Source organism: Vulpes vulpes, chromosome 5, assembly GCF_048418805.1.
Source record: "Vulpes vulpes isolate BD-2025 chromosome 5, VulVul3, whole genome shotgun sequence".
Lineage (NCBI taxonomy): Eukaryota > Metazoa > Chordata > Mammalia > Carnivora > Canidae > Vulpes > Vulpes vulpes.
In genome coordinates this window covers 74721671-75010028 of record NC_132784.1, presented here as the reverse complement: position 1 = coordinate 75010028, position 288358 = coordinate 74721671, and the positions used below count along the sequence as shown (strand labels likewise).

Here is a 288358-nt window from a genome sequence, read left to right as displayed (position 1 = left end):
TTAAAGTTCCAGAAATTATCACTACTTTAAGAAACCTATGTTAATTCCTTCTGCATATACATCAATAACTTCCTTATTAGTTTCATACTAAATGACATTGGCTATGGTAGTAGGCTCAGCCTTTCTCCACTTCTCACTAAGAAAACTCTAGAGGAGAAAATAATGTTGAAAATTCTCAGTATCATTAACAGCTGGGAAGGACTTCTAAGAGTAACAAAGGCTGGACAAATGGCATGGAGAAACACAAATAGTGATCCATACATGCATTTCTGCTGGCCTGAAGGATGTAGAGAGAAAGAACACTTCTCTGCCTTATATCACACCTCCCTGCCACACAGCCACACATGCTTATGCACATGTACACACACACACAAACACACACACACACACACACACACTATTTGCTTAGAAAGGTAATAAAAATAACTAACATTTGGATTATTTTAATTTTTACAGCTTTATTGAAGTATGGTTGACAAGTAAAAAATTGTAGGTATTCAAGGCATATAACATGATGGTCTGATATATTTATATATTGTGAAATGATTACCACAGTCAAGCTAACCAAATAGAAACTCAGCAGCCATGAACTACAGTGAATGAAAAGAAAAATAATTCAACAGAGAACATTGGCGTCAGAAATGATGAATCAGGGGGATCCCTGGGTGGCTCAGTGGTTTAGCGCCTGCCTTTGGCCCAGGGCGTGATCCTGGGGTCCTGGGATCAAATCCCACATCAGGCTCCCTGCATGGAGCCTGCTTCTCCCTCTGCCTTTGTCTCAGCTTCTCTCTCTCTCTCTCTGGGTCTCTCATGAATAAATAAAATCTTAAAAAAAGAGAGAGAAACCTACTTCATGACGGTGTGAGAAATAAATAAAATAAGTGAGATGTCTATGGTGGTGTCACAAAAAAAAGATTTAAAAAAAAAAAGAAATGATGAATCAGAAGAAAGAATCTAGGAGTAGAAGACAAGACTTTTGAATTTATCCAAAGGAGAACACAGAAAAAAAATGAAAAAAAAAAAAGGTGTAGAAAGCTTGTGAGACTGTTGGTGGGAATGTGAACTGGTGCAGCCACTCTGGAAAACTGTGTGGAGGTTCCTCAAAGAGATAAAAATAGAACTACCCTATGACCCAGCAATTGCACTGCTGGGGATTTACCCCCAAGATACAGATGCAATGAAACACGGGGACACCTGCACCCTGATGTTTATAGCAGCAATGTCCATAATAGCCAAACTGTGGAAGGAGCCTCAGTGTCCATCGAAAGATGAATGGATAAAGAAGATGTGGTTTATGTATACAATGGAATATTACTCAGCCATCAGAAACAACAAATACCCACCATTTGCTTCGACGTGGATGGAACTGGAGGGTATTATGCTGAGTGAAATAAGTCAATCGGAGAAGGACAAACATTATATGGTCTCATTCATTTGGGGAATATAAAAAATAGTGAAAGGGAATAAAGGGGAAAGGAGAAAAAATGAGTGGGAAATATCAGAAAGGGAGACAGAACATGAAAGACTCCTAACTCTGGGAAATGAACTAGGGGTGGTGGAAGGGGAGGTGGGCGGGGGGTGGGGGTTACTGGGTGACGGGCACTGAGGTGGGCACTTGATGGGATGAGCACTGGGTGTTATTCTATATGTTGGCAAATTGAACACCAATAAAAAATAAATTTATTTTTAAAAAAATAAAGCTTGTGAGAACAATAGGATATCATTAAAAGAAACAGTCTAGAACTACCGCAGTCCCAGAAGGAGAAGAGAGGGAAAGGGGGAAGAAAGCTTATTTAAAGAAATAATGGCTGCATATTTCCCAAATCTAGGGAGATATTTGGACATCAAGTTCATGAAGCTAATAGGTCACCCAAAATTTCAATACAAAATGATCTTCTCGAAAACTATTATAATGCAACTGTTTAAGAGAAAAGACAGAGAGAATTTTAAAAGCAGCAAGAGGTAAAAAAAATCCTCTCACCTAAGAAACCTCCAAGGCTATCACTGGCTCTCTCAGCAGAGCCCTTCCAAGCTAGGAGAGTAGAATGGTATATTCAAAGTAATAAAGGGAAAAAACTGCCAACCAAAAATACTTTATCCAGAAGTCATCCTTTGAAATGAAGGCAAAATACAGACCTTCCCAAACAGACAAAAGCTGGTAGAGTTCATCACCACTAGACTGGACTTAGAAGAATTTCTAAAAGGAGTTCTTCAAGCTGAAATGAGAGCATGCTAATTAGTAACGTGAAAACATGAAAATGTACAACACACCGGTAATGATAAGAATATGGTCAAATTCTGAATACTCTAATACTGCAATATGGTGGTGTGTTAACCACATAACTGTAGTACACAGTTAAACGATAAGCCCACAGCTAATCTCATACTCAATGGTGAAAAGCTAAAAGCTTTTCCTCTAAGATCAGGAAAAAGAAAAGGATGCTCATTCTCACCACTCCTAGTTAACATAGTCCTAGCCAGAGCACATAGGGAAGAAAAAGAAATAACAGGCATCAGAATTCAAAAGAAAGAAGTAAATTGTCCCTGTTTGCAGATTACATAGAAACCCCCATTACATAGAAACCCCTAAAGACTCCATTTAAAAAAACTGTAAGAACTAATCAAAAAATTAATTAAGAACATGAAATCAACATACAGAAGTCAGCTGTGTGACAATACATTAAGAATGGTCTTAAAAAGAAATAAATTTTATTCATAATAGCATAAAAACAATAAGGTACTCAGGAATAAATCTAACCAAGGAAGTGAAAAATCTGTACACTGAAAACTATAAGACTTTAGAAAGAAACTGGAGAAGACTCAAATAAATGGAAAAATATTCCATATTCATGGACAAAAAGAATTAATATTGCAAAATGTCCCCACTACACAAAGCCATCCATAGATTCAAGGATATCTCCGTTAAAATTTCAGTGGCATTTTTCACAGAAATAGAAAAAAAATCCTAAATCTCATATGGAACCACAAGAGACTACAAATGACTAAAGCATCCTGAGAAAGAACAAATATGAACATGTCACACCTCCTAATTTTAAACCATATTACAAAGGGGCACCTGGGTGGCTCAGTCACTAAGCACCTGCTTTGGCTGAGGTCATGATCTCAGGGATCAAGCCTGGTATTGGGATCCCTGCTCACAGGGAGTCTGTTTCTCCCTCTCCCTTTACCACTTACTTATTCATTCTCTCTCTCTCTCTCTCTTCCTTTCTCTCTCAAATAAATAAAATCTTAATAATAAAATAAACTATATTACAAAAATATAGTTATCAAAACAATATGGTACTAGCATAAAAACAGACACATAGACCAGTAGAACAGAATAGAGAACCCAGAAATAAATTTTTGCATACACAATCAACTAATATTTGATAATAGTGCCAAGAATACACAATGGAGAAAGGATAGTTTGTTCAGTAAACAGTGATGGGACAACTGGATAATCACATGCAGGAGAACAAAACTGGACCCCCATCTTACACTATTGACAAAAATTAACTCAAAATAGATTAAAGACTTAAATGTAAGACCTGAAACCAAAAAACTCCTGGAAGAAAACATAGGAGAAAGGTCTTTGACATTGGTGTTGGCAACAAATTTTTTTTGAAATGACACCAAAAGCACAAGCGACAAAAGCAAAAATAAACAAGTGGGATTACACCAAATTAAGAAACTTCTTTCTGCACAGAAGCACCTGGGTTTCTGTGTACTAATATAGAAAAATGTCCAAGATATATTGTTAAGTAAATACAGCAAGTTTCAGATCCACTTATATAATATCTTATTGTTTGTGTAAAAGGTAAAATAAGAAATAAGAATACATATTATACATGAATTTGCTAAAAGAAAATCTTTGTCTCTCTCTCTCTCAAATATATAAACAAATATTTAAAAAATACTTCCACAGTGTTATTTATAGCAATAAAAAATTAGAAACAATCTCGACATCTAACAGAAAGTGACTAATCAAGTTACAGTACATTCATAAGAGGAATTATCTTACAAGTTATTAGAATACACTTTTTGAAGACGACACAGTTAGAATTACTCCAGAAACAACAAGCCCTATTAACTTTCCTTCATCTCATTCTGCTCCTTTAATTTGGACTCAGCATCACTCTAAACCCAAGGATCAATACCAAGACTCAGCCTCTATTTCTCTTCTAGCTTCATTGTCCTGATCCACAGTTTCTTCATGGCCTTCTTCACTTCAGCATTTCTTAGGGAGTAAATGACAGGGTTGAGGAGTGGGGTGATCACTGTGTAGAACACAGCCACTGTCTTGTCTACAGACAAGGTGGTAGAAGGCCTCAGATAGATGAAGATACATGGCCCAAAGAATAAGGTAACCACAGTGATATGGGACCCACAGGTAGAGAGGGCCTTGCTCCGCCCCTCAGAGCTTCGAGTCCTCAAATGGAGCAAAATGACCACGTAGGAGGCTAAGATGATCCCAAAGCTGATCACAGACAAGGTCCCCCCATTGGCAACAATCAGCACACCAATGAGGAAGGTGTCAGAACAGGCAAGTTTGAGCACAGGAAGCAGGTCGCAGAAATAGTGGTCAATCACATTGGGACCGCAGAAGGGCAAGCGGAAGATCAGAAGGATTTGGGCAAAGGAATGTACAAAGCCTCCCACCCATGCCATTCCCACCAGGACAGCGCATACCTGCCAGTTCATGATAACGGTGTAGTTGAGGGGCCTACAGATGGCCACATAGCGGTCATAGGCCATCACAGTGAGCAGGAGGATCTCAGTGCCACCGAAGAAGTGCATGAAAAAAAGCTGTGTCATGCAGCCCCACAAAGAAATTGCTTTCCTTTCAGCCAGCAAATCTGAGATGAGCTTGGGGGCTGTCGTAGAGGAGTAGCAGATCTCCACAAAGGATAGATAGCTGAGGAAGAAGTACATGGGGGAACCAAGCCTTCTGCTGGTCATGACAATGAGCACAATGAGGAGATTCCCCAGCACAACTGCTATGTACAAAAGCAGAAACAGCACAAAGAAAACTTTCTGTACATCCTGATTGGAAGAAAGTCCCAGAAAAACGAATTCGGTCACATTGTGTGTGTTACCCATGAAGGCGCCTCAGGTGGCAGTAAGTTGGGTGGGGCAATCTGAAATGATACGAAAGATTTATTCATCAAGTGTGTGAATTATATAATAATCCCTCTCAAATTTGAAAAGCCTGTGAGCTGGATATTGAAAGATGAGTAGAAGTTAGTTTGTTTGGTGTAGAAAAGGGGAATATCATTCCAAAAATGAAGAAGAGCATACTAACCCATGAAAATCCACCCATGTGTGGCTGGAGTGAAGGGCAGAAGAGCAAAGATGAAACTAGAAACATAGTCTAGTACCAGTTCCAGAAGGATTGTTACGCATTTGGGGATTTATCCTGCAGACAATGGGGACTCACCAGGAATGCTAGTTAACTGGAAAGCAAAATCATTTTGTATGTAAAGATTGGACTGGTGGGAGTAGACCCATGGAGGGGGCACCTATTAGGAGAAAAATGGCCCCTCAGATGATGGTGGCAGCAAGGATAGTGTTGCTGTCTCCATGTTAGAGGTCTCCCTATGACGCCTGAATGCTTTTAGCTATCTTTTGCCTTCAGCTTCTCTCCCTCCCACTTCCTTTTGTTCCCTGTCCATCCTTGGTTTGCAGAACATGATTCTTACCTCTCCATTTACTCTTCAGACTCTTCAGAAAAGATGTCCCTTGACACTCAGCATTCGTTCTTATTTTTGCTTCTCCTAATTCCCTCCTTCTACGCTTGGTCACTTGGTGATTTCATCCCATTCCAAGGGTCCAGTTCAATCCATACACAATTCTTCTCTTTACTGATATCTCCTATCATATGCCCCAGTGGCAAGAGAAGCACAAACACCCTCTGTCCGACTGTCCACTTATGCTCTGACACAACCTTCTCCACATCTAGCCTTCCAACACCTTGGGTCATCACCAATACTGCACTGACTGGTTTGCACACTGTTCTCATCCATTCTGGACCAAGGTGACTGAGGTCTGTGTGTATCAATACAGCTCCTCCTACAGTGAGGTTCATGACATTCATTCATGCCACAAAGCTTTCTTCCTCTAGCATCTGGGGCAGGTTCAGCTGATGAAGGACCACTATGAGCCAGAAGGGATCATAGATAGAGTTTATGCCTTCAGAGACAAAGATGGCAGCAGAGACTAGAGAGACCAAACTCTCAGCTCAGCTGGGGAATTTTACCAACAGGCCATTCATCAGAGAAAGTACTTCTAGGAGTCCAGACTCCTGGGTTTACATTAGGTTTCTTCAGGTGGTATCTATGTGATATCTAAAAAGTTCTTTAACCTCTCAGAGATTCAGTGTCCAAACTGTAGCTCGGAGATACTCCTGCCTTACAGGTAGATCCCACTCCCAGCCCATCCCAGAACTTAAGTTCTCATCCTCTGTACTGCCTTGAATTCTCAGATAGGAAATCGATCTTCTAAATCCATAAGCCCTACAGTCAGCGGCCCTCTTCTCACAGAACATTTTCAAACCATAGCACTTTTCACACTAAACTATAATTGTTTTGTGACCATCTGCCCACTAAATTGTGAATTTCCTGGAGGCAGAGATTATAGCTTGCTCATCACTCCATCCCCAGTGCTAGCTGAAGCACTGCCAAGAAATAGCATTCAGTGTATGTAGATAGAATCAATGGGAGGGGATTGCCTGGCTGGCTCAGTCAGCAGAGCATACAACTCTTAATCTTGGGGTTATGAGTTCTAGCCTCATGTTGGGGATAGAAATTACTAAAAAAGAAACAAAACAGAATTAACAATGAGTATTGAGGGTTTAGACTTTTTAACACAGTATTTGGTACACTGTAGGTAGTCAGTAGATATTGAAAAAACAAAGATCCTCCAGAACTATAGCTTCTCCATCTCTGAATCCCAGCACCTAACACTGTGCTTGTCTCAGGTAAAGACCAGACCTATGTGAGAGCACTTTGTAAAATGCCTTGTTTTTCATGGCAACATTCCCCTTGCTTTCAAAGTGGAATCGACTCTTAACTATAGGAAACAAACTGGAGGGAGGTGGGTGGGGGAATGAGGTAATTGGGTGATGGGCATTAAGGAGGACATGGAATGTGATGAGCCCTGGATGTTATACACAACTGACAAATTATTTGAACTATACATCTGAAACTCATGAGGTGCTATATGTTGGATAATTGAATTTAAATAAAAAACCATTTTTAGGGGCACCTGGGTGGCTCAGCATCTGCCTTTAGCTCAGATCATGATCCCAGGGTCTTGGGACTGAGCCCTGCATTGGGTCCGCTGCTCAGTGGAGAGCCTACTTTTCCCTCTCCCTCTGCCTGCCACTCCCCATACTTATGCTCGGTGTGTGTGTGTATGTGTGTGTCAAATAAATAAATAAAATCTTTTTAAAAAAAATTTTAGTGAGATTATAATCATGACATGCAAAGAAGCACATGCTTGCAAAACAAAACTCACCCTAGTGTTTCTGTGGCTCTGCTATTCTCACCACAGTTCCTTCTTTTGTATTGAACACAGAGATTTAAGTAACACCTCAGTAGTCAGCTCTTGCAGGTTCCTCAGTTAGACAATTAGAAAATATGAAGACTCTGCTACCAAACAGAGCCTATATCTTACAGGGGTTTCCAGATGGAGGATCTGCTCATCCTGGAGCCTAAGACTCAAAAATGCTGAGACTAAGCCATTGAGCCTCAATTACCAGCTGATTTAAAACAAGAGTAAAGTAGACTTGCCTCCAAGGTATTCCTGAATTCTGGCAGTTCAGCCTTGAGTTCACACTGCTTGAGAGATACCAAGGGGGAGGTCATCATGATCAAGTGAGAGAAGATTGCTCCCAGAGAGCCATCCATATACTTTACCCTTCCTAATTAGGCAGACAACCTCATGGGAAGGAGGACCTGGATAATAAAATCTTATTTTTATTATCCAGGTCCTCCTGTAACTTATGTTACCTACAAGGAAATGAAGAAAAAAATTCATCTAATGTTCACAGGGTACTTACTCTGAATGGGGCTCTAATAAGAAATAATTATGTGAACGCTCCAAATATTGAAGAGAACATGTACTTATTCTCTAACAGGTCATCATGAAGTTGAGTTTCTGTGAAAGTCTATCAGCCAAAATATATTCTATATTGAAATGCTCAGTTTAAAAATCTAAGGGAGAAAAATTTCTTAATGTGGGTCTATGAATATTTATTATAAGAAACACATCTGTTAAAAATGTTTGTGGTATAAGACTATATGTTCACCTAAATTACATTTGTTATAAGAGGTTGGTTTTATTTCCTCACCTGGTAAAGATTAGCCCGCTGGCTATGGGTTAATCTTTCCCGTCTCCTGTTCTAATCAAACTCTACCATTATAAAGGATGTACAGGTTCATTCAGAATTAGTATTATATCTATCAATGGCTCAACTGGTTTATGTTTTTTTTAAATGGGAATGTCAAAGAATGTTTATAGCAGCTTTTATTCATAACAATCAAAAACTGAAATCAAACCAAATGTCCACCAACAGAAGAATACATTTCCTTCTGTTGTGGTACATGTATAAATGGACTACTATTCACCAAACAAAAACAACAAACTATCGTAACCCACAACACAGTGAATATTTAAAAACATTATGTTGAGTGAAAGAAGTCAGACACAATAGAGTATATGCTTTATGATTCCATTTTATGAGTTTATGAAGGGGCTAAATTCCATGATGATAGAAATTAGATCTGTAGTTGCTTATGGGGAGTGAAGATTGCCTGAAAGAGATCATGAGAGAAGATTCTGGGGTATGGGAAATATTCTACATATTGGTTGGGACTTAGGTTATACAGTTATATAAATTTGTCAAAACTCATTGAGTTGTATACTTAAGAGCTGAGCATTTCAGTGAATATATGTTATCTCTCAATTTAAAGAAGAAAACAGCTGGGATGAGGAACCACAAAGGAGGGAAAATCTGATCCTGGTGTCAGAATACTTGAGTTTGTGCTCAAGTTTTATGCCTGATTTATTCAGGAGCAGAGATGGCTGGTGTTTCCCAACATTTGTTTTCTCCTTCTTCCTTCTATAGTTTTAAGAACTCTGAGTTTTTATCTGGGCACATACCCACCTAGAATAAAAATTACATTACCCAGCCTCCCATGCAACTTTAAGAAAGGGAACATGTGCTTATATTGCCCCTTTCTCTTTCCTGATGCTAGGAATGCTGCCATTATGCCTTCCTCTGCAGCACCATCTTGGACAATAAGATAGATGGCAATGAAAGCTATAACGGATGGAGAAACAAGAGAGAACATTTCCATCCTGAACTATCTACTTCTTGACTTCTATCTTGTTTTAGATTCAGATTCCATCCCTTGTAGACAAATCCTAATCTAAACGATGTTTCAAACTCCAAATTGCACATAGAGAATGACTCAGATTTCATGGACCTCACAGGATTGCTATGAGACTCCAATGAAATTGAAATAATCGATGTGAAAGGGCTGTGAAATATACATAAGATGTTATACAAACACAACAATCACTCTACTCATAACCCTAAATATAGCTTTGGGGCATTTTCATGCATTTGAAAAGTTGTTATATTTTCATTGCAATGTAATAGATTAACATCACTTCTATATTGCAACTAAAAGTAATTCATAAGAAAGAGCTCTTCTAGCTCCCAATTAGCTCACATCTAGCTCAAGCCTTTCCCAAAGGATAAAGATAGATAATGTTGTCCCATTTTAATATATTTTATCAATTCAGTAGTTACTGAGTGCTTAGCCTCTGACACTCATCACACTAGGTACTAAAGCAGAGTACTTCTCCTTGAATCTTTCCACCAAATAGAAGTTTGCCAATAACTGAATTACCAACAGTAAATTCAGAGAATTAACCAATTCAAAGATTTAGTTAGGTATTAGGCAAGTGACCGACTCACTGAACTACTAATTTATCAAAGACAACTTCCATTTCCGATCTACTCTACTGCTTTTACTCTTCAATAAGAAGCCTTAGAAAATCTAAGTTGTAAAACACACAGAAAATCAACATTCGGTGAATCTAGACCTACAAATCCATAAAGCATGAGAGAGAAATTGAGATATTCCAAACTGGCAAAAAGATTCAGACCCTATTTCCAAACTGTTCATCTCAAGTAAAACCTTCAAGACAGCAGGGAAGGATATGTCAATGCCCATGCTCAACAAAATAAAGAATGTGAAGTAAGCATGACTTTTCTGCTCTTCTTTGATATATGTATTTGCCATTCACCTCTAATGAGTTTGTGCTGAGACCAAATAACCACAAGTCCTCAATAGTGTGTAACAATGAGTATTTATTATCACATTAGTGCAGTGTGTCTGCAGGTTAGCTGGGGCAGCTCTGCCTCTGGCTGCAATTGGGTGAGTCAGGTGAAGTTCTTCTGCTCCATGCGTGTCACTCTGCAGCTCAGGCTGTGGAGCAGCTCTTCCCCAGCATCTCGTAATGGTGACAAGGACACAAGAGGCAAACAATACATGAGGTCCCTTAAGATTTAGGCTCTGACACATTGTCATTTCCATAACATTCTATTAGCCAGAACAAGTCAAATGGCTGAGGCCAAAGTCAAGGGATAGAGAAGTATATTCCATGTGTAGTGGAAAGAACTTCAAAGTCACATTGAGAAGGGCATAGACACAAGGAGTAAACCACTGGGGGTGGATAATTCAACCTGAAACAGGAAGGCTTGGCTAACACATGGGAAAACATGCCCAGACACAATTTCCCATCTGCTCCCTCTACCTACATCCCTTTCTCAAGAAGGTAAGACTAAAAATGAAGCGATACAGCAAAGTCAGTTGACTAGACTAAAAATTCAGTTCGAAGAGAAAAACCAACATACATAAAATGCTTGATATTTATGATATCCAAAAAGCTGAAATTCAAAACATACAAAAATTCTCCCCAAAGATATTGCTCATTGCAGGCTTCAGCATAAGTGCAATGAATTTTACGAAGGCCTAATAGAAATATGTTTCTGAAAAATCAAAACTTCAGTGTTAGCAAATTGCTACTTGGGGAATTAGAAAATTGCTAATTAGCAAATTTACTAAAAATTGGCAAATTTGCTGCTTGGTGACTTTATTTGCAGTGAATTGGCCCAGAACTCTGGGTGCAGGGATGTATATATGTAAATAAGACCTTCTCCCCACTTTCGGGAATTGCAGGATAGTTTGGTTCCTATTCACAACCCTCAAGCACTCATATCCCAGGGCCTCATTCCCTTATTCTCTAGAGGGAAATGAGCAGATGAACTTATGGGAAAACTGGGACATTATGGAAAGGTTTATTGCACTTGGGCCAAGTGTCCATGCCAAGGAAACCAGATTACAGAGAGTGATCAATCACCTGCCTGAGGTTGAGCTGGATTTCAGTCACTCTGGCACCAATTCAAATCCTTGCCATTATGTCCAGGTTCACCACTTTCCAAGATATCCCATCTACCAACACTCCCCATGGCAGACATTTCTTCCTAATGACAACCCTGACCTTGCTTAAGCAGCCCAGGAGAACTGTAGTGACTAATCTAAACTGACAATATAATCCCATTTCTCTTTACCACTATTCACTATCCTGGCCTCCTTTGCAGCTACACATGGACATGCAGTAAGAAATAAGAAAATTTTCTGTTCTGGTCAATAAGGAAAAAATAAGAATTGTTCTGAGAAGTCTCTAGGAAATATTTCCTAAATAAAAAAGAGAGTTCCTCCTTCCCCTCACGTGAGCATATAATACCTAGACATGCTGTAGCCATCATGCAGCCATGAGGGGGAGCCAAGAGAACCGAAGATGCACAAGGGGCACCTGGGTAGCTCAGTGGTTGAGCATCTGCTTTTAGCTCAGGTGCTGATCCTGGGGTCCTGGGATCAAGTCCTGCATCAAGCTCCCCGCGGGGTGCCTGCTTCTGCCTATGTCTCTGCCTCTCTGTGTCTCTCATGAATAAATAAATAAAATCTTAAAAAGAAAAAAAGAACTGAAGATGCACAAACGAGGTGCTCTGGTATCACAGAATTAAAACAACCCTAGAACCAATCACTGGTCTCCAAACTTTTTGTTGAGTCAGCAATAAATGTCATCTGACTTAAGCCAGAGGTTGCCAAACTGCTTCTGAAAACAGTGACATAGTAAATATTTTAGGCTTTGTAGACTGTACAGTCTCCATCAACCATGCCACTATACCACAAAAGCTATCATAGAGAAAAAGTAAAATAATTGGCATGACTGTAGTCCAATAACCTATTTATGGACGCTAAAATTTTACATTCTCATAACTTTCATGTATCAACAAATATTATTCTACTTTGATTTTTTAAGTATAAAAATCATATTAGTTTGTAGGTCATACAAAAATAGGCAATGAGCTAGATATGGCTTAAGCAATACCTCAGTGCCCAGACAGCAACTGTCTAGAAAGAAAAAGGTCTTCTAAAATCATCCAAACTAATGGTTAATAATAGTTCCATTGTGTTTAACATCCAAAAGATGTTTCCATTCTAATAATATCCAATGCCTATGAAATAAAGATCCTACTGTGGAATTTCAGTCATTAGAATCAAGTTAATAGGATAGGGGTACCAAATGAAGTATTAAACCCTTCTTGGGACTCCCATAAGACCACACAACATTGGAAGAAAAGGACAAAGCAAACATAAACTTCTGTCTCCATATGCCACAGACTTTCTACACAGCATGGCACACTAACACCAAGAGGCAAAGTGGATAAACCCAAGGTTGCACAGGTAGAAAGTGATAGGGCAGGAATTCCAATCTAGGTGGTCCCTCCCTGAAGGCTGTGCATTTTGCACTTTGGGAAACTGAAGAAGAGAAGATGCAGCTCTTCTCCAAAACATTCTCCAAAATACAGACATCAATGAATCCATGCAGCTATAAATTAGTACAATGGAATACAGGGGCTCATCTAAATACAAAAGCAAAATACAAACAAGTTATGTTGTCCTCAATTCCTCACAGTTGATTAAAATCAGAATGCATATTTGGCCACCCTATACATGATAATTTCTTGTATGTTTTCATTTTTATCCCATCCCAGAGTTTACTTTCTTCCCCCACAGCTTCCTCATGGCATTTTTCACCTCTGCATTTCTGAGTGTGTAGATGATGGGGTTCAGCATGGGAGTGACAACCGTGTAGAACACGGCCACCAGTTTGTCCTCAGTAAAGGTGGACGGAGGTCGCATGTAGAGAAAGATGGCAGGTCCAAAGAACAAAAGGACCACCATGATATGAGAGGCACAGGTGGAGAGGGCTTTGCGCCTCCCCTCTGCAGAATGGTTCCTCAAGTTGAACAGGATGACAATATAGGAGGACACTAGGAGGAGGAAGGAAAAGATAGAAAATAACCCACTGTTGGCCAACACAATAATCCCCTCCACAGAAGTGTCAGTGCAGGCAAGCTTGAATAAGGGATGGAGGTCACAGAAGTAGTGGTCAATCACATTGGGACCACAGAAAGACAACTGGAGTGTAATAATAATCTGAACCATGGAGTGAAAAAAACCACCAATCCAGGAACCAGCCACCAGAAGGCGACACACAGACCGGCTCATGATTGTTGTGTAGTGAAGGGGTTTGCAGATGGCCACATAGCGGTCATAGGCCATTACCGTAAGCAAGAAGATCTCAGTGACTCCAAAGAAGTGGAAGAAGAATATCTGAGCTACACAGCCCTCCAGGGAAATGGTTTTAATCTTGGCAAGTAAGTCTGTGATGAATTTAGGGACAACAGTAGAGGAGTACGTGATCTCCACCAGGGACAAGTAGCTAAGGAAGAAGTACATGGGGGAATGCAGACTCTTACTGACATTGACTGTCAGGACAATGAGGCCATTGCCCACCACCGTGGCCAGGTACACGAGAAGAAATATCACAAAACACACTCTCTGCACCTCTGGATCCTGGAAAAGACCAATGATAATTAACTCAGTCACGTTATTTGTATTCGCCATGGGATCCAATCGGGTGTTCTGGACACGAGGTCATGAGAGATCTGCAATAAAACAAACATTGTTGTAACCAGTTCACCTCATTTATAACAAATTAGACAATGTAACCTGCATTATGATATATTAATCACCAATTCATTCATTTAGCCCATATGTACTTATTCAGCATTAACTATTAGCAATCTAACAATTTGTATATTAGAAAATTAAGGCTCAGGGAGATGGTTATTTACCCAGGATCACACAGAAAGTGATGAATTCTGGGCCTCAGAACCAGACTTTCTAACTTCAGCAAGGATTCTTTCTAATTTACCAGATGATTTGAATTTGAGGAGCCATTTAGTTTCATAGCCTACTTTTTCACCCTCTTCGTTGCATTTCTCTTCTATTGGGGAATCCTCATGACATACTTGTGCTCCTAAATTCCTCATTTCCTTCTTCTTTGCCTTGGAAGACATCTTCTCACTGATAATATTTCCCTTTCCAAAAGGTCCTGAGCATAGTTTTGTTCACCCAGTTATACCAGTCTTCAACTCAGGTCAGATTCTCCACCATTTCACAGGCATCAATAACCATGTTCGAATGACAGGTGTTCTAATCCTCTGGAGAGAATTCAGCTTACTAGTTTGTCTCCATTTCACTACTACTTTCCTATCTTTTGCCCCACTAACCAAACTGAAAGATCCTGAACTCAGAGAGCTCGTCCTCCTAGAGCATCATTATGGCTGGCCAGCCTGGCACTCTGGTTCCAGGTTGGTAGTCAGCAGCCATGTAGATCATAACAAAAGTTATCCCCTGAACAGATCATTACTGAGAACTTCTTAGTCTACATCTATACACCCTTCTTCCCTTCAGACTATCCATAAGGATGCACAGACTATCCACAAGATACAACATTCATGCTAACAATCTTCTAGCACACAAAACAATATTTTCAAGATTAAAGTGCCATCTTCAGAAGTTTTTTACCACATTTGAGCCATGAGAAATAAGGAAGAAATAATATGAACATCTTGACTCTGCTATAAAATTTATCTTCATTGCATTTCCCTTTATCTTTGAAATTTTCAAGAAATGCTCTTTTATGAAAGTAAAAATATATCTGAACAGCAAGAAACTCAGTCAACAGAAAAAACAAAGGTCATAGACAGATGGAAAGAAAGCAGTGTGTGTCGGAAATCATCAGTAAGGATACATGCTGAAGTGTGAAATTTCCTAAGAGAGAAGATACAGGAGTTCTCCTCAAAAAAAAAAAAAGTAACTATATGAGATGAATATGTTAATTTAGTAATTATTAGTAAGTAATTTAGTAATTATTAGTTAGTAATCATTTCATTATGTTTATTGGAACATCAAATTGTAAATATTAAATAGGTCTGATTTTTATCAAAGAAAAATGTTTAACACTAAATTGAGTCATTGATCTGAAAAACATTGGAAAACTAGTAAGTTTTCTAAAGTTTTCTAAAACTAGAAAACTACTATTTAAGAGCAATAGTAGAAAAAAAAGACCATGGTATTTCAGAGATGCAGAGAGTATCCTTGATCTTTGACTTTCTTTTTTTTTTTTTTACTTAAATTCAATTTGCCAAAGATGTAGTTTTCAACAATTCATCAGTTGCATATAGCACCCAGTGCTCATTATATCATGTGCCCTCCTTAATGCCCGTCATCCAGTTAACCTACCCACCACCACCCCTTCAGCAACCCTGTTTGTTTCCCAGAATTAAGAGTCTCTCATGGTTTGTCTTCCTCTCTAATTTTTTTCCCATTCAGTTTCCCCTTCTTCCCTTATGGTCCATTGCACCATTTCTTATATTCCACATATCAATGAAACCCATAGGATTGTCTTTCTCCAATTGACTTATTTCACTTAGATTCTTGACTTTCAATCTCTGATTCAGTCCCTTCTATACTTGGATACCACAGAACGTCCTTTATTCGTCAGATAAATTCTCCTCTTTGCTTAAACTAGTTTGATGGTTTTCTGTTTCTTGGAAACAAAACCTCCTAAGATTTGAACATAGGGAAAAATAAATAAAATTGAAAACTATAGCAATAGTAAGAAAGTTCAAAATACAATTACTAGTTAGAAAACACAACTGAAAAATACTCCCTTCACAATAGCCATGTAATTATGCAGAGAAAACCATAAAACTACTAAGGGAACACCAAAAAATACATATATAAAATAAAAACTGTATCCACCAAAAGTAATTTTTATAAACTCATGTTTGAACAATAAAAATCCACATAAAGATCTTGACTCTCCCTAAATTTATCTACAAACTTATGCAACTTCAATCAAATCCAAAAGAATTTTTCTTTGTAATTTATATAATTATTGTAAAGGTCATCTGTATGGGGAAAAAAGGTAGGGAGAGATCATCTATGCACCAAAACAAAAAGAAACTGCCCCTCCAAGAGCTAGGTTCCAGGAATAGAAGCACAGCAAAGAAATTACACTGGTACCCATTCTAAGCACAAGCAGTATTGTGTAAGTTCATCAGTGCAAGGCTCTGGCCAACAGGAGCAATGCTGTGGGCACCAAGCACCCAGAATCATTAGGAATATCTAACACCACCTCAGCACATCTTGGAACATCAAGTGAATGAATAACTAGAAGACAAGATTGTGAGACTCCCAGAGAATCACCTTTCACCACATCCTCACTTGTGAGCCCAAGGAAAGCATTTGGACAGAGGTTAGGGTTGCAGCTGATGAGACTAAGCTATGGGGGGAAAGGAGACCTAGAGGGATTTGTGACTTGGAAGATACTCTGATGACATCCTCACTCTCCAAGCTGCCCAGCTGTATCACATTTGATCCATGCTTCCACTCGATGCCTGCACCAGTAAGCACCACACCCCATGAATTTCTCATTAAACCATCCCCCACCAACCCCCTGCCATTTCTCTCCATTCTTCTCGCCACCCACATCTGCTGTCAGCAGATGCCCAAACTACCAATGCCTCTTGTCTCCAGGTGCTCCCTCCCATCCATCCCACACACAGAAGCCAGAAAATTGTGTCCTAGACCCTTTCCTCAGATCTTCCCCTGAGTAGGAATAGCCAGGGGAAACCTGAACTCCTCAGACTCACTTCTAAAGAATTCCACAGACTGACCCACCTCAACAGTCACCCTCTTACCCACTAAACTTCAAATCATCTCTGTTCATGTCCTCTCCCCATCCCAGAGCCCACCCTGCTCATTCCCACATGGAGCCCCCCTTTGCCAGAAATGCCCTCTCCTTATTCTTCCAACCCTATCCACCTTCCAACCCAGTTCCAGTCTTGTGTGTTCAGCAAAGCTTGCCTTTCATACTCCAATTCATCTGAATCTTCTCCTTCCTGAGCATTGGAAAATACGTTGGTTATTTTCCTTAAATGTCTGTCAAATCATACCACTATCCTAAAAATCTACCAACACCTCCCCAATGCCCATAGCATAAATTCCAATATTCTTGGCATGGACTCCAGGTCCTTCTTGAACTGACCATTACCTACCTTTGTACCCTTATTGTCATTTCCAAATGACTGTTTACAGCTATTCCCAAACCAAAGATGTCCTTTCTCCCTTCTATGTGTTTAGTGTTCCTTCTTTCTAATTGCAAGAAGAACGTATCCCTTGCTCTGTGTTCTTACAGTAACTTGTCATACTTGTTTTTTTAGCAATTTATAGATTCTTTATAGTTGTAGCTCTGGAACTATATCTTCTACTAAGAAATATACTATCCTAGCATTCAAAATTATCTCTTAATATATTTCCTAAATCTGTATTATTAGTTACATTTTGGCTAATAATAATGGCTGGTATTCCAACAGTACCAAGTGCCACATATTTTATAAGAGCTCCATATACATTAATTTATGCAATTTTTAAAGAAACCTGTGATATAGATTTTATTATTGTCACCTTTTGACTTAGGAGGAAAAACAAGCACAGTTATCAAGTGAATGAAAAGTCACACAGCAGTGGAGTCAGGATTTCAATCCAAGCAATCTAACTCAGATCTTGTGCTTTTTAACCACTGACTTGTACACTCTTTAAATACATAACACATAAGTGATAGTTAAAAATTAAATATGTCAATCTGTTAGAAGTCCAAGGTATATTTATTCGCTGACAAATATTTCTTTTTAATTGAGATATAGCTGACATACAGTATTAGTTTCAGGTGTCTAACACATAGATTTACCATTTGTGTATATTACAAAGGGATTACCATGATAAATCTAGCTACCACTGTCACCATACATATACTATTAACTATATTCCCCGTGCTGTACACTGCATGCCCATATCTTTTTTATTTTATAACTAGAAGTTTGTACCTTTTACTCTCCTTAACTTATTTTCACCAAGTCCTCCAACTCTTTCCCCTCTGGCAACCACCAGATCATTCTCATATCTGTGAGTCTGATGACAAACAAATATTTGTTATAAGAGCAAGAACTCCATATTTTTATGATCCACTAGGGAAATTAAGGAAAGTATCCTAGAACCAATCTGAGAGGTCACTCAGAGATAAGAAAGGAATCTTCTAGGAGGATCCAGTTTTTCCAGGCTTAAACCTTAAGATAAGGAGTAACTGATAGCCTTCTTCTATGAAAACCACTCGTTCCTTTCCTATTTTCTGTCTTTTCTGCATTTATTCCTCTCTCTGTTACCTACCACCGGGCATTCCCATCTCTCCCACAGAGCTGGTAAGAAATACCTCCTCCCTCCCCACAATTCTGCCTCACTGAGAGACATGGAAAGAAAATGTGATGAACATGGAAAAGCCTCAATCGGCACATGAGCATGCAGATTCTACATTAGGTGACCTGCTGGACTCTGGACCAGAGCAGAACGATAGAATGCACACAACAGCCAGAGGTAAATGGAAGACAGACTTGATGTGCCAATGTGACTGACCTCAGATGACCTAGTAAAACCTCCATCCAATCACACACTCTCACTTCATCATTCCCAAATGGTACCTCACAGAATCCCAAAATTGTAAAGGGACTTTAAAACTACCAAATTTTGGTCAGCCCTGGTGGTGCAGCGGTTTAGTGCCACCTGCAGCCTGGAGTGTGATCCTGGAGGCCGGGGATCGAGTCCCACGTCAGGCTACCTGCATGGAGCCTGCTTCTCCCTCTGCCTGTGTCTCTGCCTCTCTCTCTCCCTATGTCTCTCATAGATAAATAAAATCTTAAAATATATATATTTTAAAAATAAATAAAACTACCAAATTTTATGTTTTGTATAATTTTACCACAGTAAAAATAAATAAGTAAATGGAATTTATTACCCCCCAAATATATGTGTGTGTGTGTGTGTGTGTGTACTCAAAGCAAACCACCTCATTTACAAATGAACACTTATGGCTTAAAGAGAGGAACTGACTTGCCAAGTATCCAGTGGCTACTTAGAGAATTTGCACCTTGTTTCCAGCCATATCACCGCCCTTGAAGTCAGAAAGTCTGGTGTGGCTTCATTCTGCCTTGAAAGAAGGAAATGGATCAGATGAATCTTAAATGTACTCAAGTGCCTCCAATGCAGCACAAATGCAGTCTCCATTGGAATAGATCATTTTCAAGGTGATGATCTGGTTGGAGAAACTAGGAAAGGATGGAGCATTGGATTCCTCTCTGGGAATCCTGGTCCCTGAACAAGGAAGGTGTTTTGGCTAATATTCCCCACCCAGCTGATTTTTCACTGAAGGACCCAATGAGCACAGTCCAGGTCACACTCAGCTAAGCCCCTCACAGAATGGTGCTGAAAATATTCAGAGACCTTTTACTCTAACTTCCTCTACTTACAGATGAGATGACAGAGGCTGAGAGATGTTCACTGTTCCCCCAAAGCCACACACTAGATATTTGCCAGGCTACTAACTTAGAAATCAGTGTTCTTTAAACGATACTAAGCTAACTGCTGAAGACACTAAATGATTGTTGCTACTATGATTCAAGAATCAGATCTCACTGTGCAGCATAGTGGTGGTATAGTGGTGAACATAGCTGCCTTCCAAGAATCAGATCTTGTCCCCAAGAACAAAATACCATGTTCCTAGGGGCTTTTCAAAAACAAATAGGTGGTGTCTAAGAAGAATCACAAAAGAGGAAAGTTCAGAGGATCCGGGTCTGAGTTGATATCTGAATTTATATATCTAAAAAATAAATAAATGCCCCAAGAAGTTAGCCAATTCAAACAATTTGAGATCCTGAGTTTGATATAGAAAATGTACCTACCCACTGAGAGTCCAAGAGTTCTGAATAAATACTTAGATCTTTTTATTCTTTAAAATAAATTAAGCCACACACTATAATCAAGGGAACAACTTCCCCACGGAATTTATTTTCTCTTGGGTGAAACATTGCCAAAGAAACTATGACTTAGGAAACGTTTAAAATCTGCTTCAATTAATTAGTTTAGTGAAATTTCTGTAAAGTTCTGACACCCAATACTGAAGTAGTAAGAGAAGAAAGTTGAAGGAAGGACATAAAGGGAACTTGTTTCCAGACTGAACTACTAAGAATGGAAAGGAGAAAGAATAGAGAGGAAAGCAAGGCCTGGACAGGGGCCAGGACAGCTGGGCACTAGCTCTGATCATAACTGATTACCTACCTAACTTGAGCACGTCATTCACCTCTTCACTTATCGTTCTCCCCTGACTCTGCTTCTATATAAAATGACAGAACAGAGCTGGATTATCTTCATTGTACCTTCCCACTCTAACATTCATGGACTCATGTACAAGTCACTTACAGTCCCCAGTGCCTCACCCTCTCCTTCAATAATGATAGTGGTAATAACAATATAATCTGTGGGAATTCCCTTAGAAAGGAAATTCCCTCATCCATCCATCCATCCATCCATCCATCCATTCATACTTTCATTCAACAAATAGTACTAGGTCCTTAGCCCATAGAATGTAGCCAAGCACTATTCCAGGTACAAGAGATGTGGAAGTAAAAAATACAAAGTCCTTAGTTTCCTGAAGGTTAAATCCTTCATACCCCTACCAGGACATAATGGAGTTACAGACAGACAATGAATAGAAGTTGATTTGAAGAAAGAAAAATAAAGTAATAGGGAATGGGGGGATCCATGGGTGGCTCAGCAGTTTGGCGCCTGCCTTTGGCCAGGGCGCAATCCTGGAGTCCCAGGATCGAGTCCCACGTCGGGCTCCCGGCATGGAGCCTGCTTCTCCCTCCTCCTGTGTCTTTGCCTCTCTCTCTCTCTCTCTCTCTCTATCATAAGTAAGTGAGTAAATAAATAAATAAATAAATCCTTAAAAAATAAAATGATAGGGAATGCTGATGGACATTATATTATAACAGTAGTAAGCAAAGGCCATCGCTTGCCAAGATCTCTGTCTGCTATCTTGAGAAGAAAGAAATAGAATGAGAAATGTAAGAAAACCAGTTAGATGAACATCACAATAATTCAGTCAAGAGATGCTGTGTCTTAGGCCAGGACAGTAGCAGTGAAGGTTTTAAGAATTGGTCAGATTTGGGATATATATATTATTTTTTTAGATTTTGGATATATTTTGAAGATAAAATGAGATTTGCTGATGTTTAGATTGAGAGGATAAAGAAATAGAAATTGAGGATACCTCCAAGGTTTTAGACTTCATCAATCAGGCCAGAGTTGCCATTTACTGAGCTGGGAAGGGCTGCGGGAGAGTCAGAATAGCAGGGAATAATAAGAATTCTGTTTGGGACATTTTACATGAAGTTGCTGTTGGTACACAACCTCAGGAGCTTCCCAGGTGAAATCTGAGACCAGTCCTTATATGCAGAGGGCAGGGGAAACCTTAGAAAGAGACAGACCACTCCAGATTGGTAGGTGGCAGTTTTAATAAGCAAGAGAATGTCCATACACGGCTTGTCTTGGACAATTACAATACAAGATCTCTGCAACCACTTGCCAACTCTTAAAAGTTTATATAGAATCCTTTACTGGGTTCAGTCACATATACTGTCCAGATGGCCTCCACACCATATTGCTCCTTCAAGGCTGTGTCCTTGGGCAGCTTCTAGCCCAGGGAAGGCATGTGGAACACACACTCCCAGGACAGGGGAGTGGGGAACATCTTCCAACTGATGGGGTCCAGCTCTCTGACCAACCAGCAGTCACATCCTCAATGACCTCCTCCAACAGTTGTCTTTCAAAATTCTCAGTAGATTTCATCAAGATGGTGACAGTTTATTCCCAACCTCAGGCCCCCTCACAAAAAGACCAGCTAGCAACTATCCATACACCTAACACCATTTTGTAAATCCCATAACCCAGAGGTAAAGCTGAAGCACCCACCACCAACAACAACAGAGACCAGGAAGTACTGTCTTAGCAAGGTAAGATGAGCATTTTAACCTTAATTGCATCGCCTCCCTCTCAGGCCAGTACAGCTGCGCCAAGAGGGGCTCCCTGGGCCTACAGCTTCTCCAGCAGGAAAAAGATAACCTAAGATAGACATGAAGCTTCTGAAGTATTCTGATATGCTTCTCAGGAAGCCCACTTGGATCTCAACTCATGGAGAACACTGTGTGGAACCTACAGAGCTCAACTACTGGAGATGATATAGAGACAGGGAGGGTTGGGTTGGGGCTTACAGCACCTGGTGTTCAGATCTTAGAGGACCAAGTTTTGGTAGCCACAGAACAGAGATCTCAGCCAGCATCTCTGCTTGACCAGGAAGTTCAGTTGGCAATTCTGCCTAATTCAAATCCATAGTCAATGGGCCAACCAACTATAGAGCCCATTCTATGACCCTACCTGGGTAGCTGAGCAAATTCCCAGCACTACTCAATTGCATAGCACAGTCTCCACCAATCCTTCTGGGATGCAAGGCCATAGACACCCAGCAGTGGTGGAGCACAAACTCCAAAGGGCAAAGGAACAAATTCATAGTTGTGCCCAACTACTGAGCACAGTCTCCAGTCCCACTCCTCCAGGAAGCATAAGCATAGAGACCTATCAGCCATGAGCACATCCTATGGCCTGCCCAAGCAGGGAGCCAAGCCAGCAGCCTCACCCAGTTAGTGAGTATAGCATCTGGCCATGCATAACCAGGGAACCTGATCAGTAACCCTGAGCAGCCTCAGAGCCCAACCTATAGTACCACATAACCATAGAGCTCAACCTACAACCCCACCCAGGAACAGAGTCTAACATAAAGGCCTACCTGACTGCTAAACACAGCCTGTGTCCTCAACCAGGCAGGGAACCAGCCCAATCACAGATCACAGCCTGCATCCTACCCAACCAGACACTATCTTCACATGACCATGGAGCACAGTCTCTAGCCCCACCCAAATTCAGAGAGTAGCCTGCAACCCAGCCTAAAAACAGAGCATAGTTGGTGGCACCTTCCAACTGCGGAGCACAGCCTGAAGTCACACCTGACCAGGATATTCCAAATGTTAAAAGAACAAAACTGTCAACCAAGAATACCCAGCAAAACTGTTCTTCAGAAATAAAGGAGACAGACTTTCCCAAATGAAAAGAATTGAAGGAATTCATCACTGCTAGAGATGTCTTTTGAGAAATGCTAAAGAGCATTCAATAAACTAAAATGAAAAGGATACTAATTAACATGGTAAAAACATATGACTATGTAAAGCTCCTTGATAAAAATAAATATAGTCAAAGTCAGATTCTTGAATATCATGATTATGGTACATAAGTCAATTACAAGTCTAGTTTAAAAGTTTTTTAAAAATGTATTAAAAACAACCATAATTGTAATACAGTTAAAAGAGCTGACTCATAAGAGATAAAATCTAAAAGTAGTCATCAACAGGTCTGTCAAGGCCCTGGGGCACAGGAGCAACTTTGCCCCTGATCTGGAGAAATAGCTATAAGTTTGCAGCAGAAGTAAATACTGAAGTATTGGACCTGTGCTATCAAATGTAGTCGCCATAGCCACCAGCCATATGTAGCTATTTAAGTTGAAATTAAAATAAGTAAAATCAAAATTAAAAATTCAATTCTTCAGGATGCTAAGAATATTTCAAATACTAAGTAGCCACATGGAGGGACTACCACGTATTAGCATAAATATAGAATATCTCCATCATCACAGAAGATTCTATTGGGGGCAGCCCGGGTGGCTCAGCGGTTTAGCACCACTTTCAGCCCAGGGTGTGATCCTGGAGACCTGGGATCAAGTCCCACCTCAGGATTCCTGCATGGAGCCTGTTTCTCCCTCTGCCTGTGTCTCTGCTTCTCTCTGTGTGTGTCTCTCACGAATAAATAAACAAAATCTTTAAAAAAAAAAAAAAGAAAAGAAAGTTCTATTAGCAATGCTGATCTAGACCACAGCAGCTTTGGAAAACAGAATGATTACATCAATGTAGGCAGAAACTTTCTTCATCCTATATATAGCTATAAATCCATCGCATTTAGAACAATGCATAGCACATAGTACATGCTCATTAAGACTTATTAAATAAATTATTAAGTAAATCTAATAGCCCTGAAATACGTAAATGACTAAGTAAACTATACAATTAGATTATTGATATCAAGTCATTACAACTTTTATGAAAATTTTTAATTGCTCAGGATATTGGTGTGTAATAGACTGCCTGAGAATATATGCCAATCTTTACATCCATTCCCACTTCCTCTTTTTTTTTTAAGTTTTTATTTAAATTCCAGTTAGTTAACATACATAGTATGTTATTAGTTTCAGGTGTATAATTTAGTGATTCAACACTTCAATACAATACAATACCCAGTGCTCATCACGAGTGCCCTCCTTAATCTCCATTGCCTATTTAGCCCATCCCTCTACCCATCTCCATTCTGGTAACTATCAGATTGTTCTCTATAGTTAAGAGTCTGTTTCTTGGTTTGCTCTCTTTCCCACCCCACCCCTTAGCTCATTTGTTTTTTTTTCTTAAATTCCACATATAAGTGAAATTATATGATATTTGTTCTTCTCTGACTGACTTATTTTGTTTAGCATAATACTCTTTAGCTCCATCCATTTTATTGTAAATGGCAAGGTATCATTCTTTTTTATGGCTGAATAATATTCTGTTATATACATATTTATATATATATAAATAATCTTTCTTATCTGTTCATCAGTTGATGGACTCTTGGGCTATTCCCAAACTCTCCTTTCTCTTTAGGAACAAAACAGAATACTACTGATCTTGGCTAAACATAATTCCACATAGAATAAAAGATTGCAGTTTCTGGTCTTCCTTGCAGTTATGGGTAACCATGTGATTAATTTTAATCAAGTAAGATGAGAGCAAAATTGCAATATAGTACTCTTAGGTAATCTCATAAAATAAAAAGAGATCCATTTTTTTTCTCCCCTTCTTCCATTTCCTGCCTCCTGGGATATAGATGAAATGCTAAAAGTGGTGCTGTCCAATATGGCCTCCATTAGCTATATGTAGCGTTTTTGTTGTTTTCTGTTTGGGGGGTTTTTTTGTTTTGTTTTTTGGTTTTTGTTTTTAGGCAGAGGGAGCAGGAGAAGCAGGAGAGAGAATCCCAAGCAGGCTCCAAACCCAGTGTGGAGACCTATACAGGGCTAAATCTCATGACCCTGAGATCATGACCTGAGCCAAAATAAAGAGTCAGACTCTTAACTGACTGAGCCACCCATGTGCTCTGCCACATTTAACTTTTAAAATTTGAGCTTATTGGGCAGCCCAGGTGGCTCAGTGGTTTAGTGCTGCCTTCAGCCCAGGGCATGATCCTGGAGACCTGGGATCGAGTCCCACATCAGGCTCCCTGCATGGAGCCTGCTTCTCCCTCTGCCTCTCTTTCTCTCTCTCTCTCTCTCTCTCTCTCTCTGTCTCTTGTGGATAAATAAATAAAATGTATAAATAAATAAATAAATAAATAAATAAATAAATAAATAAATAAAATTTGAGCTTATTAAAATTAAATAAAATTTAAAATTTAGTTCCTTGTTCTCACTAGCTCATTTCACTGTTCAAGAGCCACTACGAATTTGTTCAGCACAGACACAACCCATCTCCAGGATGGCATAAAGTTCTATTGGACAGCAGTGGTAAGGAGCACTAACAACCCTTTGAGGTCATGAGGCTGAAGCTGTGTCCTGAAGATGTCTGGATTTCTTTCTTTTTTTTTTTTTTTTTTTTTTTTTTTTTTTTTTTTTTGATGTCTGGATTTCTGATAATATTGTCAGACCTCTACAACCATGCTGGACCTTCTACCTCTGTACATTTTTACTTCTATCTCATTAAGTTGCCTTTTTTATTTTCTGCTACATGCAGTGAAAACTACCTTTTAAGATTAAGTAATAAATGAGAAAAAAGTACAAAATTCTATAATGCAGAGAAGCTTGCAACACTCTCCTAACTTTTCTTTAAAAAGATTATTTTATGTTTATTTTAATTTTTTTTTAAAGCTCAGAATCAACAGTTGAGAACTAACTACATGTCTTCAGTGCTAAGTGGTATAATTAGACTACTTCACTTCTGTGAATTGAGAAGTTGTTTTTGACATTTCACAACATTCCCTGGCTCTTAAACAATAGGGGAAAATGCTTTCCTTTGATTCCTGTGTTTTTCCAGTGAGACCAGAACAAAGCAAGTAATTAGCTCTCAATAGACCCACCAAGTCTCAACCTTCAGTAAGTAAGGTAATCCCTGAGAATTCTGATGATTCTGTTAGTGTAGCTGTTATCTGCCCCTGCAGAATCTAATGGCTCAGTTCATTGATGATGTTCTTTTCAAAGCTCTCAGCAAAGAACCCACACATGCACATGAGTAAGTAGCTCCCACCACAGCCCACATCCTAACATCCCAGCCTTCTACAATACAAGCAGGGCATTGAGAGAAAGAGAGGGGAGCTCGACTGAGTTTAGTTCTGGACTGCATGCTTTAAAATATATGTTAACAGAGTATAAGCACATTCAGCATAAAAGACAATAGGAAGGCTATGTTATAGTCTTTTTTCTTGAAATATATTTGACACACAATATAGTCAATGTCTATTTAACAAACATTTGTTGAGCACCTACAATGTACCAAATTCTGTGCTAGGCCTTAAACGCAATTAAGTGACAGAATGTTGAACCCAAAGGAGCCTCAAAACAAAAGGATTGAACAGTCTTTAAATGCTTGAAAGCTTTTTAGTATGTAGTCAAGGCCTATTCTTAGAAGCTCAAAAGGACCAAAAGAATACTTGTGTGTGGACAGACATGTAGTCATTTTGCAAAATAAAATCAATGACCAGCAGCAATAATAATGATGATGATGACTAATATTTATCGAATCCATGGTCAACTCTGTACCCTGTTATTTTCTAAAAGCTTTAGATATATTATTATACCTAATATTCAGAATAATCTTTGGGATACATGCTATTAATAATCTTATTTTAACTGTGCAAAAGCACATGTCCAGAGAAGTGAAATAGCTTAAATCTTGGGTTGTGGATATAGGCAATTGGAACATCCTACTAAATTTTAGAACTTAAACTCTTAAATTTTTAATAGGAATAAATGTGCTCTTCACCATGAAAGTGTTCAGAAAGAATAAGTAAGAAGTGATATAGAAAGGACAGTACATGGGGCACCTGGGTGGCTCAGTGGCTGAGCACCTGCCTTTGGCTCAGGTCATGATCCCAGGGTCCTGGGACTGAGTCCTACCAGCCTGCTTCTCCCTCTGCCTATGTCTCTGCCTCTCCCTCTGCATCTTTCATGAGTAAATAAATAAAATAATTTAAAAAAACTAAAGAAAGGACAGTACATGGGCATAAAGGGTTAATTCAACAAACACTTATGAAGAACTAGCTTATTGCATATTTAGAGCCTCAAAGAGGGGTCAGTGAATAGTCTTGTCCTTGGGAAAAAAAACATATAAAATAATTACAATTAAAGTGATAAGGGTAATGATAAAGGGATACAAATATAACCATGGACAGGAGACACAAATTCAAACCAAGTATAAAGGAAATGATTTTAACCTAGGTCTTAAAGAATGTACAGGATTTTGCCATATGGAAAACGATGGTAAAGTTATTCTGGGCAGAAGTATTTTCTCAGGGCTTGACGATGGCCTTCCATGGCCATGATTATTGGAGAAATGGGAAATGTTTCCTGGTGCCTTTAAAACCACTATTCAGGGGATCCCTGGGTGGCGCAGCGGTTTGGCGCCTGCCTTTGGCCCAGGGCGCGATCCTGGAAACCCGGGATCGAATCCCACATCGGGCTCCCGGTGCATGGAGCCTGCTTCTCCCTCTGCCTGTGTCTCTGCCTCTCTCTCTCAATCTGTGACTATCATAAATAAATAAAAATTTAAAAATAAATAAATAAATAAAACCACTATTCAGGGGATCCCTGGGTGGCACAGCGGTTTGGCGCCTGCCTTTGGCCCAGGGCGCGATCCTGGAGACCCGGGATCGAATCCCACGTCGGGCTGCCTGCATGGAGCCTGCTTCTCCCTCTGCCTGTGTCTATGCCTCTCTCTCTCTCTCTCTCTCCCTCTCTCTCTCTCTCTCTCTGTGTGTGTGTGTGTGCCTCTATGAATAAATAAATAAAATCTTTTAAAAAAATAAATAAAAATAAAACCACTATTCATCTATATGGTCAGTCAGAACCTAAGGAGAAAGAGACAAGTCCCTAAGGCATATAGCACACCTGTGATGCTCCATCCCTCTGCAAGGAAGCTGCCCGAGTTATTTCACGTGATCCTCAAGGAGAAGTGGAAGGATGGAGTGCAAATGCAAAGCCAGTCTTTGTCATTCTAAAGCCAAAGGAGCAATTTTATTATTCTCTAAACTGCAATGATATGAGTCAGTTGGGTGAAGTGGAGTTTTGGAGACATGGAAGATATATGAGGTCACCAAGATGAGGAAGGAGCAATTAACTCACTGTTGGCCAACACAATAACCCCCCTCCACAAAGGTATCAGTGCAGCCAAGCTTGGATAATGGCCAAGTAATGATCAATCGTACGGGGATCATAATACCAGAGGCACAGACTGTCTCATCCTAGTTCACCAAGAAACACCAATAAGCATGAAGAGAAATGAACTTGGCATGGCCACAGATTAAATGACAGAAGTCTGGGATATATACATGCATGGACATTATACCCACCCCCCTTTCACTCTTCAAGTTAGGTCTAAAAGAATTTTCTACATTCTGTGTTTATTTATATTTGGATAAGGCTAAAAGTTATCTTTTTATTAAAATGTTGACTTGACATTTCCCTACTGCCTACTTTCCCTACTGCCAAAAACCTATGCAATTTTGATTTTTTTTTTAATTTATGGATGCTGGACATTGTGAAAAGGCCTATGAAGTTTTTGAAGAACAACCTTTACCAACATGTCACAAGAACTGAAATTGTCTCATGGATTTTTTTGTACATTTTTTAATAAATTTATTTTTTATTGGTGTTCAATTTGCCAACATATAGAATAACACCCAGTGCTCATCCCATCAAGCGCCCACCTCAGTGCCCATCACCCAGTCACTCCCACCCCCCGGCCACTTCCCCTTCCACCACCCCTACCTAGTTCGTTTCCCAGAGTTAGGAGTCTTTCATGTTCTGTCTCCCTTTCTGATATTTCCCACTCATTTTGTCTCCTTTCCCCTTCATTCCCTTTCACTATTTTTTATATTCCCCAAATGAATGAGACCATATAATGTTTGTCCTTCTCAGATTGACTTACTTCACTCAGCATAATACCCTCCAGTTGGAACTGGATTTTCCCCATTCTCACTGGTGTGAGGTGGTATCTCATTGGGGTTTTGATTTGTATTTCCCTGATGGCAAGTGATGCGGAGCATTTTCTCATGGGCTTGTTGCCATGTCTATGTCTTCTTTGGTGAAATTTCTCTTCAAGTCTTTTGCCCATTTCATGATTGGATTGTTTCTTTGCTGTTGAGTTTAATAAGTTCTTTATAGATCTTGGATACTAGTCCTTTATCTGATATGTCATTTGAAAATATCTTCTCCCATTCTGTAGGTTGTCTTTTAGTTTTGTTGACTGTTTCTTTTGCTGTGCAAAATCTTCTTATCTTGATGAAGTCCCAATAGTTCATTTTTGCTTTGTTTCCCTTGCCTTCATAGATGTATCTTGCAAGAAGTTGCTGTGTTCAAGTTCAAAAAGGGTGTTGCCTGTGTTCTCCTCTAGGGTTTTGATGGAATCTTGTCTCACATTTAGATCTTTCATCCATTTTGAGTTTATCTTTGTGTATGGTGCAAGAAAATGGTCTAGTTTCATTTTTCTGCATGTGGATGTCCAATTTTCCCAGCACCATTTATTGAAGAGACTATCTTTTTTCCAGTGGATAGTCTTTCCTCCTTTGTCGAATATTAGTTGACCATAAAGTTGAGGATCCACTTCTGGATTCTCTATTCTGTTCCATTGATCTATGTGTCTGTTTTTGTGCCAGTACCACACTATCTTGATGACCACAGCTTTGTAGTACAACCTGAAATCTGGCATTGTGATGCCCCCGGCTCTGGTTTTCTTTTTCAATACCTCCTTGGCTATTTGGAGTTTTTTCTGATTCCACACAAATCATAAGATGATTTGTTCCAACTCTCTGAAGAAAGTCCATGGTATTTTGATAGGGATTGCATTGAATGTATAAATTGCCCTGTGTAGCATAGACATTTTCACAATATTAATTCTTCCAATCCATGAGCATGGAATATTTTTCCATCTCTTTGTGTCTTCTCAATTTCTTTCAGAAGTGTTCTGAGTTTTTAGGGAATAGACCCTTTACCTCTTTGGTTAGGTTTATTCCTAGTTATCTTATGTTTTTGGGTGCAATTGTAAATGGGATTGACTCCTTAATTTCTCTTTCTTCAGTCTCATTGTTAGTGTACAGAAATGCCACTGATTTCTGGGCATTGATTTTGTATCCTGCCACACTGCCAAATTGCTGTATGAGTTCTAGCAATCTTGGGGTAGAGTCTTTTGGGTTTTCTATGTACAGTATCGTGTCATCTGTGACGAGGGAGAGCTTGACTTCTTTGCCAATTTGAATGCCTTTTATTTCTTTTTGTTGCCTGATTGCTGAAGCTAGGACTTCTGATACTATGTTGAATAGCAGTGGTAAGAGTGGACATCCCTGTCGTATTCCTGATCATAGGGGAAAGGCTCCCAGTGTTTCCCCATTGAGAATTATATTTCCTGTGGGCTTTTCGTAGATTGCTTTTAAGATGCTGAGGAATGTTCCCTCTACCCCTACATTCTGAAGAGTTTTGATCAGGAATGGATGATGACTCATGAGTTTTTTTAAGTACTTGTAATCAGATGGTCTATGGTACAAGATGACAAGAACCAATCAGAAGAACAGAATACTTTTTGGACACAACTTTCAAAGATACACTTCTCCACATTGGAAGAGGAGATCATATTGGTACCCTCCTCAAATATCCCATAATAATTCCTCTCTTTGGTTTTCCTTCTTAATGAAATACAGGTTGTTATTAGCAGGTTAAACAAGGAAGGGAGAATGAAGGGAGGGAGGTGGGAGTCAAGGAGAAGGGAAATTGGAAGTATGTAATAGAAGTACTTTAACTGACAAAACACCTGTCAAAAAATTATCTTTTGTATTTGCATTTATTTTGAGTCTCAATATTACCCAATCCCATGATATTGTTGGACATCATGCAGCCAATCCTATTTCTGTCCTTGGAACATTATACCATGATACCAGCCAAGTCTTTGGTTACTAAGGAATATCACAGCAGCAGTAACATTAAGTCCTTATATTTGTTTCTGTGATTTCTGAATGTCCCACTGAAATCAAAATCCATTTTTTAAAAGATTTTATTTATTTATTCATGACAGACAGAGAGGGAGAGAGAGGCAGAAACACAGGCAGGAGGAGAAGCAGGCTCCATGCAGGGAGCCCGACGTGGGACTCGATCCGGGGTCTCCAGGATCCAGCCCCAGGGTGAAGGCCATGCTAAACCGCTGAGCCACCGGGGCTGCCCCTCAAAATCCATTTTTAAAACAAAGAATAATCAGACGTGTTTTTCTTTACCACTTTCCCATTTTCATTCCATCCCTGAGTTCTTTTTGCTCCACAACTTTCTCATGGCATTTTTCACCTCTGCATTTCTGAGTGTGTAGATGATGGGGTTCAGCATGGGTGTGACAACCGTGTAGAACACAGCCACCAGTTTGTCCTCAGTGAAGGTGGAGGAAGGTCGCATATAAAGAAAGATGGCAGGTCCAAAGAACAAGAGGACCACCATGATGTGAGAGGCACAGGTAGAGAGAGCTTTGCGCCTCCCCTCTGCAGAATGGTTCCTCAAGTTGAACAGGATGATAATATAGGAAGACACCAAGATAAGGAAGGAGCACAGAGCAATTAAGCCACTGTTGGCCAACACAATAACCCCCTCCACAAAGGTGTCAGTGCAGGCAAGTTTGAATAATGGCTGAAGATCACAGAAGTAGTGGTCAATCACATTGGGGCCACAGAAGGGCAACTGGATGGTGATAAGAATCTGTATAATGGAGTGAAAAAAGCCGCCAAGCCAGGAGCCAGCCACCAGTATATGACACAGTTGGCGGCTCATAATATTCATATAATGAAGAGGCCTGCAGATAGCCACATAGCGGTCATAGGCCATCACCACAAGCAAAAGGATCTCAGTGACCCCAAAGAAGTGGAAGAAGAATATCTGAGCTACACAGCCCTCCAGGGAAATGGTTTTAATCTTAGTAAGTAAGTCTGTGATGAATTTAGGGACAACAGTAGAGGAGTACGTGATCTCCACCAGGGACAGGTAGCTAAGGAAGAAGTACATGGGGGAATGCAGACTCTTACTGACATTGACTGTCAGGACAATGAGGCCATTGCCCACCACCGTGGCCAGGTACATGAGAAGAAATACCACAAAACACACTCTCTGAACCTCTGGATCCTGGAAAAGGCCAACGAAGATTAAGTCAGTCACATTATTTGTAGTGGATTCCATTTGGAGAAGATGGATCTCAGAGAAGAGCCCTGTGACAAAATAAGCATATCATAACACTAATCATTCATGTTTATGTAGCACTTGCCTGTTAATAGAACCTTTCATCCATATTATCTTACTGGTTTATTTTACTTATTTGTTAATTTAACCAATGTTTATCCATTCACTGCCCAATAGCCCATCCTATACAAGACACTATGCAATTTATCTCACAAAAACTCCACAATCCCTATTACACAAGTGAAAAAACTAAGCCTCAGAGAGGTTGTGAATTAGTGAAGCCTCCCAGTAAGAAATGGATCCAGAAAAAGAACCACATCATTTTGTTCTAACTAGCATGTCATTTCAAGTATACCACACTGAAAATAATGCCCAGCATTTTCAGCACTAAGAAGTATCCATATTGCCAACAATTCTCCCATTCTCAACATTTCTTATCATGCCTTTGTGTGAGAAATTCTCAAGTTAACTTCTGCTCTTGAATCCCTTTTTCCCCCATTTACTCATAAGAAATGTTGATCTCATTCATAGTTCCCCTTTTCTAGACAGTGTCTTCAATATTTTCCTTACATGGTATTATCAAAGGTTCTGAATTTCTCAGGCCCTATTGTTTTGTCCAATCCAACATCTTCATGAATTTTTGTAAACATTTTGAGAAAGTTGTGACACCCGGGACCAAGGTAGACATCTGGAAGTTGTCGAGAATACAGGTTAGTATAAAACAGTAGTTCAAATATAATATATGGAGATTCACCAGTTTGCTTGTTTATGTCTCCCAGTTTTCCCACCTTTGGCAAACACTTTTGTCGGCAGGAGGTGAGGATTTATTTTAACCAAATTCCTTGACCAAATGCTTCATTAAGCACCTACCATGTGCCCAGGCAATTCAGGACATATGAGAGAAGAAAGAAAAATGACTGTCATCCTGAGGAAGCTTGTTACTTCATGCAATTCAAGAAGCATATTTATGAAATGAAGTAGAGGAAACTCTCAAGATCTTCCCTGCTTTTGAAATTATTTTGAAGTCGTTAGTCACAATGTGGTACACCTGAAACTACTGTAACACTGTGTGTTAGCTATACTTCAGTCAAAAAAAAAAGTAAAATTATTTTGAAGTATTTCTTATTCCTCTTAGTTTTTCTTCTTCCACTTGTGCTTTCATACTGAAACTGATTAAAATAAATTTCTCTCATAGTAAAAATTGGAAGATATACACAAGGTGAAAATACACTGAGAGAATCCTGGCTAACACTGGAGACAAAACAGAGGGTTATCAGTATGAAAGAAGGACACTGAGGAAGAACAACTGAACAGGAGAGAAAAGTAAGAGAAGGTCCCCTCACTGGTGCAGAAGACGGAAAGCAAGACAGGCATCAGAAACAATACACAGAGGCTGTGAAATAGTCTGGTGGCCCAAGGGAAACTAAAGCATGTGATCACCTGATGTTCACCATTGTCATTGTCATTGTCATTGTCATTGTCATCCCAACAGCGACAGATACTGCTGACATTTAGTCAGTACCTACTGTGTGATGGACTCTGGTAAGCATTTTACTGTTGTCCCCTCCATTAATTCTTCCTTTGAGGCAGCTAATTGATAGGTGAGTAAACTGTGACTCAGAGAGGCTAAGTAAATTGCCCAAATACACACAGCTTGTGAGTAACTGAGCCAAGGCTGAAACCCAGGACTTTCTAGAAAGGGAGGAAGAACCACCACTCCATAGAGGAGAAAGGGGTTAGCCACCCCAGCACCTTAGAGAAACAACACCAAGACCCATGGTTGACAGAAAACGTGCCCAATTATGCTTTCCCTGTGAACAGCAGGAGTATTCCAGGGAACTCCAAGTTATTGGGAACATTCTGATGCCACCATCTCTGGAACAAGAGAGATAAGAAGCTATGTGAGATACTGAGAGTGTGAGACTTGAAGATGCCCCTTCCTCCTCTGCTCCCATGGCACAGCTTTGACCAGAGGTTAGAGCTACAGCTGGTGACACCGATCTGGGGAGTCGGTATCTCCCAGCAGGGGTACCCCTCTTTCCAGCTGGGTCTTACAGCAGCACCATCATTTTGCCTGGTCCTCAGGCTTGAATCTTTAGAGTTGCCTCTTCTGCATTTTCCATGTTTACACAATCCCCACATCCTGTTGTTTTCCCCACTCTCTCCATTTTCGGGCAGGATATAAGCTCATGTGAGGAGTACCACAGTTCCCCCCATACTCCTACTATCTCCAGAAGTCCCAGGTTGTATCCTGTCAATGTGTTCTGCAAGCTGAAGTCAGAATTCTTCCTGAGTCCCTCTGCTCAGATCACTAAGACACCACCAATATCTTTCGTTGCCTGGAAATCAGCCTTCAATTCTTCCACATGACTTTTAGAAGCTCTAAAGTATTTCCTCATACTCCTTCAAGTCAGCTTTACTGACTACTAAAAAACACATACTTTTGTTCTATTTAGAGATCCCCTCACTGTCTCATGAAGGCAAGCTGATAACCACCACAAGAGCATCTCTTACTTTTCACATTACATGGTGGTCTGCCCACCTGCTTCCTGCTCCAAGTCCTACCCCCCCTAAAATGTCCACTGTCTAGGAAGTCACACTTCCACACTAGTTCATTCACCTCAGCTCTCGACTCTGAGATTAATTGATTGCTCTGTTAAATGCAGTAACACATGTAGTACTCAGTTCACAGCAAGCCCTTAATAAGTGTAAGCTATTTTTATTATTAACCTTACAGATGGGGGCTCGATATATATGTAGACTTTTGATTGATGATAAATTGATTAACCAATAGAATTGATAAGAAAGAACTAGATTATTTAACACTATCTGTCTATATTTTCCTTTCAGTCAATCTTGACTTCATATGACACAGGTGTGACTGTTTCATCAAATATATAATATTATGAATAACGTAGATCATTTCTATTTCAGAAACACATTTTGCTGCACTGGGTGAAAGCCACACATGTCGAAACTTTGCAATTAAGTTTTCCACTAACTGGGTTCATTAACATGTTCCATAGAAGACATTTGCTATTCTTTGTTTTGTCCAGTGTTGCATGGACATGAATTGTCTAATCCTCATTTAAAAGACCAAATCTTTTAAACACTCATGGACATATCATATCTGAGTTTGTATGTTGAGAAGATTACCATTTAGAACCACATGGTATGTATTTTAAAATACAAACTAAAAATTCATTAAGGAAATGTAAGACAATTGTATCAGGTAGAGTGCATGGTGGTATCATTGGGAGATACACAGGTGCCGAATAGCTGAAGGTCAGGGGTGACTTGCCTTTTAATGGAGGGCATGATTCTAGGTTCATGGACCTCTAAAGGACTAGAGAAAACAAAACAAGAACTGTTGAGCTGCCCTTCTCTCTCCTCAGGGACTGATCTACAGTAGGGGTTATGGGAACAAGCACTGCAGCTAGCAGCCCATTCTTAGTTCTGGCACCCACATGTCACATGTCCTTGTAAACATGTTCTTTTATTTTCTTGGAATAGGGTAACAATTCATATTTGACATGGTTGTGACAAGCATTAGACCTGAGATAAGATATATAAAGCACTCAACAGGATTGCCTGGCAAATAGGAAGCTCTCAATAAGTAGTAGCTATTTATTAGCTTACACTTCCTAGTATTTATTTACATGTTTTCTGCTTTCTCATTCCTCCTGGCCCAAAAGAAAGACTGTAACAAATTACCTCCTCTTCCCCCCAGCACTTGTCCAAATAAAACCATCATCCTAGGATCACCGATTATGAGGTAATCCATGGATTACATGTAAGCCTAGGTAGGTAATTTATATTCTCGATGACCCTAACTAGCTAGAATTTTATCCTCTAAAATAAAGTCACAATGAGAGAAAACTGACAAGGACAAAATAATAAGTGATGGAGAACCTGGAAGACCTATTGCAATGAACTTAAAGTCACATCACAAGGGCCTCCTTCCCACAATTCATTCTAGATCCCAGGTAATACTTTATAGAATCCCAGAATGTGAATGCTAAGGAGAACTTTAGGGCACATTCTGTCCAGCCCCCTTCTTTATACAGAGGCAGAAACTGATGCACATGGAGGAAAAGTGACTCACTCTAGATCACACAGTGATTTGGAGCCTCTTACTCACATTCAGTCAACCTGAGACATTCTTCTGGGTATGGCATTACCTACCTTTTTTGAGTCATGTTCAGTTTTAAAGCAAAGATCTGAACATAAAGGTTCTTCTCCTTAGAGTTAGAAACAATTTCTCCCTCTGCTGAAAGAGCTCATCAGTCAAAGGGATGCCCTGGGTTGAAGAGACTGAAGGGGTGTGCCCTGGAACACAGGAGGCTCGCTTCACAACAAAATTCTTCCACCATTCTTTCGTCTGCATTGAAGGCCTCCAGTGGGCTTCGCCACTTCACCTGAGCTAAGACACCAGGTGAAACAGAAGAAATTTTAGAGCTGAAAAGCAATTTAAAGACTATTGGTCAGATCTTCTTAGTTTACAGATGAAGCAGCTAAGAGAGAGTTTAACTGACTTCTGAGTCACACAACTAGCTACTGGTCAAGTTGCTGAGACGCTATTTCCATGACACTGGGATTCCTTTCAAGTGATTTTGATTTTGTGATTGATATTGCCAACTAACCAATCTTCCTTCCACACAACAAAATTCCATGGGTTCTATGATATTTTAGAAAATAAACATCCTATGGTAATGCAGATAAATCACAAAGGGAAGGATTCAAGAAATCATCCCCATGGCCAGTCTTTAGATCATCTATTTAGAAACAGAAAAATAGGTAGAAAACGGGTAGCTAGTGAATTTTAGGTCTTGTTTTTTAGTTTAGAAAACCCACTCATTCACCAGAAGACCAAAAATTGTTTTTCAATACTGAGATGCTTAAACTATTTAAAATAAATTTAGCCTCACAGTGTAATAAAGAGCCACATTCCCCATGGAATTTCTTGTCTCTAGTGTAAAATTTTACTAAAAAATTGTGAGGAAGAGGCTCAAGATGTTTTTTAATTAACTTCTGGAGAACTTTGAGAGTTACAAGCACCTAGTTATGCTCTGAGAGAGGAAAGCTATAAACATGACAAATATTCATGGATATGAAAATAAATTGTTGCATTATAAATATAAAATCTAAGAATAAAAAATGATTTTTAAAATCAAAAAGGGATGAAATGAGAGTTCGTTAAACTCAGGAAAAAGTAAAAAGACAAAAAAAATCATGTCAGAAATGAAAATTAAAGTACCAAAAGAATAGTCAAATTAAAATATAATAAAGAGCATGAAAGTAAATCTGATAATCAATCAAAGGAAATAAAATAACATTTAAAAGGAGTTAGAGGCATGAGAGTAGCTCAGTCACTTAAGCTTCTAGCTCCAGTCATGATCTCAGGGTCATAAGATCAAGCCATGCATCAGGCTCCTCATGCAGCATAGAGTCTGCTTGAGATTCTCTCTCTCCCTCTCCTTCTGTCCCTCCCCCTGCTCATGTTCTATAAATAAATAAATAAATAAATAAATAAATAAATAAATAAATAATTTTTTAAAAAGTTAAATCGGCAAAAAGAGAGAAGTGGAAATGGAAGTTAGACGAAGAAGGCCTAACACATACATAATTGATGTCCTAAAAATAATAAAAACAATAGAATAGAACCAATATTTAAAACTATGGTCCAAAAAATATTGCATAAATTTGAAAACACCGGAATCTACACATTGAAAGGATCCACTGGGTACCAGGAAAAGTTAACAGAACAATCAGCTCAAGATGTATTCTAGCAAAACTATTAGACATTAAAAATAAAGAAAGAGGGAAGCCCAGATGGTTCAACGGTTTAGCACCAACTTCAGCCCAGGGTGTGATCCTGGATACCTGGGATCAAGTCCTATGTTGGGCTCCTTGCATGGAGCCTGCTTCTCCCTCTCCCTGTGTCTCTGCCTCTCTCATGAATAAATAAATAAAATCTTAAAAATAAATAAATAAAAATAAATAAATAAATAATTTAAAAATAAAAAATAAAAATAAAAAGACAGAAATCAATCAGGAACTCTTAGCATAACTTACATAGCTTACAAAAACAAACAAAAATTCTAGTGGCATTTAGTTTCCCAAAAACAATACAAAGCAAAGCAACTGTGTAGCAGCATTCAATACTAAGAAAGTATAAACCAGAATATTATACCCAGCTAAGCTGTCCTTCAATAAACAAAGTTTTGATCATGTAATAACCTAGTAAATACTGTACATCACCCTTTCTGAAAAATCTACTGTATAATGAGCTTCATCCTACCAAAAGATGACTGGGAAAACTTCAATAAGAAGACAGTTCTATCAGGTCTTTCTTTTTTATGTGTTTCCAAGACTTTGTGGTTAGGTGCATATACTATTAAGGATTATTATGTCTTCTTGGTGAATTAATCCATCTATTATCTATGTAATATTTCTCTTTATCTCCAGTATTATTTCTTATATTAAAGATTACTTTGATATCAATATATTTGCTCTAGCTTTCATTGATTAGTGCATTTGTTATATATCTTTTTCTATAATTTTACTCCTAATCAATACCTTCATATTTGAAAAATATCTTATAGGCAGGATAAATTTGGGCTTGATATTTTATACAATTTGAATATTTTTAATCAGTGTTTAAATTATATTTAGTGTAGGTATTGAATGGTTTGATTAATTCAAATACCCTACTGTTTTCTGTATGTCCCATTGTTTTTAGTTACCTTTTCCTCATTCTCAGCCTAATTTTGAGTTAGTTTTATTTTTTATGATTCCATCTTACCTTACTATATATTATTTGTGTTTCTTTTTCAAATATTTTAGTCATGGCTAATATATAATAAGCATATATGTATATATAATAATACAGAGACCATATTATATAACATATTTTTTCATTCATCATCTAACTTTAAATACTTCTTTGCAATTTCATATAGTCTAAGAACCATACAACACTGTATTTCCAATTCCTGCCTCCCACTTCTTGTGATGTTTTCATATAATTTACTTTTACACATACTACAAACCCATGATGTATTGGTACTACTTTTGCTTTAAAAATCACTTATTTTGAGAGCAACTAAGAAAATATAATCCTTTTTTTTTTCTTTTTTACCATTCTTAAGCTCATCACTTCTTTGAATATATCCAACTTTCAATCAAATATCATATTCTTTTCTGGCTGAAAAACTAACATTCTTGTAGTGTAGGTCTGCTGGTATGAATTTAGTTTTTAAATGTTTTCTTTTTTCTTATTCATGAGAGACAGAAAGAGAGAGAGAGAGAGAGAGAGGGAGAGAGAGAGAGAGAGAGAGAGAGAGAGGCAGAGACACAGGCAGAGGGAGAAGCAGACTCCATGCAGGGAGCCTGATGTGGGACTCGGTCCCGGGTCTCCAGGATCAGGCCCTGGACTGAAGGCAGTGCTAAACCACTGTGCCACCCGGGCTGCCCTGAATTCAGTTTTTGACTGTCAACAAAAAACTTCTACTTTCTTTTTTTTTTTTTTTTTTTTTTTTAAACTTCTACTTTCATTTTGGAAAAATATTTTCACTAGTATAAGATTATAAGTTGACAGGATTTTTTTCAAAACCCAATGAGTTCATGGTGAGAAGTCTGCTATAATTCATGTCTTTTTAATATAATATTTTTTCCATTGTATGCCTTCAAGATTGTTTCATTGTCTTTTATTTTCAGCAGGTGGAATATGATGTGGCAATATGAGGTTTTACTTTTCATTTCTTTTTAGTTGTTTTTTCTGCTCAAATTTTCCAAGATTCTTGGATCTATAGTTTGATATATTTCATGATTTTTAGAAATTCTCAGTCATTATTTCTTCAAATATTTCTTTTGCCCCATTCTCTCTTTAGGATTCCAATTATACCAGGGCACCTGGGTGGCTCAGTGGTTAAGAGTCTGCCTCTGGCTCAGGTCATGATCCCAGAGTCCTGGGAATGAGTCCCACATTGGACTCCCCACAGCGAGCCTGCTTCTTCTTCTGCCTATGCATCTGCCTCTCTGCATGTCTCTCACAAATAAATAAAATCTTAAAAAAGAAAAAGGATTCCAATTATACCAATGTTAAGTTTTTTGTGTTGTCCTAGAGATCCCGCATACTCTGTACCGGGGCAGGGTGCAGGGGGAGTTCCTGCTCTTTTTTCTTTTTTTCTTTTTTTTTTTTAGGATTTTATTTATTTGTGAGAGACACAGAGGCAGAGACATATGCTCCTCCTGCAGGGAGCCTGATGCAGGACTCAATCCCAGGGTCCTGGGATCATGACCTGAGCCAGAGGCAGACATTTAACCACTGAGCCACCCAGGTGCCTCTCCTGCTCCTTTTTCTGTTTGTTTGTTTGGTAATGTATAGTAACCCTTAAGGTCACTATTCTTTCCTTTGCTGTGTCAAGTCTACTGATGAGCCCACCTAAAACCTTCATCATATTACCATGCTTGCTACTGCAGCAGGATTTCAAAGTTGGTGAATAACGTTTGACAGATTTTACTACCCCTCATCCAACCAAAACGGAGCTCAAATCATATTGGCATAGAGTTCTGGGCCTAGGCTTCTCTCCTGCCCCTCTGCAAAGATAGAATGTTCTTTTATTTCATATTTCACCCTGCCTTAATGGATCGTCTCATGAATCCTAGGGGCAAGAAGCTTCTTTCCCCAAGGCCTAAGGCTTTTGTTCTGTAAGAGAGAAGGGTCTGAGTGAGGCTTTGTGCTTTTCCCCACAGTAGCATCTTCTATCTTCATCCAAGCTTGTCTCATCAATGTAGATTTTCTCAGTCTACTGCCCTGTCCTCGGTGTTTCTCATGAGCATTAGTGAAGGCCCTTTTAGAGAATATCTTATGAGTGAGCATGAATTCCCCTTGTGTCTGTGGCTCTCAGGCATTCTATACTATCATTCTAGCCTATATTTGTCCTTTAAGCAATTCACTATTTCTTAATTTAGCTGTATTTTTCTTACTCCCCCATATGGCTTTTGGCATTTCTTCTTTCAATGCCCCCCCAGGTAAATAGTGCTGTTTTTCATCTCTGCTTGGAGGGGTCTATATTTCAGGATATTTGGTTGCTTCAAATCCTCAACTCTCTAATACATTCCCAAAAAAGTTATGAATTTGTGATTTACCTAGATTTTTCCTGTTCATAGGCTACAAACAACACCCTTTCCAGTGTTCTACATTCTAGGCAAAAGTAGAAAACCTATAAATAATCTTCCAAATGATTTTAAGACCTCAAAACTGAAAATTAGAAAACATTTAGAAAGCATTTAGAAAAAATCTAGAAGACCTATATAAATAAAAGGATATTCCACTTAAGATTTAAGATTATTAAAGTGCCAAATACACCCAAATTCATCAATAAATTCACTTCAACTCCAAATAAAATCCCAGAAGATATTTTTATGGAAATTTACAAGCATATTTTATAATGTACATGAAAATTCAAAAGGCCAAAAATAGCTAACCCACCTTCCTAATGAGAGTTTGTGGACTTCCACTACTGATGATCAAAGAATTATTACAGGGAGGGGCAAGATGGCAGAAGAGTAGGGTCTCCAAGTCACCTGTCCTCAACAAATTACCTAGAAAACATTCAAATCATCCTGAAAATCTACGAATTCGGCCTGAGATTTAAAGAGAGACCAGCTGGAACACTACAGTGAGAAGAGTTCACGCTTCTATCAAGGTAGGAAGACGGGGGAAAAGAAATAAAGAAACAAAAGGCCTCCAAGGGGGAGGGGCCCCGCGAGGAGCCGGGCTGAGGCCGGGGCGAGTGTCCCCAGGACAGGAGAGCCCCGTCCCGGAGGAGCAGGAGCTGCACCAACCTTCCTGGCAGAAAGGGGCTCGCAGGGAGGTGGAGCAGGACCCAGGAGGGCGGGGATGCCCTCAGGCTCCCTGGGACACTAACAGAGGAACCGCGCCCCGGGAGAGTGCGCCGAGCTCCCTAAGGGCTGCAGCGCTGGGCGGGACCCGGAGCAACTCGGAAGGGCTCGGGCGGCGGCTCCGCGGAGGGGGCTGCGGGGCTCCGGGAACAGCTCGGAGGGGCTCGGGCGGCGGCTCCGCGGAGGGAGCTGCGGGGCGGGAGCGCGAATCCAACAGCGCAGGCTCCGGAGCACAGGGCGCCGGGACACAGCCCAGGATCCGGCCTCCCCCCGGGACAGGCAGAGGCCGGGAGGGCCCAGGACAGCAAGGACGCTCCTGCCCCGAGCTGAGCAGATCAGCGGCCCCGCCCGGGAGCCCCCAGGGCCTGCAGACGGAGAGCCCCGGAGCTACTGCGGGGGCTGACTCCAGGGTCCCAGAGCTGCCCCCGCCACTGTGGCTTCCTCCCAGGGCCTCACGGGGTGAACAACCCCCACTGAGCCCTGCACCAGGCAGGGGCAGAGCAGCTCCCCCAAGTGCTCACACCTGAGAATCAGCACAGCAGGCCCCTCCCCCAGAAGACCAGCGAGACGGACCAGTTCCAGGGGAAGCCAAGGGACTTAAAGTGTACAGAATCGGAAGATACTCCCCCGTGTTTTTTTTTTTGTTTTTTTGTTTTTGTTTTTGTTTTTTTTGTTGTTGTTGTTGTTCTTTTTGTTTTGTTTTGTGCTTTTTTTTTCTTTCTTTCTTCTTGATTTCTGATTGCTTCCCCCACCCGACCCCCTTTTTTTCTCCTTTCTTTCTTTTTCTTTCTTTTTCTAATTTTTCCGCCCTTTTTTTTATTCTTTCTCTTTTTTCTTATACTCTTTTCTTTCCTTCTCTCTCTTTTTCTCCTTTTCCCAATACAACTTGTTTTTGGCCACTCTGCACTGAGCAAAATGACTAGAAGGAAAACCTCACCTCAAAAAAAAGAATCAGAAACAGCCCTCTCTCCCACCGAGTTACAAAATATGGATTACAATTCAATGTCAGAAAGCCAATTCAGAAGCACTATTATACAGCTACTGGTGGCTCTAGAAAAAACCATAAAGGACTCAAGAGACTTCATGACTGCAGAATTTAGATCCAATCAGGCAGAAATTAAAAATCAATTAAATGAGATGCAATCCAAGCTAGAAGTCCTAACGACGAGGCTTAACGAGGTGGAAGAACGAGTGAGTGACATAGAAGACAAGTTGATGGCAAAGAGGGAAACTGAGGAAAAAAGAGACAGGCAATTAAAAGACCATGAGGATAGATTAAGGGAAATAAATGACAGCCTGAGGAAGAAAAACCTACGTTTAATTGGGGTTCCCGAGGGCGCCGAAAGGGACAGAGGGCCAGAATATGTATTTGAACAAATCCTAGCTGAAAACTTTCCGAATCTGGGAAGGGAAACAGGCATTCAGATCCAGGAAATAGAGAGATCCCCCCTAAAATCAACAAAAACCGTTCAACACCTCGACATTTAATAGTGAAGCTTGCAAATTCCAAAGATAAGGAGAAGATTCTTAAAGCAGCAAGAGAAAAAACGTCCCTGACTTTTACGGGGAGGAATATTAGGGTAACAGCAGACCTCTCCACAGAGACCTGGCAGGCAAGAAAGGGCTGGCAGGATATATTCAGGGTCCTAAATGAAAAGAACATGCAACCAAGAATACTTTATCCAGCAAGGCTTTCATTCAAAATGGAAGGAGAGATAAAGAGCTTCCAAGACAGGCAGGAACTGAAAGAATATGTAACCTCCAAACCAGCTCTGCAAGAAATTTTAAGGGGGACTCTTAAAATTCCCCTTTAAGAAGAAGTTCAGTGGAACAATCCACAAAAACAAGGACTGAATAGATATGATGACACTAAACTCATATCTCTCAATAGTAACTCTGAACGTGAACGGGCTTAATGACCCCATCAAAAGGCTCAGGGTTTCAGACTGGATAAAAAAGCAGGACCCATCTATTTGCTGTCTACAAGAGACTCATTTTAGACAGAAGGACACCTACAACCTGAAAATAAAAGGTTGGAGAACAATTTACCATTCAAATGGTCCTCAAAAGAAAGCAGGGGTAGCCATCCTTATGTGTGATAAATTAAAATTTACCCCGAAGACTATAGTGAGAGATGAAGAGGGACACTATCTCATACTCAAAGGATCTATCCAACAAGAAGACTTAACAATTCTCAATATATATGCCCCAAATGTGGGAGCTGCCAAATATTTAAACCAATTAATAACCAAACTGAGGAAATACTTTGATAATAATACACTTATACTTGGTGACGTCAATCTAGCTCTTTCTATACTAGATAGGTCTTCTAAGCACAACATATCCAAAGAAACGAGAGCTTTAAATGATACACTGGACCAGATGGATTTCACAGATATCTACAGAACTTTACATCCAAACTCAACTGAATACACATTCTTCTCAAGTGCACATGGAACTTTCTCCAGAATAGACCACATACTGGGTCACAAATCGGGTCTGAACCGATACCAAAAGATCGGGATAGTCCCCTGTATATTCTCAGACCATAATGCCTTGAAATTAGAACTTAATCACAACAAGAAGTTTGGAAGGACCACAAACACGTGGAGGTTAAGGACCATCCTGCTAAAAGATGAAAAGGTCAACCAGGAAATTAAGGAAGAATTGAGAAGATTCATGGAAACTAATGAGAATGAAGATACAACCGTTCAAAATCTTTGGGATGCAGCAAAAGCAGTCCTGAGGGGGAAATACATCGCAATACAAGCATCCATTCAAAAACTGGAAAGAACTCAAATTCAAAAGCTCACCTTACACATAAAGGAACTAGAGAAAAAGCAACAAATAGGCCCCACCCCCAGCAGAAGAAGACAGTTAATTAAAATTCGAGCAGAACTAAATGATACCGAGACCAAAAGAACTGTGGAACAGATCAACAGAACCAGGAGATGGTTCTTTGAAAGAATTAATAAGATAGATAAAGCATTAGCCAACCTTATTAAAACGAAGAGAGAGAAGACTCAAATTAATAAAATCATGAATGAGAAAGGAGAGATCACTACCAACACCAAGGAAATACAAACGATTTTAAAAACATATTATGAACAGCTGTACGCCAATAAATTAGGAAATCTAGAAGAAATGGACGCATTCCTGGAAAGCCACAAACTACCAAAACTGGAGCAGGAAGAAATAGAAAACCTGAACAGGCCAATAACCAGGGAGGAAATTGAAGCAGTCATCAAAAACCTCCCGAGACACAAGAGTCCAGGGCCAGATGGCTTCCCAGGGGAATTCTATCAAACGTTTAAAGAAGAAATCATACCTATTCTACTAAAGCTGTTTGGAAAGATAGAAAGAGATGGAGTACTGCCAAATTCGTTCTATGAGGCCAGCATCACCTTAATTCCGAAACCAGACAAAGACCCCACCAAAAAGGAGAATTACAGACCAATATCCCTGATGAACATGGATGCAAAAATTCTCAACAAGATACTAGCCAATAGGATCCAACAACACATTAAGAAAATTATTCACCATGACCAAGTAGGATTTATCTCCGGGACACAAGGCTGGTTCAACACTCGTAAAACCATCAATGTGATTCATCATATCAGCAAGAGAAAAACCAAGAACCATATGATCCTCTCATTAGATGCAGAGAAAGCATTTGACAAAATACAGCATCCATTCCTGATCAAAACCCTTCAGAGTGTTGGGATAGAGGGAACTTTCCTCGACATCTTAAAAGCCATTTACGAAAAGCCCACAGCAAATATCATTCTCAATGGGGAAGCACTGGGAGCCTTTCCCCTAAGATCAGGAACAAGACAGGGATGTTCACTCTCACCACTGCTGTTCAACATAGTTCTGGAAGTCCTCGCCTCAGCAATCAGACAACAAAAAGACATTAAAGGCATTCAAATTGGCAAAGAAGAAGTCAAACTCTCCCTCTTCGCCAATGACATGATACTCTACATAGAAAACCCAAAAGCCTCCACCCCAAGATTGCTAGAACTCATACAGCAATTTGGTAGTGTGGCAGGATACAAAATCAATGCCCAGAAATCAATGGCATTTCTATACACTAACAATGAGACTGAAGAAAGAGAAATTAAGGAGTCAATCCCATTTACAATTGCACCCAAAAGCATAAGATACCTAGGAATAAACCTAACCAAAGAGGTGAAGGATCTATACCCTAAAAACTATAGAACACTTCTGAAAGAAATTGAGGAAGACACAAAGAGATGGAAAAATATTCCATGCTCATGGATTGGCAGAATTAATATTGTAAAAATGTCAATGTTACCCAGGGCAATTTACACGTTTAATGCAATCCCTATCAAAATACCATGGACTTTCTTCAGAGAGTTAGAACAAATTATTTTAAGATTTGTGTGGAATCAGAAAAGACCCCGAATAGCCAGGGGAATTTTAAAAAAGAAAACCATAGCTGGGGGCATCACAATGCCAGATTTCAGGTTGTACTACAAAGCTGTGGTCATCAAGACAGTGTGGTACTGGCACAAAAACAGACACATAGATCAATGGAACAGAATAGAGAACCCAGAAGTGGACCCTGAAATGTACGGTCATCTAATATTCGATAAAGGAGGAAAGACTATCCATTGGAAGAAAGACAGTCTCTTCAATAAATGGTGTTGGGAAAATTGGACATCCACATGCAGAAGAATGAAACTGGACCACTCTCTTTCACCATACACAAAGATAAACTCAAAATGGATGAGAGATCTAAATGTGAGACAAGAGTCCATCAAAATCCTGGAGGAGAACACAGGCAACACCCTTTTTGAACTCGGCCACAGTAACTTCTTGCAAGATACATCCACAAAGGCAAAAGAAACAAAAGCAAAAATGAACTATTGGGACTTCATCAAGATAAGAAGCTTTTGCACAGCAAAGGATACAGTCAACAAAACCAAAAGACAATCTACAGAATGGGAGAAGATATTTGCAAACAACATATCAGATAAAGGGCTAGTTTCCAAAATCTATAAAGAACTTATTAAACTCAACACCAAAGAAACAAACAATCCAATCATGAAATGGGCAAAAGACATGAAGAGAAATCTCACAGAGGAAGACATAGACATGGCCAACATGCACATGAGAAAATGCTCTGCATCACTTGCCATCAGGGAAATACAAATCAAAACCACAATGAGATACCACCTCACACCAGTGAGAATGGGGAAAATTAACAAGGCAGGAAACAACAAATGTTGGAGAGGATGAGGAGAAAAGGGAACCCTCTTACACTGTTGGTGGGAATGTGAACTGGTGCAGCCACTCTGGAAAACTGTGTGGAGGTTCCTCAAAGAGTTAAAAATAGACCTGCCCTACGACCCAGCAATTGCACTGCTGGGGATTTACCCCAAAGATTCAGATGCAATGAAACGTCGGGACACCTGCACCCCGATGTTTCTAGCAGCAATGGCCACAATAGCCAAACTGTGGAAGGAGCCTCGGTGTCCATCGAAAGATGAATGGATAAAGAAGATGTGGTTTATGTATACAATGGAATATTACTCAGCCATTAGAAACGACAAATACCCACCATTTGCTTCAACGTGGATGGAACTGGAGGGTATTATGCTGAGTGAAATAAGTCAATCGGAGGAGGACAAACAGTGTATGTTCTCATTCATTTGAGGAATATAAATAATAGTGAAAGGGAATATAAAGGAAGGGAAAAGAAATGTTGGGAAATATCAGGAAGGGAGACAGAACATAAAGACTCCTAACTCGGGGAAACGAACTAGGGGTGGTGGAAGGGGAGGAGGGCGAGTGTTGGAGGGGAATGGGTGACGGGCACTGAGGTGGACACTTGACGGGATGAGCACTGGGTGTTTTTCTGTATGTTGGTAAATTGAACACCAATAAAAATTAATTAAAAAAAAAACAAAGAATTATTACAAGATTATGTTAGTAAGACAGATATTGATGCAAAGGTAGATAAATTGACCAATAGTGAGGTGTACAACCAGAGGCAGACAGGCATATATGAGCATCTGGTTTATTACAAAGGTGCACAGAAAAGCCATGGATAAAGAACAAGTTTTACAATACATGGTGTTAGTTCAGTTGAATTTTTATAATAAAAAATCTGTATTAGCCCCTCTCTCACAAAATTAATTTCAGATGGGTTTTATTTTTTTAATAATAAATTTATTTTTTATTGGTGTTCAATTTGCCAACATACAGAATAACACTCAGTGCTCATCCCGTCAAGTGCCCCCCTCAGTGCCCGTCATCCATTTACCCCACCCCCCGCCCTCCTCCCCTTCCACCACCCCTAGTTCATTTCCCAGAGTTAGGAGTCTTCATGTTCTGTCTCCCTTTCTGATATATCCTACCCATTTCTTCTCCCTTCCTTTCTATTCCCTTTCACTATTATTTATATTCCCCAAATGAATGAGACCATATAATGTCTGTCCTTCTCCGATTGACTTATTTCACTCAGCATAATACCCTCCAGTTCCATCCACGTTGAAGCAAATAGTGGGTATTTGTCATTTCTAATGGCTGAGTAATATTCCATTGTATACAAAAACCACTTCAGATGGATTTTAGATCTAAATGTGAAAAGTAAAACAACAAAGCATCTAGATATTAATGTAGGGGAATAACTTTATGAATTTGAAATAGGGAAGGGCTTCTTGAAGAAGATACAAAAAGTACTATTGTCTTAATCCATTGAGGCTGCTATTACAAAATACCACACACTAGATAGGTTATAAACAATAGAAATTTATTTCTCACAGTTCTGGAAGCTGGGAAGTCCAAAACCAAGTCTCCAACTGATTCAATATCTGGTGAGAACACACTTCCTGGTCCATAGAAGGCATTTTTTGCGATGTGATTACATAGTAGAAGGAACAAGTGACTTTCTGGGGTCTCTTTCATGAGGGTGCTGCCCATAAGACCTAATCATCTCCTAAAGCCTCCACCTCCTAATACCACCTTGGGAGTTAGGATTTTTTCATATGAATTTTGGAGGACACAAACAGTCCATAACAACTATCACAATAGAAAATACCAATAAAGTACATTACATTAAATTAAGGACTTCTAGTCATCAAAAAAATATCATTAAAAGAGAAAAAAGCAGGCTACAAAATTAGAAGAAGAGATGCTGTAGATGGAAAGAGAGACAGAGAGAGAGAGAGAGATGACAGGGACTTTTACCCAGATTGTATAAAAAATTCCTCTACAAATCAATGAGATAGATAACCCAAAAATGACCCAAAAAAAGGCACCTTTTACAAAAAAAAGTATCTATATATCTATGATTCAAGTCATGAAAGAATGTTCAACCTTAGTAAAATTTGCATTTAAAACACACAAAAATACAGAAATCTATATCTTTAAAACTTCTTGACATCCAAGGATAGGCAATGGGATACACTACAGAAGGGTACACACCGGTAGATGTAATTTATCCATAGCACCTAACACTTGGATTACATTTTGGTTTACAGTTATTTATTTATTAAGTTAATTAATACTGCGGTATGTCATATATATAACAATGCTGATAGTGAGCCCCAAACAACAGTCACAATTGCTTTATTGCAACTCAGCTGAGGCCCTAAATATAAAAGAAACTGTGGAATGCATATAAAGTGCTTATAGTAATGGAGGACACATAATAAGTGCTTAATCAATGGAATCCACTATTGTTAGATTAAAGGATGGGTATCAGTCCACTTCCACTGGCCATAAAAACAGAAGAATCCATTCTAAAAAGCTGTCTCCCAGAACATAAAGACTCCTAACTCTGGGAAACGAACTAGGGGTGGTGGAAGGGGAGGAGGGCAGGGGGTGGGGGGAATGGGTGACAGGCACTGAGGGGTACACTTGACGGGATGAGCATTGGGTGTTTTTCTGTATGTTGGTAAATTGAACACCAATAAAAATTAATTTATTAAAAAATAAAAATAAAAAATAAAATAAAAACACTTCAGCTGCCACCAAAAAAAAATTAAATTAAATTAAAAAATAAAATAAAAAGCTGTCTCCCAAGTGGGCCCCATACTTGGCCAATGCAGTGGGGAAAGTTACTTTATCTCTGGCAAGAACTTTCAACAGGGGAAGCAACTTGAAGGCTCATAGGAGCTCATTACATAAGCCAGTGACGCAAAACACAGTATCCTCTGGGTATCAGGGTGCCCTTCTTTGTCCTTCTCAAGCCATAGAGTTTGGATTTGAAAGAACCTCTGACTCAACATACACTAAGCTGGAAGACAGCTCTGAATCTCAGGGAAAGAGTAAGTGAACCTTCAGGATGGTCTCCAGAGTCACATATTTCTATCATACTTACCTTCTGTCTTTGCCGTTTATGGAATATCTGCCAAAACCTTGATGTAAACTTAGGTTTGCTTCAGCCTCCAAAACAAATAACTTTGCTTTATGACCCAGGCAGCAATTCTAAGGAATAAATGGGGAACCAACTATTTTTTTAAAAAACATACATGCATTGACTACAGAAATCTAAGACATTGGAATTAGGAATGGTGTTTGAAGGGGTTATTACTGAGTAGAGGATTCATAGGACCCAGAAGTAGGAAATGACGGGAAGGAAGAACTTCATACCCTCCAGGTAAGTAAAATCCCTTTTATCACCTTTCTTCTTTACTTTGTATTTCCCTTATCTATGATGTGCAGATTAGAATAGCTAACATTTCTTCTGGATCAGACACTATGCTTAAGCTATATATGCATTTGCTATTTTAATTCTCACACCAATTCTATGAGGCAGAAACTATTTATCCCTCTTTTACAGATGAGGACAATGATTAAATAGCTAAACTTACTTGGTAACTGGCACCAGTGTGCCTGGGGGTTGAAAAATAAGCTCCATGTGATAGGAGTTTGTGCTTTTAACCAGTATTTTATGCTAGACAATAGGTAGTCTGAAGCCAGACCATCTAGAAGGATTTATAAACTAGTAACTTGTCTCCTTTCTCCCTCTTTCTCTCCTTCCTACAAAGTTTACTGAATACCTAACATATATGCCCAGCCCAAGGTCAAGTCTTAAGGAATAGTCTCTGCATTTAAGTGAAACACAATATATTGAGGGAGTCACACAAGTAATCTAAAAGCCAGAGATTTTAAATATTATGATAGAAGTAAACAGAGGACATCTAAAAAGGTCAGGAAATGCCTCTACTGTGGACTTTTAGAAAGCCACCTCTTTCAAGAAATGTCTGTGAACAAATTTTTTCAGTGAGTTGGTATATAATCATTCATTGAAATTTAGCATTTGGTTAAGCCTAAACCCTCATCAATTAGATTTTGCATCCATCCTTGTCCTACTACAGGTTAAAAGATACTAACGTATTCCAGTTTGTGGATTAATCCATGTCTAGGCCCAACGCCACATAGCAGGGTGACAGTGTGGGAGGGACAGTGAGACAAAGGATCCTACTGAGTCCCAGACTCTGGCAAGAGAAATGGTAGAGTTTGAATATGTTTTTCCACAATCTGCTCCATTTTCTGAGCTTGTGCCTAGCCTATAGCAGAAACTACTATTTAGTAATAAGGCCAATGGGTCTTCCAGGAACACAGACATCAGGACTCCACTAACTTACTGGTGTCTATTTTGTTTGGGGTTAATTAAAATAGAAATTCATATCCCAGAAATATTAAAATAATGAAGAAGATCCCAAAGCTATGATCAATATTTCTTAAATAAATTACAATGGAAATCACAATTTTATGATATAAAGTAGTGCAGGCTAAGAGAATGTATCAAGGTTGAATCTATGTTTCATCAATGACTAGCTACACAACTATAGATAAAGGTAGTTTGCCTGTCTGAGTTTTATTCTTTATGTGAATAATGAGAATAATTCTACATGCTTCATATAATTACAAGAAACAAATTAGTATGATTAAGCATTTAGACCTGAGCCTAATCCCCAGTACAACAGTGTGTGATAGAAACATTATATAAGCCACACTATCATTTTAAATGTTTTGGTAGCCACATAAAAGAGCAAAACAAATAGGTGGAGCTAATTTTAATAATATTTAATATTTTATTTAACCAAATATATCCAAAATTTTATTATATCAAAATATTTACATTGCTTTAGTTTTTTTAAATTTACATTTAAATAAAATTGAGACTTCAGTTTCTTAGTCCCACTACCCACATTTCAAGGGCACAATAACCACAGTGAACTACCCTAGAATATGGAGCAGACATTGTAAGCACTCAACTAAGCACTGTAAGGAGAGATGGGAACAAAATATGGCTCCAGCAAACCAGGAATGGGTTGATAACAAGAAACTCCTAGTAATTTTGTTAGATGTGACCACGCTTTTTGTTCATATAAAAAAAATTCCCAGAAATACTGAATGAAGCCTGAGGGGTTGAAATGGCATAGTGACTGGGAATTGCATTAAAATACTCTGGCAAAAAAAAAAAAAAAGAAAGAAAGAAAAGTGATGGATGACACAAAGTGATTTACTACACAAATGTAGTAAAACATTGATAATTTTTAATCTGAGTAATCAATATATGAGAGCTTATACTACTATCATCTCCATTTTTGTATATGTTTGAAGTTTTTTGCTATAAAATGTGTTAAGTGCAGTAATCTAGTTGGAAAATGAAAGGGCATAGTTCAGTGGGTCCTTACCATATGCTGGGCTAGGTTTGGTATATAAAATAACCCTTTGAAGTAGTCAGTAGTGTTTCCATTTGAAGGATAAAGAAATAGAGATTTAAATGAATTGTCAAACTAATGAAAGTAGTATTTGTATTCAGGCAATATAAAAATAAAGATACACACTGTCTCCCACCTTCACACATCGTTTGGTTCAAAAGAATATACAAGCAATGAAACAAAGAAATTACATTCAATAACAATGAGTCACTGTATTGAAATGGTCATCCCAAAGTCCATGACATAAAGCTAAAGTGGAGGAGACCTGTTGTTCATGTAGACCCTAGTGCTCAGTTTATCAATGGCCAGAGAAACTGGGTCTCTATCAATGTAAATAACTTGCCCCAGAACTCACAGGTGGTCATTGTTAATATTTAAAAGATCTAAACCGGGATGCGTGGGTGGCTCAGCAGTTGAGTGTCTGCCTTTGGCTCAGGGTGTGATCCCAGAGTTCCGGAATCGAGTCCCACATCGGGCTACCTGCATGGAGCCTGCTTCTCCCTCTACCTAAGTCTCTGCCTCTCTCTCTGTGTCTCTCATGAATAAATAAAGTCTTTTTAAAAAATAAAAATAAAAGATCTAAACCTACTCAAGACTTATTTTCTCCACATACTTTATAACAACTAATGTCAACTAGCATCTGAAGTCTTAAGCATCTTGCAGATGGTAGTCCCTTTTTATGAAGCCTCTATGCATGTTTCCCAACTTTTAGACATATAAGAAGGGACAAAGAGTGAAGTCCTGGAATAATCTAAAATATGACAAAGCCAGTCAGGCTGTCAGGAATTTGGGAGGCCAATGGGTCTCATAAAAAGGCTAGTTACATCCTAGGTTTGACTCAAAGTGCACATTTTAAGACTTACATACTTATGACCACAAATATGTGTGTATGGATGTGTGTGTGCTTCCTTTTGTAGATTACATACATCAACCGGAAAATGGATGAAAAGCATCTTCAAGTAAAGAGACTAGAGATTACCACTTGGAACCTTGATTTAACAGATTTAATTTAAATTCTGGAGCAATGATGATTCAGACACCTGATACTTAAGAAGAGAGCCTAGACTGCATTCCTAAAACTGGTTAAAGCCTATCAGACCTTTTTTTCCCTTTCTCTCTCTCTCTCTCTCTCTCTCTCTCTCTCTCCCCCCTCTCCCCTCACTCACTCCCCCATCTCTGGTAATTTTAAGAAATAGACTTTTCCCAAACCAATACCTTAAGTGAGACATTTTGAGAATAATTTTTTTAAATAACAATGTTATGGTACCATGTTCCCAAATCTAATTTTCCTTCCATTTTCTTCCTATAGATAATGTTACACTGTATTTACTCTTGTGAACTTCCCAGGTTCCATGGAAAATAATGTTACTGAGTTTATCTTCATGGGTCTTTCCCAAAATGAGAAAGTGCAACAACTATGCTTCTTTTTGTTCTTATTCTTTTATATGATACTCATGACTGGAAATTTTCTCATTATAATGACTATTCAAAGGAGTCCAAATCTCAACTCACCCATGTACTTTTTCCTTAGCTTCTTATCGTTTGTGGACATCTGCTATTCCTCTGTTACAGCCCCCAAGCTGATTATTGATTCCCAAGCCAAAGTCAAGAGCATCTCTTTTGTTGGTTGTATAGCCCAGCTCTTTTTCTGCCATCTATTTGGCTGCACAGAGATCTTCATTCTCACAGTGATGGCCTATGACAGGTATGTGGCTATCTGTAAGCCTCTACGCTACATGACCATCATGGACCGGAAGGTCTGCTCCATACTGGTGGCAACCTGTTGGTTAGGAGGGTTTGTGCATTCCTTTATCCAGACCATCCTCACTGTACAACTGCCTTTTTGTGGCCCTAACCTAATTGACCACTACTTCTGTGATGTCCACCCTTTACTGAAGCTGGCTTGCACAGACACAAAAGTTGTGGGACTCATTGTGATAGCAAACAGTGGTATGATTTCACTGAGCTGTTTTGTCATTCTTGTTGGCTCTTACATTGTCATCTTGCTTTCCTTTAAGACCCGTTCATCAGAAGGGAGGCGTAAGGCCCTGTCCACATGTGCTTCTCACATCATAGTGGTGATCTTGTTTTTTGTCCCCTGCCTCTTCATCTACCTAAGGCCTTCCACCACTTTTACTGAGGACAAGATGGTGGCTGTGTTTTATACCATCATCACACCCATGTTAAACCCTCTGATCTATACCCTGAGAAACATGGAAGTGAAAAATGCCATGAAGAGACTGTGGATGGAGAAGTTGGTGGTCAGAAATAAGAGAGGCTCTGGTGTAAACCTCAGTGGGATTGGTATAGCATCAGTTGTACCAGTTTCCAAAAGGATTGCTGGGAACAAGTCAGTAATCATCCCTTAAGCCTTATCCCATGAGAAACATTACAATATAGCATAGTCTTGGACTTGAAGTGTAAAGACTTAGTTTGAAGGGCCTATTACACCAGTTACTAATAGTTTGGCTTTAGGCAAAGAGATAGTCTCATTGCCCTGAGTGGATTAAATGTTTGGGCAGAAGGCATGAACAGACATTTCTCCAAAGAAGACATACAAACAGCTAACAGACAGATGAAAAAATGCTCAGTATCACTCAATATCAAGGAAATATAAACCAAAACCACAATGAAATACCACCTCACACTGGTCAGAATGGCTCAAATTAACAACTCAGGAAACAACAGATGTTGGTGAGGATGTGGAGAAAGGAGAACCCTTTTAAACTGTTGGTAGAAATACAAACTGGTGCAGACACTCTGGAAAACAGTATGGAGCTTCCTCAAAAAAGTTAAAAATAGAGCTACCGTATGACCCAGCAACTGCACTATTGGGTATTTATCAAAAGGATACAAACATAGTGATTCAAAGGGGTGCATGCACCCCAATATTTATAGCAGCAGTATCCGCAATAGCCAAACTGTAGAAAGAGCCCAGATGTCCATCAACAGATGAATGGATAAAAAGAATGTGGTAAAGAAATGGAGTTAAGTGATTTATCCGATAAAGAGTTCAAAATAATGCTTATAAATATGCTTACCAATATTAGGAGAACCATAAATGAACACAGTGAAAGTTCAACAAAAAAGAAAGTACTAAAGAGAAATTATAGAGCTAAAGAATACAAAAACTAAACTGAAAAATTAAAGAGAGGTTCAATACCAGACTACATCAAGCAAAAGAAAGGATAAGTGAACTCAAAGACAGGACACTGGAATTCATCTAAACAGGAGTAAAAACAAAAAAAGAATGAAAAAGAGAGCATGCAGCATAAAGGACTTATAGGAAATCATTAAGTAGACCAATATTCTCATTATGGGGATCCCAAAGGAGAAGAGAGAAAGTAAGAGGCAGAATGCTTATCCACAGAAATAATGAAAACTTCCCTAACCTGAGGAAGTAAATAGACATCCAGATCCAGAAAACTCAGACAGTTCCAAATAAGATGCATCCAAAGAGATCCACACTGAGACACTTTATAATTCAGTTGTCAAAAGTTAAAGACAAAGAATCTTTAAAGCAGCAAGAGAAAAACAACACATTACATATAAAAGAATCCCCAAAGATGACCAGCCCAGTTTTTCACAGAAACTATACAGGCCAGAAGAGAGTGGGATGATACATTCAGAGTGCTGGAAGAAAAAAAACCTGCCAACCAAGAATACTCAACCTGGCAAAGATGTCTTTCAGAATTGAAGGAGAGATAAAGTTTTTCAGACAAGCAAAAGCTGAAGGAATCATCACCACTAGACCAGCCTTACAAGAAATGTTAAAGGGAGTTCTTCAAGCTAAACCAGAAGGACACTAATTAGGAACATGAAAACATATGAAGGTATAAATCTCACTGGCAAAGGTAAAATACAATTAAATTCAGAATATTCCAGTGTTGTAATGGTAGTGACTAAATCACTTATAATTCTAGTATGAAGGTTAAAAGACAAAAGTACTAAAAATAACTATGCTATAATTTGTTAATGGACACACAAAGTAAAAAGATGTAAATTGTGATATCAAAAACATAAAAATGGGGGAATAAAAATGTAGAGCTTTAGTATATATTTGAACTTAAGTTGGAATGAGCTTAAAATTGACTATTATAAATACAAGATATTTTATGTAAACTTCACAGTAACCACAAAGAAAAACCTATAATGAATACACAAAAGAAAAAGAGAATGGAATCTAAGTACACGACTACAGAAATCATCACAATAGGGAGCAAGACAAGAAAGGAACAAAAGAATTAAAGAGAGCCAGGAAACAATTAACAAAATGGCAATAGTTGTTAGTCCATACCTATCAATAATTAATCTAAATGTAAATGGACTAAGTTATCCAATCAAAGACATAGAGTGGCTGAATGGATTAAAAAACACAACCCAACTATAAGCTGCTTACAAAATTCCCCCTCAATACAGTCAACAAAACTAAAAGACAACCTACAGAATGGGAGAAGATATTTGCAAATGACATATCAGATAAAGGGCTAGTTTCCAAAATCTATAAAGAACTTATTAAACTCAACACCAAAGAAACAAACAATCCAATCATGAAATGGGCAAAAGACATGAAGAGAAATCTCACAGAGGAAAACATGGACATGGCCAACATGCACATGAGAAAATGCTCTGCATCACTTGCCATCAGGGAAATACAAATCAAAACCACAATGAGATACCACCTCACACCAGTGAGAATGGGGAAAATTAACAAGGCAGGAAACAACAAATGTTGGAGAGGATGCGGAGAAAAGGGAACCCTCTTACACTGTTGGTGGGAATGTGAACTGGTGCAGCCACTCTGGAAAGCTGTGTGGAGGTTCCTAAAAGAGTTAAAAATAGACCTGCCCTACGACCCAGCAATTGCGCTGCTGGGATTTACCCCAAAGATTCAGATGCAATGAAATGTCGGGACACCTGCACCCCGATGTTTCTAGCAGCAATGGCCACAATAGCCAAACTGTGGAAGGAGCCTCGGTGTCCATCGAAAGATGAATGGATAAAGAAGATGTGGTTTATGTATACAATGGAATATTACTCAGCCATTAGAAACGACAAATACCCACCATTTGCTTCAACGTGGATGGAACTGGAGGGTATTATGCTGAGTGAAATAAGTCAATCGGAGAAGGACAAACAGTGTATGTTCTCATTCATTTGGGGAATATAAATAATAGTCAAAGGGAATATAAAGGAAGGGAAAAGAAATGTTGGGAAATATCAGGAAGGGAGACAGAACATAAAGACTCCTAACTCGGGGAAACGAACTAGGGGTGGTGGAAGGGGAGGAGGGCGGGTGTTGGAGGAGAATGGGTGACGGGCACTGAGGGGGGCACTTGACGGGATGAGCACTGGGTGTTTTTCTGTATGTTGGTAAATTGAACACCAATAAAAATTAATTTAAAAAAATTCCCCCTCAGCTTTAATAACACACACAGACTGAAAGTGAAGGGATGGAAAAAATACTCCGCACAAATGGAAACCAAAAGAAAGCAAGGGTAGCTATACTTATATAAGTAAAATAGACTTTAAGCCAAAGACTATAATAAAAGACAAAGAAGGTCATTATATAATAATAAAGGAATCAATCCAACAAGAGTATATAACATTTGTTAATACCTATGCACCCAATATAGGAAGATCTAAATATACAAAGCAAATATTAAAAGACCTGAAGGATTTGGGGAATATGAATAATAGTGAAAGGGAATATAAAGGAAGGGAAAAGAAATGTTGGGAAATATCAGGAAGGGAGACGGAACATAAAGACTCCTAACTCGGGGAAACGAACTAGGGGTGGTGGAAGGGGAGGAGGGCGGGTGTTGGAGGGGAATGGGTGACGGGCACTGAGGTGGACACTAGACGGGATGAGCACTGGGTGTTTTTCTGTATGTTGGTAAATTGAACACCAATAAAAGTTAATTAAAAAAAAATAAATAAATAAAATGTTAAGTAGTAACTATCAAACTAGATATTTAAAAAAAAAATAAAATAAAATAAAATAAAAGACCTGAAGGGAGAAATAGACAGCAATAAAATAATAGTAGGGAACTTCAGTACCCCACTTTTGTCAATGGATAGGTTATCCAGACATAAAATCAATTAGAAAACACTGGAGTTAAAAAAAAAGAAAAGAAAAAGAAAAAAGAAAACACTGGAGTTAAACTACGCGTCAGACCATCATGACATAACACACATTTACAGAGCATTCCATCCAACAGCAAAAGAATACACATTCTTCTCACAGGCACATGGAGTATTCCTTAGGGCAGATCATATGTGAGACCACAGAACAAGTCTTAATAAATTTGAGAAGACTGAAATCCTATCAAGCATCTTTTTTTACCACCAGTTTGAGTATGAAACTAGAACTCAATTATGAGAAGAGAACTGAAATATATAGAGATTAAATAATATGCTACTGAATAACCAATGGGTCAAAGAAATTAAAAGAAAAATTTTAAAAATATCTTGAGACAACAAAATAGAAACACAACATACTAAAACGTATCGGATGCAGCAAAAACACTTCTAAAAGTGAAGTTCATAGTGATAAATACCTGCATTAGGAAAATAGAATGATCTCAAATAAACAAACCTAACATACCCAGAAAACTAGGAAAAGAAGAACAAACAACACTCAAAATTAGTAGATAGAAGGAAGTAACAAAGATCAGAGCAAAAACAAGTGAAATAGATACTTAAACAATAGGAAAGATCAATGAAACTAAATAGTTTTCTGAAAAAAAAAATAGACAAGCTTTTAGCAAGACTTAGGAAGAAAAAAAAAAGACAAGATTCAGTTGAAAAGTAGAAACGACAAATGATACCACACAAATCCAAAGGATTATAAGAGACTGCTATGAACAATTACAGACCAACAAATTGGACAATCTAAATGTAACAGATAAGTTCCTACAAACATACAACCTTCCAAGACTGATCAGGAAGAAATAAAAAATCTAAACAAATTAATTACTAGTACAGAGATTGAATCAGTTAGCAAAAACCTCCCAACCAAGAAACAACAAGTATCCATCAATGGTTGAATGGATAAGGAAGATGTGGTATATAAATACACAATGGAATATTATTCAGTCATAAGAAGGAAGGGAATCCTGCCATTTGCAACAACATAGGTGGACCTTGAAGCATTTTATGCCAAATAAATTAACAAATACTGCATGATATCATTTATATGTGGAAGCTAAAAAAAAGAAGAAGAAGAAGAAGAAGAAGAAGAAGAAGAAGAAGAAGAAGAATTAAGTCAAACTCATGGAAACAGAGTAGAAAAGTGGTTGCCAGGAGCTGGTCTGGGGGAATTAGAGACGGGTTGAGAAAAGGAAATAAACTTTCAGCTTTAAGATGACTAAAACATGATGACTGTAGTTGATAACACTGTATTGGATAATTGAGATTTGTTAAGAAAGTAGTATTTAAATCTTCTCACACATACCCACCCCCCCAACTATGTGAGGTTGTGAGATGATGAATGAGTCAGTTAACTACATGTGGGAATCGTTTCACAATGTATACGTATACATATATCAAATCACCATAATGTGCCGTTTAAATATCTTACCATTTTATTTGTCAATTATACTTCAATAAAGCTTCAATTTAAAAAAGAAATTTAAAGAAGTAAAAAAATGAATGGTGCTATGGACTAAATTGTCCCCCTGGAATTCATATGTTTGAAGCCCTAATCTTTGTTGTGATGTGATGTATTTGGAGGTGGGGCCTGTGGAAGGCAATTAGGGTTAGAGGAGGTCACGAGGGTACAGTCCTTCTGGTGGGACTAGTAGCTTTCTTTTTTTTTTTTTTTTTTTAAGATTTTATTTATTTATTTATGAGAGACACACAGACAGAGAAGAGGCAGAGACACAGGCAGAGGCAGAAGCAGGCTCCATGCAGAAAGCCTGACATGGGACTCGATCCCGAAACTCCAGGATCAGGCCCTGGGCTGAAGGCAGCCCTAAACCGATGAGCCACCCAGGCTGCCCAAGACTAGCAGCTTTCTAAGAAGAGGAAGAGAAAGAGAGCTCGCACACAAATGTGTGCACTGTCCCCCCAACCTCCCTACACACACACACCCTGCACCGTGTGAGGACACATAGCAGAAGGCAGCTTTGCAAGCCAGGAAGAGAGCCCTCATCAGGGAATCACATCCACTAGCACCTTGATTTTGTACTTCTGGCCTCTGGAACTATGAAAACTAAACTCATGTTGGTTAAGCCACTCACTATGGTATTTGTTACAGCAGCTGAAGGTGACTCATACAAAGCTATGTATACTAATATTGAAAGAGTTTCAAAATATATCAAGTTAAAAAAAAAAGCAGGTTAAAAAATACTGTGTGAGAACACACTATAGATGTAAAAATAATAATAGCTTGTTGTTCGAATCCATGTATTCTCAGTTGTTTTCATTAACTCTTCACAACTTAAGTATCGGCCTCTCCGCATTTAGCAGAAAAAGTTCTCTGCTGCTACAATCATCATCAAGGGAAGAAAAAGAACCAATTAGTTCTCTGTTCTGTGCCATCAGTGATCAGTCCCTGCTTTCTGTGGCCCACACCCAGCCCTTTGGCACGATGACAGCCTTTGGCAACTAATTATACTCCAAGGAGCTGAGGCAAAGAGTTAGGAAAAGTTTGCAAAGAAGCAAATTAATGTCAGCCCTCAGGGGGTTTTCAGAGCTGAGAATTCTTTAACCTCTTTGAGGTCCCGGGAGCTGTCGGTAAGTAATTAAAGGCATGATTGGAGGCCGTGAGAACGCTGATGAGCCAGGGCTTGCAGTTCCAGACTCTTCCTGTAACCATACTGTGCACCCAGACAGAACTAAACACCTCCCAGTACCTCTGTTAGATCGACGAAACAAGACTTTAGGAAGCAAGTGGGTTGCCACGTCAATGCAGGAGGACTGAGCCCATTTCTTTCTCATCTGCTCCTTCCCCAGAGGTCTCGGGAAGGGCGGAGGATACCACCATTTATGGAATCCTTACTAGGTGCCAGGCACTGTGCTAAGCACTTTCTCCACTGGCTTGACCAATATAGCACAGAACGTCAGTGCTCACCGATAGCCTCAGTTTCTCCGCTGCTTCCTGGGTACACAAATGCTGTTTCCTGTCAAAGGAATGTGGGTGAAAGTGATATATGTCATTTCCAAACCTGGCCCATAGAAACCCCACACACTCTGTCCTTCACTTTCTCTTTCTTGTCTGCCAGCTAGAAAGTGACACTCCAAATGACCTTAAGATGTTTGGGTTCAAGAGGATGGAACGTGTACCAGCCTGGGTCCTTGAATAGCCAGCCACATTAGACTGTGACATGGCTCTTAAGCCACTGGGATCCGGGCCTCGTTTATTACAACAGCAGTTAGTTTACCCATACAATCCATATAGGATCTATATAATCATCTCGGTAACACAGATTAAATCACATTTTTTATTGATCCAACTAATGGCTCAAGGCTACACCTGCCTGATTAACAGAAGTCCACTATCTCCCACACAATGCTGAACACCTTCTCCATCCCAAATTGTCCAAGAACTTCTGAGGAACTCTCAATTCAAGGGACTCCTTTTGCCAAAGATCATGTGGGAAGAGAGGAATTAAAAATCTGACTAGGCTCTTTGGTCATTGCCATGTAATTGGTCCTGCGTAATCAGATGGGTGTGGGTCTACTGCCCAGGTTTAGACCTCTGCCATGCCATGGTTATACTCCGAAGGTCATAGTTCTCTTTGTTCATGCTTACATGCTCAGCTATTGCTCCCCAAAACACAGTGGTCCAGTATGGCTGGATCCAGAGGGGCTTCCAGGCCCAGGGACATGCTCTACCAAATCAAGCCTCATGGTGCTGAATGAACCTGCAATCACCAACACCAGTCCCTCACAGAAGGCTCCCTCTTGGGGCTTTTAATGTTCATTTATGCTGATGGGTCATGGTCAATGTTACCACGAACCAGCAAAATAGGTGTCCTTACCTGCAAATCTTAGAGGCCAAAAGTGGGGGATTTCAGCCCTTCCTGCCCAGAAAGCCCCTTGCTCTGGATGAAAATTGTGCATACCAAGAGGAGAGACACTTTTTACTTTGCCTCAGGAAAAACATCACAATAATAGGTCGCCACACTTACTATATCCGCATTACTAAGCAGGGCACTTAACTTCTCAGAATAAAAACACCTGCTCCAAGGAAACTTCCTGCTCTGCCTAAATAGAGAAGCAGCTAGCAGTTAATCTTCAATTTTGCACATATCATCTCATTTAAAGCTATGAGTAAATGCTGTGATATTACGCAGCATTATGAGTAAGTGCTATTATTCTCACAAAGAACTGGAGGTCCAAAGAAGTGAAGGGGCTTGCCTGCAGGATCACAGCTAGCAGGTGGTCAGTGAGGCCACAGACCGGGTCCATCTGACTCCAAAGCTTAAAGCCATTTCTGAGAATCAGGAACCTGGGAGCGGCTTAGCTGGACTGTGTGGCTCAAGGTCCCTCTGGGGGACTCCAGTCAGGCTGTACACCAGGCTGATCACTGTACACGATCATCTGAAGGTTTGACTAGAGCTGGACAATCTGCTTCCAAGACCACCTGTCTGTCTTTTGGCAAGAGGTTCAGGTCCTGAGCACATTAGCCTGTCACCGGCTGCTCCTGAGAGAAAAAGAGAAGCATTAGAGATGTTTCTGACCTAATCTAAGGAGGAACACACCACCACTTCAGCTGCATTTTCTTGGTCACACAGACTGCCCTGGTGCAATGCAGAAGGGGACCAGGGAGGGGTGGGTACTGGGGAGCAAGAATCACCAGGATCTTGGTTGGAGACCATGTGGGATTTTTCTTTTTCCCTTCTTTTTCTTATCTAAATTTCCTCAAGTTTTTTCCATGAACATACTGTATACTAAATTATAAGGATAAAAAGCTACCAAGTGCTAGCAAGGGCCCTTCAACCCTGTTGCTGATTTTAGGCATCCCCTTTCCGCCTTCGAGTTCCTTTCGCCAACCTGTTTCCCTCCCTCGCCTTCCCAAGGATAGCTTCCTCGGCCCGGTCCTCTGGCGCCATCTAGTGGCCATGTCCGAAACTGCCACCCCTCCCCATGTTTCTCAACTTTGGGGTCTGGAGGATTTACCTGCCTTCAAGAAAGTGACTTTTATGGGATGTAACTCGAAAAGCCTAAAATCTCATGTTTTCCTTCAGAAGTCCCAGAGATCGTCCATGTCCAGCCCCAAAAGACAGCTGTGAAACCCCAAAAGGGATAGATGGGCTGTGAGAAATTTTGAGAGCCGGGACTAACCCTGCCTCTCCTCCTCCTACTTCCCAGATGCCACCTTGCCCTCCACCCTGGCCAACCAACTCTCAGCCAAGAGCAAGAAGGTGACAGTCCCTTGTTTCCTCCAGCTTTACCGCTCAGAACCTACTGTCCCAAAACCCTAACTTTCTTTTTTAACAAACTGCGAGTGGCAGGTGGTACTCAAAAAAAGAGCCTTGGGTTCACATTCATTTTAAAGAACCCTGTAAAACTTGACAAATATATTTTAAAGTATGTTAGAGCTTATTTTTTTTTCATCAAGGAGAAAAAGATATTAGGTTTTAATTAGCTGAGTAGTCATTGAGAGACATCAGAAAATGTAGACAAAAAAAGAAAAAGAAAATGTAGACAAGTAAAAATAAAAACAAAAGCCACTCATAATCCCATTATTCTGGAGTTGCCTTTCTTCTATGCATTTATCTACTTTTTAAAATATTTTATTTATTTATTCATGAGAGACACAGAGAGAGAGAGAGAGAAAGAGAGAGAGAGGGAAAAGCAGGCTCCGTGCAGGAAGCCTCCATCCCAGGACTCCGGGATCACGCCATGAGCCAAAGGCAGATGCTCAACCACTGAACTACCCATTTATCTACTTTTTAAATGGGATTATTCCCTACTTAGAGTTCTATAAATTGCTTTTCTCAAAGTTTACATAAGAGCACAGGTGATTATCTGAGGTTTATTTCCAATGATACCTCAGTTTCTTGGCTATACCTGAGTAATCTTTATCAAACTAAGTGCTAGGAGCAGAAAACACTTAAATGTGGGACCATTTTGGCATTTTAGCCTGTTTTCGTTTTTGTTTTTTTAAGTCAGGAGCAGAATATGAAGGTTTCCTGCATCCTCCTGCCTCCCCCAAACCAACAGTGTATGCAGAAATGTTTGGGGACAACTTTGACCTGAAGCCAGGCATGAAGACTATGGGTGCATTCCTCCATCCCCAAATGTTGTCTCTGAGCAGATAGCCTAGGAGGCTGAACTGTATCATAATCCTTAGTGAAGGCCTCTGGAATAGAGCTCTAGGCAAATCCTATTTTCTCTAGTGTGATAGACATTTATAATAGACAATAGTGTGAAGACAATTATAAACAGGGGCTCTGTTTATAATTGTGTGCTTAAGAAATGGACTATTTTAAGATGATGGGTATTAAGGCATGCACTCGTTTTCATGAGCCCAGGGCGATGTATGGATTAGTATATTGTACACCTGAAATTTATAACATTGTATGTTAACTAATTGAAATTAAAATTAAAACTTAAAAAAAAAGAAATTGACTACTCTTCAGTTGATCACTCTTCAAAGTACCAAATGTATTCCTGCCTTAGGACCTTGACACACCATGCCCCTCCCTCCAATCCTTTCTCACTCAATGTGTCAGCAAGTAGGTGTAATTCTTTCTAAATTTCCTACCTTGGAGCACCTGGGTGGCTCAGTGGTTGGGCGTCTGCCTTCAGCTCAGGTCGTGATCCTGGGGTCCTGAGATCGAGTCCCCCATTGGGCTCTCCACAGGGAGCCTGCTTCTCCCTCCGCCTGTGTCTCTGCTTCTCTCTGTGTGTCTCTCATGAATAAATAAAATGTTTTTTTAAATAGAATAAATAAAATAAAATAATAAATTCCCTGTCTCTTCAATAGCCCCTAAAATTCCACCAGAACAATGATCATGTCCGTTGTGTTCACAAATGTACATACCCAGGGCCCACCACCAGCCCATAGTAGATGATCAATACAAATCTAAGTCGATAAATGAATAGCTACCACTTATTGGATATTTCCTATATGCCAGGCAATATGCTGTTACAGCATCAAAATTATAAACACACTCATACATGCAAAAAATTGAAATGTCATCTCTTTTTCTACTAAACTTACCCTCAAGCCCCCTCTTTGCTGAGAGGCAGAGTCTGAGACATAAGCATAGGCCTGGAAACTTCCCAGTCAAGGGTGTGAAGGCCAGATGACATTAGGCTCAAAACACCCTTGGAAAGATGCCCTTGAGGGGCCTGAGTCTTTAAACTTCTTCAGCTTTAACAAGAAGACGTCAACCCACACCCACCTCTGCTCAGGCACAAGGGATGTGCATTCAACAGGCCCCAGACACTCCACTCCTGACACTCCGGGCAAACTAGCTTTCTGCCACCTAATGCCTATCCACAGCAGGAAGGCTTGTGATTTCCACCCGGTCCATTTGGGGAGGGGAAGAACTAACGCTCAGGCCTCCAAACTTGGACCTGCACAATGCTTTATACCACCACACATGCGTCTGGAGGCATCTTTTTTTAAAGCCAAATACTTTCTGACCTCAACCAGGAATGATTACATTGCAGTATGCTCCAGATCTGTGTTTTTTGCCTAGTGAAGAAAGTAATTCCAGCCGTGGCCTCCGGCAGATCTGGACACACCAGGGGTACCACGCCTGGAAAATGGACCTTCGTTCACACAGCATCACAGTAAACAGCTCAGGAATGTGCTGGAAATGTCACTGGTTATTTTGCACTTGGCAAGCAGGCCAGCATTCGGTGGTAGCCTCCAGAGAGCCGGGAGAGGTGAGGAGGATGGGGTGTGAGGGAGAGAGCGAGCACCGTGGGCAAGGCAAGGTCCTGGAAGAGCCCAAGGGGAGCCCCCCCAGTACCCACAAATGCTGAGAACCTAGTGGGGCCTGCTGGCGGGGATCGGGTCTCCCACTGCGGGGCTGTATGCGCCCCGTTCTGGGGGGTCAATTCCACCCCCCCTCACGCTCCCATTAGCCAGCCGAGTGTCTGGGGGGACCTGCCCTGCAGCCCCCGGGGCGCCACGTGACCACAGTGCAGTTTCCCTCCGGAGAAGATACTGAGGGTCCGTGGTGCGCGTGTGTCTGTGCCTGTGGCTCCAGGGATAACGTGCAGGTCTGTGCACCTGCACGGCCGCGCCTCCCGCCTAACGCCTGTGGTTTCCGGCCCAGCAGCCCCAAGACTCCGCTCAAACCCAGCGCCCTTGCTCCTCCTGGATCCCCTCTTACCTGGGCCTTTAGGGCTCCCCCCGCATTCCGTGGGTTCCTCCCTGTCTGCCGCACACCTGCGCTTCCAGGGAGGCCTTCGGCTGCTTCCGCGGCCCCTCCGGCGCCTGCTCCTGGGCTTTCGGAACTGTCTCCATCCTCCCCGCAGGCGGGGGCGCGGGGGGCACGCGGGGGGGGACGTGGAGGGCGCGGGGGGCACGCGGGGGGGGACGTGGAGGGCGCGGGGCGGGGAGGGTGCGGGGGGACACGCGTGGGGGACGCAGGGGGGAGCGTGGGGGAGACGCGGGGGTGAGCGTGGGGGGCACGGGGTGAGCGTGGGGGAGACGCGGGGGGGAGCGTGGGGGGCACGGGGTGAGCGTGGGGGAGACGCGGGGGGGAGCGTGGGGGGCACGGGGTGAGCGTGGGGGAGACGCGGGGGTGAGCGTGGGGGGCACGGGGTGAGCGTGGGGGAGACGCGGGGGTGAGCGTGGGGGGCACGGGGTGAGCGTGGGGGAGACGCGGGGGTGAGCGTGGGGGGCACGGGGTGAGCGTGGGGGAGACGCGGGGGGGAGCGTGGGGGGCACGGGGTGAGCGTGGGGGAGACGCGGGGGGGAGCGTGGGGGAGACGCGGGGGTGAGCGTGGGGGGCACGGGGTGAGCGTGGGGGAGACGCGGGGGGGAGCGTGGGGGAGACGCGGGGGTGAGCGTGGGGGGCACGGGGGGGGAGCGTGGGGGAGACGCGGGGGTGAGCATGGGGGGGCACGGGGGGAGGGTGCGGGGGGAGAAGGGGGCACGGGGGGACACGCGGGAGGGACGGGGGGGAAGCGTGGGGGGCGGGTGCGGGGGGGACACGGGGAGAACCGGAGGGGCGTGGGGGGACGTGGGGGGAGCGTGGGGGGCACGTGAGGGGACATGGGGGCAGCATGAGAGCATGAGGGGATGTAGGGGGCACGGGGGGATGCGAGGGAAGCGCGGGGGGTGCATGGGGGGACGTGGGGGCACGTGGCTAGCGCATGGCAGAAAGCCTTCTTCTTGGCAGAGGTTATGTGCAGTGCTTATCGTGTGAAAGCCACGAGTTGGTGCATCAGGGCATGAAATGCTGCTGCTTTCTATTTTTCACCACCTCACACACTAAAAATTTTATATCCCTGTTATTGGTCTGTGTCCCCCCATCGGAATGTAAGCTCCTGTTGTTCACGGGTGAACCCTTAGGCACTGAGGGACAGAGGCTGGTGTATGGTGGACCTCGAAATAAAACCTGTCCAAATTGCTACAGTAAGTATCCCAGCCATTCTGGGATTCACCAAATCAATCACCAAAAAATCCTCTAAAAGTCCTGGGCACGCAGGCTACCACCAAGTGGCAGCAGTGGAGTGTCTGTCCATCTGTTGGCCCATGAGAGCACACACAGCCACATCTTAATGCACACTCGCTTCTTCCAAAGTCTTAAGTCTCCGTGGATGTGTGTTGTGGCCAACTTCTGTCTCCCCCAAATTCATATGTTAAACTCTTAACCCCAGCACCTCAGAATGTATTTGGAGATAGAGTCTTTAAAGAGGTAATTACAGTAAAAATTAAGTTGTTCAGGTGAACCATAATCCTTTATGAAGTGTCCCAATTGATACAAAGAGGATTAGGACACAGACACGCACAGAGGGAAGACCGTGTGAAGACAAAGAGAGATGGTGGCCATCTGCAAGCCAAGGAGAGAGGCCTCAGAAGACACCAACCTGCCAGCACCTTCTTGGACTTCTGGCCTCTAGAACTGAGAGAATAAAAATCTGTTGTTTAAGCTTCTTGGTCTGTGGCACTTCGTTGTGGCAGCCCCCGGGCAAACTAACACAGGTAGAAAATCCCCAAGGGACACATGTGTTTGTTAAGGATTCCCCAGTTACAAGCAGGCCAAGACACTGCTTCATAAATGAAATGGGGTGGACATAGAGTAAAAAACTGGAGCGGGGGGGGGGGGGGAAGAAACAAAGGCACAACATGTTGACATTTTTTATATTTGGTATTTGTGAGTCTTTTTAAAAAAATTTTTTCAGGCCATTTTTTTTCCTTAAAAAAAAAAAAGCAACCAACAGCAATACTCTGTACAAGTATAACAAACATTAGAAATATGCATCATTCCAAAATAGTTACAAGAAAATTACAGTTTTAGAGTCCATATCAACACATCCTGTTCATATGTGCCCCCAAGGGAAAAAAGCTACAGTATGTCAAACACTTGACGGCTACACAGTCTGAAAACTCAGAACTTGGACTTTTGAGGCAAATCAACATTAGTCGCCAAGACGCGTTTAGCTCACTAAGCACAACCCAGCACTGCAGAAGAAAATCAGGCTTTTTCATCTCAGATGAAAAGCAAGTGAATCAGCTGCATAGTTGGCCCCCACCCCCCAGGAGCCTCTGAGTCGATGAAGCCCAAATCCAGTGCAGTCAAATAGGCCAAAAGTCCAGCCAGAGGTCACTATGCGCCCACAGGGAACAGACCCCCAAATGACATTTTCCACTGGTGCCAAGTGTCATTGGGTTTACCTTTGGAGGCAAACATCCTTGCCCTTGGGAGAAGGTACCAATGACCCAATTCCCCCAAACCAACTGACCACCAACTTTTCACTAATAACTAATCCCACTCGGGCTGTTTTTTTTCTGTGTGCAACTGGCAAATAGTAAAGCAGGGATGATCACACCATCTCCACATCTCCACTGGACTCCTCAAATTTTAGTTCACTATTCCTGGGAGGCTTTAGGGCAGGAGCTCAAAAGCACCTTCTCTTTTCTACGGCCAAACCCCAGCCCATGTGTCCTTTATATTTACAGAATTATCTTCCCTTTTCAATCACTGTGCTATAAATACCCTCACCACCCACACCAGCCCCAAACCCAGCCCTCTTCAGGATGCAGAGAAGCATCGTGACCTTCGTGTGACCTGCCATGTGGAATCCAGACCTCTCCCCACAAGCCTTCTTCCCAGGGTTAGGAATGGTATTGAGAGTGAGCTTGCTGAGGCTGCTGCCCATTTCCCAAACCCGTATCATGCAGAAGGGAGGAGGGTTTCTGGGGGGTTTTTTCTGTGTGTTTTTATACAATATGTTTATAATTACCGTTGCTTCAACCTTTTAAAGGCATTTTTAGAGCCAAGTCCTTCCCTCCGATTTCTCCATGGAAGGGATATAGGCAACACTTGGCAGAGCATCTTTGTTGGACTTGATGCCTTCACACCCATCCCAGTGGCTTCCCAACAACTGAAGTGGAGAGGGGTGTGACCCACAGAACTGCTGCCTGCCTGGGTAGGGGCCTCCGAATGCAATCATGGAACTCTCTGAGACTTGTGTGCACCGAGGGCCAGACCAACGTGGAGGTTTGCAAGCAATCGGCCCAAACCCAGCTTTGCTCAGCAGCCTGGGATGGCATGGCTTCCCTGATGCAGACCTAAAGAGCCAAAAGCCCCACTAAAGGAGTCAGGAGGGCCCGCCCAGGCCTGTACATCCCATTCCTTTAAGGGCCTGATGCTGAGTGAACTGTTTGTCACGAAAAAGAGCAAAGGATTCGGCAAAAAGTGCAATTTCTATGTGGGAAGTGAATTCTCCCCAGACACGACACCACCGCCACCTCGCCTTTTCAATCCTTTCAGTACCTCAAAGGGGAAAGGGGGACAAAAGACGTACAAGCACTAAACCTCTGAATCAAATCAAGGGCTTCCGGTACATTGTGGTTCACCCTTCATAACCCACTCACATGTCCGGTCAGTTCTCAAAGTGCCAGCATACTAAGGAACATGGCAGGGTCAGGAGACAGGCTTCCCCAGGTGAACAGTGACCAGGGCACCTGGAGAAGACCCTGCTCCCATCTTCACTAGGACACAACTGTCCTAAGATTACAGCAGGATTTATTACTGTGGAAAATGGCCACAGGATTCCAGGGACTTGGTTGATTCCTTCATCAGACCTTAGATCCTTCATTGCCTATAGGAGGATAAACTCAAAATTTCTTCAAAATATAACCTGAGCCACAATATAAAATAAAAAGAAACAAATCCTTTCATGTTAATGCCTTGAGAAGTTTACAGATTATGTACCAATAAAATAAATCCACGTAAATTCTGAAATTCTTGGTGGATACACACCTGAAGCAAAAAAAAAAATTAATCTACATTAAAAAAAATCAAAGTCATTACAGCAGCAGTATAGTGAAAAGAGGTTTTAAAAATAATTACATCTTTGATACAAATTCAAAACTTTGTACACCTCAATTCAAAGGAATGACTGTTTTAAGAGTTTAGTATATATATATACAGTAGATACGGATGTGTGTCACTGCAGATAGACTAAAGCCAGTGGACTTTGAGGGAGGAGGGATTCATCTGACACTGTTTTCACACTGAAGTGTTCACAGATTGCCACGCTTTTAAACACACACACACATATACACGGACGCACAGATACACATAAAATGCCAACCTGAGTAAAACATTACTAAAAACCTAGAGCATCATGAATCACTAAGTCACATATTGCACCTTTAAATAATCCTTCTTACCAAATACAGAAACAAGAGAAAGGATAAAACAGGGATGAGAAAAGGAGATTATGTCACTGTAGGGTTCCTCTGCTCCCTGTTCCCCACCACCCTAGAAATTCTCAAGGTGATACTTGGTTTCCACTCTCACTCAACCAATGGGCTGAAAATGTGGCCAACAGAAGTGTCTTTGGGGAAAAGTGGGAGGGAAAAGAGAAGAAAGAATAGAGCACAAAACAGGGGAGAAGGGATGTGGAAGGGTCGAGGGAGGCCTCCTCTAGTCAAATGAGAACAGGAATGTTACTGAGAAGGCTCAACCTTGAATCCTAAACTACTTTTTAAATATTCCGTATATTCCAATTATGAGATTCAATACAAAAATAGAGATATCTACTGAGTTTTGCCTGTGGAAGCATAATTCAGAAAAGGCACATGTTCAAATAGAAAACCCAGGCAGAAGAGGCACCACGTACCCCTCCCTACATGATAATCATCCACAATTATGTATTTTCCATCGGCTAGATTCCAAGATACAGTAGGTAAAAATAGACCTCTGATACTTAAAATATATTCAACCCAACACAATCCTGGCTTTAGCATGTGAATCATATAAAATAGTCTTTTTTAAAAAGAATCTGTTTTGAAAAAGGAAAACAAAAAATCATAGCTCACTTTTCCTGGTGTTCCGTAATTCTTAAGGAAAAAAAAAAACAAAAAGCGAACTCATCCCATTGGTAATCAGGAATGTAGTTGATTAGCTCACCACCCATCCACAGCCCCTGACAGCCCCAACTTCTCATGTCATGTTTTACATGTGCAGCTTCACACCCTCAAATTAGTTCTAACAAAACAGAACAAAGAATTAAGATATTAGACATATAAAAACATGTCCACATCGGGGCATTTTCCTTTGCTGTGGGTGTGACAGTCTGGGTAACTCCAGAAAGGTTTGGCTTTGGAATTAGGCGATGTAACCATTTGTCTTTCCAAAAGCAGTCACAGGTGCAAGGTTTTCATAGATTGTCATTGCGGTTGTGTTCTGGTAGATGAGATCTACTTTTGAGTCCTTCTGGGATCTGATAATATCCAAAACACACTGGTTGAGGAAAACATACTGGTCCTATTAAAAGAGTAAAAAGAGAAAGCAAATGAGCAGAGGTCCCAGAGATTATCAGCATCCAAGGTTCTTTTCAGATTATCACCAACCCCCACAGTGAACACTTCAAGTTCACATTTATCAAGAGGCTGCCATATTCTGATGAAATCTGAAACCACAGAGAGCAAGATTCTCATCATCAATCATTCTTAACCAGAGGGACATACTCCCCACACCTCCCCTCCCCAAGGAGGAGTCCCAGAATCTTGGGGAAGAGCAAAGACAATGAATGCGGAGGAAATAATGCACATGTACATTCAAACAAGAAAAAGGCCAACAAGATTTTCCTGTTCAGCTAGCAGGTGCGGTATAAGGAATAAACTGTGATTCTCAACAGAGGGGAAGGGTTGAAGGGAATAAGCGGGGCAGAGAGGTAGGGACAACCCTCAGGCAAGCTTGTCAGAATCTGAAGGTAGCCATTAAAAAGAGAAAGAGTAAGAAGAGGTATCCATGATGGCAAAAGAGAAAACAAGATACCCATGATGACATAAGAGGAAAAAATATCATGGGGCAGCATTATATATAAAATAGGATCCAATTTTTTAAAAATACTCCATTTGCTAATATCCAAAATATATAAAGAAGCTATACAATTCAATGTAAAAAAAAATCTGATTAGAAATTGGGCAGAGGACCTGAAGAGACATTTTTGCAAAGAAGCTGTACAGATGGCCAACAGACACATGAAAAGATGCTCAATATTGCTCATCATCCAGGAAATACAAATCAAAAGCATAATAAGATATCACCTTACACCTATCAGAATGGCAGGAAAAAAAGACAAAACACTACTCAAGTGTTGGCAAGGGTGTGAAGAAAAGGGAACACTCGTGCACTATTAATAAGAATGTAAATTGGTGCAGTCACTGTGGAAAACAGTAGGGAGGTTCCTCAAAGAAATTAAAAATAGAAATGCCATTATGACCCAGTAATTCCACTCCTGGGTATTTACCCAAAGAAAATAAAAACACTAATTTAAAAAGACAGATATCGGGGATGCCTGGGTGGCTCAGCAGTTGAGTGTCTGTCTTCAGCCCAGGGCGTGACCCTGGGATCGAGTCCCACTTCAGGCTCCCTGCATGGAGCCTGCTTCTCTCTCTGCCTATGTCTCTGCCTCTCTCTGTGTATCTCTCATGAATAAATAAATAAAACTTTTTAAAAAATTAAAAAGACAGATGCACCCTACTGTTTACTGCATTACAATTTGCAGTAGTCAAGATATGGAAGCAACATAAGTGTCCACTGACAGATGAACAGATAAAGGAGCTGTAGTGTGTATCTCCAATGGAATGTTACTCAGCTATCAAAAAGAATGAAATCTTGCCATTTGTGACAACATGGGTGGATCTAAAGGGTATTATGCTAAGTGAAGTCAGACAAAGAAAGACAAATGCCATATGATTTCACTTACATATAGAATCTAAAAATCAAAACGAACAAACAAAAAGCAGAAACAGACCCCTAAATACAGAGAACTGGTGATTGCTGAGGGGGGGGCAAAATGGGGGGAAAGGGAGTGAGAGGCACAAGCTTCCAATTATGGGATGAATAAGCCATGACAATGAAAGCATAGAGAATATAATCAATGGTACTATAACAGCTTTGTAGGTTAATAAATGACAGCTACACTTGTGGTGAGCATAACATAACATAGACTTGTTGAATCATTATGTTGTACCCCTGAAACTAAAGTAACATTGTATGTCAACTCAGATTTTTTTAAAAAGCACTAGCCATAAAAAAAAAAAAACTCTATATGTGTACATGTGTTTTCTATAGATGTAATTAAGCCTATAATGATATATACAAACTGTAAGCATTGGCTACCTCTAGGGAATAGGATTGGGGAAGAAAAAGTAATAAAGAAAAATATATTCCATATATGTGTGTATATATATATATATATATATATATATATATATATATATATATATCCATCCTCTTTTATCAGGTGTTTTAAGATGAACACATTTTTGGGGGCACCTGGGTACCTCAATCGGTTAAGGAATCTGACTCTTGATTTCGGTGTGGGTCATGATCTCAGGGTGGTGAGATCAAGCCTGTGTGGGGCTCCAGGGTAGGCATGGAGCCTGCTTAGTTAGGATTCTCTTTCTGCCCCTCCCCCAAACCCCACCCACCCCAGCTCCGGTTCACGCACACTCTCTTTCTCTAAAAAAAAATGTTTAAAAATAAAAAAGATGAACACGTTTTCAAACTACGAAAAAAAAAAAAGAAAGAAAGAAAGAAAGAAAGAAAGAAAGAAAGAAAGAAAGAAAGAAAAAGAAACAAGAAAAGATTTTGTAGGCAGATGTAAGATTTCTGTTTCTCAAAAGGGGATAAAAGATAGAGTCCTATTCTCCATAATTAGAGCAGAAAAAAGAAAATCTTTCTTCCGACCAACACACAGGCGAATTCCATTCTTTCTTCTACAAACGTGCCACTCACCCCAAAGCACACAATGTACCCAGGCCTCCAGCACATTCCCTGCTAGACTCAAAAACACAACACATATTCATGGAGTTCTAAATTGGTACCGGGTGACAGCCTGATACAAAATAAATATTCTGCTCTCGTCCTGTCAAGGCACATTCACCCCTACAGCATCCAGGAAGGCTATTTCCCAATATAGTTGTTGAGAACATGACTCAAAAACAATATTTATCAAGGAACATTTCAGGGAAAGCCGAATTCAATGGTCTTACCCAACTGACATTGTAGATATTAAACATTAATCTTCTCAATTGGCCAGCCATCCCCCTGTAGCTATGATAATTGACGCTGTGTAACATCTGCATGGTTGGATGAGGATACACAGCCATATTAACATGGTGACATTACGCCATTTCATTCACATCATTAACATCTGATAAGTCCATTCATGAGCTTATTTTAAGGATGGTCAGGCCTTCTTGGAAACAAAGCATGATAATGCTAGTTTTATGATTTTGAAACCCAGAAGCCAAAGTTCAGAGAATTGCTAAGATTATTTGATGAGTTAGTGGCCACAAGGTAAGGAATCCTGAAATTATCTTGGTTTGCACAGTTCCATTGCTGCTATCAGTATCACCACCTCTCTGTATCAGATCATTCAATCACACATCAGTTAAGGATCTTAAAGAAGTCCAGTGTTACTTCACAGGCCAGAGCCAGAAAGCTATAGAAAGGTGAAATGTTTTAACCCAAGTATGTGACATGATGCAATCTTTAAAAAAAAAAAAAAAAGGATTGAAAAAAGTAGTCTGACAAACACAGAGCTTGGCCTCACCTCTGTTTGCACCATTAAAGGCCTGTGCATTCGAAGGTCATACACAATCCCATACACATCCACCGTGTTCTCAATCTCTATCTGGTAGATAAGACGATCAATGGCAATGAATGTGCCCGTCCTTCCAACCCCAGCACTGAAGAAAAAAAGAAAAGGGCATATCACCATGGGTTACCTCTAACATAAAACTCTCAAATGTCCCCAATTTGTACATATATCTTGCTGTCCTCCACTATCAATGCCCAGGATCAGTAACCATTTGCTCAACTGAAACCTCAGCAAATCATTTTGAATCAAAAACCATAAAAAAAATCTCCTCCCGGAGCTTCCTGAATCTCAGTCTCATTCAAGTTACCACCATAACCTAGGATGGCAAATTTCATCAACTTATTCCCCAGAGGGCCACTAAGCCCCTCCCTTCTTCTGTCCTAAATTAATGTCTAGCTTAAAGCTAGTGTCTTATTGTTCTAGAGTGGGGGCGAGGGGGTGGCAAACTTTTTCTATAAAGGACCAGATGATAAATATCTTCGGCTTTGCAGACAAAATGGTCTCTTTCTGCCATTATAACATGGAAGTAGCTATAGACAATATGTAAACAAATGGGCATCGCTCTGTTCCAATAAAACCTTATTGACAAAAATAGGCAGCCAAAGCGATTGTGGTGAGGGTTTCACAGGTTAGACCTCCAAACTCATAAACTTGTATACACTAACTTACATACAGTTTTTGTGTGCCAGAAAAAGAACTCGTTAATAAATGAATAAAATGAACTAGAACTCTGTGCTCCAACTTTGTTAAATAACAAACCAAAATGCTAAATGAAGAAAGCAGGTTGCAGAATGATGTCTACGTCATAAAATCTGGTAAAAGCTTAAAGCTATATAAAACCATAGATATATATGAAATGAAATACGAAAGTATGCAATGATTCAGATCAACTTTAAGACCATGTTTAACTGTATAACAAGGAGACTGATAAGTAGAGACTTTATATGTGTAAGATATTATCAGCAAAAAAAAAAACATACATGACCTCATATATATATACTTTATTAGATTGTTATTACTCCCTATCTTTTTGTAAGGTTGAAATATTTTATAAATATTTATTAATATTAAATTGGAATACACTATAGTTTTAAAAAACTACAAGCAAGCTACTAGATCTGGCCCTTTGGTTATAGTTTGCCAATTCCTGTTCTAAAGTCTCAGGGACTGGGGTTAAGTCCACGGTCCCTTATCCAAAACTTTCTTGAATTTTCAAATGCTTATTGCATTCCCTCTTTGGCCTTGCTTCTCTAAATTGTCCACATTTACAATGACATTTGGAATCCGTCACACACGGAGTGCCATCTGTATACCTGCAATGAACCAGAATGGGTGACTCGGGAGGACTCTGCTTCATGTAGTCACGAACAAGGTACCGGAAGTTGATGAGCAGGTCAGTGGTGTCCGGAACACCATGGTCTGGCCAGGAGGTGAAATGGAACTGTCGCAGGGGGTGACTCTCACTTGTCTGGATCTAAAAGCCAAGAAAAGAGGTTAGTGATAGAGAAGGCCAAGTGAAATGGAGCAGTACCTGGATGCCAAGCTACATGGGCTGGCTGACTGGAAACTAAACAGGAGTGGTTACGACTAAAAAGTACAATTTCACATCAGTACAACAGCTGATAAAGCGCTTTACAGATGTTGGCATGCTCATCAAATCCCACAATGTGCCCAAGAAGAAGGGTTTATCATCCTCCTTTAAAGATTCCGACAAGAGGGATGCCTGGGTGGCTCAGCCGTTGAGCATCTGCCTTTGGCTCAGGGCATGATCCCAGGGTCCTGGGAGAGAGTTCTGCTCAGGCTCCTTGTGGGGAGCCTGCTTCTCCCTTTGCCTATGTCTCTGCCCGTCTGTGGGTGTGTTTCATGAATAAATAAATAAAATCTTTAAAAAATAAAAAGATTCTGACAAGTGAAACAACTCCCCCACATGCAGCTCAGATGAAGCACAAGTGCCTCGTCCTCTGATCCCAAGTTCAGATCTTCCCTTCTCACTACAGGGACTTGCCAGTAATGCTCTCACGGGCTTATTATACCTACACCTCCTTAGAGCTTCTGAAGCCGTTCCCTGAGCCCACCTGGGAATGTCATCAACCAGAGAACCAAAAATATATTACACCAATACAACTCTGATAATCAGAACCTTTGGGGCAAGAGCTGTCTCACAATCCAAATGCCTTCTGGAGTCTTATGAAACAGCAGGTAACTCATGAGCACTAAGGAAATATTTAGAATTGTAGGAGTTTGAAAAAAGACTCCCCCCACCACCGCCACCACCCATTCTCCAAAAAACATCTATTTCAACATCAGACAGAAAATAGGAAGTGGATCTTGTTATAAGAGAATTAGTTTTGACACAGACTGGTTTCCTACTACAAACCAAAGCATGTACTTTTTTATTATGAGAATTCCACCCAGGCTGGACCATTCCTGTCCCGATTTACTAGGCTCATTATGCCCACCCCTGGGCACTGACCTCAGCCTTCTACCTACATCTGGACTGTAGGCGTTTCCATCTCCTTTATGAGAGTTAACTTTTGAAGCTTATTTTGTTAACATATATATATATGTTAAAAAGCAGTGCATTCACATTGTTCAAAATATGGAGATGAGTAGAGAAAAAAGGCAGTGAGAGACAGGGGACAATGAAGTCTCATACACACAAAGGTGACATTCGCAAATGTAACCAAAAGTATTCAACCAAAGAAGGAAAGTAGCTATGAGAGATAAGCGGAGAGGAAGGGGCTGGGGGAGGTCAGACTTTTCAGCATTATTTTCAGCATTATCTCTTCAGAGGGGCAAAGGGGCTCAGGTTAGTGGTAGCAGTCAATAGAAACTTTCAATTCTATCTGCTGTGTTCTTACTTTTCAAAAGGAAAATATAGGGGTGCCTGGGTGGCTCAGTTGGTTAAGCATCTGCCTTCAGCTCAGGTCATGATCCAGCGTCCTGGGATAAAGCCTTGCATCAGGTTCCCTGCTCAGCGGGGCAATCTGCTTCTCCCTCTCCCTCTGCTCCTCTCCCTGCTCATGCTCCCTTTCCCTCTCTCTCAAATAAATAATGTAGTATTTTTTAAAAAGGAAAATATATTCATGCATTTTGTGTAACTAAAAAGTTGTCTAAAAAAAAAAAAGTAGTATTTTACTAAATGCCATGTAATATCCTGGATTCATTCAATCCCGGAACAGGAAAGTGCTTTAGTGGAAAAATGTGAAACCCAAATGAAGTCTGGAGTTTAGTTAACAAAAATGATAACCGTCATGGTAATTTTGTTTAAATGACGTGGGCAATTCCACCAATCACTCTCCTCTGCAAGGGTGAACTCCAAGTACTGAAAGCAACCGAGGAAAATCCTGTCTTTAAAATAGGAGAAATCTATAGAAATAAGTATATTATGAGAGTTTCTCAACCACTATGAGTTGTATCGGTGTGTGATAACAGCTTTGACAGCACGTCCAGAATGTGCTTAATTGAAGCCAGGACCTTGGAGGCATGGCAATCAGTAAAGAATTAATACTTAATATGCTACCCTATATCCATGACTTATGGAATCCTCAAGGATAATTCTCATAACCTAGAACCTATCCCACCAACCCCCCATAGAAGTCAACTCCCCTGAATCTACTCCCAGGCTTTGCTTTTGTGTACTATTCGCAATATACGTAAAGTTTTGTCTCCTAGTCTATTTCACTCAACTGCAATCTCACGTTCCTCCATGGTAATTATGCAGTCTATACAGCCATCACTTCTAATAGCTAGATAATGATACACCGACTAAATAACCTATAGTTTAGTTATCTATTCTCTGAAAGCTAGAGATCTGAACAAGCTCCAAATTTTCCCTCCATTATAAATAATGCTGAGATTCCTCTTTGTGAGTAATACGCCTTGTCCTATATTTCAGATTTTTTCTCTCAGATAGAGTCTCAAACTTGGAACCACCAGATCAAAGGAGAATGGTCATTTTTATGTTTCTAATATAAACTGCAAAGGGTTATACCAATTTACACACCCACCAAAAGATATCTATGTGGCTTCATTGCCTCCATTTCTAAATATCTTTAAGAAAAAGGAAACCATAATCTGACTTCCTGCAGGGCCTACATCATGTAATTGGATTTTTTTTCATAGCTTTTGGGGGGTGAGGGCATGTGTATATGCCCAGAAATCCTATTAATGTAACTGCTCTCAGATACTGCTCCCAACTGCAAATTGCCACTCCTGATGTCATATCTGCAACCAATTAATCCAAAGGGGGCTTGGTTTGTAACAAAAACTCTATTGACAAGTTACAGGAAAGTGTAAAAGGAACAGTTACTGCTGCTGAGCCACGCTTTTAAGATTCATTTCATTCAGGAATAACATATGATAACAACAACAAAAAAAACAAAACAAAACAAAAAAACACCAGACTGATAAAAGCAGAAGGCAAACTGGTGGTTGCCAGAGGGGAAGTGGGTCAAGGGATGTGTGAAATAGGCAAAGGAGACTAACACATACAAAACTCCACTTATAAAATATATCAGTCATGGCAATGAAAGGTCCAGCATAGGGAATATAGTCAATAATATTGTAATAATGTATGGTGACAGATGGTGACTACGCTTATTGTGGTGAGCGCTATGTAAAGTATATATAACTGTTGGGTCATTCACTATGTTGCACACCTGAAACTGATATAATACAATGTGTCAATTACACTTCAATGAGGAAAAAAAGACACAGATGAAATTCCTCTTAAGAAAGTAAAGCTAAGGGTTGCTTTAGAGTGTATGTAGATAGTTTCATCCTGTAAGAAGAAAGCAAAAAAAATTTTTTCTAATGCAAAAAAAAAAAAACATATGGGTTAATATCAACCTAAAAAGCATCACCCCAAACCTAATATATGGTCCTCTTATCTAAGACCTATTCATCTCGGCCCCTTACTTACATTTTTCACTGTGAAGTCTCTGATGGTCCACTCTGGAAGAACAACTTCTGATGTCATTGCCACAGTTATGTCCCCGTAGTCCTGAGCCTGCTTGGAGGGCCAGTACTCCTCACATTTGGTCTACAATAAAATTGCATTTTTATACAAAAAGTCAGGTCATACCATCTGCCACCACTAAAGCCTCACAAAGGGAGACCAGATACTGAAAACTGGCATAGACACTAGATCAGCCCTTCAGTGAGGTTCTGTTTGACTCCTAAAATTGTTTTTTTTTTTAATTTACAATTATTGCCAACTCTCTTAAAATTGGTGGTTTCTTATAAAAATTCAGGTTTCTTGCTTTTCCTGAGATCTCAGAAGATCTGGCCTACACTGAGCCCCCATTTCTGTATGAAAATGGATTTAAAGCAGAACAGTCAATTGTCCCTTCTCTGAGGACACAGTCCCAGCCCTTTGGCCCCGACAGCAGCCAGTCCACAACTGTTCCCTGAACTAAAATTCAGACTGACCCATAACCTCATGCACCTAGAAGAAATGAGGACTTTCCCCAATACTTTTAGATCCACACTAATTACAACACAAATACACCAATAAAGAGAATCAAATCACTCCAGGTCTTTGATTTTTATAAATCGGTGGGTAGATGTAAACAGAAATAAAAATCGGAAACATCTGCTCTCCAAGAATATCTGAATGCCCAATTTAGCAAACAACTTATTACACTCACACACTCTCTATCCCTTCTCCACCTCCCCTCCCTCACTTTCCGAAATGTGTCCTACTGCAGGTGGCTTCCAAACCTGATTATCTGACTCACCCCTGAGAGGTTTGTTTTGCTTTAAAAACAGATGCCCAAAAGACATGAACAGAAATCTCACAGAGGAAGACATAGACATGGCCAACAAGCACATGAGAAAATGCTCCGCATCACTGGCCATCAGGAAAATACAAATCAAAACCACAATGAGATACCACCTCACACCAGTCAGAATGGGGAAAATTAACAAGACAGGAAACCACAAATGTTGGAGAGGATGTGGAGAAAGGGGAACCCTCTTGCACTATTGGTGGGAATGTGAACTGGTGCAGCCACTCTGGAAAACTGTGGAGGTTCCTCAAAGAGTTAAAAATAGACCTGCCCTACGACCCAGCAATTGCACTGCTGGGGATTTACCCCAAAGATACAGATGCAATGAAACGCCAGGACACCTGCCCCCCAATGTTTCTAGCAGCAATGCCCACAATAGCCAAACTGTGGAAGGAGCCTCGGTGTCCATTGAAAGATGAATGGATAAAGATGTGGTTTATGTATACAATGGAATATTACTCAGCCATTAGAAACGACAAATACCCACCATTTGCTTCGACGTGGATGGAACTGGAGGGTATTATGCTGAGTGAAATAAGTCAATCGGAGAAGGACAAACATTATATGGTCTCATTCATCTGGGGAATATAAAAAATAGTGAAAGGGATCATAGGGGAAAGGAGAAAAAATGAGTGGGAAATATCAGAAAGGGAGACAGAACATGAGAGACTCCTAACTCTGGGAAACGAACAAGGGGTGGTAGAAAGGGAGGTGGGCGGGGGTGGGGGTGACTGGGTGATGGGCACTGAGGGGGCATTTGATGGGATGAGCACTGGGTGTTATTCTATATGTTGGCAAATTGAATACCAGTAATAAATAAGTAAATAAATAGATAGCTAGATAGATAGATAAATAAATAAATAAATAAATAAATAAATAAATAAATAATAAAACAGATGCCCAGGGGTACCTGGGTGACTCTGTGGGTTAAGTGTCTGTATTCTGCTCAGGTCATGATCTCAGGGTCCTGGGATCATCGAGTTCCCTGCCCAGCAGGGACTTGGCTCCTCCCTCTCCCTCTGCCCCTCCACCTGCTTGTGTGTGCCATGCACTCTCTCTCTCTCTCTAATAAATAAATAGAATCCTTAAAAAAAAAAAAAAAAAAAAAAGCAGATGCCCAAACCCCAATTCCGGAGCTTCTGACTCTGGCTGGGGACCTGTATTTTTTAAAGGATTCCAGTTTCTAGATCACTGCTCCCAGAAAGAACACACATGGAGCTGATGCTCTCAGCTCAGCCTCTTCCCAGTCAGGTTTCTGTTACTACCTTGTGGACAAGTTCTTAAACTCTCTGAGCCTCAGTTTCCCCATCTATACAATAATTTTATAGGACCGTCGTTATAGAAAAGCAGTAACATAAATGAAGTATCTGGTGCAGAAAATTCACTGGCTCCCCTCCCTTTTCACACAGAACCAGTAAATCCACTTTTCTCCTGACCTAAGATAAACAACAACAGGTATTTCTGAGAATGTTCCACATGCAAGGCCCCAGGGCTCACCAGCACCATGAAGTTTATTTGCATTCAAAACAAAGCGCTTTTGTTTACATAAGAGCCTGTGCTCTGGATGCCAAGAAGTGGTGCAGAACACAAGCTTCTGTATCCCAAGCCAGGGAAGATGGGAACCACTTCTTACTGTTTCATTGTTATCTTTCCCAGCCCCAGCCCCTACCAGAGCACCTTACACACACTTGGGGCAGGATAAACATCTGCTCAAGTGAAATGAAGAACATTAAAAGGGGTTTCAATGGGTTCCCACAATCACCTAGGGCAGAGCTACTCCAAGCATGCATCCTAGACCCAGCAAAAGAAGCCTTACTGACAGCTATCCAAAGTGCAGTTCTGAGGATCCCACCACAGCCCTCCTTGAACTAGAAATTCTGGAACCGAAACCACTCTCCAGGAGATCCTAATGTTTGTACCATAAGGTCTGAGAAGCGCTGATCAAGGGTGTGAACTCCTATTCCCCAGGTAACAAACCCAGAGCAAAAAAATGTGCAGAGCAACATTAGGTCCTATTCCTCAGGCACAGAACTTCTAAAGCCCACCTGTGCCTTTCAGTTCTCCTTAGATGCATTTCTGGAAATGTGGGGTTTTATTACGAGATGAAATCTTATCTTGGGTAGAAGCAGCCAGGGGACTTTAGGCCATCACAAGGGGAGAAGGTGCAGCTGAGACTTATCTGGGAAGAAGTCTGAGATTTGGGGTAGAGTAAGGGTGCTGGGTGCTAAAAAGCTGGTGGGATCCCTGAGATCACAGATGAAGAAGCTGGGTGCTCAGAGAAGGGCCGGCGACCACTCACAGCGCTGAGACAACCGGAGCTGTGCTGGCTCCCACCCCAGGAGCTTCGCACTGGGCTAACCCCACTGCTGATGCTTGTAACTCCAGCAGCTGCCACCTCATGAATAGAGAACATTGATACTTACCTACAAAAGACAGTAACAGTAAAACACTTTAAAAAAAGAGAGAGAGATTTCTAAACTTTTCTCTTAGAAAAGAAGAAGACAGAAAATAAGTTTCTAAAAACAGAGGTGCCGGTGTTTGGGGAAGTATTTTCTTTAAAAAAACAAAGGCTTCTTAAGAGACTTACCCTTTCACCGTAGTCAAAATGAATGAACTACCTTTTAACTTAATAATTTAAATAAAAGATACTTACCCTTCCCTGTTCGACACATTTGGTCAACATAACAATGGCATATATGTTTTTCTCCCAAACCATACGCCAAAAATCTTTCAAAGTGTTGGGTAGAGGCCCTTGTGTGGCAATAAAATCTTTCTTGGAATGGTAGCCCTAGAAGATGGAAAGCGACACAAATTCAGTGAAACAAAGAGGACCCCCGAGGATTTCATCAAAGAAGCCGTGCCCTGGACATGGCTCCCCACTTACAGGCATGTAGTTGGCATTGATGTAGTCATCACTTGAATGGGTCTGAATGGAAAGCTTGACACGGGAAATGTCATCTGACAGCAAGAGAAAAAAGGTATTATTAGAACCAGATGTCTGAGGAGAGTTACACACAGGAGAGAAAAACACAATATGGTGGCACAGGTGCTTCTGTCACAACCCAAAGGTGTGCTGCTTGGCATTTTAAAGAGATGACCTTACTCAATCCTTACAGTCAGCCTGAATGACTGGCACAGAAAAGTCAGGCAATTATCCACCAGAGCCAGGATTCGAACCCGGGCAACCTGGCACCAGGGCTCAGCTCTTAGTCACACCAGATCGCCTTCCCAGACAACAACAACCTGTACTATTGAACGCCCCTGGGTGTGTGCCATGAGCCAGGGAATGCACGGAGCAATTTTATTTATTCCTCAAAACCACCCCTACCAACGTTTGTGCCTATTTCACAAATGAGGAAACTGAGGGTCAGCGAGCTTAAGGGACTTCTCTAAGCACTGATGTCTGGTCAAGGGCAATCAGAATTCAAATCTAGTGCCCCCTGGGGATCCCTGGGTGGCTCAGCGGTTTAGCGCCTGCCTTTGGCCCAGGGTGCGATCCTGCAGTCCCAGGATCGATCCCGTGTCGGGTTCCCGGTATGGAGCCTGCTTCTCCCTCTGCCTGTGTCTCTGCCTCTCTCTCTCTGTGACTATCATAAATAAATAAAAATAAATCTAAAAAAAAAAAAAAAAAAAAAATCTAGTGCCCCTTCCACTAAGGCAGGGCAGACACCCAGGTTTGTGTACTTTCTCCAGTCTCATAAAAATGTCGTTACAAATAGTACCAAATTCAAGAGTAAACTGAATTGGTAAGACGACTGTGGGTGGAAAGATCTAAAACACAAAATTCCTGTGTTTTCTAAATACTATCATCTCAAAAATGCACACACAAACTTGTCCAACTCAAGAAACAAAATAATAACTATAGAATTTCAAATGTCAGGTGGAGTAATCAGCACCACCTACGTTCCTGCCTTTGATTATATACTATCTCATCTTCCCCTAGATAAAATAACAGGACAATTCTAAATTCAGTTACCAACAGGAGTTTCAGCCTAAAACATTCCAGATAAAAATACCTGAACTCTGAATCTGAAAATCTCTGCAACACTCACAAGAACAGGCCAATGATCCTGAGCTAACTGTGGAAGGGCAGTTGTGATATAGATCCTACCAGCCTGATTTAGGGTTTTTTTGCTCTTTGGGTTTTTTTGTTGTTGCTGTTTTTGTAATCTGTATTTACATTTTTTTTTTCTAAATTTTTTTTTCAGTTGCAGCATGCAATGATTTATCAGTTGCATATAACACCCAGTGTTCAGCATATCATGTGCCTTCCTTAGTGCCCACCAACCTGATTTTGAAAGCATTTTTCTTGGAACAAGGGTCAATGTCCACTGTCAATACAAGGAGAGGTAGGGGGGAGGGTGCATGAAGAGAAAATGTAGGAGCTAAGAAATTCTGAATCTAAACAGAAGTTAATGACTTAGGCTAGGAAAGAAAAACACAGCTTCAAATAAAAAAAAAGACAATATCACTAAATGTCCTCATGTAAAAATTCTCAGCAGAAAAAAAAAAATTCTCAGCAGAGCCTATAAATTACAGCAAAATCAGAACACAGCTGCAATCTACTGATAACTTCTTTAATTCCCACCCAAAAGAGAGACCACAAAGAACTTTCTGTGGAGGAGGGTTTACATTTCATTTTAATGGATGATGTAATACATAATTCTCATTTTATCTTATTTTTTTTACGATTGTATTTACTTATTCAAGAGAGACAGAGAGAGAGAGAGGCAGAGACATAGGCAGAGGGAGAAGTAGGCTCCCTGTGGGGAGCCCAGTGCGGGACTCGATCCCAGGACCCCAGGATCACAACCTGAGCCAAAAGCAGACATTCAATCACTGAGCCACCCAGGTGCCCCTAAATAATTTTCATTTTAAACCCAATGTTTTTATCCCCATCCATTAGGCAGACTTTGTTAATTCTCAAAATGTGAATTCAAATAAAATTCATATTTGGTGTTACTCCCAGGGTACCTGGGTGGCTCAGTTGGCTAAATACCTGCCTTTGGCTCAAATCATGGTCTCAGGGTCCTGGGCTCAAGCCCCTGAGTCGAGCCACAGAATAGAGCCCAGAGTCGGGCTCTCTGGTCAGCAGGAAGCCTGTTCCTCCCCTACCACCCCACTTATGCTCTCTCTCTTTCCATCTGTCTCAAATAAATAAAATCTTTAAAAAAAAAGCATTACTCCCTGCCTCCTTCTACTCCCTTCCTTTCCAGAACAACAGCAGCTGAAATAAGGGACTTTAAGATAGAGGGGTAAGAGCACAGACTCTGGCCCTTTCCTCGAAAGAAATGATAGATCTCATCCAAAGCCTGGCCTGCTATGGCCAGCTGTGTGACTCTGGACAGATCACCTAGCTATCCTGTGCCTCATCTTCCTCATCTGCAAAATGAATATTGTACTACCGTCTTCAGAAGGTTCCCATGAGGGCTGGATTCAAAAGAATATGCCTAAATACAGGGCTGAGCCCACCACAGGGTGGCCCAGGAAGGACTGCGGATGTGGCTAGTCAGTACCTTGATCCCACTGCCCCCCACTGTTAGAGGCGTGGTGGCCAGTGACAGAGAAAAGGGAAGGACGTGTGGAAAAAAAACAACTTACAGGGTAGAACGTTATTATAGCGATTCTTTCCTCTATTCTCAGCTGCTTCTGCAGCATATTTAGGTAGGTTAATTCCAACAAGCTTCAGATCCTGAAAACAAAACAAGGGAGGTGTCTGTTTACTGAGTGTCCAGATATTCTTTCTACTGAGCACCGAGGATGACAGCACAAAGTGGGAATGCAGAGGTGCTCTGGGTTAGACCCCATCTACAAAATAAATAGGCTGGAAGTTCTAACCCCTGGAACCTGAGAATTCAGACTTATTTGGAACTTTGGTCTTCACACTGTAGTCAAAATGAGATGAGGTCAATACTGGAGGAGGGTAGACCCTTAACCAAACAGGACTGATGTCCTTGTAAGAGGAGAAGAGACGCAAAGATGCAGACATACAAGGCAAGACGGCTGTGCTAAGATGAAGAAGGGCACAGGAGATAGGCTGTCACAAGCCAGGCATGCCTGGGGCTTCCAGAAGCTAGAGGCTTCAGATGAAGCACCGCCCTGCCAAAGCCTTGATTTTGGACCACTGGCTTCTAGGACTGTGAGACAATAACGTTCTGTTGTTTTAAGCCGCCCAGTGTGAGGTGCTCTTGGAAACTAATGCAGAGGTTCAAATAAAAGCAAAAGGAGCTTAGAACCTTGGAGCGGAGTGTAGGGAGAAATAACTATCGTTACAACAAGACAGAATTAAATAAACGCTGACTATCAGTGACAGGCTACAAGTCACAGATGAAACAGACACAAAGGGAGAACTTAAGGCCTCCTCAGCTGTGCTTTGAGTCATGCAGTAGGTTGAATGGCGGCCCCAACAAAGACAGGTCCACGTGGCAACTCCTGCAACCTGTGGAATGTGAGCTTATCTTGGAAAAGAGTCTGCAGATATATTTAAGTTGAGCATCTTGAGATGAGATCATCCCAGATTATGTGGGTGGGCCTCAAATCCAATAACAAGTGTGCTGACCCAAGAGGGGAGCTATGGGTGGGGGGAGGCCACAGGAGCAGAGACTGCCCTGACTCAGCCCTAAGCCACAGAACACCCAGAGCCACGAGCATCTTGGAAAAGGTAAGGAAGGGGTCCCTCCACCCCCAGAGAGTGGGAGGGAGCACTGCTCTGCAGGCACCTTGACTTTGGACTTAGTAGAGCCTCCAGAACCGCAAGAGAATTCTATTGTTTTCAAGCCACTGGTTTGTGGTGATTTGTTAAGGCAGCCACAGGAAGCCCATGCAAATGGTGAGTAGGTTCAATCAAGGCACAGACAGCAGCAGGGCAGGGTTAAGGAGGGTGAGTGTACAGGGCATTCTGAGAGAGGGGCTCTGGGCTGCTGGGGTGGGGGGTAGAGCACATGGGGACCGCAATACAGAAACTCCGCAGCACCTCACACAATGCTCAGAAATCCACCTGGGCCACATAGCCCCCCATGCCAGCCCCAAAAGTTTCCTAATCTCTCCAGTTAACAGCCCTCAGACTGAATGGCCCATTTTCTCTCCCTTTCTCTACACAATCTTCACTTCTTAATAAGATTAAACACACAAACCATGAGCAGGAGGAGGGAGGGTACATCTAAGTGCTCCCAGCCCAGGGGGCCACAGTGGGACCCCTGGGGGGACAGGCAGGAACACCTCTCCCCTCCAAGAGGGCCACCTCTGACTGTAGTGCTTCCCGGTGAAACAAAAAAAGGGCGGTTTTCCAACTTTTGGGAGAAAGGTAAAGCAATTAAAACCACATTATTTCCAACCACGTACCTCATATTCTTCTGCAAACCCACAGTTGGAGTCCGCTTGTTGTTTCTTAAAGTAGGCCTCAAAATTCTCCACTTTGATTAATTTGGATCTACAAAAACAGAACAACTTATTAGGACTTTTTTTTACCTTCAACAAAGTTCATGCTCAAAATAGGAAAATATAAGTTATTAAAAAATTAAAGCAACCACTCACTTTTTAGGTCTTCATCACAGAAAGAGAAAGAAAAAAATAAGCAATTAGAAACACTGACTCAATCATGACTCAAGAAATGATAGTAAACATCTTCCCAAAAGAACAAAAACTATACTATAAACACTGGAGGGAAGGTCAATATAATGTTATTTACAAGATACTAAAATGTAAACCAGAAAATCTCCCTTCCTGACCCTCTCATGCAACTGATTGGCTTTGTAACTTTGAAAAAGGTCTTCTCCTACATATTGATAACCCACTTATTTTCTTAAAAATCACAAAACATATATTTATTGGCAGAATATGGAAGTAAGGTTTTACTTGCCACAATAGAACAAGGCAAGGAAGCTACTAGTTTCAGGAGACTAATAAACATAGATTCCTTGAAAACAAAGCTACAAGAACTTCTGGATGATCATGACCAAATGTGTCAATCAGAAAAAACGACAGCAAGTTCCATCAAAAATTCTTAAGATTGTCACTGAACAGATTGGGGTATTAAATGTCTTAAAATAAAGCTCATAACTCCAGAGACTTACTTAATTTGAGAGAAGGATACTTCATTATTCTTTGCATCTTTCCTGTTTTAAAAGAAACAAAGACCCATTACACCAAAGAAGGATAATCCTGTGCTTTTTCCCCTTTCATGTATCTGTAAAATGTCTTTTTTTATATATATGACACTAAATCCTGTTCCCTTATACTAACGTTGGTGGCCTAGGCAGCAAACACTGGTTTGTGAAGTAACTCTCTTTTTTATGATCCAAAAGTATAGAAGAATTTTGCTCAGGCAACTGTTAGAAATATCCTTGGCTATGGGGCACCGGGGTGGCTGAGTTGGTTAGGCACCTGCCTTTGGCTCAGGTCATGATCCCAGAGTCCTGAGATTGAGCCCTGCATCGTGCTCCTTGCTCAATGGGGAGCCTGTTTCTCCCTCTCCCTCTGCTTCTGCCTGCTGCCCCCATTTGTGATCTCTGTCAAATAAATAAATAAAATCTTAAAAAAAAAAAAAGATAAGAAATAACTCTGGGTAAATATAAATTGGCAGCATGCTCCTTTTGTAAAGCCAGAGTCACTTTTTCATACTGTTTTTTGATAAACCATTCTGATAAGTTAATGGAATAAGCCAGAAAATATCTCCACTATGGGTACGATGGTGGGGCACCTGGTCATCTCCTGCATGGCTGGCTAAACCCCACATTGGTGTTTAAAAAAAAAAAAAACACCTTCTGGAGGGCAATTTGTCAGTATGTATCAAAATTGAAAACATGCATCATACCCACTGAGCCAGCAACTGTCCACTTTGGAATTTAGCCTAAGGAAATAGTCATGAATGCGCCCAAAGATTTAGGGACAGATTAAGTAACTGTAGCAAAAAAAAAAAAAAAAAAAAAAAAACTGCAAACATCAGAAAAATTGGTTGAATAATTTCCATACAGTTGAAGGCTCTCTATCCACTTAAACTGAAGAAGATTTGAAGCTGTCCACAATGTCTTAAATAATAAAGCAGATTAGAAAATAATACGCATAGTATGATTCCATTTGTGTGTGTCTGTATATTCACGTGTGAGTTTCACAATCATATCAATGTTAAATGTAGTTTTGTGCAGGTGCCATGATTATGAAGTATCCAGTTTCTTTGTTCTTCTTTTCAGTATTTTCTTTTTTGCCACAAGCATGTATAACTTTTACTTCAACGAGAAACAAGAAAGCTATTTTGACCCATCCCTCACACACAAAAAATTTTAATCTGCCTGTCAACCCAACAGGGCAAGGTGGTGGCCGAAGAATCTGGCATAGTTGCTTTAAACTCAGAGCCAGGATGAAATTCCCCACCTGACAGCACCTGCTAAGCATGAATGAATCGCAGTTGATACAAAGGCTTCCCAGCACACAGTCAGACAGGAGAGTGAATGATGGAGTGCAAACATCAGGTTCATCTCCATACTTCCTACACTCAGCTTGTGTGTCCTTGCAATGGGGCTTTCAAGACCTGCCTCCTAGAGCCCATGAATATGAGAACTGATGGAAACACAAATCCGGGCACACAGTAAGTGCTCAAAATAGTTGCTATTTTTACTGTTTAACCATGTGCTGTTTCTGTAATGCTCCTTGGTGTCACATCACAGATTATTGTAGACATCACAATGGACCTCCCTAACTTCCAGTCAGACAGAGCAGATGTTCAAACTAGCTAACTCTAAAATGAAATCTCTTAGCACCACAAAACTGATTCATGAACCCCAAGACACAGTTCAGAAGGAGCCCTACACAGCACCGTGTGCCAGGGCCTGACGCCCTAGGGTGCTGAGAGGAAGTGGGACTGGCCAGTGAAGAGTGTGGGTGATGGGGGGACTTGGGGACCCATGACAGGAGTCCTTCTGATTGTGTAAATGTCTGAAAGTTTCCATAGTAAAAAGCCCCCTTAAAACAGGAGGATATTATCATTCAAATAAACAACAGTTGCCTTTTCTTTCTCCAGAAGATGAAGCCTCCCACAGCCACAATGACCAGGGCACCAAAGATGCATCCAAAAACTGCTCCACAGATGACACCTGAGAAAAGTCCAAATGAGAGGCACTTCAGAAGATGTTCACAAACTAATAATACAACATATACGTTCATTAATTGAATTTAAATAAAATTAAATTAGATATTTTTCCAAAAAAGGATGCTCACAAACAACCGGCCCAGAGTCCTCAAATCAAAGAGAGAGAGAAAGAGAGAGAGAGAGCGTGTGCATGTGCGTGTGTGTGTGTGTTAAATACCTTTGGACATATAATTAATCTAGGCATTTGGCAGCCAGGTTCCCCAGCCCCAGCCCACCACTAACAGGTTAGCTTTGAGAAAGTTGCCACTCCCCCTTCCTTGGGTTCCTCAACTGCAAACCTAGGGAACTGGGCTGTCTATGATTTTTGAGTTGTTCTTACTGCTGACATGTTTCTTCGAATGAAATTGCATGTACCAGCCCAACATATAAAATAGAGAACCAAGCAGAAATGTTCTTGTGGCAATAGGGTGGGAGCAGGGAGGGTCTCAAGACTGGCCCTGCGTGGTGGAACAACCACTGTTTAAAATCCACTAGACACAATGTCCCCCGTGGTTCCTGTCGCTTCTGACCCTTCTGACACTAATGCCCACACAGGAGCACAAGTACCTACAGCATTGTGCTCAAGTGACATAAAACCCACTTGTTTATTGGGGAAGGGGGTGCGAACTCCCTGAACTCTGCTTCTGGGGCTTCTTTCCTGAAGCCAACAGCTATCAAGTGTAAAAACCAGACACACTAACAAACCAGTTGATCCCTTTGTATATGCCCCCTCCCTGGGCCTTCACAGCCCTGCCTCGGGCCAGAGACAAAGGGATCCACTGGTTTGTTAGTGCGCCATCCAGCTCCTCTTACAGAAATGAGGCTCCTAGCCTCGGTGTCCATTGAAAGATGAATGGATAAAGAAGATGTGGTTTATGTATACAGTGGAATATTACTCAGCCATTAGAAACAACAAATACCCACCATTTGCTTCAACGTGGATGGAACTGGAGGGTATTATCCTGAGTGAAGTAAGTCAATCGGAGAAGGACAAACAGTGTATGTTCTCATTCATTTGGGGAATATAAATAATAGTGAAAGGGAATATAAGGGAAGGGAGAAGAAATGTGTGGGAAATATGAGAAAGGGAGACAGAACATAAAGACTCCTAACTCTGGGAAATGAACTAGGGGTGGTGGAAGGGGAGGAGGGTGGGGGGTGGGGGTGAATGGGTGATGGGTACTGAGGGGGACACTTAACATGGATGAGCACTGGGTGTTATTCTGTATGTTGGTAAATTGAACACCAATAAAAAAATTAATTTATTAAAAAAAAAAAAAGAAATGAGGCTCCTAAATCACTTCAGTCTGTGTGATAAAGGAGAGGAGCACTTGACAAGGAGTCTGGGACCAGAGTGTCAGGCCTGCCTCTAAGCAAGTCACTGTTCCCTCTCTGGGCCTTCACAGCCTCATTTCTATGAGAGGAGCTGGACGAGACCATTTCTGTGACTCCCTATGACCTTAACGTTCAAAGGTTCTACGCACTAAAGGTCAAACAGTGTGCCTGGCATGCACATTGAGAAGCAAGGACTAAACCGTGTTTGCAGAGTGGAAGTGCAGCGTGGGGGGCGGGGGAGGGGGGTTGGGGTCCTCCTCGGAGGAAGCAGAGGTGGGTCCTGATGGCCATGTGACATCTCAGCTTCTGAGAGGAGAGACCAGCCAAAGGAGGCGGGTGGACTCCCGGCCTTCTGTGGACACCGGAAGCAAAAACCCCACTGAAATGTTAACGGCACTGCTGTGCTTTTGTCTACCTGGATCCTGGGGCAAGTAAACCGCGTCGGAATAGGGACTGAAGGACACGTAGCTCTCAGCGCCATCTATGAGGCCCTTGCTCTGAGGGCTAAAGGTGATGTTGGTGAAGCCGGCCACACAAGCCCTGCGGGAGGACAAGGAGGAAAGAGCTGAGACGTGGCCACCGCCCCCGGCGTGCAGAGCGGTGCGCGCGCAGGGCTCAGCCCCAGAGGCAGGAACCCCATAGGCATTACCGATAGGAGCCCAGGGGTTCCAGCTTCCCGTTGTAATAACCGTGCGTGTTTGACTCGTTCCCAACATCGATTTCGTATTTCGAGACTTTAGCCAAGCCCTGAGGATGTCTCTTCCCTTCTGTTGTTATGAGGTATGTCACGTACGTCTCCGAGGCCCCCTTTTTGAAATCCTCATACGTGTATCTCAAAACATCTGGGGATGGGTGACCAGCTAAGAGAGGCACATAGAAAGAAAGGCATAAATAAGCAAGTGATGGCAGAGATTTCAGTTTCGCATGCATCTAAACAATGACGTTGACACTGGGCGGTAATGATCACAGATCTCTGTGCCAGGCTTGGCTTAGATGAAGTTCTGCGGGCTTTGCGTGCATAACCTCTACGTACAAAACCATCGTCACAGACAACAGTCTCACCACGTTAGGTTTACTACCCCCATCTTACAGGTGGGAAGATGAAGGCACAGAAAGCTAAAAGGGCCTGGGCCTGAGGCCACACGGTGCACACGGTCAGGCTGACTTCTGACCCAGACCATCGGCTTGGAGCGCACAGTCTCACCCACCACAGGCTGGCAGTGGTCACTCCCGGTCACTATGAGATACCACCTCCTTCATTTGGCGAGGCCTAAGCGTGGATTTTGCTGAAAACCTCACAATGAAAGGACTTGAAACAGACCCAAAACAGAATGACAGAGAGGAGGAGAGAGATAGAGACAGATGGAGAGATCTCAGTATCAGTTGTTGAAACTCTGCCAGAAGTGTATGACACTAGCGAATTCCTTGCCTTCTAGGATGCTCACAGCCCTTACAAGATGCTTGATCCCTCCGTCCCCGAGGAGGGGAGGACAGTACCACGGGCTGAGAGCATGGCAGAGGCAGCACTGCCTTGTTCCCATTTAAAGAATGCACAAAAACAACAAAACTTGGCCATGAAAACCCGGCTTATGCAAAGCACCCACATACGGCTAACAAAGACACCCTCGAATCATGCCCTTCTTCCCACCAAAGAATGTAACGGAGCCCTGTCAGGGACAAGGGGCATGTGAGCCACCTCCTCTCTCAGCTGTGAGGATGCTTTTTGCAAGTTCCCATCACAAACGCAAATCACTTCCTGTTTTCCTTGAAGAGAAAGCTACCCTTTGAATATGGTGTGTTTGTGAGAGAGAGAGAAAGGAAAGAGAGAGAGAGAAAGTTGATTAAGATGAACATTCCATCACTTAAAAGACCCTGTATTGTAAAAGAGAAGAAAAACCTAGGTCAGAGGTCGTCGGCAAGGTATGCTTCACAAGCTAAAACCAGTGGAAGTGGACTGCCCATTCTGACAAATAATGTTTTACTAGAACAGCCACGCTCATTCTTCATGCACCGTCTGTGCCTGCTTTCACCCCTCGGCGCCAGAGTCGGGCAGCTGTGAGAGACTGCATGGCCTGCAAAACTTAAACTATTTGCTATCCAGCTCCTTATAGACAGTCTGTCAACCCTGACGGAGATCATCGGGCAAATAGCTCGCCCACCCGCTTGTGAGGGCCACAGTGTGGCTACAGTGCAAAAACAGACATGTATTTGTATCTCCAATGTGACTCAGTGGGCACAGGAATGCCCCCCCCCATCATGACATGTATCATGGGCTGTGGAACCTGTAACTGACCCCTCCTTACCATTCCCAGTGGTGAGAATGAGCGCATAGGCTTTGATGGGTCCATGGCTGGCTTCAAACCCACTGAACTCAACCTTTACTGAATTGTGACTGATGGACGTAATATTCGGGGATCCATCTGGAGAAGGGGGGTCTGAAACAGAGCAAAATGAAACATGATCACCCACCACTTAAATAAAACCAAAGAAGATACAAAATTATTAAGGAGAAATTTGCTGCAGTGCCCTGACTCTGGAGCGATGGGCTGGGCTCATGCAGAACACATGCAGAGCAAGAGTCAGGGAAGGGAAGTGGGGGGTAGAGATGGCAGGTTCCGCAGCTCACAACAGCACCTTCAGCATGCCCAGCCACACACCCAGGATAGGATCCCCACAGCCTTGGTGGCTAAAGACAAACTGCCTTTCCTATCTTCTCCCAGCCTCTTCTGACCCAGAGGACTGGGGTAGAAGGAGATCAAGAGAGAGCCTGTGTGGCTGGATCTCTAAGTGAGGAGCCATTGGCAGCTCTCTGCCCACCATGGGGTACAGTATCCAATGCCCTGGTCAGCTAAAAACAGTATGGGAGGGACCTAGAGGGGAGGAAGGCTGACATGCAAAGATTACACTTTCTCCTCAGACCTGGCTATGTTTCTGGTCCACATTCTTCAAAGTAAAGTCCTCTTTTTGCTAAGGTTGGTTTAAAACGCCACCTTGAGAAACCCAACCGACCCTCTTCCCAGAAACCAGAAAAACCGACACAGGAACATTCCATGCGACCTTCATGATGACATGCCTCCCTTTCCTAACTGAGCTTCTTTCTTTTTTTTTTAAGATTTTATTTATTTATTCATGAGAGACACAGAGAGAGGCTGAGACACAGGCAGAGGGAGAAGCAGGCTCCCTAGGGGAAGCCTGATGCAGAACTCGATCCCAGGACCCTGGGATCACAACCTGAGCTGAAGACAGACCCTCAACCACTGAGCCACCTAGAGGACCCCTGAGCTGAGCTTCTAAAGTCACCCTCCAAATGAACACAAAAGGAAGAAAATGCTGAATTAAAGATGATCACACACGCACACACTTCACCTAAGTTTGTCTCTCACAGTGTGTTTTCATTATTATATTTAAGATTAAGGGAGACAGAGAAAACCGAACAAAAACACCACAACGTGGCTCCCATACTTGCACCGCCCAGCACGGCAGCCACTGGCCACACAGAGCTTTTGAGCTCTTCAAACACGACTGGCCCAAATTCAGAGGCACTGTACACTTGAAACGTAGACTGGATTCCATGTAATACAAACTACATGTTGAAACGATAATATTTTTCATATACTGAGTTAAAGAAAACATGATTTAAATCAATGTCAGCTCTTCCTTTTGACTTTTTTTAATGCAGCTCCTAGAAAATGTTAAATTCTGCAGGAGACTCGCAATATTTTGTCCTGGGCAGCAGAGCTTTGAACCAGGCTTCGGCAGCCTCACATGTAGCTGAGAGCAGTGACCACTTGAGGGCACTATCCCCATATCTAACCATCACCTGCTGAGCCGGCTTCCTAACTCAGGCTCCCTGGATTCCCCTCCGAGCCTGGCCTTTCAGCTGCCCAGACAGGTGAGACTGTCAGTAACTTGCTAGCTCATCCTCCTGCAGGACTGGCAATCCTTTCCCTCTCTCTCTGCTTATCTGAATCCTACGCTCCAGGGATCCTGTCTGCCCTACTCACCAGTGGCCCTGACACCCGGCAAACAGCAACTAACAAATAATAGTTCTCTTTTTTTTTTAATATTTTATTTATTTATTTATGATAGTCACACACACAGAGAGAGAGAGAGAGAGAGAGGCAGAGACACAGGCAGAGGGAGAAGCAGGCTCCATGCACCGGGAGCCCGATGTGGGACTCGATCCCGGGTCTCCAGGATCGCCCCGTGGGCCAAAGGCAGACGCTCAACCACTGAACCATCCAGGTGCCCCTATTTCTCCCTTTTATAACTAAGAAAAACAAGGCTCATAGAGGTTAAGTAGCTTTTCTGGGCTCACATAGCTTGTAAAAGGCAGAACTTAGACTCAAACCCTGGTCTGCCTATCTAAATCCAAGGCACTAAAAATCAACCAATCAATCCAAGGCACTGTCCACAGAACTCCTCAACCGCTTTTCAAGTCAGTGTCCCTGCAGTAAAAGACCTTTCTCTCTTACTATTACAACCACGGATTCTTTGGAAAATTTCCAGAAACAGTCTGATACCCTAAAGGAAATATATCCAGAGGTCAAAAAGCACAAAGCTAAACCAACCCACCAGGCTGATCTAAGACATGATGTTGGCAAAGACACGGCAAGGGAAAGACAATACAAAAGAAGCAAAGATATAAGAAACAACTTTTTTCCAAGTCCAAAAAATAAGAACGATGAGTGTAAAAGTTTGACTACTGGGATCCCCTGGGCAGTGAGTGAACCCCATTCCTCAAAAAATAGCTAGGGAGTTTGTCAAAATGGATCACAGGGAATATGAATCTTCACCGTATATGTGAATTAAAATAAAAGTACTGTTTAAGTGTGATGGTAATAGCAATGTGGTTATGTCTGAATGAAAGGGGAAAAGAGCCTCTATCTTAGAGGAATACTTCTTGAAACATTTATAAATTAGAGTGTAGAATGACCAGGGCTGGTCTCAAAGTAATCCAATCAGGGAGGAGGGAATAAATGAAAGAAGACTGGTCAAACTCTGATAAATATCCATCTGGGTGATGGTGGATATGTGGGTTTCTTTAGGCTTTCTTCTACTTTTGTGTATATTTAAATATTTCTATGAAAATGCTTTTTAAAGCAAAATGCAAGACAGGAACTTATTACTTAAAAGAAAAACACCGCAATGAATTATTTTGTAAAGCAAAGGAAACCTTTGGAATATAAAACCTGAGTCCCTCTTATTCTTCTTTTTAAGACTAGATTTCTATAGAATTACCTATACCAACAAAAATAAATATTTTAGCAGAAATTTCAAAAGAAATACAGATTTCTGGGCCACACTTGTAGACCCACTGGGTCGGCATGCTCCGGGGGTAAGCACAATGCCACTAGGAAGCCCACCTGTAATGCCAGTGAGGCAGGTGTTTTGGGTGGGAGATGCCATCTTGTTGCAGGAAGAGGCAGTGGTGATGCTGATGTTGTAGGAGGTAGAAAAATTCAAATACGTGACTTCCGTCCTGTACTCCGTGCTGTTCTCTGAGGAGCAGCTCTCCAGTTGCGTCACATTTTTCCAAGCTCCTCTGCTAATCTCCAGCTGGAAGCCTGTGTTGGTGCCGAGAGGGCAGACCCACTTGAGAATCAAGATTGGCTCTTTGGGGACCATTTCACAGTGGAAGGAGGTTACTGGAAAAGGATCTGCAAAGCAAGCACAGCACATCGTGAGGGACTGGGACTTAGGCCTTTGTGAACACTGGCACTCAGCGAGCAGCAGAATCCTGTCTCATCTGTAATGAGGAGAGAGCCATGTGGCAGGGTAAAAGAGGCAGAGGCTGACCTTGAATCAGGACTTACTGAACTGTGTGACCTTGGGTCAGCCACCCAACCGAGCCTCAGCTGCAGGACTGTATGGCGATTAAATGAAACAATGACTATGAGTCACTACGCTGGAAGAGAACAGGGTTCTGCGAGAGCTAGCTGTAGCCCAACAGGATGGTGGCAGCAACTTCTTCACCCATGTCATCTCATCTTGGTGCCCCTCTGACAATCCCTCCGGAAGAGGTAGGCTTAATACCATCCCAAGTTGCTGAAGAATCAGCTGAGGCTTTGAGAGGTTATTTAAGTTGCTAAAGATGACATGGCTGGTAAGCAACAAAAACTGGGCCCCAGGTTTTCTAAATCCAAGTCCAGGGTTTTTTATATAGATATAACATGCTGAAATAGTCATTGGTAAATGGAATCAGTTTCTTCATCTTTAAAATGGGGCGTCAGGGGCACCTGGCTGGCCAGTCTGTTAAGTTTCTGACTCTTGATTTGGGCTCCGGTCATGGTCATGGGGTCCTGAAGAAATATACTGAGGGAGAGTATTATCATGACTTCAATGCTACAGTATTTTATGTCAGGAAAAGCACTAACAAATCACTTGGTGCAGCTCCCATATTCTCCACCTGAGGCCTGGAAAAGTAATCTACCCAATGCACACCTACCTCCACAGCTCCTTTTCTAGCCACCCCTAGTCATAAATGCTCATATGTATGAGCTTGCTACAGACTGAAGTATAGCTAAGATAAGTATCAGCAATGGAAGCCACCCAAATCCCAAAGTTCTGTGTCTAGACCAGGTGGATGGAGCCCAAGTTAGCAGAGGTGACTCAGAGCTGCCAGGATTTTAGATGCTCCATGTGAAAGATCAGAGGTCATCATGGTTCCAGCTCCTACACTACCACCAGGGAGGCTGATCCAATGAGAACCCTCCACTTCCAAATCAGCCCAAACACACTTGAGTAGCTTGGTCTAAGGAAGAGAAGATGTAGGTACAAAGAGGGGAGAGAATAGGTGGTACACAGGTGCCAAGGTGACCCAACCAGATCTGTGAGCTGAAGTACTCACAACCACTGGTATAATATTCCCTGGGGTCCTTTCTGAAAGCTCCCTCAGTTAAAAACGGGGCTACCCTTCCCTTTTTTTTTTTAACCCTTCCCTTTATAGCATTACTTACACTAAGAGAGAAGGATCAAAACGGGTAAAAAGGCTGAGCATCCATTTTAATAATATCCTTTCAACCTTCTTCAGTGGGGAAGCCAAACTATGAACCACAAGCTTGCATGACATCCATTTCCTGGCCCATTACCTCTCAGGCCTTACCATCTACCCATCATCCCCTTGTTGCATTAGTCCATTCCTGCCATCCTGGCCTCCTGCTCTTCCTTCAACAGGTAGGCATACTCCAGCCTCAGGACCTTTGCACTGGCTGTTTCTCTGCTTATAGTGCTCTATGCCCTGATGGTCATATGGCTGGCTCTTTCACTTCCTTCAGGTCTTTGCTCAATAACCTTTTCACTGGGGGCACCCTAGATACACATCTCATCTCCCCCTTCCTTATTCTTTTTCCTTTCCCTACCAGTAACCATCATCTTGTTTATTATATGTCTTCCCCACCAGAATAAAAATTCCAGGAAGGCAGAGACTTGTGGGTGTCACTTAACAGTGCCTGGCATATAGTCAGTGTTCAATAAATATTTGTTGAATGAATAAATGATAAGAACAAAAAGAAAGCACTAACGAGCTAATAGGATATCTCAAAGAGCTCAGTGTCTATTTCTGTCCCCGACACAGAACATTATAAAGTCTGTGGAGGACACACCTGCCAGGTCAGCACCAAACAGAAAAGAGCCCAGAAGGCACCTGCGGCTACTCACCTGTACAGAATGACTGCCAGCTGGGTGTCAGGGACATGGTGGTATTCCCTACTTGGCTGTAGATCTCCACTGTGTATGCCGAGCCAGGGCTTAACTCAGTGATGATAACAGAGGTGACGCCAACATATGTGACAAGTTGTGTTGCATTGCTGGAATTTCCATCCTTTGCAATAAAGAGGTGGTAGGTGTACCTGGGAGAAGCTTCATCAAAGTTCTGCCAAGTTAAGTTCGCCGCTGTGATGTTGGTAATTATTTCAATGTTGGATACATTACTGGGTCCTTAGGGTTTTTTTTGTTGTTGTTGTTGTTTGTTTTTTTAAAAAAAAAAAAAAGGCATGGATTAGCCTTGATTTCCAGGACCATTTTATTTACTGCCTCTAAAAACAGCCTGGCTCCTCTTGGGACAGAATAAATCAAGCTAACATTTGCTGACTCAAAAGACAGAAGGCTTCCCAAAAAGACCTTCAGAAAATAATTATATAAATTGAATCTCAAAGAAAAATTCTTTTTTAAAACTTTTCAGTTTATCTAAAATATATTTTCCAGGCCTAATTTCCTATCTGTTTTGGAAACCTGATTAACAAAAGAGAAAAACAGACTAAAAAGATAACACAAACTACCACATCTACCATAGAGTTAGATCAAAAATGTTAGCAAGACCCCTCCCTGATGGCTGCGTGCAAAGCTCGTCGCTTGAGCAGTATCTCTAATGCCAACGTGACAAAGTGACCCTCCTCTAGTCTGCATTCCCAAGGAATGAATGGAACAGTTACACTGTCCATGCTTATCAGATCGTTTTCTGCTTCTAAAGACAATTCCATATTCACGTGGCTCAGCATCAATGCTGGGAACAACAGAACCTTTGCTGAGACTGATGTTTTCTGCTTAAGCAGCTTCACATTCTACCTGGAGCCCAGAAACACAGTGGTCCCTTATCCCCCTGTTTAGCCAGGGCTGACCTCCCACCTTTCAGGAGGGAGTCAGAAAGAACACCCCTCAGCAGGGTGTCCTAAGAGGCTTACGTGTATACTGTGCCCTGGAGCTGGATTTCCCCTTGATGTGGTTCACTTCTGGAAAGACTGTGATGTTATATAAGGTGCCTGGAACCAAGTCCCTGAGAGTGATCTCGTTCTGATAACTGTTTGTCTGGTTGGAGCCATACTCGGACTGTATGTCTAAGAAGTAGGTGTACTCAGAAGCATTGTCTGTACTCTTCCATTCCAACTGCATTTCCGTTGTGGTGACTTTGAGCACATGGATGTCCAAGACTGCACTGGGGTCTGGTTAAAAAAAAGAAGTCTGTCAAAGACCATCATAATGCCCAGCTTTATTTCGAAGTATCAAGAGAACTGTTCTTTTGCCATCAAAGTCTGAAATGCGTCCACGAAAGGTAAGCTCCAAAACCAGTGAGAATCACACACACTCATTTCTTTCAAGAACTTCGGCTCTTCCGTAACACAGATGAACTTACCAATTTATCCTGTTGGTTCTCTGGGCTTTTGTTTTTGTCATAACAACGCCCCCTTCGGGGGGTCTTCTGGAATGAAAAATCATGTTCAGATTCCTGATCCAAGTGCTAATGACCAGATGGATTCAGTTTGTGAAAATTCATCAAACTACGCACTTAGGATGTATGTATTTTTTAGTATATATACTCAATACATACCAAGGTACATATCACGATAAATAGGTTTTTACTTTTTAATCATTTCTTCAAAAGCAAACATCTTCCTGTAACATAGTCAGGCATACTGAAGAGAACAAATGAACTGGGAGAGTTGCCATTTGCTAGGTTGTGAGTATTTGAGGCCAGGGTGAAGAAGCGAAAACACTTATCCTGTCCACCCTCAGAGCTGATGAGGTCAGAAGAGAAATCTCCCTCAGGAACACTCTGGGTACCTTGTTCCACCCACCTCACCTCTACACACTGAACCGGATGTAATAGGAACACACAGATCAAGGTTCAGAAATAACTACCTAAATGGGTCCTCTTCTAGGACCTTCTAGGTCCTCTTCTAGTTATTTAGAAATAACTACCTAAATGGGGCCTCTTCTCTGCCCTTGTTTTCAAAACACTTCTCTCTTCACCTGGGAACAAAGGTCACCTCTAATGGGAGGAATTGAGTGGCTGAGGGGACAAAAGAGGGGAATATTTTCAGTGTAAAACCTTCTGCATTTTTTTATTATTTTGTACCACGTGCATGTACTACCTCTTCCAAAATTTATTTTTTATAAGTGGGTTCTCCTTCAAGGGAGGTAGCTTTGAGAGGCTTCTTTCTCTACCACCAGCCAGATTCCTGATGTTAAAGGGATTCGACAGACAAAAGACCATAAGAGAAAGCCACTATCTATAAAGGTAAAAGAACTTACAAATAATCTAAATATTCCATAAAAAAAGAAGGGCTTTGGGCAGCCCAGGTGGCTCAGCGGTTTAGCGCCACCTTCAGCCCAGGGCGTGATCCTGGAGACCCAAGATGGAGTCCCACGTCGGGCTCCCTGCATGGAGCCTGCTTCTCCCTCTGCCTGTGTCTCTGCCCTCTCCCTCTCTCTCTCTCTCTGTCTCTCATGAATAAATAAAATAAAAAATCTTAAAAAAAAAAAAAAGAAGAAAGAAGAAAGAAGAAAGAAGAAGAGCTTTGTAAACTGTGATCTGGCTACCTAATGAAACATTCTGCTGCCACTAAAAACATGAAGATCATACTTACAATGGAAGGGAAGCTAGAGCCCACACTGAGTCAAAAAAAAAATCATACAAAATACAATGGTTTGTATAATAATTACTGATGTACACAAAACCTATATTATGGACACAGATGTGAAAGCAATTCAGCTGGGTTAGAAGAGTGGAGTTATTTTTTAATCCCTTACTTTTGATGGTGATAAAATACACATAATATTCATCATTTTAACCATTTGTAAATGTACAACGCAGTGGCATTAAACACATTCATGCCACATACATACAAACATACAATGTTGTGTAACCAGCACCATCATCCATACCCAAAAGATTTCATCACCCACCTCTAACATACACTCTGTTCCCATTAAACAGCAACATCCCCCCCCACCCCCCGGTAACCTCTATTCTACATTCATCTCTATGAACTTGCCTATTCCAAGAACCTTTTGTGAATGGAAACCTAATATTTGTCCTTCTGTGTCTGGCTTCTTTCATGTAGCATAATGTTTTGGAGGCTCATCCATGTTGCAGCAGCTAGCAGAATTTCATTCCTTTTTATGGCTGAATAATATTCTTTTGTGTGGCTATATCATATTTTGTCTATCCACTGCTCTGTTGATGAACACTTAATTGCTTCCACCTCTTAGCTATCATGAATCATGCTACTATGAACACCGGTATACAATAACCATGTGAAGTCCTTAGTTTAATTCTTCTGGATACAAACACATGCAGACACACACACACACACACACACACACACACACAGGATTGGGATTGCTGGGTCATACAGTATTTGGTTTCTTCAAAATTTCCTTTAATGCTGTTATATCAATTTTAATAATAACAGAAGTTGTTCAATAATACAATGGTAATCCCCTAAGAGACTTATTACAACTCTTCTTGATTTCCATTCAGTGAAACTCAGTTATGGGCGACAGTGCAAGAGATGCCTTCTCCTCAAGGAACAGTCCTAAATTACTTTGCAGCTGTACCACGTCAAAGTGTCAGTCCACACTGTCACTAAGACCTCACTCTTCAAAGCCAGACAGAAGCCAGTTCACTACCTTGTCACTCTGGGCCAGTTATTAAGCTCACAGACCTCCCATTTCCTACTCTGGAAAATAGGTCAACAGTACCTACCTCATGAAGTTGTGATAAAAATTAAAAAATAAAGGATGAGAGCCCAGCACTTTATCAACCCCCAATATATTAAACTATTGTTATACTTAGTTCTGGTGACTGGCAAGTCACACAATATCAAGGGTCCCCCACCATGGTGATCCTCATTATTAGCAAATTCTCAAAAGAAGGAAAGAAATATATGTTGACATTAAGAGCCCATATCAACAGTCTAATACAAAATTCACACTTGAAAAGGAATTATTATATTTAATCTGAGGAATACACATTTGCAGTTCCTTATTTTGAAAGTAGAACTTCCAAGTAACTATCAATATCTTAACCCATTAAAAAAAAAAAATCTTAACCCAACCAACAGAGTTAAAGAAACCTATACAAGGAAAATCTCAAAAGCCCACCTGATTTCATGTGTGGCTAAAGGAACTAGTCTCATTTCTTTATTCTTCCCTCTGTATAAAAGATTTCAATTCTCTTACGATCAAAGAACAGTGCATGTTTTCCAAACTTTCCCCCAAAAAAATTATTTCAAATTTTAAAAACAATAGTAATGAACATTAAGTTTTTTCATAAGATACCTTCATCAATATCATTTAACCTTAAAGAACAATGTTGTTTATGAAAGACTGTAAATAATCTACTTATTCAACAATAGAGGAGTACTTAAATAATTTACAATACATCCAGATCAATGGTTCTTAAACTTTGAGTCTCAGGACTCCTTCACCTATTAAAAGAGAATTTTTTTTTATGCAGGCTATGTTTATATTTACTATACTAGAAATAAAAATGATATTTTTAAAACGAAAGAATACACCAGCATACGTTCCATTAGCCATCAGAGTGGTGATGTCATCCCTTGTCACATAGCATCTGGAGAACTCCATCATACAGTCACCATGAAAGAATAAAAGTGAAGAAGCCAAATAACATTTTAGCAGCATTATGATAATAATAATGCCTTGTTGACCCCTTGAAAAAAACTAGGGAATTCTCAAGGATCCCTGGGTCATACTTTGAACAATGATTTATCTCAGGGGTCAAGTAAGTTTTTCTTTAAGGGCCACAGAATTAATATTTTAAGCTTTGTGGGCCATATATTTTCTGTTGCAACTACTCATTTCTAGCACAAAAGAAGTTGTAGACCATATGTAAATATATAAGCATGGTTGTGTTCCAATAAGACTTTATTCACAAAAATAGGCAGTGGGCCAGATTTGGCCCATGGGCCATTATTATCTGTCGACCTTTGATTTGTCTAAATGCCAGGCAGGTATTAAAATTATCCTGTAGAAATATTTGTGTTGAAAGGGAAAAATATCCACAATAAGCTGCTAAGTAGAAAAAAGCAGATTATAAAACCACATCAACAGGATGACCTCAATGTTTGTAAGAGAAAAAATATATATATAATGGGTGACTGGGTGGCTCAGTCGGTTGAACGTCTACTTTAGGCTTGGGTCATGATCCTGGAGTGCGGGGTTGACCCCTGCATTGGGCTCCCTGCTCAGCAAAGAGTCTGCTTCTCCCCTTCCCTCTGCTCCTCCTGCCTCTTCTCCACCGCTTGTGCTCTCTCTCCTCTCACTCACTCTCTCTCTCTCTCAGATAAATAAAATCTTTAAAAATACACACACACCCCTGTATATATCTTAAAATTGTAAAATCATAAAAGTTATCAGTAATTATTTCATATACCAAGAACATACCAAAAGTTATCAGTGATTATTTCTAGTGGATAGTTTACCATGTCATTTTCTTCTTTTTGCTTGTCTGTGTATATTATAAAATGAATATGCATTACTATCATTATATTTTTTTTAAATATTTTTCTGAGATAAAAGGAAAGGCAGTATTTGGAAAACTTGACATTTTAAGTTACACTGACTTCAAGAAACCGTTTTGCAGAAAACAGCCTATTTTCTTACCAGTGCTATGCCAAACTGTTTGGGAATCCCCTTGAGTCCCATTTGGTCCTTGCGGAAATATTTCAAAACTATACTCAGTCCCAGGGGTTAGGCCATCAATGATGATACTTTGGTAGGTGGTTGTGTTCTCCTGAATTCTTTCCGTTCCATTCTTCGAGGTAAATATCTTAAAGATACCTGAGTCATTGCTGCTCCAAGCTAAGCCAATAGCCCTTGTGCTAACACTCGTCACTCGAAAGTCAGAAACTGGATGAGGGGCTGAGGAAAAAAAGTAAACAACTAGATTAGGAACCTATTTCTCCAGAAGACAAGAATGACTGAACTTCATAAAAGTATTTACGCTGAGATTAAATGAACACTTGGGACACCTGACCTGTCTTTTTCTCTTCCTTGTATTATCATTTCCAACACAAGCCCTTCAGAAACTGGTTTTTCTGCCCACTGAGAAAACACTTGGCTATAAGAGCATAGAAACTGCACATTTCTTGGTTGTACAAAGTCATTCACTAGAAATGAAAGAATCTCTGCTTAGGGACATGCAGCAGAGGCTCCTGACATGGGACAATACTGATCTCTACCCCACTCTGTCTTTAATTGCTCAGAACAGATTTTTAGCTGTGTATATGGCCATCAGAAAGAAAGACTACATTTCCCAGCATCCCCTGCTGCTAGATGACTTCTAGGAAAGTGTGGAGCAGTACCTTCTGTCCCTCCTCCTCCTTGTCACTGGAATAGACATGCAACACCCGGAGCTCAGGCTGCCTAGCTCTAGAACCAACATTGTGGCTGTGGTGGTGCCTGTGGCTTTCCGATCCTGAACTACAGCTGAGAACATACATCCCCGGAGCTCTGTAACCAAGGTGCACCCTTAAGGTGGGAGTCATTCCTGGGTCTCAGCCTAAAGCCTGCTCCCCAGCTGTTACAACTTGAATTGTGTCCCCTCGAAATTCCTATGTTGAAGTACTAACCCTCAGTACCACAAAATATGAGGTACATTTGGAGATACGGTCTTTAAACAGGTGATCAAAGTAAAATGAGGTCATTAGAGTGGACCCTAATCCAGTATAACCGGTGTCCTTATAAAAAGAAATTAGGACACAGACATGTGTAGACCAAAGGACAACCATGTGAAGACACAAGGAGAAGGTAGCCAAGGAGAGCGGCCTCAGAGGAAACCCCACATGTGTCATCTTGATCTCAGACTTCTTGCCTCCAGAACTGTGAAAAATAAATTTCTGTTGCTTTCCGGTCTGTGGCACTTTGTCATGGCAGCCCCAGCAAAATAATACACCAGCCCTCACAGTAATTCTATAAGCCCCCACTTCCCAGGATTAAACTCCTTTTGGCTTAAAAAAGCTCATAGTTTCTGTGTCCTGCAGGGGAGCCTGGCTAACACTCTACCATCCCATCCTGCCTGGCGTTGTGCTTCTTTTACAATGAAAATGTTTTGTTTAAGCCATGTATACTTGGGAAGTTTTCTGTTACTCACCACCAAACCTAATCCTGACTAATAAACAGCTTAACAATAACCCACAACCCTCGGACCAACTTAAAGGGATTAAACAGTAAAAAATGTAAAAGGTGGAGAAGTGAAAACAAATTCCATTTACCCCCAAAGGGGTAAGACATCTGTAAAAATGCCTACAGTGTGGGGGCGCCTGGATGGCTCCATTGGTTAAGTGTCCAACTCTTGATTTTGGTTCAGGTCATGATCTCAGGGTCATGAGATCGAGCCCCATGTTGGGCTCCATGCTGGGCATAGAGCCTGCTTAAGATTCTCTGTCTCCCCCTCTCTTTCTGCCTACTGCTCTGCCCTCCACCTCACTGTCTCTCTCTTAAAAAAACAAAAACCAACAAACCAAAAAAATCAACTAAGATGTGCTTCCCAAGAAGCAACACACACCTAAAAGAAAGCATTCTGCCAAACGAACCCTGGGTCCAGAGCCAGGCACAAGTCTCTGATCTGCCACTTGCAGGCTAGCTCTATAGCCCTGGGCAAATCATTCAGCTGGGCTGCAGCTTTCTTATCTGTAACACAGGGATCCTAAAGCCCCTTACATGGTACAACGCTGATACTATTATACTATATACTGCTGGTATACCATTATTGTTTTAATTATTGGACCTTCTTGGATACAGAAAGCTTTTTATTTGCTGCCTATCATCTTATCTTTAAGGCATAGTTAAGAAGAAAAAAAAAAAAAAACGATGATATATATCTGTGCCCTGCTCCATTATAATGTTACTCTCTAAAAGACAAAGGAACATGAATATCCAGGCTCTTTTTGTCTCCGTGCACTGATTTGCCTCCACTACACTAGAATGGTCATGACAAGCCCAGCCTAGAGTCAAGAGTGCCCAACCATCTAACCCCATCTCTGCCATTTAACAGGTGTGACACCTGCCTCCCAGCACCTCTCTCATGGCTTCCTCATCCATAAAATAAGGTCAACAACAACCATGTCACAGATCTGTGAACATCACATGAGACAATGCTCAGCACATGGGGAGGTCAATCAATGATCCCTGTTATTACAGCATACATCCTGAAGAAGGTGAGAGTCTCTGTGGGCTCATACACTGAGCTGTGCTTCTCCTGAGGCAGGAACAGAGCTTTGTTTCATACCAGGGCCTCGCACATAGCAGGCAGGTGAGAAAGTTTAGCAAAGCAATGAGTGAACTCACGGGTGTACACTTGGTGAAAACCCGGCAGGCCCTCAGAAACGTTGGCAAGGAAAGGACGCACTGTGATGTTGTATAAAGTACTCGAGTTGAGCAAAGTGATAAAGACCCATTTCGTATTGACACTGAGGTTGAAGGAACCAGTCTCCCCAGCAACTTGGATCTCGTAGCTATAGAGAGAGGATGACTCATTATCATTGATTTTCCAGGTGAGGTTCATGCTCGTCGCAGTGATGTTCACAACTTCAATATCAGTAACTTGACTGGCAACTGTGAAGACACAAGAGGAGTTAACAGTAACCAGTATGGCCAAGCCAGAGAGAGAGAGAAAGAGAAAGAAAGAAACCATCATCAGGGCATGGCATCTACAGTAAGAAATAATCTCAGCGATTGTGCCTTCCTATTCTGCACCATTTACCCACAACCACAATATACACAAATGTATGGGGGTCCCAGCAAATGTCAGGTGTCATCATCAGTGCAAAACAACGCAGCCGATTGCAACTGCATAGTCAGTCTTTGTTCTTCTTATGAGTTTACTCTTAGAGCTATGACAGGCTCCTCAAACAATAACATGGACTCGACTCATGCGTGCCCAGGTACCGGGATGACCCAGAAACCCTCTCAAGCATCCATCCATCCAGTATGAACTATACTCTACAGGATCTATGAAAGATCACATGCTTTGGCATGAAGCAGGTCTGGGTTCCGAGATTAGCTCTGCATTAATGGCCAGGTAGATCTTAGAAAAATCCCTTGAGCTCAGTTTCCTCATCTGTAAAATTGGGGTAACACTCCTAATCTCAAGATAACACAGAGCTCTGGTTATTTGCCACTTGCTCACCGCATGTTCCCAATCCATCCTCCATCCTTCTCCTGCCTGCTCTGTGCCCAGGGAGGCTGACTTCTACACACTGCACCCCTGGGGCATCCTGCCAGATGGCGTGGGATAGGGTTCCACCTGCAGGCCTGCAAGCAGGCTACCGGGAGGCAGAGAAGAAAGCCATCCAAGTCTTCTTCCCCTTGCCTCTGCTCTGGGTTGTTGCTCTGGTGTGTCTGCCTCCTCCACTGCCCCAGCCCTCACTGGGCTCCAGAAGCACTTCTTTCACCTTGCTCAGGTGTCTCAACAATGCTCTGATGATTTCCTTAACCCCCATCCCACCTACCTAGTCACCTAAAAAATGCCTGGTATGATACGTGTACATATGTGCGTATGTCTACATAGATACACTCACATACATAACACACAGAGAGGGTTAGGGTGACCATAATTATTATTTATCAAGGCTAGGGCAGTTCAATACAAACCAGGCTGTGTTTATCCATACAACTAAGAGTCTAAAATACAATGACTATTATTTTAATTCTGCTCAAACCACTTTATTTTTTTTAAGATTTTATTTATTTATTCATGAGAGACAGAGAGAGGGAGGCAGAAGACAGAGGAAGAAGTAGGCTCCCCGTGGAGTAGGGAGCCCAATGCAGGGCTGGATCCCAGGACACTTAACCACAGAGCTACCCAGGCACCCTGCTCAAACCCCTTTAAAAGCAGGGAACTCAAGACCCATACTAATCCACATGACCCCTCTTAGCAAATCAGGCAAAGCGTTGTTGGATGGATCCAGCTCTGGGGACACTGCTTGGCAGGGGGCCCATTCACCCTCTTGCACAAGCATCTGTGCATAGGACAGCCTACTGCTGTCAAAGGCACCCCTAGAGGGCCCATCCCTCCTCCTCCAACTTGACCCAGCCTCTAGAGATCAAGCCCTCCCACCTGCCAACCTGCCAGGTCACTGAGGATCTCCAGAAGTCAAGCAGCCTTTCCTATAGCTACATCCTCCCCTCTCTACCCATTAGTAGAAAGGGAAAGAAGAAAGGAGGACACGAGTGGACCCTCCTTCAAGGTAGACACCAGGAAAAGCAGTAATTCTTTACAGATACAACTTTTCATAGGTGTCCTGCCCAGACTGTCCAACCCTGTGCAAGCACCATGACCAGTCATTGCCTCTGAGTACTCTACAGCATGACCCCCACCCCACTCTCTAAGAGAAACACAACTCTCAATCACATGATCATATCTCTCCAGAAATGAAATCAACCCCTCTAGAATTATCTGGGTCCTTGAGCTGTTATGGACTCCCAGTGCCTCTCTACCTTCGTATCTTGGTGTCTGCTGCCTGGACTTTCACCCATAAGGTTTCCTCAATGGGCAGGTCTTCCTCCTTCTCTCCATTTATTCAAATCCTATTCTCTTTTCAAAACAAGTTCAAATCCCACCTACAGAAGAGGCTTTCCCTTGGGATTTGATGTTAAACTCATGCTCCAGCCTTCCAATCCCCAGAGCACTTGGTGGGCAGCTGCAGTGGACAGTGGCCATGTGTTGCTTTCCATGGCTACTTCTTCCAAATAGCACCCCAACCCACCTTGGTGGAAGGAAGAGCCTACCACCCACATAAAACCTGGGGAACAGCACTCCTTTCCCCAACACAGCCATGCAGGAAGCAGGAATGCGACACCCTCTCCATCTTGGGACTTTGAATCCCGATGGTGTGTCACCAGGTCCAGTGTGATCCAGCCTTCCAGAGTGGATACTTGTCTTATTTTCTACCCTGTGTCCCTCAGCCCCCATCCCTATTCCTCCATTCTATAGGTCTCTGATAGCCTTCGAGAATACATATATTTTTGGATCAGGTGACCAGGGTTAGCTCATGTTGCCTCAACCAAATCCCTGAGGAGGACACTGGTACAGCATTTAATCCTGAGCCCTTAGGGCTGGACCATGTGCCTCTCAATGCATGTGCATCTCGCTCAATTCCCCATCTATACAGAATCCCGCCAGAGAGGAATCATGCATTTCTTTGTCCCCCTCATCAGTACCAATCCAAAACACCTCCAAATACTGGTCTATATACAGAGTGGAAGTACCGCTAAATTATAGGTAGGAAGCAGCAATGTGCATGTCAACAAGTTTCAAAAGAAAGATCAGCATGCATTATAAGGTCAGGCCAAAATAATTTTTTTTTCTTATCTGAAGGGGAAAATAATTAACCAACAATGACAACACAAATACTTATTTTTAAGGGAAAAATACTACACCAGTTTGTCACTGGTTCATGTGCAAAGACTCGAAAGAAAAACATGAAGTATCACCTAGTGTCTGTACATAGTAGCTGCTTCATACGCTTTACTGAGCTGAAGGAAAGAAGCGTCTTGGCTACAGTGATGAAGAAACTCACTAGATCTACTCTGCCCAAACCCTCTTCCAGAAAACTGCCACTGACAACAAAACTGTTTATGAAGCAAGAGATAACTGAGAACCAGAATCACAGAGGACAAAACTCTGTGCTGGAAAACTCTGGCTGAAGACATTCTACAAAATTCAACATACCTGTCCTGAAAGTTATGTTTCGGGGCTGTCCTTCTGTGCCATCTGCTGCTTGAGAATAAACAGTGGCTTTGTACTGTGTGTTGGACTTCAACCCAAACAGCAGGACTTCCGTGTCTTGGGTCAGAGGATGGTGCTGGGTCAGAGGATGGTCAGAAGACGGGTCTGCATGTTGGAGGTCAGACTGAGACACAGAGGCAGTGGGGGTCGTGGACTGCTGGGAGGAGCTCTCTGTGCTGTTGGCATCTGTTCCAAACACAAGAGTCAAATACATTAACTGCAACCGAAAGCACCTCCCTGACAAGAGGATGCATCAGGCAGTGCCCACAGCTAGTACTCCACAAATTCTTCCCTTCCTTCCCCCGAGAGAGATACATCCTCCTCAAAAGGCCTCAATTTTTGGCAGATATTTTACTTTCTACTTTTATCCCAGGTACCACCAGATATCTGTGCTTCTCTTTCCAGCTCAGCTCTTTTCCACTCTTCCCCTTCTTTCAGGAAAACTTCTCCCACCCAACTCCAAACATAGTCATCCAGGGACAGCCACATGACTCAAACCTAGCTGATCAGAGCCCGCTCTAGGAATTTCTCCCCTGGGCCATACCCCTTCTGATAGAGGGTAAAACGGGAAACCTGCTGGTAGGTTTCTCCCTGAGGTGAGTGGAAGGAGCTGCTCTGAGAATGAGGCTGGTACAGAAAGAAGGAGGAAGAGGACATGGGAGTCACCTCATCTCTTTCCTCCAGGCCTTACTGTCCACTGTGGGAAAATAGGTACAGGCCAATAAGTTGCTCTTCTGGCCCAAACTACTTAAAGTCTGGCTTCTAGAGGTACCTGGTTGCTCAGTGGTTGAGCATCTGCCTTTGGCTCAGGTCGCAATCCCAGGGTCCTGGGATGGAGTCCCACACTGGGCCTCCCCACAGGGGAGCCTGCTTCTCCCTCTGCCTAAGTCTCTACCTCTCTCTCTCTCTCTCTGTCTCTCATGAATAAATAAAGAAAATCACTTTTTAAAAAAGTTTGGCTTCTGTCACTTGCAGTCAAGAATCCTAACACCCACTGTATAGCTGTTTCTTTATGTGTAAAATGGGGATTAGGTTCTTCTCAATTCACCAGGTTCCCTCTGAAAATGCTTAACATCTGCAAATGGCCACTCCATTGGCAATTCAGTAGATGTCTGCCAGAAGTACTTGCTAAGCATCCCTTTTCTCAATGGATGTGGCAAGTTCCTCCCATAGCCCTACTCGAATTAACACATCTGTTATTTGTTCTGCTGAAAGTTCATAAAGCTAAAGGGGCCAGCTCCTCTCTGGGATGCCAGACTCAAAAAGTTCCAACCCCCATTACCGTTCTGAACCCCAGTGATCTGACCTGTAAAAGAAGAACATACCCCACCTTCTTCATACAAATGTAGGGTCGCACCGAAATGTGAAGGAACCCTCTACAAATTCTAAAATCCTGGACAAATAGAAGAATGATATTTCTTCAAACTATGACGTTACTGAAAGGCAAAGCCAGCAAGGCAGATAAGAAGCACACTTTTGTAAACTCACCTAAGCTACTATTTCTAACCGAGGACTCTCTCTGTTCATTCGAGCCTGAGAAAGACAAGGTGAACTTGTTTCGAGTTCCTGGCATCAGGTGTGAGATATTGACCACTGAGTCTTGCGTCAAATCCTTACTACTTCCGATGCTTTCAAGGAGCAGCCGACAGGTGGCAGTGCCATTGGCATTCTTCCAGGTAAGAGTAGCTTGCGTGAAACCCAGGAGGGCAAGACGAAGACCAGAAACTGGACTTGGTTCTATTTTAAAAACACACAATGGGCATTGATGGAATAAGCCATTTGCAGTCACTCCTCACAAAGAATGACTGGGGTCACTGATATTTTTCCATATGACCCGTTAAGAATATTTTTTTGATATCAGGGTCCAGTGCAATTTCATCATTTCACAGCAGGAACAAATATATATAGCATTATGGAGAAAAGAAGACACCTAGGAACCCAAGATTTTGAGGGTCTGTCCCACTCCCCTCAACATTCACTTCAACAGTGATTTGACACTCTTCGAAACAGTTTTTGAAACTGTCAAACAGCAGCATTGAATCATCTTTGTTTTGGGCATTGGGAACAAAGCTCCACACAAAGTGATAGTTTGCTACTTCTAAAGGTCTCAAGTCAAGATAATACAAATCGTATCATTTCATAGCACCCAGACATTTCAACTGAGGAACTCATCCCTGCATTCCCACCCCAAAGGGGTTCTTCAGAATGTCTCCCATCTACCCCCACCACTCTTTCCATCACTTTATTTGGCTGGCTGTGACATAAACCAGACATTTCAGCCAACATGATGTCTGCTCCCTTCATTCTGGAGAGGGCAAGGTAGAAACACAGAGAGGCGGAGTGACTGGCTCAAAAACACACATCACTGGTGGCGTCAGGGAAATCAGAACCCAAGGCTCCAGCTCTGAGCACATGTACCACGGGCAATGTTGGGGATACAGTAAATCCCTGCCTGAGGTCTGCAGGGGCTGAAGTGGGAGGTGTGGCCGGCTCTAAAGCAAGCTAATCCCCTCCTGGAGTCTACTCTTCACATCAAACATCTTGGGCGCCAAGATTTCTAAATGGGGTCACTCCTGTGTCCCTTTTCTTTTGGAAAGAAATGTAACACCAAAAAAGTAGTCAGCGGAAGGACCTGGGGTAACCGACTATTGCCAGCTTCAGAATTGCCTAGTACTCTGAAGCCAGGCCCCCTGGGTTCCTACCACTTCATGCTCAAGAACTGAGCCCTCGAAGAATCCCAACTCCTTGGCATTACAGTTTTTCACTGTGGCCCTTGGGGTTAGTGTGAAGACAGTACAATGTATAAAGAGCAACTGAGCACATAGTATGTGCTCAATAAATAGTAGCTGATGAACAAAGCCTTGTCCCAGGGAGGTAGGTCCTCCCTCAGGTAGAGGGAGGACACTCAGCTCCTGGGAGCTTCTTGCTCCCTCTCCACCTCCACTTTCCTATAGCCACCAATCCTGTGTAACCTGATCCCCATCACCATTGCTAAATTCCGTCTTCTTTTTCCTCCTTCACTCTCTTCATCTTCTCCCTGCCCTCTCCTCCTGTTCTTCTCTCTTTCATAATATAGCAAGCCTCTATCATAAGAGTTTTTGTTTTTGTTTTTTTGCCTCAAAAACTCTGCTCTGAGGAGCTCCAAGAGTTTTTTTGAAGGTACCTGTGACACCCACCCCCGTTGCTCCTCTCTCTCCAGTTCTTTTCACTTATTGGGCTTCTGGGCAAGATTTTATTATTTAAAGAAATCGTTTCCTGGCTTTAAAAACCTACTGAAAACCCCTGGTTTGGTTTGCTTGTTCCATGTGCAGAAGGTACTATGCTAGGCAGGTGGTCACTTCAAACCATGGGCTCCAGGAGGTCAAGCTTCTGTGGCCCTCACCAGCCAAAAAATTACATCTCCAGATCAGAAAAGCAACAGAGGATCTCGTTTGTAAATTTTTGCTTCTTTTCGATTTAAAAAAAGCTTCTCGTCTTTTTTTTATATTTTTAGTTCTTTCCAGCTTAAAGAAAGAGAGACAGAGCTAAATTTGCAGCTATAACACGTGGCTGAGGGTACTGACATCTAAGCTAAATAAAAATTTCAACCTTACCAAGTGTCACAGGGCTATTACTTCATTTGAAACACACACTCCTCAAAAAGCATACCAAACTTTCAGGCCCAGCAAGAATTCCTGAGAATATAAACCAGCATCAACTTTCCTGCAGAGCTTAAGAGAAGCCTACTAAGTACTGACACCATCAAGAACATGTCTAATGAAAAAAAAAAAAAAAAAAAAGAACATGTCTAATGAGGTCTCTGTTCCCAAGCCTTAAGAGAAAAGTAAATATTAGCCAATAATAGACAAGGATTTTTAAGACTGTCTGTTGGGGGCAGCTCCGGTGGCTCAGTGGTTTAGTGCCGTCTTCAGCCGAGGGCATGATCCTGGAGACCCAGGATCAAGTACCACACTGGGCTCCCTGCATGGAGCCTGCTTCTCCCTCTGCCTGTGTCTCTGCCCCACCCCCACCCCCTCTCTCTTTCTTTCTCTCTCTCTCATGAATAAATAAATAAAAATCTTTAAATAAATAAATAAAATTAAATTAAATTAAAATTAAAATAAATAAAACTGTCTGTTGGAATGACTTAAAACCTCCCAAAACACCTAGGACCCTAATACCAAATCGTCTGGCCAAATGATCTGAACTCCTGGGTTTAAAATAATAGAGAATCTTTTCTCCTTTTCCACTGCTAATGAACACCAATCTCTCCCCAATAGGCAACTTGAATGGACAAGGTGAAAAGGAAATGTTCACGACCCTTCCCGGGAGTTCACCTTACCTGTTATCTCATTTACAGCCATGGGAGCTTCCCATTCTGAAGTCTTGTTGACTATATCTGAAGTGACAAAGGACATGTTTGGAGCTGTTGGACTAAAGTCTGTGACGTTATCCCTTGTTGGATGTTTATCAAGAGTCGTCTGGTTACTCTCCATGTCACTGTTCTCTGTAGTCATGTACATAGAGACAGTTGCACTCGTGTCTTCCCATGTTGTGGTCATACTGGTTGTATTGACGGAAAAAGCTTCGATGTCAAACACAAACATGGGTTCTACTTAAACATTGCTTCCCGAAGGACAGGGGAAAAAATTATATTTAAAAAAGAAATGTAAGGGGCGCCTGGGTGGCTCAGCCCATTAAGTGTCTGCCTTCAGTTCAGGTCAGGATCTCAGGGTCCTGGGATCAAGCCCCGAGTCTGCTTCTTCTCCCTCTCCCTCTGCTCCTCCCCTGCCTTCTGCTCATGCATGTGCTCTCTCTCTCTCTAATAAATAAATAAAATCTTTTTTAAAAAGAGAACGAAAGTAAATTGTAAGAGTCAGGACGGCTCTACATGTCTACTTTTTAGAAGTGAACTGTGCAATCACAGAATTTCATTTCCCTTTCTTTGCTTCTTGGACTTTGCTCCTACAAACTAATTTTAGATGCATGTGCATACATGTATGCATGTGTGTTATTTAAAACACAGGAGACAAAAATGGTGGAGTTAGCAATGTTGGCTATGACTTGAACATGGATTAAATCTATATAGAAGCTGATACAAAAAAAGACCCAAGATGCAAAAGGAGTCTATCTCATCATTCTTAGAAAACACTGCCTGTGAAGAGGGCTTGCATGATGGAGAAGCTAACTCTTTTGCCAAGCACTGATACTAGGAGGAAGCTCTGCCATTTTCGGGCACTAAGATGGCATGAGAGAGGATGGCATAAAGAGAAAGGAGCTGCTCTTTGAATTTGGGATGCAAGAACCTGCTCTGCCCCTTAGCTGCGTGACCTGGAATTAGCCCCTTAAAACCTCTCCTCCTTGGGTTCCTCTGTTGACAGCTCTAATACACTATTTTAAACATAAAGGACCATTTTTAAGGCACCATGCATGACATGATAACCAAGGTCACTGGATTTGGACATTTATAAAATCCGGGTTCAGAATCCCATCCTGCTGGTCGTTAGCATGTGATTTTACTCAAAGTTCTAAGAGAACATTCTAATTATTATCACTACAGTTCACAGACTTTAGTTTGCGTTTCACTCTTCTTTCCTGTGTCTGAGGCTTCGGTTGTGACTGCGTAACAGTCACATCTACAGACACCGACACTCATCTTAGTAAGGCACCGGGAAACTTTTCAGTGATAAATGTGACCAAGCTGAGTAGCCTGAACCAGTGGTCACGCAAACTAGCAAAATGGCACCTCCCACAATATGCTTGCTATACAGCAGGTTTTTATTATGATTTTTAAAATGAATCCTAGTTCCTTCATATCCTCTTTCCCTGCTTTAAAATACTACCTCTGTGCATAGAAGTTTTCTGCTTTGGCACCAGTGATTCAAGCCTGTAAAGGTACCCTACCAGCTTATTTACCAAACTGATTCTCAAGCAAGAAAAAGCAACTGCAGAGCTCTTCCCATTGTTTGTACAGACTTTGCATAATCACTGTTATTAACTGAGATTGGTTTTATTAGAAGGTTTCAGCAAGATCTGCCCCCTTTCTTTGGCCCTGAAAGAACATTCTAATTATTTTATCTCCATGGTTCACAGATTGGGGGCTTTACCAATGGGGGGGGGGGGGCGGGAGGGAGTTCCCAAATTTTGAGGATAGATAAAAGCTACCAATTTTTATTTATTCTGGAAGGTACATTAAAAAAAAAAACAGACTACCAACTACTATTATCTTTACTTATAGAAACAAATTACGACCCCCAAAATTAGTAAGAACATAATCCCAGAATATATGGTGCTTTCAACTAAATATATTTAGCTTCACTTTAAAACTTATCATAGCCTTATTTTTCTCATTTTACTCTAGACCAGGGAGTACGTCTATGGACCAACCTCAGTTAGCAACTGGGACTCAACCCTCCACACAGAAGAAAAATATACAGGAGGCTATGTCTGGTTTTCCAAAGGTTACACAAACCCTTTACACCACTTTAAAAATCATGGAGCACTGTAGCAACAACAACAAAAAAAAAACTTATTGGCTAGCAGTGCATAAAATAAATATAAACCACACTGCATTATGAAAATTTAAGTCTTTTTAAAAATCATCCACAGAGGTAGGCTGGCGAGAAAAAAATCACAGAAAATATAAATTTTTGTCAAAGTTGCTCAATTGAATTCTTTCCTTCACTTGCTGTTTCCACACTCACCCCACTTCTAAAGAAAAACTGGAAACTAAGAGAGTTTGAACAAACTAGCATTTTCTGGGGTTGTTCACATTGCTGTAAATGCTGCTGTGTCCGTCAGGGGGTGGTAGCGAACAACATAAGAGAAGAGAGGGAAGTGGTACTTACAGTCACCTGCGCACACCATCTGTAACACAAAAAGAAAACGGAAGTCAGCGCATTCATTCAGCCACGGAAAATGCAAATCAGGGATAAAGCAGTTGAGAATTTAATAATGGGGATGGGGTGTTAACTCGTGCATTTAAAAAGGCCCGCTGGCAGGGATTAGAGTGCGAGGACACTGGATAAGGGAACTCGATTAAACCAGGGGTAGGTTACAAACAATGGATTAACTCGGTTATGCAGGCCGAGCTACCCAGTGTTCCTCCCCAAAGATACATCCAACCCTGGAACAGCTCCCCAGCACTCCCTCCTGCCACCGCATCGTGAATTGAGGCAGAAGGACACAGAAGCAGAATCAAGATTCTCTAGGGCAGAGAAAAGAAAAGCAGAACCATGACACCCCTTCCCCAGAGCCATTTTCAGGTGGCAAGTGCACAGTGTAAAGCCAAGTGCACAAGAGAAGAAATCTACTGGGTTTGCGATTTTTCTTATGCAAAAATCCATCTTTTTCCTTCTAACGGTTGGTGGCAGTATTTTTTTTTTTTTTAAATTATATGGCATGCAGCTTTGGGAAGTACAAATGTTTGAAACAGAGCAACCTTAAAGATTATGTAGTTGAGTGTCTCAATCTGCCATCCTTAGATCCCTGGAACATCCTCAAAGATATTCATTATGATACATAAATTACTCTGCCATATTTTACAGGCCTAAAATAATTTGAAGTTGTACACACTGTTGTTTAATAAACACACCTTTTTGGTTAACAAGATTTTTCAAAGGACAGCACTCACGAAGAGGAAAATAATCAAAAGGGATTTTAGCGGGGGGGGGGGGGGGGGGGGGGTGTCCTCCAGGTTCCCATCACACTTAGAATAAAATCCAAACTCTTAACCACAGCCTACATGTCCCCCATGATCTCATCATGCCCTTCACAATGTTCCCAAAACTGGTTCTCTCTTTTAGCCTTTACATATTGATTCCTTTCTCCAAAAACACTCTGCCCAAGACCTTCCAGTGTTATGGCCTAAAATGCCAGCTCCTCGGGGAGTCCTTCTCCAACCAAACAGTAGACCTCAGCACCCCTGACTCTCCATCATATCACTGGCATGTTTTCTCCTCTGCATCCACTTCAATCAGCAGCAGCCTCCTCCAACTAAAATGTACACTCCATGAGAACAGAAACCTGTCTGTGCCCATGCCCAGAATGGTGCGCACAGTAGGCACTCAATAGATGACACTGAAGAAAAGAATGGACCTCTTGTTTTGGAAAGGAAGCAATGCCTAAGGCCCAGAGGAGGAAGAAGACTTGCCTAAGGTCCTATAGCAAGGCCAAGGCTGGTCAGGTCCAGGAGCCTGAGTACCCAACCCAACTCAACTCAACCCAAAGGAAACACCTTTTGCGCTTACCAAATGGAGAAGGCAAAGACAACATTCATTATCCTCTCGAGGGTTAGGCAGATGGAAAGAAAGGTCTACTCCTCGGCATCTCCCAAGGGCCCAGGCACCAGTCCCCAAAGGAATCTGAGCATTCCTCCTCATTCTTCACCCCTCCCCAAGTCTCAGGGCCCACATCCTGTTGATTCTCCTTTCCTACCCCCACTCTACCCTCAAGCCCATGCTCTTTTAGCTTATCTTCCTGCCTCCATCCCCTGCCATCCATCTATGCCAGGCATCAGGCCACTTGTCCCTGATGGACCTCAGGAGAGAGAAAGACGAAGGCCAGGTTAAGACCAGGTTGCTACGCAAGTTAGCCCAGGGCAGCGAGCCCTTTTTTTTTCTTTTTTGCCCAGCAGTTGGAAAACATAAACTACGTAACCTCATGACTCTAGACTGGCCCATCCTAGCCCCTTGCGATGTTATTATCTTGTCCTCTACAACTATATAGGTTGTATCCTAAACTGGATTCCATTAGGTCAACCATCTGTCCATATATCGCCTACAAACATTGACGATCTGGACTTGCCCTTCAACTGTTTTTAGGAGAGTAAAGGACATAAGGTAAGAAGTAGAGGTAGAGGAGAAAGCACTGACCAGTCACTGAACAAGCACTTCTCTGGCGCCCCATATGTGTTCGGCGCAGGGTAAAGCCCCAGCACAGAGGCTGACAGCCTCTGTGCTGTGCTGGGCTCACAGTGGAGAGAGAAAGGAGGCAGGTGAAAACCACAGAGGACAGATGGAAGGTACCCCTGGGGTAGGAACCATTCAGTGGGGGAAGTCCAATGAGGGCATACACATAGGCAAAGACTGTGCATTTCGATCTGTGTCCCGTACAGCCCTAGACTCAGTAAACCTTGGCTGCTTGTCATTACTTGAGACCACATGCCAAACAGCTCTGAGCTCTAGAGGCCAAAGGGCAAGGGTCACCATCAATATGCACAGAGCCTGACTCGGTCAGGCGCTGTTCCAAGAGCTTTCAGATATTCACTCACCTAATGCTCCAAACAACCCTAAATGTAAGAACAGGTCCCTTGTGGGCTGGTGAGCTGCAGCATCTGGACTTGAACCCAGGGAGTCTGACTCCAGGGCCTATGTCTTAATCACCAGAGACCCTGCATTCCCATGTAATGCAACTGGTGAGAAATACGCTAGGACTTAAGGAAGGTTTAAAGATTAATTTTAAAAGTTATGAGAGTCAGGGCAGCCCAGGTGGCGCAGTGGTTTAGTGAGGCCTGAAGTCCAGGGCGTGATCCTGGAGAACCCGGGATCAAGTCCCATGTCAGGCTCCCTGCATGGAGCCTGCTTCTCCCTCTGCCTGTGTCTTTGTCTCTCTGTCTCTCTCTCTCTCTCTCTGAATAAATAAGTCTTAAAAAAAAAAATAAAAGTTATCAGTGTCACCTTTCTTCCCTCCACCTTCCAAAAACTCCAGCAAGCAAAGTAAAAGTGTTCTTGACAAATGTGGGTTATGGTTTCTCCTGGCAGCCCTCCCAAACGTTCCATGCAAATACACCAGCCACGTCTCTTCTCAGCTCAGCGTGAAACAATAGCCAGATCAAGCGCACACTGCATCACAGGGCTTCAATCCCTCCTAGCCTCCCTCCCCCTTCTTTTCCCTCATCTTGACCCCCATGGACCTGACTTCCCAAATAAAGCAATTTGATCCTTTCTAAAGGACCCAGGGGACCTAAAGAGCCCAGAATAAGACACAGGACAAAGGGACCTAAGAGAAATCCACAAGGGGTCTTCAGGGTGGGGGTTGGGGGGGCTTCCTCACTAATAAAAAGGAATTACATGGAAGAAAATACCATCCAAGTTCACTAGACTTCATCAGACCTGTCCATGATGCCTGGAGCTGCTGCAGCCTTTGTGTGACAAGGAGGTGAGAAATCACCTACATGCTGAGGATGGCTGATGACAGAAGGGGGTAACACCTGGATCCTTGCTACTAAATCAACCATTCCTACACCTGTCCTACCACCAGACTTCTTGCCTGGGGAGATGCAATACCCCTTATCATTTAACTAGCTTTATTCAGGTTGTCTAATGTTGAAAACCAAAAGAACAGTATTTGACACAAGGTAGCTATTTTTCACATTTACTCTCATTTTTATAGATGAAGAAAGTGAAAGGCCAGTGATCTGTGATTCAGGGTCACAGAGCTGATGAGGGAAAAGTAAAACCAGAATGCAAACCCAGGTCTGCCAGAGTCCCAAATTTTTCCACTGACCACAGGAAAAAAAAAAAAAAAAAAAGACCTTTGCAAATAATACCCCACAATACCCCTGGCATGGGGGAAATTTGTAAATACTTTTTTAAAGAATACGATAAACAGAAAACCCATATTTCTAAAATGAGCTCAAAGTCTACTTGTACCTGGAGGTGAAATTGGTTGCAACCCAGTTCCAAAATATTCATATGCCAAGCACCAAAGTTAACTAAGGAAAAAAAGGAAGCTGGGGACAACTTCCCAGCAGTGACAGCTAAACTTGACAATGAGAGTAACCTCAGCTCCTTCCCCTTCTAAGAGGATCCAGAAGGGCCCCGGTGGTTGTTAATCAACACGACATCCACAGAAATCAACCTGCACACAAGTACCCTTCCATCACTGGTCCCTAACCCAGCCACCCCAAATCCTCATAGGAAAGGAAGCAAGCATTCCATTTTACCTTAATCCTCACAACAACCCTATAGACTAGGGATTGTAATCCCCACTTTACAGATAGGAACACTGGGGCTCAGAGTGTGCAACCCGAGGACACACAGCAGAGTTTCCTGGCTAGTGTCACTGGCCCCAGGCACAGGAAGGAGATATGAAAACAGATGCTTGCGGCTGGAGATAGAACCAGCAATTTCTACTCTCTACCTGCCCCCTTGGCAGAAATGAAACTAGATTTAGTATGCAGAGCCAAGCTCAGTGCCAGCAGTACATCAGACTCCTAAGTTTGTCCCCTTCTCATCTGAGGCTCCAGGCCTCTCCCTCCTGGCTTCAGCAGAGCCATCAATCAGGGTTACAGGTGAGCTTGCCCTGTGACTAGGACTCAGGGGACATCAGAAGTCACAGACCCTGAAACCAAACTGAATCAGAGACCCTCTAAAGCTTCCATAAAAGGCAGTGGGGGGCCATAGCAGCACTATTCACAGTACCCAAGGTAGAGGACAACTGAATTTCTAGAAACAGATAAATGCATAAACAACATGCTCTATATCCATACAATGGAATACTATTTGGCCATTAAAAAGGAACGAACTTCTGGGACATGCTCCAAGGTGGGTGAACCTTAAAAACATCATGCTGCATTGCAAGAAGCCAGATTCAGAAGCCTGTATGTGGTATGATTTCAATTTATATGAAATATCCAGAAAAGGGAAATCCATAGAAAGAGAAGTACTAGTAGTTGCCAGGGCTCTGGAGACCTCCACTTCCAGATACATTCTAGAAGGATAGAAAGGAAGAAACTCAAGTTCCCTAAACACATACAGTGTGCCAGGCAGTGAGGTGGGCTTTCTACATCCCTTGGCTGAGCACAGTCCCAGAATCACAGCTGAAGAGCTCGGGATGTGGAATCCGCCTGCCTGGTGAGAAATCAAGCAGCTCCACCATTTACCAGCTCTGTGACTTTGGGCCGGGACCTTAACCCCTCGGTCCCTGGGTGTCTACATCTGTAAACAGAGATGATAATCATACCCACCCTGCTGCAGTGAAGATGAAAGGAAGCCACCTCTTTAACAGCGATCGTTAGCATCTTTAAATCCTCAGAGCAACTCCACAAGCTACTTTTATCCCCATTTCACAGATGACAACACCAAGGCTCAGATCCTACTGGCCAAGCGGACGGGCACTCTGAAACTCACACCTGTATTTAAATAAATGAGCAGCACTCAGTTACAGAGGCAGGCCCTGGAGCCCAGAGACAGTAAGTGGCTTACCCAAGGACACACAGCACCAAAACCAGAACCCAGGTCTCAGCTTCTACCTGGACCTCAACCACTTTCACAGCAAGCATCCCGCACCCCTCCTGTCCTGGGATGCAGACCCAGAGGAGTATCACAGCTCACCCCCACGGCTTGCTACTCCTCTGCCAAGTCACCCATCCAGCTGACCCAAGGCTTCTACAGGCCCCCTCAGTGCGCATGGAGATGAGAGACCAAGCTCACTGATTTAGGAGGAAGACATACTAACATACAAAAAAAGGAATAGGATACTGTCTTCGATTCTGCACAGACTTCTGGTAACCTAGATGCCCCCGGCACAGCAGAAACCTACGGTTCAACCACATGGCAGCATTAGCTGAACACCCAATGCCACACAGTGGCGTCTGAGGAGCAGACCCTGGCCGCTGAGCCTTCCAGCCTTATTCATCGCTCCCCTTGTGCAGAGAGGTGTTCCTGTTTCACTCAGGTTACGGTGATGAGCCAAAACTCTTTCTCCTTCTCTTTGAGAACTACCAACCAGTCCTGAAACTGTGGCTCTGGGCACAAGGATCCTCCTTCACGCTGCCAAGAAAACCAAACTACGAACACTACCCTCGATGCCATCCCAACTCAGCCAAAGCTGCAGCTACCACATCAGTGGTCCACTCTGAACACTGGAGTCTCCTTACACAAGACGTCACTAGCTACCTTTACCTAAACCTTCTAAATTCTCCCCGGCTCCTCTACACATAAACATTCCCCCTACATCCACACCAAAACACATGTATACATGTTCTCTTCCCCTCTCTCCAAGTCCCCCTGTAGATGCCCCATCGAACCTGTCTCCCACTCAATCAACTTCAAAATAACCTGACTCCTCCCTCCCTTCACCCTTCATGGGGACCTATGGGGGTTATGTCCTAAAGATGCTTCCTTGCCCACATCACCTTGACTTCTCCACTTCCATACTGTGGCCACGATGAACCAAATCCTCCTAACCCCAAGCCCTAAATAACAGAAACAGCCTCCTTCTCCTCCTCCTAGGGCTGAGAAAAACTCAGGTCACGTTTATCTTTTGAAGTGCTCAGTATACACTTACAAAATAAAAAATTTAAGTGCCAGAACAGGGTAATATCTGTTGCAGTATTCTTTTGTTTTAATCTTGTCAGAGGAAGCTGAGTGGCTCAGTGGTTGAGTGTCTGCCTTTGGCTCAGGCCGTGATCCTGGGGTCCTGGGATCGAGTCCCACATCAAGCTTCCTGCATGAAGACTGCTTCCCCCTCTGCCTGTGTCTCTGCTGCTCTCTGTGTGTCTCTCATGAATAAATAAATAAAATCTTTTTAAAAAAATATTGTCAGAGTATCACTGTGACTCTATCCATAGTCCTTCATTTGGAATATAGGAGCCAAAACCTACATGGAGGCCCCTTGTGATGAACACCAAAGGTGAGAGCCGGGCCCCATTCCTTCATCCACGTACCTGGTTGCCCCTCCCCTAGGCTCTCCCCTCAATGCCCAATGAAAAATAAATAGGACCGCTAGATTCCTCTTCCTAAACCATGGGAATATTCACCAGGGTCCTGGCAGGGACAGATGGCACACTCAACTGGGGAAACTGAGGACAGTTTAAAAGGGCCTGTTTACAAGGGTAGGGGGTGGGAGTAGGGGGAAGGGGAGCAACAAGGAATGCAAGAATCCTGAGGCCGTAGCAGTGGGCCAGGAAAAGAGATGGGCTGAGGGGCTGCCTCTCTGGCCTCCATCTGGGGCTTCCGTCCCCATAGGGCTGACCCAACTAGGGCTGAGGTGGGGGTGGAGGGGAGGTCAAGGGCATCCATAGGTGTTGACCTATGGCAGGGCAGGGTGAAGAGGAGTGGGCAGGGGGTCTACAAGGGTTCACAGAGGATCCACGGTCCAGAGCTTGTGTCCCGTCACTGCTGAGAGCCCATGACTAGGGTAGGCACAGCCCAACACAGTGACCAACAGGCATGAGCTCTGGGGCACGAGGGCCTATCACCACCCCCATTCCATGCAAATAGCAGAGGGAGGTATGCCACAGAGACCCTATTTCTGAGATCTCACCAAGGCTCAAACACAATAAGGTTTCTCTATCCACAGCCCACCAGCCATCTTCCTGCCTCCCCAAACCTCTGATGCTGCACCTTGCAGCTCCCTTGGTGACCTTTGGTGACCGCCCCAGCTCCTAGGAGCTTCCAGATCCTGAGCTACCTCCAGCCCCTGTCACTCAGGCCTCTTCCCCGTGGCGGTGGCACCTCGTCAGGCTCCAGATGGGTGCCTGGGCTGGGTGCCGAAGGCGCCAATGGCACGTAAGGTGGTATCAACTCTCCAGGCACTCACAGGTAAGAGAAGCAGGAAAGAACAGGACATTGCAACGTGGAGCCAGGAGCCATCCCACTACCTGGGCAGGGGGTGCCCAAAGACATGGTGAACATGGGGGTACTGGGGCTCAAGGGGATGGAGGCTGGTGTGTCAGGGAAGAGCAATGGGATCACCACCTAGAGAAGGACCCCATGCAGGGACTTAATATTGGTTGACTCTACTTATTATAATATTGACTGAGCTCTTAACTACCGCCCAGTTACTGTGCTACCTGTGTTCTCTTCAACAACCCATTTAAGCCTTAAAGCGATCCCAGGAGGCAGGAACTGTGTTTATCCCCATTTTCTGGATGAAGAAACTAAGCCTTGGAAAAGTAAAGCTCCTGACCCAGCAGCTTAGAGCCAGGAAGCAGACCTCCCTGACTCTGAAGCTCTGCCACCTTACCTACTCCCCAGAGCACTCAGCTGGCTTGTCGCTGGACAAGTCCCAACTGAGACCATGGAACCCACGAACCCCTGCCTGTTGTGGGCTTTGGGGACAGGTTCTATCAACCCACTTAAACTGATTCGATAATGATGGCTTCTGTGCTGCTCTCAAAGAGAGTAGAGCTTGAGGGTAAACTCGTAGAGCCGCCTGGATTTTAGCAAGTGACACATCTTCGGGTTTTCCATTACCCACGTTGGGTTTTTAGGGATGGATAATAAGTGACTGAAGAACACAATGGGTAACAATAGACTCTTTATCCTTCTAAAACCAAGCCCACACACCATATGACAATAGTTATTTTTACCCACTGACGTAATTAACCAAAATGTGAACTGCTTCGAGCAATTTTTTAAATCAAATGGCATTTTACGGGATTTAGTGCATTATTCCGAAGTCTCATTTATCTCCCATGTGAAAATTACCCAACAGCTCCCTATAAAACTGGTCTCTAAAAGGTAAATCATTGATCATGAAAATGATCGGGCAATAAATATCTTTGTGGGAAACTCCCCCAAAAGACAAGTGTGGTGTTGTGAGGTGGACTGAATACCTGGCTCCATTTCTACCCTAGAGTCCAAAAGGCAAAGGACAGGCAGGCCAACGGGCAGTATGGCAAGCACTGCCATAGCACAAGACATCAGACCAAGCCAGGCTGACTGCTTCCCTGTGGCTCTCTGAACTTGACGCTATTATCAAAAGGGTTTGTGGAGAAGGGTCAGCATCTACCAGAATTCTGCATCCCCAAAAAGCCAGGTGAGGTTTTGATGGAAGGAATGAGCACCCACCAGCCCACAAAGACCAGCTGCCTCATCTCTTCCCTCTGGGGACAGTTGGAGGCATGATGAACTCTACCAAATGCAGAGAGAAAAAAGTAACCAGAGGGGCTATTTTGGTGAGGCTATGTGAACTTTGAGATGCAGAGCTGAGGAAATCCCAGGCCAGAAGTTTCCATGGGTATTTTTAGCAGCAGGATTGTTTTTTCAAAAAGAATCTTCTGAAGAACTACAAGTACAGAGCTCCCCATTTCATACCTATCTCTAGAAATACATGTATATGTGTAAATGGGAATGCTTGGATAAAAGTCGTTTTTTGTTATATACTAATTTTAAAGTTCATGGTACCTCATTCTTACTTTGATGCATAACCACACTCTGACATTTAATGGGTATTTTCCAGCATATTAAAATTGTGGTGTGGGGATCCCTGGGTGGCTCAGCAGTTTAGCGCTTGCCTTCCGCCCAGGGTGTGATCCTGGAGTCCCAGGATCGAGTCCCACGTCAGGCTCCCTGGATGGAGCCTGTGTCTCCCTCTGCCTGTGTCTCTGCCTCTCTCTCTCTCTCTCTCTCTCTCTCTGTGTGTGTGTGTGTCTCTCATGAATAAATAAATAAAATCTTTAAAATAAAAAAAAAATTGTGGTGTAACATGTATCTGGGCAAACATGTTCATTACACTTTGATTGCAATCTCAAGCACAGCCCAGCTGTAAAGTGGGGAGGGTGTTTTTAATGACGCACTTATGGAACCCCCGATGCACTTGAAGGAACACAGTTTGAAAACTAGCGATCTACCTACCCTCTGATTTTATGAAGGAAGAAAGTTAAATGCCAGAACGGTTTAGCAACTGGACCCAGATCACCCAGGGCTGAGACCAAAGCACAAATCCACAAACCCCTTGGCAGAGCTCATCTCCTCATCTCAAGAGATTGTGAGAGTTGGCAAGCTCCAGACCCCTTTCTGAAGCCTTTCTCCACGTTGTATGATAAGTCTGAAGGTCCTAAATTGGAGTTCCATTGTCCAAATCTAGCCCACTGACATGTTTTATTCCATCCACAGCAGAGATTTTTTTTAATTCACCTCCAATAGAACGCTACCTATTTTTCCCCATTGTGCTTTCCAACTTTATTGATATGTAATTGACAAATAAAATTATATATATACAAGGTACAAAATATGAAAAATAGGAGTCTTAGCATTTTTTAAATCCTAATTTTTAGCTTCTAAAAAAAAAAAAGATCTGCCTTTCTTATCTGGTCACATTCAAGCAATTAATTGGATCTGAGTGTCTTCCTCCTTTTGATGGGGAAAGTCCTAGGAGTTCACTGCCACTCCCAACTATTGTGATCTCGATGCTGAGGACAAATGTCAGTTACCAAGCAACATGGTACCCACACTGTTCATTTTTCCTATCAAATGTGAGCATATGAAAGATCAAGAGGCACTGTGGTTTTTTCATTATTTGGCTCATTCCATTTACTTACATTCCCAACTACCCCTGAAAACATTTGAATTTCTATTAATTTAATTTCTATTAATTATTTCTAATAATTTCTATTCTATTAATCTTGCAAAATTCACAGGTTGTAATTACTAAAGAACTGTTTACTTTGTAAGTTTCTCTCTTAAGAAGAGATTTCTGGCCAATCCCAAATGTGAATTAAGTGCACGATGTGAATATAAAATGCACCAGTTTGCCTGCCCCTAAATTTTCTGCTCACCCCGGCTCAACCAACCCCCCCAACGCTGCTGCCACCACCACCCCCAAAAAGAAGCAAAAAACCAGAGTGATCCTTCAGTGAAGACTTTAATTTCCTACTTTTATTTTTTTTAAAGGTTTTTTTATTTATTTATGATAGACATAGAGAGAGAGAGGCAGAGACACAGGAGGAGGGAGAAGCAGGCTCCATGCCGGGAGCCTGATGTGGGACTCGATCCCGGGACTCCAGGATCGCACCCTGGGCCAAAGGCAGGCACTAAACCGCTGAGCCACCCAGGGATCCCCAATTTTCTACTTTTAAATCTGAATAATAAAACCATTCCAAAAATCCCACCAAATCCTTCCTGCACTGCCCATCCACCTTAGAGTATGGACAAAAATAGCTTATAGGCACCACTTACCAAGTGCTTGCTATGCTCAGGCCAGTTCTTCATGGAACCCTCCTCTTCCTCACCCCACCCAGGTGGGTGTATCTCTAATCTATGCCTTCCTGACTCCCCAGTCTCCCACATCACTCCCCCTTCTTCCTAAAGGAGGGCAAACATCAGGATACCAGGCTCCAGCTTCCAGCCTCACAAGTTCTGCCTTCAGCTGACCACAAAAACCTAAGGGGTCTCTCAATATCTGTTTACTCTGGCTACAAAGCCAAGGGTGGATCCCACCTCAGGGGCCAAAGGGCCAGTGGTGATTTCCATCAACTCAGATGCTTTTCACGCCCTCTTAGAACCATCCTGAAGTAACACTGACCATCAGTGTGAGCTATCATTACAATTATTATCACTCATAGGAATTGGGAGCAGAGGATCTGAGAGGTGAGGCATAGGGAGGAGTACGCAGTCTTGCCAAGAAAAAGCAGAACCACAGAACCAGAAGGTACTTCTGCTAGAGAAGGGCAGAGAAGGGCAAGCTGGCATCTGGGATTCTGTTGTGGGATGAGAGGAACTTCAGTTAAAATTCTTAGACTGGCTGCCTTCCTGGCTCCTGCTGCCCACCCCAGCCAGAGCTGTACTGAGGCCACAGAGAGAGAGACGCTCTCTGCAGATCCATGGTGTCAACCCCATTCCCCACACTGTGGGTGTAGTCTAGTCTGCCCAGTTTAGTGGCAAGCACAGGACCCAGGACCCACGCCTCCCCATATGCCAGAACAGTCTCAGGGTGGCCTCAAAACTCACAGGTGGTGGTAATAGATGACGGTATACAGATTTTTTTGCCTACAATATTCCCTACCAATTAAAAAGTACATCATTAAAACATTCAGACAACACAGGAAACTTCAACTATTTGGTTCTCCAATCAGTTTTTAATAATAAGCTAAAGAGAACCACTGCCCCCCACCAAAAAGTGTTCCAAGGCAAAGCCATACCATCATCCCCTCTGAGAAACCAATCTTTGATAAAATGGCACCTTGGCAAATCACCTGGGGCAGGTACTATCAAGCCAGTGATGCCACAAAGTAGATTCTTTAATCTGACATCCAAGCAATGAAAAGAGAACTCTGAGTCATAAAATCCTAGATTATGGGAGAGCTGGCCCAGTAGAGCCTGTCCATGAATTATGAAGACAGAGATGGGAAGTGACAGGTAATTTTCAACATCTCATAAAGCCTAATGAATGCCCTAAATCAGAGGTCAGCAAAATATTTCCGTAAAAGGCCAGACAGTATAATATATATTTTAGGCTTTGCAGCTCATACAAATGTTGTAGCAATCAGCCTCAGACGATGTGTTACCTAATGACCGTGGCTGTGTTCCAATAAAACTTTATTTATAAGCATTAAATTTGTGTTTCATATAATTTTTCACCTGTCACAAAATATTATCCTTGTCTTAATTTTTTTTTAACCATTTAAAAATGTAAAAAACCACTCTTAGCTCACAGGCCACCCAAAAACAAGTGGTAGCTGGATTTGGCCCACAGAACCATAGTTTGCCGACCACTGCCCTAAATCACATATTTACCCTGGACAGAACCACAGGCACAGGCTTATAGCAGGTCAGAATATGAGCCTGTGGTCTGGGTCTGGTTCCATGTTCTGGTTCCAACAATTACTACTTTGAGCACTAAGCTAAAGTTTATTCTTCTCATCTGGAAATAGGGATTACAACAGTTCCCAACTCAAATACTTAAGAGAACTCAGTGAAATAACGCCTGGCACAAGGCACATGTTCAAGAGAGGATAGCTCTATCATTATTGTCATTGTTTCTTTGCTCTTGGCTAGACTTCAATCAGCTCAGTGTTAAGAACACAGGATCTCTCGACCCTAGTCTGGATTTCCAGTTGGAAGTCTTTGGCTGATATGACATGGGAAGGTCCAAAATTTCTCTGAATGAATACAAGGTATTCAAAAGAGAAAATAACTTGCAATATGGGCCCACGGGTGTCAGAGAATGGTTCCTGGACGTCAGAACACATTGACCACAGGGGTACCTGGCTGGCCCTGCCAAGCGGAGCACGCGACTCTTGATCTCAGGGTTGTGAGTTCACGCTCCATGTTGGGTGTAGAGAATACTTAAAAATAAAAAATCTTGGGACACCTGGATGGCTCAGTGGTCAAGCATCTGCCTTCGGCTCAGGTCGTGATCCTGGAGTCCTGGGATCGAGTCCGGCATCAGGCTCCCTGCAAAGAGCCTGCTTCTCTCTCTCTCTCTCTCTCATGAATAAATATTTTTTAAAATAAATAAATAATAAATAAGTAAATAAATAAATAATCTTAAATATTAAAAAAAAAATCACATTGGCCACAGAGCTGCTTCTCAGAGTAGCTACTCTGGTACACTGTACTTTTGTGCTCCCTCTCTCTTAGCATAAAGCAATTTCATTTTCCATATGTTTACCGTATCTCTCTGGCTGGATGATAAAATCTCTCCTAAGGTAAGGGTAGTCACACACGTCACATTGACCCAAGCCTAGCACAGTGCCTCCCCTGACACAGGTCTGCTCAGCACTGGCCAGCTGGTGGGTTTTAACTGGCTCTCCAGGGCCTAACACAGAGCGGGCCTGGCTGTGAGTGGGTAAAGCCAAACAGATGTGTGTGAACTTCAGCGCCTCCAAAGCAACTGAGATAAATGTGGTCAGTCATGAGGTTGGATGAAATCTTAAAGATTATCTGTACCAACCTGCCTCTATTTCAAGTCGAAGAAACAGAGGCCCAGTGAAAGTGATTTGTCAAAGTAGCCGGGTCTAGAACTCATCCATTCACCCTGCATTCTCTATGCCAGGCCCATGATCATTCTGGGGCACAGAGACAGAAGTTCCCTAGTCTTGGGGCACCTGGTTGGCTCAGTGGTTGAGCGTCTGCCTTTGGCCCAGGGCATGATCCCGGGGTCCTGGGATCAAGTCCCACATCGGGCTCCCCACAGGGAGCCTGCTTCTCCCTCTGCCTGTGTCTCTGCCTCTCTCTCTGTGTCTCTCATAAATAAATAAAATCTTAAAAAAAAAAAAAGAGGAGAAGAAGTTCCCTAGTCTCACAGTGCTTGAAGACGGGCAAGGGAGACAAATAAACAATGGATTGTTTTTTCCTTTGTTCCTTGAGGTGGAACCACTTAATTTGGTGATGGCATTAAGTTCTTACAGTCTACCTCTCTGTTGTCTTCTGAGCTCTTCAACATACACACCTCTTTTTTTAACAACAGATGTAATCTATGCTTCCAGTAAAGGAAAGTGTGAGTCATAAAAGCAGAACTCACATTTCATGTACGTTTTTCCGCATATTGACATACCTCAAATTCTCTGAATAATCTGTGCTGCCATCCCCTACTTTGACTCACGCTGGTCCTACTACTTTCTTAGAAAGCGAGAGATGTCTCACTCCTTCGTTTTCCCGCCTTCCTCAATCTTCCACCAGGATGGCTTCACCTAACTCCACGTCCCCAGCACCGCAGGATTTTTCAGCCCCCAGCCCCAAATCTGGCGGCTCTTAACTGTAGGTGTCTCCTCCACTGGCTGGAAGCCCCATGGGGGGTAGAGGACCCTATAACACACACCTAGCACAGTGTCCGAGCTGGGTGAGCGCTGGACGGCTGGATGGTCAGCAGTGTGAGATGCAGAAAGGATGGGAGTGGGCACGAGGTCTAGGCACAAGAACTGGATTTCATCTGGACGGCAGGAAAGAATGGAAGAGAACATTCTAGCCAAAAATAAATAAATAAATAAAATGTCAAGAAAGCACACAGAAGTGGGTCTCACACTTTGGTAAGTATCAGAACCATCTGGGGAACCTGGTAAAAAATACAAAAGCCCAACCCTGTTCTACTTCAACCACCTTGGGCCTCTGACTTTCTTAACAGTTCTCTAGGTGATTCAAATCCCTGTAAAGTGTCAAGAACCACTGGATGGTATCTTAATAAAGGGGTGGTAAGAAAAGATGAGACTCCCTTCTGGTCTGAGTAACTACAAGTCCCAAGCTCCCAGGAAAACCTCGAACAACTCCAGGAGAATGAACTGGGAGTTGCTTTAGTTTGAGGAAAACCCAACTCAGGATAAACTGAAGACATTCTTTGATGGTCTATAAACAAGGGAGGGGCCTGGTCTTCTAGAATCCAAGTTGAGTTTGCCCCGTGGGTTTCAGCTGAACTAAAACCAAGCTAGAGGGATGCCTGGGTGGCTCAGCAGCTGAATGTCTGCCTTTGGCTCAGGATGTGATGCCAGGATCTGGAATTGAGTCCCACATCAGGCTCCCCACAGAAAGCCTGCTTCTCCCTCTGCCTACATCTCTATCTCTGTGTGTGTGTGTCTCTCATAAATAAATAAATAAAATATTTTAATTAATTAATTATTTTTAAAAAAAACAGACTAGACATGGAGAAAGTAGGCCAAGGGCAGGGGTTTCCTCCAGAAGCACTGTAAATTTCTGGCAGCTTCTTTCAGTCCTCCCTTCAACAAATCCAGCAATCCAACAGATCCTAGAAAGTGATCCCATCAGCCTATGTGGGAACTTGGGCTACAAGTGATTTTCCTAACTGACCAACAACTTGAAATGTTTTCATACCAGGGTCAGGAAGACCAACACTGTCACTCAGCATCTAGTAAGTCCCTTTCCCACTCACTGACTGACATCATCTGTTCACACAACACATCGTTTGCCACATTCATGGATCCCTGGCTTTTCCTTGTGTGCTTTCAGGAAACAAAATTCAACACTAAAGGACATGATGGATGTAAACATCTTCTGTAAACTGCAATGACCTGGGCTGGACTACAGCGAGACCTACAGCGAGTCAATATTTTGCAGAAGAGGGAGAATGAATGTGGAAATCTGACTGGGGTTCAAATCTCCACTCCACCACCTAATATGTGTTTGACACTAGGTGAGTCACCAATTCACGTATTCTTCAGAAAAACAGTGCTGCCTGACCTCCCATGACTGTGGCAAGCAAGAACTTCCATCAGGTCTTATACAAAGTTGATGCTTAATGAATGTTAGCAGCCTATATCCCAAAGGTACGTTCATCTTCAGAAGTAGTAATATTTGGCTATGGACAAAAGACACAACACACACACACACACACACACACACACACACACACACTGGTATTTTACCCAGTTGAAGATGATTATTAACTATTAATGATAATTACCACATTGTATGAATAAATTGCATTATATAAAGAGCAACTCTCTTCCTAAGTTTGCATTAACAAAGAAAAAGCTAAAATTCTCAAAGTCTCATAAGTCCAGTCCATCTTTCTTTGCCATCTAATAAAACACTTTTTATTTCCTTTCATGGGCTTAAACTTCACTAAAAGGCAAATTGTCTGAGGGCATGCCTCTGAGACAACAGGACTTTGTGTGTGCTCAAATAATCCCCTGTTCCAGTTGACTGTTTTCTATTTTTCTGAATAGACACTGTACAGAATCAGGAATCAGAAACGGTCCTGTGATCTCCCTAATTGCTTCCACAGACAAGTCCAAAATGGGTAAATTTTTTCAAAGACACAACTGATTCAAACCCCTAATGTTCCTCAAGGAGCTCTCAGGCTTCTCTCTCACAATGGTGTGGACCCCCCTCAGCCAGCCCTCACCCCAGGGCTGGGCAAGAACCCAAATGGCAGAAAGGGCTCCCCCTCCAGACAAGACCCATCTCCACCCAATAAAGGCCAGCACTCAGAAAAAGAAGCCCAGGAAGTTGAAGACAACATGTTCTTGGGCATCTGTCCTCTTGTTACCCTGAAGCTGACCCCAAGTCTCATCCAGATTCTAGCGTTAGAGGAGCCACTGTGCCACTAGGAACTTCTGCATCCCCAAAACACCCTTAATGGCCACATATGGACTTCAAATCCACTCATCCATCACAGTAGATGCCACAAACCAGCACGCCCAATCTCAGATTTAACAGATCTCAAGAGAGATCAGGGATCAGTATTCCTGGCACTTTACTGAGATTCTCCAAATTCCTTGTATCAGATCTGCAAATTCCTTGTATCAGATCTGCAAGGAAATAGGGAAGTCCTGTTAATCAAAAAGTAGGGGCAGACAAGCCCAGGTAGAGGCTGAAGTCACATGGGTAAAGAACGAATGGTCCAAATTCCCAACAGGATTGACATCAGACAGACAGCACTTGATTTCAGTCATCAACTTCTGTCAAAGTTACTTCCTCATTCGGTAAATTAAAATGTCAGGAATATCTTATTATGGTACTCAGTAAGCTTGATAAAATGACTCTCTTGCCATTTCTTAAAAATTGAGATCATAAGAAGCTCCAGGAAGGTCATTTTGGCAAGATCTTTCGGTGGCACTCTATTTGGGATCTCAGAGGGAATATTCCACTCTTAAATGTTTTAACAAATTAAATATGGGGAAAACAATTTTACTTGTTCCTGGCTGTTCAAAGAAAAATTTCCCTGCTTGTACTGTGGCTTCTGACATCCTGCCAAGTTTCAGACACTGAAATATGAATGGGATTAAAAAGGATTAAGACAGAGTAAATGCTATTAACAGCTCTTCTATTGCATGCATCTATCTTACTCAGGAACCAATGACCCACCAGGGAAAAAGGACTAAGAGGAACTCGGCTCATTCAACACCTGCTCGCTTGGGATGCCAAGGTCAGGAGTTAATGCTGGGCTCTCTCCCGCCACAGTTGTGTGTCTGTCAAAGGTTTGCACCATTCATCTTGACACATAATCAAAGAACACTTCATCAAGGATCGTCAGAGCTGCGGGAACCATTAGCAATGAGCAGCTTCCCTTTGTATTATTTTAGAAGAGCAAAATCCTCTTGACAAATCAAATCTTATGTGAATCCCAAATAAAGCCTCATATGGTGGATAACATTATTAGTAAGCCTTAATTTTAAAAGTACAAATTTATAACATTTACTTATGGAGCAACCGTCTTTTTTTTTTTTTTAAACAGAAACTTGGGCAAACAAAAATCCGAAATCATGTGTTACATCCCATCCATTTCTGGGTTTTGTGTTCGATTGCACAAAAGCAATGAAATTCTGATTCATAAGAGATGTACAGCTGTAAATGGTCAAAATTTAACAATTCACCTCAATTAAACAGAGAACAGAGATTTTATTCCTAAGGGCATCATTTTTTAAGAAATGTTTAGTTGGTATCACCAAGGAGCACAGGAGTAGCCTCCATTGTTAAAGCCTCTTTAAATTTTTTCCCCAGATTTATGGAAATATAATTGAGGGTTTAAGGTGCACGTGTGGTGACTTGATATACGTATGAATTAAGTATGAGATGGTCACCACAATAAGGTTAGTTAACACCGATCACCTCACACAGTTACTTTTGGGGGCAGCAGAGAACATTTGAGATCTACTCTCCTAGCAATGTGAGCCAAACACTTCACAGAACTCCTGAAACATTTCACATAATGTTTCCTTGGGAGACTTTTAAAATACTTGTCTATACACTAATTTTACACAAATAATACTAAAGGATTAAAACAAGAAGGGGAGGGACACTCCCTTATTATTTTTTTAAGATTTATTTTTATTTTATTTTATTTATTTGGGAGAGAGAGAGAGAGAGAGAGAGAGAGCGAACATGGGTGGAAAAGAGGGAGAAGGGAGATGCAGACTCCCCACTGGGCAGGGAGCCCAAAGCAGGGCTTGATGCCTCTCCCAAGGCAGATGCTTAACCAACTTAGCCACCTAGGCACCCTTGGACACTCCCTTGTTCTATGAAGCCAATATAATCTTGATACTAAGACAAGGACAAATGAGCAAGAAAAGTTACAAGCCAACACTATACGTGACCATGGATGCAAAAATCTCAAATAAAATATTAGGGAAGATGAATCTAGCAATGCATAAAAACAACAGTATCATGACCAAGTTGATTTATCCAGGGAATGCAAGAATAGCTTAGAGATAGAGAAGATACATCATTTATTACAGTATTAGATTAAAAGGGGAAAAATACAAGGTCAACGCAAGGCAGAAGACGGATTTGGTAATATTCAACACTTATACATGAAAAATTCCTAGCAAACTCAGACTAGAAAGGAAATTCTTTAACCCAACTATGAGCAATCTACCAAAAACAGGGCAGGCAGCGTTCCAAGCACAGGTGAAACTGGGGAGGATTCCCTCTAAAATCAAAACCAATACATTATTTGTCAACTAAACCTTAATAAAACTGGGGGTGGGGAGGGAGTGGGGGGAGAAACTGAGACCAAGACAACAAGGATGCTCAGGCACCACTTCTGTTTACATAGCAGACAAGAAAAGGAAATAAATAGATAGGAATTCAAAAGAAGAAAACAGGGGTGCCTGGGTGGCTCAGTGGGTTAAATGTCTCCCTTGGCCTAGGTCATGATCCTGGGGTCCTGAGATCAAGTTCTCTACTTGGTCGGGAGCCTGCCTCTCCCTCTGCCTGCCACTCCCCTGCTTGTGCTCATGCTCTCACTGTCTCTGTCAAACAAGTAAATCTTTTTTAAAACACTTTAAATTAGTAGGAAACAAAACTCTACTTACAGAAAATGAGATAATAAAATTGGCTGTATACAAAAAAAATTCAATTCACACACATTGTCAGAAATAATCAGAGAATTTCACTTAGCACAGTTACTAAATCAAATGTGTTTCTACCTACCAGCCATAAACAGAAGAGGTGATTTTTTTAAGTTATCATTTATGATAACAAAACCCTAAGGAACCTATGACTCCATCTAATAAGCTCTCTATGGAGATAATTATCAAACATTATTTAAAAGACTTAGAAGGGGGAACCCTGGGTGGCTCAGTTGTTTAGCGCCTGCCTTTGGCCCAGGGCGTGATCCTGGAGACCCAAGATTGGGTCCCACGTTGGGCTTCCTGCATGGAGCCTGCTTCTCCGCCTCTCTCTCTCTCTCTCTCTCTCTCTCTCTCTGTGTGTGTGTGTGTGTGTGTCTCATGAATAAATAAATAAAATCTTTTTTAAAAAATAAAAAATAAGAGACTTAGAAGAGATAGACCATGTCCCTAGACTAGAAGACTCAATATTGAAAGATGTCAATTCAATGCAATCCTAACCAAAATCCAAGTGAGGCAAGTTTTTTTCAGAAAGTTGATCCGAAAACGTAAATGGCAAAAAGCAAGAAAGTACCAAGACCTCCTCCAGAAGAATTAGGTAGAATCATTTCTTCTACCACCTATTAAGACTTATTATAATGCTAATCGTAATTAACACAGTGTGCTGCTAGTACAGGAACAAAGTGACCAATGAAACAGAATAAAGAACACAGAGAGAAACCTCCCCACCTCTGGAACCTCGCTATAAACTCATGTAGCCCTGACAATCATCAGCAACAGAGGGAAGAATTCATCAAATGGTGTTGGAAAATGTGGTATCCACAGGGAAACGGTGAAACTAGATCTCTATCATCAAACCATAAACCAAAATCACTTCTAAACATAGAAAAGACAGTGAAAGGCAGTACCCTGATATTTTTAGAATAAAATAGCAGAAGGCATCTTTATAACTTCAGGGTAAGAAAATAGTTCTTACACAAAACCCAAAAGCCTAACCATAAAAAAAAAAGTAACTAATATATCTGACCCCCTTCAAAAGTAAGAACCCCAGTTCCTCAAAAGATACCTTAAAAGAAAAAGAAGTCAAGCCACAAACTGAGAAAATGCAGGGCATATAGCCAACAGAGAAGTAGCCTCAGAATATAAAGAGCTTGAATAAATCAATAAGAAAAAGCAAATAACCCAACAGAAAAAAATGACAGAAGGACCTGAACAGTATTTCACAAAAGAAATATTTGCAAGTGACCATTTAAAGATTAAAAATAGCCGCTCAGATGAAAGCCACATAAAAAAATATGGATTTGCAAAACTTAAGATCTCTGATAGCATCCAGGGATGGAGAACCCATGGATCGACAGGAACTCAAACAGTGCTGATGGAATGAGAAATTGGGTACAATCACACTAGAAGACGATCTGGCAATCTTGTGAAGTTATACTTCATCACAGCAATCGCATTCATGGGAATGAGCCAGATGGAAACTCTCACTGGGTGTGAACCGGGAGACATGAAAAGGAATATTCACAGTAACATCACGTGCAATAACCAAAAAAAGTGGGAAAAGCCAAATATCAACCATTCAGAAGGATGGATCAATAAATAAGCTGCAGAGTAGTAACACACCAATTAACAGTTTATGCCTATACAACTGAATTCGCTGCAGCAACACATACTATGGATGATTATTGGCAAGACAAGACTGGGTGAGGACAGCAAGTCTAGAAAACCAGGTGAGACGGCCCGTAAGAAGCAAAACTAAACAAAAGACTGCCTAGGTACATATGCACAGATAGGCTTTAGATTTTTTAATGCTTGGGCAGCTGGGTGGCTCAGTGGTTAAGCGTCTGCCTTTGGCTCAAGGTGTGATCTGGAGGTCCTGGGATCAAGTCCCTCATCGGGCTCCCTGCAGGGAGCCTGCATTGCCCTCTGCCTGTGTCTCTGCCTCTCTCTGTGTCTTTCATGAATAAATAAAATTTTAAAAAGGATTTTTTTTAACACCGATAAGTATCAAATATAATTCAAGACAGTGGTGATCTGGCTGCAGGATAGGCAAGTGACAGGCTATAAAGGAACACAGGTGAATGAAATAAGTGGGTGGTGGGTTCACAGGTGTACGCTTTCTTAATGCACATGTAGCACAACTATATCATTTTGATTATCAAATACATGATAAAAATGTTTAAGCCACAAACACAATTCACTATCACCATCATCAATGACCTTGACAACAGCTAATACTTATCACAGGTGATCACTAGATGCTGGGAGTTGCTTTAGTTCTATAAAGGACTAGAGAAGCCAGGTGATGTGCTCAAGGTAGCACTCCCAAGTGGCCCAAGTGGGCGGCAAGAGCCAGAAGACAAACCAAGACTTCTTATGCATCCACAGAGACTTTGTGTTTTTGTTTTTTTTTTTTAAGATTTATGTATTTAAGAGAGAAAGAGAGAGAGTAAGGGAAGGGTCAGAGGGAGAGGGAGACAAGCAGACTCGCCACTGAGCAGGGAACCCAAAACAGGGCTCAATTCCAGGACCCTGAGATCATGACCTGAGCAGAAATCAACAGTTGGATGCCTAACCGACTGAGCCACCCAGGAGCTCTTTCACAGACACTTTGGAGCCCCTTGCCCTATTCAATTAATAGCTAATCATTAGCTTCTAGAAAAACAGTTCTCAGTGGACAAGACAGCAACAAAAAGGTAGGTGGGTTGCAAGAAACAGTGGGTTGCAAGAAACAGTGCCCTTAATTCGTAACTAATAAGCTTGCAGCTAGTTGACTTCTTATCTGAGCAGAACAAATCCAAAGTTCTCACCCAAGAGCCATCCCTTGCACCGTTCAACAGGCCTTTTTAACTAAGGAGTTAAAAGCCAGGCTAGGGCCCCAGACCTAATGCAGGGTGGGGACAGAGAGATACTGAGAGCCAGATAGGAAAGTCAGGAGCTGGGCAGAGGCAGTGGGCTTGATCAGTTGTTTGGTTAGGGTGGTTGTCTGATGAAGTTCCCAGCAGGGCAGTGCAGGAGGCTGCTGGTTAAGAGATCACACCAGAGGCCACCTCCCACTGCAGAACTGAGCTAGGAGAAAAGTGACTCTTTCCATGGGTCTGGAGACCTGTATCCGGGTCCTGGAGCAAAATACCTATTCCATCCCTGAAGTCACCTCACCTTGTTTGGGCCTCTATTCTTTTGTCCATAATAAGAGATGTGACACTCCTGCCTTCTAACTCCTGAGAGCCAACAAGACGGCACATACTGGCTCTGTGCAGACTGCACTCTTCAAATATTATGCTAACAGAATTTTCCTGTCTGCAAAAACAGACCTTTAAGACAGCTTTCAGAAGCCAGTGGCCACCCTTCTCAGCTTGGCAGCTACCCCTCTATCCCACAGCAGGGGCCAGAAGCACCTGCATTTCTGAACAGCCCCTGGGTGAGTCCAGGAACAAGAGGGGATGATGCCAAAGCCTACAATCTACAAGCTTCACAGGGGAGACTCAACGCTGCCCCGAGAACCAGCAATGCCTCAGGCCCCACTGGGATCGTTAGCAGACCCCTCCCACCTGGGGCCCCAGAAAACAAGTTTCCATCTTTCTTATGGTTGGGGGAAGGCACGCCATCCTCTGACTGAAGTAAACCCTGAGCAAAGAGTGGGAGCTCTCAGAGCTGGCTTCCTCCGGCTGTCTCACTTACACAGGCCCTGACAGCAATCCTAAGGAAGCAGGTATCTTTGAGAAAGTTTTCAATCACCTGCAACAAAAGGTCGAATCGGGAGCAGAAAGGGAAAAGAGTCACATAAACACCTACATGTTTTTCACTCAGGGGAGACCAGTGGAGACCCGCCTTTAAGAAGAGAGGTGTGGTGAGAGCAGCTGGTCTATAACGTGCCCCTCACCCATCACACGCCAATAAATAAATATGAACCATCCTGCCCTAAGGACTGTACACAGTTCTATTCTAGAGCCTAACCTTCTAAACACACATACACTTACCTCCTTGAGAGGAAGTAATAAAAAATGCAAATTTATAATAACAATAATGATATAACACAACAGTAGCTCTTCTACTGAACTCTTATATGCCAGGAAACATTTTCCAACACATAAGTAATTCTAATGATACTCCAATGAGCTAAGGGATGCTCTTATCTCCATTTTACAATCAGGAAGTTGATGTCCAAATATAGAAAGCAAATTGCCCAACACCAGATAACTAGCCTGGGGCACCCAGGTATTTTTCTCCAGTCCCACCGGACTGGTCCACTGCAGCCTGTACCCTCTCTCCTTTTACCAAAGAGGACTTTGCTTAATTGCAAACTGAAGAAACTCTTGAAGGCAAACAGGTAAATGGCCCTGTGTATCACTTAGTGTCAATCTCTGGGCTGTGGTCTGATAAACAGCCTTTGGTTTGGGAAGCACTTCACCCTCACCCCAGATGCACCCTCTAGAGTGGGGTGGGCTGAGCATGTTTCCCATCAGGCTGGAAGTCATGAGGAGAATACACCAGCAGGATGAAGACTTGGCTCAAATGATTCAAAATTACAAAGCACTGGCCACATGCCCACAACAAAGCGGAGCCAAGGCAGGCAGAGGCGACAGCTCCAGGGTGGAGGCACCTGATGGAACCAGATGGGAAGTCCGGGTGGGAGTCTGGGTGTCAGAGTGCATCCACTCCGTGGTCTGTGAGGACACTGCTGGCACACTAGGCTGCCCTGGTGCACGGACCTATCTCTGAAGGAGGCTGCTGTGTTTGGCTCTGGTCTGGGACAGGACACCAAAGCCTCTTCCTTAAGAGTAACTTGAGGGCACAAGGCAGAAATGGAAGCCATGCGGCCAGTATCTGATCAGGCAATAGGAACCTCAGGAGAGGAAGCCAGTGTTGGCCTATGGTCTAAGAAAGAGAGACCTCCTTCCTTTCTCCCTGAAGCTTGGGGACAAGGGGTGGTAGGAGAGAAAAATGTGTGTGAGGAAGAAGGGGAAGATCCAGGTTCTCCGGGCAATTGTTCATTAGCTGAAGACAAACCAGGTGGCAAGTGCCACCCGTCACATGGAATACAAAGACAGTGTCTGCTGTGGCAGCCCTCAAGAGCTGCTCCCACCTGATACTGGGCCATCCAACAGGCTGAAAATTAACTGGGCCACTCAACAAGCTGTAAATTAATGAGTTTCCTTGACCCACTAAGACTAGGGAGTGGGGGGGGGGGGGGGACTGAGCACCTGCTGTGTTTAAAAATGTGTTTTCCCACATTTCTCTTGAATAATAAGAGCCAGTATTTATGTGAGCTGGCTATAAAGCAGTAGTGCTCCAAGGATCCCACAGATATAGATGAGATATAGATACAGATACAAAAACAGATATAGATGTATAGATACAGACATACATATAACTATACCTAGGGATGTACTATAATTAGCCCCATTCTACAGAGGGGGAAACAAATACACTATCCCTCAATGGCTAATACATTAAGTAGTACAGGGCCCTAGAGCTAGGATGTGACAGGGCTAGGCCTGGGGTCCCCTCCGCTCTATACCCTCCATAAGAATTCCTTTCATTCCCTGAACACCAACCAGTACCAGAACCATGCTAAGCATTTCACATTCGTTCCCTCATTAAACCCTCACAACAGCCCTTTGAATTAAATGCATCATCTCCATTTACTAATTCACACACATCAACTAAATCTTCTTAATGTATTTAAAACAATACTGAAAAAACACACTTGGAATCATTAACAGTAGTCTTCTCAGATACTTGACTATAGGCAACATTTTTTTTTTTTAAATATGTTCCTAGACTTGCCATAATTTCCACCTGGTGTATAGCTTCCTTTTACAACTGAAAAATGTCTCCTAGGACATTCAGGTATGAATAAAAGCCAAAATTAAAAAGTTCAAAGTGGTTCTCAAACACAGCAGACAGATCCTGACTATCCAACACACCAACCAGGGATGACAAATGGTCCATCTTTAACATAAAGAGATACGGTGTGTTACCTGAATAAATAACAGACAACAAACCTACACAGAGTTCCTAAAGCAAGGCACGTCAGCTGACTTGGCTGAAGTCAATACAACATAAATTTTCTTAATAGGACATGCCAGGATGGAAACTGCATTTGCTAAGCCCGCCCCAAGCCAAGCACAACAAGCATTAGAAGCCACATGTGATTCCTGCCCTTGTGCACAGATGGGCCGATAACGGGCATCTAATTCATCCATCTCGCAGGACACAAGAGATTTAAGAAGACACTCAGATAACGTGTAGAGAGAGATTTCAGAACTAGGAACACCAGGAATCCCAGGGGTGATGACTGCCACCTACGGAGGGCCTGCCGGGGGCCAAGAACAAGGGTGGGCATTCTTCATACATCACTCTGCCCAAGTCTCTAGGAGAAGCCTATGGCAGCAAGCCAGCGACATTGGGGGCCACTTGCCAAGTCACCATGCTTCCTGCATCTGTGAACATATGGAGTCACTAAACTGTCGCTAGGAGAGCATGGTACTGCTCAGCTCAGGCCAGGGCCATTCCATTCCCACAGATAATTTATGTCAGTTATTATAAGGCTTCAAGAGGAAGCATGGGATGTTCTTCGGTCTTTAAATCTAACACATCACGAGAGTTTCTGCATGCTTGCTACTCTGTGGTATCTCTGTTAAAAGGCTGACTCTCCAAGCCCCAGATGAGAAAGAAAATGCTTGCCAATCACCTCGGGACTCCAAGAGAGAAGCAGGTCCCCCCCCACACACACAAAAGGGAAGTGCCCGAGCTGTGTGCATAGCATTGAACCCTGGCGGACCCTTTTCATCCCATCACCCTAGAACCCATGCCTGCGACTGGAAGCAAAGCGGCCCAAAACAGATCTTTGAAATCATTCAACAGTTGAAGAGAAAGATCACCAAGAGAGGACTGAGAAGCCAAGTGACAGCTGGTGTTACTTAGAATCCTGAGTAGGAAATGCAGGGACCTTGCTAAAAATACAGCCCTTCTGACCGATGTCACTCACTGACCTACCATAAGGACTTACTAATGAGGCAGCAGGAGGCCAAGAGAAGAGGGTTTCCTTTACCCTTGAGCCAAAATCTCTCCCAAACTAAACCATCTCATTAAGTGTTCATGTTGACTCTCTGGGTAGGTACCCCAATTTCATAGATAAGAGATCAGCTTCTAAGTGGCAGAGGCAGAATTGGAATATAGGTGTGCTTGACTCAAAACCAGAGCTCATCACCATCTTCTTTGGGTTTTAGCCCTGACTCGCCTCAGATTTCCAAGTGTGTGACCCTGGGCAACTCACATGCTTCCTCTGAGTCCCCGGTCCTCACCTATAAAATGAGTCACAGACCTGGACTGATTGCTCAGGCCCCTCTCACTCTGACATTTTACAGTCTCATCTACCAGGATTTTGAACTTCATGATCAATGCAGTTTCAAACATCACACACCCAAAACGTTAAGGCCAACCCAAGAGTTGCAACTTTTTACTTTACCAAATAAAGGGTACTTATCACCTATTGTCACTCTGTTTCACAAAAGAAATACCTCCCCCCATAAAAATATAGGAAGGATGTATTCCGATCAAAGGATGATCCTGTGAACTGAATTATTGCCGTGAGAATCTCAGGGGGTATCCTTATTTTTTTATTTTTAACATGGACGACTGGAAACTTCATAAGCTCTGCATCATTCTACAGACCAGTGTTGGGGAACTCATGGGTGCTGTTTGTTTTGTTTTTTTTTAAGATTTTATTTATTTATTTGAGAGACAGAGAGAAAGAGTGATCAAGATAGCACAAGGGGGGAGGGGGGAGAGAAGCAGGCTGCCCACTGAGCAGGGAGCCCAACACGGGGCTTGATCCCAAGACCCTGGGATTATGATCTGAGCAGAAGGCAGATGCTTAACCAACTGAGCCCCCCGGGCACCCCGGGGAACTCATGTGATATGCATGTCTAACCACATTCATCACAGGACGTGAAATCCGTCACTTGGCCTGGCATACTGGAAGAACTCATCGCAGTTTTGTGGCAAAATAAACCAGTACAATGTGATGTACAAATCAATTATCAAAATTGCTAAAGAGAAACAGCACAGATCGCAGTCATAATGCACTACTTTATTTTTATTACTGTTGTTGCTGTGGAGGCAACAAATTGCTCAGTGCTTTGTAGGCACTGGCTCATTTCTTTCTTCATATCCAACTTTTGCCCATTTTCTATCAAGGTGCACAGTTCTCCAGGGGCACAATGACACAGAAATATTTTCAGATTGGAAAAAAACAGATTTCGATGTAGTTCAAGGCTCAATGTGGGGAAATACAAGAGTCTTTTTTTTTTTTTTTTTTTTAAGCACGGTTGCACTGAGGAGAGCAGCAGGAAGTTATACAGGAGCAATTAAAATAAACACACATACAAAGCATCTTCCTGCAGATCACTGGCCTGTCGGGAAGGACAGGTGGCCCCAGGCTACTGTCCTCAGTTGCTCAATAAATCCCAGAAAAGACCCCATGTGAGATCAGTGCCATCTGTAAAGTGAGGAAAAGCAGCCCCAGGCTAGAAGCTGGAGATAGCCTGGGACCCAGAATCAAGGTCACTGAACCTCCACCAACGTTACATGCCTCGGGTCCCAGAGAACCCCAGCTCGCCATCCGTAAGATGAAATAGTTTCCGCCACCTACAATGCTGACTTTGGCCAGCTTCTAGCCTCACCACTTCCCTGGAACCTGCCACTGGGTCACTTCTCACCCATGTCTTTCAGAAGGGTGAATAGAGCTAACACGTGGAGAAGGTTCCAGGAATTAAACACAAATATTTCAGAGCAGCAAGAGACCCAACACATTGTCTTACCTCCTCGGCCCCAGGTCCCAGGCCCAGTTTTTAAGAAATGAGAAAAGAAAGGACTACAGAGACAGCAATGAGCCTAAAGCCATGTAGCTGGAAGGCAAACATGACTTCAGACAGGCACCTCCAGACCTAGGGATACTCCATAAACACCAATCACCTGCCTAGAAAGGAATCCTGGTGTGAGCTATAAGGTTGACACAGTCCCTGCCAGAATCTACGCGGCTCCGCCTAAATCACTTCCTCCTAAACCATTTGGTCTCAAGACCCCTTACAGTCTTGAAAATTACTGAGGACCCCAAAGAGCTTTTGTTCATAATACATCCATTATTTGTTTAACAAAATAGTGCTTCATGGAAAATATCTGCCAATATGGAAAATAATTAGTGAGAGGAGTGGCGTCATTTCAGATTTTTGCCAATCTCTTTAATGTCTGGCTGAATAAGAGACAGCTACATTCTCATATGTGCTTCTGCATTCACTCTCTTATAAGATGGTTTGGGGGCCCTGCAGTATAGGAAGATATCTGGCTTCACACAAACATGTAGTTGGAAAAGGGAGTATTTTCATAGAATTTTCAGTAATTGTGTATATCTTTCTTTGATACTACACTAAAACTTGACAAATGGTAGGTAGTTTTATGAAAAGTGGGCTACATTGGAGAATCTGAAACTATGTCAGTGATTTTTCATGTCCTATAACATGAAAAGCCATAGGCCTTTCCATCCATTGCACTTTGGCTCTTATTACCCTCTGCATGGCTTTGCACCATCATGCATTGCTTACTTGGACAATACTGGCTCACTGGGATTTGTACTCATGGGAGAATAAAAATGAAAAGACAAATAACAGTCTAATATTGTTATGACAATAGTTTTGACCATGCAGACCCCCTGGAAGGGTCTCAGGAACCCCCAAGGTCCTAGGACCACTCTTTTGAGAAACACTGGCCAAGACCAAGGTCAAAGAAGTTCACATCCACTGAATATAAGGATTCATTCACTCATTCCACAAATACTTACTGGGCATCCACTATGTGCAAGCAATCACCCCAGGTGCTGGGATTTCCACGGTGAAAAGACAAAGCCCTGCCCTCATGTACCTCACATCCTCTTGGGGAGACAGGCCATACACAAATAAACAGTAAGCGTTCACCACCATGTCAGGTGGTGGTAAATGCTAGTGGAAAGATGAAGCCCAGTGCCAGACATTTGCACATGACCATGTGGTTTCCCCAGGAAGCCTAACTCAGCGAGCTTGGGATTCACTAATTTAAGGGTTTCACAATAACATAGGGGGTGTTTTTTTAATACTAAAATACTTGTGGATATGGGCAGGGGTGGAGGAGGTGGGGGGAGGGGTGACCTGTCCTGGAAGAGTTGAGAGCTCACCACTGAGGTTGGATTCCTTTCTAATTGCTCCACGAGGGGGTAAACCTCAGAAGTCACCTCACTTGGAGGCTACCACCCTTCTTGTTTACATGCATGATCACTTTGGCAACCCCTGCATGTACAGCACATTCGGACACACGGTCTTGCGTGAGCCTCACATGAATCCTTGAGAGGTGGCCTGGGTGGGTATTATTCAGCTCTTTTACAGATGAGAAAACTGAGCCTGGGAGAGGTTAATAAGCAACACACCCAGGGGTAACACCTCAGAACTTGAACCCAGTCCCCTGAATCCTCAGCATGATTCACTCTACCATAATGATTTTTACCACTTACTTCACCTCTGATATTCCCTCATGTAAGGAAAATAGGTAAAATGTTGAAACCAAAGGTAACGGTTTAGCTTCTTCCTTCAAAAATGTCCTGCTCGTCATGTCCCCCTTCTAAAACAGCAAACCCCCCCAAAAAAAAATTTTTTATATAGATAAATAAAACAGTAAACCCATGATGCTTAGTAGGTAGGCACTAAGTGTTTGCAGCTATCACCTCTATAAATCTTTATGGAGGCTTACTGAGTGCCAGGCCCATTTCTAAGCAGTGGGGACCCAGAGGTGAAGAAAAGAAGAGCACATCCCCGCCTCCTGCCTCCTAGAGCTTATATCCTAGAGGCTGCCATCGGCACAAAACTGAAAGACTCGGCACTACTCGCCTCATGTACCCTAAAAGAGTTAACACCAAAATTCAAGCTTCCTGAGCCTTCATCAATAGCACGAGACCAACAACAGAGCCCTGTGTTCAATCCTGGCCGCAAAAACACCCTTTCAGGAGAAGAAATAAGCTTTATTACTCTGCGCCTTCAGCCCCCACCTCATCCTACAGATGGAAAAGCCATCCCAAGGCCCCAAACCACTCCCTCTGAATCCTACAATGAGTCAGAGGTGTGACAGGGGCAACGCCAGCTCTCTTGTCTTCCTGAGAAGCCCTGGCCCAAGCCCGGCCCAGTTCTCTCTTTTTAATATCCCGGGAGGCCTCCTTGAACAACAGCCATGCATTTGTGGCGGCCAACCAACACACAACCCAGCCGGAGAAGTGACTATTTCAAGAGAAAAGGGGCATATATAGCAATGGCCGTCGGCGGCCACCCAAAGTACAACCAGCCCTCCGATGTCAGCCAACCCCAAACCCCCATCGAGCTTCCTCTGTCCCCGGTTTGCCTGGCCAACCCAGTTCCCACCAAGGTTTAAAAAAGAAGTAGAAGTTCCCTTCTGCCTGACTGGCCGGCACATTCCACTGACTCAGACTGTTCTGGACACCACGGAGAAGACACTGTTCATTTTCCCTGGGCTGAGAACTGGCCCACATCCGGACCTGTCACCAGTAGGAGGGGGCACTTGGCGTCCCAGCACAAGCAAATGAATGGAGCGCTATTTTTAATGTTTGGTTCCTGTCTTTAATCCAGAAAGCTTGGCACCTGTGCCAGCGTGGCTCCAAGTGTAGCTTGTAGACCACCCGCATCAGAAACACCTGGGTGCTTCAGGGAACTCCAGAGTCTAGGGTCCTATCGCACACCTAGAAGAAATCACCAAGGGTAGGACTATGGTGTTTAAATCTTTAACAAGTGCCTCACGTGATCCTTTTGCAAAATAAAGTTGGAGAACCACCGACAACCAAGCTTGCACTCATTCATTCATTCATTCATTCACTCAACACACTAAGCACCCCAATATGCCAAGCACTGCACTCACGAACTGGAATACAAAGATAAATTGTCTTCCTGAGAATCCAAGGAAGACATTGTACACTGTGAATGCTACAAAAGCATGGGACACCATGGGAGCCCAAACCTGGGAGAAATCAACCTGCCTGAGGGGTCAGGGGCAGCTTCACAGATGAGGGGATGTTGGAGCTGAGACTAAGAGGGTGGGGAGGGGGATACTATGGAACAATCATTTCCTATCTCTCCTCCCCCACCCCCCACTGGCTTTGGCCTTCCCTTTGGCTTGGCCAAAACCAAGATGGCGTCCTTCCTGTCCTGCTTAACCCGGCATCCTCTGGACATCTCGCAAGCACTCAATATACATTTAGTGAATGAACTGAAACAGACAATGGATTGGTCGTTGTGGAAACAGAAGCTAGGAAGCCACTCAGAACGGCTGTACATGCACCTATTGCTGAAGAACACAGGCCCTGGAGTGAGGCTGATGAGGGCCTGCTTGCCATTTCCCATTTTGGGGTCATGGGCAAATCAACCTTTCCAAGCCTCACCTTCCCCATCAGTAAAACAGGGACAACAGCTACTTCCCAAGGTTGCAAGAAGGCGAAACTTGCCTCTAAAGCCCCTGGCACAGAGCCTGGCATATGGCACACATTCAAAAAAGTTAGGAATTGTTTAGCAGTAAACCCAAAAGGCCAACCAGCTTTGGTAAATCAATCCATCTGGGGCCTTGGGTTTCTCACCTGTAAAACAAGAGGCTTAGACCTGACCCTCCCTGAAGTCTCCTCTGGTGGCAAACATTTTTCTGGAAGTGGTAAGAGACAGTCGGTCCCCAGGCTCAATCCTGGACAGACGGGCAAGTTCTGTCTGACTCATGGCGCCTAAGAGCCCATCCGGCATTCCTAAGTCTGGTAAGAGTCATGCCTTTTCCCTTACTGGGGCCGTGCTTCAGGCTGTTTTGTTTTCCGGTGGACCACCCTTTCCATCCCATTCTCCTTCTTTGTATCTGTTTATACTCCAAGAGGCCTTTGGGTGACACTTACCCTTGTGCAGGCACGGGACAGCAGGGAAGTTGGCCTCTCAGCCTACTCCTCACTGGGGCTAAAGAGAGTCATCAGCTTCCTCTCTCATCCCCAAAGGCAGGGAAAAGAAGCGTCAGCATCAGCCACAAAGAGCTCCAACTGCCCAGGTCACACACAAACATACCCTTGGGAAGCTGCAAGGGGTAGAAAGCGGCCTCCCTGATGGCCGGTCCACTATTCCTGCCCTCTGCAGAAGCTGCCCTCCCACCACTTCCAAGGCCCTCACTCAGTCAGGTATGGGCTCTTGGGCTCACTCCCGTCTTGTCCTGCCCCTCAGCAGCTGGCAAGCTGTCTGTGGTCAGGGCATGAGGAGCCCACACTGGACTTGGAGCCACCAGCTAGTCCAGCTCTAAGACTAGGGCACTAAGCAGCTTAGTCAGTTAGGCATCTGACTCATGATTTCAGCTCAGGTCATGATCTCCTGGGTCATGGGATCAAGCCCTGGGTCGTGGGTTCAAGCCCTACGTCAGGCTCCACACTCAGTGGAATGTCTGCTTCAGATTCTCTCTCTCCATCGCCCCCTCCCTACTGCTTAGACGCACACATGCGCGCACTCTCTCTCCTAAATATTTCAATCTCTAAAATAAAATTTAAAAAAAAAAAGATAAGCCCAGGGTCCCCCATCATGAAAGCAAAATCATTTTTCCCCTTCTACGCTGGCCTGCCCTAAGGATGCCCACATCTAGAGCACCACCCTCAAGATATAGAGTTACACAGAAGAAGGGAAGAGCAACATCTTGGAAAGACTCTCCTACATTGCTTCTTCCTCTAAACTAACCCTTGGCCCTGCCTGTCCCTTCCTTCCCATTCACATCTCACTCACCCTGGTTGGTTCACACTGGGTTCAGCAAAGTTACTCTGTAAAGGGCCAGGTAGTAAAGACTTTTGCCTTTGCAGGCTGCACAGTCTCTGTTGCAATTTCTGGGTGACACGACCAAGTCAAAGCAGCCACAGACAATATGTAAATGAATAAGCATGGCTGTGTTCCAACAAAACCTTATTCATGGACATTCAAATCTCATATAATTTCCACATGTCACAGCATAGTTTCTGAGCTCTCTGGCTCTACAGAAACAGGTGACAAAATATAATTCAGTGATCCCAGATCCACACCCTTGTCACCTCATTCCCAGACTTCAACAGTATTCTCCTACCTGGCCTTCCTTGCTCCTCTTACTAACACTTAAATCCATCCTGCTCACGATTACCGAGACAGATCTTCCTAAAAATTCCACTTTAATCCTATCATTGCCATTTGAAGCCTGTCTCAGTCAGGCTACAAGATATTTTTTCACCCCCATCTCCTCATAGTCTGAACTGTCTAAGCCCATCATCTTCCATTTTGCATATAAACCGTATCCATCTTCACAGATCTGAGTCAGATCCCTCCCCTGAAAACCTAACCTCAACCTAGTTTCAATTCCTACAGCTCTTGTTTATGCCATTCACTGAGCCCTCAAAGGGCTTGCAATTTGCAAAGAGAGAATAGATAATTACTGAAGAACAAAATAAGTGTTTTAATTGATGTTCACAAGATCATATTGGAGAACAAAGCAACCAGCTGAGGGGAAATTGGGGGAATGCTCCATAAAGGATTAACCCCTAAACCAGGAAAGTAAGGCTTCATCAAGGCAACAAGACATAAGAGTTTGGGAGCAGGCTGGAAAGATTTTGCACAAAGGCATAGGCTGAACCAGGGTGGGTGTAATTGGGCAGGTGGCAAAAGTCAGATCATGAAGATCTTCTTGACTCAGGAGCACGCTCAGTAATGCCGTTTGGTTGGCTCACGAACATGTTGAGTCAGGCTGTTGGGTTGGGTCAGGAGCATGCTCAGTAAGGCTGTCAGGGAGATCTGGCAAGGTGCTGAAACACATAGTAGGCCTGCAGTAAATATTTTTGGGGACTACCATAGAAACTAGGAGGGTTCCACTTCTCATTCCTGAAAGAGTCAGTCACTCTAAGCCTCAAAAAGTCAACAAACAAGAGCATCAAAGTGTCCATCATGGGACATCACTGGTCTGTAATCTCCCTCCTCTCCTTCAGCCCACACGCACAGCTCAAAAGAGAGCTGTGAGGTCTCACTAGGCCCAACCCCTGTTTTCTGCTGTGTGACCTGCAACCTCACTAGCCATCTTGGAAAATGTTGCATATAAATAAAGTTATACTTCCATCCAAAGCCCTTGTAACTAGGACAAAACAGCAAAAGTAATTTTTTTTCTAAGAAAAAAGACTTACTCATTTCCACCAATGAGAAAATCACTTTCTTTTTTTTTTTTTTTTTAAGATATCTTAACTTTTTTTGGAATCACACTGGCTTATGTTTGATTTTTTTTTTTTTAAGAAGCAGATGTTTCTGTAACCCTCCCCCTTTTCCCCTTTAAAGGGATTATAAAAATAGAAGTCCCAAAAAACTCTTAAATGCAACTGACACAAGGTCTTCCATTGACGCCAACTCCTATAGGCTTCAGTGGTGAGCAATTCTCGGCCAAGGGGGCTTTGAAGTGAACTCTTTGAAGTGAGCTTGGTGCTTTCTCAGTACTAAAGGAAGTAAAAATGGAAGCTAAAAGATGAAGAGAAGACAGAAATACAAAGATGAAAAAGGGGAAGTAGGCCCTTTGAACCTAAGAGCTCTCCAACACCATCCCCCTAACCAGAATAACTCCAGGCCAACTTGAATCTATGGAGCTCAGCAAAGCATCCATTTTTATAAATGCATTGTACGAGGCACCACTGGAGAAACAAAGAAAAGACCTTATCTTCTTCCATAAGATTATAATTTACTCAAGCATGATACAACAAAAATAACACAAGAACAAATGTAAAATCCACTAGGGAAAGAAGAGGTAAGACACCAATGCTTGGAGAGAAACTAAGGCCAGGCTCTGGGTTAGGTGCTCCAACTATCTTGTCTTGTGGAAGTTAGGGGTTTTAAGGCTCTAAGAACATCAGCTGACCCACCCAAGATCATTCCTGAAGGAAACACATGGATGGGAATTTGAATCTAGGTCAAGCCACCATGTTCTTCCCATAGAGCACTCCTAAGAAGAGAAAAAACATGCCTGTTTCGGATTGAGGAAAGACCATAAGAGATTTCATGAACTAACCAGATGACCAGGATTTTCGTAGACATAGCTAGTAAGAACATTCTAAGCAGAAGGCCCCAACACCTGGCATTCACAGAGGAAATAATAAGCAGGCTAGAAAATAGTAAGTAGAACTTGGCCTGTGTGCCAAGGAATGAGGCTGGAAAAGGAGCCACAGTACAGGATTTGGATGCCAACATAAAATGTACAGAAAGCAGCAGTCAGCAAGGGCTTCAGAGCAGGTAAAGGACATCATCATAAATCAAAACATTCAAGTATCCCAGTAAAGGCTTAAAACAGCTGCTAGTTGTAAACAAGGACCAGAGAATCTTGGAGAGTCAGTAAGTCTCCAGTGTTCTTTTTGTTCTCCACCTTAAACTAACACCTCATCTGATACACTCTCACTAGCTCCCCTGTTGGCAAAGTAAATCCAGTCTCATAGTAATCAGAGTTCCCCTCACTGCACTTTCACTTTTTTGCTTAAAGTGCAAAACTCTGCATAAAATATATACAGAAAGGGAGATTCTTCTGTGTTGAGAGCACTGACTCGTAGGCCTAATTTGGTCGAAATTCCATATTCTCATCAGCTATTCCAGCAAGCGCTTTAGTATTCTCGAAAATACCTACACTCTATATACCATGCTGTACTTTAGAGAACATCAAACAAACAAGAAGATCAAAAAAAACTTTAAGGCCCTGACCTAAGGACTAAGGTTCCAAGTCTCCAGGGAGGTCACCTTCACACTGAATACAGTTTCTCCCAAACTGCATTGGTACGATGGTTCTCTTCACGTTTCCTTTGCTAACACGTTACCTTGTGAGTTACAGGAAGAAAGGGTCTACTTAGTCCACATGATAAACGAGGAGACTAAGGCTTCAAAAAATTACATACCTTAGCCAAAATCAATGCATTCAAATACAATGCATTGTTGCCTAGAATCTAAATACTGTATATTAATTTGGGCCCATGCTGGGCAGTTACAAATCCAGGCGTGACATACATGATTCTTATTGAATAAAAGACTCTAAATACACTGCACAAATTGGTCCAGTGTTCCAACATGCTAACACTAAAGACAGCTGAGATCATTACTGCTGCAAAAATAAACTGAGAACACAGAACATATGAAGATACTTAAAGTTCTCAAATGCAAAGTGCTTTAAACACCTTTTTCCTCAGTTTTTAAAATTTAGAAAATGTTCTGCTCTATGGTTTAAAAAGAATATGCTGTTAAGTATGATTTTGTGTAAAATAAAATGCTGTGAGCTGTCTTAACTATAATATCCTAAAGACTTCTAAAATGAATGGGTCAACTAAAATCGCAAGGAAATCCTGTGAGACACTTCAGCTACAGAGATTTATTTTATATCACATGTGCATAAGGTTTTTAAATAATAACTTTAATCATCACCGCCCTCCCCCAAAAAGGAGAAGAGAGAAACTGAACTTGAAAGTGAGAAGACATAAAACATCCCCTTTTTATTATTATTATTATTATTATTTGAAAGGAAAAACTGATAAAGGGAATTAGGAAGGGGTCCTTTCACTATGAAGCCAAAAGTCCTAAATCTGTAAATTTTCAAATCACATTTGACTAGTTCACATTGAAAAAGCCATAACCAGAGAATATGACCCGTGAACAGCAAAGAAGTGACTTGACAGTAGCGACAATAGTCTGTGCATAGGAAACACTGTGTTAAGCACTTTACACACATGTTATCTTTCCGTATTACAGATTAGAAAACCGAGGTGAGGGTCAACTGGGTGGCTCAGCTAAGCATCTGCTTTCAACTCATGATCCTGGGGGTCCTGGGATCCAGCTCCCTGCTCAGTGGGGAGCCTGCTTCTCCCTCTCCCTCTGTAACCCCTCCTACTTATTTTCTCGCTCTCTCTCAAATAAATAAAATCTCTTAAAAAAAAAAAAGAGGAGGAGGAGGAGGAGGAAGGAAAGAAGGAAGGAAGGGGAAGGAAGGAAGGGAGGGAGGGAGGGAGGGAGGGAGGGAGGGAGACAGACCACGGTAAATGGTTTATAAGAAAGATATTGAGAAGTGGGGGCAACAGAGAGGAGGTCATATGGCCCTAGAGTATCTGCTAAAGAAGTTCACCCTTACAGAAGCAGCATTGCCAGAGCTCCTGGGAGAAAACTGGACCTCGTGTGGGATGCCCATCTTAGAAGATACACTGTCAATAAGAAATGACTAGGGCAGGACTGAGCAAGGCACACAGGGAATAGTTGAGATGACTAGAAACATTTAACCTAGAAAAGAAAAGACCAAATCAAAATGGTTGAGATGACTAGAAACATTTAACCTGGAGAAAAAAAGACCAAACATTTAACCTGGAGAAGAAAAGACCAAAGAGAATGAGCAAGATGTATGCAGGTTCCCTGTGTGTGACTCCAGGGGGACCAAACAGAATTCATGGGCAAGAGGTACAAGCAAGAAGACTCCCCCCACCCCTGTAAGAACCCTCTGATTATCAGCACCACATGAACAAAAGTCTGGTGTCTGCAAACAGATGCATCACTGAAATTACTTCATTCAGGTACCACCATCATCATGTTTGCCATAGTCACAAACCACCCACATTTTTATCTATCTATCTATCTATCTATCTATCTATCTATCTATCTATCTATTTTCTTTACATATTTTATGAAAATGAATCTAGCTTCACCCTATGTGATGCAATTCAAGAAACCAGGAGGTTCATCACTCTATGGATTTTTTTTCCTCATATATATTAAAACAATGACTATTATAATATTCATCCAAGTTGCGTGTACTACCATCTCACACACCAGCAGCCCTACAACACCACATTTAGAACACCAGATCAGAAAAAGTCAAGCAAAACAGAAGACCATTGGCTGCTGATTAAACAAGGTTCTAGGTGAAAACTGTCAATTCTCTCTGCGCATTTACTTCCTCACCTGCAAATGGATACAATCTAGTGTTCTATTAAGGTAGTTGTTAGGATTGTTTTTTAAAAACACCCCAGGTGCGCCTGGGTGGCTCAGTCAGTTAAGCATCTGTCTTTGGCTCAGGTCATGATGCTGGGGTCCTTGGATGGAGCCCCACACTGCATCACATCCAGCTCCCTGCCTGGAGGGGGAGTCTGTTTCTCCTTCTCCCTCTGCCCCTCCCAAAGCTCATGCTCTTTCTCTCACTCTCATTCACTCTCTCTCTCTCTCAAATAAATAAATAAAATCTTTCTTTTTAATTTTTTTTAATTTAAAAAATAATGTTTAAAAATGCACCCCAGTGATAAACATGTTACCACCCCCACTGGTATTTTTCACATTGTTTTTGTAGAAAGAACTTAATGGTGTTCTAGTCCTTATTACTATGACCTAGTACATCTGTTCAGAACTATATAGAAGCTTCCCTGCACGGGAAGCAAGGTGAACAGCATATTCTCCAACTCTTCTTTTAACATCTCTGTTGTCCTAGTGAACAAATAATTATGCAATCCCAGGAAAACCAAGTTCCCCCATCCCTCAGAAAACAGGTAATAATACACCTTGATAGCAATTAGCACAACCATATGACATTCAGAACAGCTATCATAGGACACTAGCTCATCAAATTTCCCTCTGCAGTTGAAACTGCCAGAGCTGCTTTTAATTGAAAAATATAAAAATAGTCTGCTCTTCCAAACAACAATAAACGAGATTTGCTGCTGCTGATAAATTGCCAGGGGGGAAATAATGAAGTATACATTAAGAAACTTTCCAGAGAATAATACAGAGAAACTCTTAGCAATGACATATTCCCATTTAAAATCAGATCACCAGCAGTAGCACCAAAAAAAAAAAAAAAAAAAAAAAGCCTATGTGGAGGTCCCACCAAATAAACATATTACTTGAGTGAATCAAAGTCTGCCTGCTAAAGGAAGGGAAGAAGAAAAAGAAAATGAATTAAGTAGTACTGCTATTGTACCCATGAGGGATGAGCCTGAGTTGGGAAACCTGACCTGCTGGTGAGGGAGTCCCAACTCCCATGTACCATTTCTCACCACCCTCGCCATGATAGAACATTTCACGACACAGACTTTCCATTCCACAGAGCCCCTAGATATGATTTTTGATCTGATGCTCAGCCACAGATGGATGGTACCTTCTTCAATCATGCAGGAGCTCAGGGAGGTTTACTGAGAAGTGAAGCTATTCCCCAATGCGATAGGCAAATACCGCTTCAGGCATTGCATCTGGGGATGGATGACCCAAGGAATAATTTCCATTCATGATTTCAACTAAACAGCATTTCTTCCACAGCACTGACTTTCGATCAAGAATCTATGCTCCACCTGAGATGTGTTTCCACCTGGCATCATGCATGGTGATCTTGGCTGGTTTTCCCACCATCATCAGGCCTAGGGCATTCCGCTACCTACTAGGGTGACTTGACCTATTGGGTTCAAAGATCACTCCCTCTTTGAACTGGTCCTGGAATTTCCCCAGGGGCAGATTTGGAATATGAAGGAAAATAAAACGAAGAGCAGCTACCAGGATCTGCCAGGCTGTGTGCAAGGGCAGTTTCCATGGCTTTGCTCACTTAATTGTCCTAGGAGACCTCCACTGGGTAGAACTTTCACGGTCATCATTTTATACATTAGCCAGGTGCAGGGTAGGAAGGAGGGAGCCAGCTGACACCCCTCGATAAGGCAAGGAAGGGGCAGCATCAGCCTCGAGGCATCGCTCTTCCTGGCTCTGGGCTCTCCTGCCACCTCAACACTAGTGACACGGTTCTCTCCACCACTAAAGCGCAAATTCCCCATCCCATCCCATCCCCCAACAGGATCTGTGCCACCCATTTTCACCAACCGGAATGCCTCTGCACCTGTTCCAGCTAGCTAATCAATGTTTATTCAGTGCTCTTGCTGCCTGGGACAGACCAACTTATTCAATCAATAACCAACCAATCTAGTGCGGCCTCCCCACATGAGAAATAAATGCTGGAAATCCATATCTATCACACTGTCTTGTCTTCTTAAACTGAGTATAGGTGACTCTTGAACAACACAGGTTTCAGCTGCACGAGTCCACTTACATGCAGGGTTTTGGTTTATTTTGTGTTTTTCAATACAGTACAGTACTGTAAATGTAGCTTCTCTCCCCTGTGATTTTCTGAGTAACATTTTCTTTTCTCTAGCTTACTTAATTGTAAGAATACTGGCTAAAATATAGAGATAACATACAAAAAATGTCTTGATCAACTGTTTACGTTATCGGTAAGGCTTCCGGTCAATGGGAAACTATTAGTAGTTCCCTTTCTAGGCATATTTTCAATTAAAAGAGGAGGAATGGGACGCCTGGATGGCTCAGTGGTTGAGAGGCTGCCGTTGGTTCAGAGTGTGATCCCGAGGTCTGAGGATCAAGTCCCACATCAGGCTCCTTGCAGGGAGCCTGCTTCTCCCTCTGCCTGTGTCTCTGCCTCTCTCTCTCTCTCTCTCTCTGTCTCTTATGAATAAATAAATAAAATCCTTTTTTAAAATAAATAAATAAATAAATTTAAGGGGGGGTGAAGGGTCAGTGCCCCTAGCCCCTGCCTTGTACAGGAGTCAACTGTACTGAGTTTAATACTATTACCTTCATCATCCTCCAAGTCCTTTGAGGATGCCCAGTCATATTATTAGCAGCCCCTACATACTGGGCTGAAGTGACACTTCCCAGGCCTGTTGAGACAGGGGCCTTCTGCACTCTCATTAGAAGCCAGGGACCCAAGGCTCCCTGGGGCCACTGAGGTGTTTAAACACCCGCTGCTTCTTTTTCCAGCTTTTCTGATCTCTACCCCGGCAGCCCATTCTTATGCAGTGGGCCTCTATTCCCTCCAATTTCCTGCTTCTCTGCTGCGGGATAGGAAGCCAGCATAGCCACACTTACTGGCCCAGTCTTGAAAAACGTGAAAAAGACTCTCCTCTGAGAAAAATATTAATGCATGCTTTGTGGGACTTCTATTTTTCTCAGCTTGTTCAGGTTTCTTTTTCCTGTGGTTTAGATAATTACTGTTTCCTGACCAGTGAGATCCAGAAAAAAGAGAGAGGCTCCCTAGAAGGCTTCCTCCGCTTTCAAATTTCCACATGAATTCACAGTCAGAGGGCCCATCCGCACAGTCTGAAATTTTCTGTCCTGGACAATAGGATGCAGAGAGTGAAAGCAAATGCTCTGGGCACATCCTACCAGGGGACCTGCGAGCGGGGATTTTCTGAGTACAGCCCGAGCCTCGCATTTGAGGAAGTCATCGGCACCATTGGCAAACGCATTGCCTTCCTTTCCTTCCCCCCATTGTTTGCAGAATGGTGTCTCCTCCAGGCTGGTGAGGACGGTTCCAGGCCAAGACTCCGTAATTGCCCTGGGGGAGGGGAAGGGGCTGGTTTTATCACAGGAAAGGACTCTCTGGGACTCCTTTCCAGGAGGCCTCCTAATCCCTTCTCTCTCTGGAAGAGAGAGACAGAACTGAGAAGGAAAGGAAAAGACAATCTTTCTACTTCCTTATTTTCTATATACCCACCACAAGTTTCGGATTTTCTAAACGGAAACTGAAGATTTACATTATTCAGCCTTTGCCTGAAGCCCATTCCCCTTTCAATGATGACCCTGGAAGTTATCCCCAACTGTGTTGAAGACCATCTGGCAACAATACAGCAGGACTATCCTTATGAAACCAGCCCCTAACAAGTTCCCCATGAAGCTGGTCACAGTAAGAGAGGGCATCTAGGTTCAAAGCCAGACTCCTCCTCTACATCATTGTGTGGCCCAAAGTAGACATCACACCTGAACCTCCATCCCGCCACCTGTAGGACAATGATGGGGGCCCATTAGTGTAATTATCTATGTTGTCAGACTTAAGGTATAAAATGCATAAGGGTTCTAAATGGATGGTGTGCAAGAACATCCCCTGTGAACACTCTGGTCTGTCCCAGAGCACTGGGAGTGGAGGCCCAGGCAGCGCAGGGGGTGTGGGATGTGGTTCTCATTCTCTGCTTGTTATGCATCCCCATGATATTTTTTTTAAGATTTTTTAAAATTTATTTATTCATAGAGACACACAAAGAGAGAGAGAGAGAGAGAGAGAAGAGGCAGAGACACAGGGAGAAGCAGACCCTATGCAGGGAGCCCAACATGGGACTCGATCCCAGGTCTCCAGGATCACACCCCGGGCTGCAGGCAGTGCTAAACCGCTGCGCCACCGGGGCTGCCCGCATCCGCATGATTTAAGCTTTTCCTGCAGTATTACTTTTGAATTTTTTTAAGAGAAGGCATTTCTTGGTTTTGAGAAATAAGGGCAGTAAATCCCAATCCTGCCCTGCAAATACGAACATCAGAATGGTAGAGCAGTTAAACGCCAGGATTCTGGAGCTCACCTGCCTGGGTTCGAATCCCAGCTCTCCATCTGGCAAATGTGTAGCCTCAGGAATGTCACTGACCCATTTCTGCCTCCATTGTCTCCTGTCTGCAAAAGGGGTGATAACAGCACATCGGGGCAAGATGAGAGTAAATTAGCATTCCGAATGTTCTGAGGACCGAGCCTGTGTCCTAGTAAGCACCACAGAAGTGTCTGCCATGGTCACCACTTCTAAGTAAGATAAGGCAAGAAAAGCACTTTGGAATCTGCCATCCACGATACAGACAGGTCACTGCATCACAGACAGACCCTCACTCTAGAAAGTTCTAAACTCTAGCAGAAGATCCACAATTTACAAACAGGAAAAAGACTTGCAGTTGTAGCAGAACTTGAAATGCAAATCTGCGTAATGGAGAAGAGCAGATGGGTACCATAAGGAGGGAGAAAGGAGACAAGAGGCATGCAGAGGAGGGCAGCGGGTCCTGGGAGTGACATCTCCTCCCTGAGGGACACACACTGAGGGGGCTCGGAAGCCTGCAAAGGGCCTGGAGAACCAAGCTTGCTGGCAGAGGCAGGTCTATGCTGCGCTGGGGCCAGAGAGAACCCCTGCCACCCCCCAGCTCCTCCTTTACGCTGGCTCAATGGTGGGGTTTATTCTTCACCCCTTGCTCAGGAGAAAAACATTCTGAGGATCTCAGAGGAGCAGAAAGGAGCTGGAGCAAGCCTGGCCTGACCAGGCAAAGCCAGGGTAGGCGCCTGAGCCATCATCCATGGTGGGCTAACCCTGCAGCCAAAATTTGCTGGGCCACAGCCCAGTCTCTGCCTCGCACTCGGCCCCTTCAGTTTCTGACCCCAAAATCCCAACCCTTTCCACTTTCTGAACAAACCCTGCCCTTCGGGAAGAGAGACCTCCAGTTCCCCAGGGGAGGGGCTGCAGGAACGCCCCAGGACCAAGGACCTTCTCTTCCCTCCCCGCAGAAGAATTACTCATGAAGAAGAAAGAGGACTCATCTCACATCCTTAAAAACAAAACCGGGTGGAGAGGGCTAGGGAGAGGGGCCCAGTGTATTCTAAGAGAGGGGTGGAGAGGGCTAGGGAGAGGGCCCCAGTGTATTCTAAGAGACCCTGCCGCACATATAAACTAAAAACCAGGAAACTGCGAGGCAGGGTGGCACTTGGAAGGCCTTAGAAAACTGGTTTCTAAATCCCCTCCAAAACTGAAAGTGAACTTCAGGCTCCTACTTAAGAGCTGGCCTTTCAAGGAGCAGAAAAAAATCAACTCTTAGGCAGCAGAAAAATCACGGAGAATCACAACCAAAGCCAAAGCATGAGCTCTTTAAAAAAAAAAAAAAAAAAAAACACATAAGCTGAGAACTTTCTACAACAAATGCCAGAGTTTTAGCTTGGGAGAAAAACAGAAGCCTTTGGGTAAAATAAACACAAGGGGGAAAAAGTTCCCCTAGCATAAACCAAGGGGAACCTCCTTCCTGCAGATCAAGTTCTGACCTTTATGTGAACTCTAAATAACTAGCTCATGATTTCGCAAAGCAAGAGGAATGGCAAGCATTTTGAATGATGCTAAAAATCTTAGTTCTCCTCTGGCTTTTTGTTAGGCAGCCAAGTGTATCAGTCAGAGCAAAAGTAGCTAAAAAATGTGTACTTCCCTCTGTCAGGAAAGACCGGTAAAGGGGACCGCGAACAGCCACCCTCTGGCAGCCTGCGCCGGACACCGCCCTTCATGTGAAAACCAGAATTTTCAATGAGAACAGAGCAAGGAAGGCCAATAGCCTTTCATTGCTCTGGCAGCAAATATTTAGTGAGAACCTACAATGTGCTGGTCACAATTTTAGAGCAGTGAACAAGACAGACAAACACCTCTCTCCTTGGGGCTAACTTCTCTCCAAAGTGGGATTTTTAAACAAAGGCATCAGTTCTCTGGCTTTCACAATGGAAAGGACATCTAAGACATTCTCTCACACCCTCATTCATGCCTGTAAATCTGTTCTCAACCCAGCCCCTATTTCTGCCTAGTTAGTGGCCTGGAATCCACACCAACTCACTGCCTCCGCATCCAGCCAAGTGCACAACGTGGACAACCTGCCCAGGCACAAATCTTAGCCCCAGGCTGGTCAGGAATAGCCCTAACCGAGGGATGAGCCTGTTGCCAAAACTGACAGGGAGGAGGGACCAGATAGGAACCTGTATCTGAGAAAGTGCTCCAGACAGAAAGCTGTTCAAGGACAAAGCAGTCTGTCTTACTATTTAGTGCTCGTTCCTTTCTCAGTATTTCTCTAGAACCTATCCATCCCTCGCCGGCTATTTCTGTCTCTATCTTCACTGAGGTTGGTATAGGGTAGGAGATCAGTAAATGAAGTCACTGCCAATGTGGCTGATCATGAAATAACAGTAAGAACAGACCATGAGTATAGGCCAGGCATTTTTCTAAACAACCTATAAGTTGGTGCCCATTATTATCCTCACCTGACAGGTGATTAGACCAAAAGAAAAAAAAAGAACATAGCCAAACAACCTGGAGTTGTCACCAATTTTGTAAAAGCTAACATGGAAACAAGTAAGGGGTTGGTTTGCCTCAAAGGACAAGTCTCCAGAAGCAGGCAGCCCAGGACACTCAGAGCTGCTCGAGGCTCCTTCCTGCCCACATGTTTCAGGACAGGAGTTGTCCTTTCAGGAGAGGAGCCATAGGGCAGCCCTGGTGGCGCAGCGGTTTAGCGCCGCCTGCAGCCCGGGGTGTGATCCTGTAGACCCGGGATCGAGTCCCACATCGGGCCTCCTGCGTGGAGCCTGCTTCTCCCTCTGCCTGTGTCTCTGCCTCTCTCTCGCTCTCTCTGACTGAATAAATAAATAAATCTTTAAAAAAAAAAAAAAAAAGATTAAAAAAAAAAAAGGAGAGGAGCCATAATAGACAGGGTGAGGGACCTCATTTCCCTCATCAGGGTCCCGGTGCCGTCACAGGCCCTGGGGAGAGGGGGTGCCCCAGGAGAGTCCACTCTCCCTCCTCTGCCTCGATTTCCACTTCCATCCAATGGAGATCACGATCCTATCTATCTTACTAAAGGGGCCCAGAGAAGTGCTGGACTCCCAGACGCAGTGTCACAGTAGCTAACTACTGTGCTTATTAGCAGCCACACTCGGGGCAGAAGGGCACAGCCTACAAGCAAACAGGTTCGATCCCCCCACACAGGGCTCTCCCTGGAACTTTACCCAATGGTGATCACACACAACCAATTGCTACAACGGCGTCACGTGGCTACCCCTACAACAAGTGACACTGGAAGAAGCAGGCTTCCACCAGGGAGGAGATGGGAGACCAGGAGCTGAGAAGGAAATCAGCAGTGTCCACCCAAGAATGCAGCCAGGATGGACCCCAGGCACTGTGTCCCCAAAGGAAGGCACCTGGGGGGCAGGCGGAGCAGTGCACAGCCTCTGCACCTTCTGAGGCTCCCTAAGAAGCCACCAGGTACACAGGACACAGAGCCCCTTTGCCACCCATTAGTCTGCAAAAGGGAAGATCAGAAAAAGAGGCAGGATAGAAGCACTCTTCCCTATGAAGGGGCTGGGAGCTCCCAGGTGCTCAAGGGACACAGAGCCCAGGGAATCTCTACAATCATACTTTTTCTAACAAATTGGGTTGAGGTGGAGGTTCTAATCAAAACAGGAAAAGGCTTAAGGGCTTCTTCCAGACTTACTGAAATTAATAGGAGCTGCTCAAAAAGTCTGGCATTACCTCCCTGCTTCCGACTTCTCCTTCCATCCTGCATCTTTCCAAGTTTGTGGGTGGGAAAAGCAAATGTTTGTTCTTGGAACATACTGGTTTATTTTGTTGTTTGTGTGGCAACATGAGCTTGGATCCTTTTTAAAGAAAAAAAAACAGCTTCTATAAGTTATGAAAAAGCAATGCACAGGAACTCAATCTTTGTTTGCAGTACGCCATACGCACTTTCACGGAAAAGAGTCTTCATGAACCAGCAAGCTTCTTGGTTATAAACAGGACTTCTCGAAAATGTTTTTCAAAAGATAAAATTGCATTCAAATGTTGTCTCATTAACCCACCTCTTGAATTCTCAGTAACCCTTAGGCCCAGTCATTTTGATTTTTGCTAATATCAAAAATCTACCTTAGACCTACAGAGAAACACACACGTACCTCTACTTTCAAAAGCCTGATGTAATCTAGTTAACCCAAAAAGCAAGTTAATTTGGGGGAAATCATCCATTTAACAGGCATCCTCACGTGACAAAATTTCCCTTCCACAGAGAAGGCTTCCTAGGACCCCACGGCCAAAGAGCACTCCCATTAACTAGGCACAAAGCTCCTTTACAGCCTCAATCAAAATTGGGCTCAATGATCCTCACTGTGATTTGGGTTGAGGGGGGGTTCGTGCAGTGGTTAAGAGCTGGCTCTTGGAGCGGACACTTAGGGCTAAAGCCAGGTGTGTCTCCTTGGTTCAGCCACATTTCCTTTCTCTGCCTGTTTCCTCACCCGGAGATAAAGGCGATGACAGGGGCTGCCTTGCTGGGTGGTTGTGAGGAAGCTCTTGGCACAGTGCCAGGCATACAGCGAGAGCAATGGAAGTGGTACGCCATCATTTCACCCAGGAGGCCTCAGACCCATGAACTTGGGGCAGCAAATGTGTCTGGTCCTGCTCCAACCCCAGTGCACACAGCACAATCTCCAATAGCTGTTACAAGGCCATATTCTGAACCTTCTTTGCTCTAGAGGCACTGCCCTAGAGGCTAGAAATGCATCGGTCAACAAAACAGACCAGGCTCCTGAGAGAGCCAACATTCTAATTCAGGGAAGGGTGATACAGTATCAGAGGTAGTGTGTGCTACAGGGAACAAGTAGAGCAGATGGGGCACCTGGGTGGCTCAGTGGTTGAGCGTCTGCCTTTGGCTCGGGTAGTGATCCTGGGATCGAGTCCCACATCGGGCTCCTCACAGGGAACCTGCATCTCCCTCTGCCTGTGTCTCTGCCTTTCTCTCTGTGTCTCTCATGAATAAATAAAATCTTAAAAAAAAAAAAGTAGAGCAGACAAGGGAAGATCAGGAGTGCTGCTGTAAATGGGGACGTCAGGGCAGGCTGCTCTAGAAGGAGGAGGAAGTGCAGGAGAACACTGTGCAGTACATGGGGCGGGTGATCTGAGCAAAAGGAACTGTGGTGCAAAGCCCCGAGGCAGGAGTGTGTGGCTGTGCCAAGAGAGCAGGGCTGAGGGTGGAGAAACAGGAGGTAAGGGGGTTAGAGGGCCATGGGGTCAGACAGACAGGACTTTGGGAGGACCCTGTCTGTTCCTCTGGGGGAAAACAGGGAATCACTGCAGGGTTTACAGCAAAGAAAGGACATGGTTTTCAGGTTTTAAAGCACTTCACTTTTAAAAAGGATCTACTGGCTGCCTCATTGAAAAGAAACTGAGAAAAGACAAAGGTAGAAGTTAAGAGAGTAGTAGGGAGACACCTCCTCCACCCCCTCTACCCCCCCACCCCCACCCCACACACAGATACTCGGTAATCTAGGCAAGAGCTGTGGTGTTTGTGCCCAGCACAGGAGTCGGGAGATGTCAGAAGTAGTTGGATTCTGGATCTGCTTTGAGGGTCGAGCCTACAGACTGGCAGGTAGACAGATACAGGATTTGAAGAAACAGAATCAAAGATGACTCAAAGGTTTTGGGTATAAGCAAATGGAAGGATGAAACAGCCATGAGCTGTGCTGGGGGAAACTGGGTAGGCCCATGAGGTAGCAGTGGGTTTTTTTTTTTTTTTTTTTTTTAATTATTGTTGGGTGTTTTGGAGGAATGGGGCGGGGGGATATTTCTTTAAATAGTGATTGTGGCTGATCTGCTTCTTCCCCACTTCTAATCTCCAAAAAAGGATTTTCCCTTCAAAACTCCTTGCTTCCATCTGCCTCTCCACCCAGCATTTCCCCTCATGCAGAAGTGATTTATCTCACTCTGGTGGCCAATTCCTCCACCCAGAAGCTCCATGGGGGGCTGTCGCTGCCACCACCCTCATCATCCTGTGTGAGGTCATCCCTGGGGGCTCAAGCTGCCCAAGACCATGTGGGTACATCTGTCTAATGACAGCTCTACCAGGAAGCCCATGCTGTCCCACACCTAAGCCACATCCTCCAATCAAGCCTTCATCAGTAACAATGGGTGATATTTTGATCTTTGCCTTCTTAACCTGTGCCTCTCTCTTTAAGTGGTTCTGAAATCTAAAAAACAGGTACAGTGTTTAAACACCAACAATAAGCACCTCAGGGCATTTAAAATAACAACTACCATTTGTCCAGAGATTTACAGCTCACTGGAACCTCATAAGAATTCCCTGGTATCATCAATTAATCAGCAACTGAGTCCTAAACACCATGCTAAGCTATGAAGGGTAGGGCAAGGGAGGGAAGTCTCAGGGAACAGCACGATTTCACAGTTGAGAAGGCAGCTCAGAGAGTTAAGTATTTTGCAATAGCCACACCATCAGGAGGTGACACACGGGCATGCCACTCAGTCCACGCTTCTCAAGTTCATGCTCTTTTCATACACATGTGCTGGGTGACTTTGGTTAAGTTACTTAACCTCTCTGTGCCTGAGTTTTATCATCTACAAAACAGAGATTATGACATCACCTACCTTGCTTATTGCAAGGATGAAATGAGTTCACTGATAGAAAATACTCGGAAGAATGACTGACAAATAGCAAGCCTACAATAACTGTCATCATCACCATTACTATTATGATTACCACACTGCCTCTCTAGTAATTAAGATAACTACCATCACTAAAGATTTACTCCGAGCCAAGAATTGTACACAGAGTGCTTTACTTGCATTAACTCACTGAACTCTTAAAACAATCCATGAGTTTTGTCCCCATTTTACTCTCCGGAATCTGGGCCTCAGAGAGCAAGACTAAGTGTACTGGCTAGAGCTCACACAAGCACTAATTATCAAAGTCAGAAACTGAACTCAGGTCTTAGTGAGCAAGTTTCCTGCCAGAAACATATTTACTGCCTAAAATAAAGCAAATGTGTGCTTCTGAGTTCTACACAAATGTTTAAAATACATGCAGAATCAAGGGCACCTCCCTGATACACAAGCTCCTTTTAAGGAGCCTCAGCCCAAAAGAACAAAAGAGGAAAAAAACTCCACAATTCTTGTTAACTTCATCCACAGTATATGATACTAATCACCCCAGACCACATCCTATACGCACCACAACCTAAAAACCCACTTCCTCCCAGAACACATCCCGGGGAGCAAAAGTCAACATCCAGCTCCAGTTTCTCCAAGAACACCTTGTATGTTGACCTATGCATGCCAACAAGTAACTGAGCTGGAAAAACATTCTCCGAACGCCTGGAAAGGGATCAGAGTGCCTTGGATTGAAATACATCTCCTCTTCAATGCTGAGAAGCTGAGAGCCAAGCTAGCTAGCCAGCATCCTGCTGCATTCTGAGATCAGCGTCACAGACCAGAGACAAGCTGGCCCCAGTGGCCTCTTCTGGATCTGACTTCAGGGACCTATCTTGGTCACCTGATCCTGAGACATACCAGTGGAATGGAACCCTCATACCCCCAAGGCCTGTGCATATGATGGCAGAAGGAGCATCTGTCAGCATGCCTTGGAAGCTAATCTGCCTTGAAGTATGGACCTATGGGCCCTATTGAGGATTGGGGGCAGGGAGACGACTGGTTTTCACATGTTGATCACAAGACCAGCCCTCAAGCCTCCCAAGGTCAGAATTCATCAGAAACATTCTAGAGAGAATGTAACTGTCACACTGGAGTAGGAGGGTGAGAAGGGGGAATGGCCACAGAGACCAAGAAAGAAAAGCAAGAAGTTGAGTATATGTTAACCCCAGAGATCTGGTGAGAGAATCACTGTTGTATCAAAAGTTTCATGCTTACAGGCAATAGGCCAGGCAAAAATGCAGTCCCACTGCCACGAAAGAATCCATAATCTGCTAATAGCAAGCCCTGATCGCTCTGGAGGGGTATCTGTCTATGGCCCATATGTGCCAGGCACCATGCTAGGATATTTCCCATAAAAATGTAATTTCCTACTTTTCTTGGGGAAAAAAAAAAGATCTGCAACACAGGGCCAAATTCTCAGGTGACAACAAGGGCCAGGGCTGAAGGAGCAGCTGCCTCCTGAGAGGCTTGACCTCTCCAACTCATCCCCAGAGCCCCCAGCCCACGTCCCTCATTTATGTGGCTGCCAGGCCCCTGTAGACAGTGGCCAAGGCATAGCATAAAGTTAAGTATGCATCATATAAAGTGAGGTGACGTGAGATGGTACAGCTGCTCAGCCATCACTAGTTTCTACGATACTGCCAGTGTTTACTACATTGGAAGATTTGGGATACCACTTCCCTGTGACCTGGAGAATTCATGAAGGATGTGTCATTGATGCCAGTAATATGGATCCAGCCCTCTTGGGCAAACACACTTGATGCTCCCCAAGGCTCTTCTCCATGCCATGCATCCATGTGTCCCACTCCCAATGATTAAGTAGCTCCTCCTTCCCAAGAAATATCAATTAATGAAGGGAGGCAGATACATGAGATCTCCAGGCTCGGCTGGCCTCAGAGGCTCTTCCACCAACCAGAGGCTACAAGTCTTTGTTAAGCAGGCTGACGCCAGGAATGGCAAATGCCTGCCCCCAAGGGAACCATATTCCCACATTTCAAGAACCTGAAAATTGTCCATCTCTGCTCCCAACACACATTCACAGTTGAATCATGACTCCATTACATCACAGACTAAGAATAAACACAAAGCTCAGCATGGCTGTAAATGCGCTATCTCATGTCTTTCCAGACTCACTCCCACCCTCGTGGATCCAGGGGCCAACCTACAGGCAATTGTAGACACTAGTGAGAGAGTCCAGGACAAGACAAAATTCTGCCCTGAGGACGCATAAGCACTTGACCTTCCTACTTGGCTGAGTACCCCCACCATCAATGCTTTCATCAAGGCATTAAGATTCATCCAGGGTGCACCATATCTCAGCTCATAGGTAATGCATGTTACTCTCATTACCACATTTTAGTAGGACTTTCACCTGCCTGTTTAACTGATGAGAAAACTCAGACTCAGCAAAGTTAAAGCAACTTGCTCTAACTCATAAAGGGAACTAGAATCCAAACCCAGGAAGTCTGACTCCTGAACCCATGGTGAAAATGCCAGGGAAGCATCATTTCTTGATTTTCAGATGAGGAAGCTGAGTCTCACAAAGTCTCTGAGATGCGTGCAAGATGATAAATCTAAGAAGAGGCCTCACTCCCAAGCCCACTTTCTTCCTGGCTGCCTCCCTAGGAGCCTGCATTTTCTCTGTTTTCTTCCCCATCTCCCCTCACAGCACCTCTCAGCCTCTGCACTGCTGGCCTCTGGGGCTGGATCACCCACTGTTGTGGGAGCTGTCCTGGGCACCGTGCAGCTCTCACCAGCATTCCCACCCTCTCTCTACCCATTCGATGCCAAGAGCAACCTTTGGATGCTCTGCCTCCTTTGTCATGACACCAAAAGCGTTTCCCTCAATATTGCCAAATGACCCCTGGGTGGCAAAATCACCTCCAGCTGTGAACCACACAGAATACCGAGGGCGGGGCCCAGGACTGTGTGGCAGGGGAGACACAGACTGGTGGTAGAGTGCTGGGCCTCACGTCCCAGCCCTGCTCTTGGCATGTGCCTCAGTCTCCTTCTGTATGAGATAAGAATGATACTGCACTTGCTTCCCAGAGCTGATGTGGAGAATAAATGAAAGTAGTTCTGCAAAGCAGGCCGGCCAGTAGTAGCTGGCTCAGTCACCACTCAACCACTGTTAGTTATTGGTAGTGTAATGTCCAGTTGAGACCCACCTCGCAGTGACCTGGAATCCCTCTCTGAAAACCAGGAGCAGGTTTTTCCACGTTTACAGACAAACACCATCATCAGAAGAACCATTTTCCTTATGCCATGACAAGGGGGAAAATATGATCAAGTGAATTCCTGTAAGTCAGTGAAAGGGGAAGGAAGTAGGGAAGGAAGGAATAGAGGAAGAAAGAGGGAGATGGGGTGGGGAAAGAGAGGAGGGGAGGGAGGAGGGGGTAGGAGGAGGAAGAAGGAAAGAAAAAGGAAGGAAGGTAGGGGGTAGGAAGGAGTGAAGGAGGGAAGGAGGGAGGGGGGCAGGCAAGTACAAACAACTCAGCCTAGAGGTCAAACAGGGAATCTTCCAGCTCAAGCCTGAGTCCCAGCGGCCCACCACACAGCCCTGAAGCCATGAGTAACTCTGCACACACACAGACACAAGGATGCACACACATAAACACACACGTGTGCACAGACACTGTACACAGTCACACACAACTGTCACAAGCAGAGCAACACCACAATGACCACACTTTAAAATACAGAAATACCAGAAATAACTAAATGCCCAGCAATAGAAGAATTAAATTAAATGTCAGAACAGACTCTGGGCTATGACACCGTTAACAATGCTTCAAAAAAGAATGATCACCCACATGGAAATGTGCTCACAACAAGGCGTCAAGTGAGGCAGACAAGATACAAAATACTACACATGCAGTATGATCAGTTGGTAACATAAGGACCCTGGGGGATAAAGCCATAAGGGAATACAGTCAAATGTTAACGATGATGCAACGCCTGGGTGGCTCAATCCATTAAGCATCTGCCTGGGGGTCCCAGGATTGAGCCCTGCATCCGGCTCCCTGCTTCTCCCTCCGCCCCCAACCACGCCCGCTTGTGCTCTCTCGCACTTGCTCTCTCTCAAATAAATAAAAAAAAAAAATCTTTTTTAAAAATGTTAACAATGTTGATCCCTAGATAGCAGATTAGAGGAGTTCTGTTTCTTCTATATACTTTCCTTCTTTTCTCCAGTTCTGCATCTCCAGTGACCACCGGAGGCAGGAAAGCCTTGTTGGTAAGTGTAGGTTGGAATCCCATGTGATCCCGTGCCTGGTATTTAACTGCGCCTAGTTAATAACACTGCTAATAATAGCAGGGACTCTGAATGGTAGCCATTACTATTATTGCTTTTATTATTGGAGGAGGGAGTTAAGCCCTAGAAGTAAAGATCACAGATATTATGGGATAAGTAGATACCATCAGTTAATTAGCTGTCACCCCGAAGGAGTTATGTTAATATTTCAAGAAGATAGCAACATTCACCAGGTGCGTTTGTGAAAGTCTTCTGTTAAGAGTTACCAAGACGCACCAGTGACCCATTTCCTGAAAACCAGCCACTCTCAAGAGAGGTACCAAACCCGTGCCCCAAAGGCTACATACAGAAAGGGGCACACTCCACCTCGCCTTAGATGGGTGTTGCTAAAAAAAAGCACATATAAAGGGACGTTGCAAATGTGCTCTATTTATGACATAGCAGGAGGGAACTCTGCTTCACAGAATCCAAAAAAATGGATTTATAACCTCTATGATCAGAAGATCAAAAATAAAACAAAAAACTCCCTAATTTTGCTCTTCTTGAGATTTTTTTACAGACTGGATTTTCTTAGTACCAGACATCTCAGCAAATGACACACTCCAGTGTTTCACTAAGTCTCCAAATCAACGCTCAGAGGCTTCGGATACAACCCAGCCCATTGTAGGCACCGATGCACTTTGAGGGAGGCATGTGTGGACCAACAGAACCTATCCATTAAGGAAAAGAAATCAAATTTGACAAAACACAACAGGCTTACCAGGCAGGTGTGTGAAAACAAACTCACTCCAGCTTGTGTACACACAAGCACAAAACGCACACTTCTCAAATCCTCTGACCGACAGGGAATGGCTCTGAAACCTGAAAAGCCCGTTCACCAGGGGCCTCACAGAACATACAGGAATGTTCCGCCCACTGTATATGTTCCACGTGTCAGAAGCAGCTCAAAAGAGGTCCTTCTCATTGTCGCCTGGTTCTCCTCAACAAAAAGTGCTTTTCGCCACAAAACTTCAATAAACGTAAGGCGGTGATTTTTCCCCCCCACAAGCTTCTAGACAAAGTATGTTAAGGGGAGGTCCATGATGAGGCTTCCAAGGGGCCTGCAGTGTGATTTCAATTTCATTGTGCGAGGCTATCCCCACAGAAAGCCCATTGTCAATCACTGTCAATCTGTCCTCCCACACAGAGGGCCGGAGCTACGGCACCAGGCTGGGGTTTTCTAAGACAGGCCTGACTTTCAATGTTCTTCCTTTCTCTGTCCCCACACATCTGGGCTCAGAGTCTGAAATGGTCACCAGAACTCTGTGGTTGTCATTTGGGTGTGGGTTTGTCTCCTTGGGGGTATCTGGCAATGTCTAGAGACACTGGTGTTTCAGTGGTCACCCCTGGGCAGGTGAGGCAGGGTCTGAGGATGGGGAGGGGTGCTATGGGCATCTAGTGTGCAAGCCAGAGGGGACATCCTACAAGGCACAGGTCAGCTCCCACAACATAGACTCATCTGGCCCCAGACGTCAACGGGACCCAGGTGGAGAGGCCCTCCACAACTCCAGGGGAAGCTGAGGGAGCCTCAAAATAAAACTGCATGCCTCAGGAGTTTGCTGGAACTCACTGGAAGAGGAGGTTTATTCCAAAGCAGAACTGTGCTCCTCTGGGGAGGGCTTTGGCCTGCCAGGCCGTGCTATGGGCTAAGACAGCGATGGACTCTTCAGGCCAGCTTCTTCAGCTGCCAAATGGAGACAACAGAAATACCTGCCTCCCTGGACCTGGATGAAAACAGGGTGGGGATGCATATATAAAAGATTCAGAGTGTCCCAGTACCCTGCACACTGCAAACTCACAATACACGAGAGACTAATCGGCAAAACTGAGACAGCCTCTGGACTGTGACAGCCGTTGTGGCCATAAACCCAGGAGTCACCAGCCTGATGGAGCATCAGACAAACCAGATGAGTCTTCTAGAAGCTCATCTTCTAGCTGGAAGCTGACGTCTAGGACAGCTCAGGGTTCTTCGAGAAGAGACACCAACAACTGAGAAGAGTTTCTTGGGGTCATCTGTGCCCCTTAAAGATGTTCTGGGTGGGGGCAATGACTTACCAAGCAGGGGCAGCGGGAGGAGGAGGCCCAGGTGCCAGGGCACTCCTGGGTCGGCATTTGGTAGCAGAGGGTAAATATTATCAAAGATGTTCAGCCAGGGTTCTTCTAGACCCCAAAGGAAAGAGGAGAACTCTAAATCATAGCCCCCTTCACTCTGTCCTTGAAATAACATGACAACAGGGGTGCCTGTGCAGCTCAGTTGGTGAAGCGTCTGCCTTCAGCTCAGGTCATGATCCCAGGGTCCTGGGGTTGAGCCCCTCATGGGGCCCTATGCTCAGCGGGGAGTCTGTTTCTTCCTCTGCCCCTCTCCTGGCTTGTGCTCTCTACCTCACTCAAATAAATAAATAAAATCTTTTTAAAAATAAATAATGTGACAATAATATCTGGGAATGCAGTGTTCAGGGCCTCCAACAGGTCCCCCCAAATGCCCACTCACTATAAAACATCCCCCAAGAAGGCCATTCCTGACTGGAACCAAATAACTAGAGAGGCTCAGAACCCCCACAAAAGCCCCACGAGAGGGGAGGACTGTATGTGCTGGGAACTTCTGTTGTTAAAGGGAACTATGGGGGCATCTGCCCTGAGGCCACGTCACCTTCCCCAATCCCAAGTCACACTCATGCTCATGTGTAGCAGGAGTGGCTCAACTTGGAATTCCCAAACGTCTGCTTTTCTAAAAGTTTGAGCAGGGTTTAAATATTAATATAGATTAATACTGACAACAAATGTAATGGCTTTCTCTTAAAAACTTCCCCGTCCTCGACAACCCCCCACCCCCACCCCAAACCCTAACTGGAACACAACCATGACACCGCCAACCCCAGGTCCCAGACAGACACGCCCCCTGGCCTTTAGACCACAGACACGCTATGCTCCTGGGTCCGGGTTACAAGATGAGACACAGAGCTTCCCCTTTACTGAGTAGCAACTTTGAATGTTTCTAATGTGTTTGAGAGTTCATCAAAATGCCAATGGGCAGGCTGATTATTCTGCAAAATGCTTTTTTTTTATTTCTCATAAAAACATATTACCATCGTATGCCCAAAAATAATACAATGTTGTATGTCAATTATACGTCGATTTTTAAAAACTGCAGTAAGAAGAAGAAAACCAAACCACATTATTCACAGATAGGCACAGGAGACCGAGTCTACTCCAGCTCATTTACTGTGCAACCTTAGACAAACCACCCAGCCTCTCTGAGCCTACATTTAACCATATGTAAACTGTGCAAATAATCCCTATTAAGAGGAAGGAGAAGACACAGGAGGACAAAGGTGGCAAAATGGTACCATATAAAGCATTTGAGTAAAATGGGCAAAGATCCTAACTCTCTCCTCCAACCCCTAATCCCTGCTCCCACAGTCCAGCTCCTACTCACACCATCACCAGAGATTCTCAGCTGTGTGAGAACAGGGACCTTGTCAATCTTATCCACCAAGGCTAACTTGAGGGTGGGGCTCAGCACACAGTTAAGGCTCAGTAACCACCTATTGAATGATTAGATAAAGTAACCCTGAGCAAGAATCCTTATCTGTGAGGCAGATTATCCCCTTGCAGGATCTCAAAGATTAAAAGAGCTCCTGTATGGGAAGGCGCCCGGGACCTTCTCGAAGATGCCTGCTAAGTACTAACCCACCCCTTCTTCGGCTCAAATGAGACCACAAACAAAACTAAGCTTTGAAATGGTCACAGACTCTATGCACACAATCAGGTGGCGTTTTTATTTTCTCCTCCGTTCACAGGAACAGATGTAGAACTGCACACATAAGTGCCAGGTGGCCAGCCCCTCACCCCTGGGGAGAAGCGGGGCAGGGTGTGGTGGGAAGAACTCAGACCACAAGGCCAAGCAACCCGGCCCACAACCACCCGCGCCCATCCACAGAGGGTCTGAGAAGCCAGCTCCACAATCAAATACTCCCCTGATTCCCCTTCATTCGTCTCTGCCTGGGCAGCCGTGAGGGACTCAAAACACAAGGTGGGGAGAGACAAGAGAGGTGGAGGAAAGGGGAGAAAACCAAACTCACAAGAAAAACCCCTGGGAGATCCTAACCTGAGAGCTAAAGAGTCCTGAGCAAACAGCCCCAAGGTTTAACTCGGACAGAGACACCCCCACCATCATTCTGCACTAAAAAGAAGGTCTCCTGCTTGGGGCCAAGTGGCAGAAGCCAGAGGGACTTAAATCTCAAAAGATGCGCAAGGTCACCCACTGGGATTTGGAGTGGTAGTGAACACTGCAGAGAAAGCCCAGCAGTGAAGGGCCAGGTTCGGGCCCAGCTCTGCCACCGCTCGCTGGAGGCCCCCCGGCAGCTCCCCAAACCTCTCTGGGATCCACCCTCCCCAGCTGTCAAAATAAAGAGGTTACAAGGACACTCTTCCAGATCAAAAGTGGCCTATCTGCATGAGAAGCAAGCCACAAAATCCAGCCCTTGTATTAATGCACTGAACCTAAAAGCTGCCTATATCTCCCACAGAGCAATCCCAAATGCCATGACTGACCTGTGGGGCAAAGGAGGAGCAGGATGGGTGTCTCAGAGACTATCCCACTCCCAGGGTAAGAAGGGATACCCAGGGAAGAAGAAGAAGGAGTCGCAAAGAGAAGGGAAAAATTCTGGAAGGTGCTTACCAAGTGAGCGAGATTATCCCCGACACTTAAGAAATTCTTTCATGTTCTTGGCAAATACTCATTGAGAATATGGCGGCCTTCTCGGGGGCTAGAGACACAGCCATGAACAAGACAAACTCCCAACATGAGGGCATCTACTAGGTCTCTAGTCACTGCTAAGTCCAGCTAGCCCTTCTCTCCCCTGGAGCTTTGGTTGCTAAAGGCCTAACATGGGTTTTGACAGCGTCGTGGAAGGAGTGACAGACTTGGGAAAGGAGCTGAGTGCCAACTACTTCATGATCTTAAACAGGTCTTCGTCTTCTCATGTATGAAATGGGATAGACCCATTTACTTCATGGGTGTCCTGTGAGAACCAAAATCTAGTTCATGCATATGAGAGAATTATGCAGACTAATCATTCCTTTGTCCAATGTCACTAGCAAGCCAACCAGTTTGGGAGATCCCTTGCAGAGTGGTGCCAGTGATCACAGGCAATGATCCTGGGCCCCAGCCTGGCCCCTGGGTGATCCAACTCCCTGAGCCCCTCACCAGTCCTCAGGCCTGACCTCAGAACAGCTGTGAGTCCTTCCAACCATGCGGTAGCCCTCAGCAGAGATCATACCTCCCACCCCCCAGATGGAACCCCTAAGGAAGTCAACCTTACATTCAACTGGGCAAGGAATCAGTTCAACCCCACTTGAGCAAGAAGCAGATATGCCTCAAAATAACCAAAAGTGAGAAGCTCCCCACCCCAGAGGAGACTGTGTGGGCCTAGGCCAACACCTCCCACAGCCCAGCAGATTCCCCCAGTCGTCCCATATGGACAGTCTTCTCTCACCACCTACCCCCACCTCCAAGAAGAAAAGAGCCCAGCACCACTGAACCCTCTGAGCAAACTGATCTCCTGGGTCTGGGCAGCAGACCAACCAAAGGATTAAGCTTCCCTTCACAGGGTGAGGAGAGGGGCTGCCCAATGGCCCTACTGAATATGTCACCTGTCCCCCAGCGTGTATTTGAAAGGCACCTACTAGCCCTGAGATACCCAGCGCTCACCCTTTCTCAGCCTTCACTTCCTCAACCCGCAGGATGTTGTGAGGATTAAGCACAGAGCTGGCCCAGGGCAGCCCTCAGCCAAGGGCAGCCAGCAACCAACCCTCCCCACCGCCCCACCCCCGCCACCAGCCCCTTTGGCCATCCCACCCCCACGGATCCCAAGAGCCATTTCACCGGACCTCGTCAATCCTGAAATATCCCTCTTGATACAGGATGGGGGAGGGGGGAGGAAAAAAATTCAAGAGAAAAAAAAAGAAGAAAGAAGAATTATTCAACCATTTCCTTCCCTGTTCTGCTTTGACCTTCCACAGTGTCATACAGGTGGCACTTGTTCCAGTCGAGTGAACACTGAGCTTTTTCTAAAGATAAGAAACTGCTGCTTTCCTGCATTTGACGATCCCCAGCTCTCACGGTCCTCCAGCTTAGAGGTGCTGGTCTCCCCCGGGCTCTGCCAAGGCCTCTCTGGTCTAATGGGTGTGGTTCTGCTCAGACTCATTGTGAGCCCATTTCTGACTATCAAGCTCAAAGAGAAAGTTCCACCCAAAACAAAGCTGATAGAAGCTGATAGCGATGGAGAAAACCGTTGTTGCACTTGTACCAGGTTCCAGATCTCACAGGTCAATGCTCACTCTGTAGGGCTTTCTTTCTTTCATAAGTGGATCAACCAGCCACATTTTTACAGCTTTAAAAGACTTCTCATAGTCACAGATTCTCAAATCATAAGAAAACCTTTTATCAGCCCTCGAGCCTGATTCAAGGGCTGGAAAACATGATTATTTATGATGTCTCTTTGGGGTTTATTATTCTCCGTGCAAAAGCCTCCTCAAATCAATCAATCAATCAATCAATCAATCTGTGTGTGTCTGGGTCTCCTCCCTCTCTCTCTCTATCACGCTCGCACACATGCACACACACAAACACACACACACACACACACACACACAGACCCAACAGACAAAAGAGAGTCAGAGCCTAGGGCTATTTTATAGCCCTATTCTATAGCTATACATTCTTGCAAATGTCCCCAATGTGCTGAACACCCCCAGTCCCAATCCACAGAGCTGTTTTGATTTCAGAGAAAGGAGGAGAGAAAAGAATTTCCAATCACTGGCAGAACAATAATTTCTAGTAAATATGCTAAAATTAGTCATGTAACTCAAAGTATACATTTTTCTCCCAAACTCAGGGACAGAAGGGAAGGGGAGAAAAAGAGAGAAGAAAAGACAGGCTTCCCTTGCCACACCGGAGCACCAGAAAATCTTTACCTGGATTGCCCCAAAACAAAAAAGCCTATTGGTTCACACATTAGGAAAATACACCACGTGCTGGCCCCAGTGGAGCAACAATTCGGGACACAGAGTGTTCTATTCATGAGGAAAACATAAGAGAGACGTTTTCTTTGACTATTCAGAGCCTCAGTGATGTTCTACTGGGCAAATAAAATTCATATGACCAAGAAGACACTGGAGACACCCCTAATAACTCCCCAGTCCTGCAGGGCCGCATGCACCAGCCAGTGACCCCTACACAAAACGTGAACTCACTCTGACAGGGATAGTAGATTCTGAATTATTCAAGGACACAGCAGAGTATCTTTACAGGATCAATAAACAAGTTCCACTTGGCCTTCACATAAATGTAAACGATTTGAGAAAGAAACCTCAACCCCCTCTCTCTCTCTCTCTCTTTCTCTCTCTCTCTCTTCTTCTTTGCACTCAAGAGTTTGGCAACTGGCAACTTCTCAGGGCCTGAGCACCTAACGTTCCGCTTGAGATACGTTCTGCTTGAGATACTCTCACAAGTATCTGAGTCTCTGTGGCGATACCTTTCAGCTTTAAATCCAGTCAATACCTTGAAATGCTCAGAAGCCACTGCCTGCTCTGGAGCAAAGGCATCTTCAGTAAGAAACAAAGAGAAACACAACGCCAGCTCCTTCCTTCTGGTGATGACATTAGTGTTCACACCATGTACAGGTGAGCACTACCAGGACAGCTCTCAACTACAGAAAGCACACAGAATGCACTCGACAAATGGTGGTGGGTATTATCGTTATTATGCAAACCTGTTGTTATGACGCACAAGGGACGAGGGAAGCTCAGATTTTCCACCGCCTTGCATTTTCACGGGAAATGAACACATGTGACTAATCCTTCATTCAAGAGCTCCTGAGCCCCTACTGTATGCCAGGCACTGAGCTGGGAAGGTACAGACACAGGGAAGGCAAGGTGTGAGTGGTCCGGTCGAGGCAGGAACAGAGAAATGAAACAGAGCACAGTGAGCCGAGAGATGCAACAGAAGGGTGGACCCAGGATGGATGTGATCAAGCACAGATTTCCAGGAGCGGCCAGGTGGAGGAGAGAGGTGATACACACAGCCTGGAAGGCCTACAGGAGGAAGAGAAAACCCACACACATGCGGGAACAATGAGGAGGTCACCGTGGCTGGAGCAAATACAGAGTATGAACACAAAACAAGAAGTTGGAGAGGTGAGAAGCCAAGCGGCCTGAGGGCTTCGAGGGCCAAAGTGGGATTTGTAGCCATGGAATGACATGCATTTTGGAAACGTCTCTCCTGTCAGGGGTAGCAGTACAGGAAATAAATTTCTAGAGGCTGCAAAAAAGCAAAGATGAATGAAACATATGGAATCACTGTCAAAGCTGTGTACATAAGGAGACTCCAAATTTTGGCTCTGGAGAAGGAATTTCTTTTATTCCATGTAAATGTTTACATCTCACTAGGCATGCACACACACACGCAACCAGCATCTAGGGGGGTCCAGTGATGGAGTTCCTGGTGCTGTATTGTTCAGCAAAGCCTGTGCTATCTGGGAAGTGCAGTAAGAAGCAACACCTACCTACAGCTTGTCTCCAAACCAAACAAATCGGGGACTTGGAAAGTCTCAGGGACAGGATGCATCAGTTATGCCAAGAAAGGGCAAAAGGCAGACTGAGGGAGACACTTAGTTTTGACTGTCAAACTCGACGCTGGAAGCCCCATCAGCCTCCCAGCAGCCAGCTTCCCAGGAAAGCTTCAAAAATAAGAGGAGTGAGGGAAAACAAGAGAATTCAGAAAGCTTGTAAAACTGGGCAAATTAGCCATGTTGAAATTCACAAAGACCATGTCCAGGACAAAAGAAGAAATGGTGTCAGATGATGTGATTCAGAAAGAGAGAGAGAGAGAAGAGGCAGGAAGGAGGCTCCAGGATTGATTCAATAAATCGATAAATGCCACACGCAGGAACACGTACATGCAAGCCCCCATGCCCACCGCACCATGGCACGAGGCAACACAGTGATGTGATGTGATGACTCCAGAGTCAGGCCTGAGTGTAATCCCCACCACTGCCATTTGCCACATGACCTTGCTGGATGGAGCCAGTCTTGTAACCTCCTTGGGGCACGGTTTCTGACACTGCCTGCATAGCAAAACCTAACTCACTGGGTAGGTAAGGATTATAGAGAAAACGGGCATAGAAGAGTTAGCACATAGCAAGTGCTCAAAACAGTAAAGGCCATCACCAGCGGTCCTACAGATGAAACCTTCATGCAACTCATCAGGAAAAAGTCAGAAGCAAAGCTGCCCTCCCCAGAGATGCTGAATGGAGCAAAAGGCAGATTCTGTGTCTCACGCGGTGACCTGCTTGAGGTCAGTGTAGAAATTGCCGTGGGAACATGGCCACAGTCAATGCTGTTGCCAGGCTCTCCCTCCACTGAAGTGTTTACTGACACCACGAACATACAGTCCTGCCGCAAGCATTCGCAGACGCTTACTATGCACAAGCCAATGTGACAGCCCATACTGCAGCAATGCCAGAAAGGCTGGTCTCATTTTCAAGGAGATGAATCAATCAAAAAGACATGTATACAAATACCGGGTAACACCACCCAGGAAATCATGGCATGTGGCAGGTACGGAGAGCAGCTGCGAGGATACAGGAGGCCGAGGGCCAGTTACATGGACAATGTATAACAAGAAAGTACAGAAGGGTCGAATGTAGCCACGTGGAGATCAGGGGAAGAGACTCCAGACAGAGATGATGATCTCTGCAGAGATGTTCTCTGCAGACTCGGAAAGGCCAGAAAGAACAGGAAATGAAAAGGAGACAGCAGGTACAGTGCCATCGGATAGAGCTTAGAAGCTAGGAGCCTGGGCTTTGATCCTGGGCTCAGCACCGTTCCACGCGCTGCTTCTGCCACAGGAACACACAGGATCAACAGGTGTGCTGTGGGACAAACCAGCCCCCACAGAACCAAACAGGCTTCCTGACCACAGCGTGAATCTGAGCCCTCAAAAGCTCAAAGAGCTTCAGGAATCTCCTTAGAATGGAGTTTCTCCCAGCCTGTTAGACCTAAGGGCCCTTTCTCCCCCTCACGGTCCATCCTGGTTGGGAGAGAATGTGCAGTGTGGAAAAGATGGTTGTGTTGATCAGGGGTCTGCTGAGGAAAGTCTATTTTATATACTGTGAATATAGAAAAAAAAAATGTTACCATCCTGACAGAGTGGTAACTGATGTTTCCCAGTAGGAACAGTGAGGGAGTCCACAAGAGGTCTGATTTAGGAGGATTCAATTACATTCACTATGGTCACCAAACTTATCAAATGCAATTTTCCTTTTAACAGTGTACTGTGTCCTAAAATGTGATATTTGCATCTGCTGTGCTCACTGCAGATAAAGGAGAGAACTCTGTGACCAGCTTACCTAGTGCTGTCCCAGGGGACGGTTTGCCACTTGATCCACAGATTGAGGAAAGAAGATGGAAGAGAAAAGAAGGAGCTAAGTCATCCTGGACCACCAGGGGAGAAGCAGTTCACTCAAGGAGGGCAGTGCATGCCTGGTTTCTCACAGAGGACTCTGAACTTCTGATGGGTAAAAGGCAAGAGAATCACAGAAGCAGCAGTCCGGGATCTGAGAGCAGACAGACCTGGGTTTAAATCCTGTCTCTGCTTCTGGGTTCATATTCTCCATAACTCATTTCTAGGAATCTGTCCTAGGCTAATTGCCAATATAATGTGACTTGCAATCGCAAGAGGGGAAAAAAAAAAAAAGGAGGAGAAGAATCGACCTAAACGTCCACAAATGGTGAAGTGGACATTTAGGTATGACATGATAAGAAGGTATGAGAAACCATAAGGCCACCGCTGGAAAAAAATCATGAAGATTTTTTGACATTAATTACAGTCACAGCCCACTAACATTAAAAGGGGGAAGATGCAGCTTGAGACCCCATACGAGTGACGTGAAATTTACAGACAGAAGAACGAGCGAAAGGAATGCTGGAAGTTTACAATAGGCAATGTCTCAAAAGGAGCAAAGCTCAGTGATTAAAACAAGGCCGAAGAGTCAATGGCATGAAACCAGAGAGGGCCCTCAGACACATTCCCTCGTAGGTGGTGTTAGGGATGCCAAGAAAGGGCAGCGCAGAGATAGACTCTTCTATCGGTGTCAGCTGAGATGTAGGTCAGTGTGTTATTTCTTCAAAGAGGTGACTCAGGATCACAGCAGCCGATAATTCAAAGGCAGAAGAGACAAGAGGAGCTAAATTAAAGAGGCCCCTCCAGAGAGTCCAGCACTCTCCCCGAAGACTTCCATCTTCATGCTATTTTCTCCCAGCTATTGACGATGAAGAATACACTATTAAGTAGACCATTTCTCCCCTCTCCAACTGTCCTATAAATTGGTCCTGTGTTTCCCAATGCCAAAAGGGGTAGTAACTCATGCAGAGCAAAATGCCAGTAAGTACAAATTTAGAACATGGGTTAAACGGTACTCTGATCAAACCCCCAGCGACAACCCTGAAAAGACAGAGGGGGAGAAAGCAAGAGCCCTGCTCTCCCTACAACTTGATTCTGTGCTCTAATTCAGAGCAGTATAATTAACCCCGAGTTTCACTGCTAACACTGAGCTTTTTCAGCCTGATGAGAATATCATTTAGTATCTTGCAATCGCCAATAATAGCAATATGACACAATGGCACCTATTGAGGCTCTAATCAGGGCACACAGTCATTTACATAGAACATTTTCTGTGACTCTCTGTAATACAACGCCACAAAGGCTCAATTGAGACACAAGTCTCCCTTTCCCATAAACTAAAAAAGAAAAAAAAAAGAAAAAGAAAAAAGGAAAGAAAGAAACCACAATTTCCTTTACAGGACAGCACAGATGGTCCCCACCCTTCCCGAGGGTTCACCAGGCCCAGGCACTTCACTCGAAACTGCTCATCCTCATGCTGACCAGAGACTAGACGCTTGCGCATGACGGTGTGTGTACATTGGCCTCATCTCCTCACACAGGAAAAAGCAGATCTGGGTGCTCTGGGGAAAATAAAATGGAGTGAGGGATGTGGAGGGGCCTAGCTGGATTAACAGCTTTCCAATCCAAGCTCTGATGGCTGGCCTCCCTGGAGTGGCTCACGTGGCCCTGGATTCGGGCCTGGAGAAACATGAGCCACTGTCCCGTCCTGTGGCCCAACCAGTGCCACGGGCCACGACCTAAGTATAAGGGAAGGTAACCAGGTACCATGAGTCATAGGGAAGGGAAGTGTTACAGCCTTTGCAGGACGGCTGCTGTGCTGAGGAAACAGAATTCGGAAGCCAAGACAGACCAAAGTTGGCATCCTTAGACTAAGAGCAGTTACCCAAATGCTCAGAGCCTTCACTTCTTCCTCTGAAAAACAGGCTTTGAATACCATGCTGTGATGAAGACTTGTACTCTGCATCTGAAATACATGACATGGTGCATAGCATATAAAGAGCAACAATTTGTTGGCACAGCCATCAGCATAGTTATTCCTCAGAAAAGGTTTGTGGGAAAACCATTAAGACTTAGGGTATGATGTATAAGAGCCTAGACTCTGCAACCAGGTTCCCCTGGTTCAAATTCTAGCTCTACCACTTGCTGTTTGGGTGACCCTGTTTGACCTCTATACCTATTTCCTCATCAGGAAAATGGGCAAGCTAAAACTACCTCCCCTAGGGCTGCTATGAGGATTAAGAGTCTCATGCTCTACCGACTGGGCTAGCCGGGAGCCTTGCTATGAGGATTAAATGAGTTATGCACATGTGCCAGGTACCATTCTAACAATTTGTTATATAAAAATAAGATGAGGGATCCCTGGGTGGCGCAGCGGTTTGGCGCCTGCCTTTGGCCCAGAGCGCGATCCTGGAGATCCGGGATCGAGTCCCACGTCAGGCTCCCCGTGCATGGAGCCTGCTTCTCCCTCTGCCTATGTCTCTGCCTCTCTCTCTCTCTCTCTCTGTGACTATCATAAATAAATAAAAATTTAAAAAAAAAATAAGATGAGGGGCACCTGGGGGGCTCAGTCAGTTAAGTGTCCAACTCTTCGTTTTGGCTCAGGTCATGATCCCAGAGTCATGGGACTGAGCCCTGTGTCAGGCTTGGGGCTCAGCACAGAGTCTCCTTGAGATTCTCTCTCCCTCTGCCCCTCCCACTCATGCTCACTCTCTCTCTAAAATAAAAATAATAATCCTTAAAAAAATTAGATCAATAGGGATCTGAAGAACAGATCTATATTTTGCTTTCATAACCACTACGTTATTTAAGCCTTTAATTGAAACCCAAGAAAAACTATTTCACAATGTGTAATTGGGGTCTAAATTCTAAGGAAGGCCTGAGAATTTTCCTTTCTTAGAGGTTTCCTTTAAGAAAGTAGAAAAAAAAAAGACCCTAGTTAATGGGAAGCACCGAATGAATGACCATTTGTTCTTTTTCTAGCTCAAGTCTTTGCCTGAACAGCCAAGTTCTTCCCAACTAAGAACATCCCTCTCACATGCCATTTTGCAGGGAAGGCCAACAAGGTAGGTCCAAGCCAATGCCTAGCACCAGACATGATGGGCTGAAGGAGAGGAAAAGTAAGACTGAGCCAAGTTTACAGGTTACTTTCTGACCAAGTGAGAAGGGCTCTCCTCAGCCACTGTCAACAGTGTCAGCACCTTGGAGCTCAAACTGAGTAATCCCCAGTCCCTGCTTTGCACATGCCCCAGTTGGCCTTAGAGAAAACCTTCTGGTAATGGAAGCATTTGTTGAATACTCAGTTGGCTAGCATAAGTCAGATGCTCTGTATCTGCTGACCAATCACAACTGTGCCACCATCAGTGGTAACACCCGCCACAGAGCTATCAAGGGCCGATCTCATGTACAGACTCACCAGTGACAATCTTCTTCTTGACTGCCATTTTGATGGCGGCATTCTGAGAGATTTCCACACAAGGTTTGAAACAGCTCAGTGACTGGGCCTTGGTCACTCTGCCCAGATGCAAATCCATGGCCAATAAGGTAGATAGGCAGCTAATTATATGCCTTGAACATCTGCCAAGACTGGACCCATGCACCATCTGGCTGGTGTCATGGATCCAATGTGATGGTGATGTCACCCAGTCCCTGACCACCATATGTAAAAACAGCACCTGCCCCCATCACACTGTATCCGCTCATCCCATTTTACTTCCCCTCACAGCCCTGAAGGCTACCTATCTTCTCATCACATGTAAGCTCCATGAGAGGGAGGACTTGGTCTGTTTGGTTTACATCAACACCCCACACACATAAATAGCACTTGGCATGGAGTAGGCATCAAATAATTAGTTAACTGGTTAATTAATCAGAGGCCAAGGTAGTCAAAAAGAAGGTCAAAAACAAAATCATGTCTGGGGCCTAACTTAAAAGAAGTTTCAAAAAGCACTTGAAGCCAAGCCAAGTAATCTCTGGAATGGCTTAGCAGCCAGAGTGAGGCTGGGCTTCTCAGCTTCTTTTTTCTCCTTTCTCCCCTCTATATTTTTTTTTATAATGTTTTAAAACTGATGGCACAGGAAAAGTTCAGAGCTGAGGAATAAGAATTTCATGAAAAAAGGGAACCAGGCCTGGAGGAACATAAAGCAAGATGCCGAGGACTGAGTCGCTCTGCCTCCTGGCTTGATCTGGCCAGTTGGACACAACAGCGGCAGCCGTCACTCACTGAGCCTTGACCTGGCACCAGGCACCTGAGCTAGACATTCAACCTCAGGACAAGCTGATGATACAGTCACAGGGTGCTGCTTCTAACGTGGGGCAAGGTTCAGGATCAGACACAAGCATATCGAAGTGCACCAGCATAGTAAAGGACATCCCGTCCCCTTGAGCTCCAGCATGGGGACAAGTGAAGCAATGGCCTAGAGGCTTGTCTTCAGGAGCCCCACTGTGCAAAGGCTGTGTATCTTCAATCCTGGAGCCTGGAAGCAGACTTACCATGGCAAGATAAACGTAGTAGGAGAGGCACCAGGACACCACCAAGAAAGATGCATGTTTCCAATCCCACATTCTGTTCAGGCCAAGTCTGTACATAGAGCTAGAAGGAGCAGAGCCAGAATCTGACCCCACCCCACCAGCGCATTGAGCCAGACTCAGGCCAGTCCTCACAGGCTGATCTATCCAAGGACAGCATCCAATGATATAATCTCAGCCCCATGGTAGGAGAGACTCCCGTCTTTTCTGTCTTCCTTCCACACTCTTGGTGCTTCCCACATGCCTGCTGGACACACATCGGCCATGCAGAGTATTAATCATCTGTATCATGCCTTAGAGTCTACTAGAGACTTCCACAGGCTGCAGGTCAGCAGCCCTGTGGTGGTGCTACTCCCTCCATCTCACTGCTCAGCAAAATTCAGAGACATAAGAGATCACAGAGTCCCAGAGAAGGACTGCAGTTGACCCAGGTCTCCCAACACCAGGACCCGAATTCACTCGACATCTCAACGCAAGTTACCTCTGTTCCTGTGATCATTTACATTCAGCCTCCTAACTTTTTCAGGCTCCCCACATCCTCATTCTACCATTTAACAACAACAACAACAACAACAAAAATTAATTAATTAATAAAAAGGGATGCCTAGGTGGCTAAGTGGTTAAGGTTCTGCCTTCAGCTCAGGGAGTGAACCTGGGGTCTGGGAATCAAGTCTTGCATCAGGTTCCCTGTAGGGAGCCTGCTTCTCCCTCTGCCTGTGTCTCTGTCTCTCTGTGTGTCTCATGAATAAATAAATCTTTTTTAAATTAAAAAAAAAAAAAGAGCAGCTAGGAGTCTGTACACCAAGACTCCAACAGGCCATGGTCACTGCAGAATGATCAGATGGTTCTTTTGTTTCGAGGCAAGCAATGGAGTAGAAAAGAAGTCAGTTTACAAATGTCTACAATCTGTTCAAGTCCTTTAAAACACTGCATGCTGCCCACACCCACAAAATCCAGTCTTCTTTTCCTCCTTAGTAAGAGACCTTAGTTTCAATTTTACATAATGTGCCGGGGACTAAAAGACTATGTATTTCTCAGCCTCCCTTGCAGCTAGGTGTATACATGGGACTAAGTCATGAGCAATGAGACGTAAGCAGACATGTTCCATGGAACTTCCAGGGCAGAGCTGCAAGAGAGATCTGCAGAAAAAGGCCTCCTTTTTGGCCAGTGCCTTTCTACCTTCCGCCAGCATGTGGCTCAGACATGAAAACTGGAGTTCCAGAAGCCCCCCTGCAGTGTGGGGCAGAGTTGAGAAGCCTGTGCAGGAAGATAGAAGCCTGGGCCCCAGGGCACACCCTGGGGCTCTCACAGCCCTGCACTGCCAACTTACTTTTATATGAGAGAGACATAATCCTTGACATCACTTAAGCTTCTGTCAAATTATTGTTTCTCTGAGGGGGTGTCCATTATTGTTGTATACAGCAAAACCTAACCCTAACTAACATAAGCCCAAAGCAAAAATAAAACACCAACCAAACCCTGCCCCTGCTTTACTCCCAACCAGCTCCATAATAAAGCAAAACATCTGTCCAGATAAAAATCCAACATTCCTACAAATTAATCTGTTTTACTTGTGAATGTCCAGAATTTCTCATACTATCATCCCTGTCACTAGCTCTAAAGAACACACAATCAAGATTCTATTTCCTTCCTAATTAAGAGAGCAATTTCCCCCAGTCTTACCGTGAGGCACTCATCAGAGGTCTTCACGGGTCCCAGGGATGAGAGGGTGTTGAAAGCAATTTCTTCCCCACATGGAGGGAAGAAAGGCAGAACAGGACGTCATGTTGAAAATGGTATGTAGGGCAGCCCAGGTGGCTCAGTGGTTTAGCGCTGCCTTCAGCCCAGAGCCTGATCCTGGAGACCTGGGATCGAGTCCCGCATCAGGCTCTCTGCATGGAGCCTGCTTCTCCCTCTCCCTCTGCCTGTGTCTCTGTCTCTCTGTCTCTCTCTCTGTGTCTCTCATGAATAAATAAATAAAATATTTAAAAGAAAAAAAAAAGAAAATGGTATGTATACCTTTAGTATTTTTATTATTTTCTCTCAGGCAGCTAAACATGTACATTCATCAAACACAAACTGTGCAATAATTACAAAGGGGATTGCCAAAGAAATCCTGAATACACAAAAAAAGGAGGGGGAAAAAGTTCTATGAGCACCTCTCACATGTGCATGGAATTTGGGAGACTTTGTATTACCTCATTTAATCCACACTAAAGAGATAATAACACGAGCTGGGTTTTCCTATTATCCCATAACATATAAGAAACTTGTGTCTGGAGCAGTTAGAGGATCTGTCTGAAGTCATATAACTAGTCAGACATTCTTTAAAAAGTAACTGGGAGGGGGAGAAAGAAAGAGCAAAGATTAACTTCCTCTCTTCATATCTTCCTATACCATCTGAATTCTATACAACTATGTACATGCAATATTTCATAATTTTTTTTCCTTTAAAAAAATAATAGAGTTCATTTTCACAGCTCTGTAAAGGCAAAAGTAATTAGACCAATATGTATGAGGCCACAAGGGCTAAGCAAGGCACACAAGTGTGAGGCTCACATGACCCAAAAAGACAAGCCCACGCCTGCAAGGCACAGTTAGGGATGCCAAATGAGGCAGGCTGTCCCCCCACCCCCACCCCCCAGCGCTCCCTGCAGCACCCCCAGCTCTCAGCAGAGGGCCCGCACAAGCAAGCCCACCGCCAGTGCTGTGTCCTAAGCCACAATACCCCATAGAGACCAGCCTGTGTCCCACAACACTAGAGCATAGGATGAAATCATACATCTACAATTTAAAATGTTCTTTCTTGGGGGCACCTGGCTGGCTCAGTCAGTAGAGCGTGTGACTCTTGATCTCAAAGTTGTAAGTTTGAGGCCTGTATTGGGTATAGAGATTACTTTAAAAAAATAAATAAAATATTATTTAAAATATTTTATTTATTTATTCATTAGAGACAGAGACACAGGCAGAGGGAGAAGCAGGCTCTCCCGAGGGAGCCCGATGTAGGACTCGATCCCAGGACCCTGGAATCAGGACCTGAGCCAAAGACAGACTCTGCTCAGCCACTGAGCGCCTAAAATCTTTTTTTTAAATAAATAAATAAAATGTTCCTTCTTGCTTTAGGGTCACTCCAAACTACCTTTCCACTGCACGGGTCCTAATCTGCAGCCTTACCTCCCTCCCCACTAGCTGGTAGGCTACAGAACTGAACAAGTCCGATTGCCCCACAGGATGTTTTGAAACAAGCCTAAGCCAACTCTAACAATTAATAAATTTCCCATTAAAAGCCCTCATTTCTAGTGTGTCATGAAACAGTGGTGATGTGGCAACACCAGGTCCATCCTTATGCTTGGGCTGGTCCCCCTGAGGATGTGGCGGCATGGGACAGAGGGCTCCCAGCACAAACCACACACACCCCCACTGTGTGGGGGGCATCGCCCATCCTCACACCCACTTTTCCTCCATAAGAGAAATTTTCCTGGTGCCATGCCTCTACCGGAAGCACAAAATGTAAAGATAAGAGAATATATAACATAGTAGTAGCAGAGACCTTTGCTCTCTAAAAGCAAGCCAGGTGCAACAGTGAATACTACCAACTTACCAACTTCATGTGCTTTCTCTTTCATCTGGGGAGCCCCTCTCATTCCCACTCACGGCCTGGACCCTGGATGCACGTGAGCTTGGGCCCTGAGCACTCTCTGAAGAAGAGCGTCCGTGGAGAAAAAGGAATAAACCTGACAATGCTACAGTGTCCCCGTGAGGCCAGGCACCCCCTGCATAAAGTCCATAAGGACACGGAATGACAAAGGGGTTCATGAACCTACAGGAGGGAAGCCCCCTGACCCAACAAACCCCGAGGCGTGTGATGTCAAGGCCCAGAGGACTTTAGCAACCGCTTAAACCAGGTGAGGAAATAAATTCAGAGGCTGAGTCTGGCTCAAAGCCCCCAGCTGGGGTCAGCAAATCTGGCCCTAGAATCCACTTCCCACGCTGCAAAACCAGAGTTCTCCCTGCGACACACCGCCTCTTGGGGCTTCCACTTGCTCCCCCTGCCCAGGCTCTTCCTACCTCCCTACCACCTCAAAGCAACATTTGGACATAGACTGCCACGGTGAGCAGGAGAAAGGACACCTTGAGCAGGAAAAAGAAGGCACCTCAGTGGGGGAATGGGTGACTTGGATCTGTTTTGTTCTGTCCCTGCCTTTAGCTTCTTGTAGGCATCAAGGACAGATCAAAAAATCCCCGTATTCAAGTCAGGCCCATGTGGACCTCGCAAGTCAGAGGTATGACACGGGTGTTGTCTGAGGCTGAAGAGGACTTAGATGCAGCCCCACCTGCTCCCACCACCCCCGGTGTTCCAGACAACTGCCCCTTTTCCATGCTTGCCATCGACCCTAAGAAGCTTCCTGTTGAGGATCAGTTCTGCAGACCCCAACGTAAGAGCCTAACTCAATAACCTGTTGACTGTTACCCTGAGCCACACACTGAGGGGACACAGCAATGATTGAGACTGGAACTGCCCCACAATGACTTCATCATCAACCATGGAAGATGGACTTCTGAACAACTGTGACCCAAGCCTCGTGAAGGAGACAGAGGGAAAGTGCTATGGAAACTAGGAGAAGGGTGGGATTTATTCCAAATTCAGAGTGGGCAGGCCCACGGACTTCAGGGACAGTCAGCCTTTTGAAGGATGAAGGGAGAGTAGGATTCCTGTAAACTGGGGGGGTTCCAGCATTCTAGGAAGTGGGAACAGCATGAGTTAAGCCCAGAGGGAAGAAACCGTGGGCGTGTCTCAGAAGCCCCAGCAGGCTCAGGCAGCGGCGGGAGGGGTAAACTGAGGTCACATGCTGGGGCCCCCGTCACAGCACATCCAATGAAAGCCTTCAGATGTCGACTGGAAAATTCAGACTCATGCTATGGGGAGCAGCGAGAAGCCCCTGAAGGCATGGGGAGGGAAGGAGACAAGGAACAGAAGGCTTTCTGGGTGGGCAAAGAACTTGGCCTTTGTCACCAACGCCTCCTTGATGCCAGCTTTTGGCATCTGCTCCACCCACTCTGCATGTCATGTCCATCTCTGTGGCAATCCCAGGGCCTGACCATCTGGATGGTGACTAACACCCACCTAATCTGACCCTATGGCATGTGCGTGTCCCCTGGTGGCCTCTGGCATTCACTCGCCTCACCTCCCACTCAGAGGCCAGCAGGCATGATTTTTACTCGAGTTGCTTGCCAATGCTTAAAAATGAGGAGACATCACATTTAAAATCTGGATTTTTCTAGGACCACACTTTCAGATGGCAATGAAGCTGACTGGCAGTGGCCCCCGTTGGGCAGAGCATGCGAACTCCAGTTTCCTATAAGGTCACCTCTTTTTCATCACCAAGACTGACAACAGACACCCACTGCCCATTTATCTTTTACCAGGCCACCTACCACACCGCCCAAAGGCCTCTGAGCCTCTGATACCTCATCACGATTAGCCTACATTATGAGCCAACTAGACTCCCTACGCTTCCCATCCCATGTACTGACTCCTCAACAAGACCCCACAGCCCATCCATTAAACCCAGCACCTTACTTCTCCACACCCTCCCAGGCTCTGGCAGGTGGCACTGCTGAAAGAAATCAAAAGATCCCCTCAAGAAAAATGGACAAGCTTAGAAGAAATTTAATATATCTTTACACTCTCCTCCTATTACTGACTCAGCTTCCCCCCCCCCCCCGCCCCAATTACCACCCCACCCCCACACTCCCCCCACCCCCACCCCCACCCTGTGTCAGGCCTTCTAAGCACCACTCACGAAATACAGCTGAAGAAGATGGGATCCCTGCCTTTGCCAGGTCTAGTAGACCTGGAGAAAGCCCAAGCAGCCCTGGCTTAGATGCCACTCTGAATGAATGAAATAATGACACAGCTCATGCGTGAAACCTAGCGATCTACATACATTTGTTCTACAACCAAATGTTCAGCACTCACTGGCTAGTAAATAGGGCAGCAGCAGAGTGTTTCAGAACAGGGTGGATGCATGGTTCCCCAACACTTCCTCCCACCAGCATCAGCTGTTTGTGGTGATGCAAGGAAATTTACTCCCCTGCCTTGATCTTGAGGGAAAAAAAGGCCGGTCACGGTAGAAAAAAAAAAAAAAAAAAAAACAGAAAAGAAATGTGAGCATGGTTCCTGTCTTCCGTGGGTAAACCGTCTAGTTTGTGATCAAAACATCACACCCCAGAGATGAATGAAGTCACTCATACAGGTATGGGAGGAATGTGAATATAGGCAAGGAGCCAGCTGGGAGGTCTGCTGGATGCAGTGGGCTAGAGCTGGGGCTGAAGGACTTTGAACCAAAGAGGTGGCTTAAGAGGGCACAAATAATCAAAATCCTGTTTTTGACCAATCACCAAGGCCTTCCCTCTGGAGGAAAAAAAGAATTGTGGATCTAATAAAACAACAATTGAAAAAATGGTAGGAAACATTCCTTGAGCTCAAAATCCCAAGGAAAACTGGCTCAAAAAGACACAGACTCCCCCATGAATGGGTTTTCCACTTGGCAAGATAGTTCCTCATCCCTAAGTGATAATACAAAGGAATGAATGGGCCTTCGTATCAGGGAAATTCCTAGCGATTATTAGAATGGAAAGGAAAGGAAAGAGGCAGGAGAAAGCCAGAGTATCAGCCACGGGCAGGCACCCTCCCGTTTAAATTCTGGCAAAGGCCATAGCTGTTCTGTTCAGTTGGGGTGACCTCCAGCAAGAAATGCTAAGCTAAAACAACACTGAATTTCTACACTCTTAACAGTCATTTTTCTCAGTTTTCTTACCCTTAATGTCTCCCCGAGACTCTGGTCACCTTATAAAATACAGCCATTTGCACCTCCCCTGTGAGTATATCGGCCCATACACCTGGACAAAACTGCCAGCAGCACTTCCCCACTGCTCTGCCCTCACGCTGCAGTAAATCCTGTCTTGTCCCATGTGACCTCAGGCCTTCAAATCCACCTCCCCAGGCCCATCACACCTGCCGGCCCCCATTTCCACTGACTTTTCCTCAGCTCACCCACCAACCCCAAATCTTCCCCAGGAAGGGTCCTTGGGTTTGGCCACCTCTACACTTCTTTATATAACTCATTCTCTCTCTCTCTCTCTCTCTCTCTCTCTCTCTCTCACACACACACACACACACACACACACACACATATGTCCACGCATGGGTGGACTACAGAACCCTTTCTTCCCCCTAAACCAAAATCCATAAATGAAAGAATAAGCTGCTCTGGCTGAAACAAAGATGGAAGTCTACAACCTTCTGTCACCGTGTCTTGGGGTTGCCTTGACCTCTACCTCTTAACACAGTCCAAAAACAGTAACTTTCAAGTCAAATGTCTTCATCTTATAGATGTGAAATTTGAACCCCAGAGAAAGAAAGTGACTGGCCCAAGGGCACACAGTCTGTTTGAATCAGGCCAGAAACTAGGTCTCTAGACTCAGACCAGTGCTCTACTGCCGCCCCACAGCATCTTAATGACCTTATCTAATCCACACTCACACACAACTTCCCCTGTGCCCAGCATTTCCTAAACCTCCACAAGGATTACATGGTTAATCCCCAGAACAATTTAATGACGTAGGTTCTTTTATTCTTCCCATTTCACAGGGTAGGAAAGGGAGGCAAAGAGATGAAGGGACTTGACCAAAGTCGCTGGTAAGTGGCCCAAGTGGCTGATAAGTGGCAGAGCAGGAGGTTGAACCCAGGCAGCCTGGCTCTATACCCATGGTTCTTATGTCGTTTGCCAGAAGGCATCACTTGCAACCCTTAGGCAAAAAAAGGAATGCTTTGTTATATAGCACTTGACAAATGAAATACACCAAGTTTCCCTTAAAAAGCACAGACACAGGACACCTGAGTGGCTCAGGGGTTGAGTGTCTGCCTTTGGCTCAGGGCGTGATCCCGAGGTCCTGGGATCAAGTCCCAAGTCGGGCTCCCCACAGGGAGCCTGTTTCTCCCTCTGCCTATGTCTCTGCCTCTCTCTGTGTATCTCTCATGAATAAACAAATAAAATCTTAAAAAAAAAAAAAAAGCAAAGACACACAAAAATGAAAAAATTTTATTTACTTACTTATTTGCTTATTTATTTGGGGGGGGGGGCGGGGGCTCAGAGAGAGAAAGAATCTTCAGCAGGCTCCATGTCCAGCACACAGCTGACAGACATGGAGCTCAATCTCAACCCTGTGATCAAGACCCGAGCCGAAACCAAAAATTGGAGGCTTAACTGAGTAAGCCACCCAGGCACCCCCAAAAATAAAAAACTTTTAAAAGACAACATTGGAAATTGTCCTGAAAGCCCAAGTGTGCCAGACCCAGAGTCAGTGTCTACTGGCTTTTACTCCCAGCTTGAGTGGCTGAAGCAGTGTAACCACGTGATAATCTACACAGTGACCCATGTTTTCTTAATGCATCTGTCCTTTGCACATACCCATTTTGGCTTCATTCCCACCCCTGATGCCTTAAACCCTAGTGTTTCTATAACCATGACTAGAAATGGCTTTTTCATTAATTTAAAATATATCAATGACCAGCTTGCCCTTTGGGGATCTTTCTCTATCTGGGCATTTTTCTTTACCCAACCCTGGCACATGTCCTTCAAAATAAAGTCACATAATCCAGGGGTGGACTGTCTAAATTTCTTGTTTCTTTACTGTGTCATTCACTTGCCCCCAGCCTATCCGTAACTCACTGGCACATCCACACCAGAGAGGGGCAGGAGCAAGAGTAGGGGCATCCAGCACCAAGACCCAACGTAAGTCAATGGTTCTTCCAGAAGTGCCAAGCTAATGGCCGGCAACAGTGGAACCAACACCTGGCTTGATTTTTAGAGGGTTTTGAAACCTCAGGCACCTGAGGCACTAACCTCAGGCACCTGAGCTCTGACTGCTACATTCACCGAGCATTCTCTCTGCACCCAGACAGGATCAGCTCAGTTACCAGACCTCCAAATGTGAGCTTAATGGGCGACACACATGCACAAGATCCTCAGGACCTGGGGAACTCCAAATGGCCTAAGAGGGTAAAGGGGCCAGACTAAAAGGGGCTGGGGGAGACGTTCCCACAGCAGCAAGGAGCAAAGCATCCCCACTTTCTTGTGCCAACACCCTTCACCACCAGCACCAAAAAGCAAGGGTGTCTCATGCCTCGAACCAAGCTAACTGACTCAAATCCGGCCACTTCCACATTTGCATAATGGCTTCTGACATGTGGCTACTATTTAACGGTAACAGGGTGGAGACCTCCCCACAAAGCAATATTTATTGTCTTTGGATCACCCCTGGCTAAAAAACTGAAATTTTACCAAACTCAGCTGTGTAAAACAAATGAAAAAGAACACCATTATAAATCACAATCTAAGCAGGATCTCAGGACCTGCCCATACTTTGTATTTTCTAATTTTCGTGTAAATATTAGAACAGCACAGAAACAGGCTGATCTCAGAAACCAGGCAGGCCATTTTGATACTCACTTGACAAAACTCAACTATTTATTTCATTTTATTCTACTTCTTATCTCAAATCCACAGTTCCTTTTCCTTTCACAAAAATATCCCTCTTTTAAACAATATGTGATGCAAAGTAAATAGAATCGGGGCACCCAAACAAATTCTTTCCTGCAAAATTTATGGTTCCTCTTTGCTTACCAGTCGCACACATGACCAGCACCCGGGTCCACCCGCTTTGTCCACAACACAGACTACGAGGTCTCCAGAACCACATTCACCCCTCCCCTGTGTGCAGGGCGGCAGGGTGTGCTTAACGCTGCCTTTAAAAGCAAATCAATTTTTCTCAAATAATTTGTAAGGCTAAATAAGTAGGAAGGAAAAGCCGACAGCATGCTGCACCACAGGGGGAGGAAAAAACCCTAATCCTAGGTCTCAGGGTAATACCTTAGAAGAGGTAACACACTCCTGGTGCCCCGGCAAAATGTCCAGCACACCATTCTGTGACCCCTTAACCTGCATCGGCAGATTTTACTTTTAGACTCAGGCAGATGTGTTTACTGAATAGTCAACTCAGGGAGTAGAGCCCCTCCCCGAAGTCTCTTCCAGCCCCTCTACTGAATTAACTCCTCCCAGGCTCAGAGAAAGGAGGTGGGTGTTGGGGGGTATTTGGGGGGTAGGGTGTGTGAGAGGTAGTGTCTCGAGACCAGTGAACAAGACGTCTCAAGTCAGGACAGGCTTGTCCCTGCACATCTGTTGGGGGGGGGGGGGGCGGTTAGGTGGACGAGGGTGAACCAGGGAGGATGCTTCCTTCCCATCGAGAATCTTCTGTTGCTCCCATAAAGGCCAAGTACCCACCTCGCCCCTGCCAGCACCCTGCTCCTAAACAGAGGTTGTCCTCAAGGCAGGAAAAGAACACAGAGATTGGGAGGTGGCGATTTAAATTCCCAGCAACCTGGAAGGACAGAACTTACCCCACATTCCTGCATGGCCCCACTGTGAGGGGGCCTCCCACCTCCAACACACACACCCCAAGGAAACTTGGAGAGAGGGCTAACCTACTCCAGAGAGGCAGAGGAGGAAGAGAAGGCTTCTGCTCTATCTTCCCTGCTATCTATCCCTCCCTCTGGCAGCTGCCATTTGCATGAATGCAGACTTGTGGTCAATTTGTACCTGGGAGAGAACAAAGCAGGAAGTAAAAGAGCTATCACTTATTCAAATCTTAAAGCTCCTTGCGTCTCCCTAAAGGGAGCGCCCTGTCCCCACCTTCAGAAGGAGGGATTTGCTGGCCACCACCCCCTTCCTAGCACTTGCCAAGGATCCTGCTCTCACTTAACCTGTTTCTCCTGTGCCGGTTTCTGGTTTCCAAGGGAACCGTATTTATATTTTTAACTAGCTGCTTTTTACATAATTTTTAAAGTATTATTGTTACTTGCACGTGGTGGTAAGAAGAAAAGATCTAAACAATGAAAAGAGAAGTCTCCCTCCCACCTCGGAGCTCTGGAATCCCACTCGTTCGTTTATCCCAGGGACTCCACTTCTACGATTTCTCCCCCGTATCCCAAAGGCGGGCCCTGGCTTCATGCCACTTGTGGCTCCCCTCCCCAGCCCCCAACACCCCAGAGTGTGCAACTTGCATCCTGGTACTACACGAGGGCTTTGAAAAATGGATTCTCGACAAATGGGCTGAACAAAGGCAAGAAGTTAGTGTTGACAGGTTCCAGAATGGGACGGGTTAAACAAAACCCCTTGCATATACAAAGAGGGGAAGAAAAAACAAAAAGCACTTTAAGGATAGAGGTTAACACACTACACGATAGAGCCACTTAGTAGGATGATAGATGATTTTTATTCCAGTGCTGTTTTCCAAGATCTGATTTTTTTAAATCAGAAATAAATCGCGTTCATACATGCAAACACATGCATCTCCCCACCCCAGCCTGGTAGATCCATTATTTCTTGTGCATTCTGTTCCTTTTTTTTTTTTTTTTTTTTTTTTTTGCATTCTGTTTCTGTTCCATGTTGTACAGGAACTAACTGACATTTCCACAGTGCTTTATAGTTTATGAAGTACGTTTAAAACCACAAAAGTTCCCAGGAGTCAACGATGATCCTATGACTTTCTGCTTCCTGGCATCTCTGCCCAGAGCTGTCTGAGAAACTTGTGACACACTCACCCATCCTCAGCCTCGTCCCGCATCCATTCCCCTACAGGCACTCTGCAGCTGGTAGGCCTGGCAGGGCCCTACAAGGTGCTTCCCAGGTCCATCAGAGCACATCCACAGACACGGTGCACACAGGCAGGAGTGCAGGAGGCAAGCCCCTCACAGAGGAGAAGCACAAGGTCAGTGGCTTGCTTGGAGTGGCCAGCACACAGCTGCCGCTCCCCAGCCGGGAGGTGACCCCATGCTCCATAGGCAGAGCTCTGGCAGTGATAAAGCCATCTGGCAAGGAACAGGATCCTAAAAACCAGAGGTGGCCGTTCCTACTAGTTTACCTCTACTCTCCTTGTTTGCAGAATGTCATTCATGTACCACAGACATTTTTATAGCAATGTACAAGCATCTACGGGACTGTATTTCATTTCACCTCTGGAGGCATATCAGCACAGCCCATCTCACAAGTGAGAAATCTGAAGCTCAGAGATGAGTTCTATCACCCAGGGCTCTTATCCCGCTAAGACTCTGATTCTAAGGCCCCTCCAGGGACCACCCAAGCCCAGTCCCTGCCCCAGAGGATTCAGAGTGCCCTTCCACACTGATGTGCATGGAATGCCATTACCCAAATAGGTCCCAGGCTTCTGCCCTTTCCTATATGACTGTGGCAGTAAGTTCAGCTGTAGGGTCAGCTGCCTGGGTTCAAATCCTGGCTCTACTGCTTGACAGCTCTGTGACTTTGAGCAAACTACTTAATCTTTTTCAAGCAAATTATTTAATCTTTTCCATCTGTAAGAAGAGGGTATCAGAGTCCCTACTCATCTGCTTGTTTCATGCACTCATTAAGATGATGCATGTAAAGTTGACCCCAGTGACTGGTCCAGAGCCAACGTACCTGTAATGTTTGCCAAGTAGCAGCAGCAATGCCATCACTATCATTGTCACCACTAGCACAATGCAGACAGGGCATGGCATACAGGCATGGCATTTAACACCACACACACTCCCTCGTTTTCTCAGGCTGGCAGGGCAGGAATTAGGATGCCCCTTTTAAAGATGATGCTACTGAAGCTCAGAGGAGTGACATGCCTACATGCGCACAGTTGTGGCCAGGACTCAAGCGTCATGTGGTCCAAATCCTATATCCTGAGCTCCTCCCAGGCCACCTTCTACCCCTACAGCAGGGTGCAGTGAGCTCACACCGGGGCAGTCCAGTCTCATGTTGGGGTACAGGCTTAGGCATCACCCAATGGAGAAAGTCATTCAACCTCAGGATCCTCATCAGTCCCACGGCTCCTCCTTTCCTTCTCTCCCCAAAGCTGCCTTGAGCATAATGAATGGCAAATAGCTGCAAAGAGCATACCCGGCTCATCCTGTGTGTTCCGGCTTAGAATCCTTGGCACCAGAAGCAGGAAGAAGGTGGGCAGCTGGCACCAACAAGGAATCCACAGCCCGCAGCTCGGCTCAAACCACACATGTGACATTCGGGTCAGTTCGAGCCACTCAAGACCTCCAATCCGGCCAACCCAGCTTCCTTCGGAACCCACAAAACGGTGGCTGCAAAAGCAAACAGACCTGTCTGCTGGTAGATCCCAGTCTAGAAAGGCACAGAATGTGGTGGAAAGGGTGGAGCCTGCCTTCCCCCCCACCAGGCTAGCTGGGGGATCTTACACAAGTCCTTTTCCCATTATTTTTAAAATATAGTTATACCCAGCTCCGTTCACCAAGTATTTACAGTGGCATGGAATAATGCAAACACCACCAAAGAATAAAATAAACAGTCAAGGGAATCAGGCCAAGAGAAAATACATGCAGGGAAAATAATAAAGCCAGCGGTAAGATCTGCACACAGAAATGCACACTACATTGTTCCTTTCTGCAGAAGTGTCAAGATGGGCCACATGTCAGGCTCTCAGGGGCTTAGTAGCCACAGCCAAAGGGAAACATGATCAGCCTGGAGATTCCTGGTGCCCAGAACATGAAAACAAACCTGATGTTCTGGAGCCATTCATCTTTCTCTGCCTGACCCAGAGCCTCAGAGGAGTTTCTCCATTGGACCTTAGTAAAGGTAACACAACAGAATGGCAACACAGCCTGCAACGTACCCCCCCGCCCCCACCCAAGACAGACCCTCACTGACCAGCTCCTCTTGCAGTTCAAAGGCACAATCCAAAAAGAACAATTCAGCCAAAGTGGGCAAGTTACTTTACCCTCTTAGAGCCGATGACCTCATCTGTAAAATGGTCCACCTATCTGATTACGCTGTGGTGAGGGTTCACCCCCACCCAAGACAGACCCTCACTGACCAGCTCCTCTTGCAGTTCAAAGGCACAATCCAAAAAGAACAATTCAGCCAAAGTGGGCAAGTTACTTTACCCTCTTAGAGCCGATGACCTCATCTGTAAAATGGTCCACCTATCTGATTACGCTGTGGTGAGGGTTCACCAGGCAAATGTGTGAGAACTCACATGCCTAACACAGAGTAGGCGCTCCACGAACAGCACTTCATTGTTTCAGCAATAACGTAAGTTGCTCCAGGGAAGGAGTCTTGGTCTGAACTGGTCATGATGTATCCCAAGTACCTAGAATGGTCACTGGCACAGTGAGTCTTCAATAAATATTTGCTGAATGAATGAATGAATTTCCTATGGCAGGTTCTTGAAAACACTGGTCTCGTAAGATACTTCCAAAGAGAGAAAGAGAGAAACAGGAGGTAAGATAAAAATCCACATAAATAGGGCTTTTTATACTCCTCTCTTAAAGGGTCAGAAGAATATTAAAGTTTCTTAGAAGTCCTGCAAGAAAGACACCTGTTGGATTTGGGTTAGCCCAGAGTTGTCCAAATTTGCTTGACCACAAATCTCTTTTTCTTCTCCCACAAAATAGAAGATAGACCCATACGTGTTCTCATAACCCTAGTGGGTTCTAAGACAGAGAAGGGGTTGCTCCAGAGATAAGAGTCCCATAACAGTTGACCTAAACAGCCCCCTATGCCTGGACACAGGGACACTCTGGCTGCCCCTGAACATTCCAAAACTCACTTGCTCAGCTTGACTTCAAGCTTCTTGCTTCAGCAAGACTAACTCCCAGCCTCCTGGCTTAGGGCCACCTGCCTGTATGCAGAGAAACACCCAAAAGTCAAAGCAAAGATCCCAGAGGCTGTCCTCACCAACACCGCCCCCCTCCACCAGGCAGGACTTCCTCTGAAGAGAGTTGAGTAGAAGGGATCTGGGTATGTGATCAAGTGAGGCCCCAGCATCCCAGAGTCCTTGGGTGGCCACCTGCAGGGTATGTCACATGCTTCTGTTTAGCTCACTGGGCCAAGAGGCCACCTGGCAGCAGTGAGGCCCCCTTGCTGACACCCTCACTGCCTGCTTCCTCAGGTTGGCGCCACCAGCCCAGCTCCCGGAGAGCCAGAAGGGCAGGAGGTTGGGCCATGTGGATGACAGCAGCCCGTCCCCCACGTGAACCAGGGCTCCCTTGGGCACACTGCAGGGCTCGCCAGGCAGGAAATGATTAACAAGTGTTTACTGAGCACTTCCAGGCAGCAGAGGGCTGCTCCTGGCACCAGCTCCCTGTCACCCCACAGGTCTTGGTCACATCACTCATTTGTGAAGCAGGTGTCAAGCTGACAAGCGCCAAGTACCAGCTCAGGCCTTCAACTAGAACCCTGGCCTTGACCTCAGACCCTGCATGCTATGGACTCCAGGCCCGCTGTCCACACCCAACGTGGGTTTCCACAGCACCAGATTCTCGGCCCTCCTAGTTCTAGATGCCTATTCCATGTGTCTGGCGGAAATGAAAGTGGCCTGGAGATGAAAACAAGCCCAAATAGAGTTAAAGATCACTTGTCGTTCACCTTCTGCCCCACAGGGCTCCACATCGTGAATGCAGCCTTACGATGCATCCTCAGCAGCCCGTGTGCAGGCCCGGAGTTAGGGGCTGGGGGGCGGGGGGGAGACCAGGAAGATGGCCCGTCTCCTGAGGCCCCCTCTGGATGTGTCTCTGCCTTCCCAGCTGCCCGTCTGCCCATGTTGTGCCTGCTGCCAGGAACACCCTCCCTAAGGGTGAGCACTCACCCCTCCCTTGCCCCATCAGATGGACGGGGCTCCCCGGACACAGGGCCATCACCCCCCAATCCCCTCCCCTGGTACTCAGCACAGGGCCTAGTGCCCAGCGCAGGGGGAGGGGGCGGGTAAGAGGGTCCCGCCCAAAGGAACCAGGGTGGCCAGCCAGGCCTCCTGACAAGGCCCCCTGGACGCCAACCCTGAAGATGCGGTGCCGGGGCCGCAGTCTGATCAGTGAGCACCACCTAGAGAGGCGTGTGGATCCAAAGGGGCAGCAGTGCAAGGCTGCTACCAGCAAAGCGCTGGCAAAAGAAGAAATGAGAAGACAGGGGCACTTGCCCCAGAAACATCCACCCTGTTCCCCGAAGCTTCTTTACACCTAGACTCCTGTGACACTACCCCCCCCCCAACGCCCCCAGCCAAGGAGCCACCTAAGAGCATAGGAAGCAAAACTGCTATAGCTCTCCGTCCTCAACAGAGCTGACCTGTCTTCCCTACTGTACCCTCCGGTGCCCTTCCCTTCTGCAGGGATTCAAAACAAAAACAAAAACAAAACAAAAACACTGGAAATCAGTTCATTACTACTTTCCATGCAGAGGAATGAATACCGTGAGCTGTGCAGGCTCACTGATGCAAGTTCAAATCCTTGCATCCTGCCACTCCCTCCTGGTGTGATCTTGGCAAGTCACCAGGGCTCCGTGAGCCTCAGTTTCCACACCGGTAATATGAGAAAGTCCACCAGGGCCTCACCTCAAGACAGTCGCAAGGCCGGATGAAATCAAGTGAGCCAGGACCCCACGTGGGGTCTAGCACCAGCTGGGGCTCAATAGGGGTTCATCCCCTCCCCTCAGCTAGTGATTCTGCAGAGCAGGACCCAAATGGAGGCCACAAGGCCAGTGGACAGAGCCCCAATCTGGAGCCCGACTGCCCAGGTTCTGACCCTGACTCCACTCCTAGCTGTGCGGCCTCAGACAAGATCTCTGGCCTCTGTGCCTCAGTTTCTTCATCTGCAGAAGGAAGGAAGGCTACCCCCACCTCAGAGGGCTCTGAAGGGCTCAGAACAGCGCCAGGGCCTGGCACGTAAGAAGCACCCAACATCCACAGCAGCCACTAGTGCTAACCCCGTATCTGACAGTTATATTGCTCCTCACGGTTACAAAAGACTTTCCGTGCGTTATCTCCCTGGGTCCTCCCACCTCCTCCTGGAGACAGGCGGGGTGGGTGTCAGTGGTGAGTGGCCGGGAGAGCTACACCCAGCCAACAATAGAGATGGGTGTTATCTGGCCCCAACAGTGTTTTGTTTGGTTAATTTGAGTCAATATTTTTTTAAAGCAGGAAATTTAACATTAAAAACTATTTCCAGCTTTTCTTGAAAAGAGAATCAGAATAACCAACAACTCTGGGTTCCCGAGGGTGAGAGTCCCGGGTCCAACACAAGTTACGTGGTCTTTGGGCAAGTGACTTAACCCCTTTGCGTGTCAGGTACCTCAACTCCTTTAAAAAAAAAAAAAAAAAGATTTTATTTTTAAGTAATCTCTACACCCAGTGTGGGACTCAAACCCACAACCCAGAGATTGAGAGTCTCATGCTCTAGCGACTGAACCGTCCAGGTGCCCCCACATACCTTCACTCTTAAGTAAGGATTAAAACCCAGAGATAACTCATCAGGTTGTAATGAGGATTAAGTGAGGTGGTACTTGCAAAACACAAAAAAAGTTCCTGAACAGACAGTGGTGCACAACACCAAGAACACCCGCAACGTCATTCAATTAATTATACACTTAGAGATGGGTAAATTGTTAAATTTTATGTTACGTAAATATTATTACAATTGAACGAACAACAAACACACTACTAAACACATTTAAAATTAATGTGCTAATTTTAAAAGGTTGGGGGAGGACACACTTCCCTTCAAACAGGACACGGGCTCTTAGACTGCCAGAAGCCCCCCCACTCCCTACTGCCTCGTTAACACCAGTCCCAAATGGGTGGCCTGGCACATTCTGTGCCACACCCCTGCTCTAAGAACTCAATGAGAACCCTGCATGTAAAAGCCCTTGGAACACTCTGGGAAGCATTACCTTCTTTCCTTAAGTCATTCTGCTTAAGATTGCCAGTCTAGAAAGTGGGAAGGCCAACCCAGCCTGCCTTCTGCCCCCAAGTCCCACTCTTGTCTTATGTCAGCATAATGCCAGCAGCCTTAGGTATGTCTATTATCACCACACAGACTTGGTCTTGAAGGGTCTCTCTTATAAAGGAGCACACATAGCCCCAAACTACAGAAGGTAGAGGGACTCGCCAAGTCTTATAGATTAAATGTCTCACAGCGTGGCAAACTCCCATGTGACGATGAATGCTGAAAGTCAGGCGGCATCCATGTGGATCTCCACTGCGCCCAGTGGGAACAGGCAGTAGTAACCACCACCACCCTCTTCCCTGCCCACACCCTACAACAATGCTCCCACCCTGCTCACCAAGCCCCACATTGGGCCCACGTCAAGGCCCACCTCTTCAACTCATTCAACAAATATTTACTGAGCACCCATTGGGTACCAGGTCCTATGACATGGTGTCCTTAGAGAACCTAATCTATTTAGGGAAACAAACACACACACCAGTTCCTTCATCCTGGGTAAGGACACGGTGACAAGAAAGGGCATGGCACACTGGAGGAACTGCCAGAAGTGTGCGGTGGTGAGCCCATATGGGATGTGCATCCAGAATCCAGAAGGCACTGGGAGCTTCGATGAGCATGAAGCAGCAGATAACATGGTCTGGACTGATCGCTCAGCCACAGCACAATGAGTCAACTGGGGAGGTCCAAGATGGGAGGCATGAAGCCCTAGCCTTGGTATCTTATTTAACTCTCTCGACAATAAAGATAAACTCCTAGTCCCATATGACTGATGGGAAGACTGAATTGGCAAAGTCCAGGGACTTGCCCAAGAACACACAGTAATGACGTGGCAGTTTTTTAAACACCACACTGTAATAGCACCTTCACATTTCCCTACAAAACACATTTTTGAGTCTGAAGTCTGGTTCCTAGTTTTTATTCAATCAGGTTTATAGTTCATGTTATTGTGTAGCTCACGTCTTTAAATGTCGGATATGATTCACATTTTCTCCTATCGTTCAGCACAGTCAAGGCTTAATGATCATGTAGTAGTCCATGGTTTCGGCAATCTCTCACTGCTTCACAGGGAGCATTTAGAGTGTTTCCAACCAATGGCTTCTTGTTTTTCTTTTAACGACCAGCCCACACCAAGTTCATCTCTCTTCATTCTCAAGGGGGGAAACTCTGCACCTCAGATATCGCCCATCGTGTGACTTATCTTGGATGAGGATGAGTAAGACAGTGACTCTCAACATTGTATCAGCAAGTTTTATTACAGAAGGAACCCTACATTCATAACCCACCTCCCAAACTCAGCCTCCCAGTTTTACCAACCATTAAGTTCATTTGGTTACTGATTTGGTTTCTCTGTTTGATGTAAACACAACAAATGGAAGTGGCAGGTGGGGACCATCTGGCAGCCAACACCTCTGGGTGAGCCAAGCATGTTCACTCTCCCCTTGGATGGCCCAAAACAGTAGAGATGCCAGCATGCAACAGACACACATCAGGATTCCACCTCAGAGAACCAATTCCATCTCTATTAAAACAGGTCAAAATAGATCTAAATCCCCTGCGTGCTCACTGTTGAAACCTTAATGTCCAAAAGATCAGGGTAGTGGAGCCAGGAAGCTGGACTCGCACTATGACTAGCTATGTGGTCTTGGGCAAGTGGCTTCCCTTCCCTGGACCTCAGCTTCAACATCTGCAAAGTAAAAGGTTTAGATTAAATGATCCTTAAGGATCCTTCTGCTCTGATCCTTCTGCCCTTGGACCCACCCAATTTTATAAATGAACTGTGACTGTGCTACATGATGCCAACTGCTAAGTACAGCCCCCAAGCAATGGCTGCTGGCTTGAGACAAACAAGCAGCAACACACAAAGAAGAATCTCACAACGATGTCCCCTCATGTCCTTATCAGTCAGGATAAAGGAAAACACATCAGATTGCTCTCTGATCGGGGGGAAGGGGCAGGATTCTGACTTAGCCTAAGAAAAAAAATCACCTGACTTGCATCCCATAAGCCTCGTTTCTCATAATAAGATCAAAGTGCTCGTCACACATAAAAATTTTTTTTAATTTTAAAAAACACACCCTAAGTAACTGATTCATAACAACCCAGCAAAATACCAGAGTCAGAACAAGAGCAAGTCATTGCAATGTGAATCCGGAGGGGAGGTTTCTGCCTTTATTTCCTAACTGACAATGACAAGCTTTTCACAAAACTCAGACAAGCTGCAAGTCACTGATAAAGAGGACAGTCGGCCCTGCCACTTGAGCAGAGACAGGCCCAGATAGTAGAGGCCACCCGAGTGACCTCTGGGACCCAGGAAAGCCTCACTGGTTGTAAGGTGATTCCCAGCCAGAATAAGGGAGGGATGTGCTGGGGGAGGCTGTCGATGCCGTAGGTGGGTCAACACCAGACTCTTCCTGGCAACAAAGGCTCAAATTCAAATAGAGGGAAAAATCAATGATCTCTGGATTATTAGCCTCAGTTCATTAGCCTCTAGGTTGGTGCTTTCACAGGACTCAGAATCCCCAAATGGACAGAGATGTCCTCCCAGACCAGCTGGCTACCACCTCCTGAACTTGCCTGCACCTGCTATGTGTCCCTTCCCACCTCCCAGATCATCAGCTCTGCACTTCTAGCAGGTTCTGGTTCACCCCGCTTCCTCTCTCTCTTTGTCCCTTCCACCTCCCCAATTCATATCATCCTTGAGGGAGGCAGGAGGCTGGGAAAAGAGGCCCAGGTTCCAGGTGAAGAAAATGATGCTCAAAGGAGATAAGATAAACCCAAGGTCACAAAGATCTGCCAAGAATCCAACCCACTCTGTTAACTCCAAGTTGGGGTTCTTTCTACTGCCATATCTGCACACCAGGCCCACCAATGCTGCCTCTGAAACATCTCCTCTCACCCCCACACTGCACTCATACTGGTGTACACACACAACACACACTTCTGTCCAGCTGATGGCCAGTTTCACACACAGCACCGCCCAGCCTCCCCTCCCAGCGAGGCCACTGCAGTCACCTGGGTCTCCCAGAAGCAGGTGGTATGCTGACCTGCTAAAAGCTGGACAGAGCTGGGATCTCCCATTTCCTGGTTGTGCAACTTACTTAATTTCACTGAACCTGAATATCCTCACCCATTAAAAAAAAAGGAAATAACAACAGACCCTGCCTCATAGGGTTATTTGAAAGAAATGAAGCATGGGAAGCGTGCCCTGGACTGGCCTAATGAGAGCAGATGCACAAACAGGCCTCCCCACAGCTCCCAATATAGCTCACAGGCTCCAAATACTGCTCCCCAATTCAAAATCTTCCCCAGATGAAAACATACGGCCATATAAAACCTGGACACAAAAATTCACAGAAGCAGTATTGATAACAGCCAAAAATTGGAGTTAACTCAAATATCCATCCACTCATGAAAGGAGAAGTAAGACATGATCTATCCCTATGGTGGAATATTATTTGGCCATAAAAAGGAATAGTGTTGCTATATGGTCTAAGAAGGATGGACCTTGAAAACATTATGCTGCATGAAATAAGCCAGATATGGGAGGGTCAATATTGTATAATTCCACTTATCTGAAAAAAGTAGAAGATTCTTAGAGAAAGTAAATTGGTGGTTGCCAGGAGTGGGGGAGAGGTGTGTCCAGAACAACTGCTAATGGGTGTGGGGTCTCTTTTTGGGGTGATGAAAATCTTCTGGAACTAGACAGGGGTGATGGTTACATGCCTCTAACTCTATGAAAAACAACTGAATTGTACATTTTAAGAGTGAATTTTGCGGTACGTGAATTATATCTCAACAAAGCTGTTATTTTTTAAACTGCCATTAAAAAAACCATAACAAAACAATAAAATGATGAATATTTAAAATCTGAAAAGAATATCCTCCTCCAGTGCCTCATTCTCTACAAGACAGAGTCTCAATCACACAAGTCATCTGAGACCTCCAAGCCCAGCCCCAGCCCAGCTTGGAGCAAACTCTCAATTTGTCGCTTGTAACACACTCTCCCACCACTATATACAGGGTGACAGGGTGTCACCCCAGGCCTGAGGTCTCGACATTCACCCCCACACAGCCACTGAGGTCACTCGTGTGGCCTTACTCCTGTCTCAACTCCTGTCTGTGCCCTTGAGGCAGGCAACATGTGTGACTTGCAACAGTGTCCAGCCAGCCTACTTTATCTCTCCCACAAAACCAGACCCTCCTAAAGGATCTGGACTATTTTGCGCCCCCTCTAGCCCCGCCCCCCAGGCCACTGTCCCATCACTATCAACTGCAGGATCCCCAAGACCTCCTGTGTGCTAAATCCTCGATAACACAATGATCCTAATCCTGACCTCAGCTCTCCTTGATAGGCACTATCAGACTGACTTACAGGTGGAGGAAACATGTGGCAGGTAACGGAGGAGAGGTAGGGAGGAGACTGATCAAGGTCATGGTGCAAGGGGCAAAGCTGGGATTTGACGTTAGCGGTCTTCCAACATGTTTGAGATGTGCTCGGGAAGGGGCTAGATATCTAGTAGGTATTCCATAATTTTCATTCTACAAATGTCAATCCAACCATCACATAATTTGAGTTTAAAGCTACCAATGGGAGAGCAGACACCTCGAAAATTAGCTCTAAAAATGAAATAAATAGGGGCACCTGAGGTTAAGCATCTGACTCTTGATCTCAGCCCAGGTCTTGATCTCAGGGTTCTGAGTTCTAGCCACACACTGGGCTCCACGTTGAGTGGAGAGCCCACTTAGAAAAAAAAAGAAAGAAAGAAAAATATACCTGATTGATTTTACAGTAAAGTAAGTAAGAATACACAATTCAGCCCAGCTACTCAGAGTTTTTCTAGGTACCAATAGGCAAGTGCAGACCATAGTACAAAGCACAGTGACTTGACGTTTTCCCTCAGCATTAAAATAAAAAATAAATAAAAAATAAAAAATTTAATGAATTTTTTTAAGATCACACAAAACAGGTTTTGTTTTTTTTTAAGATTTTATTTATTTATTCATGAGAGACACAGAGAGAGAGAGCGAGGCAGAGACACAGGCAGAGGGAGAAGCAGGCTCCATGCAGGGAGCCCGACATGGGACTCGATCCCGGGACTCCAGGATCAGAGCCCGAGCTGAAGGCAGACACTAAACTGCCAAGCCACCCAGGCCACCCCGCAAAACAGGTTTTATGTGAGTCACACACAGTCAAAAAGCAGTGCCAGGCAGCCACTCCACAGCCCCGTTGGCATGTCTGCAAATGCAAATACCAAATTTTAAATCTGTTTTTAAAAACTGATAATACCCAGTGCCAGTGTGGGCACAATGAAACAGGCAAGCTCATACATTCTCATGTCAGTGTGAGGAACAGGCTCCTTTTGGAAAGTCATTTGGCGAATGGCGTCAAAGATTACAAAGATGCCTGGGAATTAATCTAGAGAAATAATTTCCGTTTCATAAAAAAAAAAAAAAGCTATATGCATGAAAAGATTCATCCCTGCACTACTTGTAATAGTGAAAAATTGGTTTCTGCTTGAACATCTAAATAGGAAAAGGGTAAGTGGATTACAGCACATCCACTCCATGCAGCATCCTGCGGCTACTCAAAATTATATTCATATCATCCATGTATCACCGTGGAAAAAAATGGTTTAGCTGTTTGGCATTAAAGGATCTGAAACAGTCCCTGCTCTGTGATCACAATTAATTTAGATAACAAGCCACCTGGCATAAATCATAGCTGTAACTACTCTAAAATTACAGTTCTGTGATGAGGGGGGATATGTGGCTTTTTCCTCCCTTTCTCCAGCTCCTAAATTCCTTTTAATCTTGTTATACCACTCTTACATAATTAAGAAAAAAATTTAAAAAATAAAAACAAACACATTTCGAAACTGCTTCATCTCGCAACAATACTGAAGCCTGCCTGTTCCCAAAAAAAAGCAGCCACTGGAACTATAGTGTTGTCCACTCACTCTTCTGTTTATCCAAACAGGGCAAATCCAGCCAGAAAATGCCTCAGCAAGGTGACACCCAACCCAGGCCTGTCCCAGTCACAGATCTACACCTCCAATTTAAGGATCACAGCCCAGCAAAGCCCTCTGCCCCCTCCCCAACACAGGTAACCAGGCACAGAAAATGAAGGGTTGATGAGCTGAGGTACCAGGACCAAGAATTATTGTTTTCACTGTGTTATTGAACATGGCACTTGCTAGGTACTTGCTAGGTATTTGAGGCAGAAATGTTGTAAATGGGAAAATGCACTTGTTCACCCACACCCTGTGAATGCCAGGGCCCAACACACCATGCACACTCGGGGCCTGCAAAATGTGCACCCTGAGGTCCCGTCAACAGAAACTGTGTCTGGAAGTGAGCACCTCCAGCACACAGGAAATGGGTACTTTTGTCACCAACTTGAAAACAAAATGATAAAAGTTAAATGTCATTGTAGGAGTAAAGACCAAGGGGGAGGGGTAATTAATGTTTCCTGAGCATCTCTGCACCACCACCTGTTCTGGGGCCACTAGGTCACGATTTCATAAATTCCTAACAGCCTGATTCTGGAACCAACTTGCCAAAACTTGAACCTGGCTCCTTGATTCATTAGCTATGTGACCTCAGGCTGGATGCTTAATCTTTCTGTACCTCATTTTTGTCTCCTATAAAATAAAAAAGAAAAGAGAACCACCTCATCAGGTGGTTCGGAGGACTCACTCAGTGGAAACACATAAAGCACTCAGCACATGGGAAGTATTCAATCTCTGCTAATCATCAGTATCACGATTCCATTTTGCAGACAAGAAAAACTAGGCCTTGGGGCCCCTGGGTGGCTCAGTGGTTGAGAGTCTGCCTTTGGCTCAGGTCATGATCCCCAGGTCCTAGGATCGAGTCCCACACTGGGCTCCCCCCAGGAGCCTGCTTCTCCCTCTGCCTATGTCTCTGCCTCTCTCTGTATGTCTCTCATAAATAAGTAAAATAAAATATTTTGAAGGAAGGAAGGAAGGAAGGAAGGAAGGAAGGAAGGAAGGAAGGAAGGAAGGAAGGAAAAGAAAGAAAGAAAGAAAGAAAGAAAGAAAGAAAGAAAGAAAGAAAGAAAGAAAAAAGAAAAGGAAAAAGGAAAAGGAAAAGGAAAAGGAAAAGGAAAAGGAAAAGGAAAAGGAAAAGAAAAAGGAAAAGGAAAAAAAAAACTGGGCCTCAGAGAGATTCAGAAAATCCCCAATATCGCATAGCTAGTAAAGAGGCAGTGCTGGGACTTAAACACAAGTCCAAAGGACTTCAAAATCTGTGCTCTTTTGGGCGACACCTGGCTGGCTCAGTCAGTAGAGCATGCAACTGGCAATCTTGGGGTCCTGAGTTCAAGCCCTACACTGGGATAGAGATAACTTAAAAAAAAAAAAATCAGTACATCTATATTCTTTTTACTAGGGTTTTCCAAGGATTACTATGATTTCCCCAAACACACACACACACACACACACACACACACACACACACACATTGGGCTATCATGGCAAAAGATTATAACTGGAAATATAGAACTAGAAGGTAATAAACCTGAATTCTGTAGTTGTAACTTAGGGAAAATACTAGCTTTGGGTCAGAGTCACTCTTTCAATCCAAGCCTTCAACAAACATCTTTGTGAGACAGGCTCTGGTCCAAGTATGAAGGACAGAGCAGAGAACCACACAGACAGGTCCTCACCTCCTGAAGTTCAGATTCTAGGGCAGGGAGCAAATAGAACAGTGAAATAATAAGAGTTTCGGGCAGCAATAAGGACAGAGGAAACAAGGTAGGATCCTGGGAGAGAGAGGTCTGAGCCAGGACCAGAGGAACAGCCAGAAGGATGTGGGGACAGCCATACCAAGTGCTTGTGAGGGAGCCCAGAGGGCAGGTCCCATGTCCACAGCATGACGGGGACAGGAGTGGGGCAAGAGGAGGATAAGATGGGGTGGGTGGATGAGATGAGGTCAGAGGGGAGGGAGGGGTCTGCTCACACCCAGAGCTGATGTTCAAGGCCTTGCTGGCTACCACCTGGGTTGGTAAGTGTGACACGAAGCCACAGAGGGCTTCAAGCAGTGGAATAACGTGACTTTGTGGGACAAGAAGAGTCTCGGTTGAAAGTTAAAGAGCCTCAAAAGGGGCTGGTGCTTCATAAAGGGTCCTTCTCTCTGGGTTTCCCTGTCCTTGTGCTGCCAATCCTCCATAACTCCAGATAATCGTGCCTCTTCTGGGCCTGTTTCCAAACAAAAAAACAAAGCAAAAAAAAAAAAGTCTCAGGAGTTCTCCGTCCAGGCTACACATTAACATCATGTAAGGAATTTGAGAAGAAAAACAACAATGAACAATGCTGGGGATACTCAAATCCCACTACTCAAGAGTGCGGACCTCCAATCAATATTTCCTAAAAGCTCCCCAGGTGGAGCCATGGTTGGGAAGGGCCCACTCAGAGGGGCTTCTAAGGCCTTCTTCCCCTCCCCTCAGGGGTGTAGGTGCTAACCAGGAGAAGTGCCCAAAGACACAATGTGCTGCCTTTTGGGGATAGATAGCAAGTTCCTGCTCACCAAGGACAACCAAGCAAAACTCGATTTCCCAGAGATGAATTTCAAGAATCGGACACCCTTAAAACATCTTTCCGAAAAGAGATTTTTGTGGTTTTATGACTCTCGAAGTGACCCTCCAGTGAGCAAGTCTTAAGCATGTAGACCACCCCTCGCCTTTCTCCTGGCCAGGGCAGACATTGCCAGTTGATCCCAGCACCCTCCTGCTGAGCTAGGCCATCTCCTGTGGTTGGACACTCCCTTCTATGCAGGACTCCAAGCAGCCACTCTCAACCACTCGAAGATGGACACAAACTGGAACCCATTTGTCCTTCCTGGCCTAATGTCCCAGAGGTCCTTTCTCACTCTGGCATTTCTTGGAGGCAACGATCCTTTTTTATCTTCTTACCGGTAATGATTAACTACCAAGTTGCATGGCCATGAGCTCAGCTGGTTGGAGGCCAGACTGTGAGATCACACGTTCCATCCCTGAGGGCAGGTTTTGCTTTACTTCCTGACTCTCAGACTCTTTGTCCTCCTCAGGTGACATCCGCCCCAGGCAGCTGCACCCCCAAACATTTTCCGGCCCTATAGACCGCAAGATAGATCAGGGTAAGCCAGTGTTGTTCCTGAAAAAAAATCATCAAAGCAGGTGTCCTGTGCTATCAGGGATAGCTGTCCCCGTATGGGACACTCTCTGTATGCCAGGCACCATGCTGGGGGGCTCCCCATACTTTTTTTTGTGGAATCTTGATCACAAATCCCTGAGGTGTTTATTTTCTCCATTTGGCACATGAGAAAATTCAGGCCTTTGAAAGCAATATGTTGCTGTTGATCCCAAAGCAACAGAAGCAAGATCATGGAGCAGCTGCATCCCTAGCTCTGGGCAAGTCCCTTTGTAACCTCCTCTCTAGAACAGACACAATCACCGGTCACGGTGAGGGTGAAATGAGGGCCCGGCACACAGTGCATGACGGCGCAGTGCACATCTCAGAATAACTGGCTGGAATCTGGGTAAAAGAAAATGGAGCCCCAGGCAACAGTGTGTCCAGACCAGGTCTAACCAACACAGAGTTGGGAGCACTTTACTGGCTTCCCAAAGTGATGTTTTCCCAAAAAGTTGTGTGCACGTCACATTTTCTGAAAGCCAACCCTCCTCGCAGCTGACCGGCCCGCATGACTGCAGAAGTTTAAGTGGGTTTCTCCTCCTGCCTCATTCCTGCGGGTCTCTCTGGCTCTGGCTTGGACAGCATTATCTCTAGGTTTATGCCCTGGGGCCTCTAAACACTCTAAAAGCTGCAAATTGCTCCAGGGAGCTGGCAGGAGGGGGAACTTGGCAGTGAATCTCTTTGTAATGGGATCTCCCTTTGACTGGGTCTATCTCTTGTGTGGAACTTGGCACATTTGAGCCTTTCCCTCAACCTCACATCCCCAGCAGCACGCATACCATATTAACACTGGCTTCCTTTCCTACCCTGGAGAGGATAGGAGTAATGTCTATTATCCCCATTTTGCAGAGAAGAAACTGAGGCTGAGGACACAGGGAGAAATGGTGCATTGGAATCAACACCCAAGTGCTGAGACTCCTTGCACAGTGCTCACTCCCCCACAGTATCCCTAAAAAGTACTCCCCGAACAAGCAGGGAATCAGATGTGAATCACCTTTTGAGACCTGGCCATTTGGCACATCTGGAAAAGCTCTGGTTAGTTCATCCCTACCGTCTCACTGGAAGAGGAAGTCAGTTACCAAAAGGATCGCATGGAATTGGAAGGACAGCCAGTCCCTGATGCTGAGACCACCAGGTACAGGCAACCTGTACCTTCACTTCAACACAGGCATTGCCCAAAGCAGTGGTTCTCAACCAGGACACATTCACCCTCATGAGACAGTTGGCGATACCTGGAGAAAATTTTCACTACTACAAGTGTATGTGTTGGGAGAAGGGGTGCATCTAGCAGAGGCAGTGATGCCACTAAACATCCTACAGTGCCCAGAACAGTCCCCAAAACAATGAATTAAGGGGCCCCAAGCACCAATAATGCTGACATAGAAAACCCTATTCTGAAGGCAAAGAAGTCCCCACTCACCCCAACCACACTGTTAGACAAGTGACAAAGCCAAAATGCCAGATTCCAGAAGAAAGCAGAGGCTAAGTGCTGAATGCACAGCTTCCAAAAGAAATCAAGACTGGTGGCAAAGTTCATGGTCAGAAAGAAGCTGAGGGGCTGAGTCTTACCTCCTACCCCAGTACATCTATCTTCCTCTTCCTCTTCTTCAATTGATTTACACTTGTGCTGAATAATTTTTTGTGATACAAACTTTATGTACTTCCTATAACAACCCTAGAGCTAAGTCATATCATCATATTTTATAGTCAAGAAAACTGAGGCACAGAAAGGTTCTAACAGGGTCAAAGTGAAATAAGGAATTCCCCACCAGGCATCTGGCTCCAAAGCCCTAGGTTTTAACCACTGCATGATACTGCCACTCAGTCCCACGAACAAATCCAGAGTAAGACTATCAACAAAGGTGACTTCATGCTGTCTGATATCCACTATCATAGGAACAGATTCCCAGTAGCCAGATACCAGGAAGCCATACCAGAAGTTATCACTGCTTTTATAGACCATAGAAGCCCAGGTCTGTGAGCTATGAAAACAATTTCAGTATCAAGTCTAAACTCTAATGAGAATGCAAGACCAGAAAACAAGGGAAGAGGAGGTTTTGGGGAGAGTGGTTTGCAGGATGAGATGAGTGTGAGAAACAGGTTGAGGCATGAAGTCAGATAAGCATCTGATGGTGAGGCCAAGCTATATTATGTAGCAGGTGTACAGCAATGGAAGAGAGATGAGCTAGGCTGGTGAGTGCTAGAGATGAAAGATGTGGTTAGTGCTTAGAAAAGAATTCCTGGTGGGATGGCCTCACCAGCAGGGAGAAATGGCAAGCAAGACCATTATTCTCCTCCAGGGAAGTCTGGCTTTGGTTGGTTGTATAGGATATCTCCCTCTCTCCTTCTATTGCGCACTCTCTCTCTCTTTCTCTCTCTGTCTCTCGATCTCCGGCTCTACCTTAACTAACATCATTCTCTTCTAGAGAGAGTTATGATTCAGAGTATAGGAGAGCATCTTCAGACAGGCCAACGTGTCTTAAGGAAGAGCTCTCACACCTACATCCCCTACAACTTCTCTTTTTTTTTTTTTTTCCTACAACTTCTCTTCATGCAGTGGGATTTGGTGCCCACTTTAGATAATACTCCCAGGCATCAAGGCTCACAAAAGTTGAACACCTTCAGAGAAGGTCTCCTCAAACCTCAGGAACATGGGAACTGCTGCCCCAAAGTCAGGAGATGGTGTTAATAAAGAGGGTTAAATTGGGGGTAGACTAAGTGCTACAAACTGGACTGGGTGCCTTATACACCTTCCCTTGCTGAACACTAATAACTCATGGCCTGGCAATCATTACCACTTTCCAGATGACACAACAGATTCCAAGAAGCTTAAGGACCCAGACAGCAGGGTCACATGGGGCAGGAAAAGAGTGTGGATTTGGATCAATGCCTCTGCTGATACCAAAGGCCATGCTCCTCTTCTTACAGGATGCTCTGAAGTCACATCATCCACGCCCAAGTTCAAGCTCCATGAAACCTTAACTCATTCACACAGGAAGACCAAGACTCCAAAGATACCATGATATCATTCATTTGATTGGGGCCAAAGCCACAAAGTTTCAGGAAGTCTTTATCACATATGGTTCCAGAATCTAAAATCCATAACAAAGATATTCTTATCTTTCATGGCTTTGGGAAGTAATTTACTTCTGCTATGTCATAACTCTGGGCAGCACCCATCCCACAGAAGACGGCCCTCCTACATTGAGAACAGCCCTCAAGTCCAACTGTCCTTCCAGGAGACTCAAACATGCCCCAACGCATGTAGGCAATCCTGTCTGGCTCCACTCTTGCGCCCTCAAAGAAGCCCACAACCAGCTGGTTGAGGTATATGGCCACAGACCAGATTACAATTCTCTGGGCCTCAGTTTCCTTCCCTGTACCTACATCATAGGATTACACAAGTTAATACATTAAAAAGCACTGTCGATACTTCATATTCAATATTCAATCTATGGTACCTGCTATTGTTATTTCTACGATCTCGATTTATCTGAAGATTATCATCAGGGATGTGTTCAGAGACTGAATCACAGAGTCATTTGAATAGTGTTCATAGTGCAGAAAAATGTCAAAAACAAACTAGAAGATTAATCACAGGAGAAACGAGATAAGGGACAGTATAGCACAGTAGAACACAACAGCTAAAAGTTACCCAAGAAAAGAACATCTACTGGCAAGGGAAAATGTTTGCAACATATTATCACTACTCAACTGGGGGGCCACAAACTGCCCCCAAGTATAGACAGGAGAGTGAACTCACATCCCCAGAAACTGGAGATTTCTTTGTGGTCTCCTGTATTTGCTGAAAACATTCTGGATGCAAATTTGGTATCTAATCTATAGTATGTCCATATTTGTTTGTTTCCAAAGAATATTTCAAAATACTTCCCACTTGGTAACAGTGGCTCTCCAGGAAAAAGCCTCATGTTCACACTGCAGCTTTCTGAGGTACCCCCAGGGATACATTTGCCCCCCACCCCCCATTGTAATACACACACACACACACACACACACACACACGAAAAATGTAAGTTACAAAATGTGTGTAGCAGATAATCCTATTTTAAGATGGATGGATGGATGGATGGATGGATGGATGGATGAGAAGTAAAGAAGGGAGGGAGAGGGAAGAAGGAAGAAAGAGAAAGAAGAAGGAAGGAAGGAAGGAAGGAAGGAAGGAAGGAAGGAAGGAAGGAAGGAAGGAAGGAAGGAAATAATACATAAATAAGAAAAATCACTGATTGAAATAGTTTAGGGGAGTGGAGGCTACAGGTAATTTTGCTTTCTTCTTTATCTATGTTTCTCTGTTTCTCTGTTTCTCTCTCTCTCTCTCTCTCTCTCTCTCTCTCTTATTATTATTTAAAAAAAACAAAAACAAAAAAACCCTGAACTGACTCACACAGGAATTAAATCAACCAACTCTGGATCAGAATCATCCAGCCACCTGGGGTTCAAGGGCCCCCAAGGATAAGCATGAGTCCCCTGCCAATCGGTATGAGTAGAGCGAGAGCATCACAACCTGGAGGTAAAAATTCTGGGCTGTGAGGCCAGGCAGGGCCAAGGGTGAGTCCCTCACTCCTCATCAGATGGCTGATGATCCCTCAGAACCTCAGACCCCCTGAGATCTGCTCCCAAGTTCTCAGAGTACAAGACAGGGTAGGCAGGAAGCATTTGCTCTAACCCATTAACCAAAGAACACAAACTATAGCCAATAGCTTGTTCTACAGAGCTGTTCTTCAGATGTGGCCCCTCTGAAGTTTCCAGAAGGGCAGCTAGCTACTTAAGAGCAGGCCTCCTCAGCTTTCAGCGGACCCACTCCCTTCCTAGGGATCTCCGTGAAACCTGGTCCCTCCTGCACCAGCCACTGTGAGATAGTGTTCAGCTACACACAGGGGCACTTACAGTGCATAATTGGGGACTTTACACTGCTTTTCCACTGTCTCTGGAAACAAAAGCCACCTCTACCCCTCCCCCACATCTTCCGCCACTCAATCGCCTATAATAGCAGCTTCCAGGTTTTTTGACAATGCCTAAAGCCACAATAAGAAATTAGTTTTCTGTGCACTTCAGCACACATATGCACAAAGTGTATGTAACTGAAACAAATTTCATGCTGCAACACTGACCCTTTCTACATGCAGTAAACCCTGAAAATTTCTGGTCTGTCATTTTTTTAACACAGCTCATAACACTAAATTGGTTTTATGGCCCAGGGTTTTAAACAGACCACTTTCCAGCAGATATATCTATGTTTTGGTTTGCCAAACTTCGCACGTGCTCTGGATCATATTAGGTGGAACCGTGTATGAGTGCCAATATTCAAAGGACCAGTATTTCATGTGGTTTGACCTAAAAGTATGTATGAGTCACATGACAGGACTCACCTGCCCAATGTGCCTCTTGTACTCTGATTCTAAATTCAATTACTTTTTACAATGAGGCTACGCTATGTGCAAAAAACAGGTGATGCCTGAATTGGACAAGTCACTTAGAGACAGATGGAGCCATATCTGAAGTAGGAATGACAATGACAAATTCATAGGAATGTTGTGAGCTCATATATGCTGAAGGGCTTTACAGCTTATAAGGTAAACAAGATTTTTAAAATCTTTTGAAGTGCTAATTTATGCCAGTACCCCCAGACAAATAAGAGGATAAGACAACAGCCAGCATCTTTTGAAGGTTTATTTCATGCTAAGAACTTGTTGTGTGGATGCATTTAGTCCATATTTTTGTTGTCCCCATTTTCCAGATGAGAACAAGTGAAGCTCAGAGCATTAGAACTGTTAGAGGAGTCAGGTCTGCCTGGTTCCAAGCCAGTGCTCTAAGCTCTGAGCAGCAGGTTCCCTCCACACCCACAACCACCTCCCTGCAGCGATCCCCATCTCTGGGCTTGGGAACAGGACCACCAGCATGGGCCACTGTCAGTGGGGAACGAAGAATCCCCGTGACACAGGACATGAAAAGAAGGTAACCCTTTGGTCAGGAGCCGGAAACGCAGGATCACCTTGCTGCCATAGAAACGAGTGGCATGGTGGGGACAGATTCCCTTGGTTTCCCATCTCCTGCAATTAGAACGAAGGTTTATGTCTTTCCTTTCAGTGGGTGGCATTAAATTACTCCTCTCGGCCCTACAGAAAATGCACCCAGAGACAGAAGGCAGCCACAGTCAGAGCTGGCCAAGTCACAAAATAAAGAGAAATACTCAAGTCAATGCAAGGAGGGCTCTGTTTTTTAAGAGACATAGTCGATGTTCCTATACTCTTTTGGGGCCAAGACCACATTGGCCACTCTTTAGTCAGAGCTCATAGTCATTTAACCTATGTTAACTCAATTATATTTGCTGTCCAACAAGAAATGTAATTTTTTTTTTAAGATTTATTTATTTGAGAGAGAAACCGTGCAAGCAGAGAAGGGGCAGAGGGAGAGGGAGAGAGAGAATCTCAAGCAGACTCCCGGTTGAGAGTGGAGCCCGACACAGGGCTTGATCTCACAACCCTGAGAACATGACCTGAGCTGAAACCAAGAGTCAGATACTTAACCGAATGAGCCACCCAAGCATCCCAAGATATGTAACTGAAATTGTGCCATCAGGGAAGCCTACACCATTCCATATTATACATTTTAATACATATATATGTGTATATGTACACATTCTATTGTGGATTTAACCTCTTAAATCCAATTTAAAAGATTCTGCAGCACAATTTTTGACAAATAATAATTATAGCCTTGTGCCCTAACTTTAAAATCTAACTCTTGAGTAAATGGAATATTTTATTAAATTTTGTCCTTATATTTCTGTATCTACTTACAAGGAACTTTAACATAATGCAATCTCAACTTATCCCACTACCCTGTGTGAGAAGTACTACTATTATTATTAGGATTTTAGAAATGTAAACACCAAGGATCAGAAAGGTTAAGGCACCTGCCCAAGATCACAGCTAGCTAGGTGGGAGAGCCAGGGTTCCAACTAGGCAGTCTGGTTCCAAACTGTATACTCTCCCCACCATCCAGGGATCTTACTTATCTCTGAATCCCTAAAGAACAGGGCCACATCTAAAATAGTTAGAAAAGCGGATCCCTGGATGGCTCAGCGGTTGAGCATCTGCCTTTGGCCCAGGGCACGATCCTGGGGTCCCAGGATCGAGTCCCGCATTGGGCTCCCTGCAGGAAGCCTGCTTCTCCCTCTGCCTGTGTCTCTGCCTCTCTCTGTGTCTCTCATGAATAAATAAATTAAATATTTTAAATAAATAAATAAATAAGAAAATATACATATTTCTAACACAAATGAGAGCCAAGGGACTAACTTCTTTAATTTCCAAAGAGTTTAGACAAAAAAAAAAAAAAAGAAAAAAAAAGAAAGAAAGAAAGAACTTAGACAAATCAATAACAAAATGGCAATCTTTTTTTTTTTTTTAATGAGAGGGAGGTTAATAAAAAAAGGTAAAGAAAAGGGAGGAAGGAAAGAAGGAATGCAGGTGGTCCAAAACATAAGAAAAAATATTCAACTAACTCAAAGATAAAATTAAAATAACAGGATACAATTTTTCACCTCTCAGACTAGCACACATTTAAAATTTTAATAATCCTTAGGGCACCTGGATGGCTCAGTCGGTAGAGCATACAATTCTTAATCTCCGGGTTCTAAGTTTGAGCCCCACACTGGGTGTAGAAGTTACTTTAAAAAAAATTTTTTTTTTAAGATTTTACTTATTTATTCATGAGAGATACACAGAGAGAGAGAGAGAGAGAGAGGTAGAGACACAGACAGAGGGAGAAGCAGGCTCCATGCAGGGAGCCTGACCCAGAACTCCATCCCAGGTCCCCAGGATCAGGCCCTGGGCTGAAGGTGGCGCTAAACCGCTGAGCCACCTGGGCTGCCCCCCCCAAAAAAATGTTTTTAACCTTTAAAAAATAAAAATTCAACAATCCTCAGTTCTCAAACTTGTGGGTAGGTACAGGCACAAACTGGGGCAATGTTTCTGGAGAACAAATTAACAATAGCTATCAAATTTTAAATGCATGTACCCTCTAAAGCAGCAATCCTAAAATGAGAAATTTATCTTACGGATATCCTTGTGAAAGTGACATGAAATATGCACCACAGACATTCTCTGAAGCATGATTTGTAAAAGGCTGGTGTGGGGGAGACACTAAGAACATTTAAAGTCCCCAGTGATAGCGGAATGGTCAAATAAATCACGGTAAATTCACACATCAGAATCCTAGGCAGTCATTTAAAAAAAAAAATGAGTTAAAGCTGTATGTACAGGTATTAGATAATCTCTAAAATAACAAAGTAAATTAAAAAGCTAAATAGACTACAATGTACACATAAAGTTTTCTTCAATATATCTTCTTTAAAAGATGAATATAGATACTTGTATACACTATAAAGAAACATTTTTCTTCCTGGAAGGAAACAAGGATACCCACAGCTATTGCCTTTGAAGAAAATTGATATTTTTCTAACATACAGTTTTAGATTGGAGGGTTTCTAACCTGAGAATCATAGGCTGTTTCAAAGAGTCTGTAAAACCCCTGAAATTGGATACAGAGTTGTAAATATGTGCTTTTCTTGTGGGGACAGGATGCTTCCCTTTCACATACTCTGTAAGGGTCTTAAACTCACCTCCCCACCCCAAAAAGATTAAGATTAAGAACCGTGTTATTGACTCCACACTGGTGCTAAGGTTTTGTTTTGTTGTGTTGTGTTGTGTTTTTTTTTTTTTTTTAGTTTTTATTTATTTATTCATGAGAGACACACAGACAGAGGCAGAGACATAGGCAGAGGGAGAAGCAGGCTCCCTGCAGGGGAGCCCAATGCGGAACTCGAACCCAGGACCCTGGAATCATGCCCTGAGCCTAAGACAGACACTCAACCACTGAGCCACCTAGGCATCCCAGTGCTAAGTTTTAATATTCACTCACTTATTTACCCAGAAGCCATGAAATAACACTGGCCTGGGGCCCAGCACAGGCACCCAGAAAACCACCACCTATCCCTTCCCTGGAAAAGGAGATAGTTTGGAGCATAATGGCGACATTGTCTGCTGGAGACTCAGAAATGGCAACAGGGTACAGCTTTCCTCCAACAGGAAGAAGGAAAAGTGGAACTGAAAATTATTTGCATGTTTAAAATTAGACCTTCTGTGGGAGCTGACACTACTTCGCTTTCAAAATGCCCCCTAATCCACTGTCTCAGTCCCACCAGCCCTCCCCACCCAGGCATTTACATGCCATGAAAATTCCAAGACAATAGGATGACTACAGCTATCACTAATAAGGAAGTAATAACAAATTTCCTACAGCTCCTGTCCTCTGAGGGGTCACCAGAAAAGCCACTGGGAAGCCATACGAGGTGGTAACAAAAGTCTGCGATACCTGCCGCTGCCAGGGACCTCGACTTAGAGACCCTCTGCCCCCACTCATCTCTGGGAGGGGGAAGGAGGTGGACAAGAAGGACATCACACACACAGCCTGTGTCACAACTGTGACTGGTTAGCTCGGGGTGGTCAGAGCAACATCTCACTCCCAAGGTCTGGCAGTCACGAAGGCAGGCTGCCTGCTATGTCCCCAGGATGTTCCAAACTTAAGCACTCTTTCACCTTGATGAGTTTGCCATGACCGTATCATTCTTTCATAATTATTTACCCAATATTTTCCTTTGGATCAACCTTTTATTAAACATAAATTTATATACCATGACACTACATTTAACCTCACTCTACCTTAAAATCATGCACATGATAGACAACTTACTGTTTTTTTGTTTTTTTTTACTAACACCCCTAAAATAAATAATTCTTAACATCAAAAAAAAAAAAATTTTTGTGATGTTCATCTTGCATGAGTTCATCTTGCATGCCCGCAGGTGCCACTCTGTGAGCAATGCTTGCTAAGTATTTGGTGGATGAACTAATGATGTGAAGCACCACTTCTTCTCCCCCAATAACAACAGTGGCCACACCTTAGAATCCTGCCTTAGATTTTATATGGCAGTTCCTCTTCTGTATCACATTTGATCCTCTCAACAGCCCAGTGAAGCAGGAAGTGTTGGTCCCATTTTCCAGATAAGGAAATGAGAAGTCACAGAGGTTAAGGGACTTGCCCAAGTTTATGCAGCTACTAAGTGGCAGAGCGAGGACCTGAACCCAAGCCTTTCCACTCTGGACCCTGTCTCCACTAAGACTCAGGCCCCCAAAGCCATAGGAGCAGGAAAGAGTTACCTGGGTTGCCCGTGTCACAAATGGAGCAAATCCTATAGAGCACAGGATGCAGAGAAGCTACAATGGTGGAGTTGGTAGGTGTGCACAGGCCAAACGGTGGGGCTGGACACAGGGTCGGTGCACATGCTTAAAAATGCAGAGTAATGCTGAACTAAGGGTTTAGATGTAGAGTCTCTGGTCATTGAGCACATCCAGGTAAACAATGTCCCCAAGATGTGACGTAGAACTTACAGGGCTCGTGGCTGGATTAACCCATACATGAGCTCTCCCTGCCACATCGAGATGATTCTTACTGAAAAAGAGCATATTATTCCTAAACCAGAAGAGGAGGTTGCACAGAAGAAAAAGATATCCCAGAAGAAACTGAAGAAACAAAACTTATGGCCCAGGAGTAAATTCTGCATAGAATAAATGCAAAAATAAATAAATAAATAAATAAATAAATAAATAAATAAATAAATAACCTCCCTGCCCCCACTGGGGTTCAGAACCCACAAGCCTGCTCTTTACCACCTCATCTCTTACTTGCAGACTGAAGATTTTCTCTAACCTACATGATTTTGTGCAGCACAGGACAGTAAACAGGGACGGGAGGTATCAGACCCGGCTTGACCACATACTAGTTATGAATCGTTGGGGAGGCTGGAACCTCAGTTTTCTGTCAAATAAAATGGGAACATAACAGCACCGACCTTTCAGTACTTCTGAAATGGTCAAAGGAGATGGTGTGGTCAAACCCTTAGCTCAGTACCTGCCACAGATAATGTTAGCTACTAATTATAATATTACCAGCAGCGTTAGGCTCAAAAGGAAATACACAGAAAATTGCCTCTTAGCCTGCACTCAAAATAAATTCCCCTGGCCAAGCAGCGAATGGATGAAGCAGTAATTGCAGACAATGTGCTGGCTGAACCCAGGGCTTCAGTCACTCAGCAACTCTACCTCGGCCTCAGCCCCAAGCAAAAATTACTTTTAGGAGCTAAATAACCTCTTTGCTGACCGAAATTGCTCACTCGGGAGCCAGGATTCTCTCCCCTCGGGAAAGCTTGGGGACCCGTGGTTGTTCTTCGTCGTAGGGCTCAACTTGAAATCAACTCAAAGTCACAGTCTAACCGTAAACCAGTCTGCTCTGTTTTCTTAAACTGTCTGCCAACAAAGCATAATCATTTGGTTTTTCCATTGTTGTTCTGAAGCAAAACAAAAATATTTAAAGTCATCCATCTGAGAATTTAACAAGCAATTTAAAGAGGAGTCAAAATATTTTTTGTAGTCTGGGTGAAGCAGGTAGGTAAGCAGACCCAAGGATTAGCTATTATAGATCACAGACACAAACGGTTATTATCCCCCAGGATACAAGAAAGCAAAGAAAAAGCAAATCCAAAATACTGTAAGACCAACAAGACAGCCATCAGTCACCAGCTTTTTCCATCACTACCACCCCCATTTTAAAGCAGCCCGTTATGAAGCTATTTCTTAAAAGAATCTGTCAGGACTGTATTTTCCAAGAAAAAGAGGCAAGGGGGGGCCAGGAGGACAGGACTGCTGCTCAGTCACATTGCCTAAAACATACATATAAACCAAAATTAGTGTGCAAAAAATGCTACGACAATGGGTGGAGTCAGACATTGCAACTAGCACAGTCCTCATGCTGGAATCATCTCTGACCATCCTTCCTGTCCTGGAGAAGGGGAATGAGATGCCAGGGTCAAACATGGCGTTTCCGGCCCTACTAAGCACTGAATCTTCCAGCATCTCTGCTTTCCAGCTTCCACACCCATCCTCATGAATTCCCTCACAGTGTTGTGTCTTTTCTGTGACTTGTCCATTTTTTTTAACCTGCTACAGTTGATTCCATTTAAGACACACGCATACATAGTATCCAAGCTTCAGAAAACCAATCAAATGTTAGGGAGGTATAGTCTGGTATCTACACCCACATTTCCTAATTGCACAAGCTCTAGAAATCTCAAATCTGACTTCCAAATTCAAATACGTCTCCATTTTGAAAAATTTCAATTTGCACCCGCAGTTTTGGGAGTACACGGTGAGGTAGGGCTGTGCCTACAGTTAAAAGTAACATCAAAGTGAAAACATGGCAAAAGAAGAAAAAAGACAAAGCATCAAGAAAATGCTATGCAGAGGGAGGCAACACAGGTTCCAGCCCCAGCTCCTCTACTGTCTTGCCAGGTGACTTCAGCCTGATGAACAGGCCTCAATATTCTCACCTTAAAAAACGAAATATCTTGAAAGACAGGCCTAGCTCAAAAATTCCCTGAAATATCCACTATTGAAATGAAGTGTCCACTGTGGATTTTGAAAATGCTTTCTCAGAGAGCCTTTTAGATTTCCTATTTTATAATGTATCCCAAAATGATAAATAAAGAGTCCCCTTGAGTTTCCACAGAACACATTAGAGAGGAAGGAAATAACTGAATAGAAGACAAGCACAGAGCAGCAATTTGCTACTGAAATATAAGGAAGGTTTGGGCAAGCAATCAATTTATTCCAGACATTTTTTCACTGATTGAAAGCCTAGCTAGCAACCACGATGGACAAAGTAAAAACATAATATAATAAGAAATATATGTGTGTCAAATTGAACTAAAAATAAATGAGGATCAAATATTTTAGTATAAACTTTGGGACAAGAGATCTTCAATTATGAGGCTTTTTTTTTTTTTTTTTTTTTTTTTTTAATCTCATAGACTGCTCTCTATGAATACCCTTACAGGGTCAGGGAGAAAACAGTGCATACATACTGCACCTTAATGTAACCCCATCTGTACACTTTTAATGTTTACAAAGCTCTTTCAGACACTGGCCAGTGGAAGCTCCTCAAACAATTCTTGAGGGAAGGTGGTGTCAGCCCACCCTCCCAATGCTGTTAAAGAGGGTGTGGGAAACTGAAGAGCAGGTCCAGCCTTGAAGCCTGGCTCTAGAGCTAGTCTTCTGATATACCTAACGCAGCATTCTCTGCAGGGGGAGGTCACATTGCCTTCCAAAGTCTACTGAAGAAAACCGGGCAGGGGTGTCAGCACCCAGAGCAACTCCTTGGGTGCTGACAGTTACTGCAGCCCCCAGGCCCCAGCTCCCTTCTCATCCTGCCTGCCGGGCTTCTTTGCTGCTCCAAGGCTGATGTTACTGCTCTCAGACAATCCTGTATTCGTGCCCTGAAAAGTTTCTCCTGAAACCAGGTTCCATCCTCAGCCAATAACTCATTTCCCAGGCTTCCAACATCACCTCCTCAGAGCTGCTGTTTGCATAAAACAAGCAAGGTCTTCATTAACAACATGCACAACAGAGGCATCAGCAGGCCACTCTCCACGGGGCGGGTGCAAGACCCCAGCAGGCGGCGAGAACGAGAAGGCTGCGAGGACACCGCCGCCTGCCTCGCTCCTGGGTGACTCTGCTCTCTCCCTCCTCCCCTTCAAGGTCCCCATCGGTGACACGGGGGCATCTCCCAGCTGCCCCGCCTCACCCCCCGCACGGAGACACCGTGAAGGGGGACCGGCCTTTTCAGAAAGGCTGTCGCCCAAACGCCAGGCACAGCGGTATCTGAAAGCCGAGCTAGCAACCAGGGCAGGGCGCCGAGCGGGAGAGCCTGCGCCCACAAAGCACGAAATGAACGCGCAGGGAAGCCAGCGGCTCCTCCGGGGAGGGGAGGGGAGGGGAGGGGAGGGGAGGGGAGGGGAGGGGAGGGGAGGGGAGGGGAGGGGAGGGGAGGGGAGGGGAGGGGAGGGGAGGGGAGGGGAGGGGAGGGGAGGGGAGGGGAGGGGAGGGGAGGGGAGGGGAGGGGAGGGGAGGGGAGGGGAGGGGAGGGGAGGGGAGGGGAGGCGACGGTCGCCTCGCCGAACGCTGGCGAGGGGCCACCTCTGCGGGGCTGGGGACTTCCCCCAGGAGCGGTGCCCTCGGCCCGGGGGCCCCGCGCCCGGCCTGCCCCGGCTGCCTTCGGCCCGGCCCCTCGGGCCCCCGCAGGCCGGGTCGGAGGTCGGCCGCGCTCCGCGACGCGAGCCCTTGGCCAACACGCCCCCTGCGGCCGCCGCGGGCGGACTAGCCGGGCCCGCGCCGGCCAGACGTGGCCAGCTCCGAGGAGGGCCGGGCCCGAGGGGGCCCGCAGCCCGCGCGGGGGCAGCCGCCCGGAGGCCCCGGGCCCCCGCACCCCGGACCCGCCCCGCGCCCCCCGGGGCCCGCGCCAGGCCGGCGGGGTTGCGGCGAAGGGGGCGCGCGGCTCTCGGGCCCCTCGCCACCTCCCCTGCACCCCGCCGGCCCGGCACACCCGGGCAGGTGCAGGGGATGCCCCCCGCGCCCGCGCCCGCGCCCGCGCCTGCCCCCGCCCGGGCCCACCCAGCCGCTCACCGCTCACCTGGCCCAGGCGCAACAGCAGCAGCAGCGGCGGCAGCGCCCAGCGCAGCCCCGGCGAGCGCGGAGGCGGCCGCGCCTCCCGCGCCGCCCGCGCCGCCCGCTTCATGCCCCGCGCGCCCTGGAACGTGCCCGGGACGCGCGAGTCGGGCCCCGCCGTGCGCCCCAGCCCGGGCGCCCGCGTCGCCGCCTCCAGCCGCCGCCTCCTCCGCCTCCTCCCCCAGCCCGTCCGCCTAGTCCCCGCTCCGCCCGCCCCGGGCTTCCCCGGGGACATGGCAGCGGCGGCGGCGGCGGCGGCGGCCACAGCGCGGAGCCTGGCGCGGCTGCCGCGGGGGGGGACGCGTCCCCGAGCGCGCAGGGGCTTCGCGGGGCGGAGCGAGCGGCGCCCACCCCCGGCGCGCGGCGCCCCGATCCCGGCTCCGGCGGCTCCGGCGGCTCCGGCGGCCCCGGCGGCTCCCGCTGCCTCCTCCGCGCGTCATGCGGCTCGGGCTGCAGGGAGCCGCGGCGAGCGCTCGGCCCCCTCCCTTCCCCTCCCCCTCTGAATATTCATCGCTTCCTCCCGCCCGGCCGGCCCGGCGGCTGCCGAGCTCCGCGGCCCCTCGCCGCCCTCCCGCTACGGCCCCCGCCCCCGCCCCCGCCCCCGCCCCCTCCCCGCAGGCCGCGCCGGGCGGGGAGGGGGCGGGGGCGCGCCCAGCGCGCGCCCTGGCGGCTCCCCTCGGGCGGGCGGAGGAAGCGCCCCCGCCGTGCCCGGCCCTCCCACATTCCTGGGACTCGGGACTCGGCACTCGGACCCGGCACCGGCTCGGCGGCCCCAGCGCCGGAGCCCCTCGGTACGAGCGTCCCCGGCTCGGCTCCGCTGCCTGGCCCGGAGGTGTTGGCCGGGATCCCTGCCGCGGGCGCAGCCAGGCCTGCGTGTGGACGACGACCCCGCCAAGGCCCGCTTGACCCGGCGGGCGGGTGTGCGTGGGGCTGGTGAACCCCTAAGCCGCAGGAGACGCGCTGTGCGCGGTGCCCTCCCCGCCCCCATCCCTCCGCAGGAACGAGGCCGGGGGTCGCGATCCGGACCCCGCTCTGGCATATGGTAAGCCTGGCTCTGCTGGGCATACGCGCTGTGTGACCTCGGAGGGGGCATTTCCCCTCTCTGGGCCTCCCCTTCTGCGGAGTGAAGATAATACTAGTACCGGCTGGAGAGGCGCGACTGACAACTACACGAGATAATGGGCAGAAAGCTCTGAAAGCCGGGCCGGACACACAATGGGCCTCGGTAAGCGTCCGCTCCTCTGGCAGCTTTCGTCGTATCATCGAAGACCACGAGCTAGGAGGGGATGGAGGCAAATGTAGATGTTACTACTACTACTGTGCCCACGCACAAAGGAGAAAACAGGATCTGGGAGGCTAAGCCAGTTGTCCTAGGAGAAGTAAGGAGAGTAAGAGCCAAGCCAAGGAGCGCCTGGGAGGGAGAGATGAATTCCAACCAGGAGGAGAGGTGACACCTGAGCTGGGCTTTGAAGGATGGGTTGAATTTCACCAAGCAGATAGAGGGGGGCAGGGTCTCAGGAAGTGGGAGCAACTTGGCAAAAACCAGAAGGCAGATGCTTTAGGCTTGTTCTTTTGAGAAGCAGGGAATGGGAGGTTGTGGGGGGCGGGAGGCAGGGAGAGTGGTATTCAGGTGAGATTTTGAAAGATGAGCTTAGGGGGTGGCAAACCACCAGGGGTCCAACACTGCCGCCAGGCCCCTCTTGGACCTTAGGGTGCCCATCTGCAAGATGGCAACACACCTTCACTTTAAAGGTCTAAGCAGCTCCTACCAGACCATACACACAAACAAGCACGGAACATGGGGGACTTCATCTCCTGGCTGAAACACCTTGCCATCTTTTGTTTAAGCGTGATGTAATTTTCATAATTCACAAGGAATTCTGTTCCTCCGTGCCTCTTTCCCTTCTTGGGGCAGAGACAGGGGGTTTGAAAGGCATTAGTGTCCACGAGGCCCAGAGAGAAGGAAAGCTTGGCTTACCATAGAACCTGCCAGGTCTGCAGGCTGCCCCAGATGCAGACCCTACAGACCCTAAAGATCCATCCCAGCCTCCCCAGCTTCATGGCTTGGATCTGCAAGCAGTGCTGTGAACTCCAATGTGCACTTGGGTTTTCTCTTGGGTGAGTTTAAGTGCTGGCTGGAACTGGATTTCCCTACTACATGATGATGAAAGAGAATGAACAGTCTTTTCAGTAAAGGGAATTAAGACCTGAATAATAAAAATAAAAATAAATTTTAAAAAGACCTGAATAATAATAAACTACCTGTTCAGTCATCAACAATCACACTGGTTGAATGACTTCTATGAGAAATGAAGTCAATCCTGAGGAGGTGTGGGGTCACCTCCCTGAGGGCAGGGATTGGGCCTTTGTTGCCCTCGCTGCCCTGCAACTCTTCACTCTGTGCCTTGCCCATAGCAGGAACTCACTATTTGTGCAGCTGTGTGGTTGTATAAATGTATCCAGGGTTACCATGATGTGGAACTTTATTTTTCCACATGGATAAATTAAGGAAGGATCATTCACTTTGCAAAAGGATTTGAGACTAGATTCTAGTGTATAGGTGTCGCCTTCAGATGTCACTTCCCCTAGAACTTCCCAGATGCCCCAACCCCGAGTCCAGTGCACTTCCTCTTCCATGCTCTCACAGCTCCTGTGCTAACCTTATGTAACCACAATGTTGTAAGTGCCTGTTTATCTGACCATCTTCCTCAAAGGACTCTAAGTAGCCCCTTGAAGATAGGGCCTGCATCTTATATCCCCGGCATATGAGAGTCACTCAAATAATATTTATTTAGTTGAATGCATTCCTTTAAATAGCAAAGTAAGGTATTAGATATATGCCTGTTCTCTATTCACACACACACACACCAAATTCCATTTGCAAATAGCTTTGCAAGCATAAATCTACTGTGCAATAATGTTCAAGGCATATTCTCTTTGAGAATATATAATGATAGTTGACCTTTTAATCATGTCCACCATCAAGCAAAAGCGAAAGTTTTACTGAATATGGGGCCAGGTGCAGAGAGGACAAAAAAGCCAAACTAAGAGGTTGACTAGAGGGTTCCTGGATGTGTTCCAAAACCGCCTGCTAGGAATCACCCAGTGACTTGTTAGACTAGAGAGTCCACGCCTCTCCACAGACTGCAGGGGATGAGGCCTGGGAATCTGTTTTTAACCAGTTCCTTGGGTAATTCTTGCTGTCAAGCAGTGTTGGAAGACACTACTTATCCTATGGCTGGCCTGCATTGTGTAATAAAGACCACAGGGATCCCTGGGTGGCTCAGAGGTTTGGCGCCTGCCTTCGGCCCAGAGCATGATCCTGGAGTCCCAGGATCGAGGCCCACGTTGGGCTCTGGGTGTGGAGCCTGCTTCTCCCTCTGCCTGTGTCTCTGCCTCTCTCTCTCTCTCTCTCTCTCTCTCTCTCTCTCTCTCTCTGTCTCTCATGAATAAATAAATAAAAATCTTTAAAAAAAAAAAAAAAGACCACTGATCAGGTAACTCGTAGGTTCCAGGCACTACTCTAGGTACCTTGCATCCATCATATCTACTCCTTACAACAATCCTGCAGAATCGGTATCATTATCAATGCTTTACAAACCAGGAAATGGAGTCTCAGAAAGGTTTAGTTATTTATACAAAGTCACACAGCTTCAGAGTGGCAAAACCAGGATCTGAAACCAAATCTCTCCTGCCACTATGCCACGATGCCCTTCCCCTTGCCGCTTACAGATAAGCTAATATGAAGTGTTCTATGAGTTGGTTGTTACGATTATTATTACTCTCCTGCACCTCAGTTTCTCCAATTTTAAATGGGAAGAAATAGAGGCTACAAGACTTCCTATTTCAGCCACAAAGAATGGGGCACAGGCAAAGCCAATCATGTTTAATGATACATTCACCATCCCACCAGGAGGCAAGCCTGCTGGGCACCAGCCTGGAACCAGGTCACTAGCCCCTCAGGGAGTCCATTCAGCCTGGCAACCCTCAGTTTATTTTAAAAGCCACCATGAGCAAACCCTTCTCCAAAGCCCTCCTAAGCAGAATGGAATGTTTCTTGGGAGTCTGATTAGCTAATGTTGCAGGCATGGCTGCCCTGAGACCTTCCTGCCTCACAGACTTGAGCTGAATCAGAATGGAAAGGAAGACTTTTAGAAAGTTCTTCAAAAAAAAAAAAAAGTAGCACTTCATCTTTATAATAGTAACAGGATGTTTCCTGTGGACTAATAACTGGGCTGTGGTTAGAACTCCATGTTTGTCCACCAGACCTCAGTTCCTCCCTAAACAGTGCCTTCATCACCTGCGCATGCACCAAGCCAGGAAGTGCCTTGGCAATGCCTTTCTTGCTTCTGACTTCAAGCACTTACAACATGAAGCATTTTCCTAATTCTTTTCTCGTGTGTGTGTCCGTGTGTGTGTGTGTGTGTGTGTGTGTGAGTGTGGTGCTGAGATAGGAAACAAAACAGTTGCATGTGACAGATTTTCAGGGCCAGAAAGAAAGCCTATTGTATCACCTCAGGTCAGGGAGCCCAGAAACAGCTATTTCTCTCAAGAGCCCCCAGCTTTTCCCCAAGTTTAGGTACCCCTCGGCATCACCCCACTGACTTCTCCACTCCCAGCTCTGAGGTCCTGAATCAAGGTTCCTTTATGTTCTGTAGCACCTTTATGTTCTGACAGGACAGACTCTGATTCCCAGGACTCAGAGTTTTACGTACCTGAAAAGTACAGGGAGTGTGTGACAAGGAGGCTTGGAGCCTAGGGGACAAGGAACTTTTGTCCAGGGCTTGAGAATGACTTCTGCATGAATACCAGGAGTGGCAGGCAGGGGGCAGGAGGCAGTCAAGCCTGAAGCAGAAACATCCCCTCAAACAAAGAAAAGGGTTGAGAGGTGTAAAGACAAGAGAAGAGTGAGCAAGAGGCCCAGCGTCCCAGGGCTTCTTGGCAGCTGGGTCCTTCCAGGCTTGTGAAAAATAAATTAATTTTTTTCAGCATTGAAAAGAAATGTTTTTTTCTCTTTTCCAGGTTGAAAAATTATTAATCACATTGTGCTGGATATATAGAATACCTGGATCTCTGCAGTTAGGATAAGAAATCAACTTGAGGGTTGCCTGGGTGGCTCAGGTAAATGGTTGGCTCTTGATTCCAGCTCAGGTCATGATCTCAGGGTCCTGGGATCGAGCCCAGAGTTGAGCTCTGTGCTCAGCGGGGAGTCTGCTTGAGGATTCTCTCTCCCTTTCCCTCTGCCCCTCCCCCCACTTATGCACACATGCACTCTTTCTCTAAAATAAATAAATAAATACATTTTTTAAAAAAAGAAATCAACTTGGAATAGTTGTGTAGCAGAATCTTGCAAGTAGAGAAAAAAATACTCTGCAAATCTAAGCAAATAAAAATCATGTATGACAATATACTCATACATATAAGTGACAAACACATGTGTACATATATATCATATTAGATAGATATATGCATGAGCTTTGCTCACAGCAACAAAGTGTAGTGTGTATGAGTATAGACTCTGGAGTTAGCTGCCTGGGTTCGAATCCTGATCCCACATTTATTAGCTGTGTGACCCCGGACAAATTAAATTCTCTGTGCCTCAATATCCTTATCTATAAATGAAGATGTTCTTGATGATAATACATACAGCACAGGACTGTTATAAATATGAAAATAGTTAAAGCATTGGTAATACTGCCTGGAGTAAAGCGTTTACCATTATTAAAATACCTTTTGGCATCTCTGAGGCAGGGTGGTGTAATGGGAAGAATATGTGCTTTGGATCAGATGGTCATAGGTTCAAATCCTATATACTTGCTATACCTCCGGCCTCCACTTCTTCACATAAAGAATGGGCTGATAATTCATTGGCCTTAAATTGTGGCTGTGAAGATGAAACGAAATGATATGTGAGAAGTGCCTAGAAGGTATGCTGGGAGACCCATGTTGTAGAGACATTGGTAAGTGATAGAAAAAGAAGGAGATGGGGAGTCAGGTTAGAGACTAAGACTTCATGAGCGAGGTGTCAGAGCACAGACAAGTCATTCCAGACCTCATAATTTTTTTTAAGATGTTATTTATTTATTCATGAGAGACACAGAGAGGCAGAGACACAGGCAGAGGGAGAAGCAGGCTCCCTGCAGGGAGCTAGGTGCAGGACTTGGTTTCTTCTTTTGTCAAATGGGGATTAGATGAGTGTATCCATCAGGATAGGCGAGGTTATGCTGCAATAACAAACTAAATGTCAATCACTGAAAGCCATGAACACTGATGTCTTATACTCACTATGTGTCCTCACAGTCGGCTGAGGGCTGGGCTCCATCCCATCCTCACCCAGGGAGTCATCTGCTGGAGGAGACTCCATCTGAAACACTGCCCTTGGTTGTGGCAACAGGAAAAAGAGCTTTGGAGAATCTTGAAGGGGCAACTACATACATACTCTGTCCTAGAAGTGACACTAATCTTTCACTCTCATTAGCCAGAACTAGACATCTGGCCCCACCCAACTATAGGGAGAGGGGGGAAGGGCAGGAAGTAGAATCCTATCATGTGCCCAGAAAGCAGAGCTAGAAATGTCTGATGAAGAGCATTTTCATGACCAGCACAATTACAGAGCCTCTAAAATCTTGCTATTAAAAGTGTGGTCCATTGACCAGCAGAATGAATGTCCCCTGGGAGCTTGTTCAAAATGCAGAATTTCTGGCCCCATCCCAGAAATTTTATGTTAATGGTTAATTTTATGTGTCAACTTGAATGGGCCACAGCATGCCCAGACATCTGGTTAAACATTATTTCTGACAGAGCCAGGGGACACCTGGGTGGCTCAGCAGTTGAGCAACTGCCTTCGACCCAGTGTGTGATCCCGAGGTCCTGGGATCAAGTCCTGCACCTAGCTCCCTGCAGGGAGCCTGCTTCTCCCTCTGCCTGTGTCTCTGCCTCTCTGTGTCTCTCATGAATAAATAAAATCTTAAAAAAAATTATTTCCGCATGTGTCTGTTGGTGCTTCCAGAAGATATTCATATTTGAATTGGATGGCTGAGTAAAACAGATTGCCCTCCCCAGTGTGGGTGGACCTCATGCAATCTGTTAAGGGCCTGAATAGAACAAAAAGGCAGAGGATGGTTGAATTTTCTTCCTGTTTGAACTTGAACGTCCATCTTCTCCTGACCTCAGAGCTCTGGTTTACTGGAACCCAATATAATATTACATCATATATATGTATGTGTATATATATATATATACACACATATATATTATATATATTATATATATGTATATATTATACATGCACTATATATTACTAATATATATGTATCATATATTACTAATGTATATATTTCCTGTCGGTTCTTTTTTTTTTTTCTGTCAGTTCTGTTTATATAAAGAAACCTGACTAATATACCTACTGAAACAGAATCTGCATTTTAACAAGATTCTCAGTAGATTCCTATATACATTAAAGTTTGAGAAGCACCAGCCTTGTCTATTGGGTGGCAGGGTCGTGTGCTCCTTAAGAACCTGGCTCTTAGCTTTATCTGAGGATTTGACTAACATGTTTATTTCTGGGCTCCCCTCAGAGACTCGGAATCAGGGTTCTGTTTCTAATTAGAATGAAAGCTCAGGACTCTGCAACAGGAAGCGCACAGGTGATCCACATGCAGTGAGCTGCCTCCAACTGCGCTTTGAGGAAATACTCTTGAGTTTGGTCTGAATTGGTGGGATTTTCTCTTTCCTACGAAGCAAAATGAATTTTAAAAGGCCTAGAGTACTACCTAGGTACTATTCAAGCAGAATATCTTGAGAGTTTTCTTTTACTTACTTGGAGACATATAATCCAAGATAGAGGGTAAAAACTTAGGTAATAATATTATCTACTGCCACTATTGGCTGCTGACTATGTATGAGGCTCCATGCAAGCTATTTTGTACACCTCATCTCATTTAATCCTTACCAACACCCTATACCAGGGGCACTCTCAGGATCCCCATTTTCTGGCTAAGGAAACTAAAATAAGTACAGTTTAAGGTAAGTGGCTCAAACACACACAGGTCTGTCTTCATTCCCTACCCTGAGCATCTCCTGTCTGGCTCTTTAGCCTTCAACCTTGTGCCAAGAACAGCATTACATAGTTACCCCTAAATTCCCTGTATGACATAGTAAATGAATTATTTCAGGACAAGGACACACAGTCCAGTTCCTCACCTACCCCTAACCCCCGCATTCTTCTTCATCTTTGCCTCCATCTTTGACATTTTGCTCATTTTTTCAGATGCTCGTATCCACTGTTGAAATATGCTGTTTATGCTCTCTCAGGGCTAATCATCCTGAGATTCAGAGAATTGTAAAATGTGACACACACAAAGAACCTTGGTAGCCATCCTGCTCATCCTACAGATAAAGAAATGGAGGCTCAGAGAGAATAAGCAACTTGCTAATAGAGACACAGCTGCTCTAGATATCAGTAGTGCTTTAGCAGTATGACTTCTGTCCTATGGTCTTTCTGGACACTGCTCCCTCTTCCTCTCTGTGACTAGCAGGAGGGAAAATAAGACCTCCTTCATTGTGGGTCTCCACCCTTTCCAAATGACCTCCATTAATTTCCAGGCTGTTAAGAAATGTCAATACTTTTGATTTAGCCAAGACTTGAAATTTGCAGTCAAAGACATAAAGAACATGAAACAAAGTGCCTCGAGCCTCAGCCCTAGGAAAGTGAGCCGGGTTGGGCTGATCCTGGGCCAGGTTCCGACTTGGCTATCGTCCTAAGCAGAGAAATCCAGCAGAGAGGAGGAGTTTGTAGACCAGCTGTGATCCCAGCATTGGTAAGGCCACAGCAGGTGTCCTCAAGGTCTTGGCTTTTCTTTTTTTTTTTTTTTTTTTTTTTATTTTTTTTTTTTTTTTTTTTTTTTTGGTCTTGGCTTTTCTAGCAAAGCTAGATTTTCCTTACTCTGGTCCCTTCTGACACAGTGACAATCTGGAGATTCGTTATGCCTGGAGCAAGACAGCCATAAGGCAGAAGGATGAACCTAAACAGGGCAGAGCAGAGAAGGGATCCTGCCTGACTCCCTAACTCAGCCTGGCATTTGTTACCTGGGAGCGTCCCTGGCTCCTGGCCTCTAGGCCTTCAGCACCAGCTCAAGGCAGGTGTGTTCTCTGCACGCCTGGACCATATGCAGGAGTTAGCCGGCCAAGTCAACCTTCCACTCCCAGAGCTTGAAGGGAGTTTAGAGGTCATGCATTCCACCTGATTTTACTGATAAATAAATTATAAATAAGTGAAGGCCAAGAGAAGGACATGTCTAAAACGATGGAAAGGTTTATAGGAAAAGTCAGACTAGGGACTGGGATGGGAGGTAGGATATAGATATAGGGATTCACACACATACACATGCATGCACACAATGTTATACCGTTTTAAAGTTTACCGAGTTCTTTCACGTACAGTCAATGATGATACTCAAAATATTTTAACCTGTCAGGCACAGGTTCTGATGGATGAGGATAGACACTGGACTAAAGCCCTACAGACATTCATTCACTTGGCCCTCTCAACACCCCTGAGACATGGGCTCAGAAGGATTGACATTTAGCTCCATTCACCATCTTAGACAAGATTTGTGTTTGCTTGTTTGCAGGTTGCAGGGATAGCTTAAGCTAAAGGACAGGCTTTTTTTACGAGAACACTGGAGTGTCTCACAGACTCCAAGGCAGGGACAGAGCCAGGGCACTGAGAACTGGGGACCCAGCAAGAGCCCAGGCCAGTTGTCTCTACACAGCTGCCTCTTGCTCCTCCCCTGCAGGCCATCCATCCTGCATCCATTCTCTGCATCTCTGTGCACTTATTTCCAGTTCTTCCTACCTCTGTTTCAGGTTATTACAATCAGCCCTAGACCATTTCAAATCTCAATTTCCAGAAGAAATCTGATTGGCCCACTTTGGATCCCTGCCATGCTCATCCCTGGTCCAATCAATGTGACTAAGGGGACAGGGTCATATTCTATAAAAATGGCCACCAGACACCCCCCACCATTGGAGGGCAGATGCAAAGACAGGGTGGCAGTAAGCCAGGCAGATACCCCAAAGTCTGATTAGGATGGTCACATGAACATGCAGAGCCAGGGCTCAGATTCTCAGAACAGAATGTCTTTCCCATAGGACCACTGCTCCCTGTTTCCCAGGCCATTAACAAACACATGGCTGCTCACTCTGCACTAATCCTTGAGAGCCAAGGGATGTCCCTGCTGCCCTGGAAGGATTTAGGCCAGGGGCTAAGATTCAGTTCCACCTATGGCTAGGTCTCCTGCACACAGATCAAGGGAAGGCCCCTGATTGGTTCCTGATGGTACTGATAAAAATTAAGAAGCAGGGATCCCTGGGTGGCGCAGCGGTTTGGCGCCTGCCTTTGGCCCAGGGCGCGATCCTGGAGACCCGGGATCGAATCCCACATCAGGCTCCCAGCGCATGGAGCCTGCTTCTCCCTCTGCCTGTGTCTCTGCCTCTCTCTTTCTCTCTGTATGACTATCATAAATAAATAAAATTAAAAAAAAAAAATTAAGAAGCAAAGGAAGAATAAAACCTGCCTTCATAAAAAAAAAAAAAAAAAAAAAAAAAACCTGCCTTCAGCCACGGAGCCCCAGACTTTTACCTGTTTCTTGTCCCTTGGTTGTCTGAGCCCTCTCTTTGGGGGTTGAAGAGTGATGGCTGACTCTGTGGGGAGCGCTGCATGGGGTCGTAACAAGGAGAGGGAATATCTACAAGGATCCTCAAAATTAAAGGCACGGTCAGAGGCAGGCAGAGTCATTTAAACCAGAGAAGGGCAGCATGAAAGGCCAGAGCTGATACCGAGATGGATGTGGCCAAGAAAAGAATCCAAAGGAAGAAGAGAGCAGGGGACACGCCAGATACACTGCGAGACACCTCCCTGCAGAGATGGCTCTAAAAGACAATGGTGGGAGGGGGCATGGGACTTTGACACATCGCAGGCAGGAATGGAAGCTAATCTAGTCTCTCTGGAGCACTTTGGCAACATGTATTAAAAGTCTTTAATAATAACAATAATGATGATGATAATAATAACAACAATAATAAAGGCGTGTTTACCCCAGAAATTCCACTGTTGCTATCTCCACTGAAAAGAGCCCAGCACACAGAAGGGACCCCCCCGCAAAAAAAAAAAAAAAAAAAAAAAAAAGAAAGAAAGAAAAAAAAAAAACTGCTGAAATGAACAGCAGTGCAAGTGCCATGTACACAAAGAGAGATATGCAAAGATGTTCAGTGTAGCAGCAAATTAGAAACAACTTAAATACCCACCATTAGGGGACTAATTAAATAAATTATAGCATATATAGCCTTGTAAGAGAATACATATAGATTTTTTTAAATGATGGCATAGATGCATACCTATTGCTTTAGAAGAATGTTCTCCATATTTTGTTGGAGGAAGAAAACAGGAAAAAGCAATCCCATTTTATAGAGAGAACATTTTAATATATGCACAGAGATAACGTTAATCATGCACCAAAATGATAACAATGGGAGACAAGATTTCAAATCCTTCTATCTCTTTTTCTTTCAGGTTGTTTCCACTTTCTAATTGTTCTACAAGGCCCATGTGTTTCTTGTATAATTAAAAATAATATGAGAAGATAAATCAATACACGAAAATTATTTCTCATCAAAAAAAGAATGAAGTAAGGCCAGGAAGGGGAATACAGGTAGTCAATCATCAAATGGTTACAGAGCACTGGTTACATACAGTGCCAAGTGCTTCAGCAACTACCAAGAAGTGCAGGGGAAGGTCCCTGCCCTCCAGGAGTACGTAGTGTGATGGCAGCGAATCACAGGAGAGGGTGGGAGATGGCTGTAGGCCCATGCTCAGACTGATGGGCATGTGGGCCACCAGCAGCCTTCTGCTTCTTGCCTGTGGGCCTGTATCAGGGATAGACCAAGACGAGGAAAGGGAGGGCTGTGGATGGAGGGACCTGCAGGGCCAGAGATGCAGCCAGAATCAGGGAGAACCAATATAAAGGCTGGCAATGATGGATAAAGGCCAATTCTCATCCATGAGAATTGAGCTTAGAAGGAAAAAAAAATTAAAAACCCAACTCTGTACTAGAGACCATGCTAGATGCCAAGAATACAGGTGCTAGGAAAAATCAAAATTGGCAAGATCCCCATTTTCATGGACTAACAATCAAGGGGGAAAGGGAATAAAGAAAATTGATTCATCAATGGAGAAATAAATACGAGTATAGTGAAAGACCATGACTATACTTATCATGGGAAGCATTGACGAACGTACAGGATTGTCAAATCACTATGTTGTACCCCGGAAACTGATAGAACATTGTATGTCAACTACACTTAAATGAGAAAAGAAAAAAGAGAAATACTGGTGATAAGTACTATTCATTTTTAAGCCTCATCCATATATCCCCACTGTCTTACTTCAAACAGTAAATGTCATGGAGAAAAAAATAATAAAATGAACATCCTTATACCTAACAACATTTAACAGTTCTTAACATTTCCCAAAGTTTCCTTCATCTGTTTTTCTGTTGTTGTTTTTGTCATTCATGTTTTAAAGTACACATTTCATGATATTTCATCCCTAAATACTTCTCTCTAAATCATAGACATTTTTCTACATAGACTCAACAGAATTATCATACACAAAAAATTAATATTTCCTCACATAACCAAATATTCTATCCATACTCAAATATATGCAATTTTTTAAAAAGATTTTAAGTAATCTCTACACCCAACATGGGGTTCAAACCCACAACTCCAGGATAGAGTCACGTGCTCCACCAACTGAGCCAGCCAGGCATCCCCCAAAATATTTTTTAATGCTGGTTTTTCAAACTAGGGTTCAATCAGATTCTACACATTGTGTTTGGTTGTTTTTACTTTTAATTCTCTTTTTAATGTCTATATCTACGTCTTATCTACATTTTTATCTATAGATATATCTTCATTATCAAAATGACTACTCTCAAATGTCATGTATCCAGAAGAGAGTACATCATAGCCAGACCCATTCAAAAGACACTCAGGGCAGGGGTGGGAAGGACACCTGGGTAGCTCAGTAGTTCAGCGTCTGTCTTTGGCTCAGGTTGTGATCCTGGGGTCCTGGAATTGAGTTCCGTATTGGGCTCCCCATGGGGAGCCTGCTTCTCCCTCCTCCTCTCTCTCTCTGTGTCTCTCATGAATAAATAAATGAATCTCTAAAAAAATAAAAATAATAAAATAAATAATTAATTTAAAAGAAAGAAAGAAAGAAACCCAGGCTGTTGGCAGGTAGCAAACACTGTAGCCTGGTTGCCTTTGAGCCACTGATAACTGACTATGAGTAACTGACTGTGGGTGAAATCTCCAGCCTCAGAAAAAACAAAGGATACCTTCTAAGTGAATTGGCCCCATGTGAAAAGGATGATAGTGTCTCTCCTTTTCCCCTTGCCTTTCTTGTATAGTTCAAAGAGGCAAGTGGCTGTAATGGGAAGATGAAGCTCCATTCCAGCTCTGTGACTACAGAGCAATGTGGCCTTGGGCATGTCATTTCACATCTTTGAGCATTATTTCTTGACCTGTAAAATATACAGTACTCACTTGTGGGGTTGCTGAGAGGGTGGAAAGAATTAACTTCTTTTTTTTTTTTTTAAGATTTTATTTTTTCATGAGAGACACAGAGAGAGAGAGAGGCAGAAACATAGGAAGAGAGAGAAGCAGGCTCCATGCAGGGAGCCCAGTGCAGGACTCGATCCTGGGACCCCAGGATCATACCCTGGGCTGAAGGCAGATGCTCAACTGCTGAGCTACCTAGATGTCCCAAGAATTAACTTCTATAGCATGCCCATCATAGTTCTTTGGTTCCCTATAAAAGCTTAGTGCAGAGAGGAGTTAAGATAATGACATATCTGACATCCAAAATCTATAAAGTATCCAAATCTATAAAGAACTTCTCAAACTCAACACCCAAAAAATAATCCAGTTAAATGGGCAAAAGACATGAACAGACATTTTTCCAAAGAAGACATACAGATGGCCAACAGACACATGAAAAAATGCTCAATATCACTAGGCATCAGGGAAATACAAATCAAAATCATGATGAGACCACCTAACACTGGTCAGAATAGCTAAGATTAACAACTCAGAAAGCAGCAGATGTTGGAGAGGATGCAGAGAAAGGGGAACCCTCTTACACTGTTGGTGGGAATGGAAACTGGTGCAGCCACTCTGGAAAACAACAGTATAGAGGTTCCTCAAGAAAATAAAATAGAACTACTCTATGACCCAGCAAAGGAATATTACTCAGCCATCAAAAAGAATGAAATCTTGTCACTTACAACAACATGGATGTAACTAGAGTGTATTATGCTAAATGAAATAAGTCAATCAGAAAAAGACAAATACCATTATGATCCCCCTTATATGTGTAATTTAAGAAACAAAAGAAATGAACATAGGGGAAGGGAAAAAATAAAAGAGAGGGAGGCAAACCATAGGAGACTCTTAACTATAGAGAACAAAGTGAGGGCTACTGGAGAGGAGGTGCGCAGGGGAGGACCTAAATGAAAGATGTCGATTAAGGAGGAAATTTGTTGTGATGAGCACTGGGTGTTGTAAGTAAGCGACAAATCACTAAATTCTACTCCTGAAACCAATATTACACTACATGTTAACTAGAATTTAAATAAAAACTTTTTTAAAAATGCTTGGAGCAGAAATTGGTATCTCATTACTAAACTCAGTCCCTCTTCTTCCCAGAGACAGGGTGAGAGGACATTTACCAGCCTCCCTTGCAGTTAGATATAGCCTTGTGATCAAGCTTTGAGGGTGGAATGTGAGGAAAAGTGTGCTATGTAAGCCATCTCCAGCCTCAGTGCATAAAACCTTCTAGGCTTAGGGCCCCAGAGCAATCCTTGAAACAAGCTGTTGGAAATGGCAAAATATCTGTGTACCTAGATTCCTGAATGATGATATGAAGTAAAGCCCTTTGCTGCCAATGAGGAACACCTGATTTGAACTCTACAGGGGCAATGTGGCCTTGGGCATGTCATTTTACATCTCTGGGTCTCATTTCTTTACCTGTAAAATTTAGAGTGTTTATATAGTGTTAACTGACGCAGTTTTAGAATTTATCTTTTACAGCAGTTAGCATTGCTTTAACACAAAGTCATTAGTAAGTCATACTTAGAAGGAAAACCTACACAGGTTTGATCTAAACCATGATGGGCTTTTGGAAAACCAAATAAGGAACCATGCAACTGGATGGATGGTGGGGAAAGGACATTTAAGTTTTAATATTTTATTTCATGATCAACCTTACAACACTTTTTTCATATTTTTACACTCCTGAAAGAAGGCTGTGTGTTGTAATCAGTGGTATCTCAGATTGCTGATAGCCAGGTGATGGTTGTGACATAATTGTCATTGATTGCACATGCACAAACCTGCTCATGATTCTCCATCTCTTCTCCCTTTTCCTTGAGCTTCCTGCATAGTTATGCAAGGTGCTGAGTTTATTTGCTACTTACAATTCTTCAAAAAGATTCCATGCTGATTTGGCACTGAAGCGAAAAGTTATTGTGTACTGTAAAGGCAAGGAAACAGAGCAGCTTGATATATGATAAATCTCTATGTCTGGCTCAGTTGGTGGAGTGTGTGACTCCTGATCTCAGGGTTGTGGATCTGAGCCCCACATTGTGTGTAAAGATTACTTTAAAAAGAGTAAAACCTTTTTTTTTAAGGTTTTATTTATTTATTCATGAGAAATACAGAGAGAGAGAGAGACACAGACAGAGGGAGAAGCAGGCTCCCTGCAAGGAGCCCAATGTGGGACTTGATCTCGGACCCCAGGATCACGCCCTGAGCTGAAGGCAGATGCTCAATCACTGAGCCACCCAGGCACCCCCCAAAAATAAAATCTTTTAAAAAATATCTACATCTAGAGGTGCCTGAGTGGCTCAATCATTTAAGCATTTGACTCTTGATTTGGGTTCAGGTAATGATCTCAGAATCATAGGATCAAGCCCCACATTAGGCTTCACACTCAGCAGAGTCTGCTTGAGATTCTCCCTCTCTCTTTCCCTCTGCCCCTTTCTGCACACTCTCTCTCTCTAAAAAATAAATAAATAAATCTTTGAAAAAATCTGTGTCTAAGTAAGACTTAAAACTTTCAATATGTGTTGGGGGATCCCTGGGTGGCTCAGCAGTTTAGCACTACCTTCAGCCCAAGGTGTGATCCTGGAGACCCGGGATTAAGTCCCATATCAGGCTCCCTGCATCGCCCTGCTTCTTCCTCTGCCTGTGTCTCAGCCTCTCTCTCTCTCTCCGTGTCTCTCATGAATAGATAAAATCCTTAAAAAAAAAAAAAAAAACTTTCAATATGTGTCAAACGAAAATTCCAAGTAATAAGAAAGCTTTATGTCATGGTTTTCTATCTCTTACAAATACAGTAGCATTGATGTGAGTCCTAAGTGCCACCTAAGAAGGGAGCAGGGTGCTATGAGGGTGAATATTAGGGAGGAACATAATTCAGATTGGGAGCGGAGGCCTCCCTGAGGGAATGATGACCCCTGAAAGACAACAGTGATGGCACCTACGAGGACTTCCCGTGAACCAGGTAAGATTCTAAGTTTATTGTATAACTCACTCAATCCTCATTAAAACCCTCTCCATTTTATGGATGAGGAAATCAAGATAGGCATGGAGAATGTGAATGATTTGCTCACAACTCGGGTGACACAGCTAAGGAGTGATACACCAGGAATCTGAACCACAGCAATCTGGCTCCAGAGTCCATGCATTTTACCACCTCAATATCCCCTCTAGCAATTGAGTGAGTCATCTCCATTCTACCAATAAGGGCAGCAGCAGTAAGTGAACTTGTTTATAAGCATAGTCTCTAGAACCAGACTTCATGAATTCAAAGCCAGGCTCCGCAAATGGACCAGCAAGATATTTGACCTTTCTATGCCTTGGTCTCCTCATTTGTTGTGACGATAAGTAAGTTAATAAACTTACAGAGCTTAGATCAGAACCAGAATATAGTTAAGTCCTCATAAAAAAATTATAGTATTGTTATATTCATACAGTGCTCACTATAGTTCTTAGGGAAATTGAGGCTCAGAGGGGTTTATACTTGTCTGAACCACACATTTCTGGAAAGGAATTGGTAAAATGGGTAAAGAGGAGTGGGAGATGCAGGCTTCTAGTTGTGGCATGAATAAGTCATGGGAATGAAAGGTGCAGCAAGGGGAACACAGTCAATGGTGGTGTAATAGCATTCCATGGTGACAGATGGTAGATACACTTGTGGTGTGCAGAGCATAACCTATAGAGATGGTGAATCACTATGTTGTACCCCTGAAACTAATGTAATGTTTTGTGTCAACTGTACTCAAATAAAAAATTAAATATATAAATAAAATGAAATAAAAGCCTTGATCCTGGGAAGGAAGGAAGGGAGGGAGGGAGGGAGAGAAGGAAGGAGTTAGGATTCAAACCTAAGTCTGTTCACTCAGAAGCCCTTGCTCTATGCAGCACCCCCACAGACCCGACTATTAAAGACAAGTACGTGGTTAGGTTTTCATTCTTGAAGGTTTTCAAGAACAGAGATTCTTTTTTTTTAAGATTTTAGGGATGGCTGGGTGGCTCAGCAGTTGAGTGTCTGCCTTTGGCCCAGGGTGTGATCCCAAGATCCAGGATCGAGTACCATGTCAGGCTCCTTGTGGGGAGCCTACTTCTCCCTCTGCCTATGTCTCTGCCTCTCTCTCTCTCTCTCTGTCTCTCATGAATAAATAAATAAAAATTTAAAAAAGAAAAATAAAGATTTTATTTATTAATCATGAGAGACAGAGAGAGAGAGGCACAGAGACACAAGCAGGCTCCATGCAGGAAGCCTGATGTGGGACTCTATCCCGGGGCTCCAGGGTCCCATCCTGAGCCAAAGGCAGACGCTCAACCGCTGAGCCACCCAGGTGTCCCAAGGGAACAGAGATTTAAATCCCAATGTGATATCTTGTTTTAATGTCCCAAATTCCACCCAAGAGTGAGGCTCTCTCATTGTCAATCTGGACTTCATCTGTTTTATTTTGAAGGTCATTTTCTCTGTGAGAAGCCTAAGGGAAGACACACTCACCAGGCAGCTTCTTTCTTTTATTTTTCATACATATATTTCACATTTCCTCACCTATGTAGAGAAGGCAGGGACCATTTTAGGGTCTGGCACAAAGGAGGTGCTTAAAAAAATGTGTTGTATGAAGAACAGCTTGGTAGGTGCCAGAGATGGGAGGTATGGAGGCAGGTGAAATGAGTGAAGGGGGTCCAAAGGTACAAACTTCTAGTTATAAAATAAATAAGTCATTGGATGTCATGCGCAATGTAGTGACTATAGTAATTAATACTGTGATGCATATTTGAAAGTTGCTAAGAGAATAGATCTTAAAAGTTTTCATCACAAAAAAAAAAAGGTTTTCATCGCAAGACAAAAAGATTAAAAAAAAAAACAGAAGATTTCTAACTATGTGTGATAATTAATGTTAATTAGATTTACTGTGGTGATCATTTCACAATATATATGCAAATACCAAATCGCTATTTGTACACCTGAAACTAACTAACATAATGTTATATGCCAATTCTATAATCAGAAGAAAGGCATAAACCATGTGTTGTATGAATGAACAAAGAAGAGCATGGGTACATGGCCCCTAAGGTCCCTCCCAGACCAGAGAGACTCCACGCCATCCCATCCCTGCCCACCTGGCTTGCTTCTTTCTCTTTGACTCATATTTTTTATTCTCGGTATTTCTTAAACAACGGTGTTCCCAGGGCATTCTGAGGACATTGTGGAGTTAAAAGCAGCCTTGGTATGTGGTGACACACCTGGCTTTCCTCATTCTTCATTCCCTTGGGCCAGTTTTTGACCAAAAGGGAAGTAGATATCCTCTGCCCCTCCTCCCCTCTAAAATAAATAAATCTGCGATGCCTGGGTGGCTCAGCAGTTGAGCCCCTGTCTTTGGCCCAGGGCATGATCCTAGAGTCCCAGGATTGAATCCTGCATCAGGCTCCCTGCGTGGAACCTGCTTCTCTCTCTGCCTATGTCTCTGCCTCTCTCTCTCTCTCTCTCTGTGCCTCTCATGAATAAATTTTAAAATCTTTTTAAAAATAAATAAAATAAATACATCTTTAAAAAAAGTTAGAGATGGGGAAGGGTGGAGGTGGGGAGCAGGGTTGGGGTTGTAGGACGTGGGGTGCTGAGGTTGAACGTGGGTCGGTGGATGACATGTGACTGGAACTCTCATGCACATCATAGTAGTTGGTCAAGGTCACAGGTGTTACAGGCAGAGGAAGGCTGGGAGCACTGCTAGACATTCACCCATAAAATAGGAGACCTGGGCCTTTGGTTAAAAGTAACGGAAGCCCATCTCAAACAAGCATAAGGAAAAAAGAAAAGCATGTGTGTTGTTCACATAACTTGGAATTCCAGGCATGGTGCCAGTTTCATATGGAGCTAAACATTCAAATAAGGCCTCAACTTTCCTGTTTCTCTTTATCTCTCTGCCCTGTTTCTTTTCTCTCTGTGTTTGATTGTATTCTCTCCTCGGAAGGCAGGCTTTTTCCCAGTGATGGCTGCTGGCAACCCTCAGTTGACATCCTTACAGCTGCAGCAACCTCTGGCCATCATGACTGTGGTTAAGTTGGGGGCAGGAGGGAAGGGGTTGTCAGGCAGAGGAAACGGGAACTTTTGCTTTTTGCCAAAAAAAATCAAAAGCATGGGACGCCTGGGTGGTTCAGTGGTTGAGTGTCTGCCTTCGGCTCAGGGCGTGATCCTGGGGTCTGGGATCGAGTCCCGCATCAGGCTCCCCATGGGGAGCCTGCTTCTCCCTCTGCCTGTGTCTCTGCCTCTCCTCTCTCTCTCTCACTCTCTCTCTCTCTCATGAATGAATAGATAAATCTTTAAAAAAAAAATCAAAAGCTTTCTCAGAAGCCCCAGTGCTTACTTCCCCTTGGGTCTTATTAACAAAAACTGGGTCACATGGATGCTCTAGCTGCAAGGGAGTCTAGGGCGGTAGGAAACATGTTTGTTGTTGGCACAGACATATCATGATCCATTGCCTGGGGTGACCATGCAGTGACACCACCCAGAATGAAATTGGGGTCTCTCATGCCACAGAAGAGGGAGACTAGGTTGAGTCTACTAATGGAGTCTACCAAGGAAGGTATCATGAGGCAAACTCAGTAGATCACAGAGTGAGAACAGGGAGAAGACGTTTTGACCAAAAAAAAAAAAAAAAAAAAAGTAGAAATGCCAACTGGACAGAAACAACTAATGTGCACATTACAAGTGAGGAATAAAGAGATGAAAGCCAGGAAGAGAGTTGAATTGGGATGTGGGGGAAGGGGTCCCAAAAGGAGAAGACCCACCAGCTATGGGCAGCACCTGTCAGGACATTTCCTGGAACATACAGCTCTTTATCTAGGATATTCCACAGCACAAGGTCAGGAAAGACAGGATTCCTGGTGAGCAAGGAGAAAATGAGACATTTCCTCACCTCACAGAGTCTTGAGTCCTTCCTACTGTTTATGGTCGATCCCCTATGGCACATGATTCACATGCCAAGGTGACCCTAAGCCAGAGCCACAAAGCTACAGCCTTAGGGCACCAAAGGGAGACATGCTGAAAAAATCTTCAGTGGCTCCTAATCACCATGAACTCAAGTCCAACTTCACTGTCTGGTCTCCATGCCCTCTCTCTTCTGAGAGATCTGTCTCCTGCTGGACTCCCCCTCCATCCTCTGTTCTCCTCCAGCCCATCAGAGCTCTCCAAATCCAGCCTATACCTTCCTGACTCCTGCATTTGGTGCCTAATGTCCTTTCTGCCCTTTCCTAGCTGTGACATCTCTGAGCCTTCGTTTTCATATCTATAAAAGGGTAAGCATCTCTCATATCAGGTGTTGATCAGAGTTTTGAAAATTGGTAAGCCGCATTAGGTGCTCAGAAAACTGGGCACATAGTAAGGGCTCAAGATATGTTAGCCATTATCATTCACAGATCCCTATTTTACAATCTTAATGGACTCGATGTACATGCTGTAGTACTTACCCACTCCCTCCCTGCTGTAACTGTGAATGAATATGTCAAGAGGATGAGCATCATGAGGCCCAGGGAGCACCTTGTTTTTCTTTGTGGGGGCGTGCCAAACACACAGCTAGCTGCTCTTGGAGATGAAAGATCAACCCAAGATGAAAGACAGACAGCCCAACAAGGGACAGAATGTATCCATCCAGGACATTCTGGAGAATTCAGGGCTAGGTTGGGCTGAAAGTCAGACTCCAGGGCTGCTCCCCTTTGCCGGCTGTGGGGCAACACCAGGACATGGAGCCCACCCACAATTTCACAATGAAGTTCTTAGGAAAGTCAGACAAATTTGTCCACGGAGTGTGGACAACCACGGTGGACAACCAGTTTAACCACGGTGTGTGGTTAAAGCCTGTTGCCAGGCATCTCCCCCCAAGGGCAGGAACCTGTCAGTGTGAGGAGGTGAGGCCTGAGTGCCACTGGGCTCCCTCTGTAGTCCATCAGCAATGACTCAGCAGGAAGCCGGCCAAGGCCTGAGTCACTCCCTCCCCTGCCACCACACCCAGGGTTTTCCTTCCAGCCTGGGAAGGCTGCTTAGAGCTGGAGGTGTAAATCTTCAGAACCTAGGTCTACCCAGGCTCAGGAAATCACTTCTTTAGCATAGCTTAGCACTTACGAGCGCAGCTCTGGAGTTGGACTGTCTGGGTTAGAATCTTGGCTCTGCCTTTTATTTAACCCAGGGTAAGTTTCTTAGATTCTGGCCACAGTTTGCCCATCTGGAAATGGGAACAATAATAGTATCTCCCTTAATGGAGTGAAAGAGCTTGGAGCTGTGCATGATGTATTGATACCTCTTCTAACACACAAGACCAATCCTACCTCAGGGCTTTTGCACTTGCTGTCTTCTCTGCCTAGAATGCTTTTGCCCCAGGTGGCTAGCTCCCTTACTTAATTCGGTCTTGACTAAATATTCGTTGTCTCTGTGAGGCCTGTGATGGCCACACTATCCAACCCCTTCTCCTCCTCCAACACTTCTTACTCTTTCTCACTTTTTCTCCTTAGTACTTATCACCATCTCATAGACTATGCGTTTTATTCATGTATCTTCCCTACTGTCTATCTCCCTCCACCCACACTGAAATTCAAGTTCCATTTTTGTCTGTCTTCTTCCTGCTGTATTCCCCAGACCTACAAAAGTGCTGACACACAGCAACTCTCAATAAACATATATGGAATGAATGCAAACAATGACAGCTTATTCACAATTATTTATCACCAATCACCACTATCATCAATAAATGTCACCAACCAAGATCACCATTATTGCATTACCCTGAGAATCAGAGAAAAGATCAAAGTTTAAAACCTTGCCACATTCTGAAAATCTGTTTTTGATTCATTAATACTTGAATAAACAGACTCAAAGCTCTGAGACATCTACTATTAGGGTGGAAAACTGTTAGCCATCCCGGCTGTGCAGGTGGCTGAGAAGGTACATGTGTGATTGAGGTGGGGCTGCTCAGGTGTGGGGAGAACCAAGGACGTTAGGAACACAGCCCCTGCCATAAAGGCATTCAAATTAAAATCAAAATTAAAAAGATCATCTCTACCAGCCAAACTCATCTTTAAGATGCATTTCCCTGATTCCAGATTCTGTGAGTTTATCTTATGCTCCATTTGATCTTCCTGATTTTAAGGTATCCAAATATTAATATGACTCAGAGCCTCTCGTCCAACAGTTAAGTCAGCTCCAATTTTAGCTACCCTGTTTTGGGCTGCTTTGCTGCCCTTTTAACTCCCCCAGGGTTCCACTCAGGACAATTCAAAACCTGGCCGAGTGTATTCCCAAAGCCTGGCAGGGCCCATGACACACACAGGGATGAGTGAATGAATGAATGACTTGCCCAGAGGAGCCCATCATAAGGGCCCCAGGTACCTTCCTAGCCTCCATTATTTGATCTTCAGTAGCTCCCCAGGAGGCATCTACTATCCCATTGGAGTCTCTCTCCAGGGCGGTCTCTCTCTCTCACTCCTCAAGGGTGAAGGTCTGTTAAGAAGACACGGACTCACTTCATGAAAGAGAACTACACTAGTGTTCTGTGTAGAGATTGGGGTGACCCCACCCTCCTCCCCAAGGACAATAGGCGGGGACTTGCCTGTGTTTGTATAAAGGCCCATCCTGGTAAATTTTCCAAACAAAGGGAGACAGCTCCAGAAGCTCAGGACCTTTAGCTCCTAGAAACGGAAACTGCCAGCATCTCTCCCTCTCCCCTCCCCCACCCCTTCCATAGCATTTTCTTATTAAAATAGAAGGAAGAAATTAACTCCCTCCCCTTCTCTCTCTCTCTCTTTCACACACACCCATACACAGACACACACACAGACACACACGTACACACGCCCATACAGATGGGAAAGTGGAGCCTAAACAGCCTTGAGCTCTAATCTTTACAGGCTGTGCAACCTCGAGTTCCCTGAGCCTCTGCCTTCTCATCCTCGAAATGGGAAGAAAAATAACATGACCTGACTTGGTCCTGGGACGATTCAATGTGAGTCAAGCCTCCTCCTGATTTAGCACCCCCTCCCCACCCCTCACCCCTTCCCTTAGCCTCTGATCACGTACTGCATGGGAGAGGCACACACACCGGGCCCCATCCCCACTCCCAAAATGTAGCCTGGTCCTGCATGTAGGCCCATTAATGTTAGCTCTTGCGTTATCAGTGCTCTCTCGGTGCACCTCCTTAGTGCTGAGCCAAGGCAACCAGCCCCACACAGCAGCCCCCAAGGACCACGCCGTCCTGCCTCTCCCAGCAAAGCTCTCTGAAAAGGAAGTCCATGTAAGGGCAGATGCGGGTCCATGCAGCGCTGGGGCCGGAGTCTCAGCAGTGACTTGGGCATCACACGCTGGCTCCTGGCTGTTCCCTGTCATTGGCCCCATACCCCGCCCCCCATCAGCCATTCCCCTGTAATAAACATTTTCGTGTGTGTGTGTGTGTGTGTGTGTGTGTGTGTGTGTGTGTGAGAGAGAGAGAGAGAGAGAGAGAGAGAGAGCACAGGGGAGGGAGGGGCAGAAGGAGAGGAAGCATCTTAAGTCGGCTCCTCTGCTCCCCGCCTGGCATGGGGGGCTCTATCTCACAACCCCAGATCGTGACCTGAGTTGAAATCAAGAGTCCCACCCTCAACAGACTGAGCCACCCAGGTGTCCCCTGTGCTAATCGTCTTCACAGAAGCCTTAAAAGGTCATTGACAAACATGGGTTGGAAATCATCAGGGAATTTCTGCCAAAGTATCACCATGTGGAGACATCACAAGAGGCCCCTACCAGCCCTGTGGCCTTGAAGACATCACTCAACCTCATTTTTCCCATGCCTGAGCCCCCACAGCAACTGATGCTGACCCCACAGGTAGTGCTGAATGTTCAGATCTCAGTGTGGTTGCTTCTGGGTCCCTCATTAACCTGCCAGTACCTGAAGGGTTGGGATTGGGTGCCTGGCACCCAGTAGGGCAAAATAAATACTGCCCTGCTGTAAAACTGAATACAAGCTTGTTTTCTCTTGCACCCCCATCTCTTCCTATCTAGGGGAAAGAGGAGCAGGGGACAGTGGTGTAGGGAACCAGGGACTTCTAGACTTTCTCCTCAATTTCCTCCTGAACCAGGTAAGCATCAGGGCCTCTGCAGGCCTGTCAGTTCTTTCTCTTTCTCTTCATCATTGACACCACAGCCCTTGACTTCTAAGCCTTATGTGCCTGGGGAGGTGGTGGGGCGTGGAGATCCAGAAACCCAGAGACAGCCTTAGAGCATAGGTTTGCTGCTAACCTGCTGTGTAACCTCAGGCAAGTAACCTGGGCATCTGTCTATACCTCTGGTTTCTAAGCTGTGGGGACAGGAAGCCAACATCTATGGCACAGCTGCCAGGTGTTTAGACACACGTTCACATTGCTAACTCGTTCCATCTGTGAAATGAAAGAGTTGGAAGATGCAATTTCTGAATTCCTTCTGGGAAAAGTTTCAATAGTTGCATTCAAAACCACTCCAGCCCGGAGTCCTGGGAAAGGACTGTGATGTCACAGGGAGAGCACAGGATATGGGGCCAGGCTGATCTGGGTTTGAATCTCTGATCTATCACTTTCCCTGTTCCACTGATGTTGGGCAACCCACAAGGGCACTTTGAGCCTCAGTCCCCTCCTCTACAGAATGGGAACAATGGTATCCTAAGTCGTAGGGCTGCCTGGAGGATAAAAGGAAATGGGGTATAGAGGAGCCTAGCAATGCACTCAGCACACTGTAGGGTGCCACCATGTCGTTCCTGCCCCCTTCCCAAACTACTCAGAGATTTGACGACCAGCCTCTATGCAAATCATTGCTGCTACTCCCTGAGGTCATTTGCTTGGGTCTGGTCTGTGAGAAGGAAGCAGAAAGTTCCATCTGATGGTCTGAAGAGTGCTGATGCCAAAGTTTCACTTCTGCAGCCTTCACTCCAAGGCAGTGTCTGATGGTGATTGATGCAGACCCCAGCAAAATCAGCCTTTCCCTCAAGACTCTCCTGCCTCAAAACAAATACATTTCTTTAAGGAAAATTTTTTTTCTTCATTTTAAAAGGTCCACCTCTGGGCTAAGTGCAGTCCAAAATCTGGGTGGCTTTCTCTGAGGCGCCCTCTCTGACACCCCACCCCAGCCCCATTTACAATTCCAGCACTTCTCCCACTCCCAATTGCCCTTAACTGCTGAACTTTTCTCCATAGCACTTATCACCACAGAACACACACACACATACACGCACATGTGCACGCACGCAGACACATATGCACACACTGCACCCGAATGTAAGTACTGTGAGGATTCAGAATTGTAGGGCCTGTGTTGGCTGCAAGGACTCCAGCACTGAGAACAGTAGGTAGTAAATAAAAGTTTGTTAAAAGAACGAATCGAGGCCTGAGCTTAAAGCCAAGCTGGCAGTTATGGCCAGATAATAATAAAAGATCACCTGAGTCCCTCGTTTCAGTTTGCAAAGCCCTCTCACAATATTCATGGGCTCTTGTCCAGAGGGCTTTGTGTCTGCATTTTCTAGGTGAGGAAAGCTAACTACAAGAGATGGAATGTTTCCGGAAGACAGAGGAAGCTCTTCTGGCCCTCTGGCCTTGGGCAAGTCACTTCCCGGCTCTAATTTCATTTTTTCTTATCTGTAAAATAAAAAGATGTGGACTGAGTCCCATCTGGGGCTAGACTTTTAAACTCCAAAATCCTCTGACCTGGCTGTTTACCCTTTAAAGACAGAGTCGAGGGCAGCCCCTGTGGCGCAGCAGTTTAGAGCCGCCTGCAGCCAGGGGTGTGATCTTGGAGACCAAGGATCGAGTCCCACGTCGGGCTCCCTGCATGGAGCCTGCTTCTCCCTCTGCCTGTGTCTCTGCCTCTCTCTCTCTCTCTCTGTCTCTGTGAATAAATAAATAAAATCTTTAAAAAAAATAAAAAATAAAATAAAAATAAAGACTGAGTCGAATGGTGTCATCCACAAACCATCATGACTGCAGAATCGGAACGAGCTGCCACCTCTGAACCCGACTCATCCCATTTCCAGTTCTCTTTCAGGCCCCATTCCACTGGGGGACAGGAGAGAAGAAGGGGACAGCCACGTGGAGACCTGAAAGAAGAGTGTTCTGGACATAAGGAACAGCACATGCAAAGGCCTGAAGGTGGCAACGAACTTCACGTGTTCTCGGGGTAAGACAAAGGCCCGGCGGGGCCAAAGCAAAGTGAGCAAGGACGAGGTTGGGAGGAAAGGTCAGGGAGGTGGGCAGGGGCCAGCTCAAGCAGAGCCTGGTGAGGACTTCAGACTCAGTTCTAAGTGCATGGGACACCATTCGGAGGTGCCCGCTGGAGAGTGACATGGTCTGGTCTATGTTTTAAAAGATGACTCTGGCTGCAGTCTGGAGAATGAAGTGTGGCTAGTACAAGACAAGAAGCAGGGAACCAGCTGGAGGCTTTTGAAGAGTCATAGTGAGGACAGATGTGGCTTGAGCCAGGGGGTGGCAGCTCAGATGGGGATAAGTGGAGAGATTACAGGTGTTTCTGGAAGTAAAACTAACAAGATTAGCTGATGGATTCATTAGAGGCTGATGTAGGGTAGCAAGGCAAGGAGTCAAGATTTGAGCCTCACTGCCTTTCCCCCAGCAAGGCCTGATGCTTTTCTCTCTATTTTCTCTCCCCTCTCTGCCTTCTCCTCACTGTCTATGAACCTACCCATGTCCACCTGGCCACGCAATGCCCTGTGGTTCCAGCTTTCCTCGATCCCAGGAATCTCTGGATCCCTGTGTGCATGCGTCCTCAACAGATGCCAAGATCAATTTCTGTTCTGATGGCTGTGTTCTGCACCCCTAAGAGGTGATCAGGCCTTCAAGGGTAGGGATCCCAGCCAAGCTGTAGGACAGAACGGCACCCTAGCTATGAGCACAGCCAGCATCTCATTCATTAGTGACGCCAGCAAAGTTATTGACTTTTCTGGGCCTCAACTTCAGGTTAAAGAAAGAGCGGGTATAATTAAAGAGCTAACGCACGTAAAGCCCTTAGTACATGCAGCGCCTGTCCTATAGTAAGCCTCCCACGGTAACTGGTTATTATCTGCAAGACCATTGTTCTGCATGCGACGATGGCTTTGGGCGAGTACTTTCCCTCTTTGAGTCTGTTTGCTCATCTGTAAAATGGGATGTAGACAGAATTCAGCTCTAAGATTCTCAGTGCCGCTGCTCCACTCGTTCACGCTGTAGGATCTACCTTGGGTGATGTACCCAAAACCCTTGTGATGTGATTTATTCTTCATAAGGTTGCACCGCCCTCTATTGGAGGTACTCCGCCAGCATTTGTTGGGTCCTTAAATCAGCAGATGACTGAAAACAGACGCCCAGAGAGCTCCCTCGCCTATATTCTTAGAACAATCTCTTCTTAAGTAACATGTCTCTCCATGTAGCAATGGATTATATTTACAAAAACCATCTGCATTTAAAAATTCTGTCCCTATTTTATTCCTTTTTAAAGTCCATGTAAGAATTTAGGGTTTTTTTTTAAATTAACTATTTATTTTGACATAATTTCAGACTTATGAAAAATTTGCAAGAACACTACACATAGCTTTCATCCAGATCCCCCAAATGTTAACACTTCACCTAATTTATTTTATCATTTCCTCTCCTCTCTGAGTCTCTCTGTTTCTCTTTCTCTGGCTCTCTCTCTCTGTGTATATATAGATACACACACACACACACACACACACATATATATGTATCTAGCGCATATATTTTTTCTGAATTTTTTAGACTGAATTAGACACAAGCCCTCTTATCCCTTGATCCTTTATTAATGATGATGTATTTTCAAATCTTCAGACTTTATATTCAAATTTCTCAAATTATTTCCATAATCTCTATAGCAGAAGAAAATCCACATTCCATTTTACATTCAGTTGTCATGTCTCCTTAGTTTCCTTTACTCTGGAATAGTTTCAAAAATTTTCTTTGTCTTTTAAGACATCGACATTTTTTAAGAATTCAGGCCAGATATTTTGTAGAATGTTCCTTTATTTGGATTTGTTGGATGTTTCCTAATGATTAGATTCCAGCTATGCATTTTTGGCAGCAATACCACAAAAATGTAGGAATTTTTCAGTTTTAAAAAAAAAAGTGTATTTAGGAAAGATATGCAATAATGATATAGAAAATTATACAATTATTTACTTGTTTCTTTACATAAACAGTTGGGGAGCTTTTAAATAATACGGGGGTGCCTGGGTGGCTCAGTTGCTTGAGCATCCAACTCTTGATTTTGACTCAGGTCATGATCTCAATATCCTGAGATCGAGCCCCATGTAAGGCTCTGTGCTAAGTGGGGAGTCTGCCTGAGGTTCTTTCTCTCTCCCTCTCCCCTTCTCCCAACAGGTACACTCCCTTTCTCAGTCTAAAATGAAATAGGGGCACCTGGGTGGCACAGTCAGTTGGGCAACTGACTCTTGGTTTCAGTTCAGGTCATGATCTCAGGGTCATGAGATCAAACTCAAAGAAGGACTCTATGCTCAGCAGAGAGTCTGCTTGGGATCTTCTCTCCCTCTCCAGGCCCCTCCCACTTGTTCTCCTCTCTCTCTCTCTTTTTCTCTCTCTCTCTCAAATAAATAAATAAATCTTTTTTAAAAAAAACAAAATAGGGGATCCCTGGGTGGCTCAGCGGTTTGGTGCCTGCCTTCGGCTCAGGGCATGATCCTGGAGTCCCGGGATCGAGTCCCCCGTCGGGCTCCTTGCATGAAGCCTTCTTCTCCCTCTGCCTATGTCTCTGCCTCTCTCTCTTTGTGTGTCTCTCATGAATAAATAAATAAAATCTTTTAAAAAATAAAAATAAAATAAAAATATTGATGCTCAGCCCCATCCCTAGAAATGTGGATAAAATTAGGATATTTTACTATGGGATTTTTAGTAAATGTATTAGTAAATATGTTTACTATTTATTAATAGGAGTATTACTATGTTTTTTAAAGCTCTCCTGGTGCTTCTACTGTGCAGTCAGAGTTGAGAATCATTGATTTCTACTCTAACTCCAAAAGGAACATTGAACAAGTTACAGAGATCCATAAAAGTACAAAAAGATAAACTGAAAGAAGGGAAAGGATCCTCACTTAGGAGAAAACACGCATGAAGTCTCATAAGCTTGCTTTGAGTAGGCGATATATTTGCTCTGACAAACATGAAGATAGTGAAATAACATGAAAGGCAGAAATCCAATTTTAAATGATATATACAAGACAAACCTATGCTGTGTAGGAAAAAAAGTGTTGCATTTGAATGGTAACATTATGGGTGATCTTTATTGTTTAGGTATTTTTCATTATTTTCAAATTTTCCCTTAAAGAATCTGAGGCCCTTTTTATAATTAAAATGTTATCAGATTATCAGTATAATTAAAATAATTTTCATTTGCACAGCACTCAATTTGCAAGACTCACATTTTCTTATAATAGTAATAGCGAGTCAATGATGACCGTTTGCTTGCCATGTGTCAGGTATTATGCTATAAGCTTTACATAGATTCTCTTAATTCTTACAGCGAATCTTCAAGGCAGGTACAATATTAACCCCATTTCACAAGACAAAGAAGCTGGACTCAGAAAGGTTAAGTCACTTGCCCAAGCTCAAACAGCTTCCAGGCCTCAGAACAATCATTTTACTCTAAAGCTTTAATATTTAACTCTAAGCACACCAGTATCTAATTGCTAGGAGAAATAAGTACTCTTACACAAAGTCTGTTAAATTCAACTATTTTGCGTGTTGTCAAAGGCTCTTTTCCATATCTGATGAATGTTAAATATGAAAAACACCTTGTTATGCTTCGCTTAGATGCTTTGAAAATAATATGTAAAATCCTGCCATACTCGGGTTAATAGCTTTCTACCAGCATTCAGCCACGTGCTTTTTTTTTTTTTAAAGCAAACATACAAATATAGTAGCCAGGCAATATTCAGTAAGTTCATTTATAATAAGGATTTTACACCTGATGCAAACATTTCTAGAACAGAGTTATTCTTCAAAAGGAACTCAAAGAATGCCTTTAACATTTTCCCTATTGATTGAGACCAAACGTTTTTACTGAGATCTGCCTAAAAGGCTCCAGAATAGGAAAACAAAATGTAAAAGTCTGGTTTGGTTTAGTGTAGCTGAGTTTTAATTGCTTTTGTTTCTAAGAAAAAGAATTGGAAAAATATGTGGGCTCTTTCACTGGGAGTTCTACAACCAGCACAGGGGGGAGGGGGGTGGGTGGTCAGGAGTCCTGGGTCCTGGTTAAGTCACTTCTCTCTGGGTTTTAATGTCTTTATCAAATGAAGAGTTTGGGTCAGACTATTGCTAAGGAATCCCCTACCTCAAAAATTCATGATTTTCCTACTAGATTGTCCTGCATTGTTCTTGATTACCGGACTCTAATGAATGACCCAAATGGCAGCCCTCCCCTAGATCTAGGCAGTCCCAAGATGGTGCCAGGGCCTTGTTGGAAACACAAGAGAAATGAATCAAGGCAGCTTTCTCCCTGCCCACCTTCCATCCACTGAGGCTGCTCTCAGCTCTAGCCAGAGGATGGAGGCCCCAGCAAGAAAAGAGAAAACTGGAAAGGAAATGGAATAATTGGATGTAGAGAAGAGGAAGAAGACAGTGGAGGAGCAGAAAAGGAAGGAAAACTCTCTTTTTGTTAAGGCTTTTTGTATATTTAACCATCCCAACCATCAAAGTCTATGTAATATATGCTTGTATTCCAAATCGGATACAGTAAATTTAGATCTGTAAAGATTCCTTTAAAAAGTACTGCATTTATTTTAAATTCTCCCAAATGTTTTTCATTAAAGGAAAAGCTTTTTCTTCCCATCACAGTTTCTAGAGACGTGCTGTCCAATATGGTAGCTACTAGCCACCTGTGGCTATTTAGATGCAAATTTAAATTAATGAAAATTAAATCAATTCTAAAAATCAGGGGCACCTGGCTGGCTCAGTCAGTTAAACGTCTGCCTTTGGCTCAGGTCATGATCCCAGGGTCCTGGGATTGAGCCCTGTGTTGGGCTCTCTGCTCAGTGGGGAGTCTGCTTCTCCCTCTTCCTCTGTCCCTCCTCCCCCACTCGTGTTCTCTCTCTTGCTTGCTCTCTCACAAGTAAATAAATAAAATATTTTTTAAAAAGCTTAAAAATCAGCTGTGGATCACACTAACCACATATCAAGTGCTCAAATCCATATGGGGCTAGCGGCCACCATACTGGGCAGCGCAGACATAGGATATCTCAATTATCAAAGTTTTATGGAATGGCACTGCTCTGGAGTATTTGATTAAGGAAAAATGGAGTTTGGAACATTTGATAGAAAATTACATGATGGGAGGACAAGAATGATATGGTCAACTGTTAGCAATTATAATAGTTCCAGGTACTGAGTCAAGCAATTTATATGCATCCTGTCATTCCTGAAAACACTTTCATGAGGTGTTTACACAAATTATCCCTATTTTACAAACAATAAGACTGAGGCTTACAGAAATAAAATTGCCCAAGGGCAACAGCAAGCAGATAAATCCAGTCTACCGAGCACCAGAGTCCATGCCTTACTGCCTTCTTATCTCAAATTTAAGGGGCAAGACAGACCACTAGCTGGTTGCAGTAGGTGGGATGAGTGCTAATCATCCTGTCAGCACTGTCCCAGGCACTGGGGACACAATGCGCCCAGGCCTCCACCCTTGGGGCCTGTGAGAGACAATGGAGTCAACAAATTAATTAATTGGTTCAGCCAGTGACTAAGGCCAAGAAGTTAACCAAACAGGCTAACATGATAGTCATCGCTGGGGAATGAGCTCCTTGACGCTCTGGACTGGGGAGGCCCCTCGAAGGGGTAACATCTGCGCTGAGACCTGAATGACAAGAAGGAAGCAGCCAGAGGGAGAGTGAAGGCATTGACAGGGCAATTGCTGCCTCAAGAGGCAGCTGGAGTTTGGGGAGCTAGCAGTGACCAGCAAGGCCCCAGCTGGCAAGGACAGGAGGAAAGCGCTGGGTGCACTAAGTGGAGAGCCAGCTGTCCTTGACTCAGGAATAGTCACCTCAGCCACTGGGTGAGGAGAGAAAACCCAGGGGCGTCTGGGAGGCTCAGTTCGTTAAGCACCTGCCCTGGGCTCAGGTCATGACCCTGGGGTCCTGGGATCCAGCCCCACATCAGGCTCCCTTCTCAGGGAGTCTGCTTCTCCTTCTCCCTCTGCCCCTCCCACCACTCATGTTTTCTTTCTCAAATAAACAAAATATTTAAAAAAAAAAGAAACCCCAGAGAGCCAGCAGGCAGCTCTCCTCATTCATCTGTACTCTAGCCAGGGGCCACCTTTTCATCTCACGCTAATTGATACCCACTCCTGTGGCCTCTGGAGTCTCTCTCTACAATAGCAAAAAGCACAGGCATTTCGATGGCTTCCCAGGTCCTAGGCGGTCTGCTCCCTGCCATTCTCCTGACCGGCTCTCTTCTACCCCACCCTGCACACTCCACATCAGCTACCCTGGCCCCTCGCTGTCTCCCCAACAGCTCAGAACCACTCTAGCCTCTGGGCTGCTCAGCTGGCAGGCTCCTGCCCAAGCTCACTGCATAGCTCACTCAGTGACCTCCTTAATTTTGGGCTCTGGTGTCACCTTCTCTGACCACCACATTCAAAATCCAAACCCTCTTGCTTGCTGTACTTTTCTGCCTATCGATGATCCTCTGCTAACATGCTGCGTCTTCTCCTGCATTTCTTGAATGCATTTAGACTCTATATTTTCTATCTCCCGTCTTATCCTTTCCATGAGAGCAGGAGGAGTCTTTGCTTTGTTCCTTGCTGGATCCCCAGCTCCTTAGTGCACATAGTGAAGCACTAGCATAAATGTAGAATGAACACTGAGCTCTGCTCCCTTAGAGTCCTCTTCCAGACTTGGGGGCCTATCCCCTGGCACACAGGTATGACAGTCCCCTTCTCCCTATGACCCCCTGGTTTTTGTTCTTTGTCACAGACGACTGATACAGTAAGAAGTTGTATTTCTTTTTTTTTAATACTGAAACCAGTGATACCTTCTAGTTTACAATTTAACCGGGCCCCTGCAGAACTTTCCGCAGCCCAAGACACAGATGCCGTAGACCAGCACCAGCCAAGAGAACAATAACGCAAACCACATATGTAAGTTTACATTTGCCGGTAGTCACATTGAAAAAAAGAACCGGGTGAAACTAATGTCATTGATATATTTTGTTTAACTCAGTATATCCAAACATCATGATTTCAACACATCATCAATCTAAAAAAATTACTTATAATATATTTTACATTCTCTCTTCATACAAAGACTTCCAAATTCAGGGTGTATTTTATACCTAAAGCACATCTCCACTTGAACCAACCACATTTCAAGTGCTTGTAGCCATATGGGGCAAGTGGTCACAGCACAGCTCTGCGGTCTCTGGAAGAAGGATGTGGGGTACATGGTGCCTAAGCAGGGGCCTTGAACTTCTGTCCAAAAGGGCTGCTAAAAAGCTCACAGGGGCAGAAGTTCCAGAAGCAAGCAAGCCTCGTCCCCTCTCATTCCCTCTGTCCCTGCCCCAGGCCATGTGAGGCTCACAGGGCTCCCTTGAGTGCTGTGGGTTCCTGATCCTTTTGGGTCTCTTCCACAGCACGTCATTACCATCCCCCAGCCCCACTTCACCAGGTCACTCCGGTGACCCCCTGCAGCCCCCGACTCTGCGGTGGGGAGAATCTGAGGTCAGCCCCCTCCATCCAGGGGAGTAACACAGGGACCAGACCCCCTCTCCCAGCAGCCCAGGGAAGGAATGCGTGCAGAGGGTTCCCTTTTCCAGAGACAGGGAGTTGTAGGCCCAGCCCTAGGAAGGGAAGAAGGGGAAACTGGCCCTTCAGCTGGAACTTCTGTTCGTGCTTCTTTCTGGGGGAGGAAAAAAAATTCTGAAGCAATTTTGGCTTCCCTCTGTCACAAGTCGACCCATTCCCAGGGTGAAGATCCTGGGACTTCAGCCCCCCTCCTCATAAAGCTCCTTCCCCCAAACCTCTGCCATATGGTCCTGTTTTGCATGCACCGCTGGCAGCCGCCTGGGTTTGGGCCGCCCCGTCTCTCAGACTCCCACCCACTTACTGTATTTTTATCACCCTCCCCTCAACCCCACACGTTTGCTTCTGCCTTTTCCTCCGCCCCATCAGGCTCTGCTGTGGTTTTTGATGATTTCCCCTTTGTTTAATCATTCTGGTGAAATAGGACCCAAAATAGAAAACCAGAGAGTGCTGACTTGGATGGGAAATAGAGCCACTAGAACAACTTCAAGTAACAACAATGTGCTCACCACCGTCCCCTAAGCATCGCCAGCTCGCCCATTTATGGACAGTGTCACCTTACGAACCAGGGGCTGCTGGCGTCTCCGTGGGGACAACACACGTGTGCGTTGAAGGCCTACTATGGACACCTATGCCAGGCTCTGGGGGAGAGACAGAAGGACGCATGGCTGCCTAGACTTCTGCCCCAAAGGACCTTGCAGGGAATAAAGACAATGTCTGCCCTACCCTGCAGGTTTTAAACCAGGTTGTGTGTGTGGGGGGGGTGCTTCCTGGAGGAGGGGCACTAGAGCTAGAACTTGAAGGATGGGAAGGATTTTAAGAGGCAGGCCCAGTCAGGAACTGCCTGCCTTGCTGCTGGAAAGGATGAAGGAAAGTGTGCATAGAGGCAGGAAGTGGAAGGGAAGCACTCACTGGGCACAGCAGCCAGCCTCTGCCAGATACGTGGGGGCTGGTGCTGGACTGATGGCTCAAAGTGGTTTGTTTGTTTGTTTGTTTGTTTGTTTGTTTGTTTGTTTTAAGATTCTATTATTTATTCATGAGAGACACAGAGAGGCAGAGATACAGGCAGAGGGAGAAGCAGGCTCCTGCCGGGAGCCCGATGCGGGACTTGATCCCAGGACCCTGGGGATCACGCCCTGGGCCGAAGGCAGATGCTCAACCGCTGAGCCACCCAGGTGCTCCTCAGTGTTTAATATCATCCTTAAAGGAAGGAAGGATTACCATGCCCGGGGTTCCCATCCACATCTCCTTCACCTCACTGTTCTGAGCTCTGAGAGCATCCAAATCAGAAGATCAAGGAATGTGAGACTGAAGAACAGAAGGACAATCTGGATCCTCCTCGCTGAGCTGCCACCACTGTGGTTACCTCCACAGACTCAGTGTCTGCAGGCCTGGGCTGGACTGGATGACAACCTTAGCCCAGGTGGCTTGAGTCACAAAGACCTGGCCCCCAGGCCTGCGCTGTGGTCTGTCCTTTTCAAATGCTGGGAGGGGCCACCCTCCTTTGAAGTGGATAGTTAAAGATTATTTTCTCTTTTGCAAAAACATAATAGAGAAGAAAAAAGAAAAAAACATCTCCAATCCCTCCACCCTGTGAAAGTAATCCCTGCTCTTAAGGCAGCGAACCAGTTGATGGGGAAAGTCTGAAACAGCTTCAAATTCAAAGTTGGAGGCTTAGTTTTATCTCCCCAAGTAGAGCTCAGTGATCCAAGGGAGGTCATTCCTGATCCCCATTTAAGTGGTGGCCTCCACACATGCACCATCACATCACTTGAGTTTGAATTTATTTTAAGATTTATGTATTTATTTGAAAGAGAGAGAGAGCAGGGCGGGGAGAGGCAGAGGGAGGGAGAGAATCTCCATCAGAGTCCCTACGGAGCGTGGAGCTCCACAGTGGGTGGTGGATCTCTCCACCCGAGATCATGACTTGGGCCAAAATCAAGAGTCTGTAAACATTTAACTGACTGAGCCACCCAGGGACCCCTGAATTTTTTTTTCCAGATTTTATTTACTTATTTATTTGTCAGAGTACGTGCACATGGGCAAGGGGAGTGGCAAGTAGAGGGAGAAGCAGGCTCCCCACTAAACAAGGAGCCCAATGCGGGGGGCTAATCCCAGGACCCTGGGATCATGACCTGAGCCAAAGCCAGATGCTTAACTGTCTGAGCCACCCAGGCGCCCCTGAATATTTTTTTAAGAGCGTTGATCACTGTCTGAAATTCTCTTGTTCATTCATTTGGCTTCTTGCTGATCGTAGGTCTCCTCCCTCAGCCCCCAGACAAACTGCATCCCCCGAAGAGCACCGTCTGTCACGGCCCTGGGGCATCCCAAGTGTTTTGCAACAGTGTTAGCATCTAGTGGGCACTCACTAAGTAATTGTGGAAATTCAGAGGGTATCCATTAGATCTAGAAAGGCACATGTCCTCCACTGTGAAAACGAAACTGGGAGGGTGGATCTGACTTCCATTTTCCTTAAAGGAATCAAGAGAAGCTCTGAACCTCACTCGTCAAATTAGCTTATTACACCACTGTTCATAATAACAGAAGGCTGGAAGAATCTAAATGTCCACGTAGTTAAATAAATTGCAAAACAGTTATGCAATGAAGATACTATGCATACTTAATAAAAGAACAAGGAAGTTCTCTATGAACTGATAAAGAAAGATATCCTGGCTATGATCTGTAGTGAAAAAAGCAAAGTACAGGACAATATTAGAGTATGCTATCATTGGTGGATGGAAAAAACGGGGTGGGAAGTTCTGTTCATATGTGCTCACTTATGCACATGGTATTCCTACCAGGGTACAAAAAATTAGTTGTAATGTCTACCTGCAGGGGTGGGGAACTGGATTACTTGGGAGGAGAGAAGATTTTTCATGAACTTTTTTGTAAATTTTGAGTTTTGAACCATAAGGATGTATTTCCTATTCAAAAAATAAAATCAACTAAATCCACAACCATATTCATTTATTTAAAATATCTATTGAAAAAAATATATATATCTATTGAGAGGACACCTGGGTGGCTCAGTGGTTGAGCATGGGCCTTTGGCTCAGGGCGTGATCCTGGGGTCCGTCCGGGATTGAATTCCGCATCGGGCTCCCCCCCAGGGAGCCTGCTTCTCTCTCTGCCTATGTGTCTGCCTCTCTCTATGTGTCTCTCATGAATAAACAAATAAAATCTTTTAAAAAATAAAATATTTATTGACTGAATAATTTCGTGTATGTAGTTAGAGCTTCTCTTGGTGGCTTTCAGTATAAGCCAGTATTTTATAAGCCAGTATCCCCTCCTATGGTCACTCGAGGTCATACTCCTAAACCTGCCTTCACTCTTCCTTTCCCTGCTGGTCCCCTCCTGTAAAATAAGGCCATGTTTCTGAAGGTGGGGCCCGTGAAGGAGGCTGTGTCACCTGCCTGCTCTAAGTGTGTAAAGGATAGGTAAACAGCAGCATGTGGTGGCAACAGCAATTCCCTCCATGCCAGTGTGTTCCTGTAAACAATAAAAGAACGTCATCATGTTTACCTTCTAGGGAGTTTTACAAAAACAACTTTTCTGCTTCCTTAAATGACTAGATAAAAAAAAGTAAATAAACTTGGTTCTGCTCTGAGTCAACTGACTTAGCTGGAAACCATAGAGTCGGGGAAATCCTTTTTTTTTTTTTTAAGATTTTATTTATTTGAGAGAGTACAAGCAGTGGGGGAGGGGCAAGCAGACTTCCCAGTGAGTAGGGAGCCCTATGCGGGGCTCAACCCCAGTACCCCAGGATAATGACCTGAGCCAAAGTCAGATCCTTAACCAACCAAGCTACCCAGGTGCCTCAGTCTGAGGGAAATTTTGGGGTAAAGAAGCGCAGTAGGCTCTTGTGTGTGTGGATTTATTGGCAGTATCATTCTTGGCCTGATGGAAAAAGGATCTCTTGGAAGCTACCATGTCCACAAACAGCAGGGCCAGCCCAGAAAATCCAACCTAATCTTCTAACTTGTCTCTGAAGGCAGCAAGCAGGGTGAGCTTCATAGGTGTGCAACCCTCACTTGGAAGGGTCTTTGCACTTGTTTTGACACTCTGCTATCACAATCTTAACATTCTTAATGAATCTTTAACAAGTGGCCCATATTTGCATTTTGTACTAGGCCCTACAAATTACATAGTCTGTCCTGCGGTAATTATCACAAAATTCCTTGTCATCTCAAGTATCATGGTTTTATTGTTTGTTGTGAAAAATACAGTGTTCTCATTCACCCAGGTACCGGACTTTATCAGACTCTTTTCTGAAAATCATTTTAGGAGAGCTTCAGGTCCAGGTACTTGTATCTGTGGCTATGTGGGAAGACAAGGGCATGAATACTCAAGGTCAAGGGACAGGGACAGAGCAGCCCACTCTCTACCAATTGAGAAGAGCCAGGCACATCCAGCATTTCTCTTTACTCCTAGGCCACACAAGCTGCCTAGAATCGCTGGTCCAAAGTATAGCACCTTTGAGGAAAATCCAAAGAAGTCACAGGGAACAGGCCTCTAATTTTTTTTTTTGCATTCATTCTTTAATTCAAAAATATTTACTGAGCACATACATACTGAGTAGGCAACAGGAAGGCGCCGCCTCTACCGTCATGAGCTTACAGGGTGGCAGAGCTAGGCAATAAATGACTAAATGCACACAATGATAAGTATGAATTGTGATAAGTGCTAAGGAGGAAACAGATGCAGAGGGAGAGAGAGAGAGGGAGGAAATGTGGTGGGTGGTGGGGACTACTTGGATAGTCACTAGGGGCACTTCAAGTTGCTTGTTTACCACCTGATATGGCACCTGATATGGTGTGCAGAATAACAAGGTTTAGTATGAATACTCTACAAGTATCAGACATGTGCCTCGTGGAAGGGCTCATGCCCATCGAATATGAGTATGAACCTTTTCTCAGGAGCACTGAGTCTCGGAAGCATGCTGGCCTGGCAGGCAGGAGCCGGGGGTTGGTGGGCCCACCTCCATCTGTGCAGCACTTGAGGGTTTACAAAACACTTGCACATCCAGTTTCTCATTCTCAACCATCTTTGAGACCAGGTGGGGATCATCATTAAGCCCATCTTCTACAAGGAGGCTCAGAGGGGCTACCTCTGCCTGGGTCACACAGGTAATAGAGGAGTCGGGATCAAAACTAATGCCAAGCCTATCTGAGGCTCTTTGTAGCTAGCCATGTCATTCCATGTCAGGTACCTCCCATGCTTAGGAGAAGCTGCCTCCCTTTCTGAGATACCACAGGAAAGGCATTGGGAGGGCCCCACTGCCTGTGACCCTACCCTGAACCGCAGCCCATGAGAGTTTGCAAAGGCCCACGGAGATCCTAGCTGGTCCCCACACTTTACAGCTGGAGAAAACACAGATTCACAGAGGGAGGCCAGTTTTGGCAGAATAGGACTAAAACCCAAATCCCCATCCCAGATCTCCTTACACTTCACTCAAGACCTTCTGGATTGGGGTCACTTCCACCTACAGAAGAGTCAGCTCTTGTGCTAGGAGAACTTCATGGGAAAGGAGAGTAACCAGAACTAAAATGCAAAAGGCTGCTTGGGGACTAGAAAGGAGGCTTTGTGGGCTTTGGCCACCTGGCATCCATTTTACCCTCTTTTCTGGAGTCCCTCATCCCAGAAGGACAACTCACAACCCCTTGTTGTTTGGGAACTACTCCCAGGAGTTCCTGTCACTTCCTGATTTAGGAACGGGCATATGACTCAGGTGTTAATCAGAGTGGCACATTTTCTTGGCCATGGTGATTGGCTCAGAAGTAGACATGTGACCTAAGCTCAGCCATTCATATTTTCTCCCCCACCCCAGAACCCTCTATCTTGAGAGTAGGGCTGGAGCAGAAGAGTGGCTAGGGCCTATTTATTCTTGCCACAGCAGCCTGTGCTTTCCAGCCCAAGTCTTTAGCCTTCTCAACAATTCATCCTTACTGAAGACCCCTCTGCAACCTTTTTGAAATGCTAGTTAGGAAATCACACCAAACAGACTTAAGTTCTAACCTTCCCTCCGCTCCTTGTTGGCCATGTGAATTTAGACAAGCTAAGACACTTTGAGCCTCAGTTTTCTTTCTTTTTTTTTTTTTTTTTTTTAAGATTTTTATTTATTTATTCAGGAGAGACACAGAGAGAGAGAGAGGGAGAGGCAGAGACACAGGCAGAGGGAGAAGCAGGCTCCATGCAGGGAGCCCGACGTGGGACTCGATCCTGGGTCTCCAGGATCACACCCTGGGCCGAAGGCAGGCGCTCAACCACTGAGCCACCCAGGCGTCCCTTGAGCCACCCAGGCGTCCCGAGCCTCAGTTTTCTCACCTAAAATACCTGCAATAATAACCCCTCCTTCATAGGTGAACTGGACACTAAATGAAATAATGAATGTAAAATTGCTAGCCCATAAGATTTCAGTACATTTCAGCTCATTATTATTATGTCTTTGGAATTAAGGCTGCCAATTACTTATTTACAAGCACTGACTCCCTTTTACCATCCCAGGCTGGCTGAGAACACATTTACCATTTGTCTGAAATTGATGTCTAGCCCGAGAGCACCTACATGGACTCAGAAGGCCCACGTCCTAAGCTTGGCACTGCCAATAATTCGCCAAATGGCATCCAGGGAGCCAATTTCCATCCTTCACTATCAGGTTCCTTAAATGTTAAATAACCAGGTGGTGACTAGCTGGGCTCTAAGGACCTTCTGGGCTCCGACACTCCCAAATTCTATGCCATAAGGCTTGAACAGAGTTATTGGGGTTTTTTTTTTGAGGGGGGGGGTTGTTTCTGGGTTGTTTTTTTCTTTTTTTAATTGACTGTAGGAGGCACAGTGACAAAATGCATCTGGGAGCAGTTATTTCTTAGGAGACATGAAAGGAGGACCAAACTCTAAAGGTGGATCTGAGAGGGAGACAAATCTTCCCACAGAGCAAACGTCCCTGTAGGTTTACCCACCTGTCTTGGGAACCACCCCACCCCCCAGGCTGAACTGCCATGGAACTCAATGTATCCCCTCACTCAGCCAGGAGAAGCACTCTCCCTTTCTCTGTCTACTGCCAATTGCTTCATCACCTGGCTTGGGTTGATTACTCAGAAACTCTGGCCAAGGCCCCTCTCAAAACAGAAAGCACAGTGGCCACTAGCCCTGGAACCTGCCAATAAGAACAAGAAGTTCAGTTACTGCTGGGTTTTAAGCCAGGTTCCAGGGCATCTCATAATAGCCCTGCTCTGCTTAAGCCAAAACAGCATGACATCAAGTCACACCTTTCATTGATCAACATTTTTTATGGTGTTGCCCCCAACACAGCACGTTTATCATTTCTGTTTCATCCTCAAACAATAGCCTTTGGAGACCCTCACCAAGCACAGTGAGGCTTGTTTGGCGCTAAGAGTTCAGGGCTCTGGCAGGCTGGAGGCCCCCAGTCATGGGTATCCTGAGCAAGTCACTTAGCATCCTAGGCTCTTCTTGTCACTGCTTGTCATGAAATAAGGGGAGGTTGGACCAGTTCTTCACCTAGAATACTTCTTAAGACTGCAAATCACCACTCAAGGTTTGATGGCTGGCAAAAATGCCATGCAGATAGTCCTACCCCCTCCACAACCACCAGCCACTGCCTAGTGTTGGCCAGCTGTTTATGGATGTGAGTAAGTAGGGAAGAGAATGTTTAATGGACTGATGCAAATCTATCAACAGTACGACCCTGCTATCCTGCTAAGGGATGGGGGAGGTGGACAGGGTAGAGATGGGGGGTCAGCAAATGGAGAGGTCATGAAAGACTCTCACCTTCCCAAATTCACAAAGGACAGACTGGGGAGATAGGGGTGGCACCTGGATTCACCCATCTCATCCAATATTTCAGATAAGGAAACTGAGGCCCAAACTGGAGAAGTGAGTCCTTAAGGCCAACAGAGAGCAGATAACCCCAGGTCAATGCTCAGCCAACAACAGCCTCTGACTCTGCTTTTATGTCATGAAAGTGAATGGGCCCAGGGGAACTTTTTTCCCACTGGTAGATCAGATGGACCCTTCAGCACTGCTAATTGGGATGCTCATCAAAGCTGAAAATCACCCTCTGGCGCTGCTACCCCCACAGTAGTGATAGGAGGTGGCTCTGACCCTGGTTGCATTTTTCCCAGGCTATCTCAGACAAAGGGCCTGCCTGGCCTTGCCATGTTATCTCTTGATCTTAATCAGCTACACTCCATTTTCTATCATGTTTTATCCACAAAAGCCTCCTTGGCTTCCCAGTAGGAAAGCCAGGCCAAGGTCTCAGAGTCAGTACTAAGGCCAGCCTGGGACAAAGGATGTGCTAGGTCTGCAGCCTGCAGTGCTTTCAGAAATCCACACCCATGCATACAAAGGCAGTGCGGGGCAGTGCAAAGAACAGGCAGACAGGCCTGGTTTCAAGTTCCAGCTACTTCCCAGCTGCGTGACTTTGAATGAGATATTCACTGTTCTCACGTATAAGGGTGTCATCACTTTCCTCACATGCTTCTTGGATTGTGTATGTAGCATCATTAGATCTGGGAGCGTGGAAGATGGAACTTTGGGCATGTTTGTTCTCCTGATGCTCCAGCTGGAGTGGTGCTAGTGAAGAATTTGAGTTTCAGGCTGACCTGCGGGGAGCCAGGGTGAAACAGGCAGAGCTCATGCTTTGGGTTCAAGGATAAACCTGGTGATCATCAGCTGTGGCCAATTCCTCCTCTCCTCTAAAATTCAATGTTCTAATCTCTGAGTGGAAAGCTTTTCCTGCACCTAAGATTATGATGATGAAATTGCTTTGTAAACAATAAAATATGCCAATGTTATCTCTTCTCATTAGCACACACTGGTATGTAGCCAAATCCTCCTGAGACCTTGGACAAGTCATTAAACTTTTCTGGGTATATCAGTCAAGGTCCCAGCAGGAAACAGATGGCACATCCAAACCGGGTGATTTGATTCAAGTGTAATAACACAGCTACTTACAAAGACGTGAGCACAAAATGGATAGTGTGCTATCTCAGGACTAGTTACTACAAGGAGCCCTTAGGACACCTAGGGTGTGAAGGAGGAAGGGAGGAGCAGTCACTTGGACCATCTATAGGAGCTGTGGCCATCAGAGGAGGGATGCAGCCCATGCAGGTGCTCCGGAAGGGAGGAACAGGAAAAAATAATACCCTTTTTTTTTTTAAAGATTTTATTTATTTATGAGAGAGAGAGAGAGAGAGAGAGAGAGGCAGAGACACAGGCAGAGGGAGAAGCAGGCTCCATGCACCGGGAGCCCGACATGGGATTCGATCCCGGGTCTCCAGGATCGCGCCCTGGGCCAAAGGCAGGCGCCAAACCGCTGCGCCACCCAGGGATCCCAAAAAATAATACCCTTATGTTGCTCTCCTCTGCCTTCTGACCTGCTATGGGTGCCTCCCTCTGGCCTGATCAAACTGGAAACCAGAGAGTAAGGAAACCCACGGATGTAGTCCACACAGGGCAGGAAAGAGTAAAGAGCAGGTCTTGGAGGGGCACTTGGCAGAAATCTAGCACCCTGGGCTGGAGTAACTTCCACAATTAAAGGACGATATTAAATGAGAAGATCTCTCCTTTGGAGCACACCCTCTGACAGAGTCTTAGCACTTTCCCCAAGCTTCAGACCAGAGCCTAGAAGGTTTAGACCCAGAAGGGAATCCAGCTTTCTCTCAGGGAGAAGCCTCTCCAATTAATCAAGAGCAAGGACATCCTTTTTTGGCAGCTCCAAATTTAAATTACCACCTCTGAGTCCCATACTCAAAGTAGAGGGCAAGCCAGCCAGAGAGGGAGTAATTATTTGGATTACAATGTTTTAGGGTTTTGTTTTATTTTTTTTCTCTTTTAACAAGAATGAGCCAGGTGCATGTCTCAAATGCTAAACAGATGCCCTTCTGCTTTCATTCCCTGGAAGACATAGAACGCAGTATAGAAGTCTCTTTAGCCCTTATCTTTAGAAATAATAAAATGCATACAAGTGAACACCCTGGAGCAATCTATTTTTTTCCAGCACCTTCTAGCTGACAGTCAACGTGGCTCCCAGGGGAGATATCAAAGAGCTGGGTAATCTTGAGGAGACAAGAGTTCCCAAATCCCCTTTTTTCACTCCATCCCATTCCAGATGGGTGAGATTAATCAAGTGCCTATAAAAGAAAAGATAAGAAAGAGCTTCCCAGGCGATCTGGGATGATAGTTAAAACTGTGGGCTGTAGAATCAGTAAAGCCCAGCATTCAAGTTTTTACTCTGTCACTTACTAGCCGTCTTCACGACCTTGGACAAGTAACCTAAGCTTCAATTTCCTCAGCTGTCAAATGAGCCTAATAATAATGCTTCCTTTGCCTCATGGGGATATTCCAAGAATTGAACGAAATAGTATACTTAGCACATAGTAAACATTCAATAAATGGTAGTGGAGGGAAAGCGGGGAGCTGCTGATGGATCTATGAAACTAGATCCATAGCAGTGACTCTCCCCAAGCCACAGTAGTTCCCCTATGCTCCTTCTATGGCCCTCGTCACTTTCCTGTGCATTTTAGCCATCCCTATATCACACTCCTGCTCTAAACATAACACTCACGGTGTTTGTCACACCCACAGCCCTTTGTTGTGGTTTGTTCTCCACAAGATTATAAATTGGGAGCAGCTTTTAGCTTTTTTTTTTTTTTTTAACATTTTTTTTTAATCTTTATTTATTTATGATAGTCACAGAGAGAGAGAGAGAGAGGCAGAGACACAGGCAGAGGGAGAAGCAGGCTCCATGCACCGGGAGCCCGATGTGGGATTTGATCCCGGGTCTCCAGGATCACGCCCTGGGCCAAAGGCAGGCGCCAAACCGCTGCGCCACCCAGGGATCCCAGCTTTTAGCTTTTAAAGCAAGCCATCATCATAAAATGCTGTGCATTAGTTATTCCAGCATTCTAAACTACAGGGCAGGGAAAGGCCATCCTGATTCTGTAATGCAGATCGTACTAGAATCTTAACCATAAAAGTTACGGGGTGGCTCAGTTCATTAAGCATCTGACTCTTGGCTTCTGCTTAAGTCATGATCTCACAGTCTTGGGATCGAGCCCTGTGTCAGGCTCCATGGTCAGTGGTCATGGTCCAGCTCCAAGAGTCTGCTTGAGATTCTCTCCCTCTCCCTTTGCCCCCTCTCCATCTCTAAAATTAATAATTTTTTTAAAAAGTTACATGAAGCCCATCAACAATCTGTGACAACACAAATACTACCTGTTTAAGAGCAGCCTACAAACACAAAGCATACTCAAGAAAAAAAGAAAGAAAGAAAAGAACAGAGAAAGGAAAAGAGGGAAGTTTGAAATATTTACCTTTTATTTATTTTTTAGATATTTTTACTTCTTTTACTTTTTATTTAGTTATCTTTGGTTTATGAGAAACTGGCAAGAGATTTTCCTATGAGATCATGAAGTCAGGACCACAACCCCAGAAAGAAGCTCTATTCTTCCCCTCTTTATAGTTGAGGAAGCTATAGCTCGGAGAGGTGAATGATTTACTCAGAGTCACACAGCCAGTTAGACAAAAAGTTCAAATCTCAACCAATTGATATGTTTGTGTTATGCCATCCCCTTTGCTAGCACTCTTTATAAATAGCTCCTGAAGGTTGCTAATGGTAGACTATGAGTCAACACCACAGAATTTCTCAATGTCGGAAAACATCATCATGATCAATTTGCACTGTGGCATTGTGCCTAAAGAAAATTTTTTATCTAATCTGTTGTCTAATCTTTTAAAATCCACCTTTTATGGTGATAAACTACTGGCCAAGAGGAGCCAGCCAAGATCTTGAGGTGTGGGGTTCTCCCAGCCTTGACTTGCACATACATAGGTGTCCTCCCTCCCTTCTTCATGCAGCCTTTAGTAAGTGACAAAATTTTAGTCTAAAATCTTGACTCTGGGCATCCCAGGTGGCTCAGCGGCTTAGTGCCGCCTTCGGCCCAGGGTGTGATCCTGGAGACCTGGGATTGAGTCCCACATCGGGCTCCCTGCATAGAGCCTGCTTCTCCCTCTGCCTGTGTCTCTGCCTCCCTCTCTCTCTCTCTCTCATGAATAAATAAATAAAACCTAAATAAATAGATAGATAGATAGATAGATAGATAGATAGATAGATAGATAGATAAAATCTTGACTCTGTGGCCTTATGTATCCATATCCTCCTGTCTCCAGCCCCACTGCAGTTGCTCTAGTTCAGGTCTTCAGATTATTGCAATAAGCTCCCTATCCTGTCCCCATGTGCAGCCTCCCTCCATTTCAATCTATTTTGTACCCATTGCTGATTAATTTTATCCACAACACCACTTGTCACAGCACTTAAATAGCTGCTGGAAATAGTCCAGCAGCTTCCTATTGCCTATAGAAAGGTGATAGTAAGCCTCTTATGCCCTGCTCAAGACCTTCAATGATCTCTTGCTAATCTGTCTTTCCAATATTAACATCCTTGCTCCAGTGCTCCCAGCAAATTATATTTTTCACTAATGCCCTCAACTCCCCATATTTTCCCAAAATGATGCAATCCAGGGCCCAGTTTCTCTCTCTCTCTCTCTCTCTCTCTCTCTCTCTCTCTCTCTCCTTCCCAGCTCTACTTCCTCAAAAAGGGTTCCATTTGCAAAAGTCTCTTCCCTTATGCCTGTAAGATAACTGGCACTGACTTAGAAGGCCACATGCTTCCATGCTCAAATTCAGCAGAGAAAAGGAATGCCTGCTTCCGGATAGATCCCACTGTCCTTGAGTGGCTTGATTTTTGTCATACACCATCCTTGAATCAATGCTTGTAGCCGGAGGATGGGATGGATTCCTTGGAGGAGCTCCCTGAATTTCCCAGTCATGAGGTTTGGTGAGACCGACCCTCCCTTTCAAGTTCAGATATGAGCCCTAACTGACCTAGGGTATTAGACACTCTGGAGGCCTTCTTTCCTTTACTCCCCTAGCTAGAAAGCAACTTTTTATTTTTTCTCATTTGAACTTATAAAGCTCTTTATCAGCATTTCTTTTGTTGCCATTAGCACTCTCCACCATGCATTAAAGCTGTCTTATCTCTGCATCCTGAACACACATCACACCCACAGTCTCCCATGACAAATGGCTCTGTCCACGGTCCTTGGCTCAGCAGCCACCTCTGAGTTACTTTATGTGATCATAGATCATATCCACCCTGTCTCCCTGCTGACCATGCTGATTAGACCTGAGGTTGGGCACCTGATCCAAAGGCAGGCAACCATAAGCTGGTTAGCAGCTTCTGGAGTGTCTGAAACTAACAGTTCTACACAGAGACCCCAGGGGTTAGCTTGGAAGATCATAAGCGAGCTGCCACAATGAGTAGACAAGCCAGGAGGCAAGGCAGTGACACAGAGAGTAGAAAACAAATACTGTTATCCTCAGGAATAGGGAGGCTAAGACTCAGAGAAGCCAAGAGAGCCTGATCCTAAAGCCAGCTCTCCCAACCAGTATACTACACTCTCAAATTGCTCCCAGAAGCAACTGCATTACATTCAATACAAACAAATCCTTATTATCCAAGCTAATGGAGGGATATGTTACTAGGAAATGAACAGAAGGATCATTGGTCATTGGTGGTGGCTCCTCTCTCTGGGATAGTCTGGTCACTGAGGCCTCTCTTCCTGCCCATTAGTCTTTTGGTCACTCCTTTCAAGATTGTCTAAGAACATTTCCCCCACATCACATCCTAATCTGAAATGGTTCACATCTACTGTGAGCCAAGAGAGGTCTCATTGACCCTAAATAGGATGAACAGAACGCAAAGCCCTGGAAGAAGGCCATTGTAGCAGATTCCTGTGGGGGAGGCCACCCAGGCCACAACAACCCCCATCTCTTAGCAGTTTCCTCCACTCCCACCCAAGAATGGGTGCCAGCAGCACTGTGCTAGGTAACTTCATTTCCAGGAACTCGTCTTACTTTCACAACAGCCTTGAGATGTACAACTGAGAGTTAGTCAACCATGCAAGGCCACAGTTCTCTAACATGCTGTCATCATGATTTTAACTCAGGTCTGACTGGCTCCAAAGCTCTTGTTCTCTCCACTGTTCAATGCTGCCTCCAAAATGGAAAGACAAATGAGACTATTGCATTCAACTTAGGATACAACTTAACCACGGTTTTGGCTTCATTTTCTTTTTATTGGCATCGGTAATACTCATAATAGCCTGTTATCTTTAGCCTTTATTTGGGCAATGACACATCTGTAAAACACCAAACAAACCTTTGACTTGCTTAACAAGCCGATATCGTGAGTCTGGGTTGCCTATGCACATGGTCACATCCAACCACGGGATCGGTGTTGAAACAAGTGACTGTCCCAGGGGTACTTGGTCAGATGACTTAGGATGCTCTTGCAATGAGGATATTACTGATGAGAAATTTTTAAAGGCCTGAGGGAAAACCCTCCCTCAATTATGGAACACTTCCAATGTATCTGAGCAGAGTTGGAAATGTGTATGTAATATCCTGATGGGAGTCTTTTCTCCAAGTCCAAAGCTGCTTAGGCAAGTTGGTCCAGAAACACTCCCCAGCTGTAGCTAAATTCCAAAAATTAAATGGCTCATATTCTATTTTCAAATCACTGTTTCACTGTGGGCTTCTATTGCTCCAGTCTATTCAAATAACACCACACTGATTTGAAAGAAGGCAATGTTTTATCTATTTCATTTATAAAGTCAATAAATTTATTCTGAGCCAATATGTGCCAGGTGCTAAAGATTCGATGGTGTATAAGCACTATCCCTTCCATTAAGGAGCTTCAGGTTTTGGGATGCCTGGGTGGCTCAGTGGTTGGGTGCCTCCTTTCAGCCCAGGGCATGATCCTGGGGTCCCGGGATCAAGTCCCATGTCCGGCTCCCTGCATGGAGCCTGCTTCTCCCTCTGCCTGTGTCTCTGCCCCTCTCTCTGTGTCTCTCATGAATAAATAAATAAAATCTTTTTAAAAAGGAGCTTCAGTTTTTAACTCCTACAGTGTCTCTGCAATTCCATTATAGTACTAATGAGAGCTTCTTTCTGTTGGTGCATTAGTTTTTTTTTTTTTTTACAACTTGTAAATAATAGGTCTGAGAATCAAGACCATTTAATCAGGGAGTCCCATTTATGCCTTCCTACCTTGTGAGAAGCGCAGACTCTTCTGTCTGTAGCATTCCAGCTGTTCTCTCTTTAAATCTCAGGTTGAATTTATAGGTTTTCAGGATGATTTGAAAGTTACCTAGATAAGTTGGTGGGGACAGGTGACTTGGGGACCCTACTCCTCCACCATCTTGCTCCACCCTCCCCCAGGAAGTCCCATTTATGGAGGCAACAGCGCTCTCTGATCATGTTTGAGACTTGATATTCCTTTTTTTTTTTTTTTTTTGAGACTTGATATTTCTTAAAGATGGACAGATTTCTGTTTGTGGTACTTCAGAGTAAGGGCTAGCACACTATGGCCTGTGGGTCATATATGCTGCCTGTTTTATAAATAAAATTTTATTGGAATACGGCCATACTCATCTACTTGCAAATTAACTATGATTGCTTTCATGCTACAACAGTGGAGCTGAGTGGTTGCGATGGAGACTGTGAGACCCAAAAAGGCCTAAAATACTGTTTCTGGTCATTTATAGAAGATGTTTGCTGACCATTGGTCCATAATATAAATTTAAATAGTCTTCTTCTTGATTGCTGTCTTTGGCCAGGATCACAGGTCAGTCCAAGACCAGGGGGTTCAGTCTGAGGCTCTTGAAGATCACAGTTCCATAAATTCTTTCACTGGGCTTTCCTCCTTCTATCTGACCTCAAGGATCGCTTTCCTTCTCAGTTCCAGGAGAAGACCAAGAAAATTTGCACATTTGAATGGTCAGAGTTTCCAATCACCCAGTTCACGCTTCTCCACCCAATGTACCCTTTGTGATGCCTGCACAGCAATTTGACTCCATTAGTGAGAGTCTCTAACCAGACAGCCTCAGCTCTCATTAATTCAATGAACAGACCCTACATTGTCTTTTTTTTTTTTTTTTTTTTTAAGATTTTAATCATGAGAGACACACGGGGGGCGGGGAGGAGGTGGTGGTGCAGGGCAGAGACACAGGCAGAAGAAGCAGGCTCCCTGCAGGGAGCCCGATGTGGGTCTTGATCCTGGGACCCTGGGATCATGCCCTGAACCGAAGGCAGACACTCAACAGCTGAGCCACCCAGGCATCCACCTACATTCTGTCTTTGATGCTAGGCAAGCCTAGTCTCCCCTAGGTCTTGGGGAGGTGATGGGAGGTATTTGATTCAATTTGTCAATTAAATTCACAAGGACAAGACCTCAAACTCAGACTTTTTGGCATCATCTACAAAAGAATTTACACCTAGAGTCACTGTGCTATGCTGGAGGATTGCAGTTGATACTAGACTATGTCACTTAGAGTCTATTTTGAATTGATATTGCTTTAGAACTTCATTATAATTTGTGAATAACATTATAAATCTAATTTTCTTTTGGGGGTAAAAACATTCATTTGTTAAATCCAAACATTTTAAATATGCCACATTTGTATTATACTGCTTTAGGCCTGTTTTATATTTCTCTTTATCAGGAAGTACAAAAAAAAATTCTGGGGACACCTGGGTGCCTCAGCAGTTAAGCGTCTGCCTTCGGCTCAGGGTATGATCCTGGAGTCCCAGGACTGAGTCCCACGTCGGGCTCCCTGCATGGAGCCTGCTTCTCTCTCTGCCTATCTCTCTGCCTCTCTCTCTCTCTCTCTCTCTCTTTGTGTGTCTCATGAATAAATAAATAAAATCTTTTTTAAAAAAAATTCTGAGCTTCTTTTGACTTCCACAAACCCTAATGCCTCAATCAGATAATTCTGATCAATAAAGGCATGCCAAAAGTGGCCGCTTTCCTAACAACATCCCCGAGTTTGGCCATAGTTAGGTATGTTTTACTTCCTGTCTTGTCCCACATTATTTGTACATTTCAGGATCCATGTAGGCCAATGAGGAGGAATTCCTGTAATTATTCCCTCTTCTGCACTCCTTCCTACAAAAGGGAAGAAAGATTAGTCTGGAGCAGAGCTTATTTTAAAATCTTAGACGTGGAGGAGGGGGGGTGCCTGGCTGGCTCAGTCTTTGGAGAGTAGAACTCTTGATCTTGGGGTTGTGAGTTCAAGCCCTTGCTGGTGGATGTAAGATCACTTAGAAATAATATTGAAAATTAAATAAAATCTAAAAATAAAAAACTTAGACACGGGGCAACCCCAGAACTGTCTACTGCATCGATGGAACTAAAACTCATACTCCCTCACACACAGCTATAACCCCAGGTCTGCACACACTCAAATGTCATTAAAAAATGAGCAACCAGCAGAATTGTCTGCCTATCACCTATTTAACTGCCCAGCGCTGCCAACAAAGCTGACGTTAACATATATGTGTATGTTTTCATATATATACATATATATATACATATGTTTTATATATATACACACATAATATATATAACTATTCACACATAACAATTTGAATTAATGCTAATTTCTGAAAGTTTGCTTCCAGTTACATGTGATAGAGATGAAATTTACTGCATCTTTATATGATTTGGTAAGACTAGGTGTCTAGGGACGCCTGGGTGGTTCAGTGGTTGAGTGTCTGCCTTTGGCTCGGGTCGTGATCCCAGAGTCCTAGGATCAAGTCTCACATCAGGCTCCCTGCAGGGAGCTTGCTTCTCCCTCTGCCTAAGTCTCTGCCTCTCTCTCTCTGTCTTTCATGAATAAATAAATAAAATCTTGGGCAGCCCCAGTGGTGCAGCAGTTTGGCACTGCCTGCAACCTGGGGTGTGATCCTGGAGACCGAGGATCGAGTCCCACATCGGGCTCCCTGAATGGAGCCTGCTTCTCCCTCTCCCTCTGCCTGTGTCTTTGCCTCTCTCTGTGTCTATGAATAAATAAATAAAATCTTTCAAAAATAAATAAATAAATAAATAAATAAATAAATAAATAAATAAATAAATAAAAAAAATCTTTTTTAAAAAAGGAGTCTAAGGGGGTTGGGGCATTTGTTCATTTAATAAGCCTTTATTAAGATGTCTGGATGCCCAACTCCTTTAAGCAGTAACTAATCTGCTCAGCTATATATGGCAACCTTAGAGGCAGAAAACTCAAAGATGCCCTTGAGGAGCCCATCTGGTCAGGGAAAGAATATGGAAACACGTATGATATCATATAAGTAACATAATAAAGTGATGTTCAAATATTATGGGAGGAAGCAATGAGGGAGAAGTGATCAAGGATGAGGAGGCATGAAAAACAGGGGGCCAGTTTAGGGAAGACTGAATATGCTTGGGCAGAAGGGGAAAGAGCTTTATTGCTCTGCACCAGTGGTTCCCAAGCCTAGAGGGTCATCTGAATGCCTTGAGGAGCACTTCATTATTCAGCCGTTAAAAAAAATGAGGAAATCGGGGTTCCTGGGTGGCACAGTCAGTTGGGTGCCTGACTCTTGGTTTCAGCTCAGATTGTGATCTTGGGGTCGTGAGATGGAAGTTCTACTCAGGCTCCAAGCTCAGCACGAAGTCTGCTTGAGATTTTCTCCCTCTGCTCCCTCCAATCCACACTCACCACATTCTCTCTCTCTCAAGTAAATAAATCTTTAGGGGCACCTGGGTGGCTCAGTTGGTTAAGCATCTGCCTTCAGCTCAGGTCATGATGCCTGGGTCCTGGGATAGAGTCCAAGATGGTTCCCTGCTCAGTAGGGAGCCTTTTTCTCCCTCTCCCTCTGCCCCTCCCCCTGCTTGTGTGCTCTCTTGCTCTCTCTCAAATAATCTTTAAATAATCGTTAATCTCAAATATTTAAAAATAAATAATTTTTTTTCTAAAAATGAGAAAATTCTGCCTCTTGCAACAACATGGGCATTATGCTAAGTCAAATGAGTCAAACAAAGAAAAACGAATACTAAATTATCTCACTGATATGTGGGAACCTAAAGAAAAGAAAGAAACTGAACTCATAGGAAAAGAAATCAGATTTGAGGTTATGAGGGGCTGAGAGGAGACAGGACAAAGGTGATCAAAAAGCACAAACTCCTAACTCTGGGAAACGAACAAGGGGTGGTGGAAAGGGAGGTGGGCAGGGGGATGGGGTGACTGGGCGACAGGCACTGAGAGGGGCACTTGACAGGATGAGCACTGGGTGATATGCTATGTGTTGGCAAATTGAACTCCAATAAAAAAAAAAAAGAAAGAAAGAAAGAAACCAGCTCATAGGAAAAGAAATAAGATTTGAGGTTATGAGGGGCTGAGGGGAGACAGGACAAAGGTGGTCAAAAGGCACAAGCTTCTAGTTATAAGATAAATAAGTGCTGGGGATATAATGTACAACAGGATGACTATAGTTAACACTACTATATGCTATACAGGAAAGTTAAGGGACAAATCCTGAGTTCTCATCATGAGAGAATATATATATGCATATACTTGTATCTATATGAAATGAGAATTACTAATGGGGTGGGTGGGGAGGGGTTGTGGGGCTGGGACCTTGCTTCCCCTCCACCCCCCTCCCCTGGTCCCCTATCCCTGGGGCTGTTTGTTAAAAAAGAGTAATAAAAGGATTAAAAAAAAAAAAGAAATGAGAATTACTAACTAAACTTACTGTGGGCAATCATTTCACAGTATAAGTTAGATCATTATGCTATAAACTTAAAATTGTAAGTGCTATATGTCAATTATATCTCAATAAAACTGAAAGAAAAGCAATGACTTAAAACTAAAAATGAGGGGCACGTGGATGGCTCAGTCGGTTAAGTATCTGACTCTTGATTTCAGCTGAGGTCATGATCTCAGGGTCCTAAGATCAAGACCCCTGTCCAGTTCTGCACTCAGTGCAGAGTCTGCTTGAGATTCTCTCTCTCCCTCTCCTTCTGCCTCTCCCCCTGCTCATGTGCTCTCTCTCCCTCTCTTTCTCCCCCTCAAATAAATAAAGAAAATCTTGGGCAGCCTGGGTGGCTCAGCGGTTTAGCACCACCTTCAGCCCAGGGTGTGATCCTGGAGACCCAGGATCGACTACCACCTTGGGCTCCCTGCATGGAGGCTGCCTCTCCCTCTGTCTCTGTCTCTCTCTGTGTCTCTTATGAATAAGTAAGTAAAAATCTTAAAAAAAAAAAAAAAAAAAACTAAAGATGAGGGGCACCTGCCTGACTTTGTTGGTGGAGCATCTGCCTCTTGATCTCAGAGTTGTGAGTCAGAGCCCCACACTGGGCATCCAGATTACATTTTTTGACAAACTAAAAATGAGAAAAGAGAAAGGAAATTACCCTTCACACCCACCCACCTGGGGGGAGCCTAAGCATCAGCCATGTACTAAGTTCCCCCAGGTGATTCCAATGCTTTGCTGGTTAGGAACCACAGGTGTGAACCAAGCCCCCACCCAGCACCCAGTTTCTTGTGGTGAAATTGTATTGTTCAGAACTTTCTCCCTACAATAAAAGGGAAACGAAAGTTCTGTGGTCACTAGAACTGACTGCCCAGGTGAAATTTCAGTTCTGCTTTAGAAAGAGAAAAGCACCTGAGGCCTTAGGTGACCCATCCACCTAATGGGCAAGCTACACAGGATGTATAAGAACTTTCCACCCACCAATGCAGCAGCTACAGGGATCCGCCGAGAAAGAAGAGGCAGCCTGGCCAAGAAAGTAACCTTTGGGTAGGAATCCTGATGAGGAACCTGTCCTGGTGCCTGTGAACTTGACTGTGATGCCACACCCGCTGAAGGACTCTTCCTTCCTGACTTCCTTGGTTTTGGCCTGGGTTGTGACCTGTGAATTTGGGAAATTCAGTGCTGGCTACCTGGTTAGAAGATGAAGCATATTTCTAGGACACCAACAAGGCAAGCATACACACATACATACACATGCACACACACACGTATACACATACACACACACATGCATGCATATGTGCACACACACCACAAAATAAAGTGGGAAAAGTTTGGTTTTTTAAAAAAGTTCTGATGCTATTGTAGGAAAAAATATTTTCCCTTAGGTTTATTTATTATATATTGTTCTTAATTCAAATCATTTGTCGGAATAGAGATGCACCACAATTTTGCCTTTTTTTAATTAACAAACTTTACTTTTAAATAAAAAGTTGTTGGGTTTTGTTTTGTTTTTTTAATTTATTTGAAAGAGTGAGTACAAGGTAGGGGAGAGGCAGAGGGAGAGGTAGAAACAGACTCCCCCCACTGGGCAGGAAGCCCAATGCAGGGCTCAATCCCAGGACCCTGGGATCATGACCTGAGCCAAAGGCAGATGCTCAACTGACTGAGCCACCCACACACCCCTAAACTGTACTTTTTAGAGCAGTTTTAGGTTCACAGCACAAGTGAATGGAAAGTACAGAGTTCTCATATACCCCAGTCCTCATATAAGCTTAACTTCCCGCACAATCAACATCCCCCACCAGAGGGGTACATTTGTTACAATCTACAAACCTACAACATCATCACCCAAAATCCATACTTTCCTTTTGGCTCACTCTTGGCATTGTACACCTCTGACAACGCCAATGGACAGCTATATGATGACACATATCCACCATGTAGTATTGTACAGAAGAGTTTACTACCTTCAAAATCCTCTGTGCTCTGCCTACACATCCCCATCCGCATGACCCCTAGCAACCTTTAATATCTTTACCAAAGTTTTGCCTTTCCCAGAATGTCATGTAGTTGGAATCATATAGCAGGTTGCCTTTTCAGATTGGCTTCTTTTATCTAGTAACATGGATTTAAGTTTCCTCCATGTCTTTTCATGGCTTGATGGCTCATTTCTTTTAAGTAATAATATTCCATTGTCTGGATGGACCATAGCTTATTTATCCATTCACCTAATGAAGGACATCTCGGTTGCTTCTGAGTTCTGACAATTATGAAAAAGCTGTTACAAACATCCATATGCAGGTTCTTGTGTAGACATAAGTTTTCCACTCATTTGGGTAAATACTATGGAGCATGGTTGCTGGATCATATAGTAAAAGTACATTCAGTTTTGTAAGAAAATGCAAACTGGGGACACCTGGGCAGCTCAGGGGGTGAGCAGCTGCCTTTGGCTTGGGTCCTGATCCCAGGATCCAGGATCCAGTCCTGCATCAGGCTCCCTGCAGGGAGCCTGCTTCTCCCTCTGCCTATTCTCTCTCTCTCTCTCTGTATGTGTGTCTCTCATGAATAAATAAATAAATCTTTAAAAAAGAAAATGCAAACTGTCTTTCAAAGTAACTGTTATCAATTTTGCATTTCCACTGGCAATGAATGAGCTGTTGCTCCGCATCCTCACCAGCATCTGGTGCTTGTCAGTATTGGGGATTTGGGTCCTTCTAATAGGTGTGTGATGGTAACTCATTGTGTGTGTGTGTGTGTGTGTGTTTAAGATTTTATTTGTTTATTCATGAGAGACACAGAGAGGCAGAGACACAGGCAGAGGGAGAAGCAGGCACCCTGGAAGGAGCCCGATATGGGACTCAATCCCGGATCCCGGGATCATGCCTTGAGCTGAAGGCAGACGCTCAACCACTGCGCCACTCAGATGTCCCTAAATTTGTACATTTCTGATAGAATGTTGTTAGAAACGCCAACTATAATAATCTATTTATAATAGATTATAAATATATATAATAGATTATAATCTATTTATTTGTATAAATAATCTATTTCTCCTTGCAGTTCTATCAATTT

The 288358-nt window shown here is 44.1% G+C and overlaps 5 protein-coding genes and 1 long non-coding RNA gene across 6 annotated transcripts; 1 reads left to right on the top strand and 5 right to left on the bottom strand.

Annotated features, from left to right (window-relative positions):
- Positions 1-4170: 4170 nt before the first annotated feature.
- On the bottom strand, positions 4171-5100 carry LOC112923952 (olfactory receptor 4X2-like). The gene has a single exon (XM_026003880.1). It carries the CDS (start codon positions 5098-5100, stop codon positions 4171-4173), a length of 930 nt encoding a protein of 309 aa, XP_025859665.1.
- An 8021-nt stretch (positions 5101-13121) lies between these two features.
- LOC112923950 (olfactory receptor 4B1-like) lies at positions 13122-14051 on the bottom strand. The gene has a single exon (XM_026003878.2). It carries the CDS (start codon positions 14049-14051, stop codon positions 13122-13124), a length of 930 nt encoding a protein of 309 aa, XP_025859663.2.
- An 18010-nt stretch (positions 14052-32061) lies between these two features.
- OR4B1 (olfactory receptor family 4 subfamily B member 1) lies at positions 32062-32991 on the bottom strand. The gene has a single exon (XM_026003908.2). The coding sequence runs from the start codon at positions 32989-32991 to the stop codon at positions 32062-32064; it is 930 nt and encodes a 309-aa protein (XP_025859693.2).
- A 21964-nt stretch (positions 32992-54955) lies between these two features.
- On the top strand, positions 54956-55972 carry LOC112923984 (olfactory receptor 4S2-like). Its single transcript, XM_026003909.1, has one exon. It carries the CDS (start codon positions 54956-54958, stop codon positions 55970-55972), a length of 1017 nt encoding a protein of 338 aa, XP_025859694.1.
- Positions 55973-69871: 13899 nt separating this feature from the next.
- PTPRJ (protein tyrosine phosphatase receptor type J) lies at positions 69872-231662 on the bottom strand. The gene is given in 24 exon segments (XM_072758962.1): positions 69872-73522; positions 76824-76959; positions 78185-78345; positions 81796-81915; positions 85317-85451; positions 85548-85621; positions 88265-88355; positions 90005-90092; positions 90736-90777; positions 92664-92751; positions 94537-94661; positions 94771-94981; positions 96425-96556; positions 99488-99781; positions 101781-102059; positions 102803-103060; positions 107529-107786; positions 110214-110480; positions 113599-113841; positions 115144-115392; positions 117977-118219; positions 120483-120501; positions 231173-231505; positions 231507-231662. Coding segments are annotated over 24 exon segments (4146 nt in total). The 5' UTR covers positions 231648-231662; the 3' UTR covers positions 69872-73363.
- A 25571-nt stretch (positions 231663-257233) lies between these two features.
- LOC140598904 (uncharacterized) lies at positions 257234-257936 on the bottom strand. Its single transcript, XR_012001450.1, has 3 exons — positions 257810-257936; positions 257557-257725; positions 257234-257475 (listed from the first exon to the last, which is right to left on the bottom strand). It is a non-coding gene; the product is annotated as an uncharacterized lncRNA (long non-coding RNA).
- Between the last annotated feature and the right edge of the window lie 30422 nt (positions 257937-288358).

Excerpts from the sequence above, each read along its gene's own strand:
- LOC112923952 (XM_026003880.1), bottom strand. The coding sequence starts at position 5,100 with ATGGGTAACACACACAATGTGACCGAATTCGTTTTTCTGGGACTTTCT.
- LOC112923950 (XM_026003878.2), bottom strand. The coding sequence starts at position 14,051 with ATGGCGAATACAAATAACGTGACTGAGTTAATTATCATTGGTCTTTTC.
- OR4B1 (XM_026003908.2), bottom strand. The coding sequence starts at position 32,991 with ATGGAATCCACTACAAATAATGTGACTGACTTAATCTTCGTTGGCCTT.
- LOC112923984 (XM_026003909.1), top strand. The coding sequence starts at position 54,956 with ATGGAAAATAATGTTACTGAGTTTATCTTCATGGGTCTTTCCCAAAAT.